Here is a 223,507-nt window from a genome sequence, read left to right on the forward strand (position 1 = left end):
AAAGTGCAACTTATGTTTTCCCAGCAAGAAACTTCAGCGAAAAATGCTGGTTTAGAGAACTGTTATACTTTCCCAATCTGTTCACGCACATGGGACTATCGCTATTAAAGCATTGAGTGAATTTACCAATGACACATAACACGTAGGCGAAAGTAACCAATGCAATCCAAGGATTTTCGTAAATCGTGCTCTGCTAGCTTGTTGCGCGAAAAATCGCTAAAACCGGGTTATTTGAACCCAAGACGAATTGTACGACACGTTGTCTATGACGTAAGACAGAGACGACGCCATTAATCGAAACTTCCAGGAAGGATGTTGACAATTTAACCAAGTAATACACAAGACAGCTTACGCGCGACTTGTCAACCTGGCATTTAACCGTTCTCCAACAGCCTAAAATCGCGGGAACGTAGACGAAACGTGCCCCCCTCTCTCATTATCACTTAACGAACTTAATATCATTGTGTAGTCGATCGCCACAGTGGTTTTCAGGTTTGCCTTCATTTTTGATATTTGGGTGTGGCGGCGCCAACAGACCGTCGTTTTCGCGTTTAAATGTGGTAAGCGTGCTAAACGACATCAAAGAAATAAGCACTAATTAAAATTGTTGGTAGTGTCTTATGCTGTTACTGTGTCATTATTGACGATAAACGATGAAAGAAGTTGAAATATTTGCTTCGAGATTGGTTTACTTGTAGAAACATTCAAAAAACTCACAAAAAACGTTTTCTCAATATGCGACAAGTTTCAAAAAATCTGTTCGCAGTTCTTGAACTCGAATGTAGGTGCTACGAATGTCACCATTATAAACCAAAAATATATTACCAACCAAATAAACGTGTAAAAGTTTTGTCAGCATAATTTTTGCTCTTATTGTCGCATAAAACCATACTTTACATTATCCGGGAAAATTGTTGTTTTTGCAACGGCAGCAAAACGTTTTTTACAAGTTTTGTAGCGTCAAAGTAGATGGGGCATGCACGTATGATGTTTTCCCAATCGACCACACGGTGATCAGCAACCTGGAACAATAAACGTTCCAAAGTAATTTGCTCAGACATTTTTTGTAGTGGTCTTGTCCCAACAGGAAACACATTCGACATAAATTTAGCTTGTGCCAGTATCCTGCATGAACAGGAATGCGAGTCTTTAAACGTGATTTTACCATCTTTTGAGTGATATGATCCTGACACGAGCCGCACCACACTACTTCTTCTTTTCGGCCTAATTGCTGGCAGACCGGGCGCTGACTTATAAAAGCCGTGGCCCGAACCCAAGCGGCACATCATTGAGCTCAACTTCCTCCGTACGTCGACCACCAAGGATCACTGGCTGATCAGTTGGCAGAGTTTAGCTTGGAACGACGCGGCTTTTATATTGTTTTGTCGGTCAGTAAAGGCTATGTTTTTACTACGTGTTGTTAGCAGTCGCAGTTTGAGTTTTGAATTGTTAACATTGTATACGGATAAGCCGCAAATTGCCTGACACGCGTGAAACCGCGATATTGGCCGAGGGGAATTTAAAAAATCGATATAAATGTCAAGAATAAATATGCTTGCTATTTTTGTTTGCTAAAGCGCTGAACTTTTGTATCGAATGCATAGTTTTAGATTTAGGTATTGGTTTCAGATCTCGACTCCTGATGCGCCGCATTTAAGTGTCATGTTGATACAAATATGATTGACCGATTAGTCGGTTTGTGGTTTCATAAAACGGATGTAAACGTATTCTATTACAAACAGATACTAAGATGCGATATTTAATGATGATATTTTTGTTGTGTAGGTAAATCGGGAGATCATCACACCTGAAATGAGATACTTTGTGGTGTTGATCGTAGCAGCGATGCTGTGCTGCGACACTCTTGCTGTAAAACCTCATTGCAATCAGCCAGATAAGGAAAGACAAAAATGCGGATGGCTTGGAATCAGTAAAGGAGAATGCATATCAGAGTAATTTAAAATCTTGCCTATGATAATTAGCTCAAGCTTTACAAAATACTAAACAATTTTTCGATTTTCAGAGGTTGCTGTTATGACCCAAAACCCCGAGGTTATGTTCCAAGATGTTATCATGGTAAGTCTTGGGCATTTGCTTCAAATGTAATAAATATGCATCAACAAACATTTACATTACAGGACGAACTGTCGATTCTTACCTAACTGGTAGCCAAATTAGAGGCCACAAACCCGTTTCTGGGTCGCATGTACCGACTACCGTCGCAACAGACACAAGTTATCACCCAAAAGATAGGAATCCTCACAAACTCAGCCTGCTTGCCTTGGTTCAAATGAAACGAGACAACGTCCCTCAGAGCATCATCAACAGCTTGTTGGCAGACAGTACGTAGAGTCGAATGCAATTACATGTAATTTCAATGCTTGCTATGGCGGTAACGTACACGTTGACACTCCCGTTGCATTTGCTGCTGTGGGAACTGTACTTTGATGGGTGCCTATTACTTGTCAACTTAGTTGCAAATCATGTTACTTTTCGACACAATTTATAATTTCAACAAAAATAATAATATCACCGTGTTTGGGAAATAAACCGTACGTATTATATTAATTAGTATTTTACAATAAATTGCACACATGTTATTGTTAAAATGACATTTACTGCAAATTTTCTCTTGTTCTCTGACTGAAGAGCTCCAATGTTGTAAGTAAAACTTTACTATTTTAGGACTGGTTCTAAAACATTTTTCGTTCGTAGCTATTCCTGGTGGAGAAATATTTTATGCTCTCCAAGATGGAAAACTTGACCATCACGAATTGCTTGATTTGATGAAAGGTAAAGACTAAACAAATCTGAAAATGAGTTTGATCAATAGCTTTATTGCTTATTTTATTAACAGGACATGCTTCCTTGGAGTGGAATGAATTGGTGAAGTTTTACCTGACAGGAAAAGACGCCAAGGATATTTTGTACAGCCGACTGGCTAAATCATACGGTGAGCTTTCAGTTTTATGATCGTTTGGGGATTAAAGATTCTAGGTCACTTACGTCCAACAAACGGGAAAAAATACCACGGTTCTTCAGAAAAATAACACAAGCTTAACCGTTCAAAACGTTATTTCATTTTGCAATGGCTTGCTAAAATAAACCACCAGAATTTTTTACAAAACTCTTTAAATTACGGCTTTACAAAGCTCTCTAATGTATTACATTGCATGAAGTCAATCAACTAATGTCCACAATTTTACAGGCATTGACTCAACGGTGGTGAAACTGCTGATGACCGACAACAACGACCCAGTAATAAAGCATTACGTAGCAGTTTTGTCATGTAAGTATATGCATAAAGTAGCTGTAGCTAAACAATGCAATATCTATATACGTGTTACTTTTTCAGCCCAAGGACAACTTAATCCGCTTTCCAAATTTGTTTTCCATTCTATCACGTCGGGTGAGGGTCTGACAAAACAGGGCATGACCGATTTCGTTGTGGAGCAAATTTTCCAACACGGTAAATAGCCTCGATATTGTTGAGATTATGCCTGTTTCACTACTGTTAAAATGTTTCAACACTTTTGTTGATGATCAACAGAGAATCGATTTACTGTTGAAGCTTACAAAGCATTGCTGGCTGGTAATAAGGCAAAAGCTATTCAATGGGCTTTCATTTCTTCTCGCCAAAAATACGCTCGTAAGTATATCCACTTCGGTTGTTTAGCCTGTTTAGGCATTTTTGTTTTAACGTTTGTTAAACTATGGTCCTTATTTCGCAGCTCTAAAGAAGTATTATCCAAAGAATGAAGCAATTTTCGCCTACTTTGTGGAAAATCAGATCAATCATCCCGGCAAGATTACGCCATCGATGATCTTGTCACTGGCTTTAAACAATTCTATAAAAGCCCTAAACCCTTCAAAGTCTTTTACCGAACTGTTTGGAATCAAAGCCTTTGGTAATTCTACAGCAAAATCCGTAGTTGTTTGTTTTCTGAAACCGTGCTTCAAATTCACATTTGTAAATACTGCTTTATGTTACACTGAATGATTAGTAATTAGCCCAGTTACTGTGTCGTTTTTTCTAGCAAATACAATTACAATTTATCTCACTTGTTCCCTCATATCATCGCAGATTACGTTTGTGCGGCTCATACCTCAGACTTGCGTTTGACGTGTGAAGCGGTCGCACACAACCCGTATCCGTCCTCATTGGATTGTATTCTCGCTGGATGTTGCTTACGGGAGTCGGACATCCCAGGCCGGAGACCAGTTTGTTACGAAAACGTCATTGGTCGTATCGGTAGGTCATTTATCGGCAAACCTGAATTTCTTTGGTATATTTATTGCAGTAAGCGCTTTGTTTTATGTTCGCCCAAATGCTTAAGTTAGTGGTTCTCAACTCGTTTCTGGCCATGGACCACCGGCCCAGTAAAAATAATATCATGGACCACTTCGTTTTTGAGCAAGATTAAAGTACGCATACAAAACAACCATTTGGACTTGAAACATAATTCTTTAAGACCGATTTTCAAGAAGTGAGATACATTTATTAACATCTAGCATTTTGATACTCTTTCAACATGTAATATGTAATCATCTCTAGTTTATTACTAAATTTAGTGGACGTCTTGTGGACCACCAAAAAAGGCTTCATGGACCACTAGTGGTCCATGGACCACCAGTTGAGAACCACTGCTGTAAGTGTTCACTTGAACTGTAGTTAGCAGCCAATCTTTATTGTTGACAGGTGTTGGAATCGCCGAAAAGTTCTGGGATGAAGACTTTCTCATAGCAAATTTGTTTGATGGAGATCTTCCCACCCTCGAACAATTCTTCCCAGACGGCATTCCATGTAAGACTAATTTCTGCAAGGCCAATGTGGTTCATATTCTAAAAAACTGTTATAATTTTATTGATGTATTCAATCCTGTTTGCGTTTTATTAAAATGCTTCACGTTTGCAGGGATTCCTAGCAACGAGCTTCCTTCCCAATACACAAGCTACCTTCGACGTGACCCTAATCAGCCCGATTGGTTTACGTCCCTTACGAAAGATGGCTTTAATCTTTATCCCAACCCGACACTGATGGTAAGCTTCGTTTAAATATGACAGCGGTGGAAACTTAATCGCATAAAATTTCTTTTCAACCAAAAACATTTTGTCCACAGCCAAATACACGACCAAGCAAATTCCGACCTGGTTTTGTCTGGAAACCACACGGTGCAACACCATTCCCATACCCAACGGAGCTTCCCGGTGGTTAGTTATACTTTACGTCTTTTATATTTGTTCGTTGACATTCTAGACATTGATATTTTAAAAACAAATTCAGCTTTCACTGCAAAGAAAAAAATATTTTTTTTCACAAAGGCAGCATTCTTTTTGTTGTAGGCGGACTTCATTTGCCAACTGACGAACCTGGTGTTATTGGTGGAGAACACGTAGATGAAGACGCAGATCCTCCAAGTAGGTTTCGAAATTTTATACTGTGCCTAAAGAACACACTGCCAAATAAGTAAACATTAATGTGTGTATTTTCAAGTTGTGCAAGCGCTTTCTTCGCAAGTTTTCTCTTCCTGTCGTGGAGTGAAACCTGAAGATCGGTTTGAGTGTATGCCAAACCACGAAGCACTCAGCGATGGCGGTGAAATACTCTGCACAAGTTTGGACTGTTGCTATGATCCTGATTATAAGGACATTTCCGGAGTGACTGTGTGCTTCAGAAAAGCGTCATATGGTAATTATGATTTTGTTCCTGAGATACTTTCTTTTCTACCTTTAAAATGTATTTAGAATTCTAACTTTATTAAAGTTTAGCGATGGCCTGGTTAAAATTTTGTGTGCAATATTTATTCTAACCCATTTACTCTACAGGACAATGCTATCTTGTGGACCCTGATGAAAGAATTGATTGCGGCACACCAGGTAATATGCAAACTTTGTTTTGTGAATGATTTTAGCATAAATTTTAAACCTGAATCCTTTCGAAAGGCATAAGCAAAGATAAATGTTTGGAAAACCCAAGATGTTGTTGGGACAGCACCATAGATCCAGACAAACATAGACACCCAGTTCCATGGTGTTACTTCAAAAAACGTGAGTATTTGTCTTAATAGTTTAACCGAAATGTGCTTGTGTGCAGTGTTTTTTTAAGGTGTTAAAAAGGTGTTTTTAAAACGGTCCCCCAAATTTCTACAGCGGTTTCCCAAAATTTGCCAGTAGCCTAATAAATAATTCGTTTAAGCAAATATGGCTATTTTTTGGTATTTAAATGAAACACTTGCGGTCTCTTAAAACTACTTAGCGGTCACCCAAACCAAACCTTAAAAAAACCCTGCTTGTGTGTATAATGCTTATATGCTGTTTTATACAGAGTCATATGTGACAGACCAGGAGAGGTGTACGAGGGTTGGTAATGATGACAGAGTCGGATGTTTCCCTTACGCTTTGGGAGGTAAGAACTTACCTTTAATTGCCAACGAACATCAAAATATCTTAAATACCCAATAGATGTTTCAGGTTACTTAGCGAACTTTACTTTAAAACATTCCAACAAATTGCAACCAACCATATTAGATATTTAGGAAAGAGCTTATTAGTAACTAATCATATGCCATTGCAGCTTGACTACATTGCGCATGTTTATCATACAAAAATGATTTATCTGTTGTTTTAGTTTATAATTGTGAAATTCATATTTTTATGTAGTTTAAACCTAATGATTGATTTTGTTTTTTTAGCTTATTACAACAACGCAGTCTCGAAAGAAGTATGTGAGAAAGAAGGATGTTGTTACGAGAAAGTTCACGTCTCATACTTCGACAGAACTTTATTTGGTAAAACTCAACCCCCGACATGTTACAAGAAAAAAGGTCAGAGTTGCAAAGCATATTTTTGTTTTTGAATGTTCCGATTTTTTGCAATGCACTTTTTTGTAGATATTGTCATCGCCCCAGTCGATCCGAAGCCCACAGATCCACCTGCACCTTCAGTTGACCGTAAGAGCTCCTTTTGAATTTGCATGTTGTTTATGTTAGCACGTACCAAACAAACTAATACAATTATTTTAATATTTTGTGCAAATATAGCAAAAAATGTTTTTTAAAAAAGGATTGTATCTAACACGTACTGTTTGTTATAAAACATTGCAACTTAATGTCATAAAATGAACGTTTTAATAAATATGTTTTTTGTCGTTCATCAGCTCCTCCCACTCCAGTGTGCAAAGACAGAACTGAACTTGATCCCTATGAGCGTGAAGATTGTGGAAACTACAACTATTTCTTGTGCGTCCACTGGCATGAATGCTGTTACTCTCCGGAGTTCGTTTTGCCTGGCGCACCCTGGTGTTATCAGCGAGGTAAGAGACAAACTCTTTTGCTTTTCGCTTGATATTCCTATTTATTTTGAATAAGATTTAGCCCAAAGGTATAGTGTTACAATCTACGGAGATTACTGTACAAGTACGAATCTAAAGTTTTGCTTGATTATAAACTATATGTAAGGCGATGACGGTGAAAACTGGTAAAAGGTAAGGTGACGTTGCATTTACGTATGGCACAACATTAAAAAAGTGTTAAAGATTACATGCAGAGCATTTCAACCGAAAAGAGTAACCTTCAAGGCCTAATGTTATTATTTTTGTCTTGTTTCAGCTTAAATGTGACTTTGACTTTGATTCAACACGCGCGCCTTTCACCAAACATCGGTTGAAGAGAACAGAACCAAAACTTCTTTGTTCATTTTGTAAAACTTACCACATGAGATGTGCCGAGTTGATTGGTAGAAACACAAAATTTCTGATTTCCTGCACACTTTTACATAATCTCCTCGATATTTTTATAATCGCCTTTTGTCTGTGAACTTATCAAATTATGCGCGCTCTTTTATACTTTAAATATTTTATCTTTATTTTTTGACACTTGCATATTTTACACTAACGCCGACCTTTTGTACGTTCATTTTTGAAGGTCAATTTAACATAAGACGCGATCGTGCAGTATTTTCTAGACGATTTATAGGGGTGCGTTGCGATCCGACTTATTGAACGGATGAATATTTTATTTTTCTTGGTGAACATTTAGTGGAAAATGGCATTTTCTTTTGATACATCTTTCGCAATAATCTAGAGCTGAAAAATCAATAAAGCACTGTTTTGTCAACTTTTGTCAGACATTTCTGTGTAGGAGCACAAAATAGCAGCAGTTTGTGCCGGGCCAATGTGGTTTGTGTTCTCAATTACACTTTAAACAAAAAGAATATAGAATCATTAGATTAGATAATGTGTTGAAACATGTGTACATTTTTTCATTCTCACTCTTATCAATGCCATCGATCCATTTTAGCAGCTGTTAATCATGCGTTCTTAGCAAACTAATACAGGTTCATTGCACTACTGTTCCTGGTATTGACAAAGACAGGAATTTCCACACAATTGTCAAAGGCCCTTTCGTCAGCCATCTCTAATAAATAATGCATGGGGCTTAGAATTTAGGGACAAGTCGCTGTATCCGAACAAGCCAAGAAGAATGTGAATTAGAAGTTTTATGTAGTGTACGACTGAGCAATACCAGTAAGGTTTTTTAACAGCGAGATAAAAACAACAACAAATTGATTACACCTGAGGCAGAACTGGTAATCATCTGCGACGAACGAACAATTGAATGAGTAGAGATAAGCGGCTTTGCGTTCCGTAATCCCGACCCTATTCATTTTGCATGAACAATTAGTGAAAAGATGGATGTGAATGCAATAATGCGCAACACAGGATTACCGTTTGAGAAAAGTGTTTACATTTTTGTTCTTCAGTCATGTTTTTTATGATTTAAATGTAGACAAACATCAAGGATACAAGTGATTCAAGAGCTACAAGACTCCACTTTTCAGTCAGATGCGTTTTATTTCAAAAGCTTTGCAATGTCAGTTACAACGTTTAGATAAAAACGGTTGGAAAAATGTCGTAAAGCTTATAGAATGTACAGTTGTAGTTCTTAAAGGGACAATAATTATTAACCAAGCCACAGAAGCCTGGATGTATTAAATCGATTGTTAGCAAACTCTAAAATTTATGTGACCGCCAACAGTTTTCTCACAGTTTGTAACCTATTTCATTTTTTCAGAAAAACACGATTTCAGAAAGCCAAGTCAGACCATGCAAAAAACCTAGCTTTACTTTTGTAACTTTCTTAACCTTAAAATATGTTTTCCGGTGGTCTACTCTCGCGTAACATAGCATCAAACAGAAACAGGATTAAAAAGAGGTTAGAAGCAAAGAGGAAAAGAGATAAGGCTCAAAATCCGGTGCTTGTGAATTGGTCGGACAAGCCAGGACATGAGGTAAACTTCATAGGGACACACAAATACGACAAATACCACAAAATCGTCTTTAACAAAATTTAGACATTTCACGTTTTCTCAACTAATTATTTAAACTTAAACCTCAAACCAATTAGGTGCCTGTCAAAACAAACTATAATCAGTAATGACTATTTATATTAGTAGCATTTAAGCCGTTAAGGTTTGATCAGCATTGGCGCTTTCTGCTTTACAGAACAAAGCTAATGAACAACCAAGTTACATGTTAGAAGTCCCTGGGCAAATCCGCTTGGTGTCGGTAGGGGGCGGGATGGTGGTGGCTGGAACTTTGATTACAGTGGCAAGTAAGTGAATTATTTTTACCTTAAAAATATAATGCAATGCTTATACAATAATGCATTTGCAACTAACATACTCTTTAAACTTCGTAGTAACTTAGTAGTAGACCTACATTTTATTACGTAAAAGTGATAGTGTAAAATGGAAATTTGAATTAAAAAATTAAAATGTGAATGATTCACCGTAACAGGTGTTCTGTGTACGTGGATTTTAAGATCTGTCTTTTACGGGCCGATTGGAATTGGCATCGGAATTTTTACGGATATCGTATCTATTACGTGGATTTTGGAAGAGCGTAATTCAAGCACAAAAATATTTCACATTCAAGATATTTACACATATTACGCTACATTAAAGAATCCAAAAGAAACGCAATACACTAAAGGCAAGAAAAGGCCATCTTTTATTTATTTTGTTTGATTACTTTACCAACTTAATCTTTAACCTTTCATGGTGTATCGCAATGCAAAAACTGCTTAGACGTTTTTTTTTACTTTAAACTTGCACAGATCCAACAACTGCTGAAATTTCACCGAAAAAGTCTTCAAACATTCAAACTGTTGGAAGCGATACAGGTACGATAAGCAATGTATCAAATCAATTATTGTTGATACAAGCACTTTAGGAACATAACGTGATAATACCGTTCTGTGATAATCATCACGTGGTGACATTTTCAAAAAAATAAAAAATTCCCCAGCGGCTAAATAAATTTAAGTGCATTCCTTACGTGAAAGTCACATTTTTCCTACTTTTGAAAAGTTTGTAGTTTTTTCTCAATCAAATAGGCCTATCTTTGCCACTATACCTTATCTTATAGTAAACCTAAAAAACTATACATACACTTAATGTGACTCAGCTGTGATCACAGTCTGAATATTGTTTTGTGAAGTGAAACCTCCACAAGCGAGGTCTGAATAAAACATTTTTTATTGTTTAGAATATGACAACGACCCCCGCAGTGAGGAAAACAAAACGCTGATCGAAAATTCCAATAACCTGTATACTGTGTCTGGACACGTTGAACTTTAAAATCCAATTGGCCCATATCGACTTTTCAATGAACCTCACGTTTGCTTTTGCTGTAATATTGATTTTGTCGGTGTTTCAGTGTTTCGCCAGTTCACTTGCCCGCGGTGTCTATACTAGCAGTGCGATAATCGAAGATCAGTACGGTAATGAGAATTGAATTGATGTAGTGGGGAAAAACTCAGTTTATGTTGGATAGATGTAGTATAATGAGTGCGTAAACGATTTGGAAGGTACATTTTGCTTGCACGAAAAGCATTGCATGAAATTTGAAACAACGTTGAGACAACTGTACCTATGATTTCGTTTTTTAAACTTTGGATATCTTCAGTTCATAATAAACTTTCAACACCAAAATAAACCTTTGGTAAAATCCATATTTTTTTCTTTTTCAACCAATTGGCTAATGCAGTGGTTCCCAACCTTTCGTGGACCATGGCCCCCTTAAAGTAACTTTTTGGCCTCGTGGCCCCCTTCAAGTTACCATGTTGGACCTGTGGCCCCCTTAAAATGTAGATAGCAATCTCATGTTGGAATGCGGTATTAATTTTGGACTTAAACAGGTCTAATAGGGTAAATGAGCGTGATAAACCTCACTATAAACAATTAGTATGTGATATAGTCGATTAAATTCGGGAAAAAAAGTTAAAGTGAAAATGACTTTTAGTGGCTGTTTCTTGTGAATCTATGCCCGTGGCCCCCCTGGGGGGCCATGGGCCCTGGTTGGGAACCACTAGGCTAATGCATGTTGCAAGTCACAAGTAGCCATGAGAAGTTATTTTTAGGTTTCAAATGTTTTTAAGTCGTGATTTGATCGAATTGAATCGTCAGTAAAGTCTGATGCTGGTTTTGATTGGTTTGTGGACGTGATTCAGTAGTGATAGTCGCATGCAGCTTCTTCCTATCGGCCCGGAAAGTCTTACGTAGGTTTTTTCTACGTCACCAAGTAAATACAAAGTGGGTTTCGATGAGTGCGCGTGATACGACGGGCTGAGGAAAATACCGCGAATAAGAACGTTTTTCGACGCCCTGGTCAAAAAACTTATGAAATACATTGATGGTATAGCTGAAGTAATTTGCCACTCAGGCTTCAACATGTTGCAGAAGTGGATAGAAAAGTCATAATAAACCGGTTGATCAAAAATGCCCAACAAAGGATGCCAAGAATTACACATTATATTCGGTGTATAGCTAGGCAGTTTTTAGCAGTCTTGACATGGAATTTAAAACATTAAACAAACTTTAGTTTAGTCCATGCTGTGTAGAATATGTATCGCATATGCTACTTGGCAGTATAGTTTGACCACAAATTGACCTTGCTAAGAAACGACAGGTTTTACAAACAGTACAGATTTGATTCAGGTTGCCATAATAAACGATTAGGCGCCTACTGTGCGAGTAATATGTGTACACAATATCAGAGATACGGTAACAAAGCCACAGTAATACGAGCCGCGCAAGCCACTCGGGACCCACAGGCGCTGGTAACAATTTGATTTGACGTCATTCACTGCCGATTAACTTGCTTTCGTAGTTCAGGTTGGTCAGTCGGTCGCTTGCCAAGTTGTCCGTCAATCAAAGTTGTGAGGTCATTTTACGTTCTCGCGTTACGTGCCTGGAATTTTGGCGGTAGAATTTTGAACTAGTGTCAGACAACGTTTTAAACAGCATACAATTAGTTTGTTAGTTGAGACTTCATTAACTGAATGCGCCAGGTAAACATACCAAACTTGCATGGCTCAAAAGTGGAAAATTTTAACTGCAGTCCGCAATAAATCTTACTTCATTTTTATCGTGCTAATTACGTGTCAATTTTTGAATAGCGGCAACAGTCAAATCCCATTTTCCTTTTACGCAGGTCGATATTGATTCAAAGCTGTGTGGCCATTAGCGAGATCACAGCTCGCAAACTGTTTTATACGGTAGTATAGCTACAAGGAAAAAGGAAGCAACGTAACTTATTATGCTGTGCACATCTTTAGTCATCTTATTTTCAGGCATCGTACATGTACTTTCATCAGGTATAAATAACATTTTTTAAATTTTAATTATATTTTATGTTTGCTTGATTGAAAATGATTTTGATAGTTGTGCTCACTTTATTCAAAAAAAAGTTGATCATGATGTATACATGATGTATATATCACATATATGTGATCATGTGATATCATAGCGTAAACCTAGTAAATTTATCGCGATGCAATTCTCCATCGTGCTAGAGATGAAATTGATTGTGCTGTCACGGATATTGCGTCCGTTTAAGATAAAGTTTTTGGCTTAAGACTGTAATTTCCATTTAGGGGTTATTGCCCATTGAAACATATCAAACACTTTGCCAGTTGTTTCAATGATCTTAAACAAACGTTTTTTTTTTATGTGTAGATGTGGATAGAAATGTCAGTGTGCCAGAAGGTCTGTTTTCCTACCCAAAGACAATTTCAAAGGTAACAAATATTGCATTTGGCACTTATAGCGCACGTATAAAAAAAACTAAATGAGGACTGATTTTGCACAGGTACCTATCACCTCCGAGCACACAACTCATTGTTTTGTGAGTAATTTAACAACATCGTTAACCAATCGTTCGGTGCTGACAATCAAGAAACGATATTTTGGAGTTGAAACGAGTAAAACACTACGTTTGGACAAAGTGGTACTCAAAAAACGCGACGCGGGCTTGCCTGCAGCGACAAGCCAGCCAACACGAGATGAATTAACGTCGCCTGCGCAAAATATTACAGAGGAAACAACATTCGCTTGGTCTCACACCGCAAACACATCCGCTTCGACGACTGGAAGTAGAATTGCGAGGTTAACCAGCAGCACAGAGGCCAGTACCCAGCCCACCAGCACAGCTGCTGAAATTACAGCCTCCTCGGCGTCTGCGCACGATTTCTCATCGACCAATAGTGCTACTGGAGCGTCAACACACGATGTCTCTACGACAAGAATACCTCATATTCCCCAGCGTTTCGCCGAGCTTTTGCAACTGCGCGATTTGGACCGGGAAACTTACAACAACTTCTTAGTCACCATAAAATGCATGAATAGCCAGAATACACAGGTAAATTTTTATGGATATGGCGAAGAATGAAGTTCCTTAATTATGATTTTTAGGTTTTGTTAATATTTCAGCACACATAAGCAGCTTCACTTTATTTCAAAAAAATGGGTAATATGCACAAGTTCGGTAAAGTTGAATTTGGTTCAACGTATAAATGTGTGCATTTTACCAAGTAATCAAATTTGTGAGCATTTTACCAGACTAAAATTTCATATTTCTGCTCTTTATTGCATCACTTAATGACAAATATTATGTGTAGAGCGAACCAAACATATTGGTTGCTGTGAATGTTGAGGATATAAACGACAACACACCGGTGTTCAACAAATCCTCGCTAAAAGCCACAATACAAGCAGATGTTGGATCACGTTAGTTATATGATACTTATGTATAGACAAGACAAAAATGTTTCTCGCACCCAGTGGTTATTTCTTTAGCGTTTGATTTGAATGCTGTAAATATTGGCTTTTATTGCTAATTGTTTTTATCCCATTCAACAAGCAACTGGTAAAATGTCGGTAATATATTAACGATGGTGTCAAAAATAATACGAACTGCCAAGATTACAAAATACTTGATAATACAACTTGTAGTACCTAACCGCATCGTGACTATTTTCGTAATTTTTTTGAAAAACTAGACATTAATTTTCCGCGGCACACCAAATATAATGTAACAGCACACTACTGTTTTGCGACACAGTGGTTAAAGCATTGAGTTCTACAATAAGCACATTCACTTTGTCACAAATTAAGCTTGTATACTGTTCTTTTGTTTAGAAACAATAATGCAAATCACAGCAACTGATAGGGATATTGGACTCAACGCAAAACTGAGTTTCCGAGGGATTCGAGGAACGCAAAGAAACTGGTGGCCTAACGGGTCCAGACAAGGTGGTTTTTTATTTAAACTGATAGTGTTGTAGTATTACTGCAATCTTACATACCGCTATATACGTTTTCAATCAAAAATGAAAGTGATTGCCGAATACTCGCGAGGCGAAAGTGTGCCAATACCAAATATTTACTTATTATGAAAGACTTTTTTCTTCTTATTTTAGATACTGGTAATATGATGAACAATTTGATATTGGTGGAACCTGCCGGCAGCGTTTATTTGTTTCAACCCGATCTCGTACCAGCAATGTCCTTTACATTTAGTGTCGTTGTAAAAGACAGAGCAGGGTGGTCCACCGGTAAGTAACAAATTGCACATGCATAATTTATTCGACTACCATTCTTTCTTGAAAGCCTCGCTGTGTTTAAGATTTTTTTGTACAGCAATCGACTTTTTCTTGCTTTTTTCTTTGCTTGCGCTTAATCCAAAATACTCTTTTTTACTTGTACGTTTATACTGTGATCATTATATGTTCTACCCTGCAGGCAATAGAGCGACAGCAACTGCGACTATTGAAGTTTGCTGCGCAGAACCAACTGCAGAGCCCCCGTCGGCCCGAGGTATTTTTATACACGATATGCAATATAGTGCCAAGCAAAATTTAGCGTTTTCCGACATTTTTATATTAAATAGAAGAAAAAGAAAAAATATGACCTTCATTATATGAAATTAAAATTATTTGATGATTTAGTCGTTCCCTAATGATTTTACAATGTTGCACACGCACGCAAGAAGCTACAAACATACAAATTATGTGAATGTTTTGCATACAGATTTTCGGAAATTGTCTGTCAAGTAACACGTTGGGCTAACTTCGATATAACAGTGTACAAATTTGTGGTTTTCAAAGGCGTTGATTAATCTGTGTGGTTTTTACAGAGTCGAAGTTAGAATGGTGGATGATAGCAGTTCCCGTGTTGGGAGTTATTGTGTTTTTTGTTATGGCAGTCGCTTTCAAAAAGCTGAGAAATAAACAGAAAAACCGACGATCAGTTTTGGTTATCGACGACGGTAAAATAACTTTGTTTGTCCACATTTCGCAGTACTTAATCAAGCATTTTGCTTTAGAATTCCTTTTGGCAACAGATGGAAGTTCTCCAACGTGATGTAATTTACTTTTTGCATTGCTTACTCGTCCACCAGATGAATACCACAGCACTGCTGTAGGGTCGATTTCTGGATTTAAAAGGTCTTTCAGGAGAAAAATGACAGGGCTATTCTTGCAACTGTTTGTATTACAACGACCAGATCAAAATAACATGTTTTGATTCCCTTCCAAAAGGAATATGAAGTGATAAAAATTGGCTAATCACCGGAATGTCATCATTGACTTGTCTAATTGTTTTGAATAAATAGCTGCAAACAAGTTCATGCGGAACACTTTTCTTTGTTAATGTTGTTTAATTTTGAGTTTTGCTGTAACTGTGATATTTTACTGTCAACTCTTTGCACTTGATTGTGGTTTCAACTTTTAAGCATATTTGTGCACGTGTGCTCTGAAGCGCCATCCACCGATAACATACTGAAATACAACAATCAAATGGTAGAGCTAACGAAAGACGCACATTTAGCTAAAATAGGTAGCGCAAAAAGTGTAATTATAAAAAGGGGGGTTTGGTTGAAAGTAAGTCTTCTACAAATTTACAGAACTATAGGGATATTTAAAGTAGAATATCGAATCCTTTTTTGCCGTTTATATCGGGTAATTGGAACCGATATAACAGTGTGCTCGCGCCGTTGGTAAAAATGTAAACACATGCGTTACGTTTTTTCGTCAACACCCGGTCATTGTACCGATTGTAAAAGACGGCAAGTGACTCGTCGCCGTCTAATCAGCGCTCTACAACGCCATAACGCCAAGTCACGAGTCGCCATAACGACGGTGGTGCATTGGAGGCATATCTAATTTGGGTCATTTTTAACCCCATACAAACATAAAAATGTAGTGAGTTAACGCTGCAAAGTTCATGTTTTGTATTGCAAAATCGCAGGTAGTTTATTGCGAATTGAAATAATTACCCACCCAATGGCCCAACTTTGTTTGCTAGGGTGCCTGTTTTTGCAGTTGTTTTAGGTTGATAAACCTTATATATTTGTACACTGGGAGTCTATGTCAGTCCTCTACCACCAAACCAAGTTACCATAGAATGCTTACAACATAGTTACTCTTACTGAAGGCAATAAAAATCACTAAATAGAATTGTTATAAATAATTTTTAACCTAATGCTAATTCATATGTAAGCTATTGCTGCCAGGCATAGTATCAAGTTTAAAGAGCTCTTCTGGCAAATGTAATTTTATTCCGACGTTTCGACGTCCTAATGCTAATTCTTCTGACTTTGTGGATTTTTAGGCATTTTGTTAAGGAAGTTGTGCAAAGTTTTTTCCCTTTGTTTTATGTGGGTTCTTTTTTTACATTTTAAATAAAAATAGGTTTTATAATGTATCAAACTGGTCTACTTTCGTTGCTGTCAAGATTAATGATTGCACAGCCAAAAATAATATGAGAATTGGATTCGATATTCTAGATTCGAAACAATTATTCTAGAATACCCAGTAATTCTACTTTGAACATCCCTAGAAATAAATGTTTTAAAGGAAGTGTTATTGATTTTTTCATGATAATGCCTTTACCCCAACCCAAAAATCCCTAACCGTCAGCATTTTTTTCAAAATATACCGCTTTAAACAGGGAGTCGAAGCGTTTGTCATGTGGTATCAGGTTCGGCTCGGGTTCGCTATGTTTTGTTTTAAGAGCTTCGGGTTCGGTTTAGGTTTTCAAAAACGTATATTTTTGGGTTTGAGTTTTGTTCCGGTTCAGGCAAATTATCCAGTCCGAACCGGTTTGTGTTTTTTAAACCGGTTCAAATCTTTATTTGTTTAATTTAAATTCGACCCATCATCTACCTGGCCTTACGAAACTCCAAAATGATATTGACTGTGCACTGTTATTTTTAACTCGTCCCATAAGTGTTAATTATCTCGCCTCTTGCTTATTCCTCAGTGCGCTGTTTTGAAAAAAGTCACAAAATATAATACAGACTGCATTTTTACTGGTTCAGTTCCAGTTCGGGTCCAACGCCAAACAAAATATGGGTTTCAACTCCGTTTCAGGTTTTTAGGAAATCGTATTTAGCTGCTCCGGTTCGGTTCGGGTTTGAAATGATAAACGTTTCATAAATTGAGCGTACTATCTTGATTCAATTTGTTACATCTTCAAAGGTTCCTTTGTATCGGGTACGCACTTCATTAAAAGCGTAAGGTCTTTATTTCCACATGGCTTGTATAATATTGCTTTCAGTTTTTCGCGCCAAATACTTTTCAACCACATTTACAAACGGCATTGCTTTATGAATAGAAATTTAACCATTAAACACAGCAACCATAAACAAACATGAGCAGTAAATGACCAGAAAAAGTACCGTTTAACCATAGATAACTTAATTATTCCAGCCATGTAACCACGTGCGACAGGTGTGCACTCAAGCGTGAAAATACCAACAGCAGTAAATAAATAGATGAAATAGAAATAAAAGGCATCTTCCGTTTGTGGAATGGAGTGTTTTTTATTTTAAACCAATAAATGAAGTTGTAAGTCACCTCGAAAAAGCGGTAGGCACAAAACAGTTGCCGCAAAGTCACCATGGCAAAGAAGCCAATTAGCCATAAGCCAACTAGCCATCTAACCAAACGTTTATTAAATTTGAAGACCTGTGTGTCAGTGAATAAAAGTCTTACAATGTCAGATGAATACAGTGATGATGAGGGTCCTGAAAGTGTCACATTTACACAAAGTAAAGATTCTGCATTCAGTGCTATTGATGAAATAAAGGCTTCATTAAAGTGGTGAGTTTGTTAGATAAAAAATTACAAAACGTTTCTTAATGTTCTTATCATTCCAGCGACAAAGAAACAAAGAAGAGACTAAATGTACAACGTGAAATAAGGAACATAGAACAAAAAGTAGGTTCATGCTGCTGTGTGTGCTGGTATAAAAGTGTTACACATACAGTGAAGAACCATCAGCCAAACTTTTGGTGTTGTAAACCACAATAAGCCAGAATTAAAAATATGAACTAAATCAGGTCCTCTTTAAGTTGTAAAAAACTCGTTGTGAATCTAACAAGCTTTGCAATAATAGCATGGTATTGCTGCGATACTCATAAACTTGGCTAGACCCAATCTGCACAACATGGCAGTTCCCGATAAGTTCTCGGCTGTGCAGGACTAACACGTCCAGCATGCATGTGTGCATGACCCTTAAGTCCATGTGCGAGACCAATTTCAGCAGGCGCAAAACAAGTAATAGAGGTCAAGGCATGACAATTAAATGCCTTTGGTGCAATGTCTGCAGGTAACCTAAAAAATTTACATGGACGATTTTTGCCATACTCTGCAGACTAGACCAGGGTTGGTCAAAACCTAAGATCATAACTGTTCAAGACCAAAAAGTTTAAGAAATACTTCTGGGCCCTGGAGTTAAAAGGTTTTTTGTATCAAAGGACTGATTTTGGTGTTCGTTTTTTAGCATTGTGGGATCTTTATATTGCATTGATGACATTGGGATGATTTAGGCGCTGGGTAACATGATATATTATGCAATGCTATTGACCGAAAGATGCCTAAACACACTACATAATTTCATTGTGGGTTGTTTTTCGGTTGCTTTTGCACTATAGATGTGGGGTAAATGCACATTTGTTACAACTCTTACAGTTATTTTGTAGCAATCTGACCAAGAGTTAAGGTTTCATGTAAATCTTGCATAACCTGTGTTGAGTATACTGATTCCGAATGATCCATTAGAAAGTTGAGTAAATTGAACATGCAATTAACTTGAATTGTTATGTTTGTGCTTTAGTCTTCTGTACATATTTTCAAGAAACAAAGAAACTCACAAAATTAATAGAGATAGGCAACTTAAATAATGTAAGCGCATGTACATTATTACAGAAAAGAAAAACACTGCCATTGGAGGTTTTACAAAAAGCAGAAAAGATTTTGGAACAAAAGAGAAAGAAAAAAGATATAATTGACTCGAATAATGACACAAAGGAATCAAGTGGTGACGAAGATGATTATAGGTAAAAATAATTCAAATTTTTGTCTTAAATTAATTGTTGATAATGGGAGCTATAACAAGCTTTGTTCTAAGTTCAGCAAATGGGGGGTGTTGGGGAACTTTGTGACATCTTCCAAAACTTTTTAAAATGTCATACAAGTTTCGATAAATTGGTAATGGCATCATCAAATGCTATTGTAGGTGAATCAACAATATTTTGAACAAAGTTTGAATTTATGTAATCTATGTAATGCAGGGGTTCCCAACCTTTTTTCGATCTCGTACCACTTCGATGCTTTGTACTGCCACGCGTACCACTTCTTGCAGAACAACTTATTTAATCGAATCATATTTTATTAAGAATAATAATATTGGCCTACTAAAATAACACTAAAACAAATTTAGTGATATTTTTGCTTTCGTTTACTGTCCACCAATTGGCTGAGCAATCATTTGCCGTAATCAACGCCCACTGTCCCACAGCGTTGTACGGCTTTTCAAAGCAACTGTGCTTCTTGTTGGCAATTGACATGACCTGTAGTTTGTAGATCGTAATGATACGAAACAACAGAAATAGTTACGTAACAATAAGAAGAGGCTTGGGGAAATTTTTTTGTAAACAAAACCAGATAAACAAAATAGAAAGTTGTGAATCCAAATTTTTGTAAAAAAAAAAACGAAAGCTACCCGCGTACCACTTAAAAAACCTTCGCGTACCACTAGTGGTACGTGTACCACCGGTTGGGAACCCCTGATGTAATGTATGTGATGTTATTAGAAACTGATTGACAGCAATTTTGAGTCAGAATGTGTCATATACAGTAGTGGATAGCTAAAGAAAATCCATATTTTCTTGCTAGTTGTTGTAAATTGTGACAAAATATCTTGTATTCAAATGCACTAGTTATGGACTAAATTGGTGCCTTTTGTTACCATTTTGTTTATTTCCCAACTCCCAACTTACGCTAATGCCAGTACTAAACTACAATTTATTTCCATTTTGCAGCAGTGAAGATGAACAAATCAAGTTTGTACCAATTATGAAAACAAAATTCTGTACAAAAACATCTGAGGATGCAATGAACTTCAAATCGAACCATTTGTTTCATGGAAGAATTCGCAGAATTAACAGTCAACAGCAAAAAAATCTTAATCATAAACTCTTTTCTAAGAACAGGAGACGATAGTAGTTGTGTTGAAAACTGTTTAGTGTTACTTTGCAAAAACTAGTCTTTATGACATCGGTCATTAAGAAAAGAGTGTTTGTTCTGTGTTTTGCTTATTGTTTACAACTTAATAGCAGACAGACAACATTAAATACAGACTTCAGGTAAATAGTCAATATTTTACCTTTTTGTCTCGTATTAGATGTAGTATTGCATATCTTGTGCCCATTGTTTGTAATGATGCATGTGCAGTTTTTTAAAGCCTAGGAGCTAAGGTTGTTGCTGATTGTCCTTAAAAATGTCAGAAGGTGTGCTGATAAGAATTGAAATACATGTTTTACTGGTTACATTTTCTCCACAAAAAGTGTAAAAACGGTGAAGGATGCGATTTGGTGACACACAATGCATTTCAACGTGTCATGTTCTATATCAGGCCATGATATAGCACTGGAAATAAAAATACTAAACTCATGCCATGTAACATAGCGGATCAGTGTGATCACTTGGTATCGCCAAAGCGCAGTTTTAAACTCCATCCGGGACAACTTGCTACTACCAGCCAAGCAAATATTATTTTTTCTCCCTAAACTTGGGTCTTTCACATTCCCGAGTGTGGGGTAACCCACAATTCATTTCATTCTGTTGCAAAACACAACACTGATGTATTGCACAATGCCAATGATAGAAATGCAAACAATTAAAAAAGCAAACAAACGTAAACATATACAGGTGGTATGCATGGATTTGTATGTGATACGCGTATAGTCCTGAATGACCCTTCATCACGACATGACATTCGAACTTGAGGGCAATTCGAGAAGCCTATTATAAATTTACAAAACAATTGCAATGCCCAGATTTTCCCCGTGAGTAATTGGCCTAAAATCTCTGTGCAAAAGAGTGAATGAGAATACACAAGATATGAGTTTGGAATTTTGATTAACCCTACTGTTTTGACTGAACAAAGTATACATGTTAAAAAAGTTAAAAAATAAAGATGCTTCGCCCGACATTGCACCAGGTAAATTCTAAATTTTGTCACACAACACAAAGCGCTTTATAAGTAGCTCACAAATGTTAAAACAAAACGCAAAATGAAAGCAACACAAACGCAGTACGTTTTAATGAATATACTGACCGTCAGGTGCACGTATGGGCAAAAAATCCTATGCAGTAAACGCCGAACGCACCACGATGAAACAAACTTTCGGACAGGATTGACACCGAATTCGGGATTTCGCTGCATTGAGAATGGCATAGAGAAATTCAGTGGCAAGGCAATGTGTTGATGATAGCAGGTTCGCGAATTGCTAAATAGGATGCATGAATGTGCCAGGCGAAAGCGGATTCCGGCCCATTAAGTACTTCACAACAAGCGGCTCAAATAAAACTCAAAACTGCATATGATTAAGTAATCTTTGCACTGTCAATTGGTGTTTTCGCTTGAGAGGAAGATTGGGATGGAGCAGCATCTGGTTCAAACACAGTAACATAAAATATTTATTCTTTCCGTACTGTAAAACTAAGCGATGATAAAAATCGCCTTGTAATCTTCCAGAGCCGGCCCTTTCTAGTTGATAACGACTCCAAATATGGCCCCATCCCCAAGTTAAAAATGGCTGACGTTAGATCTAAAGCTTTTTGCAAACAATCGAGATTTTACACGAAGCCCATTTAACCAGATTCTAGGGCCCTTTACCATAAAAGCAAATCCGTTTTATAATTTAGTCGTTAGAAACAGGATCTTATCAGAGCAATGGGTCGATATGTTAAGACGAATTATTCTCAATCAGCCAAAGCGGGCATTAAATTTGATGTCTTACGCGTGACCTCGGATGTGGCCTTTTTTCTGTGACCTCAGGTGTGACAGAAAAAACGCCACCGGCGACCTTAACTGCTGCAAAAATGGTTTTCTGCAAAATTTGAACATGTTGTATACTCCATTGTTACACGAGCTTCTGCGTTACAATTGGATTTCAGTGAGATTTTTTTACTCACAGAAGCGTTTTTAACCCGATTAAGACCAACATAACGAAAACCGCAAAAAAATGAATGTTTTTGGGCAAAAAAATTGTCGTGTACTTATTACAGCCACAGCGGTTTTAGCACATCACAGGCAGCCTTGTTATAACCTGTATACGCAGAAAACGCGACAATGCGCTGAGAGGGCATTCGATGAAAATCGGAACTACGTCACTGCAAACGTATTGACAGGCACTACTTTATATTAAAAGTGAACGTGATATTACTCCGATAAGAAAACAAACGTTATTTATGGTCTTGTGTCCCCATGGGGATGTATGGCTGCAAATAGTTGTTGATCTATACAACTTATTCGCTGTTGTCAACGAACATGCCATAAACGCCTGACCAGAACTGTTTTTAAATGAAGCGCGTGTAAATTTCCAACAAGAAAGTTGAAAACATCGAAACTGGTGCTCGTTGAATTTTGGCTGTTGTCAAGGGGAGTACAATCATTCAATACATTAAAATAAAACGTTTTTCATGGTTCTTTCAAAGACTACTTGGTTGTGAATAATCTATATACCTTGTGTTGTCGGACTATGCTATTGTTACTGGGCATTCTCTATGCATTAAATTACGTCAGTTTCCGGTAGTTTGTTGCCTTTCAGTAACAAAAGTCACAGAGACAAAATTCTTGCCGTACAAACCTCGTAGTTGTACATGGTTTAGCAAGCCTATCCATACTTACAATTATGGTTGGACCGTACTTTATCGTTGGTTTCAGCTTGAATCTCGTTTTCGTACTCGCGAATGCTGTCAAAGCTCATGTCTGACACAAAACGAAAAACATCGATAACAAGAATGCATGTAATAAATGGCGTAAAATCGACCACGGCCGAAGGATTAGAAGCGTTTCGAAACGACCATCAATAAGAACTGTGTACAATCTTCCTGACGTGACCGTATACAATCTCCTTGATGTGCGGTGAGTACATATACGTTGCGGCAGGAGAAACAGAAAAATCACCACAAGGCCTGGATTTACGCGCTCCTTTGAATACCAATTTGTGCCTAAACCCCTAGTTGCCTCTCAACCAAAACAAAATCCTTCGTTTAAACCAGTTAGACAAAAAAAACCGATGCTTCAATGCGTTTTTGTTCGATAATGTCACTACATTGGTCATTCTTTGATGTGCGATTATATAGTACAAATAACCACCGTATTTGTGTAGCAACTTAATGATTAGCCTGATGAAAATCACCTAGCAACCAATTGAGGGAGCGTGTGAATTAATATATACCTTTTCAGCATTCTAATTTAACAGTGACTGAAATAAACTGTGTTACTGCTACTTGCCACCATTTTTTGTTTACGCATACAACTTGTCCCACATGCGTCAACAGCTTTGTTTCTCAAAAGCGTTAAGCTGTATGGTAAACAAGTTGTATGAGGACGTATTTGCCTGTCTTATGTTGTTGGGTTATAGTGTTGAAGCCAATAACGGGAAGTAATTGTGTATGTCGTAACGGTAGCTAACTACTGAAAGAAATTTCCTCTAAAATAACAACAGTTGGCTGTTAATGCCCCCATAAATATAATCATGACAAAATTTAAAATACATCCATCGCTCAAAATGTTAGAATATAGTAGAATGGCGTAAATAGCAGTGAGAAAACGTCCATATCATGTTGTATTAACGTTAGACGTCTTCTACTTAAACTCCACACAACAGAAAGTTTCGAACCACTGGACTAACCGTAATCGCAAACAGAGAACTAAACATGTGTTATCTTGGTTCACTTACCGTACCAGACGTCAATCCACGCAAAGGCTTGCCGATGAGCCAGCAATAGGACATCCCTGAAATGATACAGGACAATATAAGTGTGTAGCTACGCAACATTACAAAATCGGTTTAATACAAAGGATTGCTTGCCTCCACTTATATTCGTTGGAAACTACAAAAGACAATAGCGATGCATAGTTTCGAAAAGGGCTATTGAACGTTCAGTGTTCTCTCTGGCGAATTACCATAGACTCAACCCAAATACCAGCTTGAGCTTAATTGTGTCTGTACTTTTTATACAATAGCTACCAATCTGTTCAATGAATTGATTGTTTAGTCGTGGAGCAAAAAATCAAACGTTTTTATAACTCAAGACTACTTTAAATTTAAACTCATATTTATGTCATACGAAAAAGTTTCCTTGCGCTGTTTTGTATAGCTAACATACAGCTACAGTCGCTAAAAAACTCGAACACTTTATTGAAAACCGTTTTCAAAAACGTTTAAAGTTCGACGACACGCTTCAAACCATACTTAAACGAAAAAATGTGGTTTATGGTTAACACTCTTAAAATATTTGTGTATGCCAGTGGTTTCCAACCGGGGAGGAATTTTATGAGTTCAGGGGAGGAATTTTGTAAAACTGTAAAAAAATTACGTTGAAAATGTTGCCGAATATTTCTGTGTATACATGAGGGATGTCTATTATAATTTGTTAAATTTGTTTTTCGTCTTATGGGGAGGAATGAATAGTTCGAAAATAGGCAAAGGGAGGGATGTAACAAAAAAGGTTGGGAACCACTGGTGTATGCTGTAACTAACTCATTTGTCATGAATTTCTGTGTTTGAAAAGGTTTTGTAGAGAACCGATTTACCTGACCTTACTGGTAACCTTGATTTATTTTTTATGTGACATAGCATTGCGTCATATCGTGTACGCAATTTTCGTCTGCGTATGCGTACCTCGAACCAAATGCGATTACTTCAACGGGAATCAAAAGTAAAAAAGCACATATACTACATGGTATCGATTGGCGGTTCATATACGTAATGGATCTACGTTGGGGAAACACAACGCCATGAAACAAAAGTCAATGATGCATTCACCTGACGACTCTGTGAACATAGGATTCGACTTTGCTTTGCATTCCCCACACTTCGAACTTCACTGCTACAAGCTTGTAGGAACACATGATTGGTGAGTGAGTTTCCTGTAACACAGTGAAGCGCCCTTGTTGACAGTGATGTGCGAGACATTGTAGCTCATGTCAAATTAGTGTTAGTTCTTACCTGCCAGTTTCTCTGCAAAGGGCCCCTGTTTGTTTTCTTCGAATGAAACTTGGTGCAGTCCTTGAAACATTAAAAATGCTACTTGAATGATTTTTAGAATTTTTTACAACTTGGCTTCATCATTGTTTTTTATGCTTTTTTATTTTATGTTTTTATTTGCTCACTGGAGTTTAACAAAAGCTCTCTCGACCAGTCACCAAATTTTATTACTCGTTTACAACACATTATGTTTACGAACCTACAATGCCATGTATTCAGACAATGGGCAAACAATGTATTATGGATGGGAAGAAAGGTCACAGACTTTACGTTGAAATTGCCTGAAACAACTGACTAATGTAGTTGTTCCCTTATATTCATTTGGGCAATTTCTTGGTCTTTGGGACTACTACTGTTTTTGCAAGCATAAACACTTGTCTCTTGCATATAAGCCAAATAGGTAGCAGTAGAGTAGTAGTAATGAGATGTAATATATATTTGTAAATACTAATGGTTGAAAAACAATAAAGGCAATCACTGAACAATTCACAATATTACTGTTTATGTTACTTCTTGACTGTTTTGTACAGGTCATGGGTTAGCGCGAAATGACTGCTAGGAAATATACACAAACATGATGCAAGGAACTACTTCAAACACATCAGCACTTTTGTAATCATAGCTTGATTTTTACATGTGACAAAGTTAACAAGCACCTAGACTGAACATTTTTTTATGGTTGCCAGCGAGTTCAAAACAAACTTTGCCAATCACCAATGCCTTTTGACTGGTGTAAAAATCTGTAGAAATCTGAAACGTTTTTTTTTTGCCGAAGCAATTAGTTTTTTTCAAGTGCATTGTTGAAGCTTATCCTGTCAGAACCAAACATGGTTATAACTTGGCATTCAACAGAGAAGAAAACAAAATTTAATCTAAAAAGCTACCCACCTCATCAGCTTTATAATGCTTGTCAGGAACTTTATCATAGGCTAAATCAAGATAAATAACTTCCCTCTGGGAAAAATCAGCATCGGACAGCTGATCTCGTACCTGAAAGTAAAATATTGATTTTTTCAATGCATGGATTTTCCATGTAACAGATATGAAAACGTGTGTCAAGAACTCAGCTACATTTGTGCTACTTTTTCAAATGGTACAAAGGTCAATGATCTTTATTCACTTCACCTACTTTGGCATGAGTAAAATCACCATTTGTTCCTTTGTTGTCTTCATATCTTGTTTCAACATGGATATGTAACCGAGGAAGCCATGGACACTAGATACCAAAACAGTTGTTTTCTGCTTGCTATTTTACTAATACCCAAAAGAGTAGCAATTCAACTTACTGTGTATTCTGATTGATTCCAAAACCGCAACATAAAACAAAACAAAAATATTATTTTAGAGGTTTTAGAACAAGGTAAACAGGCTATAGGGCTATACTGGCTTTGCACAATATAATCTAGTCCCTGCTGAATAGGTGGTTCATGTACTTAGATGAGGCTACTTTATTGGCACATGCATCCTTTGGGAATATAATGATAAATGATGGCCTCAAAGGAGTCATGGGAGAGCAATAAGAGCAAGTAATAAAAACTTTAAATGGGTATTATCTAGAATGCCAAACATCTTTTAATTAACTAACCTGTTATAGTATAGGGATAAAAGTTCCAAGCCCTTTCAGTGATGTAAATGCTTGGAAAAAAGGATTTGGCCCAACTGGGCAATCGACTGCAAAACAACAATGTTGTTGTGTTTACTTGAATTTGAAGAAATTTAGTACCTTGCATTATCAATTTTAATAATATCATACATATTTTTGCACTAATCAACAACCATGTCTATACTTCATTGCATTATATGGTACACTTTTGCATGTTACATACTTTTAATGAATTTGATGCACTAAACTTACAGGAATATATTTCCATTAGTTAAGTATAATACATACTTGTTTAAATGAATTCTTTTTTCTGTTAATTGTCCACTACCATGTTGCTCATCATAACATGGTTCATTTATTATAACTTCAACACCCTCTCCAACCTCACTTTGTTCATTGCTGTGTCGATTGATCATGTAAAGCTGACCACGTTGATACTGCCATAAAATATTTAATTGTGTTACAAGTGTGGGTAAAACTATTTGAAGAACAAAACTTATAGATTAATCAGAAATGACAGATACCAACCTCTTCAACTGTCATGGGCATACAAATCCTATATTCCTTCAGCAGCATTTTAGTCTTTTGACAAATGATTTTATCACATTATTTTAGCTCATACAAATTTAAAATGTTGGGAAAAGCTGTGACATACAATTGTACAATTTTTTTAGGTATTAAACAATAAACGAAGTTTAAAAATTATATTACAAAGCTGCAGACAAAATGCCATCTGGCAGTATAAATCGTGGTAAGTGCTATGTAAACAGATGCCCTCCTATATTTTGAACATTGTACTTTCTGTTAGAGGTGTTGATTGTCTAGTGTTCAATGTTCACAGATAACACACAGACACAATTACGAGATCCTATGTTCCATTTTAAACAACAGAACAAAACGATTCACTCACAATTTTAAGCGCACGTTCGCATGAATGACTACAATGAATACCTTAAATTGTACAGCTAACGAAACTCAATTAGAAAGGTTATTTTGAAAACAACGACTCCAAAACTCCATCTGCAGGAAAGAAAAGTGCATTTGTACAAAAGTTAACATTTGCAACCATCATTTTTTTATTTCTTCATTACGCCTGCAATTGCGCAGCAGCCAGCAGTGCAACCAACTAAAGACAATCGTTGATCGATTTGTAAATATAAATGTGTAAACATGGAAATCGTAGGCTTCCTAAAAGTTTACTAAATGTGTGTTTCAATGATTAACACAAACCCTTCATAAACTATGCAGTTTAAGTAAACTATGCAATAAAAAAGTCATTGAGCAAAGAATCATGACAAAGAAATATCTGATTTGTAAAAAACAACAACATTCGATTCTATGCATTTACGAATAAACTTTAGGGACTTTACCCACACAAAAAATCCCAGTTTGACTGCCCGTCCCGTGTGAATTTTTGATTTCGTTTTGTGATTTGTGTTTCACTGGCTGGCACAATTACGACATCCGTAGTGTTTTTCATCAAGTTGTTTGGTGGATTTAGGCTCGAAGCATCATGTTTCCATCAGCAACTACTTCTGCGGGTAAAAATTCCAGCAAAGGTTTGTAATGTATGCACTATTTTTGTGAAATACATTAAAGTTTTTTTCATGTTTATGTCTTTTTTTCTAAAAGACAACGCACATAGCTGGCTTGAAAATAAGAGCTTTGAAGAAAAGGCTGCATCTTTGATCAGAAGCAAACAACAAGAGCTTGGTGCTGTATTGGACAAATTGGAACCTGTTCTCATACAAGGTTTGTGAAAGCAGCCATTGGTAAATGTTATTCAAAACCCTAATCGTAGTCCAACAATTAGCAACACAAAGCACTAAACTGGCCCTAAGTTCTAAAAATATATAAAAAAATAAAATGAAAGGGTGCATAACCTGACCTTAAGTTACACTAGTAGTAGCTTTTTGTTCAAAATCTGGAATTGACCTGAATCGAACTTTCATATTTCTTACCAACTGCTATCACTGTAGCCAAGAATTTTATAGTGAGTAGTTCAAAGAAGGTTTAAAGTACCTTTGGTGAAAAAGTTTTGAGTTGCAATTTCTTGGTCTACAGTGTTTGTGAGCTAAAACCTTGCAACACTGCTAAAATTATACGGTTTGGTTCAATACAAAAAAACACCCTAAAAAATAAACGAATTGTTACATGTGTAAATCACAGTACGCCAGGGCCATTGAAGGCGCTATACCGAATCAGCCGGTCACCAAGCATTCACCACCATATGGCAAGGCGTAGGCTAGAAAAATCTAGCCTGCGGTGGGATTCGAACCCACGACAGGAGTCTTTCCGGGACTCGCGCTCTACCAACTGAGCTACACAGGCTCAGTGGAGAATCCGCCGAAAGTCGAATCACAAGCACCGTTGCCTGCCTCGTATGCTGCACATGTCAGCTTCGTAGTAGGGGATCGCCAGATTGACCAGTATCAGTTAAGATGAACATAAATTCATAACTGGGATCAGCCCTAAAGCGTCTATGCCAGGGGTGGGCAAACTTTTCAGCGCAAGGGCCGCATTCAAAAGTTCTTAATCTTATGGGGCCGCATTGTATTTCACCAACAGCCCCCCAATTGCTTGCTTGTTTTTTTTAATAACTGGTGTAAAGAATTAGGTTTATATCATGTATATACCATTCAAAGTTGCTTAAAATGCTCATATTAATAATTTCTGACTTGGTTCATAAGTTTAACTGAACGGAGCTAACTGTTTATGACATCATAATCGGTATTGTGACGATTGCGGTGCCTGTTTATTCGCATTGTTTGCAGACAATAAGCGGATAAAAAGCCCGGCGCATAAGGTTCTTAGGATGGTAATCTTTTTTTCAGTCTCACGAAATCTGTTTTTAGCAGTTTGAAAATCAAAATATTTGGCAAAATAGTTTTAGTTACGTCACGGCAGCCAGTACATGTATTTTAACATACATGGTCACGGCCGCACAAACTCATCTACGCGGCCGCATGTGGCCGTACGGCCGCAGGTTGTGTACCCCTGATTTAGCTCAAAATATTAACATAGTATATTTTCAGCTATGTGCAAATATGTTTGTTGTCACTTTGTTTGCACAAACATTGGCTGAAACGCTACAATTAAATAAAAAATAAAGCATTTGTTGTAAACATAGCATTTGTTGCATCATAGGCTGCACCACGTTTTTTTGTTAATAAATTCCTTGCGCCAACATTAAACAAAGCGAGCCGCTTTTAGTATCCATCTTAAGTGTCGTGGTCTGTGTTAATGATTCTAAACCCGTGTTTAATGTCCGTTTGCAATGTACTGCAACGAACTAAACTTGATCCAAAGTGACCAAAGTTTTGGCGTCAACAGTATTTGAAAACGTGAATGGCTTTTACTTTTATCGAACGAAGAAATTGTTTCAAGTGAATATTTGCATGATAACGTGGCAGAAACAGCAGACCAATTCACGTAAACACCCCCGGTATTTTTCAAAACTACACCTGTGGTTATAATACTATTCAGCGTTGCTCGGTAACTTTCTCTTTAAAATTTCCCAACATTTGGCGGGCCGCATGAACTCCTTTGCCGGGCCGCATGCGGCCCGCGGGCCGTAGTTTGCCCACCCCTGGTCTATGCAGACCAGCGATCACGGCACACTCATATATAAAAAAAAATATTTTTTTTTTTTTTTTATATGAGTGTGCCGTGATCGCTGGTCTGCATAGACGCTTCAGGGCTGATCCCAGTTATGAATTTATGTTCATTGTTACATGTGTATTTGAATTTTTTGTCAACAAAAATGTTTATTTGTTTTTCTCTTCTGAATGTACTGAATCAGTGATATAGCTCTTTGATATGAATTCATACAGACTTTCAATTCTGTTTTTAGAGAAGCATTTAATTAGTGATGAAAGCTCTTCTGGTGCTGATTCAAATGATGAGGATGAAAGTCTATCTGAAGCAACGGAAGTCCACAAAATTAATGATGAAAACTTGGTGATAGATACGAGTTGTGACAAAAACAACTTATATTTCAAGAAACCATACAAAGTGTTTATTCCTAAGTTAGTCTGTGGGTTTGAAAGTTTACTAATGTATTAAATACAAGAAATTGTCTTAGTTTGTATTAAATTGTTTTGTACTATTTCACTGCATGTGAAACCGTATGTCTGATTTGCTGGTGCAAACTAATTTTTTTAAAGATTTTATCGTGGATCTACTGTGTGTTGTGGCCTGTCACCATATTATACAATGACTTTCAAGGAAAACAAAAGAAAAAGAAAAAAAGTAGTTCCTGACAGATACTTTCATTCTAAATTTTTGCAGGATACTGATGAGGTAAAAATATGTTTAAATATCAATATCTTCAGGTAAAATCTTTTTACCAAAAATTTGACAGTAAAATGTAACATCAAAATTTCATCAGATTAAAATTTATGAATTTTATAGCATAGCGTACTTGTTATCACAGGCTTACTTAAATGTTTAGATACTTTTTTCACATTTTCCAAAAAGCTATTATGATGCGATATCGTGTAACACAGATAGTGGTGGAAATAAATATTGCATTAGATTTTGTCAAACTGCAGTTACCAATCGAAATCTGAAGATCACAGTGACAAAAATCCCAAAAAGAAAAAAAAAATTTTTGCACTATTTAACTTGCCTCAAAATTTTAGGAGCTGGTGGACATAAGCGATATGAAGAGTGAAATAGAAAGATTAAATATTTTGACCAGAGAAGAACCAAATAACATCTCGGTCTGGATGCAACTGGTTAACTTGCAAGATAGTATGAATTTTTGTGTTGCTACTTTGTGTTAATAGCTTACACATAAGAAGAAAACATTCCTCGTGCAAATAACAATAACTTTATTGCCCTAAATATCAAGCTGGCTAACATTGTACTAACAAAAAAAATGTCTATTAAGTTCTTATACTGGAGGTCTACTTAGTCTGTTCTTTAAACAGCACATACAGTGTATTAATTTCTGATTAAATGATCATAAAAATCAAAAAATATCTGTAACACATGAAGAACCTTTTGCCCTACCGTCAATATTTTAAAACATATGTAACTTTTCATGACTCATTTGAGATATTCTTATAAGGATCATGGCACTCTATACAACACAATCCTTATTGCAGGCAGTGGATTCAGCATGCATCAATGTAGAAAGTTTTTTGGGTATTTCACCCCTGAAAACATGGCAATTAATAAAAACAAAAACCTAAAACTCAATCGACTATGTTAAAGATTTTTAATATTTTCCAGAAATTGGTGGAAAGAATGTTCGTGTTACCACAGAGAAAAAAATTGCGGTGCTGGATAAAGCCATTAGCAGTAACCCACGCAATGTTGATCTGAAGCTTGAGAGACTTCAACAATTTGGTAAGTTATTGCACTGTTTTTTAAATGATTGATTTGTTAGTTATAATTTGGGTTTTCTGGAACATCAACTAAATTGTTATTATAACTGGGTTGGCACAATCATTGTGGCATATTTTGCATTATGATGCAGCTGTAGAACACTTTAATATTATCCACCAACTATGCCCTCCACTTGTTTGCACTTGCAGCTAATTCCGGCTTGTTATGGTGCAATTATGTTGTCTTTACCAAGCAAAATAAACTCAACTAAATCATTTGTAGAGAGTGTAAGTGAGGATTCTGAACGAGAATGGAAGGATCTTGTTTTTCAACACCCAGGCAACAGAAAGGCTTGGGAAGCTTATATTTTACATTCAAAGGTCTGTACTGCATGTTGCTTAATAACTAATTCAAAATGGAAGTGTAACAGCACATTTTGTGTTGTGGTATGTGTTGACCAAGGTCTTGGAGGGTGAATTTTTATATTTTGCATTATGAAAGACAATATAGCCATTGTCATAGTTGAGCACCATGGCATGTTATTCCAAGCATAAATATTTGACAACTGTATTTCACCTGGGAGGTTTAAACTACTATGTCTGTTCTCTACTGTGCATGTTTTCCAAGTTGTTTTCGCAAACAAATGTGATTTCTTTTGTGTCTAAATTATGTGGAAAAGTGGACTAGAATGTGGTGCATTTGTTGGTTGGCTCTAAACATGTCGGGCAATATTTTTTTGCAGAAACAAGCATCCCATAACATATCCAAAACATTGAAAGTTTTTGAACGTTGCATTCAAACTTGTTCTGCCATTCATGAGGGCTCATTTCAACCTAAAGAGCCCTGTCCTGATGTTGAGAATGACATGATGGAAATATTTGCCCAATTGGTGCATTTTCTTTCTGAATGTGGCCATATTGAAACATGTGTTACTCTACTTATTGTGATGGTAGAAGTCAATGTTAGAACCAAGAATTGTTCATCTGTATCAGATGTAAAGGGGTTTTATGAAAGTGGTGAGCCTCTTCTGGGTGAAGACAAGTCATCTGGATGGGAGCCCTGGTCACTTAAACACAAAAAAGGTGGTTGGGTAAAGGTTGAAGAGCCAGAGAAAATGGAAGTCAGTGATGATGATTTGGATGTGGATTTTGACAAAGGTTTAGAAGAAAATTGGCTGACTATGGAGGAAAAAAGGACACTAAGGTTCATTCGTCGAACAAATATTTACACTTTGTGACTTTCTAATGTTTAAATAGGTTGAGCTGAGACAATTTTTGGAGAGTGAATCTTAATTTTACTTCGAAAATCTTTAGACATACTAATGTGCCACAGCACAGTTTTTGAAAAACACTGCCCACTATGAAATCAATTAACTTACCATCATTAAAGTTGTACTAATTGTTTAAAGACAATGGTTTGTTTAAACTTGATATATGCCTTTCAAAATACTTGCTCCATACAAGATTACTTGCAATGAATGTTTTGCATTGACAGAGATCTTTTGCCATTACGAACAAATGAGGAATGTGAAGATCCAGCAAGAAAGGTATGTATGCATTGCAAGGTGTTATTTGTTTTGCCAATGCCTTACTGTGTAGGTGTCCTTTGACGATATACAAGGATTTATTTTCTTTGTCAAAGAAATATCATCAAGAATCAAAATTTTAAGACTACTTGTTTCATTTCTGGGGATTAAAATTGAGGTCAGTATGATGTATTTTATATGTATAAAAAAAACTCTTTTCTGTTTTACACCTGTTTTACAGAATGGTGACAGTTTCAAATGCATAAGCCAGCTGTGTCACATTTCACACTCAATTTCTTCTCAGTCTCTGCCAGGAGATATTTCCTATCTCAGATTATCATGTGACCCATTAACTTGCCCTTGTGGCTTATTACCAAGAGAGCCTCACCACACTTTCTTATGTAAGGCGTTTGACCAGCTTCGCATAAGCTGTCCAAAAGAAGTGACAACTCCAGTGAGTTGCTTGTACCTCGACTACCTCCATGCTCGCCTGATTGGGCTGAGCAAAAACAAAAACTATAAACAACAATTGAAACATTCACACAAGGAAGCAAAGAAAATAGCCAGGAATCTTTTACAAAGTGATCCCATGAACTTTGAACTGTGGATCAAGTTTGCCAACATTGAGGCAATCGCTGGAAAGCACGAAGACTGCAAAAAAGTTTACTTCAATGCTCTTTGTATGTGCAAGTCACAGAGAGACGCACTTGCATTGTGTGGAAGCTACACAAAACTATCCCACGAAAAACATTCTGATGCTTTACGCTTGGCACTAGGTGCACTGGGGGATAACCAGGCTTTTGCTGATTATTTGCAATCAAAAAAAGGTGTCACCAGTGCTGTGGTACTGAGGGCAACACGGAATCTAGAACGAATCTGTGAAGAGCTATCTTGTTTGTACAAGGAGGTATTGATCAATTATTATTTACCCCAGTCTGGATAAAATCGCATACACCTTTATTGATTTTGACCTAAGGTTGTGTTGTTGCACTCTGATGGAATGTTTCATGTTTTATTTCTGTTTGATTAAATTGTATTTACAATTTTAGGTGGATAATTCCCCTACACTTAAAGCAAGTCAGTTTGCTGATGCTGTGTGTTGCTATGGAATGTACCTAAAACTTACATCAAACTTGTTTGTTCCACAAGCATTGCAACCTTACATAGTTATTTTGCGCAAACAGCACAGCACAGGTACCAAACAGCCAGTCACTAGATTGCTACAAAAATCATTTTTTGGTAAACAAAGTTCCATCTTTTACTCCAGGAAGCAAGCAAGCTGCAATTGATTTGCTTCAAGTTCACAATTTAATTACAAGGCTGGTTGATCGGGATTATAAACACCAAAATCACTATAGAAATGCAGTTTTATCTGCATTGGATGATTTTCCTGAAAATCCATTGTTTGCCACACAATTGTGCAAGGTGCGGTAACTATAAAATAAAGTACAAATTTAACTATGGATTTAGAACCGATTTATGTATAATTCATTGTGCTCAACTTTGTGCAATTGCTATTGTAGGTGGAAATAGGAGCTTCTGTTGCAAGTGTTGCAAGACGATTGTTTGGCACTTTGGAAACGCCACTAAAAAGCATCTATGCAGTGTATTTTGAGATTTTAAGAAGCGGCCACTCATCGGGAACCAATCAACCAACCACCACTCCAAGAATACTAAATCTGCTGGAAAGAGCTGTTACAGTCCATCAATCTGATGTTTTCTTGTGGAGATTATATGCTGCATGCACAAACAATCCTGATGATATTCTGATCAGAGCTACATCTAATTGTTCATGGTCAAAAGCAATTGCCTGTGATCGGATTCGATCGTCCAAACAAAACATTGATGAGATAATAAAATTTACAAAAGATAAAGGGTTAAGAGTTCGCACACCTATTGAAGAAGTTAGGTTGTTACTGACAATGTAGTATGATGCTTTTTTTGATAAAGTTTTATTTCTGATTCTGAAAATAAAACTCTTGGACAAATCCATGATTTAAAAGAGTATTAGTGGCCATATTAAATTGCAAAAGCAAAGATGTGGTTTTACCATTTTGAATTGCTGTATCTGTTATGTTTAGATGTAACTTTTGTTGTTCAAACTTTTTCATGTCTGACACATCTGAAACAGCACGCTCTTGTTTTTCCATTTAAAAAAACTATAAAAAAGACAGTAAAGAAATATGTTATATATCCAAGTTGATTACAAAGGGGTAATATATGTGCAGGAAATTTAGTACAGTTTTTCACACAAAAGTGACATAGCAAAATTCATTTAAAGCTGAATGTCTGGCATTTATTTATGTTTTAGTACAATTAATCACTGTTTTGATCTCAAAATGGTATTCAAGCAGTGGTGGGATTCAAATTTTTTGTCAGCCGGTTCTATCACACAAGTCATGTTTTTCAGCCGGTTCTGATACAAAAAGTCATATATCCATTGACCAGTAATGCTAACCGGTTCGCTGATCTCATAAAATTTCGTGAGATGGTTCTATAAAACCGGTGCGAACCGACTGAATCCCACCACTGTATTCAAGGCCTTGCAAGACACAGTATGGAAACCACTTATGAAAGTAATCAAGCAGATAAGATTTAAAATGTAAGCTGCCCTCGACTATAAACTACCAGGAAGGAAAGATCAAACTGAGCCATAAACGTTTAAGGTAACTTCATTAAATCACAATCTCAACTACTATGTTTGTGTAACCAGCAAAAAAACTGCTTAAGTTTTGAAAAGTGAATTCACCACTGACAAAAAACTGTTTAGAGATCTAAAAACCAAAACAACCTCATTTTTAGTGCAAGAGTTTATTGCAAGTCAGTTTTACACAAAAGTAAAAAGAACTAAAGTACAAAAATAAAAAAATATTTTTTACTGTTCTGCATCATGCGCTTCCAGCTCTTATGATTTTAAAAAGAGCTGTCACTTGGCTATTCTTGATTGCTTCCCTACACTGGGACACAACTTGTGTTTGAAATTTTCCCACTGTAGAACAAATTATATGTGGTGTTTGGTTGTGGCATACTGCTTAAATTTAAATAGTGATATTTGATTATGTATCTAACTAGAATGGTGGCTTTCTGATATACTACCATTTTATATATTCTATACGATATTTACCAATTTACTATACACATCATTTGATCTACACATATGATTGTTTTTGTAAACAAAAACGAATGGGTCCCCACATGCGTTTTTGTGCGGATTTACGGTAAACAGATGTTGCGGTGATTTTTAAGGACAAATTTTTAGAATGCATTAACCCAACAATAAAAAAATTTTGTTCGTATTCTTTTTGCACTATTATTGTCATATAATTACAAAAACTTTAAAAAAAAATAATTTCAATTGATTCTCTTGCTTTGACCCAGATATTGTGGTCCAAGGTCAGGTTTCAAACACATTTTTTTTCTAGAAAGCTGTAACAGTTGTGTTACAGACACTTTAAATTAAAAAGCAATTTGCTACAAGTGTATACATAACAAATTGTTTTTCATTTAACTTTGTTTCGCAAAACGAGTACCATTGACCTGTAGTAACCTCTCAGGGTGCACACGCCAAACGACTGTTTGACCTTTTGACACCGTTTTCAATAGCACGCAGTCCTTGGTGTTCAACAACAGCGTTTAACCTAATTTATACATGCCTTGAGTGTTGATTCCTAAATCGATTGCAAAAAACGCTACGTTATGACGAAAGAAAGTTCTGAACTGTGTTAGTGATACCTACTAGTTGACCTTAAGTAACCCGTGGTCATGCAGCGGCCAACCTGACAACGAGCATTTTAAAAAACATTTATCTTGCAAAAATGTCAAGTTTATTTTTTCATCTTTATTTTATTAACAAAGTTTTGCTTGACATATACGAAACCGAAGCACGCTTATTAGGTTTAAATCACGTCATAGGTGTGAAACCTTTGTCAAAACTGAAAATGTGAGTGATAACTTAATAAAACGAAATAGCATTGCTGTGCAAAACAGCTGATTTCTAATCACCGAAACGACGTGTCGTGAAACGTCTGTCCGACATCAAGCTGAGCCCTCCTGCTATCGTAAACCAATGAGTTACTCTCTTGGGACTTCTGCCTACAGTGTCTTGCTTGACCAAACGAGCGTTAAACACATTTACGTTTCGGGGGCCTGTGGGTGAACCGCTGGGTCAATCGGGGTCAAACTTCTGGAGGATCAAGTTTAGATTAATAACTAACATGTGTCAAAATTTAAATAAATTAGAAGCACTCTTTCTTTACCAAACGAGCGATAAAAACCAGCGTTAAAAATTTACGTTTTGGGGGCCTGTGGGTGAATCGCTGGGTAATTTTGGGTCAAACTTCAGGTGGACCAAGTTTGGATTAATATCTAACATATGTCCAAATTTCAATAAATTTAAAGCACTCTTTCTTTACCAAACGAGCGTTACAAACCAGCGTTAAAAATTTTACGTTTCGGGGGCCTGTGGGTGAACCGCTGGGTAATTTGGGGTCAAACTTCAGGTGGACCAAGTTTGGATTAATATCTAACATATGTCCAAATTTGAATAAATTTGAAGCACTCTTTCTTGACCAAACAAGCGTTACAAACCAGCGTTAGACAGAAAAAAGAAAAAAAAAATACGGACAAAAACAATATGTGTCCCCTTCAGGAAAGGGGACCCATAATAACGATTACCTCATTTTGCAAAATGTTATCAAAAACTTACCTCTTAACTGGGAGGCTTTCTGTATGATTTGATTCACAACTTTTAGGGATTTGACAAGTTCCTGATGGTTTGTTGATCGAACATGATAACCACTAATCAATTCACGATTTAAATCTTGCAGTTCAACATAGCCTTTCCTCATGTTGGAACTAAAACAAATGTCAAATATCACAAAATATTCACAGTGTAAAACAAAAAAAAAACATGGTATTAAAGTTACATGTCATCCTGAAGTCTTGCATCTTCTGCTCTTACAACGAGACTTCTGATTAAATTTGAATGGTCCGTCATTTCTGCAGCTAATTTTTGATTGACAGCATGAAGATTGTCCACCTGTAAACAAATTTATAATACAAAAACTGACCAACCATCTTTTAACAAATTCAACCAACTGTGTTCATTATTTCTCCAAGTCGCTCTAAATGCATGGGAAAGTGTGCAGTAACTTGAAGATCTTCTAATCTCAAAAATGCTGCAAGTGACTGGATGACTTCACCCGCCAGATCAATGTTATCAGTTTTAATGGTTACCTTCAAAATAACACACATAATAAACACTTGATAAAAGCGGGTACAAAAAACGCTTCATACCTGGCCACTTTCTGTCATTTTAATAATAATTTCTCCGCCACGAAGGGCTAGGAATTTTGCATCAATAAATGCATCACAGGGTATTTCATTTGTCAGAAGAAAGTTTTCATTCATCCAAATACCAATCTAAAAAAATTATGTAAGATATTAAATCCAAGGAACTTATACCAGTTATTTTTTCACAATTACCCTTTTCATTCTTTCATTGACAGCAAAGGTAACATAGCTCTCAGGCTCCTTTGTAAGGCTCATGTCGTAAAGGTAGGAACTAAATACAGGTAACACATTTGTCACCTCGAAGACATGGAAGTTACAACTGTAAATATAAGGGTTTTTGTTATAAAACCACAGCAACTAACATAATTTGTAATGACAAACCTTCCTGGAAGACTGACAAATGCTTGGATATGCAACTCCACTAATGTATCTTTTACAGGATAGAGTGGAATTCTAATTTGATTGCTAAGAGCACTGGAGGCTGGGTGTCTGCATGAGAAAAAAAGTTTTTCAGTCAGTAAAGTTTAGCTTATATTGGTAATGACCTGCACTTACACTATATGGCTTTCTCCATCGAATAATCCCTCTGCAAAAATCACCACCATTCTAACAATAGTTTCTGTGCAAGAGTTTGATAGAGTTGAGTCAATGTGATAAAGGTACATCTATATTGCATTAACTCCTTACCATTTGTTGTTGAAACAATGAGTTCTATATGAGGCCTTCCTTTTGTGTTAATGGTCAGGTTTGTATTTAGCGATGTGTTTACCTTGAAATGGAAAAAAATAATCAGTTAGGGGAGTATTTTGATCAATGCATACTTAATTCTAGATCAGGGGCGGGCAACATACGGCCTGCGGGCCGGATCCTGCCCACGACGGGATTAGGAGCGGCCCGCAGACAGTTTCAGGTCTTACATGATAATGTGGCCCGCAGCCACAGTCTGCCGCAATCCCCCACTACTTGCTTACTGCGTCAAATTATAGTTGTAAATGTAACAGACAGTAACGCTCCCCAATAGCAAAAACCTTTCCCGCCGTTGTTACCATTGCACCATCTGTCCATTGTTACGACATAACTGCCAACCAAGTGTGTGGCCTGCTTTCACGGTTTCCTTTGTTTCCACACGTGTAGCCTAGTTACTGTTTAAGCAGTATCTAAGTCTGTGGTGTATGCATTAAATTTGCTGTGGTGAATAATTTTATGTTAGATCAGTTAGATCAGGGGTGTCCAACCCGTGGCCCGCAGGAAGGTTCTGAGTCGCCCGCGTGGTATTTTTTTGAAATGACTCATATTGGCAACTTAATGGTCTACGTAATTTATGGTGAACTTTCATTTATAAAAATTGGCATTTATTGTTTGCTTTATTTCTTTGTTTAATAGAATAGTAATACACAACTGTTGAAGTTACTTTTACTGCGTCACAATGCGCATTGTAACGCATCACAATTTCCACATTGTTACGTCACAATCTGACTCGTGCTTCAAGAGTCAGTCAGTAATGTTTCTTGGTTCATTGAGATTCCTCTGGTATCAGAAACTCGCGCAAAACGCGTTTAGCAGTAAAAACATTTTTCGCACTTTGCAGTGGTTTAGATTATGCCAAACAGGAAACAAAAAGCAAGTAACGCTAACAGAACATTTCAAGAAAGGTTGACATGTGACTTTAAATCCCCTGTAAGATCAATAATTTCTGACAGCCATATAGAAAAATCGCTTCGCATTGCTCCATCGTCCATCTCACCGAATATTGCCAAACTTGTCAGAGAAAAACAGTGCCAAACTTCACATTGAAATGTCGACGTGTTGTAAAAACACTGGGGACTTAACCATATCTTGGTATGTTTATTGTTCTTATAACTGTAAACGAGGATAATACACATTTCTAAGATTAGAATTTCGGTGTGAGTATTTTAATTAGAAATTATAAGACAGCTATTTCTAAGATTACAAATTAGCAGTAACACTCAACTGGTCCGCACAATCATTTGTAAACGGCATGTGGCCCTTTGGCCAAAAAGGTTGGACACCCCTGAGTTAGATTGTTTGGACTGTATTGTATTTGTGTTGTTCTTGAATGTATTTGGTTTAGGTGGTCAAAAATCCGTTTTAAATCACTGGATAAATACGCGATTAATGTATATCGATTTTCCCATTTCAGACCCGCCGACTGGAGAAGTTGCCCGCCCCTGTTCTAGATGATAGTAACTACATTTTACATTTCTTCCAATTCATTGAAATTTTCTATCCAAATATAGGGAATAGTTTTGGATTCACAACACAATATAATGGAAATTGTAATTTTACTAAATATGTTTGGCACATAAACCTTAATTTAAAGATTAGATTGAGATTTAAAGTCAGGTAAAATATATTTACAAATGTCTGCATCCATTCTAGATTAATAACTAGAAGGGTGGCTTTCTGATATACTTCCATTTTATATATTCTATACGATATTTACCAATTTACTATACACATCATTTGATCTACACATATGATTGTTTTTGTAAACAAAAACTAATGGGTCCCCACACGCGTGTTTGTGCGGATTTATGGTAAACAAATGTTGCGGTGACTTTTAGAATTTTAAGCACAAATTTTTAGAAAGCATTACCCCAACAATAAACATTTATTGTTCGTATTCTTTTTGCACTATTATTGTCATATAATTTCAAAACATTAAAAAAGAACGAAACAAATACTTTAACTAGAAAGGTGGCTTTCTGATATACTTCCATTTTATATATTCTATACGATATTTACCAATTTACTATACACATAATTTGATCTACACATATGATTGTTTTTGTAAACAAAAACTAATGGGTCCCCACACGCGTGTTTGTGCGGATTTACGGTAAACAAATGTTGCGGTGACTTTTAGATTTTTAAAAACAAATTTTTAGAAAGCATTAACCCAACAATAAAAAAATTGTTCGTATTCTTTTTGCACTATTATTGTCATATAATTACAAAAACATTAAAAAAGAACGAAACAAATACTTTAATTTAATCTCTTGCTTTGACCCAGATATTGTCGTACCATTGACCTGCAGTAACCTCTCAGGGTGCACACGCCAAACGACTGTTTGACCTATTGACACCGTTTTCAATAGACGCCGTCCTTACTGTTCAACAAAACCGTTTAACCTAATTTATACATGCCTTGAGTGTTGATTCCTAAATTTATAGCAAAAAAACACTACATTATGATGAAAGAAAGTTCTGAACTGTGTTAGTAATACCTACTAGTTGACCTTAAGTAACCCGTGGTCATGCAGCGGCCAACCTGACAACGAGCATTTAAAAAAACACATTTATCTTGCAAAAATGTCAAGTTTGATTTTTCAACTTTATTTTGATTAACAAGTTTTGCTTGACATATACGAAACCGAAGCACGCTTATTAGGTTTAAATCACGTCATAGGTGTGAAACCTTCGCCAAAACTGGAAATGTGAGTGTCAACTTAATAAAACGAAATAGCATTGCTGTGCAAAACAGCTGATTTCTAATCACCGAAACGACGTCTCGTAAAACGTCTGTCCGACGTCAAGCTGAGCCCTCCTGCTATCGTAAACCAGTGAGTTACTCTCTTGGGACTTCTGCCTACAGTGTCTTTCTTGACCAAACGAGCGTTAGACACATTTACGTTTCGGGGGCCTGTGGGTAAACCGCTGGGTAATTCGGGGTCAAACTTCTGGAGGATCAAGTTTGGATTAATAACTAACATATGTCCAAATTTGAATAAATTAGAAGCACTCTTTCTTTACCAAACCAGCGTTACAAACCAGCGTTAAAAATTTTACGTTTTCGGGGCCTGTGGGTGAACTGCTGGGTCATTCAGGGTCAAACTTCAGGAGGATCAAATTTTGGTTAATAACTAACATCTGACAAAATTTAAACAAATTTGAAGCACTCTTTCTTGACCAAACGCATATAACAAACCATGTTTTAAAAATTTTGCATTTTGGGGGCCTGTGGGTGAACCGCTGGGTCAATCGGGGTCAAACTTCAGGAGGATCAAATTCGGGCTAATAACTAACATCTGTACAAATTTAAATAAATTTGAAGCACTCTTTCTTAACTAAACGCGTCTAACAAGCCAGCGTTAGACAGAAAAAAGAAATAAGAAAAAAGAAAAAAAGAAAAAAAAATACGGACAAAAACAATATGTGTCCCCTTCAGGGAAGGGGACCCATAATAAAAAGTCTTACTGGAATTATTCCACCCTCAATTTTTTCGGAAGATGTTAGTTGGTTGGCTTTTAATGGTTCCTTCTCCCTTTCATAATTCTGTAACTCCAGCAGTAAATTTTGCTTGCTTAGGTTCAGATCCCTCATGTCTGTAGTTGCTTTGTTGGCATCGACAACACGGATTCGACTTCTATCACTCTGGTAGCCCCGAACTTCTCCATCCACCGAACAACAAATAAGCTGATCCTTTCCATCCAGTCTACTCAGCACATAACAATAGTAAATACATTTTGATTGGAATCTGCCAGTCTATAACACATGGTTTGTTTTAAGATATTTCAAAATATAAACTCTTTTGATGGAAAGATTCTAACTTTGTTTTCTAGAGACTTTGGAAACCGACAATTGAAAGTGAGCAACCGGGATATATTAAGGTTACAAAAGTAACTAAACTCACTGAGACCTTTTTTCCATACCTGTAGTCTGCATCCACCATTCCAGCAACTGCACTTGTCATATTGTCTTTGAAAATTATTTCACCAGTAGCATTGCTCCGTGCGTCAATCTGTTGAAAAAGAATCAACCTCTGATGTTTATAGCTGCCTACAGTTTTGTACAACAATATTTCATTTTCCAACTTACACATCTACATGACAATACACAACATACTTATGGATATCAAATTTACACACACACACACCTTGCCATTAGACCATCCTGTGATGAGTTCAGGAACTCCATCTCCATCTAAATCAAAGCTGTGCACTGTCATAACCTGGTTCTTCGACTGTGATAATGTTTATGTTTAAGCAAACTAATACAACAAAAAAACACCAAACATGCAGCAAGTAAAAGATTTACCTTAATCCTCCAATATCTGGCAGTTCTGTCATAAACCCCCACAGTACCATTGGCAAGGGCATAACCAAAGCGACTACCAGAAATCGAACATAAACCAGTTATAGCCTGGAGAAACAAGATTTTGGTCACCCAAAACGAAAAGTAATGTTGTAATAACTTGACTGTTACCTCAGTTTCAGTCATTTCTGCAATTATCTCATCCCCATGAAACACTCTTATATCATAATCTTCTGATCCAACTAAAAGCTAAAAATAAAATTGTGAATTTACGCAGCAAGGTCAAGTCAACTGTGTAAACTAATACAGCATACACAGGCACATTTATAAAATACAAATGATACACACCTCATTGCTGCCATCATTTGTGAAATCCGCAAATGTTAATGAAGAAACAACATCACCAGTTACCTAAACAAAAAATGATAGCGTATGAAAAATATAAATCAAACAAGATGAACATAAATTCATAACTGGGATCAGCCCTGAGCGTCGATGCAGACCAGCGATCATGGCACACTCATATGTAAATCACAGTATGCCAGGCCCATTAAAGGCGTCATACCGAATCAGCCGGTCACCAAGCATTTACCACCATATGGCAAGGCATAGGCTAGAAAAATCTCGCGCTCTACAAACTGAGCTACGCAGACTTCGGCGGATTCTCCACTGAGCCTGCGTAGCTCAGTTGGTAGAGCGCGAGTCCCGGAAAGACCCCTGGTGTGGGTTCGAATCCCACCGCAGGCTAGATTTTTCTAGCCTATGCCTTGCCATATGGTGGTGAATGCTTGGTGACCGGCTGATTTGGTCTGACGCCTTTAATGGGCCTGGCGTACTGTGATAAATCAAACAAATAACACTGTAGTTTGATTTGTTAACTTACAGTCCAAAATACATCTTCTCCTGTGTCATCAAATCCCTGCAGGGTACAATTGCCACCAGCAACAACAAGTGGTTTGTCAACGTTTGGCATTTTACCTATCACAAGACTGTTTACTCCATCTGGGACCTAAAAGTGTAACATTGACAAGTGTTGCTTGTAACATACACAATCAATGCTTTATGTGTGGATACCTCTTTGTAAAATAGATCTTTGTTATCATGAACATCATATGCCAATAGGTTGGTTTGAGTGCCAATACACAATGCGTCTCTGTTTTTGGTTGTGTCAAGAAGCCCAGCACAAACTGCACTTACAGACTGATTGATGCTAAGGAGGCTAATGTCTGAATCATGAATGGCAAGCCTTCCCCCAGCAATAGCTTGACTGTGTGGATTGTGAACAAATACCTGAGCACAGAATAAATGCCTAGCAAGAAGGTTTATGTATCATAAATTTTACTATGCAATGCAATATAGTAAAAAATGGTTGACCAGACACAGTAACATTTTGAACCTTTTTTAGAATTTGATAAAGTCTAACGAAGTAATTTTGCAGAAAACATTTAGAACATACTTTTGATGCGGTGGTTCCACATGTCAAACAAGGATGAAGTCCATCATATTTTCCAACTGTTACCATTCGGGGGTGGATCTTATGCTTAATTTTCAATGTAAAAATTGGAACTAACATTTTTAGGTTTTCAGTCAAACCAACTAAAGATGAACTAGCATAAGTACAGTTGTTCAGTGAGCACTTTTTGCAAAAAAGCTCGAAATCTTTAGTTGAATAACAAGTAAAGATTCTTAACAATTTCTTAATTTAATATTTTTGAAAGAATGTTTTTATCACCAAGGGACTATTTTCATATTTCACGCGTGACTGCACATACATCATATGGTATCCGACTCAAAACTATTTTTTACTATATTTTTTTAATTTTAGAGAATAACGTTTTCGACAAATATTTAAGATTTGAGTAGATCGAAAAATTAATATTTCTCACAATGTTGAGGATCTTTGAATATTTGTAAGGTTTTATTACATGTGAGTTGCATGCGTGACGTTCGTCAATTATACCACTCGAACAGCAAATGCCACAGCAAATGTCCAATCAAACAGATTTTTTTACGACTCTTTGGTCCAACATAAACTTTTCAAACCGGCTCCTCGTGGAAGGATAATTTGTTATTTTTGCGAAAGATAAAAATAATGAAGTGAACCAATGATTTATTTTAAATAAATAAAGTCCGGCACATTTCAATACGTGTTTTATAAAAATATGGAACCCCAATATGTGATAGCCGATTGGTAGTTTTTAATTTAACCTATTTCCATCTGTAACCGGAATTGTTTTGAAACTAGCCTACTTGTAACGGGAGAAAAAAACATTCTAATTAAAGTACAACTAACGTCTCACCGACGTTTTGTAAACGAACTACAAAATACAATTAAATCTGGGAAGCTCATTTCTCGATCATTCTGAGCTGGTGTTAAGTCCTGCTGTAACTATGATGTATTTAAAATCTACAAGTAGTTTTAACACCACTCAAAGATGCTTAGCCCCTTTGTTCTATGTGATGTAATGCCTTGCCGACGATATCTTGAGTTCACTTGTGCGGTCGCTCCGTGAATGTTGTATCCCGGCAAGTGTTTGCAGTGGACTTAAAACTGCGCAGTTTGTGTTGCCTTAAGCAAGCGCCCGGTTATTGTCGAAGACTGGTGCCCACAGGAATAAGGTCAAACATTGGGAGTTTTGTCGCTGTTCCCGGATTTTCAGGAATTCGAAAACATTCAGCAAGCTTAAAGGTGAGGGCTTGTTTGCCGTGTTTTATCATTTATGTGCAGCATGGTAGCGGCTAATTTAATTCCGCGTCGAAATTTATGAACGCTACAATGAAAGAGCGATGGAATTTCACACCATTGTGTGCGAAGATTGGCTTCACGTGGTCAGACATGTAAGGCCACTCCTTCTTTGTGTTTTCTGTACAGGTTATGACAATAGACTTACAAGAAAAGGGAAACTTTTCTGGTGTACATCGTGTAATTAATTGCGGTACTTTGTTGGGCTCATCGACGTACAATAAACATCGGAGCATGATTTAATTTGTTGTGACACGAGTTTTTATGTTTCAATTTTGTGATGAACGAATCATGAGAAAGTCGCCGCTTTGAGTAGACAGTGTAAATCAGTTTAGTAACTCCAAGGAAGAGGACAGCGCCTAACACAGAGTGTCAAACCTGTAAAATTATGCTTGCAACTGTTTCCAGCAGTTACAAAATGAATAGGTAACGTTGTTTTATGCAGTCATAGCAAACCCGAATAATTTTTATGTTATAACCAAAATACTCTATTTTTAGGTCAGCTCTTGTCACAAAACCTCTTGGGGATCTTGAGTCGCCTCAAGAAGAGGCTAAAGATAACGACATTCTTCGACGTGCGTTGGCCGAACTGCGATCGCGGAAACAGTTACCTGTTGACATGACATTGGCAAGTGATGTCACCAATCCACGCAACTGGTATCACAACACCGATTCCGTGAGGCAAATCATGCGCAAAGTCTGCGAATTGAACGAGTCGGCTTGCAAGCAGGAATCTACACCAACCAAACTTATTTCAATCAAGGGCAAAAAGAAGTCGTTGAGAGCAGTAATGGAAGCTGAGGTTTCCGGTAGGTGAAGTTGGTAATTTAATCTCCTAGGAGGCATGTTCTGTTATTTTAGCTATAAACTTGATTGTTAAGTTAAATGCTGTGGGAGATGATCAGAGGTAACTTCGACGCATGACGTAAAATGCTAACATGATAAGTTCGACAAATTTATGAACAGTAATTCTCTAAAAATGAACAGTACTGGAAAACGGAAACGAATCTCACCACAGACCTGGATCTCCAGACGTCATACATTACACACACTCTGAAAAGGTAAGGGTGCCAACACAAGATTGTAACGACACTGATACGCAATCAGAGATGAAAGTAGTCATCACGAAAACCAGCTATGGCGCCATTCAAGCCAGCAACGATCAACTAAGATCGACAAAACCTGGAGGTCAAGTTGAACCGAAAGTTCGAGGACGATCGACACAAAGACTACCAGGTAATTTGAGATGTTTATGAAAAAAATATGCCAGAACTTGTTTAACAAAACACGTCATTAAGTCATACAGAAAAGGTACATGGAAACTTCAATTGTATCTGCTGGATTATAGAAAAGGGTTCAAAATATGAATTTGCATTTTTATAGACTTGCCGAAGTTTGTGACCACCAAAGAGTCATGCTCGCCGTCAATCGCAGAAACGCCTGAACCAATCAAAGTAAAACTACCCATTCTCGGAAAGAGTATGGCTCAAAAGGTATTGTATTCAATCACTGCTCAGCAAATTCATGAAAAAATCATTCAAAGTCAAAATGTCACTTTTTGCATTGTGTGCCAAGAGGGTTGCACGCGAGCAAATATAAGTCAGTTTTGTGCTATGTTTGAATTAGGGTTGGGCAAACATGACCTGTTCTTTGACTTTCTCTAAGTTTTCAGCATCTGTGACGTAACTTACAATTTTAGTCCCTTATGGCCGCAAGTTTGATTGATGGTGCAATATTCCATCTTACTATTTCACATACGTCGCCGTTTTTTTTTTGAAAGGTACATGTTTATAAATTTATGCTACCGTAATTTTTTTTTCCAAAAACGCCAGAAACAGCTGTTTCCGCAGTCTCCTGGTCGCCTGGTAAACCTTGTAAAGTTGTAAAATGTGATTTTGAAAGATTGCCGAGATAACGGTTGGAGCTGATGGGACAAACAAACTGTTTTAGTGGGTTGACTGCACGGATTGCTCGCGCATTTGTAGAAACATGACTGTGGAAGTGTCACCCATTCTATTACATTTTACGGCCAAATTTGGTGCAGAAAAAACGACATAACCTTTTCTTTTTAGAACGAAGAAGATGTTTTCACCCGACCGCTAAAAGGTGATATCAAGAGGATTATTTTAGGTTTGTATGGGGAAAGTTTTGACCCCAACTCCTCTGGCCACTACACGTACAAAAAGATTGGCGTATCTAAAGACAATCGCGACGAATCACCCGTCCACCAGGTGGTGCCAACGTTCGACGAAAGAAAACAAAACGCCTCGTCCAAAACGCTGTCTATGTTTCAGCATAAACCTACTGCCGATATCACAACACGTACAGCTGCCACCAGAAGAAGGTGTGTATGCGTGTGTTGCATCTTAACCTTAGGAGTTTTGTTTTCGTTTTCCTACAAAAGAGGAAGAATTAAAGTAAAAGTTTGTCAAAGAGGAAAAAAATTCTTTTGAAAGAATAGTAATAATAGCATATTGCAGGAGTGCAAGTAGTTATCCTACTTTTACAGAGAACCATAACTAACACCGAACTACTAGTGCTTATTTTAATGCACAAAGAGTTTTATTATGTTATAGTTTTGCAACAAGAATACAAAAAAATAATAAGCAATCATTGGGTTTTATATTAAGACTGCATTGCAAATTTCCAAGAAATAATTTGGTGTGCTGGCAATCTTTATGTTGGCAGAAACAGACAGACAAAGTCTTTGAAGCAAATTCGAAGCAGCGATGAAAACGTGGAAGAAGCCAACGTGTTTCCGTTTCCAATCAGCAATTGGACGCCACGTGAAGAGGAAAAACATTTACTACACAAACAACTGAAACTCTATCACCAGCAAGTCGCCCAGGAAAACATCCACTTGCTGGAAAGAGATTTCCTATATCGGACCTTTCCAACGGTTTGTAAATCACCCAATGTTGAAAGCAAGCACTGAAACTTTGCAGTTTTATAAAGGTTACGTTCGTCCGTAGAAAACGTAACTTCTTTGTCTAAGGGTTTGTGCCGGATTCCTTGGTGTATAAAAGGGACGTGTTTGGAACTCTAAGCACTCTTATAACTTGCCTAAAAAAACAATTTAGATGAAACATTTTGTGTAAAATTATTTCGTCTAAATTTAGCCACTGATGTTTTTACGCCATTGATGCACAAGTTTTTAAGTTCACAGCAAGAAACAACAATTTGTATGAGCAAATGTTAAATCGTAGATATATTTTGTTTATACACAGCATCCCAACACAGCTGCGGCATTCTCCAAGCGCGATGGATCTCCTAGCAATACAAACAACCAGCCAATAGCGCACGAGGGCACTGCCATGATGACCCCAGATGCCGACTTAACGTTTGTTCCAATGATTGCTGACCTCGACCTAAAGCTGAAGAAAAAACGAGATCGGGCGAATGACAGAAGGCGGCGTTTGGACAAAATCAAAGAAATGAAAAGACTTCGAAATCCGCATTTGGAAACCGTCCACCCGAAACCGCGCAGTCTCGCTCAGTTGATTGACGAACAGGTGAGGTTTTAAACTGGAAAGTGAGAAACAGTTTTGCCGTGTTCCCAATGTAGTGTCACTCCAATAACAAAATCAGGCTAATGCCTAACCGATTAGTTAATTTTTCAAATTTTGATTGGTTGCGTGTTATATGTCTGTAGCGATTCACACACGGAATGGAAAGAAATGACGTTTTGCCACACAAGGTACCGATGGAGACCAAAGTATACAAAATATTTGGAGAACGCAAACCTAAAAGACACACCATAGGAATGAAGCAAAATCAATTGACTGATTCCAACGCGCTTTTGTCTCCATTGGACGTTTCGTCTGACTATAAAGTGAAAGAAGTGTGTTAGTTGTGTATTTATTTCTATTGCAGTTTTGAAATATTTTGGTGATTTTAACAAAGTTCATGTAAAATATCTGTTGTTAAATTGCAATTGTTATCGAAAACAGAATCACTTATCCAAGTGACGTCTTGTTTAAAATCAACATGCGATTGTTTTCGAGCCACCTACTTGCCCTCGGAGTCTCCAAAGCATGTAATTCTTTAGACCAGGGCCTTAGTACGACCCACCAAAATCTTAAACTCATCCCGCTTAAGTTTTGGAGTGTTCAGATTATTATTGGATGGATGACGTCACACCAACTGATGAAACACAACGAGGTCAAAATTTGCAAAAAATAAGCTGTGTTTGGTTGGCATAGCCGCGATTCGTTGCTTCAGTAACCTATTTTTTTATGTTTGTAGTATAACTAGAAACCTTCACGTGCATTTTTGTTTTTCACATAAGTAGTGTTTAAAGATTGTTTGAAGTTCAACTGCTAATTGGATTTTTGAAACAAAAAAATATCACTTTTTGACGTAACACATAACACGCTTTGATAATGTTGTGACATAAGAACAGATTTATGTAAAACGGCGACTTTTAGCATGCTGTGTGGAGTTGTGGAATGATCAGTAGTGAAAGTAGGCCTGAACGATCAAAAATCAATCAAAAATCACACTCAAATCTAACGCGTTCCATTACCGCAGCGGTTCCCAAACTTTTCCAAAAAGTTTGCCTGGTGGACCCTTTGCAATTATTTTGATATTTCGCGGCCCTATAAAAATCAAAGAATGCTGTAGGAAAAATGCAAAAACCATTGTTTCTTATAGTACACTAGTGCAGTCACGATTCTTTTTAATGTAACAACTTTCTAACTTAGTGGTTTTCAAACTTTTTCATTGTTTTTTCAAAACGGTCACTTTGCCATTATATCGAGGACTCGCGGACCTTAAGCCTGAAGGTGTATTTTAGCAATACGAAAGTTGATTTACAGAATTTTAGCTTACTAGGTATGCAAAATTACACATAACAACGATCCAAAGACGGTTTGTGACATCACAGACAAGACAGAAAACATTACGATAGTGCGCAAACAATTGCATTCTTGATAGTTTTCATGCAATAAAGGCTATTTATTGTATAGTAATGGAGGCAGAGGATCTCTAGTTGTACTTTGATTTAAACCTATTTAGTGACACAAATTGACGCCAAATAAGACTGTAGAGGCACGTCAACCTTTTTGCGGACCCCGCAAAATTGCTTCACGGACCCCTAAAGGTCCGCGGACCCCAGTTTGGGAACCGCTGCATTACCGGTTAACAAGCATACGACCACCTTTAGGCGACCAGTCGGATATTTCTTAGTTATTATTATACAAGTAAGCACTATTGGCAATAAAATTCAACGCACAAGTGTCTTCTGGATTTAAGACAGTGATTCCCATCTTTCGGATCGGACAAATGGAGGTCGATGTATACCCAAAGTATAGTACGGTAGTAAAGCTGCTCAGCTATTTTGGCTAAAGACAACGACGCGTGCAAATGATATATTCTTGTCGTATATTTTTACGGTTTTAAATGCTAAAATTAAATCCTTGAAAAGAAAAATCAATTAATAGAACTTTTTGAGTGGTGTACATGCCGCCTTACAAGTTAACCCACGTGAACAAATTTACCAGACAACTGCAGTTTAGTACATTTTAAAATATTTCATCCATTTGTTTATTTATTTTTAAATTATTTAAGTCTTAATTAATGAATAAATGATAAATTGTATCACTTGTTTTCTTTATAAAATATCGTTGTCATTTACCTATCTTTTATGAAGTTTTACTTGGTACAAAATTTCCTTTGCAGACAAGGTAATTGCAACGCCTGAGCAAATAAATTTACCGTGTAAGTTTCAAGGGAGTGAGTTAAGGATAAACCGTTTGTGACAATTTTCGTTTCTTTAAAAACAAGGAGTTTTCTGCAGGGGTACAAACAATTCAGAAATGTAATTTGCAAAACCTGCATTAAAATGCGTTATTGTTTAAACTTCACGATACGGTACTAACGTTTCCTTGTGTGTTGTATATTTTACTGTATTTAAACGTTATTTGGGTTTTAACTGTTAAAACGTTTGCAGAAAATGACCAAGTTATAAAACTTAACTCTTTTGCGAGAAGGATCAGTCTATTCACCAAGTGGCTCAACTGAAGGGTCGATTACCTTATCTGTTCACCATGGGAAATGCCCATGCAGCATCCTGGCCATGGACAAGTTCGCCGGATCCCGCCCAAAAGCTTGAAGCCGGTAGCCTAATTTTAAAATGATAATAAATACAAGATTTTTGTAAATCATCTGTAGGTTTTCTGCAAAAAAATAACTCTTTGAAAAAAACAGTACCTACTACGCAAAAGCAATTTTTAAAAAAATTACGCAATTTAAAAAAAAAACTTCTCTACTAACACAGCCAGTAAAACTAATGCATAAGAAACTCTTGAAAAAAACAAATGCATCAATAGAACAGTACAACAGAGTTTCGGTAAAAAAATAAAAAAGGCAGTTAATAAAACTGAAAACTGTTGTCCTTGCAGTAGTGCCTGTTCCGAGTGAAACAATTGCACCTCCACCAGTGGCAGTTGCACCAGTTACTCCAGCACAGCCAACATCTGCTGTTGACTCAACTTCCTCTCCTGTTGATGCAACTTCAAGCAAACCTACTTTGGGAACTTTTGAAGACTTACACAAGCCATGCAAAGGTAAAAAATGGAAATCCAAATACTTTTAGGTTTTGGCCCAAAGAAGTTTTTGTGTACTATGTGCCCTTCATAAAGGACACTTGTTTTGATTTGACTTTGCTTGTGTTTTTTTCCTGTTGTTTGTCCGCCTGGAAATTTTCATGCTTGTTATGCAACTTTGACAGCTGATAGATATTATCTTGTAGATGTGCCACCTGTTTTGTTGACTTGATAGTCATAGTGGTTACCCTGTTAGCCCGTGAAGAGTAAAATGTTTTCTATGTTGCTGGTCATTGCAAACAACTAGTCTTGGTGATGTAAAAGTCTTATACATGACTAAGCACATGCAAAGTTAGTTGGCTGCTCCCCACTAATTACCCCACCTCCTAAAACGATGAAATATTAAGGAAATGTCTGAATTGGTAAAACTACCACAATTTGTAAAATGTGGCACTGTTAGGTACCAGTTACTGTGTTTTATCTTGGGGCTCTACCTGTTACCCTACTGGTCCTTAAATAGATTAAATAAAAAATGTCTGATTTCAATGTGATTTTAATAGTTTGCACCTCATATTGCATGTATATATATGCAAAATATTTATCACTCTGTCAGCATATTGACCTCATGGCACCCAAGTTTATTGTGTAAAATGCATTGTCGGCAACTTTGCTTGTTTGGGGACCCATGAGTTTCTGCCTGCAGAAGCAGACAATCATTTTAAAAATGTTGACTAATATTTGACCTATTTCAAAATAATTTAGTTAATACAAAAAGATTTTAAAAGAGGCCATAGCCTGTAATTGACACCAATTTGGCTTGCATTGTTGAATTTTTATAAAAAAAACTCCTACTTTTTAGAACTTGCTTTGCAACCCTATGAAGGACTTCGATTCATGGTGAACAAAGGTCTGAGCTCCCACTTTCAGGTAACAAATTATTAAACCATGGTACAGAAAATTTTGTGTGTTATGGTGCTTAAGTTATTATTGTTTAGGTTCAACATACAGTGCACTTGAACAATGAAAAGTCAACTTATAAGTTTGGATCAACTTTTGTAGGATCCCAACAGCCATCTCCAACTGAGGTAACACATTATGTCATATTGATATGTGTACATGACTACATGCGGTGACCATATTTGGCGCATACAATCAAATCTAGTGTTAGGATAAGCCTGTAATGACATTAAGTTGAATGTAGTAGCAGTAACATCCCCCCACCTCCATCTCCCCTTGAATCTTTACACCACACTTTTTAGGTTTTTCCAAGTTGTGTATTTAAAAATTAGTTCATAAGATCAGTATTACCAGTTTTAGTCTGTAAATTTTCAGCTCTTCACCAAAACTGTTTTTGTACTATAGGCATATCCTGTTATGATCGGTGAAATGTCCAATGAAGGGAATCTTCAGGCACAGCTTATTCACCAATTTGGTAACAGACTACGATTAAAGTGCATTGGACAGGTAGACAACAGGCTTAAACTTTATTTTCACAAAAATTTAACCACATGCACAATTTTCTCAGATGGCTGGTCCCAAATTTCAATCCATTCAGCTTGGAACAGATTTATTTTTAAAAGATTCAACCATATCTGTTGTAACTGCAGATCCAGATCCTTTGAATGGCACAGGTAATCAAATCTATTTTATGGTCAATTCGCTGTATGGAAATAACACAAAACATATACTTAGTTTCATACTGCTTATAAATGTAGTAAGCATTTGACTTTAAGAGTCCTTTTCCAGGTATGCTTATCGTACACTACCTGCAAGCCATTACTCCCAGAATATCAATGGGATCTGAACTGCTTTACCAACGTGGTGGTGGTCGACAGCAAGCAATGTTAACACTCGCTGGCCGTTACCAGAGTAAGTTAAATTGTATTTCAATACATACATAATATGTCTTTAATGCACTGTGCTTTGGTATAGCTGAAGACTGGCAATTAGCTACAACGTTAGGCATGGCCGGACTCCATGCAAGCTTCTTTCGTAAAGCAAACGAAAACGTCCAAGTCGGCGTGGAGCTAGAAGCCTCATTGAAAACTATGGAAAGCGTTACCTCCCTCGCGTATCAATTTGATTTGCCAAAAATGAATCTTCTGTTTCGAGGTAATCGTGTGAAAATAGTATTGCGATTTTTGTGCGAAAAAATGTGTCCAAAAAGGTTTCGGTCAGTTTACTGATCCAGACACAACTATTTTGTTTCGCAGGCATGCTGACGTCGGACTGGACTATCGGTAGCTCCTTGGAGAAGAAACTAGCGCCGCTTCCTATTACTCTTAACATGACGGGAACGTACAACATTAAAAAGGACAAGGTCGCTGTGGGCTTAGGCGCAGTTTTAGGCTGACGAAAAACGAATTTACACCTTGAGCCGCGAACCAGCGGTTTACATTAGTCCAACCTCCAACTGGCGAGGTGCACAAATCGTTTTGACGAGTCTGTGCAGCTGAAGTACTTCTGAAAAGTTGCAAGTAGTAACAGTTTGGTTTATAACAACGATTGTCATAGAAATGTTGCTTATAGGTAATAATATTGCTGCGAATTTACACTTACGGCTATGCAATTCTAGCCGCTACGTGTGAACTGAACTGTTGCCATTTTTTAAAAATTTTGACCAAAAATAGAAATTCTTTGTGTTTCAAACAAAGTGTTAGTTACCAATCGACCGTTTTGGTTAGAAAGGGTGTCAGACTAGTTCGCTATCCATTAGTTACCGGTTATGCGGGATGGTGTCAGTTTGTACACAACAGGGTTGCCATATCTGGTAAAATATTGATAGAATGCAAACTATAACACTGATCTTGGGTACAAATTACTCCAGATTTGTCGGTGAAATGATACATTACAGCTATTTGGAAAAAACTAAGCCTGTAAAACGATAAAAAGCCAGAGATGTGGTATTTGGAAACTGTTGCAATAACTCTGCTTAAAACATTGGCAACATATTATTGTATTAATTTTGAAACCGGGGATGAAAATAGTACATAGCAGTACAGAAACATTACACTAGTGCAGGGGTGGCCAACCGGTCAAAGCCTAAGAGCCACATTCTTTACTGTGTTTCCACAAAGAGCCACATTATGCACACGGGCACACATGTTCGTTGCCTCGTCCCTTCCTCACACACAGAGACCTGTACTTAGCCAGATTTATTCTAAATGTCGCACACCAACATATTAACGACACAATTTGACTTGTACAGACCGCGTGCCAGTAATTTTCAACAATAAATGGTTTGCACTGTTATTCACACAAAACTCCCATTTCAACAACACCCACAAGCAAAAACATATGAATTAAAATATGCGCTTTTTTCTCATTCTATCAATAACGTGCGGTGAGATTTATGTCTGATGAATTACTAAGACCTTATTTCTCTCCCATTTTAAAGGCTAACTTAACAAAAATTGTTTACTCAAAAGATCTTCCCTGCTGAGAAACTTTGCGTATTTTCATCTAACGCGCATGCGCCCTAAACTTAGGCGCCGAGTTTTACAAAAATGCCAAGTGGCGAAACTAAATTCATTGCGACGTCACTAATGCATTCACCACCAACAATCGCTCAATTCAAACCGAAGAGAAACTGCCCATAAATATAACGTTCGTCATAACCTGAAAAACAACGGAATGAAGCATTATTTATTTTGGAACGCATTTGTTGTAAATATTGCTGTTGCTTTGTGTCTCATTTGCATTGTACGCAACAATGAGCAAGCATTCATTGTTCAACAATTGAATATATGCCATCATAATCAAGGCATTATTGCCACATAAGGTTGCGGTTTTAAGGCATGGTCTGTGGCCATACCGATAATAAGTTTGTTTAAAAGCAAAATTGTTAAAGCTTTACCTTACATTTAACGATTTTTGTACCATGTCGCTACATACTAACCAAAATATGCACAGTGCCCCCAAACTTCGACAACGACGTAAGAGCCGCATAAAACCAGGCGAAGAGCCGCATGCGGCTCGCGAGCCGCGGGTTGGCCACCCCTGCACTAGTGCCACAGAATCGGGAAACGGCTGCAAAATACAAAAATTTAATACAGAAAACGTCTAAAGGTCAAAAAGGATTCGACCTGTCAATATTATGTGCACAGGATCACATTAAAATTACCCAGGGTTGACTTTTTAGCCGTCATTTCACAGGACGCAAAAAAATGATCCAAATGTGGTTTGTCACCCGATCCGTCTGGAAGACCCCGATTAAAATCGACTGTGTTACGCAGAATAATGCGTTTCTTATCGGGCGGGATTAGAATCTTTAGAACCTGTGTTATAACACAGCCCGATTGCGGACGGTTTTATCGGTAATGGCAGTGAAGCATTAAATTTGTTTTTTAATGGCAAATATTATTTTTGCTGTGACAATAATCGCAGGTAAATTGGGTTTTACATCAAAATGGCAGTTAATTGTAAAACAGCAAGACAAAAACAAATGCATTCTAAGCTGTGAAATAAATATGTTAAACACTAAAATGAGCCAAGAATCAAGATTAAAGTACCTGATTGGCATCAAGGTTCTGGCAATGAAGCAATGCAAAGAGACCTTTCAGTGAGAAGAGTTTCCAGTTCTTACCTTTATATGAAGCAAAGTGAGGACCAGCACACTGTCATATGAGGGACTTGTAGATTGGATTTGAATTGAAATGATTCACAGTAAGTGCCAGTGGCTGCCTTGTTACTGCCTTTCCAAACTCAACACTTTCTGTATTTCTGGTTGATGTTATTTTGAATTTTTAGCACTCCCAATATTGAATATTAACTCTGTAGACTGCTAATTGGTAGCTAAACTCAAGCCTCTTTTGTTTAACCCATAATTGTCAAGTCAAATGAGCATACACTTCATCTTTATTTTTTTATTGCAGTTCACCATCTGGAAAAATGCTTAAAGCTTGAAAAAATCAACAGAAGCATTCCATATCAAAAAAATTGAAGAAACTCTTTCATTGCGGAAGAATTTTGTTGACAAAAACAGCTCTCACTTAAAGTGTCAGCAAAATCATTGATGTATACAACCTGTTACTTGCCTCACAGGAGAAAATTGTATGTCGAGATATGCACCACATACTTTAGTTTTACATGAATCAAATCGGAATATGTGTTATTTCTTTTCCACTGTTCTACCTTCCTGCAAGTTTATTTATTAGTTCTTATACCCAAATTCAGAATTTGTATTCAAACATTTGTAGGCGTTGATATTATTTTACCTCCATGGTGATTATGGTCTCATGTAAATTCTGAGAATGTTTTGCACTCTGATGTAGAATCGTACAGTAAAAGTGATTCATCAGACATAAATTGAGAACCTCTAGTTTTGACCAGTAGTCTGCATGATAGCATGTTGTAACAATTGTGTGGTTCTACCTCATTTTTCACATGATATCCGGTTTAATTTTCTTGATAATTCAGCAAATCATTACATTTTCAGCTGTACAATATTGTTTCACCTCTTTGTTTTATTTTAGTCTGTTTACTTAAAGATCCTTGTTTAGTCTGTACTAGGGATGGCCCGATAGTACTGTATCGGCGCCGATACCCGATGCTTCGAGCAGTATCGGTACTCGTCCGATACTTTAGCGGTATCGGTACCCATAATTTTTTTGAGACTTTATCATGTGTAAAATTGAAAATGAAAGGAGGCAAAAAACAACAACCATCGGCTGTGATAAAATATTTATGGGACTACAACTAAAAAACGCGTTCGTTTTGGATTTAATGAAATAAGATGACCTAAATCGCCACAGCGACTTAATGCCGCAACACGTTTTTTAGGCCCGCGTTGATTGCGAGCGAGCGTCAAAACGCACAAAGTTCATTGTAGACGTTTGTAAGCATAAGTTTCGAAACGGCAGGTGTTTAATTTGTATGGCCAAGTGTATTTAGACATTCCTAGTGTTATCAGTGACAAATTATTTTCTATGCCCTTAGGTGAACTTTTAAATCCCAATTAAACTACCTGCGATTTTGCAATACAAAAGTTGGCGTTAAGAAATGATCCAAACGTCATATGTTTTGGGATTCCTTCACTGTTTTGGGGATATTAACAGACAATCCCATTCTCTGTCTAAAGCCATGATCGTTAAATGTTTTTTGTTGTCAAAGTGGTAAAACATTAACGCCGGTAAGACGTTACAAACAATAGACGCCGGTAAGACGTTGCAAAGCGCGTAGCATCAACGTAATCACGTGATCAGATGCGTAACAACAAGTGCACCAATCGTTAGTTATGCCTCCAATGCACCACCGTCGTTAGGGCATCGTTAGCTCGCCAGCTGATTTGCCAAAGAGTCTTTACCAGACCTGGGCATTTTACGGCCTTAAATGATTTATTAGACTGAGTGTGTTGTTAAATTAACTGTGATGGGAAAACACATTACAAATACATCAGTTTGAAAATGTTTTTGCTTGTTTCGCAGTACTTTTGGGGTAAAATATCGGGTATCGGTATCGGTTCAAAATATTGGTATCGGGCCAACCCTAGTCTGTACTATGTACTTGCAAATGCAGGTTTTAACTGACCAATCAAACCAACTGCTGTGAATGTAATTATTTATTCTCTTCCCATTTATTTCTGCTTTCATATAACTATGGGACTCAACTTGAAAATGTTGAAGTGTGGAAATTGGGTTCATAAGGTGCTTTTTCCATCAATAAAGTGTTGTCCTCGCTGTGCATTTGGTGTTTCATCATTTTCATTAGTACAGGCTTTAACGTGTTTGAGACCACTAACGGCTTGAGGTATATGTAAACGGTTTTTACACGCCAACTCTGAACAACATTCAGTAAACGCTTGCAAAATATCGTTAAAATCTTATCATAACGTCGAAAATGAGAGGCGTACATCATAAGCAAATACATGGCATAACCGCTTTAAAAATGATTTTTGCGCTGTCGAATTATGTAGCCTATAAAAGCTCCAGATGACAAACGGTTTAAGGTAAACGCAAACGGTTTTTACAGATCAACTCTAAAATACATCTAGTAAAGCCATACAAAATATCGTTTGCATCTGATCATAACCTCGTAAATGAGAGGCGTGCATCATAAGCGAATGCAGGGCGTGACCGCTTTAATAATGATTTTTGCGCTGTCGAGTTATGTACCCTATAAAAGCTCCAGATGACAAACGGTTAAAGATAAACACAAACGGTTTTCACAGGTCAACTCTAAAATACATCCAGTAAAGGCATTACAAAATATCGTTTAAATCTGTTTGTAACCTCGTAAATGAGAGGCGTGCATCATAAGCGAATGCAGGGCGTGACCGCTTTAAATATGATTTTTGCGCAGTCAACCAATGGTATACAAGCTCCAGATGTTAAACGGTTTAAGATGGACACAACCGCTTTCACAAGTCAACTCTAAAATACATCCAGTAAAGGCATACAAAATATCGTTTAAATCTGATGATAACCTCGTAAATGAGAGGCGTACATCATAAGCGAATGCAGGGCATGACCGCTTCAAAAATGATTTTTGGGCAGTCGACCAATGTAGCCTATACAAGCTCCAAATTTTAAACGGTTTAAGATAAACACAAACGGTTTTCACAGGTCAACTCCAAAATACAGCTAGGAAACGCATACAAAACATCGTTTAAATGTGACAATAACTTAAACCGTTTAAAATCTGGAGCCTGCACATGCTATATGGGTAGACCGCGCAAAAATCATTTTACAGCGGTCATGCCCTGCGTTCGCTTATGATGCACGCCTCTCATTTACGAGGTTATGATCAGATTCTAACGATATTTTGTATGCCTTTACTAGATGTATTTTGGAGTTGACCTGTGAAAACTGTTTGTGTTTATCTTTAACCGTTTAAAATCTGGAGCTTTTATAGGCTACATAATTCGACAGCGCAAAAATCATTATTAAAGCGGTCACGCCCTGCATTCGCTTATGATGCACGCCTCTCATTTACGAGGTTATGATCAGATTTAAACGATATTTTGTATGCCTTTACTGGATGTATTTTAGAGTTGACCTGTGAAAACCGTTTGTGTTTATCTTTAACCGTTTAACATCTGGAGCTTGTATACCATTGGTTGACTGCGCAAAAATCATATTTAAAGCGGTCACGCCCTGCATTCGCTTATGATGCACGCCTCTCATTTACGAGGTTATGATCAGATTCTAACGATATTTTGTATGCCTTTACTAGATGTATTTTAGAGTTGACCTATGAAAACCGTTTGTGTTTATCTTCAACCGTTTAAAATCTGGAGCTTTTATAGGCTACATCAGTGGTTCTCAAACTGTGCGTCGCGACGCCCTGGTGCGTCGTTTCAATTTTCCAAGGGCGTCGCAGAATATTTCCGTTTCGTGACTGAACTCAGTTTATCTCATAAAAATGAGGTTTTAGTGCGGTTAACGTATATCTACGTCCAAATACTTTTTGCGTAGAGTGCGGATTGACGTAAATTTACCTCAAAAGTTTTTGATCAAAAACGCGGCTGTCCGTTAATGTACGTCGAGACCAAACAGTACAAGCAGCAAGTGCGTGATAGGCGCGTGTCTGGGGCGACGCTTGGCGGGCATTAAACTTGATCATGTGAACGGAGTCTTCATAACAATGTAACAAAGGCGACTTTTCTAAGTGATTATTGTGCAGGAGTTGCAGCAGTAAATTTTGTGCATCAGTTCATATTGTGCGTAAGTTGAAACATTACTTTCATTGTAATTCGTTATTGATGCTGTTGAGACCTTGCAGCATACAAGACAATGCAATTGTGCGCAATAATTGAAACAATTAAAAAAAGCCCGCACGTGATTGCCGGGTGCACTAAAAGTGTTAAGTGCAGTTTTATAACTTTGTCGAAAAACAGTTAGGCTAAAATTGTTCTCTAAGTGCTGTTTAATAGATTTAAATTAACTGTTTATTGATAGTTTCCTCATTACCTTTTATTTGCTGGTGCGTCGCAAGTCCAGAAAACTTTTCCAGAGGCGTCGCAACAACAAAAAGTTTGAGAACCACTGGGCTACATAATTCGACAGCGCAAAAATCATTATTAAAGCGGTCACGCCATGTATTTGCATACGATGTACGCCTGTCATTTTCGACGTTATGATCAGATTTTGACGATATTTTGCAAGCGTTTACTGAATGTTGTTTAGAGTTGGCGTGTAAAAACCGTTTACATATACCTCAAGCCGTTAGTGGTCTCAAACACGTTAAAGCCTGTACTAATGAAAATGATGAAACACCAAATGCACAGTGAGGGCAACACTTTATTGATGGAAAAAGCACCTTATGAACCCAATTTCCACACTTTAACATTTTCAAGTTGTGTCCCATAGTTATATGAAAGCAGAAATAAATGGGAAGAGAATAAATAATTACATTCACAGCAATTGGTTGATTGGTCAGTTAAAACCTGCATTTACAAGTACATAGTACATACTAATCAAGGATCTTTAAGTAAACAGACTAAAATAAAACAAAAAGGTGAAACAATATTGTACAGCTGAAAATGTAATGATTTGCTGAATTATCACGAAAATTAGACCGGATATTATGTGAAAAATGAGGTAGAACCACACAATTGTTACAACATGCTATCATGCAGACTACTGGTCAAAACTAGAGGTTCTCAATTTATGTCTGATGAATCACTTTTACTGTCCGATTCTACATCAGAGTGCAAAACATTCTCAGAATTTACATGAGACCATAATCACCATGGAGGTAAAATAATATCAACGCCTACAAATGTTTGAATACAAATTCTGAATTTGGGTATAAGAACTAATAAATAAACTTGCAGGAAGGTGGAACAGTGGAAAAGAAATAACACATATTCCGATTTGATTCATGTAAAACTAAAGTATGTGGTGCATATCTCGACATACAATTTTCTCCTGTGAGGCAAGTAACAGGTTGTATACATCGATGATTTTGCTGACACTTTAAGTGAGAGCTGTTTTTGTCAACAAAATTCTTCCGCAATGAAAGAGTTTCTTCAATTTTTTTGATATGGAATGCTTCTGTTGATTTTTTCAAGCTTTAAGCATTTTTCCAGATGGTGAACTGCAATAAAAAAATAAAGATAAAGTGTATGCTCATTTGACTTGACATATGGGTTAAACAAAGAGGCTTGAGTTTAGTCACCAATAAGCAGTCTAAAACAGAGTTAATATTCAATATTGGGGGTTTTAACTGTGCTAAAATTCAAAATAACATCAGACAGAAATACAGAAAGAGTTGAGTTTAGAAAGGCAGTAACAAGGCAGCCAATTACTGTGAATCATTTTAATTCAAATCCAATCTACAAGTCCCTCATATGACAGTGTGCTGGTCCTCACTTTGCTTCATATAAAGGTAAGAACTTGAAATTCTTCTCACTGAAAGGTCTCTTTGCATTGCTTTATTGCCAGAACCTTGATGCCAATCAGGTACTTTAATCTTGATTCTTGGCTCATTTTAGTGTTTAACATATTCATTTCACAGCTTAGAATGCATTTGTTTTTGTCTCGCTGTTTTACAATTAACTGCCATTTTGATATAAAACCCAATTTACCTGCGATTATTATCACAGCAAAAATAATATTTGCCAATAAAAAACAAATTTAATGCTCCACTGCCATTACCGATAAAACCGTCCGCAATCGGGCTGTGTTATAACACAGGTTCTAAAGATTCTAATCCCGCCCGATAAGAAACGCATTATTCTGCGTAACACAGCCGATTTTAATCGGGGACTTCCAGACGGATCGGGTGGGTTTGTTATTACAAACAAGGCTAAAAATACCAATGTCTTCGACAAACGTATTTCATTTTTTTTGCGAACAAATAAATCAGAGAGTCGAACTGGAACTGAAACGAACCCGCGAACTGGTTTGAGCGGTTTATTACATTAAACCCGAACCGCTAATACCGGTTTCCTAAAAACCCGAACCGGAGTTGAACCCGATAATTTGTTTGACGTTGGACCCGAACCGGCACCGATCAAACCAGTAAAAATGCAGCCTGAATTATATTTTGCGATTTTTTTCAAAACAGCACACTAAAGAAAGTGCGAGATAACAGTTATATGGCGTGTCAAAAATAACAATATATGGTCAAAATTCTTTTGGGCCAGGAAGATGATGGGTAGAATTAAAATTGAACAATTGGAAATTTGAACCGGAAGAGGACGGTAAGAGACGATGGAAAACGAATAGGAAACGGTTTCTGCAAAAAGCATGACATTAACACACTGCGCTTTAAATGCAGAAATATAGCACAAATATTACCAACTGTTGTGGTAACCGGAGAGAGTAAATAGCAAGGGTATTCAACTCGCATCAATTACTGGTACACACCTAAACATACAATAACATATATCACCACAATGCGTTATGACGTCACACACAGTCCTTACCAAGCTATGTTTGGCGACAGTACAGGAAGAAGACACGCTTCACGAGGAGAAAACAGGAATACTGCGTAAATAAAATGCAACTTAAGCACCTTGTCTAAACCCAACTACACGTACAGTACAACTATTACAAAGCGAATGACATTTTAGGTCATTGCAGTTAAGTTCGCATTAATCATAATAATTCACGCTTGGGGAGACATTAAACACATATGTACAAAGTGACTCACCAATAATCGTCAACACGACAATAAACAGCCTTTTCTAGTTCAACCGACGCAGCACCGTGCTCCACGGAAGTCAGCAACGAAAAGAACTAACCACGTTGCGTTATCACACAAAACTGACAGCCGATTATTACGTCACACAACGCAATAGATTACAACACAAGCTGCACTGAGGAAAAGCGGGAATCTATAGAAATCGGCAATTACTGGCAAATAAGATGTAACATACCCCCCCCCCCACAATGTACGAATCCAAGGAGTACATTTACAACACAACACACAAACATCGGCAGTAATTGCGAACACAGAGGAACACAATCACGCATCGCATCGTCGCGGCATAGCAAACACAATTTTGCAATTGGGCGTCTCAAGGCACCAGTGTGAGTCTTGACCACCACCTGGCGCACTACTCAAGGCACGGTCACGCAACCCAGAAGCCATTTGCTCCCGGGCTGATTATCATCCGCTACAAGCACAACGTCACCGACTGCGAAATTAGAATGTCCATTTGCCCACTTAGATCTGGGCATTAACGTCGGCAGGTACTCGTGCGACCATCGCCGCCAAAATTGGTCGGCCAAGTATTGTACTTGGCGCCAACGGTTACGATGGTAACAGTCCTTCCCCGTAAACAGTTCAGGGGGCATATTTGGCGCTGCACGTTGCAGCAGTAGGTGATTTGTTGTAAGGGGCTCCTCATCCTTCGAATCGAATGTCACAGGAACCAAGGGACGAGAATTCAGGATGGCCTCAACCTCCACCATCAGCGTCATCAGTTTCTCATCGGACAAGGTCTGCTCCGAAAGCAGAGCGTTGAGGCTTTTGCGCACAGAGCGTATCATTCGCTCCCAAACCCCACCCATGTGGCTGGCAGTGGGAGGATTGAAGCTCCATGCAATTTCACGTTGTTGCAGATATTTGTAGATCTGCCTTTGATTCCACCTGTTTGGCTCTTCGCGCAGGATGTGCTCAGCTCCAACGAAGTTTGTGCCGTTGTCGCTAAAGATCTGGTCTGGCCGTCCTCGACGACCGATAAAACGTCGGAGAGCTCCGATAAAGGAGTCTGTAGACCAGTGCTCTTCAACCGGGGTTCCGCGGAACTCTAGGGTTCCGTACAACCCTTACAGGGGTTCCGTGAACTTTAAGGGTTGCACAGGGGTTCGCTGCGGTTAGGTGTTGCAAGTCAAACATGAATGATTCATAATATCACTGCTGCGAACAGCAATGCTCGCCTGTTCAATATTGTTAACCTTGGTTACACCATTGATCAATTGTGACGTAATAAACACAGCCATGATCCACTCCAAATTGCGAGATAATATAGAAACGACTGATCCAAGTAACATGGCAATGTGTTTCAAAGAATCATTCAACTGATGTCAACTTTTATTATGTGCTTTGGGTGTGTTAAGAAAAAATGAAATCTTTTTCTTTGACCTAGCCTACTTCTTACACTCATTAAAGTTATTTTTATAGGGGGTTCTGCAAAGTTTGACAAAACACCTTGGGGGTTCCGTGCGACTAAGAAGGTTGAAGAGCACTGCTGTAGACAGTGAAGGCGCTATCTCAATGTGCGCGGCCCTGGTGGAAAAACATGTAAAGATGCACCCGTACCTCTTTACCTCACTTCGTCCTTGCTTCACAGGGAAAGGTCCAAAGTAGTCGACACGGACCACTGAAAACAGCTGCTTATTGGTCTGCAGTCTCGCAGCAGGAAGATCTGCCATCATCTGTTTGCCCAGGGAGCCATTTCTTCGTCGACAGGAAACACACACACGACGAACCGCTACCCCTCCTTTGGTGATCCAGTAGCGTTGCCTGAGAGACGACCACGTGTGTCCCATTCCCAGAAGGTAGAGCTACTAACACGATACGTTTCTCCTGATCCAAAAGTGCTTAATTTTCGACAGGTGGCGCAATAAGCACTTTTTTCATTTAAAACGGTATATCTCAAAAAATGCTAACGGTTAGGGCTATTAGGGTTGGGATAAGGTATTAGCACTTAAAATTCAATAAAACTAACCCAAAAAATTAGTTACTAATGTAAAAATTTTATGTAAATATTTCCCAGCCCAACCCGTTTATAGCCGCTAAATAAATAATTCAGCTCTTTACGCCACCTATCGAAAATTAAGCACTTTTGGATCAGGAGAAACGTATCGTGTTAGTAGCTCTACCATTCCAGAATGGCCAACCTCGTCATGCTGCTGCATAATCACCAGGTCGGTAAATCGATGGTCGTATGGAAGAATCATCGGATGCTTCACGTCAAACTCGACACATGCACGCTCGAGCCTTCCACCAACTCTCATAACTCCATCGACAAGAATTGGGTTGAGCTTTCCAAGAGCCCTCTTTTTCTTTGGTAAACGAATGGCTTCGCCTTTGGCCTTCAACATCGCAGCGATAACGTCCGCAAAACTTTTTGTACATACTTAACGATCGCAAGCTCGGCAGCCTTGAGTTCAACAACGGTCAGTTGCCCAGTAGGTGCTTGATACTTGGCAGGAAACCTCCTTGACATCAACATCGACTTGAATCTGAGCAACCAGCTTACAGCCCTTTTCAGCCGATTGAGTGATGAGTATCTGGCAATGAGTCGATCCGTAGCGGATTCGCTGGCGACCAGACAAACGGTTTGAGTTTCTTTCTTCAACAAAAGAAATTCGATTGGCAATGACGACAAGTCCGGACAGGTAGGCCATGTATCTTCTTGCTCCCAAAGAAACTGGGGTCCAGTAAGCCATCGGCTGGACCTAAGGAATTTATTCACACTGAGTCCACGAGACGCCTCATCCGCTGGCTTACCTTGGTGCTGACGTGTCTCCATTAACTAGGTCTGGAAACATCCTCGATTTTGGCCAAGCGATTTGCAACAAACACTGGAAACCGTTAGCATTCCGTGGCACATGTCGTTGCTTGTATAATTAAATTTGTTTATTGTAAGATTTAATCACTTATTAAATTTTTCGTTTTTTTACCAACCAGCCGGCCAAAAATTTATGCAAACCAACAACCTTATTTGCTTCCCATGAAAAAAAACTAAATCTAATCTTATAAACCCAATTGCTGCACAACCTATAGCACCACCACCACCAGCAAGGACACCACTCCAACTGGATTTTCAAAATCGTCATACCCTGCGAGAATTTTTTATGAATAATCCTCATTGCAGATTTATTACCCAGGAAAAGATGAAAGGTATGCTTTGCTTATTGTCATTGGGTTATAACTGCCACGTGCAAGTTTTGCTGTCGAATAGGTATTTGTCATGTTTGGCGATATTTACTCTCATAACTTAGAAGGTATAACGCAGTATTAGCCAGAAAATGCGACTTTTCATTGAAAATCCGGTAAATACATTTTAGGCTTAGGCTATACCATTTTCGTAATGGTTAATCCCGCACCGATGCCAAATATATTTGTTTCATGTTTGCTCAGCACGTATGAAAGAAGCATCCTATCAGTATGGTTTTCGATGCAAAATCGGTCTACCTCTCTATAGCAATCTGCCAAATCCATGAAAGAGTGTTAGCTACGATTGATCAAAGGCAATACACATGTGCCATATTTTCTTGGACCTGTCCAAAGCGTTTGACACAGTCGATCACAGGGTTTTGTTGTTGAAGTTGGAGCATCAGTTTGGAATACGGTAGCTACTTAAGTCATCCTAAACAATGCACACGCCAATCCAACATCACAACTGCTAAACGTAACATGCGACTGTCCTCAAAGTTCGTCATTGGCTCCTACACTCTTTTCGCTAAACGATTTACCAACGGCAGCTAATTTCACAACGAAACTTTTTGCAGATGACACGTGTTAAAGCAAGTCATCAGAGTCTCTGAGCTACATGTAAACGTAAACAAGTAACTCATTTATATTGACAACTGGATGCGGCACAACAAACTATCGCTTAACACAGATAAAACAACATCTCTACTGTTTTGTCCTTCCATACGCTTGAACACGCCGAAGTTTTCGATTTCCATAGGATCGCAGCAAATACAGCGATCGACGGAAACTAAATACCTTGCAGTTTATATCGACGATCAGTTAAAATGGGAGAAACACATAGCTCTTATTTACAAACATGAGGTAGCCAAACTATTACAAGCGTTTTATACTGGTACACTACCTTCCATATATACAACTACGTAAAGGTACCTTTCACGCATATTACGTCAGTACCTACACCATCACAACATCCGAAGGGCTGAAAACTTTCATCCACGCGTAAACACCGCGTTCGGCACAAGAACAATTTGCTATCGAGGTTACCACACGCCATCAAATCTCTGCATACCTGAACTCGTGCTAGTTTTCAATTTTTTTCTTTTGTGTTTTTTTGGGGGGCTGTTTTAGTTTTATCTTAGTGTGATTTTACTTTTTTATTATTATACTATTAAACGAGATTTTACTTAGACATATACAAAAGAACGAAAAACTGCCGTAGGATTCGGTCTTTTCAAACCAACCGACCAGGTCGAAGGCCAGCAGCACTTTTTAGAGCGAACAACATCATAGATCTCGTCATCGATCTTACACAAGCTGCATGAGGCGGAGATGCTCGACGGCAACATTCTCATCGTCGCAACGAACTGTCCTTTTCACACCCGGGTCTGTCAATGGGATCACAGGAAACGTTGCGAGGAACCGAGCTGGTGTTTCCGTTTAGGCGGGTTTCATTTGGCCAGCAGAACCCGCGGGTACAACCGTCTCATGCAACCGGACGTACCCCGCTAGGCTCGTGCGGTCGGTTGCGATCCTACGGCAGGACAATGGAACTGTGATGATCAAGTGACTATGCAAATAAAATTTGACTTGTTTTGATCCAAAAAAGCTTCTCTTGTTCCCAAATGTGAGCATTGTCTCATTGACACTTTTAAGACCGTTCAGTCATACAACTTTACTATGACTAAATTCAACTATGGCTCCTCCAAGGGTTTTTGTGGAAAACTATGCAAAACTTTATCCAAGCCTGCAATTCCACATGTAAATTTCTACAAAAGATTGGATAACTTTCAAACAAATTGTTTCGCAAACACTTAATAGCACTGTAACTCGTCTGCTCAAAATTGATTGTTTGCATTGACACTTCTGATATAACTCCTTTACTAAATAATGCAGACAGAGAACTGGTCTTAGTGAAAAGCCATCACACCACGTCAGGTGCCAGTTGTTGTGATGGGAAAAAATTTGCCGGGCGGGATTTTTTTCATTTTCTCTAACACGAGGGCTCAGAGCTCGGGTGATACCGACAGGGTGGAGACCCGGAGTCGTGGCACCAGTCTTTCATCATAGCCGCTGGGGTACTATTTACATTTATATCTGGTACAGTGGGTTGCTTGCAATGGCGTTAATGAGGTCGGCTAAATACTGCGACTTATCTCGCATACGCCGCCACATCCATTCGACTATGTAAGACGGAATGAAATGACGGTAAGCGCCGTTCATGCGTTTAAATTTGCGTTTGCAATCACACCACAAACTTTCAATGTCGTTAGTGCAGTGTACTCCGGCTGGAGTCACAAAACGATGGGAATGGTTGACGGTTTGGTGCTGGTATTGCTGTGGCAAACCTGTAATTGAATAGCACAGCAATTACATAGCAAAACGTGTCAATAAAACAAATTCCTAATAGGTGATTGTAAGCAGCCCACTCATCTGACCAGATTGTTGTCCCAGGGGCCACGTGTCGGACAATAACAGTTTCTAGCGTGGCACGATCCCGGCGTGGGACTAGTTCCAAAATACAGCTCCCTGTACAAGAGTTTATTAGCCAAATAATATGCAATAGTTTTAGGTCTTACTCGGTCTGAAGATCGACGCCTCCAAAAACCAGCTGTTCCCGTATTGGGCGCGCTTGAGCAATGGACCCGCGTTTACGGCGTGCTACCAGAGATTCATCAATCGCCACAACGTGCCCGGTTCCACCAATGACGTTGGGCCTGGACAGGAGATCCTGCGTGCAAATCTAACGAAGGTGTTTACAATAAAAGCTTGTATCTGAATAAAGCTTACTTCGCGAAGAAAATTGCACCAATCAACACAAAAGATTGATGCCTCTGCCATAATTAAAGATTGATGCCTCTGCCATAATTACGTCTTGACAGACATCTAATGTCCAAAAATACATTAGTGTCACAAGTTGACGCAGGTCGAGATGGATTTTCTCAAAAAATGACCCTTTCCGGATTGAAACTATTTTTCTGCATGCCTGTTAAAACGCAAACGAATAAATCCAAAAACAAAATAACTTTCAAAACTGTATATATCATGCCAAAAGCAATCACATTCAATTCCGAAAAACAATCAGACAACTGCAAGATAAACGCAATGCGACAAAATAACAACTTACACGTGCTGGACAGCGCCAAGCTAGGCCATCGACCTTGGCCGACGCCCAAACCTTTTCTTTCATAACTGAACCACATTTTGGGCAAGTTTGCTACCGAGAAAGCAAACCATAGGCTCGTAAAAAAACGATGCACATACCTAAATCCTGCAAAACTCCTAACTCCGCCAATTTCCTCACGTTTATTTGATTAGCCGCCATCATACAAAAACAGTATAATTCAGTTGAAGTTCATCAACAAAGTGAATAAAGAACTCCTAACGAGAGATAACCACGTTTCACTGGACATGAAACAATGCGACATTGGTGGTGTTCTATGTGACGTAACATAGCAAATTTGTGCGCAAGCGGAAACAAGCTTCCACAAGATGGTCCGTCAAGAAACAAATTAAAAGAGACAAAAGCTTCTAAAAGGGTAAGGAGAGGAATTAGTGGTCATGAAAGTATACCAGGTGCCGACATAGGCTTTTCCTTTCTTAACTCGGCCGCTTGAAGCGGGTCGAGATTCGTCGAGGAGCACCCCTTTGTCCAACAGGGCTTACGGCAAGAATTTGCACAATGTGCGCCAAAATGTGCAGGTCGAAATGTGCGCACATTTCGACCTGCACATTTTCGAGCACATTGTGCAAAAAACGCTCGCATGCCCGTCTCCCTTTGTCGGCCTCTCATCCGAAATGTACTTGAGCTTTCGGCTCGAAACTTGGCACAAATATTCACAAGGCATTTAACTTTCCACTCACTTTGACCCCACCGACCTACCCCCAGGCATTGTGACGTCACACTTATGATAAAAGCTGCCTTTATTCAAACGATCGCTAGGTGACGCACTTACATGGGGGTGCAAGCTGGAGAGGAAGGATAGGCCTTTCCAACAATGTCTCGGTCGCCCTGCTGCGATCCCAACTTTGGCTGCAGCAAGCACCAGAACTACTGACCATTTCGTGATCGTTGGAAACGATTTTAATTTTTTAATTTTCTGCTCATTGGATTTATGTGATTAAAAGGACCCAATATCGTCATAGTTCGGGCAAACATAGAAATCAGCATTCTGAATATGTTTTCTTCAATGTTTTAGACATTTTAGGGTGTTTTAAATTAACAGGATGTTTAAAACGATAGGTTATTGCAAGAACAACGCCGAGAAACAGTGAAAAAATGATTGCGATTGATTTTCGTAAATGATTTACCTTTTCTACAAACTAAAAATTGTTTGTCATTGTACCTAAGTGAGCAAACGCAGATTATAATCGGCGAGCGAGAGGTGTTTTGCATAAGCGAGTAAGTTTAGACGTTGAATACATGTACTTAACGTGATCCGATTGACGTAATTTTTTGCATGACGTCATCTAAAGCCTTGATGACGTCACACACCAGCTTTCTGCGATGGTTATTTCGTTAAGTGGGAAATTTTGGTCAGGCGATAGGGAAAATGTGTGACGTCATTATGTGCGTGAAGTATCTGTACTATGACGTAGTTGATCATATGCAAAGGTCATTGGTGTATGTACTGGTATGACGTGTGGTCATGAAAGTATACCAGACCCCAAATCTTACCAACTGTTGTGGTAACCGGAGAGAGTAAACAGCAAGGGTATTCAACTCGCATCGATTACTGATGATACACACCTAAACATACAACAACATATATCACCACAATGCGCCGTTATGACGTCACACACAGTCCTTACCAAGCTATGTTGGGCGACAGTACAGGAATAAGACACGCTTCACGTGAGGAGAAAACAGGAATACTGCGTAAATAAAATGCAACTTAAGCACCTTGTCTAAACCCAACTACACGAACAGTACAACTATTACAAAGCGAATGACTTTTTAGGTCAGTAGTTCTCAACGGGGGCGCCCCCCTGGGGGCGTTTGCTCTTATTAAGGGGGCGCTGGGAAAAGATAGATCAGGTAAAACGAAACAAAGCGTCGAAGTCATTTTTGACATATCTTTTCCGTCTGTGACCATTAAAAGTAGATTTGACTCAGTATTCGCTGTATTGTGTACTTTGTTTGCTGCGTGTTTTTGATGGTGATGTCGCAATGCATTTTATACAAATCACAATGCGTCATTTGTCGGGGCTTGTCGAGCACTTGGTACCGAGCGTCGCACATGGCAATTTATGATGCTCGGCGCTCGGCCGCATTGACTGAGCCGCTAGACCAGGGGTCACCAAACTACGACGTCATTTCATCGGGTCTGCGAGAGTGTTTGGTCCTAATATATATATATATTGGAAAAAATGAAATTTGAGTTAAACGTTAATTTACTGGAAAAGCATTTCTTCAACAACATGTAAGACTATACCTACTTTTACAGAACGCACAAAATGATCCAACAGTTGTTTGTTTTATCACAGACCAAACAAAAACTATCTATCAATGCCTTCATAACGGCTTTCTATCGTTAATTGTGAAAGAATAAATGAGTTTTGCCTGTAGAAGAGATTCTATAATTTTCAAAACAATTTTACTGTTAGACAGTAGCATGATCTGACTCGAGCGAAGATTGCACTTTTGTTGGTCCCGGAAAGACGCGCGTTATCCGGCCCGCAGTGAAAAAGGTTTGGTGACCGCTGCGTTGGACATTCACTACAAAACCGTACTACAAATTGATTAATTGCTTATTACACAACAATGTAAAAGGCAAGTCATAAACAGTTTTTGTGACATCACAATTGAACGTGTCATTTGTTTACTGCTGACTTACAGAAGTAGGGTCCCCAAGAATTAAAGTGACTGTTTTCAAAAACGTAAAATGGTGTTAACACCCTCAATTGCAGTTTGTTACATAAAAAACGTTGGTGTTTCACTTGGCTTTGGCTTTCCCTATGTGTTATGCAGAAAGGACCCATACATCTTAAATACGGCCCTGGGGGCTAAAAAGGGGGCAAGTAAAAACATGGAATTGGAAACGTTTTTGGACGTCGCAACTCGCAATACACCGAGCGTTAACGTGATGAGATGCTCGGTGCTCGACCAAACAAAACAATTGCAGTTTTGGCCCGTCACGTGTACCAAGCCAAAAGCAATGAACACTGTTAGTGGTATCATGTTGAATTAACCATTAGAAAATCTATGAATAAGTGCTAAAATAACTTGTTAAACATATCGCATTAATATTGTTCGTGAAATAAAATCGTATTTATTTTTGTCAGTTTTGAGGGGGGCGTTTATAAATAACGAACACGTAAAAGGGGCGGTACAAGAAAAAAGGTTGAGAAACACTGTTTAAGTCACTGCAGTTAAGTTCGCATTCATCATTATAATTCAGGCTTGGGAAGATATTAAACACATATGTACAAAGTGACTCACCAATAATCGTCAACACGACAATAAACAGCCTTTTCTAGTTCAACCGACGGAGCACCGTGCTCCACGGAAGTCAGCAACGAAAAGAACTAAACCACGTTGCGTTATCACACAAAACTGGCAGTCGATTATTACGTCACACAACGCAAAAGATTACAACACAAGCTGCACTGAGGAAAAGCGGGAATCTATAGAAATCGGCAATTACTGGCAAATAAGACACGATTTAAATATTTGACAGTACCACTATCTGACCCGAAATAAGCTGGTGCTGCAAAAGCGCTTCACCGACTATATTTTTGTAGCTGCTTTAAGGCTTTGTAATTTATTTGCCGTGTCTTTTTTAATGTTATTGGGCTCGCAGTAAAAAAACTTTGGTGAACCCTGACTTAATCAATGAAACAGTAAGACTTTGTCCTGTTCTCACGTAAACAAATTTGTGACATCCTTACAACACGTTTGTAACATATAAGCTGTGCTATCTATGATAGTAATACTAATTATGCTTAAATTAGTCGATTGCGAATCTTCAATTAGGCTTATTGGCTGTTACCAAAACAGGATAAAAACATGATATTTGGTAAAAACTAGTGATGCACCGAACCCGCTAAAAAAAGGTTCGGGCCGAAACCGAATATTCGGCCACGAGTCAGGCCGAACCAAAAATCCCTGTTTCTATGGATCTTTTTCAACTGAACCTTGTGTCGTATTTTATAGATACAACAATCAGTTAATTTATGACGTTTCGCATTGTTGAAAATGATAGTTTAGGACAGTGGTTCTCAAACTTTTTTTGTTGCGACGCCCCTGGAAAAGTTTTGTGGACTTGCGACGTACCAGCAAATAAAAGTTAATGAGGAAACTTAGTATTAAAGTTGTGTTTATTGATACAACAACAAAAAGTCACGAAACGGAACTATTCTGCGACGCCCTTGGAAAACTGAAACGACGCACAGTTTAAGAAATACTGGATAGGACTTTAGGCCATAATTCCAAGCAATCAAAAAGTTCGGCTTAGGCCGAATTTTCAAAAATGTTCGGGCCGAAACCGAAACATCGAAAAAAGATTATTCGGCCGAAATGTTTCGGCCAACCGGTGCATCACTAGTAAAAACGTTTCTTCGATCCATTGTGAAATCCTCCAGTCACATGCGCCACATCACATTTTATGCGCAATCAGAATATCCCTGGCCAACTGGCTCTAGGACAGGGGTACTCAATTAGTTTTGTCAAAGGTCCAAGTACAGAAGTTTTAAAATCCCGAGGTCCGGACACTGTTTTCAGAAATGCGAATGCAACATGTCTTAATTGGCTAATAAGGAGTATGGAACAGAATATTAAAACCGAGTGTTAATACAAGCGAAACAAAACAGCACTATAAACCCCGCTTTAACACTCGCAAAAGCATTACCAGTACATGCATGTATTTCAGCCGGTTTTGCAAGATTACTTCATGCAGGCAGTTTATGACATCACAGACAAGACTATTATATGTGTAATAAGTGTTGCGGTGTCCCAAGAAATCGTTTCGCCTGTTTGAAAACAGCTGCCACAGTTTGGAAACTTTTTACCAATTACAGAAATGTACACTACAGAAGAAAAACGTATCGAGGTCCACATCTAACGGCTAAAAGGTCCGGATGCGGACCGCGGTCCACCATTTGAGTGGCCCTGCTGCTTCTAAATCTTTTCGAGAATTGAATTATGATAAGTTTAGTTATTTGTAGTAGAACAAGTGGGACATGGATCCTAAACGTTTGAACGGTATAAATTTAGCGACAAAACGCTTTCACACCAGGTCAATTTTACCTGTTTATTTTAGTTTGAAACCAAATAGGTCCACCCAAGCTTTCTTGCACTTTGAACAGGGCGTAAAGAACGTATGATTGCAACACATCGAGTGTCACGTGTCGTCACGCTCTAGTAGTTTATCGCTTGTTGCCATATAACTTCTTTGTACGCTGCTCACTTTTAGCAGATTGTCCTTGAGGTGTACGTTTTTGGTAGCTTGGATGATATGTACTGCTAAATTGCCGGACATCTTTATTTTCTTTTGGTTAAATTTGTAACAATGGCAAAAGTCCCTCCTGCCGTGGCATGCTTGCGTTCCTGTGGTTGCAGTGTCAGCTCAAAGTATAGAAATGATTAGTAAGTAATTGTAATCTGTTGTTTGTGGTTTTGTAAATAAGATTATATTGTTAAAATCATTTAATTTCTTGTCATTTTTCAGTTACAAATATTCCATGCTGGTGCTGACGTTTTTCTGCTACATGTCGTACCACATAAGTCGCAAGCCATTAAGTATTGTGAAGGTATGTGCATTTGAATTGACTTGCCATGCTAATGAGTAGCTTATTTGCTAAAGAGCAGCATTAAAGCTATACAATCTAAAAATACATCATGTTTGCTTATAGGGTGGTGCATACGTTTAACATGCAGGAGCCATTTTTACAATCAAAACAAATAAATAAATTGGAATTTGTTGTTTCACCTCACAGTTAGAGACTTATCAAAGTTTGCACCAAAGTGTTTTTATAATGTGCTTGCATTTTTAAACACAACTTACACCTGATGTTTGCTGTATTTATTTTAAATGTCTTATAAGGGTGAACTGCATCGAAACTGCTCTGCAATCAAACCAAAGGAATTTAATACCTTGTGGCATCTCAACCATGTTTCAGTGTCAGACTTTGTCAAACAGACAAATGGATCCAATGGAACTTGGTGTGACTTTGCCCCATTCGGTAAAACAATCAGTTGCAAATGCACTTGACAATTTAATACGGGGGTTATTTTTCCAGATAAAAGTAACTACAAATCTCTGTATGGCGATTTGGACTATGCATTTTTAATTTCCTATGCTTTGGGAATGTTTTTCAGGTACGATTGTTTTCTTGTTTGTGCAATATGAATGAACTAAATGGAAATTGTTTGCAATTTATTAATTTGTTTCTAATATAAACCCATTTTCAGTGGAATGATTGCAGAGAGAGTTTCACTACGGTACTTTCTGAGTATCGGTATGATACTTTGCTGCATTTTTACAGCCATGTTTGGATTTGGTTATTTTTTTGAAATTCATTCTTTGACATTCTATGTCTTTGCTCAAGTGAGTAGTGTGTTTTTGTAATTTAGTCCATAAACTATGTTTTCTGTAAAATCAATATTAAGTAGAAAATCCCTAATCTGCATGGCAAATTCAGTAAAAGAAACTCAACTGCTTTAGTTAAAAGAGCAAAAACTTGTGATAAAGCGATAATTGTTTCTCATTCACTTCAGGTTAATTAACTATCATGATTTTTTACATAAGGTATTAAATGGACTTGCACAAACTACTGGTTGGCCTGGTGTTGTTGCCTGTATGGGAAACTGGTTTGGAAAAAATAAGTAAGTAAACACTTTATGCCCTTTGGATACAGATCTGGGGTTAAAACGCTGCACCATTTTCTGGTATATTTTTCAGCTGGCATGTTACATTGTTCAGTGTCGCTTTCACTTCCTGATGTTTTGTAGGAGAGGTTTGATAATGGGCATATGGAACTCTCACACATCGTTCGGAAATATCATTGGTTCAGTCATTGCTTCTGCGTTTGTTGGATGGGCATGGGGATATTCATTTGTTGTGCCTGGAATCATTATTGGGTTCCTTGGAGTGGTTACTTTTTTTACTCTGGTTGAACGTATGTTAGATTTTGTTTTGGAGATTTTTTATTTTGTTTTTTTATCACCCCCCAAACAACAAGGTGATTTATAATGCCAACTTGAAACCCATAACAAAGTTATTTTTACAACGACAATGTAGTGGTTGATATGTCATGAAATATGCATTGTACTACATTTAAACTGCCCAATTCTCATTGCCCCTAGTTACTAATTTATACCTCAGTACACATTTTATGACTGCAAACTTACCCAGAGGCAATGGCACCAACATTGAGAACCACTGGTTTAAATAACTATTGGTTGTAAGATTTTAACAGTAAAAATGCCTTGTTTAATGCTATTTGGGTTAATCAACTTGAGAAAAAAGTTTTATGTATATGTTCTGTATGCCACATAAAGTTTGGTTGATCTAATAACAAAGTATTTTATTTCTGAACTATGTGGGGTTGACTGAAACAACATTTGATGTCTGTACAGATCCAGAAGATGTGGGAATTGTATGCCACGAGCACTCTGAGGCACAATATCATCGTATTCCTGAGCACGAGGTTTGTATAGAGTGCACCCAATCCACTTCATTTCAGGTTTGAGTTGGTTTTGTTTAAATGCTAACTCACCAGCCTTTAATTCAAACATGCTGATATTTACATCAATGCAACTCACTGCTTTGGTAGGTGTACTAATCTTGTCTTTTAGTGTTAAAGCCATTCCAAAAAGTTCTGCATCCTTGCATGTTTGAATACGTTGCATTAATTGGTCTGCTGGTCAGGTAGAATTGCTGACATTGTGAAACAACATTTTCGGGTCTGCTGATTTCAAAAATAGGCCTTTTTTAAAGTGTTTTTTTTTCAACCAAACTTTGTTGGGTGAAAAACTGCCAACAGTGCAGAAGTGTATTCAATCTTACTTTATGCATGAATTATTCAAGCATGTCTTTACTCAATACAACTTAAAAAGCATGTGCATGCTTTCAAAACATTGCACATGAGAATTTTAAGTTTTCAACTGTTTAAAACTTCGGATCAACAGCTATTTTAACATATAGGGCGGTGAAATTGAAGGCTCCAAACCACCTGTTGTGTCCGCAAGCTTTGGTACACACAACCAGTATCACAGTATTCGTAATGAAGACAGTAACTTAAATGTCGCTGTGGACAACTGTTCAGTAGAAGATGCTGCAAAAGGAGAAGCCATAGGATTTATTGGTGCCCTCCGGATACCTGTAAGTTGACAGACCTTGCTTGTCAATAGGACTTGATAGAACAATCATCATTGTTCAACATTACACCAAACGTGTGTATTTGTTAATGATTTACAAGCTTTACTTTAAAAAAAGTCTGTTATTGGATTATTTTTTTGTTTATATTTTCCTTCGAAGATATTTTTCCTTCTGTTTAAAATTTTCCAGTTTTGAACTTGTAGTTAAAATTCCTTTTAACTACTTTTTTAATCAAAAAATTACAAAATAAATTTATTACCATCAAACTGTTTTGGATTTGTGCAAACAAATGTTCACATAACCAATGTTTGTTCACAGGGTGTCATCGAGTTTTCCCTTTGTTTGTTATTTGGCAAACTTGTCAGCTACACTTTTCTCTTTTGGTTACCATTCTACATTTTTAATACATGTAAGTAATAAAACATTAAAAGGAATTGGATTAATTAGTTTAATGGTAAATTTCATAATTACATGGTTTTTTTTTATAAGTTTTGCATTAGTACAAAGAAGCAAACTAATAGCTTAAAACATAAATTACTTTGTAAAAATTTGGTTGTTGTTTTGACATGCAGTTTTCAGTAATAATATTTGTTTGGGAAATATTCTTACAGTTTTTTGTTTGTTTTTTAAGCTTCTTTAAGCACCCAAAATGCTGGTCTCCTTAGCACCTTATTTGATGTGGGGGGCATTTTTGGTGGAATAGGAGCGGGGTTGTTATCTGACAAACTTGGAGGTCGTGCAATAACATGTGGATTGATGCTGATTATAGGAGCTGTAATGGTAAGCATTGAAAAAAAAAACATTAAGAGTTTGTGACTTTTAACCAAGACAATGTAATACCCTGGGCCTACTCATTTTTTATGTTCTTTTTTTACAATCTGCCCTGTTTTATTATTGACCAGGAAAGAATGTTTAACTCTTAATAGGTTGTTTGTGAAATTTGCCTTATTTTGCATGTGGTTTGATCCAACTGCAATGTTTATGAACAGAAACAAAAGAAATTAAAAAAATATTCCACTTTAACTACAGTACTTTGATTTTTCAATTACTTGTTTGAGGGTTCTTGGCATTAGTGTCCAGAAACAATAAATTTACAATTTTTGTAAAACATTATCACATGTTTTTGTATTTTTTAGATGTTTCTGTTCCATGTATATGGTTCTGTTAGTGCAACTGTGAACATCACTTTGTTAATTATAACTGGAGCATTTGTCAATGGACCATATGCTCTCATCACAACTGCAGTTTCAGCTGACCTGGGAACTCACCAAGGTATAATATATTTTACGTGAGTGCAAAAAACGTTTTGTTATGTTTTTCATGAATTTTTTATCCCTAGTTCTTCAAGGAAATGCAAAAGCACTTTCAACTGTCACAGCCATTATCGATGGAACTGGATCAATCGGTAAAGTTTAATCCACTGTTCTTCAAACTTTTTTGAACCATCCCCAAATAGCTTGTACAAAACTAACTTCTCACCGCTAGTACAAAACTTCTCACTGCTTGTGTTATACAATTTATATATGGCCAAATTTTATTTGTGGTTTGTAGGAGCTGCAATTGGACCTTTTCTCACTGGCCTTATTTTACCTACTGGTTGGAGAAATGTGTTTTACATGCTTATTGCTTCAAACTTGCTTGCTGTTGTGGTAAGCCTACTTTAAAAAGTTACCAAGTTAAAAACTTAAGGATTTAAAACATAGTTGGTAAAATTGTATAAAAAGGTTACCAGAAGAGTTTTTTGTTGTCTCACAACATTTTAATGGTTTTAATTTAAAACTTTCCTGTTTTTAGCTACTCCTACGTTTGATTACAAAAGAGTTTCTGGAATATTTCGGTAACAGTGCAATGAAGTCTCCATTAAGGTAATGTTTTGCCACTAAGAATCCTACATTTGTATTAAAGCAATTGTTGTGTGCAGTCTATGTTTATGCTACTTCTGTGTATATTTCCGATATGTTCCCATCAGGCATTAATTTTTAATGCCACCAGAGTGTCAAATGCAATTCAAAGAAATTTTATACTGAATACTGAGGAAGGTAGAAAACGGTTTCATTTAAGCAGTGGTTTGGAATATTTTGCATGAGAGTATATTTTTGGGTGGATCGTGGAGGTTAAAAGACAAAATGTATTCCTTTGGCAAAGGGTTTTATTCTTTTTTATTATGAAAAAACAACCTAAACATATTGAACAAAAATATTGAATACTTCATCGTGAGTTTTTTCGATGGTGTACAATAGCTGGTTGCATGTTTTGTTGTTTGATTTATTGGACAGTCATAAATTTGTGTAAAAATTATGACAAAAATACTTGCAATATTAGCAGGTTTATCTGTTTATGGTTTATAACCATATTAATCAAAAAAATGAAAACAGTTGAAATCATTCCCCCTTGCATTTTTGTGATAGTTTTGCCCATAATTAAATTATGTTTGGGCAAAATGTATGATGTATTTTGCCAAGAGAGAAGTCAACCAGTGGAGACAACAGAGGATTGTTTCCCAACTACAAGTAGCTCACTGAAACTACCCAGATAATAAAACATGAAATTCCATGCTCAAATGCACCAAGCCATGTAAGAGTGTACAAAGCAGAAATTTGTTGCACCAGCTGGTCCTTTCACTGTGCTTTCACTACTGAAACTGCAGTCAGAATGGATTGCTTTGTTTTTGAACTATAGAACTATCAAAACTGTCATACACATTTCTTAACTTAGAAAAAAAATTTATTTATAATATATATTTCTCAATTTATCAGATATCTATTTAATTTTTTAGTGATCCTCAAGGTGCCTCGCTACCAAAAAATGAAGTACAAGCAAATTTCAATATCAATGGCACGAAAGCAAGTCCCGAAACGTAAGATGGATGCCAAGGAATGCTGATCTTATTGCCAATATTCAAATAAATACAAACTGTGCCTGCTGCAAGTTTTTTTGTGTTTTTATGGTGCTTTAGCAACATATCATCCGGTTAACCCTGTGCCTACTGGTCACTGACTTATTTGCTTTGTTTTTGAAGTGCAATAGGTATTTATTATATTGCAAGTCAGTTACTTAGTGCAGAAGTATTATTGTTTGTCTGTAAATTTATTTGTTGTAGTAAATCTACTTAGCAAATGTTTTGAAATGCTCTTTTGCTCGTTTTACTTTTAAACTGCAAAGACTTATTTGGTGTGAAACTAAAGGCAATTTTTGGTACCTGGTTTAATATCGGTACAGACTCGTTTAAAGTACCATATGTATTTAATGTGTGTCGATTTTCAAATAAACAAGAATATAAATAGTATTGTTTTTCATTTGTATTTTAAAATATGTTTGAATATAATAACCTGGATAGTTAAGTAATTCCAAATTCAATTGTTGGTCGATATTGATATTTATGCCATGTTTGAAGGATACCTGTATTATTTTCACATGGTTTGCTCATGCAATACAAGATTGATAAATCATGATTTAAAAAAGTAGCTTGTGTGGAATTTGAGTATTGTTGTGTTTTGCTCTACTGCTCCACATCTACCAAATACTTACTCACCTTGCATGTGTGGGAACCCATGAGTTTCTGTAATGCGATTTTGAAAAAGTATGGTGTACTGGTTCGGTGATTTTGTTAATTTGTCTTAATTCATAGAAACTGCCAAACATTCGGTTGTAACAACACAAGTTTAGAAAAGCCAATAAAATGTTTTGATTGTACAAGTACATAATTTCAAGCAACATTTTCCTCCCACTCCCTGAATTACAACTGCAACCAAATGGCAGCAAAAATTTTGTAAATGGTCAAACTTGACAGGACACATTACTAAACTAAACAATTTCTTTTTTTCCAAGCATTTACCTGGTTTAGGCAACTAAACCTTTAGCACACAGCAAGCAACAGTCTTTGAAATAGGAAATAAAAACAAGTGTATTTGGGGCGATAAAAATAAGTTCGATGCTTCAAAGTAGCACTAATACTAAACACCACTTAGCATACAAAACCAACGATTCTAATGGGTCCAAGCATGTCACCAGTTAGGGTGCAATGTCAACTGTCAGGCAGTTGGTGGAAAGCGGCTGGCAGCTGGCTTGATATTGCCTTTTTGAATTGACAATTGACCACATGCTGACTGTTCACTCCTCCATCTTTGAGATGTAATCATCAAGCTGTTTGTCAAGTTCTTCAGCAGAAACTTCTTTTTTCTGTTGTCGCCCACCGCGACCACCACCTCCTCGTCCACGCCCTCTTCCTCTGCCACCCCTACCACCTCCTCCACTTCCACGGCCCCCAACTAAAAATCAAAACATTTGCAAATGATAAAGCTGTCATAAAAAAATCATAGTTGTGCAAAATGACTTACACTGGCCCCTTGTACTTTTTCGTTGGCCTATTCTTCCATTCATATCTTGTGATTGTGTAGGGTTACCACCATCCGCAAACTTAATTTGCATTACTCTGCCATCAAGTGGTACACCATTGTACTGCTGCAGTGCCTACAAAATATGTAAAACGTTACAATTATGCATTTAAAATGGAGAAATTTAGATAAAAACAAGTTTCCACACCTTTGCTGCATCACTTCTCCTTTCAAAGTGAACATCTGCAGTTCCAAGTGACCTTCCTGATCTGTCATAGTGGACGGCAGATTTTCTCAGTGCACCAAACTCAGAAAAAAGTTCAGTAATGTCACTGTCTGACACACCAAAGTCGAGGTTGGTCACCAACAGCTTACCACTTGTCCTGAAACATTTGGTTTTTGGGTCACAAACAATCTATGACATGTAACAAAACAATAAAACATTAAACATACCTTCCATCACCACCAAAGTTTCTCTGATTGCCCCCTTGTTTTGAGTTGTACATGTCATGATCCCATTTGTCATTGGGGACATTTGCTGATCTAGAATAAGGTGCAGACCTGCTTCTTCCACGGCCTCGTCCACGACCACCACCTAACAGAAGAGAGGTTTTCCAATGAAGGGTAAAAGGCTGGACAGGTGAACATGGGTTACTGCAAATTTGATCGCTTGTGACTTGCAGTAACACAGAAACAAATGAAGGTAAACTGTAACAGGCTGAACTGGAATTTACAATGCGGTGTTGCTGACAATTGCAGTTTCCTTTCAAAAAGGAATCCATCTGCAGCAACACATTTTAAGCATAACTCGGTTGGCTGAAATACCAACATTTGCAAAATAAGCAGGCGTGTTGGCACTTTTTCAAATTCACATCAGTGAATTGTGCACTCAACCGCTACAGGCTTATTTTTGATAAACACATTTCACAAATTGTCCACAAATGTCCTTGATGTTGAAAGCTTCACTTCAAGGCTCCAAACAACAGAGAAGAGATTCCATCTCCAGCTTCTACTGTACCTCTTTTGTTGTTGTTGCGGGTTTGACCAACCCCACCGCCAGTGGATTTTCTGTTCCCACCTCTTCCACCACCTCTTTTGCCTTTAGGGTTTGTCTTCTTGTTTATTTTAATGATGTCATCCAATGAAAGATCCATTTTGTCACCCATTTTACTACTACGTCTTTTTGCAAAATAAAATCTAGAATCGACTAAACAAGATACACATTATTACAAAAATTTTGTTATGTTGCAGTATAAACATATTAAACAACCATAGACTATACACAATATGGAACAGAAAACAGTTGATGTTTATAAAACCGCTAAATCTTAAACTTTCCGAGACACAGAATCGTAACTTTCTAAACTAGTAGTTCAGTCTCATTATTAATCTACATTTTAACCCTAATTTCATGACAAAAGATCGCCTTTGCGTAAAGATATTGTTCGCTTCTACAAGCCGATGCAAATGCAAATACGCCATTTTTTCCCCTGCCAACGTGCTCGAATGAAGAAAACCGGTCTCTGATTGGTTTAAAACTCAAACAGTTTTTCGTCACGGCGGCGTGGAACATCCGGGTTACCTCGTACGTCATACCTTTACACAAACAGCAAACTGGTGATTTATAACTTCTCTACCAATGACCATTTTACTCTGCAATTGAATGTCCACATGTTGTGGTTTAAATAAGCCTTTTTTAAACGTGTCAGTTGTCACCATTGTTGTGTAGCTTTTTACACCTTGCAGTTTGCTCCAATCTAATCACGCTTGAGATTTGAACGTCGCTATCAGTTCGCGCCCTTGTTTGAAATAAAGGAAACGCCAGTGTCTGTCGCCCAAGGTGTAAAGGCAGCTGGGCATATTAAGATTGTGACAAAATTCTGAGCACGTTATTACAAATAATATGTTGCATTTTAACGCTTATGTTATCTGAAACTTTTCAGGTCGCGACATCTTCTACAATGTCTTAAAATTTTTGAGACCCCCGCACTTTATGAATAATTTAAACATACATTAACTTACAAGTGCAACTTTTCGTTATTTAGCCTGTTGCGTCACCCACACCCTCTTCGCTTTTTAACATCTGAAATCTCAGATACTTTTATACCTTCAGAGCTATATTTCTTCATAATTGGGCTGTCATAATACATTTGTCCAGATTGAATATTATTATTTATTGCCCTGAAGTGTGTCCATACTCACATCTTTTTTGATACTTATTTCAGAAAACAGATCGTTGTCCATTGACCTAAGCTAGTTCCATCTTTATAACCGTTCTAAAATTCTCAAACGGATCAGGGTTTGGCAACCTGTCGTATCAGAAGATAGTCGCCACCGTTCAAAGTGACTTATCCTACATTGTATTTCCACTGTAGGCCAAAAATTTGTAGCAATCAAATTAAACGGAAGCCTCATTATTTCACCGAAAGGAGCACCTAAATTGGCCCCACACAGTCACAATCCGAATACACACTATGAGCGCTAAAGAGTAAGTAAGTACACGTTACCATGTTGTTGCACTAAGGGTAGCCTACTGTTTTACGCTTGTTATTGCACGTAGGCTAAAGGGGAAACAATGTCTATGTGGATTTATTTGCTTACTGTGTAAACATGGTGCATAAAAAACGTTTTGTGAAACATAATGCAAATAAAACATAGCTGACACTGGAACCACTTTTAGTTTTTAGCCTGTTCCCCAAAAGCAAAGAGCTAGTAATATTGAGGGGTTAAATTTGTTATCAGAGCTTTAGTCATAACAATTCAGCGATTGTTTATGAACGGTCGACCTCAAATCAGAAACCACACACATAATGCCAAGTAAGTGAAAAATAAAAAATACATTCTATTACTTTGGGGACAGTAACGTAACCGTAGCTTGCGCAGATATGTATTAAAACTTGGTTTCCACTTGATAACCATAACCAAGTTTTGCAGAAATTGTAATCAAAAACTCATCGACCGAGAGTTGTCCTATTGGTGGTAGTGGAAACATGTATACCATAGGATTTGATGGAGACGAAGGTAATTTATCTATACTTTCCGAAAAATGCGTTTTTTAAATAATTCTGTTTTTTACTAGTTGCAAAGTTGACTTCAGCTACAGTCGCTCGCCATCAGATTTCTGACGAGAGTAGGTATTTCGATAGATTTTTAAAAGACATAAACTTGTCGATGTGTGCATGTGGGTGGGTAAAGTGGCTTTTTAACCCAATATGAAAGATTCCGCTGCTTACAGACGATCACCGCACAATCGAAATGGACAACATGAATTTTAAATCTGGAACAGCTATTGGAGAAATTGGAACAGTAATTCATACGAAAAACTCACGTTCTCAAGGTTGGAGTTGTTTGGTTGTGTTAAACTGGTTAGGCGCTGTTATATACGCTGCATCATTTAAGCATACGTTTGAGAAAGATTACTGCTTTTCCAAATAACTGTTGATAGAACTATACTTAATCGTTGCGTTGCAATAATTTCAGCCAGCATTGATTTTTTAAACAATTGATATTTTTCCCCACAGACGGCAACAGTCAAAATCAGAACCTTGTCAATGATGCTACAAAACCCAAAGAAACTTTTCCAGTAGGTACACCTGAAAGTGACGACAAAGCTTACACTTTTGGTGCAAAGCACCCCAAAGACATCTCAAAAACCGTTTTATGAAATGTTTAACACAAAACAACAATTTCGACAGCAGTTTGTGGGCAAATAAGCTTAATTTTAAAACAGACGCATGACATATGGAGAGAGCATTGTTACTAAATTTTATTAATTCTGTAGACTGCTTCAACGTATGTCCTGATGTTTGGTTAAATTGCGTAACCAATTTTATTGGCAGCGGGTAAACTATACCAGACTTATATTTTGAAACATATGGTCTATACGAGCGTTGGTGTTTGTTTATGAAGTGTTTTGGTGTTTGTTTATAAAGTGTTTGCTTGGTGTTTGTTATTCTTTGTTGTGTATTTAATTGTGTCAAAGGTTCAGTTCGCTTCATAAGAACACAAGGGCTAGCTTTGTACAATCGTTTAAGCATGTTTGTATTAGATTTTTACAGTATTTAATTTGATTGGCAAATAAAATCAAACGAGTTGGAAATTTTTAAATATTTGTAAAGCTGACTGAAAATAATAATATTTCAGCCACTAGATGCGGCATTACCACACTCAAAGCGGTCGGTAGTGCTGCAACTGTTGTCCGTTGTCCAAAACGAAAATCATTCATAGAACGATAAAATGTGTTAGCTTCTTGAAAAATAAATGTTTTGGATACAAAAAATGACAACAGAAAAAAAGTTATACTTTGATGAAGGTATCTAATGTTATCTGACCTACATGAAGTTGGGATTTGGTTGCTTTAATTCAAAAACACTTTATTCCGTACTAAAATTGCACCAAAAAGTTATGACGTTTATTTTTTTGGAAAAAGCCCTCAAAGGGCAACCCAACTGTATCCACGCTGGTACGTTCTCGTCTTCGCACACTCGCAAAGCCGCACAGTAGAAAGTTCTATCCGGCTCACCATTGAAAGATTTCGGGCACTTTCTTTCGAGGCGAAAAGGCGAATAGACACAAAAGACGGTTATTAGGAGAGCGCCGCGGGAGGCGATCTTTGTTCTCGACTTGATGGAGAGAGGCTCCAGTCGCATTGTTAGTTTCACGGATGGAAGAACAACCGCTTATCACTGTCGAACAAAAGAGCAGCAGGCCGCCCGATCTACAACCGCGCGACGCATTCGCTATTTCGCCCCGTGCAATGGACACTTGTTGACGGTTTGTCGAAAAAAAGCGCGCCTACGGTCGTTGTTTATTCGATGCCAGCCAACAGGATTGTTTGTTCAGCGGCTCGTGTGACAGAGCTAGTATTCTGTAGATTTAGGACCAGAGTTATATAGCATCGGGATCAATTGACAAGTGGGGATTATTACTCAGTATTGGTACATTAAGATCTTTAAAACGTTAAGGAGGTTATGTCCCCTAGGTAATAGTTTTTGAGACTCTTAAACCCAAGGATTATCTTGTTAGACGACGTAACGACATACACTCAAGTGAACTGTTTGTCGTAAGCAAGAAAGTGTCATATCAATGTAAGTTGAGAAGTTGTACACGTAACGCGCAGCAGAGTCCCACTTGTTGGCTTGTGCTACAAAATGACGTTTTTTTACTGATGAAATGTAGTAGACTTTTTACGCACAGTATATATTTTCATGGCAAGCCCTTTAGTATCAGATGATTCATGTTTGTAAACCCTGAAAGTTACGCCAACTGCTTTGTCGAACAGTAGTCAGCGCTGCCGCTAGGACACAAGGCACTTAGCTGCCTGAAAGTCGGCGTATGTTTACTGAAGCTCTTACGGAGTCATTCAAGCGAGACTTGATTCCTGACTTTATTCAAAGTCGATAGTTTACCGACCTTTGTCGCAGTAAACTGTGAAGTTATGATTATGCACTAAATGTTTCATGTTGAAACTGTTTGTCTCAAAAAAGTAGATAACGGGTGTAAAGTCATGCAGTGAGTTTGTCTCATGTTACAATTTAAAGTACAGTTTTGTTTAAACTTTAAACGAAAAGAAAACATATAATTAGAAAAGTGTTATGTTTCCTAATCTTCAACACTATTAAGTGTTAGATGCCCTTGCTTGTAGTGGGCGTTGATGAAATAGAGCAGCCATGAAATCAGACTGAAATGCCCATTGTCTTCTAAAATCGACCCAGAAAGGAATTGGCCGTTCTATTCCATTGACCTAAAAAATAACGTAAAATTGTTAATGATTGCTGTTGTCTGAGCTGGTTCTTTTGACGTTGTCGTTTTAGAGTGATTCCTATGTGTAGTGGTTACTACAAACAAGTGGAGTAACAACATGTTATTATTCGATTAAAGTCAAGATAAAACCAGGTATTTTTTAGATTTAACCTGCTATTGAACCAAATTTTGCTTGACTTGTCCATCAGTTACCTATATGACATGCAGCTAAGCATGTAGCCTAGGCTACCTAGCCTTTTGGCCTTGGACAAACCGCATCGAGTTTAAACATTTAAACTGAGTTCTGAATATATCGCTCAATTATTGATGACAATCGTAGACAGAAGGAAGCAACTGCTGGCGAGACATGAGACAAACGGCACATTTTATAATATATGTAGGGTCGCCACTTTCTACTGTTTTATGAAGGCTCGTAGGCTATGTCAAGCAGAATTTTTCTTTATGTCAGCTTACAGTCTGTTAATGCACTCGGTCGTTTTTTTCTGGTAGTTGTTGCAAGTCAACGAGGATATTTTGAGTCACCGCCCAACGTTGCTCGGCAGCCGGCGAAGAGTGACGCTCTTAGATGCCATGCTTTAAGTTTGGGTTCCCTTTCGTACTTGTTTGAGGTTCACCAAAACCTTGCCCTGAAATTGAAGCCACGCTTGTTGAAATGTTTCTGTCCCGGCGTTAAAGAATTGTTATGTCTGTCAACAACACACGAAAAACCGGTCATCCAGAAAGTGAAAGGTTGTACTGACTGATGCTTCGTTCTATGGTGAAAAAAAAAACTTCGATTGCCGTTGTGTAGACTGATTTTAAATGCTGTAGGCTAAGCCAATGCTTTTTTTGAATCGATATTCTATAAGTGGCAAATAGATGACAGTGGAAACAAATTATTGGTTGGCGACTAAAGTGTATGTCATTTATTGTGATTTTGACGACTTCAGGCAATCAATACCCTTGAGCCTTGAACGTTAGTTAATGGGCAAGGGCACAGACGATTTTCTTGAATGGTTTCTTGAACAGTTATTACTCCAGCCTGGGGCTGTATGTTCAAGTCCAAAGTATGCCAAATATTTTTTAGATCCCACCATATGCTTTGACGCGTTTTCGTTTTCAGCAACGGTAACTGATCTTAGCTGGTTGTCCATGTGAAATCTCATTAGCACAACATCAGGAAATCAGGCATAATCGGTTTAGAGCGGAAATTAGTGCCAGGGCGGAAGTTAAACAACGGCAACACGGGAGAAAAGTGGAACCTATCCCGCGTGAGAAAAGAAAGAGAAAATTATTATGTTCCAGCGAACGTCTTGTAAAATTGTAACCATAACTATACGCGTAGCTTGTAGGCTACTTTGTTTTTTGATTGAAGGCATCTGGCCTTGTTTGGTTAATGATCAACTAATTTGTAATTTTAGCTACCAAAGTGGACATGTTGAAGCGTTGAAATATAAGCTGCGAATTTGCAGACATTCACATTTGCTTGCCTATTTGCGTTTGTAAGAGGAATATTCCTGTTTAATTTTAAGTGGTTAGATCGGAATAATTGGCTTTCATTTTGTAACTTGCCCCTTGCCTTTTTTGCGGCTAGCCGGTCCGCGGATTCACGTTGACTTTGTTGGTCTGTGGTAGAAGTGTTTCGAAAAAGTCGACAGTTGACTGTGGTCGCGTTCGGCATGAGCCAATTTCAGACATAAGAGTAAGTCTGTTTAAAAGAAAGAAACACAAAATAAAGTTGCAAGCTGAAACCTTTTATGACAGGGAGTTTGTCAAACAAAGGGGGAGTGTTTTGATGTGATGCATGTGCGTGAAAACCGCATTTGAACCGTGAACGTTGCGCTGGTCTCTTTCACAGGCGGAAACTGTTCTAGCAACAGGCGTCGTGCTGATGCCTAATGTTTCAACAAAATATGAGAATTTCAACAAAATTATGTGTTACTTTTTTTCTTGTTGACAGAAACACTGTTTAAGATATAGGTCTGCTGTTTGCCAGCAAGTTATATATTTTTATTTATTGGATATTATAATCAGTATTAGTGGAGTAAAAAGAATGGATACTGATCGCCTTGATAATGAATCTGAATATTCTGTCAACACAAACAGGTACATATTATAATTAGGGATGTTTAAGCAACAGTGATAGTTCAGCTAAAGTGATCTGTTTCTGTTGTAATTAAGTATTAATAAATGTGTAAATATATCACTATGTGTAAGGAAAATATTTGTTGTTAAATTTGCAAGACTACAATGACCTTTGTATTGTAAAAATCAAAACTGATGAACACAATTTTGTTGATGGTTTGGTATTCATGGTTTGCAACTTTTAAAATTTGTTTATGGTTTTGCTACTATTTATGATTCCTTACTTTCAGATCTGAAAGGTCACGACACAGAAGACATCGAAACAGAGACCACAGCAAACGACATCGTGGTCGAGGTAGTGGCATTGACCTTGATGACAGTGCAGGTTTGTATGAGAATGAAAGAGCAACAAAATAACCATGAAGCATTGCATGAGTGCTGAAAATGACTTGATCATAATTGCATGAAAACAGGACCCTGTGCAACAAATGCCCTGGAACTCATTTTTTTGTCAAGTATATGCCAAAACAGATACACCTTTCATGGCTATCAGATCATCTAAAGTCAAGCTTATAGCCTCTAGCTATATCAACATAAAGATAATCATCTTTAAATGCATTGTCAAGCTTTTAACAGTAGGAGAAGTTAAGGGTGTGACAAAAAAGAGAAAAAAAATACCAATTGTGTATGAACTTGGCTCCTGCATGGTGGTGGAATAGGATGATAAGTATGAAAGAAGATTATTTGAAATATTTTTATGAATGATAATAATTTGACAACTATTGAGGAAAAAACATCCAACGACACATACTTATGACTTAATTTACCATGTGGATGCTTACAAATAGCTTTTACAGCAGTTTAAAAACAATTAAAATCATCCACATGAATTATGTATGTTAGTATGGTTCATATTATTGTCCAAATACCAACAATTTGCTCTATTCTCATACAAACTTGCTTGTTTTAAAGTGCATGTTTATTGACGTATATAAGTGAGCTATATGTCAGTGGTTTCCATTCTGGGGCATAAGTTTATGGTCAATAAAAATATGTTAATCAACAAGCCCTAAATTTCTTGTTATGTATATATTATTTTTACAACTTATTAATACAAGTTTATTTTGTAAAATCCTTTATTGGCTCATGTCTGCATGTTTCAAAAATACTCTTACAAAACAATATATTTTGTTACAAACAAGGCAGAAAAATATTAGAAATTGACATGGAACTAAAGTTTGGGAACCACTGATGTATGTCACATGTGCAAACATGCCATATTGTGTTTTTTACATTTAACTTTACATGCGTGCATACAATATATTTTGAGAAGGCATGTTGCGGCAGCATCTTGTATGGTATGCAAATTGCAGAATAATTTGTGAACCAACCAATGGCAGTGGTGAGATTGTCATGGCAAAAAGTTATCTTTAATCCATAAAGTTATTGTGGCATTTTATCACAACAAGTTTTTTGATCAGCTGAGAAAACTGTAACGATCAGAACTCCTCCAATGGATGGAAGACATGTCAGCAGGGCAGATGAAGAAACAATTGTCAACATGCCAGAGGTAAAACTGATTAAACTGTGTGAAATTCCCTTCAATACCTTGCATCGTGGCATAACACTATTAAGACAGGTTAGGTGCTGCAGTAAACGCACACAGTAGCCAGTGGCCATGTCAATTGTGCGACTTATCCCTCTTCACATGGTTTACTTCTAATCCCGGTCACAGCTTACTTTGCCATGTTGCTGAATGGCCCTTGAAAACATCCAGTGGCCTCATAAGTGTTTTGTTAAAATACCAGAATGTGTCAAACCTTTGTAATTTTGTTTGCTGTATGTAAAACCCCACATGGAGATTTTATTTGTGCTATAAGGAAGTTGTTGCCTTTTAATTACATCCTGTTCTTTGTTATTGTCTTCTTATTATATTTTGTAGAATGAAAAATACATGATAATTTTGATTTCATATGAAAATTCTCCATTGTTTGATGCATTTCAGGATGACAATTGGGGTGAAACCAACACTTTTATATCAGGAACAACAGATGTCACACAGTTGAGCAATGAGTCACTAGCAAAACTTAAAAAGGTGTTTCGACTGGTTGATGTTACACTACAGTTTTTTTTAAATAAATCAATTAACAGAAACACATTTTTTAGCATTACTTTGTAACTAAATATATTCTTCAGGATCTACAATCATCTGTAGGATTTCATGACTGTGGTTTTGTGGCCACAATACTTTTTGCCTTTATATCATATGTAACACCTATCGCATTTGTGGTAATACCAAAAATCCTTGGTAAAAGCTTTCAAAATGATTCCTGTGGAACAGTGTGCAAGGTATATAATTGATTTTTCTGTTAAATCAGTAATAAATTATTTGTTACTATTAGCATTGACAGCATCTAATCCTTTGTACACTTTGCAGGGATCATTAATTGACATGGCATTCAATCTGTTTATCCTGTTAATCCTGTCTTGGGCAATTTTCTTCAGACAGCAGCGAACGAGCATGCCCAGAGTTTTTATGTTCAGGTAAATTTATCTTTCTTAAATGAAATCCGAAAAAGACACATGTTCAATAATCTTGTACACTCCAGTTGTCAATCCTGCTACTTCATGTATACATAAGTTTTGTGCGTGTCCAATGTTGTGTTTTTAGATAAACCCTGTTTTTTTATTTCTAGAGCATTGATCATGGTTCTTGTCATACTTGTGACATTGACATATTGGTTGTACTATGTGGTGTGGATTCTTGAAGAAAATGAACAGGACTACACGGTATTGTGACTTTTTAATTTACTGAACATGTCATATGTGCTGAACCAGTTGTAAATTATTTATTATTTGCTGGAAGTTTGAGACTGTCATTTGAATTTGCTACCAGCCAAAAACAGTTCTTTTGTAGACCTTTGCTATTTTGAAACTTTGTAAAAAAACAAGACCCCTCAACAACAAATGTATAAAGGTTTGGCAAGCCTTTGTGTCAATATTTACCTTTTCCTTTGTCAATTTCTAAATGCTGTGTACCAATGACCTGTCTGGGCCACACTTTGTGCCTTTATTACATTCACAGTGATGTGAGAAAGCTTGGGACTTATTGGCTTTTAAACAGGGATTTGGGTGTATTAGCTTAGCAATCAAAACCTCAAACGCACTTTATAATGGGGTGTTTTATGGCTCACTGGTTTTGCTGTTGCTGCAATGACCAAGAGCAATGTTTTTGCCAAAATTATTGAAACCTTAAAATTTATTGCACTGCTCATTCTTTTTTTTCAGTCAATCGTTGCATATGCTGGCAGACTTACCAACAGTCTACTCTGGTTGCACTATCTCTCATTAGCATTGCTGGAGTTGCGACACTTACAAAATACATTTGTTCTTGAAGTAATTCGCACTACTGATGGCGAAAGAAAGTTTTACAGCATTGGGGACCTCAGGTAGGAGGAAACATACATTTGTTCTTATTGGGTGCTGGGCTTTTGTTCACCATATTTTTACTGAACAAGTCCAAGTCGAGAATCATTTAGTTTAGTTTTGTAAATAATGTGTAAAAGACTGAGGTCTCAAAACCAAATTGGTTTCTTTACAATTGTTAATTTGGGGTCAATAACAAAATTTGGGGTTAACAACCAACTTTTTTAAACTATCTACATTTACCAGTTACTACCATGCCCTTCCTTCCAGTGGCCAATGTTGGAATTTTGAGCTTCTCAGTATTATTAAATGCTGTGCTTTAAAAGTTTGAATAATTTTTTTGACTTGGACTTGTGCAAATAAGTTTCAGATTGACTTAAAATGTGTCTAATGACACTGACCTGGGTGTAAACCAGTTAATAAACAACTTAAACTATTACTGTGACTCATGCATAGCGTAAAATTTACATCGAATTGCTGTATGATTTTTTTGTAATGGACTGAGTCATTCATGTGTTTGAGACAACTCACTGTGAACAAACTTTACACATTTAGTACAGTGGGTGATAAAATTTTTTCTGTAATGAGAAATTCAAAACATTCAAAGTATAACGTTAAAAAATGAAAACAAACCCTTGTTTAATGCTTGTAATGTCCACTATTGTGGTATAAAAAAATAGCATGGAAAATGTTTTTGGTAATGGCATTGATCTTTTAAGAAGTTGTACAACATACAAATGTGCTGATGTGGCTGAACTGTTGGCTCAACAAATATAACATCACTTGCGTGGTAAATCTTGTAAACATGCCCATTGTGTGATGTACATAAATCTTTTCCTTGTGTATACATAAAAACAAACATACTTTAAACCGTTTTTCTATTTGCCCTAGTATTCAACGTTGTTCCGTTTGGGTCCTCGAGAAATACTACTGTGACTTTCCGGTGTACAATCCCGCTTTGATGAGAATTCCGTCACGCAGTTCACGAATGAAGCAAATCACCAGCAATTCGTTTAAGGTGTACAACGTTGATGGTGAGTTGGCATTGTCGTTTCCCTTGGGGGACTAGTTCGCACCCTGGGTCGGCCGATTCTGTCGCCTCTTGTGGGTCTGTAACTTGATACATCAGATGATAGCCGCACCTTTGGGACTGTCGCCGACTTCCGTACTTGATGTGTGGAAAAGCCTCTTGACTCTAGGCTGTTGGTTTTGTTAGGTCAGCAAAAACGATGGATACAACTTAGACCTGTAACACTCTAATTATGGCAATGTGACAAAAAATGGTTTTGTAAATCTGCACTTAAAGTAAAACAGTGTTATGGCCAGTATTAATTACTCAAAGTGCCCATGGGTAAAACCTAAAAAATAATTTTGTTTGAAGTAAAGAAAACTGAAACAAAAAGTTAACAGAAAAAAATTAAGCATATGGACCTCGAAAACAGTCGCGCCCAAGTGTTTCATTGCTAGAAGGTACATTTCACGGCCCACAAACCAAACATGTGATGTGAACAAGTGTTTCACCTCAAACATTGCCACCAGCATCGTTCAACTTGGCACTTCACATTAGATGTAAGTGCAAATATTGATGCAACTACACGAGTTTTACAAGCCACTTCTTGTGGCATAACTGAAAATTCGTTGTCACTCGTTTTCAAATGACCCGGAAAAGTTATTCAAACGTGAACACTTGCACCTGTACTTCGGTGTTTGCTTAGCAAATACCCCAGCATTTTTGCAGTCTGGACGTACACAGTAAACGACCAATTTTGTTTATTTTTTTTGTTAAATTATTTGCTCTCTTAGTTCTATAAGTGTCTCAAAATTGTGTTGAGATCACACAATTTCGCTCAGAGAAGCTTTATTTTACGACTTTTATGTTACGATTATTGCGCTTTTACTATTGAACTAGCAGCTTGGTAATCAAAGAAGGGATTTTTGAACCGTCATTACTGTGGACTTTGCAGGTCAACCGGGCAACGACTCACACGGAATGACCCACCAGGCTATCATAGCGGCCGTAGCCAGACGACGAGATGCTGGACATAACGAACGGTATTACGAAGAAGCCGAATACGAACGGAGGATTAGGAAAAGAAAAGCCAGGTGTGGGAAACTACCTGTTTAGGAGATTTAGTAAATCGCCCGCCGCGTATAAGCTTATAATGGTTTGACGACTTCTTTGCGTAAGTAGTGGTGACTTTTCTCGAAACATTCAACGTCAAGTTTTGGAACGTACTCCTAGTATTACGTCACCACAATGGTAGCCATATTCAACTGGATTGTGCTTGTAATAAACGTACCTTACTTGAGTGGTTTAAACTCTCATGTAAATATTGTTATTGATTTTCCACAAAGAAAGATTTTGACACAGTAGAGACATTGTTTTCAGTGGTTTAATTTACTACAACAAAATATCCTGTTTAATGTACAATAGAAAATAGTTTGACAGATAACCCACGAACAATAAGTATTGTCATTGTATAGTTTTCAATATTAAGGCGTAGTGTGTGTATTTACAAGTCATGTGGATAATTAGTTTGTTGTGAGACGCGAAGTTGTGTGCCGTGCTCACGTCATCATCGCCATGGGACGCTAAATATGCATATCTGACTGTGAAAAAAATCAGCGCATAATAAACACGTTGGAGGCACCCGGCTGTGGCGCAAGGCTTGTGTTCCCTCCACAACCGCCGTGGTTGGCGCGAACTCAAACATTTAGCTATCACGTTGCGCGCTTGTCTCCACCGGGCTTGTCAGCAACTAAGCAAGTCGCTTGAGGGCCAAGTAATGTTCACCAGGCCGCGCGCGAAATATGAGCTTCAAATTGCCTGACATGCCCCGGCGTCTTGACCAAGTGGCTCGAGCCAGAGCAGAGGGCTACCCAACCCGTGACGGTAACCTGATCATGTGATTAACGTGTGCTTTCACCCTTTCAGGCTAGTGGCCGCTACCGAGGATGCTTTTACACACATCCGACGCGCGAGCGAACAGGAGATAACCAAAGCTAAAGGATCTGAATCTGTAATGGACCCCGAAGGAGCGTCGAAGGTATGGAGATTGTTTAGATACAGGCGTCTGGTTTTGGCTTCCTTGCACTAAATAGAAACATGGTTAGACATCCACGGAAGTTCGGTGCATTGTCGACAAACAAATCCCTGTTGTGATTGACATAAAACTGAGATGTTTTTGAAACGTAACCATGCGCAAAGAAACAAACAGTGACATTTTTGTTTTTGTTTTTTAATAAAAAAAATGCAAGTAACATTTTCATCAACAATTTTAAGTAAATGTTTGAAAACGCGTTGAAATGAACGTGTGCCTTGTGTACGACCAACCTTACAACAGTTTAAACATTTCAGTTCAAATATTAATTTCTTTTATAAAATTTATATCACAGGCGATATTTCCAGCACTTGCCCGGTCGTTGCAGAAATACCTCCGCACAACACGTCAACACCAGCATTACGATATTGACGGAATTCTCAAACATTTGGCTTTTTGTGTAAAGAATGATATGACACCCAAAGCCTTCCTTGAAAAGTGAGTTGTGAGCCTAAAGCCCAGAGCCAACGGTTTATGCGTGTCTAATACCCTCTAAATACCAGTTGCCCGATCAACCAGGGCTGAAACACGCAGTACAATTTGTTCTGTGGTAATCAGAAATTGAGAGGGTGATTACATAGGAATTACTAAAATCTTGAAGTGCACATACTTCATGTGTATTGCCTTGAGGTATGAGGCCCCGGAATACGAGTCAATGACTTTAGGACGGTCTTTAGCTGGTAATTGGCACACTTATAAATAAACTAGTTTAACGGAAAGCAAACTACACTTTTGTTTTCGGTACAAAGGAAATTATGTAAAATGAATTTCCCATGTTTGTCTCAATGACAATTTTCATAATCCTGTTTAAGAAGGCATATAGTCTGGGACCAAAATCATTAGGAATAGTAATAACGCGACTGTTTATCAGTCAGTAATTATTTCCGTTTGGTCGGTATATATCAGTGGTTCCCAAACTTTTTCATTATTTTGTCAAAACGGTCCCTTTGCCATTATTTCGGGGGCTCGCGGTCCTAAGCTGGAATGTGTATTTCAGAAAAACGAAAGCTGATTGCAGGATTTTCGCTAGTTATGCAAAATTGCGCATAATAATGATCTAAACCAGGGGTGTGCAACCTTTGTGACTGTGGGGCCAAATACAATTGACAAAATAAGATCGCGGGCCGCACCTGTGTATAACACAAGGTGATTTTACTTTGTTGTATACCAAATATACTTAACTACAAGTAAAATTTGCATTTGATTCTAGCCACAAAACGTCTGGTCGCAAAAAATGGTATCGGGCGCATTAATCCGCTCAAAAATGTATAATAGTTGGACTCGTTTGCCAGTACATTTGAAATCCAAGCTTCCCAGCGGGCTGCACAACCTTTAATCAAGGGCCGCATTTGGCCCGCGGGCCGAAGGTTGTACACCCCTGATCTAAACTCTAAAGACAGCTTGTGACATTACAGAGAAGACAAAAAAAAGCAGTACGATTGTGCGCGAACAATTGCATTTTTGATAGTTGTCATTCAATAAAGGCAATTGTTTAGCAATGGAGACAGTCGATTTCTCAATTCTCTTGATTTAAACTTATTCAGTGGCACAAACTGACGCTAAATAAGATTATAGAATTACTTTACCCGCTTCGCGGTCCCCCCAAAATTGCCTCGCGGACCCCTAAAGGACCGCGGACCCCAGTTTGGGAACCGCTGGTATATATGTTTGTTTGGTTTATGCACAGATAACATTGTAATGATGTTCCGGGTTCAAAACTGTTGCTGCTTTTTGCGCCCATGATATAACTGTTTTTCGTTGCATCAGATACTTGCACCCCGGTCCTTCTCTGACGTACGACCCACGTCAGGACTCCTCGCAGTGGGAGTTAGTCAGCGACGAACCACTTGTCAATATGCTCAAGGTACGTGACGTGAAGAATAGATGTTGTAAGAATTGGAGCGTGTACAACACAAAAATCCATAATGTTTGCTTTTAATATTACAAAACTCAGTTCGATATGAACTATATTGTTTTGTTTGCGAGAATTTGATTTTGAATTTTCAGGAATAGGGGGCTTTAATTAGAAGAAATATGTTTTGAACCAGAGTTGTAAACAGCCCTGAAATTGGAGCCCGAACGCACCCGAACCCGAAAGTACAAGCCGGAAACCCGGGCCGAACCCGAATCGCTTTTGAGAACTCCGTTTAGACCCGAAACTTTGATTGACTGGGCTAAAAAAGACAACAAACACTAGACAATGGTCTTAAACATTGCGTTTTGGGGCTGTTGGGCATAAATCCAGCAACTAATTACTTAGCTAGTTAAATTTATTCAAAATAATATTAATAATAATAAAAATAATAATAAATACTGACACGGAGTGCTAAGTTAGGCCCGAACCGAGCCCGCATTTTTAAAGAAACCTAGGCCCGAACCCGGATCCAGGCCGAAAAGCCCGGCCCGACTTACAATTTCTGATCTGAACACCTTTTTGTCAGTTTCAACAGGGACACATTTCTAATTACTAGATACACCTTTAACTATCCAGCTACATTCATAAATTTTAAACTAGTTATCCTCTTCTAAACATATCCGTTTTTTCTTGGTTAGGAGGGCAGCGTTTTCCGATTGAACCAGCAGAACTATTCACTTGTGGTAACCGCACGAAGGTTGCCCCGCGTTCGCCTGCAGGAAGTCTTTGTTGATTCATCGACCCACAGATTTGTGCTGCAGATGCAAAGTGAGACTTCGGTTTGATGCCGTGCCAAAACCGCTGCCAAAAAGACAATCGCGCGTCGTTGCCCGTAGCAACCGATTTTGCACCGCCAGGTGGTGCCACGCAGCAGGTGACGAGGTTTCGAGGTCGTTCCGTTGAAATTCGCTCTCTGCTCATGAGATTTATGTTCATTTAAGGTGGAAACAACAGCCTACAGTTTTTTGTGCATCAATGTAACTTTTGTAACAGTTTGAAAGTTTTTAGTGCAAGTTTGCTTTTATAAAGCTGCATGCTTTTTCCATTAACCATTAAAGGTTGATCATGTTGGATCTTCACCTATTGTAACAATGGCTGCAAATTTAAAGCTGCGAGTTTTCCCACTTTTTCTGCAGTTTAGAGGCAAAGTGTGCAATCGTGTAACGATCCACTGGCAACCCACATACCAAGTTTTTTTCGTTTTGTTTTGCGAATGTTGCAAAACTTAAGTAGCCCACAAACTAAAGAATGTTTTTTTATTGTGAAATGTATCTCCTATCAGTGTGTTTTAATCTTACAAATGAACTTATTCTTGAAAATTCCATTGAACTTTGATTTATTTGTTAAAAATTCCTGTTGGGTAAAAACTACGGTTTTATTTATGCACTGATACGGTTTTGCTGCACAGTTTTCTGCAATCGTGTTTTCGTGCATTTCAAGTTTGTGTTTTTCTAACTCTACGCGCAACGCCACTAGTTTTGTAGTGCGGCTCGACCATGTTTGTGGCCTTTTATTCTATGTGCCACGCGAAGCTGAAATCGTGAGGACCATGTGGCCTTTCGCTGCCAAAACAACGTAGTTTTTATCCGATCTTGGTCTTATGTTGTATGTGGCGCTGTACAGAAGCTTTTGTATCTAGATTAAATTTATGCCCACATTTACTGAAGCTGGGTTGTTACTCGAAAACCCACCTATATAAATTGTACAAATTCTAATGACGACTTGTATTTTTTATCTACACACGAACACACTGTCTCCTAATGTGCTTTCCACGTAATAAAAGGCGTCAAAACGGTTGATTGAGAGAAACAGATCGTTAGGTTTGTGATAGTTTTATCAAATTGATAATCACAGTTTCAAACACGATAAACGCTGGATGAGACGAAAAAGTTTCACTAAATTGTTCAATAATGAATTGATTTATTGCAAAGTCATAGCGGCACAATAACACAAATTATCGTGGCGAAACAGCTGCACAATGAAAGGCGTCGTTGGGCAGAGATGAACAAGTGCATGATTAAGGTCAAATGATACTGGGATTTTGTACTGCGACCGCAAGTCTTCAAACAAAATGATGTCACCTAAACCGCGTAAACAGGTCGGCAAGATGTTACTGCCCGTTTGGTTAGACCGCAACACCTGGATTGTAGGACAGGTCAACATACATACTGCGTAATACAATAAACGGTTCAACGCACCTGTGCGATAATGTGGTCTTGCTGCGGTGTGTCATACTATCTTATTAGCTACAAATTAAAAGACTTCGGCTTCGAATCTAAGGCAAATTTGCCTATTGGTGTTTTTTTCCATTCAATTCCATTGTTCTTGGTTTACTGTTAAATCGTACAAAAGGCGTGAAGTGAACATTAGCTGGGAACAAAACATTGACTAAATTCGTGAAATGCGTTCCGGGTGTTTTACGTTTTGAACTTTCGAATCTAAAAAAGAACGCACCTTGTTAACGTTTTACCAGTACGCATAATGTTATTGAAAAGGGCTGTGTAAATTATCCATTAAAAGTGTATTTTACTCCATTACTATTTACTTCCAGGAGTGGCACATTGTTTGTTTCTACCAAATCTGTCTGGCCGTTTATTTTTTATTTTTGGTCAAGGAGTGTTTCCCAATACGTTTTTAAAAAAAAATTACAAGCAATAGATACTGTCATTTACTAACCAGAAGATCTGGTAATTATGGGTCCCCTTCCCTGAAGGGGACACATATTGTTTTTATCTATAATATTTTTTTTCTTTCTAACGCGGATTTGTTCCCACGTTTTGGTCAAGAAAGAATGGTTCAAACTTTTTCAAATTTACACACATTATAGATATTGGTCTAAAGATGGTCCATGAGAATTTTGACCCCGTTTGATCCCTCGGTTCACCCACAGCCCCCCAAAACGTGAAATTTTTAAAACGGCTATACTTGCTAAAGTACTTCATTTAGGAGTTATATGCTTTGTTGTTTGGTGCAATATAAGGTATTTCAAAGAATTTTGTACCTTAAAAAAAGATTTACCTATTTTCACCCCTTAAATCCCAAAATATTCGTTTCTGTCTAACGCTGGTTTGTTAAATGCGTTTGGTCAAAATAGAGTGCTTTAAATGTATTCAAATTTGCACAGATGTTAGTTATTGTTCCGAATTTGATTCTCCTGAAGTTTGACCCCAAACGACCCAGCGGTTCACCCACAGGCCCCCAAAACGAAAAAAAATAAAAACGGCTGTACTGACCCAAGTACATATTCTGAGGGTTTCATGCTTTGTTGGTTGGTGCAATGTAAGCTATTCTAAAGAATTTTGTAACTTTTTATTGGATTCACCCATGTTTACCCCTTAAACCCCAAAATAATAAGTTTCAGGCCAGAAATACAAGCCCTAATGTGCTGAAATGTTAAACAATTGTTTGCAGTAGGTTATTCGTTTAGTATTTAAAAAATTTAATCGGCCAAATAGTTACTTTTACAGTCCATAACATCTGTACACTGTCAATCAGATAGAAGTCTCAAATCTCAAGGTAGTAATTCACTTGTTTACGATTAAATCGGGTGAATGCAGTGGGAGAGCTCAGCTTGACGTCCGGATGGACGTTTTACGAGACAATCGTGTTGGTGATTACAAATCAGTTGTTTTTGCGCAGCCATGCTATGTCGTTTTATTAAGTTATCAAGCTCATTTTCAGTTTTGGAAAATTGTGTTTAAAAACTGACCTTGAACGACAATATCAAGGTCAAAGCATGCGATTAAATTGAAAGTATTTTTCCTGTTCTTATTTACTGTTTTTTGTAATTATATGACAATAATGATGCAAAAACAATACGGACAAAACTTTTAAAGTAGGGTTAAGGCTAAAGTTGGTTAAGTTTTTCCTTAAGAATCTAAAAATAACCAGGATGTTTGTTTACCATAAATCCGCACAAACGCGCGTGTGGGGACCCATTCGTTTTTGCTTGCAAAAACAATCGTATGTGTAGATCAAATGATGTGTATAGTAAATTGGTAAATATCTAACAATGATTGTGCCCTATTTTTACTGTTACCAAATCGCATATGCATATGTGTGGGGACCCATAAGATTATGCTTGCAGAAACAATTGTTATAAAGTGCCAGGAAAAAGATAGGGACCCAATGCCAAATATATATCTATTATAAATATAGTAAATGGTATATGTGATACATCGTTAAATATGATGTAGTATATATAAACTGGCAATATATAAGTTAGGAAAACCACTATTCTAGTTTACTCTGAAACTTACTGTAGTTACAACGTAAGTTTCAAAGTAAATTACCAGATCTGCTGGTCTGTAAATGAAATGTATCTTTTGACCTCCTGATCACAGTAACAGGTGCACTTGCGTGCCAGCATGATGGCTGCTGTACTTTGCTAAACACTAAACCACGCTGCGCTGAACTTATGCATTAGTCATGATTGGCAGGTGCGATTACCGTGTTTGGCAGGTAATACAATCAGATCACTAAAACGCATAAAAATAGGGTTGTGAGTTGTGACGTTTTGCCGGTCATGTAAGGAAAGTTTGCTACGTTTCCAGATAAAAGCTTGTTACAGTTGAGTGTCTTTGTTGGATCCCCGATGATAAGTTAGTGTCGATACTGTTTTTATTCCTGGAAAAAGAAAGTGCTTGTTTTGTAATCCAATCTTATGTTGCAAATGTATTGTAACATTGCGACTAGCATTCCATACCTGATCGGTTCCGAATAGTTGAATTGTATTTTCGCAATATTTTGTTGTTAAACTTTTGCCATAACATATCAGGCAGTTTGGAATATAGAAAAGGATTGGCCGCGCTGTTGATTGGCAGGAGAACAATCGCAGCAACTGCGTAGATGTCATCCGATAATGTAACCCCTGCAAGCATTTATTTATTTATTGTCAAAGTCGTACTTTGTTCTACCTTCGTTTATGTGTCAATGGATACAATAGTTTTGACTTTTCTTATTATAACTTGTGGGTTGATATGTGTGCCGTCATTGTACTGACCTGCAACGCTAATAAATGACATCACACATATCGGAATCCAACAGCAAAAGTTGGTAATGATAATGCGACTGATTTTTGTTTGAAGTGATGGAAGATAATTGTGTCCACCGCGCCTTGACAATCTGGAACCATTTTTGCTGTATCTGAAGTGCAGACGTATAATGGATCATAAATTGCCTATGCACAGCCAGTGATATGGTATTTAAAGATTTAGAACGCTAGTTCTGACCAATTGTCTTTGTAGGCAACAACTAAAAAACGTGTGAAGTGTAACATGCAATTTGCGTCGTAATCCTAATTTAATTGGAGTGAATATTTTTATGCCGCCTTTATCGGCGTAAATTGTTGAAAAACATTTTTTACAATTTATCTGGCAGTGTTGGTATAGATTCAGATGGCAAAACAATAGTAAATAGTGTTACCTGTATATAGCGATGTACGTCAAAATCATGCATAAGAATGCACAAAAATTAACAGAGATAATAAACATAGAGTAACCCCATGCTCGGTCAACGCTGGGTACTGGGAAGAGTCGAGGCAGACAAACACCGTGGGCCGAATAATATCCGAAGTATAATTCAGGTTGGATGGTGGAGTTTAGCTTCGCAATTGACTCTGTTAGTGAACGCCAAGTTGTCGACCTGAAGATAAACGCAAATTATATGTTTTCCCGACCTTTTTAATAAAAAACGCTAAACTATATATTTATAAACTGCAGACAGAGCACTGTTTCGCCATCCAACGGCACTCCAGCTTGTTGGGAGTAACAGGGTAAAAACTAGTGATGTACCGAATCGGCTAAATTTCGATTCGGCCGAAACCGAATGTTCGGCGGTTTTGCCGAATAAATTCGGCCGAATCAACCGAATCATTTATGACGTCACGCGAAGTCGCACGCTTCGCGTTTAACGTGAAAAAAATTTTCATCTACCAGGCAACCAGTGCAAAATAGTTGTGTTTCGTCCTTATTTCAGTTCTGTGGGGTTTAAAACTGCCTTAAGCATGATTGGCAACCTACCAATGAATTACTAATTTTTTTACTACCGTGGGAAAAACGATAATGTGTTGAAAAAGATAAACATTGACGCAATTTTCGTTATGTTTGGGCTTTTGAAAGATTGCGTGGACCATAATAAGCAGAAAAGACACGTTTAACGATTTAAATTTGTGTTCGTAAAAGATTTTTTTTTGCAATTCGATCATTTTTGCAAAGATTCGGTTTCGGCCGAATAATTTGTTGCGATTCGGCCGAAACCGAATCTTTGCAAAAATGATCGATTCGGCCGAATAAATTCGGCAAACCGAATATTCGGTACATCTCTAGTAAAAACCCATGCCTCGTCTGTGGGATGCCACAACTGGGCATACACCACAGATTACATAAAATTAAGTTTTTCACACATCAAAGTACATGTGCAAGTCAGTTCCAACGTCAGGGTATCATTTGTGGTCACATAATGCGCACGATATAACCGTAATGAACCAGAATAGAATAGAAAATGCATTTGCGAACCGTAGAGACGACGTGAGATGAAACCTATCGTTGTTTGGACTGTCGAAAGTTTGAAGCCTTTCAACAAATGTTTCGAATTTATTCCTCGTTGGATTTGTTAGATATGGGTTGTTGGAATACCTACAAAATAATCTAAAATTACAACCTATTTAAAAGCACGAATGTTAGCAAGTTAGTTTCTTACCATACGGCAGCCAAAAAATAATCCTGCGTGGACGGAAGAAGAGGAAGAACGGCTATTGTTATTGCCAGTATCCACGAAAATGCAATGGCAATACCAAATCGCTTGCTTCCGTTTATGGAGCTAAAGGGTCTGCGAAAATCATCCTGTTTGTAAAACCATAAAACTTGAGTGTGAACCACAGAGTTTAAAGTTTGGACGAACCTCGCCAGGACAAGTAGTCTGTAGGTTGTCATGATGGTTAGGATGAAGACAGAAGACTCAACGCTAATGACTGCAAGACATCCAAGCGCTGCACAGAAGCCACTGCTTCTCCACTGAATGTCATGATGACAGTACGTTCCCTCGTAGATACTGTTTACGGCCCCCAAACAGATTAAATATACCTGGAAAATGCATTTTTTTTATAATGGATAAACAAAAAGGCAACAAAGCACCTAACAAAACCGTTACCACAAATTTCGACAAAAATATATATTCCATTAGTATTATGGGTGTTTTGGCCAGGTTTTCCGGTTGCAATGGGACATAAACGCTAATCTAAGGTGCATAAAACAAAAACAGCAAATGGCTAGTCTCCATGTGCAGAGAAAATATCACCTCATATAAACAAAATTTAGACATTTTAGACTTTAGTGTATGAGCACATTAAGCGTCCATTTGTTCTGCAATGTTATAACCATATCAGTATCACTCTTACCCCTAAAAGTAGATCCGAAAGGTTTAAGTTCAGTACTAGAGTTCGATTCACAAAAGCAACTGCAGATTTACAACTTCGCACTCTCCACAGTCGAACTCCGTTATGAATAAATACAGCCGTGTTGCCGAAAAGAGCAAATATTCCTGTTGTAAATTACAGAAATATGACGTGTAAAATGTATAGTGTATTATATATACCAGCAAACCTGTTATCCACACAATAGCTTGCAGTATTGGAGAACTAACTAAGAGCTCATCTGACGAAAATGGACTTTTAGAACAATTTTGACATTCGTCCTCTCCGCCTTTGCAATCTTGCACACCATCGCAGACCTATTCCCGTTTGTAACATTGCATTAATAGTTAAACCGATGCTATCCAGTATCCAAGATTTGTCTTCACTGTACCTTATGCCTGGGAGTGTACTTCGGTTGTTCGGATAAGCAGTAGAAGTGAGTTGTAAGGTCGCAACCCATCTCATCACTGACATCGTGGCAGTCAGAAATTTGATTGCATCGGGCAGTTAAGGGTATGTGAATTGGCAATCCTGACTTTCCATGGTCAGCACAATAGAATCTACAATTAAAAAAGTCTAAAACAATGCCCCTCATCCATGACAAGGTTTGTAATTAATTATACCAACCTTTCAGGACAATCAATTTCGTCTTCTGACAAATGTGGTTGGTTGTTTCTACACGTTGGGTAACCGTCACAAACATCTTTTCCGAGCAACGAAGTTCCAGAAGTGGGACACCTGAAAAGACATGTTTTTCTCGAAACGCCAACAATTTGCCTACAGGTCGTAATTGCAAATGACTGCAGTGCCAGCAGACATGCCGTCATAAACGAAGTGCGCTGATTGAAACAGCGCGAGAAACTTGTGGCACTAGTGTTGAAATTTAGGATGTGATTAATTGGAACTGTTGTGTGCTTGATGTATGTTGTATCACTTGGTTTTGTGGTTTTATTATCGCTTGGTTACTTTTGCACTGCTTTTGACTGTAAGTCTCCACAGTCATTTAAGAAGTAACATGCTTTGTTGCTATATGTTAATTACAGGCTACCAGCACGCACTGAAATCCGTATTTTGGATTTTTGAATCTGCAAAATGATGGAGGGGTGATATTTCTGCATAAGTCCGGATTACATTCGTCGTCCATATCAAGACAATCAGGCATTCCATCACACGCTTCAGCATAAGCTGGTCCCTTGAATATGTAAGCTGCAAAAGGAGCAGAGTAGTTTTGTGAGCTCAAAAAAGATATTTTAAACCAAAATTGTTTTGCCATTACCTCCAGGTCTGTTCTTATCTGGTATGTTTGTTTTGCACCGATAAAGTAAGTTGGGCCCAGTTTCGTCAGATCCGTCATTGCAATCGGTATAATCTAAAGGACCAACGTTGGAGATTAGTGGCAAGGTGCTTTATGTTGAAGGGAAAATGTATGACCTACTATCAAAGCGCACGTGTTTGGGCAAATACTGCAAACCATCTGAGCAATTGAACATCTGTTCGTAGTTAAAAGCGCAATTCTGTTCATCTTCATGGTCAGGGCAGTCAAACGTTTGGTCGCAAACTTGTGTCCGGTTCACGCAAATAGCTGATTGATTTTGCTGCAAGGAACACATCACTTGGCCAACTTTGCACGCGCCACAGTCTTGATTTGCTAAATATAAAAAAATGCAACAGTGAGTGATGGTGAAATGATATTTTAGACGCTTAAATTATTTCCAAGTATTTACCTTGGCAGATTTGCTCGCATATTGCTGGTCTGTTGTTTGTGCAGAGACATTCGTCGGAGAGGTCTTTGCAATGAAAAGTAGCGTCACAGAGTTGCTTTGTGGGAATTACCAAAGTGTTGTCCAAGCATCGGAAGCATTTGTCGCTCAACACAACTGACGGAAGGGCAAAATAAGTACGTTAACAAGAATGGTCTTTAAATATGATTCATTATTACTCTGTGTGTAGTTTAGGGATGAGTTGTAAAAACTTAATGACAAGTTAAAGGCATGGGTAACTTTAGCAATTAACAATTGCTAAAGACGATTTAGTTTATTAACAATTTTGTTCAATTAAAAAGAACATCGCTATGTAGACGTATAAGTGTAATGTCATAACAGACAACAAGAACCAGTCTGTGTAACAGGATGATGACCGACGGATCCGCCTTCACTCATTAAATTTACAAAATACACTTTTTGAGTGTTCGAAATTAATATTTCTGTTTCATAAATAAACGATTACACTGACGCTAAGCGCCTGTCACTCTTTTGGGGTATATTGGTATTTCGCCTTGTAGACTATACCAAACCGGTAATTTCAAACATACGAGATCTCAAAAACATTAAAAAAAACGCTTGAAATTCAAACCTGAATTTGAACCAGAATCACAAAAGCATTCGTCGGTACCATCATCACAGTCAGAAATCCCATCGCACCGGTGTATTGTCGGCAGCATGCAGTGACTTGTTAACCTCGTCTTTGTGACCGCGCATTGAAATCCCTGAACGTCCGGCCTTGGGCAAAATTTACGTCTCAAAATCGAAATACGTTCAAACTAGGGCTGTTATCAAACAAATAATTATTTGATTATTTGAAATTTTTAATTATTTGAAAATTTATCAAATAATTTTTTACTCATTTCAAATAATCAAATAATTTTTTCCTATGCAGTACACCTCGATATATGTACAAAATCAATTTATTTGAACACATTGGGGACTTTTTATGAAATTGCGGGTACACAGAAGCACTTAAACATATGTTTTCAGCCTTATATTAATGTTCATTACCCAATCCCCCAAAAATGTTGGACAAAAAAGCATGATAATTTTTTGTTCATTCCGGTATTAGTTACACCCAGGAATAATTGAAGTTTTTCAAGCAAGTGATTAAAATGGTATAGATCACTATTCAATTCAGCCAGTATCCCAAAAAAAGATGTTGTAATAGCGTAAAATACACACGGAATATGTTCAGATGGTTTTGCCAAATTACGGAGGATAATTGAAGTTTGTCCCTATCTGTACTAATTTATTATTTTAAACAGAAAAAAAGATGTAGCCTAGATTTAATGACTAAGAGCTTACAAAATTCGTTTAGTAGTTTTAACTATCCTTATTTAATAATGACTCTGGGACTTACATATCCGGTATTGTAAATTATTTGAATTATTTGATTATTTGATTTGAAAGGAAAACAATTATTTGATTATTTGAAAAATTAAAAACCTTTATTTGATAACAGCCCTAGTTCAAACCAATGATATTCTTACTAAATTTAAATCATTTATTTAATTGCCCTACATTTAAGTTGTGTTTAATCCGGAATGCCGACTGTCATGTAAAAATGCACTTTGATGTATAATTGCAAAACATTGCATAGATTTATAGGCAAAAACAAAAAAAGACCATGTATAGACAAACATTCGTTCAGAAGATGGTAAAAAAGTGCTGAGCTTGGTAAACCATGGCGTTTTTTAAATTTTGGAGAACAAATTAGGTACAGCAGACCGTACCCGTATTTCCATTCATCTGAACCATCCATGCAGTCGACAAAATTATCACAAAACTGCACCCGAAATCGAAACATGTTCATGGGAAATGCTGTGACACAGTTAAAAGTGTGCGGACAATTTTGTTCATCACTTCCTAAAACAAAACAAAAAGTGACATGCTCGGTGTATTCGAAGTTCAATTCCTAGAGATACATGTAGCGCGGTAAAGCAATTGATACATTTCTGCATTTAGAGCTATAGATTAGTCCAATTAGAGCCACTAAAAATGCTGCTGTACACGTCGGTCGATGCTAGTTTCATAAATATTTAATTCGAACAACGATTAGCAACACACATTTTGAAAGCGTTAGCTTTAAACATGTTATTTACAGGTATGCAGAACCTTACTTATGGAGAAACAAATCAAACAAAACATATAACTTTCCGAAAATATTAGTTAAGGGTGATGAAGTACCGAGATTAGTATTGCTTACTTCACCTTTTTACCGACTCTTTGATTGGTGGTTAACACAAAAATGTATTTATGTTCAGTGGTAGCCTACAATTTTATGAGCGTAAGTCACAACCTCCTATTTGACGAACTACACCAAACAGGTCTTACTAATCCTTTTGCTCTATTACACATATTCCCATGCAACACATGATAACCAACGTGCCTTACGCCCAGGTAGAAAAGCCGTACAAGCCGATTTAATCCTATAACTCGCATTATGGAATCGTATTTCTCCAGACAAAATTTCACGGAATGGAAGGTTCTTACCGAAATAGCAATCCAGTTCATTGTCGCACATGTATTCTGATGGTAAGAAACAAAATGTTTTGACTCCTCTTGCCAATCTGGCACATTTTGTTCCCGGGAGGTGTTCATGCAACGTTGGGTCATATCTTATTTCATCACTTCCATCTCTACAATCATTGTATATTGATAGATAAAAAAATACGATAAATTTTTTGAGTTTAGGGCATTTTAAAACCTATTTTTTCATCAGAAATATAACCTCAAGTAAAAATAAAAAAATAAATGCTTTCGATTTTTTGTTTACATGTATGTTTGCAAAGATTGCATGTAAGAAAACAATTTACTTTGAATCTAATACTGAAATGAAAAGGAGATTCCTCAGATGTTGCGCCATGTTGTAAGCGTGAAAACAAGGTAGTTAAGCATGATATCGGCTGTAACAGTTTACGTATGGTTTGTATATTACACGTTAGGAATTCATGCTTTACTTTCTTTTTGATAGTTTCTGTACACAAGAAAGCTCACCTACAATCGTCATAACCGTCACAAAAGTTATGACGATCAATAAATCCGCTCTTGTCCGGACAAGCAAACGATAGGAAGAACGAATCGTTGGTTGCTTGTAAACGCGGGTTATCTGTTGCAGTTGTTCCTTCAACGTTGTGATTTGTTGATGTGATGAAACTTGAGACACCACCTGCAGGCATGAAAAGTACATGCCGTCGTAACCGTAATAAGACCAAGCGTGTTTTGCATTGATTTAAAAATAATCTTTTGTTTGACGTACTAAGTCAGGAGAAACAACAGTCATGCTAATCATTTCCATACCGTTGTGGATATAAGCGGACAATGTGTTTTACTTTGGTTGTTCATGTAATTTTACCTTCGATACTGATGTTACAGCATGGCCACTTTGTTCATTTTTTATGTAATTATTTCGTAGGCAACTATCAGTTTAGTATTGCAAGACCCTACTGGAAAGTTATGAAACATTAGTCTTGTCGTAACAGACCTTGGAATACCCAAAACTGCAAGTTAACTGACTTCCAACCAAACTTTAATGTAAAAATGTTGCGTGCTGAAACAGTCATTATAAGTGGTGTTGTTTCCACAAAGACTTAAATTTCAATGAATTTTGAACTAAAGTTTCAAAAAAAATAATTTAACCAGAGAAATGTGACTAAAAAACTGTGTTTGAATTTAGCTCTTAAAACGTTTCCGATTGACGCACGTGCACTTGATAAGAACCACAAAACCATAAGGTCAATTACGCAGCCTAAAAGGAAAGCTATATTTAAACTCTCCACTGCTCATACAATTGCTAAGAACGTGTGTTTTGTTGACTCGCACATTACAGACGCATAAATGTAACTGTAACAAAAAATGCAGCAAAATATTTCAACGCACCTGAATCCAATGTGCCAACAGCCAGAATATTCACTAGCAATGACCACCAACAAACAAGGCAAGCATAAACTTTGTTTTCCATAAATGCCACCAGGTTGTACTGAGGCTTCTGACTTTGCTAATGTTACATTAAGCAGACCTCTTATTAAGACTGTGTTTTGAAGTCAACAATCGGTAGCGCGTGAATGACTGACTGTGGAGACTGACAAAACTACCTGTTTGCATTGAAACGCCTCTAGGCCAAATGGTTTTAACAGAGCTGGCGTCTACTGCGTTTGTCGGAACTCTGTCGTTATCAAACAAAATTAGTGTATGATTGGGAGGATGATCGTACGTACGCACTGTTGTTGATCGGTTTCCTTTTTGTGAAATTGACTTTTTTGCTGCGAAACTTCAATGCAAGTTGTCAATTTGAAACGAATAGTTTTAAATACCAAACTCAGCAGTTACAGGTTTTTTTGAACTTCCGAAAGAGTTACATGCAAAAATGCCTTAAGTGTACAAAAAAAACGTTCCTGGATTAAAAAAACGTTCCTTGATTATGTACGTACAACAGAAACGAAAATAATAAATACATGCTGGAACTACGGTCGGTCAACATGGGAAAGGAAAAAAACAACATTACCACCAAACCACATAAAGCTGGAGTAAACTTCCTCCGAACGGAACGTTGAAAAGGGAAGTTGTCGTCATCTGTTTATGCCTGACAACTATATAATGATTTTCATTGGAGTAAACGTGATTGAACTATAGACCGCACCTGGGCGTGTGCAAACTGTTTGCGACGAAAATAGATGTATACTTTTGCGACATGCCATAATGACAAACTAATTAAGGCGATGACTCACGATTAAGGGTGCTGAAAACAACTTTTAAAAGTTCAATTTTAACATTATCATAACAGGTATCGTTTTCAGAAAAAGTTTATTGTAAAGTACCGGACGTTTTAGGGTATCTTACAAGATGCCCTCGTCCAGATAATGTATGCTTTTTCAAAAAAATGTGAAGTGTTTTACCGTGATAATGAATTTCAAGTGCCAACACGCGCCTTACTCGAACTCGAACACGTGCTGAACAAAGACACTTGTCAGAGTTACAAATTCTAAATCGACACTTTTTAATACTTTTTTGTGTGAATAATGTTACATCTTATTTGACAGTCATTGCTGATTTTTTATTAATTTCCGGTTTTCCTTACAACAACCTGTGTTGCAATCTGATGCGTTGTGTTATGTAACAATTCACTTCCTTATAGTTTTCAGTGATAATTGCAACGTGATTCAGTCCCGTTCGTTCCAGACCTCCGTGGAATGAGGTACTACGTCAAGTGCATTGAAAGGGATTGTTCTGTCGTGTAGAATGTCGAGTGTAGAGTAGACTGGGTAGATGTAGAAGACGATTGTTATTGGTGAATTGCTTTGTGCACATGTAAAACGACTGCATATGTAAACGACTAAACGACTCCTAAAGTGAACTACTTCAAAGGTGAACTTTTATCGTGTATTTAACTTCAATGACCTAATATGTCATTACTTTTTGTAATAGTTGCCCTGTGGCCAAACTTTTTTACCAGAGGGCCAAATTTGCAACTGTCTTGCCACTGGAGGGCCGGATTAAATGAGATTTACGTAAAATTTGTCGTAACTGGTTGCCATCTTTATTAAAATATATATTATTGTAGCATAATAACAATAAATAATGGTTGGCAGACTGTTCTAAAAATAACGCTGCAAGGGCATTTATTCTAAAAATAACAACGCTTGCCACAAGCTACTGCTAGTAGCAGCCAGCGCTGTTGCATTGCTTGTTCACAATGGTAAATATGGTGCTTGGAAAAAAACCAGGCAAGGTGTTTGGCGGGCCGGATGAAACAGGACTGGGGGCCGAATGCGGCCCGCGGGCCGTAGTTTGGCCACCACTGGCCTAGATGCTTCAGTTCTATTTTAACCACGCAGTGTTATTGTGCGATACCTCACCCCGTAAGGAAGTAGAATACCGAATTCTTAAAAATTTCTCCAGCGGTTTCCCAAAAAGCAAATATGGCTATTTTTTGGTATTTAAATGAAACACTTGCGGTCTCTTAAAACTACTTAGCGGTCACCCAAACCAAACCTTAAAAAAACCCTGCCTCTGTCTATTTTAGGAAAAAAATCTTTATGTCTCTGTCTATTTAAGGGCATTTATCCAATTTGTTTTAAAGCACTGCAAGTTTTTGTATTGTTGTCCTGATTGAATATTGCGTAAAAATGATATACGAACTGGATTCGAAACAATTATTCTAGAATACCCAGTTATTCTACTTTGTACATCCCGTCCTCGATGCCTACGTACGGTTGCAATACATAACTTTGCTGAGGATTGTGTGTGACGTAATAATAGCGCATTGTGGTCTTTAACTTCATCTTATGCTTTGGATTGCCTGTATCGTATGTTTTCTTCCGGTTCCCAAAACATTAGGTGACATTTGTGTTGCATTTCTACATTGAAGTCCAGTAGATCACTCAGCTGTATGTAAATACCGTCTTCTTTTATGTATTTGGTACTCCTCTCAATTAGGATTTACAACATCTATCTGTGTGGACAGTTTGTTGGAGGCCTTCTCTCGTGTGACGTTTCGCGCTTGGAACCAGAGCGCGTCCATTGGACATTACATGTTAGTTAAATGTTTGTAGACAAATTTGGTTTGGTAAACATTGTAGTAAAGTTTTTTTTACTTACAACGACATAAAATCGCAAGAAAATTACATAATATTATCTGTATATGCCGAGCTGGGATTACCAACATACAAATGATTACTCAAACCATGTTATTTTGTGTCATATCCCAGACAAAGATGCAAAAACGAAGTTGTGACTTACTTATTGCTGTCTGATCAAGCTTAAACCCCAAAACCCCATTATGGCAAAAACAACGAAAAGTAAATTAAGCTGAAGTAACCAGGATTTGTCATTTGTCTAATTTCTTTGAGCGAAAAACTTGTTCTGAAAAAAAAAAATTTAATACATTTGAATACGTTGTTAGCTATATTTTATAAATCATATACACATTTTTACAAGCATTAGGTCACATGATTAGCAAAGATTTCTAAAAACTGAAGATATCAACCTGCTGCATACAAGGAAACAACGAAATACATGTTACTAAGCTACGGTTGCAGGGCCAATTTTTCATCATTCGGTACAGAACATATTAGGTTCCAACTTTCAAGGGTTTGCAACCACGCATCAGGTCCAATATTTAGCACTTTTTAATTGCAAAAAAATCAACAAAATATGTTTACAAATCTACATTTATATGCTTAGCCCGACCATCATCCTGCAGACATCTGATATTACATACACAACGAAATATGGGTTCAATCATATCGAAACAAATGATGTGCAGCAGCGATTGTCAAGGTTCGCTGTGTCCTATATTACAAAAGGTAAAGAACTCGTCGCGTCAACAAGACAGGATATCATAAAAACGTCAAAGACTTCTTTGATTTTGGACGTCAATCAGTTCAGGTTGGGTTCAAGTGATGTTGTTCCCAGGATCAAGTTTTTAATTACAGTTTTGTGTCTGTCGTTGCTGCATCAGAACCTCTGCCAGCTAAAAAAATCATAATTTGGATTTAGACATATTGCAACTTTGTAAAACATTTTTTCTTTCCGCCTATAAAGGACTCGTTAAACCAATGGAACAATAAGTGACCTTAAGCGCCGCTAAAAAACTAATGATAATAATTAATTAATGAAACATGTCGATGCAAAAAAACTTCCCATTGTCCAAAAAAGGGTTGCATTTGTTTACATAACACACATCTTTTAATGGATACTAAGGCTAAAGGACATTTTGAAGGATACACATATAAAAGGATGCACGTAAAAACCAGTGACAAGATTAATACGCCCCGGAAATCACTGTCATTGGCGTGGCGATTGATTGATCACAAGCGTGTAATGTGTATATTGCCTAGTTGCTAATGACCTAATATAAACAGTTACCGCCCAACCGTTTGGGTCACGGCTTCCTACAAGGAAACTTTGTTTTGCCTTTAATAAACAAGACCGGTATGTGAACGCCTACTGAAAATTGTGACACGGCAAATGTAAGAATATTGCTTTTAGGCAAAGAAATACGTAAGAACTATGGGTAGTCGTTCGTAACGTCTCAACGAGTTTACGAAAACAAATTGAGTTGATGTTTTTAATGTCACATGTTATTAAAATGACCCCATTTTAAAAATGCGATGGAAGTTACAGTAATTTATTTGACCTGTCATACGACCAGTATTGTTCTTGTCTCCTTCTCGTGTGGTCGACCAAATCCCGCTAACTGTGTCGCGAATCGGTTTAGCTTTCCTCCATAATATGTCGGGCAGATCCGAATACAGGAATGGATTCGCTGCACTGTTGATCGGCAGGAGTACAATTGCAGCTGCTGCATACGCTTCGTTGGACATAGGGACACCTGAGAAAAAACACATAAAAAACGATCCGATTTAAACAGTGTTAGCTGACAACACAGCAGGTTGCATTATTTATTAGATACAACAGGTGACAATGGCAACATCACCCCGCTCATCTGGAACTGCATGAAAAACCCTAATTGTTGTCATGTGGCCAATCTGTCTTGTAAGAGTAGTTGTGCATATTTCCGATGACGCAACTCACCAGTAACGCTAATAAAAGCCATAATACAGATAGGAATCCAACAGCAAAAGTTTGTGGCCACAATTCGAGAAATCTTCCTCTGAAGAAAGGTTGACTTGCTGTCATTACGACCGGCCCTCCGAGCCTGTTGGGTTGTTTTCCTGTCAAGTTTAAACAAACACCTTACCACGCAAAGATCAAATTACCACGCGTAACAATGGTATACCTGTAGATTGTAATATAGGCTGCCACCATGAAGACAAATAAGCAAAAGTTAATGATGATTATCATGAGGGAATATCCCCATGCTCGATCAAGTGAGGGATTAGGAAAGAGACGAGGAAGACAGACACCGTGTGCCGAGTAATAACCAAAATAGAGTTCCGGTATCAGAGTAGGGACAAGCTTTGCAATGGTTTCCGTGATGCTTGTCCATGTAAGTGCGCTGCAAATTACAAGACTGGGTAAACAAATGCTTGTAGATGCACAGAAAAATACTTGAAGCAGTAAATGTCCAAAATACCAAAGCCCATTTTCCAAAAATGTCGACCTAAACTTCAATTATTGCTTCCACACTGCAAACCCATTACGATATAAAAATATGATAAAAATATGCACAAATTAAGTAAAATATATCATTGCCTACGCATCATGGATGTTAATTTTAACACCAGTAGGTTCAGCAGGCCATGGAAGTTTTAGGAAAAATTAAGCCACTGTTATAACATCACAAGCGGGGTTTGTTCGCAAATAGCTGTGTTCAGGTGCACTTCCTTTTTCATTCACGGTGAAAACTTTTTGCAGGCAAAGCGTATCCACCTACTCAGTCACATATATTCTTGCATGTTGTTTTGAAAAAAGGTTCTGCTGCCAACTCCTACCTTGTTTGCCCAGCTGTAAAATTCTGGCTGGTTTGATCCTGGAAAGTCCGAAGAGTTGTAACAAACGCTTCGACACGAGATCGGGACGGTGTTTCCAGATACGGGTTGTTCCGGTACCTGTCAAGATGATTGCTTGTCACTTGTTCTTTTGAATTTTCGTCTTGTTATCATTTGTTACAGTTGAAACTATGTTATCAAATTACTAATGCTTTCAACCAGACAAACTATACATTTTACGGGTTTGATTACGCCTATACTAACCAAAGTCCGGAAACAAAATAGTCACGGCTGTTAAAAGAAAGAGGAACAAACGCTAGGATCATAGCAGCCAGCCATGCGAACATCAAAATCAGACTGACCAACCACTTATTTTTTCCGGCAGAAAACGGTCTGGAAAAATAAAAATTTAATCCAAAAAAGTGTCAGTAAAAATGTAATTAATTTAATTTAAACAGAAATATTTTTGTTCACGGTCTTTAGTAGTTATTACAAATGATTTTAGGTGTCACCTGTAAACAGCAAATAGTCGGAAGCTGGACATGATAACGAGAGTGAACACTGAAACTTCGACGCTTATAACCGCCAAGCACCCAAGAACAGAACATGCACTGTTTCCCCTCCATTGCACGTCACGTTTGCAATAAATGTTGGCAAAAACGCTGTTAACGACGCCCAACCCAACCAGATAAAACTGTGGAATTAAACAAAATTGTACCTATTTCGCGCCTAAAAGTAGTATTCAAAAAAAAAAAACAGGAAATCCTTCCATTTTGCTTCGGACTGTTTAAACTCAAAGTCATTATTGTTCTTGTTGTGGCCAGATGTAAATGGTAAAACTAGGATATGATTAAAACGTTGGCTGCTTTTACAATGAAACAAATAAAAACTACAAAACCATAAAAAAATTGTGATTGATTGCTTCAATATATATATTTACTGCGTACTAAAATCTATTTTTGTTGTTAGCTTCAGTTTCAGCTTAGGTGAAACAGCTATTAATGATCGTAATTATTCATGACTTCTGTTTAGCCAGGCCTTAGAAGCCATATTTCTATTCAGAGATAATTAGCAACTTTTACTTACCCCAAGTATGAGGTCAGCAACTGCAAGATTAAGCACAAGAATTCTGTTGATGAATCCAACTGATGTCCGACCAGCCGATGGTTTGCGCATTTCACGCGTGTTATGAAAGATCACAGCTGAATTTCCGAATATGGCGCAAAGACCTAGACAAACGCGAAAGCATGACATGCGAAAATTTGTTTCAATAATTTACTTCCCACCTATGATCCAAACAATAACTTGCAAAAAATATGAGCTTATAAGAAAGCTGTCAGACGAGAAAGGGCTTGTTGAACAGTTTTGACATTCGTCTTCTCCACCTTGGCACTCTTGAATGCCGTTGCACACCTACCATTGCATAGAAACATAGTTTAACTTTTGATACGCAGGGAGTCGAACCGCTTGTCATATGGGTTCAGGTTCGGTTCAGGTTCACTTCGTTTTGTTTTTAAGGGTTCGGGTTCGGATTCAGCTTTTTAAAAATGTTTTTTTTCGGGTTCGGGTTTTTTTCCGGTTTGGGCAAATTATCCGGTCCAAACCGGTTTGCGTTTTTTAAACCGGTTTAAATTTTTATTCGTTTCAATTTAATTCTACCCATCGTCTACCTGGACTTATTAAACTTCCGCTGTTTTGAAGAAAAAAATCACAAAATATAAAACAGACCGCATTTTTACTGGTTCGGTTCCGGTTCGGATCCAACGCCAAACAAAATATGGGGTTCAACTCCGGTTCGGGTTTTTAGAAAACCGTAATTAGCGGTTCGGGTTCGGTTCGGGTTTAATGAAATTAACCGCTCAAACCTGTTCGCGGGTTCGGGTTCAGTTCCGGTTCGACTCCCTGCTATTACGTAACAATGACAGTGGATTCATTTTCTTTGTCGTGTTACTCAAACCGAAAAACTATTATTGGACTTTATTTCGTTTCGTTTTGTTTGGTATTTTAGAAAAAAATATACGTTTAAAGATATGGTATCAATTGCTGCCGATATTTGTAGACAGTTGGTTGGTTTTACGAAATAAACTATAAGTTAGTAAACGGTGTCCAGCATATCAACTCTTAACAAGGTAGATTTGGTTCCTAAAACAATACCTGGAGCCTCGATACGTATTTTGGAGAACCTGACGCACAGTAGAAGTGTGTAGCCAAGTTGCAACCCATCTCATCACTAACGTCGTTGCAGTCAGTTATACGATTGCATCTCAAATGCATAGGTATGTGGATCGGTAGACCCGACTTTCCATAATCAGCACAATATAATCTGATAGCCACAAATACAACACTGGTTTGAAGAGTTCGTCACAAGGGCTGAAGCACTAATTTTGATATACGGCCCATTCTTAAGCTTCGAACAACTTTAGTTGATGTACCTGTTGGAGCAGTTGTATTCGTCTGCGGAAAGATTTGGAGCCGTGCTGTTGCATGTGGGAAAACCATCGCATATTTCCTTTCCAAGCAGTCCAGAACCGGAATTTGGGCAACTTAAATCAGAACAAGTATGTTTATTTGAATAAAATAGCGTTGAATTGAATGGAGGTTTGCAACTTACATAAACCCTTTGTTGTACTGAACGTAGCTACATGCGGAAATGTTTGCGTTTGGGCAAATTGTTTTGTTGCATTCGTCTTCGAAATCGTTACACTCAATAATATTGTCGCATTTTGTTGCATAACCCGGTCTGCTGAACAGGAAAGCTACACAGTATCGAAAGGTTGTAAAACAGAAAGGTGTGTCCGATTCAACAAGTCGTTAGTGACAGTTACCTCCTACTCGAGTTGTGCTGTAACCTGGGCGCCGACATTTAAACAAAGCACTGCAGTTCACTTCATCTGATCCATCGTTGCAATCCGTGTAATCTAATCAATTACCGAATAACCGCATGTTTGTTGACGTAGAAAGGGGCGGTATATTTCCCTGAGCTATAACTTGTGTTGTGTTACTTAAGTCAAGTGATTTACTGCTAACTCAAAGAAAAAATATGACCAAACCAATGCCAATGGGAAAATTTATGACATCTCTATTTTTTGCATCATTATTAATATTTGTGAGGATGGTATGAGTTCAATTTAGAATTTAACGTACAGAACAAGCAACTTGTACTTACTGTCACAATGCATATACTTGTCAACAAACTGCAGACCATCGGCACATTGAAATATTTGGGTGTAGTCAATTACGCAGTTCAACTCATCCTCCTTATGCGGACAGTCTACTTTTTGGTCGCAAACTTTACTTCGATTTATGCATTTAATAGGTTCATTTCCTTTTTGTTTACACTGTACTTGTCCAACGGTGCAATTCCCGCAGTTTGCTCCATCTGAAAGTGTAACATTTGTGTTTTCATAAACATAGCGGTATTTCTCCTGTAAGCCTGTCTTCGCGGTTGTAAATCGATTACTTGCTTACATTCACAAACTTGTTTACAAATTTCCGGACGATTATGAGGACAAAGGCATTCATCCGTCAAATCGGCACAATGGAAAATCGAGTCACAAACTTGTTTGTGATTTACGATCGTCGACGAGTCCAGGCAGCGGAAACACTTGCTGTTCAGAAAACCTACATGTGCAAAACAATGTTTTTCGAGTACGCAATATCTTTCATGAAAAATGGATAGATTTTATTCCAAGCTTATATTTTTACCTGTAGATAAGTATCCGTTGCCGGTACTGTTACAAAAGCACTCGTCAGTTCCTTCGTCACAGTCACTTGTTCCGTCACAAACGTGAACTTGGGGAAGTACGCACTGATTGGTGACATGGGTTTTGGAAACAGTACATTGTAACCCAGGTTTTCCTGGCCTGTGGTCATAAATCACAACCAGTTGGTGTCACGCAGGTGAATTGTAAAAGAAAATTAATAGAAAGAAATTATAGGCGTAATGACACCAAAACAAGCCGTTTTTAGTCAATTAGATTTCTAAAGCGGTATAATGTATCAGCAAGAAGATACAAGCCAATATCTGAGTGTATAACATTGCAAACGTTTCGATAATTTTCATTGTCATCGTCAGGTAATAGAAAATGTCGATGTGTTGTAATGTTTTACGCTCAGATATTGGCTTGTATCATCTTTCTGAGAATATTTAGAACCGTGAATTGCGTACTAACTATATTTCATGCTTTTAGAAGTTTGCTTTAGAGAGTCAAACCAATAGTCACATGACTGAAACCAAGTCCTCAAATGGGAGAGAATCTTAACAACTTACAAGTATTTCATTTCGTCTGAGCCTGAAGGACAATTCGGGATCAGATCACAAAACTGAACTCGCAGTCGGCATGTGGGAGGGTTGTAAGGGAGGGGGTCGCAGTGCAAAGAGTGTGTGCAACCACACTCGTCATTCCCTGGAATGAAAATGTATGTATATATGCATGTATTTTAGGGGGTTAAACGTTTGCTTATTTTGATTTTTACATGCAAAAGTTGTGAAGAAAGTCTTCGTAATTTTAAATTTGTCATATGGTTGGGCAGGTTTTTTTTAAGGTTTGGTTTGGGTGACAGCTAAGTAGTTTTAAGAGACCGCAAGTGTTTCATTTAAATACCAAAAAATAGCCATATTTGCTTAAACGAATTATATGAAATAATTTTGGGAAACCGCTGGAGAAATTTGAAAAACCCCTTAAAAAAACACTGTGGTTGGGTATACGATATATCCTACAATCAGGATTTAAGGCGGTTAAAACGCTATAATTATAGAGTTTTAACATGCAAATAACCTTCCCCATTAATTGGCTTCACGTGTTTTAGTAACGTACCGTCTGAAAGCCCTATGTTTTGTTGGAACCGTGATATTATGTATCGTGTTGAGCTCAAATTAAAATTATCAGATATGGCACAGATACATACCGAAGTGGCAATCTATTTCATCATTGCATACATGTGCTGGTGGGATGTAACATGATACTCTTTGCTGGGTGACTGTTAATCGAGCACACGATCTTCCTGGTAAACCGGCATGTAATGAGGCGTTATACCGAATCTCGTCACTTCCATCACTAGAAAACAGTCAATGGCTGGGTTAAGAACCACAACACATGCAAGGGTTGGTAGTTGTTAAGCACATGCGACATCCTTCGTACAAGGTATTTTTACGTGTAGGTTGAACCACCTTTTGAATAGAGATTCTTGAGTTTTACCTCGACTATTTTTGTGTATTTTTGTAGTATTTAAACTTTTTGGTTTATATCTGGTTTATACTAGCCTTCAGTAAACTTGTTTTACGAAAAGAAAGACACCATGTTTATACTTGCAATCAGTTCTTCCGTCGCAAAACTGCAAAATGCTGATGCATTTGGTTTTGTCGTTGCAGTGAAAGTTGATATTGGTCTTGCAGGGTACGGTTGCTAAATACGTCAAAATACAATAAAATGAAAACAAATTAAGTGAAGTTAAATAAACGTTTAACTTGCCTGGCACAGATGAATTACTGCTGGTGATATTGGCGCCGTGGGCAAGAGATAAGAGACATGCCAACACAAAATTAGCAAAAACATAAGGTTTACACTGCATTTTAAAGCTATAGCGACTAAAATCTGGAATTATTTATGATGCGCATAAAGATCTGTTCTTCTAACTGTCCTTGTATAAATCGACCAAAACAGGCTGGACCCTCCTGGCTTTTCGAAATCATTTTTGACCATAAAAGATCATTTTATACACAATGTCAAATACTCTCCAAAAACATTGCCCCAGCAACAGCCACGATACAATCTCGCATTTTCCTGCACATAGGCCTTAAGTCGTACTTAAACTCACTTTCCACCTCAATGCAATTGCCAGTGGAAGCGTGAACCTGTGCTATACGAAAATCCACCCCTTAGTATTTTTACAGTCGCTGTTGCTTTTCAATGACAGTCATAACCTTAGTTCTTTTCAAAGTTCTGACAACTGGCGTAAACAGCTTCAAATCTTGTCTTAATAGAACACGATTTAGTTACATGAAAATCATTAAACACTTTCGACAAACGTCTGGCAACTAAACCTATCGACTGCCAGGCATCTCTTGTCAACAACCCTGACTTAGTTTTTAGTCGCTACCACCAGCCAGAGGAAAAAGTAATTTATTTGCTGTCTTTGCTATCCGCTCTGCGACGAACCGTCAGTTATCACTAAAGAATACTTTCACAATGGGTTGAGCGTCACTTACAGTTACCGTGGACAGACAGTCCACCTGGGCTATAATAAGGTATGCCCCGCTTAGTTTCGTCCAAGTTTTTAAATTAACCCTGATATTTTGTTGCCTGAAGCGTTAAGCGCTGGTGCGTAAGTGTGACGACGACTGTAAGGTCCATCGACATTTGAGGATATTCATCCAACAGACCACAACTCATGTCTGTTCCAGTTCAATACAAGGTCGAAACTGCTTGCACGAAAACCACCTTAAATCACGTAGCTCATGGATAGAATTACGAATGTCCAAACGATAAGCAAGTCCAGGCTGGAATGTTTAAAACTGCTGTGTCCTTGCCGACCGGTTAAACGCATTTGCTTATATGTTTGGGTGTCGAGTTTAGTTTGCAGAACAGTATCATAATTAAACTCTTATTTGCGCTGGTAAGACATTGCGATTGCACTGTCCTTGCTGTTACGTTACGTTATACCCCATGTTTGAGAAGACTTGATTTAACTTGGCCAATTTGGCTGATTGGTGCATGCAAATTTAAGTTGTGCCAGTTTGTAAGGACATACAAAACTAATTCGTTGTTGCCACAGAAAAGCCTTGTTGTGACGTCGCGACCTAAAATGTGTGTTGATTAAAGACGCAAAACAGTAATAAAAGCATAATACAAACCACACGTATGACGCCAGGGCGCCACTTTACGGTACTTTTTTACAGTTGTATTTTTTCACATGATATGAAAGTATTATGTTACCACACAACTGAAGTCGCACATGCCTCAATTATTTTATTTTTCTCCAGTGCACTTTATTTTACTGCACAGTTGTTGAAACATTTGACCGGAACAGAAAAGAGACAAGTAAACAAGTAAATGAACAAGTGAACAATTGAATGAGATTTGTTCTTTTTTACACATCCAATGTCGTATCCTTCAACTACGTAAACCATCTGCCATTGTTTCTTGTTTTAGAGTAGACAAATGGTTCTTAGTTTGTTTGCAAATATTTTTTTCTCCAAATTTAATCGACTATTACCACACTCATTGTCCATATGGAGGTTTATCGCGAGTACGGCTTGTTGTTTACCTCGTTAAAAGCCGAAACTTGCAAATTCTAACACACTTTATCGATTAGGAATTATCCTGATTCGCCATTGCCTATTTTTGTTTGTTTCCTGATTGTAAAAGATCGTTCAAGTTGTTGGTGCATGCCCGTGTTAAAATGTGCAGGGTCCATTCTACGTCTTTGGCGCAACACTTCTTTGGTACAATTTAGTTCAATTTGCCATCTACATTTTTTGGTGGTGGTCACAGGTCTTACAGGTTTTTTAAAGGGGGCAACAAGGCTCGAAAGTTACTTTTATGGGGGTCATGGTGCATGAGGGTTGTGAACCACTGTTCTAGATACATGTTGTAAGTTTACAATATACGTATAAATACTAAACAAACCGAAGGTGGCGAAAGGAAGACATTTACTGTATTCTGAAACCACAACCTTACAAAAACGTGTTTCGTATTTTTAAAAATTTATAGCACTTTCTCTTGAGTAAATGACATACAAATCACACCAAAGTAAATGCGGAGAAATTAAAATAGACGCCAACACTACTTTCTGTTTGGAGTAGTTTAAATAGTACAATAGCGATAAAATATAACAGAAACATGTTGCAAAAAATTATAAACTGCTACTGTTAGATGGTAGAGCTAACACGGTGCCTCCTGGGTGATCCAAAAGTGCCTAATTTTTAAAACGGTATATCTCAAAAAATGCTAACGGTTAGGGCTATTAGGATCGGGGTAAGGTATTAGCATTTAAAATTCAATAAAACTAACCCCAAAAATTAGTTACTAATGTAAAATTTTTAAACATTTGCATCCTAAACCAACCCTCTTTAGCCGCTAAATAAATAATTCAGCTCTTAAATAATTTAAAAATTAAGCACTTTTGGATCACCCAGGAGGCACCGTGTTAGTAGCTCTACCCTGTTAGATAGGGTTGGCCAGACATTACTGTATATAGGAGCCGATACCCGATACTTTGTGCAGTTATCGGTACTCGTCCGATGCTTCGGCGATATAGGACTAAAAACCTATACCTTAATAAACTAGTACAACGTGGTTTTGCCTGTCGTTTCAGCCACAATATTTCGCGAAGAGTCACTTTGAAACCGACATTTGACTCAGTCTCCAGTGCATCACAATGCATCACACAAACGATTTGCCGAATTAGCAAATTTAACTACGCTTCGTTAATTGGTAATTTATTGTGATGAAGTAAAAAATACGTTTACAGCGTTTAACACAAAATATGACATTTAGGTTTATTTAGAGTTGCCCAAGGAATTGACTAACAAAACTGGATTGATAATTTTTGATTGCAATTTTTGTTGTTGTGCTGAATGCTGTTACAACATGGAAAAGCCCTGAGTGGAAATTGAACATTTTTTTTAGTAAATAATGCACTTTTATACACAGTATCGGGTATCGGATCGAAACGCAGTACTTAATTGTGTGTAAAATTTCGGGTAGTGCTATCCAACCCTACTGTTGGAAACAAATTGTGATGAAGGCTTCATTATACATATGGTGGTGAAACGCTATTTTAACCACCTTGGCAAGGATAATGTTTCTCTCCATCGTTCTACCTTAGTTGGTTCCTGTTTCATCCCACTCTTGTAGTGCTGGTAACAGCCACTGCAAAGTATTTTAAGTTGAAAAACAGCTCTTAGAGGACATACAAACTAATCCTATTTTAAGGCTATAAAAGGTCCACTTTCTTCCAGTTAATTGAGAATAATATATCGTGGAACTTTCCAAGCCGTTTTAGGTAATAAACTGATTTGTAGAAATCAATGTATAAATAAGGATTTAAACACCCAAATGATACGCAGTTTGCATACAGCAATATTTCGTTCTCATTAAAATTAAGATGAATTTGTGCAAAATTAAATGTCAATTAAAAGAAGTTTTATTATCCCTTAATTCTAAACTGCTATGGCACAGCTTTATGCATCACGCAGAATGTTTGCCGACCCCAAATAGATTTACAAGGAAGGAATATTGCAATGATACAATTTATCCGCAATATCGGCAATGCTGTATGCAAAATGTCGATTGTATTATAGTTACTTGATATAGATCCCGATCGTTCAGAGTTGGCATTGCCCGCATTAGAAGTTGTCCAAGACGAAACCGTCTTTCGAACAGGCAACAACTTTTTCCAAATAGTTTCTGGCATATCGGAGTACAAGAATGGGTTGGTTGCACTGTTAATCGGAAGAAGTACAATGGCCGTATATGCATAAGCTTCCTTGGTTATTGTGACTCCTGCAGGCATATTTTTTAATTTGTAAAGAAGCTAATCGATAGTAAACGAAATGATCGTTTTACCAACCTGCAACGCTTAAAAATGCCATGACGCAAATAGGAATCCAGCAGCAAAAGTTGGTGACCACAATTCGCGTGATCTTTCTCTGCAGAGCAGGCGATCCATCTCCGCGACCAACTTTCTGGGCTCTTTTTTGTGTTTTCCTTGTCAAGTATAGTAGTGTTTTAAAAAACATACACTGTCATTATACTTAAACTTGTACCTGTAGATTGTGATGTAAGCTCCAACCATGTAGATAAAGGAGCAGAAGTTAATAATGATTATCAATAGGGAATATCCCCATGCTCGGTCGAGAGAGCGATTAGGAAAGAGACGAGGAAGACAGACACCGTGTGCCGAGTAATAACCAAAATAAATGCGGGGAAGAACTCCAGGATAAAGTTTCTCCACTTCTGCTGTAATAATCGCCCACGTGAAGACGCTATGGATCAAATACGGTCGATTCGCAAATTAAATTTGGCAGGTTCAAAGCAAAACATCACAACTACCTTTGTAGTCCGGTGGTGAAGTTTTTCGTGGTTTGGTCCTGGAAAGTACGTAGTGCCGTTACGAAGTTTTCCACAAACGTTCGGTTCGGAGTTGCCAAAAATATATTGTCTTTGTATCTATAATGTGCAATGATTAAGCCCAACCGTAAAACTACGAAGTACTTCGAACACCTACGATAAACCAGAAACAAAATAGTCCCGTTGTGAGAATAAGAGAGGCACAAAAGCAAGGATGAAAGCAAATATCCACGCCACACAAGTGATGATGCCCAAAACCCATGGTCTCTTCCCAGCATGAAATGGCCTACAGTGGAAACAATAATGATGCCTTTTCAAATGTTATTCTGTTACAAATGTTTTTTGAAATGTCAGTGGTAAGTTGAAAGCAGTAGTTTTTAAGTGATTTTTGTACATAATAGGGTCGCCGGTTGCCAAATTCACGCACCTTACCTGAAAACAACAAACAATCTAAAGCTGGCCATGATCATGAGAGTAAAAACAGAAGCTTCGATGCTAATGACAGCTAGACAGCCGAGTATCGAACATCCGGCGCTTCCTCTCCACTGCACATCCTTCCGACAGTAAACGTTCGCGAACACTGTATTAACAATCCCCAAACCCACCAAGTACACCTAAAACACAAACGTTTTGCAATTGCAATTCAGATTAAAACGACACTGCAGATTTTGAACAGGGCTTGAAACTAAGATTTTAAGTAGGCTATACAACATTTTCTAATTGTACAAAATTATACAGGTGTGGTTTTACCTCGATAAATTAAATGAAATAAACTATCCCGTCTCTGTAGACATAGCGGTTTGTTTGTTTTTATCAATGGAAGAAAATATCTGAGTTGTGGTTACGGTTATTGTTGTGTTGGTCGAACAAAAAAAAATGTTTTGAAAAAAAACACAAAAATGCATACATTTTCGTGTGAAGAAAAACACTTTTCCATGTGGATATTGACAGGCATTAGTAAATCAAATGTTTTACCCCCAGAAGAAAATCGGCAACAGCGAGATTCAGCACCAGAATCCTGTTGATAAATTCAACAGCTGACCGCATGGGGGCTGAACTACACATCTCCTTCGTGTTGTGTATGATAACACTCAGATTGCCAATAGTAGCACATATTCCTAAATCAAACATGGTTAAGTGCAAAGCAAATAGATTTGACTTTCATTCATTTTGTGTGAACTGAAATAATCATTTTGTAAAACGGTGCTCAAATAAGTGGTAACTTAAGATGTATAGTAGGCCAATAGTTGTAGCATATTTTTTCTGAATGAATTGTTTATCCCTAAATAAAAACAAACATTCGCTAGCATGGGCCATGTGTAAAAGCTTAATTTAAACTTAACAGACTGCAGTTTGACGAAGTGAGTTAAACTTTTAAAACTATAGCCAATTTCTTAGGCAATTTTTGTACATTTCCACTGCGTCTTATAGACAACTGGTGTATAAAATTTGAGTTTGTACATTTAAAACAAAACGTTGTTACCTATAATCCACAGAAGAACTTGAAGTACGTATGAGCTAATTAAAAATTTGTCGGAGGAAAAAGGACTGGTTGAGCAACTCTGACATTCGTCTTCGCCGTTTTTGCACTCCAAAATACCGTTACAAACCTAAGAAAACAAAGGGTAAACCAAATGCATCGTGTTTGTACAGTGACTGCAATGGACATACCTCATTTATTATTGAGCATAAAGCCACAATTAAAAAGAACTTTTACCTTTGTTCTTGGTACGTATTTCGGTAAACCGGAGGGGCAGTAAAAGTGAGTGGTGGAGCTACAGCCCATCTCATCGCTTACATCATTGCAGTCAGTAATTTTGTCACATCGAGACGCCAATGGTATGTGAATTGGTAACCCAGATTTTCCATGATCAGCGCAATAAAATCTATCAAAAGTCAAAAAATTGTTCCAGAGCAACTTAGCCAAATAACTTCAATAACACGATGCGAAAAAACGGGAATTCAAAAATGCCAGTGTTTCATTTCTATACTCTTGTACTCTACTTGCGATATAATTACTTGTTTTATACCTGTTAGTACAGTTGTACTCGTCAGCGGAAAGGTGCGGAGTCGTACTGTTGCATGTCGGAAATCCATCGCACACCTCCTTCCCTTGCAGTCCAGATCCGGAGTTGGGGCAACTAAAAGAAAACACAAATATGTAAAGCTGGGTTTTCACTGTACATCGGCAGCATATGATAATGTCCTTCATGATCGTAACAACCAACACCTCTAACATCCTATAACCTCCTGAAGTTTCGCTGAAAATGTGCAGGAACTCGTTAAAAAGAGCGGGTAGTAACTTCGACTGGCCTTTCTCGTTAATTATGTTGCACACAACACGGTTCGGTGTTTAAAACAAAACCTTACACAAATCCATTGGGGTACTGAACGTAATTGCAGGAGGACACATTTGAGTTCGGGCAAACCGTTTTATTACATTCGTCATCAAGGTCATTGCATTCGATAACGTTGTCACATTTTGTAGCATAACCCGGTCTGGCAAAAAGATATGCTGAAAAGGAAATAAAGTTAACATATACACGAAAAATGTTTAACTTTCGTTTGAATTTATACCTCCAACTCGTGTTGTGCTGTAGCCTGGCCGTAGACATTTGTACATGGAAGAGCAGTTCACTTCATCAGACCCATCAGCACAATCTTTGTAATCTGACAAAAAAACAGGTCTTGGAGATGTAAATCTCAACAACAACTGGCATGCAAGTTTATTTGTATGCAACAAATCAGTGTTAATACTGCTTGGTGACATTTTTTGCTTTAAAACCGTTTGTTTTTGCAATGTAATTTGAATTCTCTACGGGATGATTAGTTTCATTATTAAGCCGTATACACAGGACAAAAACTCAAATACTCATACGAAACAAAACAAACGTTTTTGAACAAATCTTTGCATTTACTCGAGATATGACAAATTACATGCCTTATTTTTATATTTTCTTTTATAATGTCACCAAACCATGACGCAAAACCATGTTTTGTTAAATCCTTTTTTTCATCACTTACTGTCACAGCGCATGTACTTAGCGACAAACTGTATGCCATCAGCACATAGAAACGTTTGCTGACGGTTTACTTGACAATTTGACTCGTCCTCCTTATTTGGGCAATCGTACTTCTGATTGCAAACTTGAGTGCGGTTAATGCATTTCAAGGTTTGATTCCCTGTATGTGAACACATTACTTGCCCAGTTGTGCAATTTCCACAGTTTTGACCGTCTGAATAAAAACATTTTCTTGGTGCTTAGAAGTTGAATATGGTAAAAAATACCAATCGGTAAGTTATGGTTCTAAAATCTAATTGACTGTATTTGTAGTACGATATCTAAAAATAGACTACTTTATTTTGTCAGCTGTCAAAACTTACATTTGCAAACTTGGTTGCATATTGAAGGACGGTCATTTAAACATAGACATTCGTCAGATAAATCCTGACAATGAAAAATCTTGTCGCAAACCCGTTTCTGGCTAATAATCGTTGACGAATCAAAGCATCGAAAGCATTTAGCGTTTAGAAATCCTGCAACAATACAGGTGCAGTTGTTTATAGGTTAGTGTTTTCAATCTTTTGAAAAAACTTGTGGCAAACTAATGGACGACAAAGGTTCACTCCGCAAACCATTAAACCGCGGGTGAAAATGCTAATTGGTGCTATTAGGTTGAGGTTACTATCGGCAAAACGGTTAATTCAGCAGAAATGTTTCGTCAAACCGAAATTTTGGTGCCTGACTATGGTTGTTAATTGCCGACTGGTTTGCTATGCGCACTTTATATTCTTGGTTTGTGTAAAGAGGGTAAAGTTGCAACGTTTATGTTTGAGGCCTTCAATTACCGGTTGATATGTATCCGTTGCCAGTTGAATTGCAAAAACACTCGTCCGTCCCTTCGTTGCAGTCGCTTACTCCGTCACAAACATGAACTTGAGGAAGCATACAATGATTGGTGACGTGTGTTTTGGTAACAGCACACTGCAGACCGGGTTTTCCGGAGCTAGCAAAGTCAAAATAACAGAACTTTTGAACAACATTCTACTTGTTATGTTGCATGAGTAATTGTTTTTTAATTTTTACGTTAGAAGGTAAAAACGTTTCCTTGAACTACGGTTTTAAACAGAAAAGTGGCCCGTGTTAATTTTAAATACGCATAACAAGTATCTTTTTGCACATAATCAGAAGATAATAAAACAAGTTCTGTCACAGAAAATAAATATCTTACCCATATTTGTATTCGTCTGACCCAGTCCCAGGACAGTCAGGTACAAAATTGCAGAATTGAACTCGCAGACGACAAATCTTGGAACTACCTTGCGCAGGGTCGCAGTGGAACGTGTTTATACAACCACACTCATCATTTCCTAAGTAAGAGGTCTTATTTTAGTCGAAACTTTTGGCCACTAGATTTAGTAGACCTGATCATAGCTTGATTAAGAAAAACTGCAGCAAACCCAATGGGCTTCACAAAACCTTTTTTTAGGTTAGCAGCTTCCACAATCAATGAACAACTGATATACTGTAGTTTATCGATCATTTCACTTGAAGGTCCAAAAACTTACATGCGACACATGTTAATTTTGCGACATTATAGTTTTTAATTTTTATAGTGGGCTCAAACTTTAAACAGCCCAAATTTTCTTGTTAACTTATGCAACATTTTATGATTGCATAAAAGTTAAAGGTTATTTGTGCAACGATGGGCACTTACCGAAATAGCAATCAATTTCATTATTGCAAACATGTGGCTTGGTTATGTAACAGACTTTCTGTGCATAGGTGACAGTTAACCTCGAACACGACCTTCCCGGCAAGTTGGCATGGATTGTGGCATTGTACACCACTTCGTCGCTTTTATCACTGATATAACGAATCAAACATATTCATTAGTACATCATTTGATTCACCATCGAAAGTACCATGCTTACTTACGTGCAATCGTCAATGCCGTTGCAAAATTGCAAAATGGTCGGACAACTGCTATTGTCTACGCATTGGAAGTTCACATTGGGTTTGCAATATGTAGCTGTAAGTAATAAGCGGAATAAAAACAACTTATAACTTTTGGTTTCAAGGTATAAATACAAAAGCACATACCTGAAGTGTTGGTTGTATTGTTTACGCCTTGCGAAAATCCAAACAAAAGTACAATTAGGTCAAATGTGACTGAATTCATTTTCAACAAACTAGCACTATGCAAAAATAGCTTTAAGCACACAATATAAGTAAGTTATGGCAATATTATTTGCAAATACAAAAAACACATTTAGCCACTTTCTTAACAAATTTTACTTCTGACACCTACACGCTGTGTTTAGCGTCTCAATGTCCCTACCTAAACCAGGGGTTACCGAACGCTCTGGTTCATGTGACATTCAAAAAAATGGCTTGTAACTTGTCACATGCTGCAAAGTTTCAACAAATATATTATTACTTATATTTAAAAGCGCTTTTTACCACTATAAATCCAAATAACGTATAATGTCATAGTCAGAACATGTTCCAAAATCTTTGTGGGCCACTAAATATGCCTACGAAGGCCACTGCAAGTGGAACCATGGGCCTAAACCGATGCCACATAACTCACTTCCCTGTCAGACCGTATTGTCAACATCCTGGTTTGTTGAGGAAGACACTGATAACTATTAGGTTTTCACAAAACATCATTAAGTTCTGTCGTGCAATATTTTAGAAACATTATTTACAGTAGATCCGTGCAGTATTAATAGTTGTGGTTAGTAAGTCCTTCTGTTGACAAACAAATTTGTCCAAATCCCGGGAAATATGAAGCTTACATGTTTTTTTAATAAAAAGTTTTTTAGTAACGGATAGGCCCAGTTGTGTGGCCGATCATCATAGTTCCCTACTGTAGGCAAATGCAATGTCGAGCAACTAAAACAAGAACTCACACCAGACAATAAGGTTGCGAAATACCGCTAGGTTGCGCAAAGAGCATTGAATATATTTGGAATTTGTGCAAAGTGCTGACGTTTTGGGTGAGGTTTAATAGTAATAATATCAACAGCAAAATCAACCTAAAAACTTAGTTCCTGACGGTTAATTAATTTCTAACCTAGTCTCACTGCCATATAAATCACTGCGCTCTTACGCCAACTATCACTATCGGAGCAAACTGTTCTGTTGTGAGTTATTTTGTTAGCAGATCTATCCAAATGCAAAGCCTGCGGTGCGTGTGCGTACAGCATTGGCGTCATGTAATTTCAGTGCATGGATTTTTAAACATATATAATTTGACCACAAATTAGCAATGACCTCACGAAACGAAGATGAGCGAATCCAGGTTAATGACACTTAGTTCTCAGTTACCCCCAACTTACCGACACTCTTTTCTTAGTGTCACTTTCGAAACGCAGCCAGGCGACAACAAAGACCAACTATATATAAGCTATTGCTGCCAAAAATAATATAAAAGTTTACAGCTCGACAGTATTATTTACCCTGATGAAGGTGACCTGTGTAGGACGTCGAAACGTCGGAATGTCGGAATAAAAATACAATTTTCCAAAAGCTTTCTCGACGAGAATTTCTCGAAAATCTGAAAAAAAATCAAGTCTCGATTCTCGAGAAATAAATAACAAATCTTTGCCATACGCTCGAGTGTGCGCGAGAAATTACGTCACTTATTATGAACAAAAAGTAAATGCGACACCCTTTATTACGTGTATTTTTCGTTTCATCTCGCCCCTAGAGTGCACTGGGCGCATTACTTTCTTCTTTTGCTCCCGAAACAGGGATTTTTAACCTGCGTTGCCACTAAACTTTCACATTTCCCAGGCAGTAGTCACGCTTGGTTGGTGTATTATGTCTATAACACGACCCACAGTCGTTTCGTTTTTTTTGTCGGTTTGGCAGCTACTTGCGATTGCTACTCGAGATTTTTGTTTTTGTTTTCGTACAATCGAAATTATTGTTTTAGTTAGAAAATCTGCTTCACAAAAATTTTTAAGACTCTCGAGATTCTCGAGAAATGAATTTTTGATTTCTTGTTTCTCATGAAACGAAAAAGTCGAGAAATAGAGGTCTAGCTGGAAAATGCCAAATTATGATTTGAAATTAACCAAACAAACAACTTTCGAAATATGCGAGCTTGTTTTATACCCAAAAAGTTGATCAGAACCAAACGACGCCTCTCGAAGATGCTACATTCCCACAAAAATATAACGTATTATTCTGAATTTCTTTAATATTTTATTTGGCGCATTCAAGACTGTGGTCGAACTATAGGCTTGGTATATACTCACTTAATAATGCAAAGTGAGCTATATGTGATGTTAGTTTTTATCTACAAGGTTTAAAATTCCGTTCCAACCGAATCGCAAGAAATTTATCGCACAAAACTGAATCGCCTTTGAAATTGCAAATTCGCTGTGTCTAGCCTTCAGTGTTCTTAACTTGTTATTGCAGATATTCAGCGAACGTCCTACCGACACAAACAACTGTGTTGCCATAACGAGACATATATCAATGTCGACAGACTTTGTCAACTAGGCAGAAGTGATACGTCAGGTTTCCAGCTGTAGCAAACCACATGTATTCCCAGTTGTATAATCGCTATTTCTCGTATCGACGCCAACACAATATCGCGGAACTCAGTCCCAACCATGCCGTGTTGTAATCCAATTAAGTTTTATTGCAAATATTGGCTAAAAATCGCCCGCATGTTACAAATACAGTGAAAAAACTTTTAAGCAGTGGCGGAAATAAAAACTACACATTGGGAAACATTTCAATCATTTTGCAACATTTAAAGTTCACCACCAGCCGATCCGACGCCGAGAAAGGACTTGACCTTGCTTGCAATGTTCGCCATCAAAGTAAATATTCCCCCTCCCGCCTTTTGCTGGCTGTTTCCATACGCAATTAAAGGTTGAATTTTCCCATCAAGTCCGTCTATTCGCTTCAGATCTTGTTCGTCAATGTTTAGTTTATAACTGTTGAATTTATAAAATATTGTTCAAATTAAACGGTAGTCTTAAGTGTTATTCAACTTCAAATACATTATTTTGCCTCGGTATCCCTACAATACAAGTAAACGCTTTTGTTACAATCAGTTTTAACTCGTTTCGGGTGTTCCAAAAATGTTCATTTCCGGTCAGCAGTAAGCGTAAAATAAGAAAATTATTTAGGCATTTTAATACTCCTGTTCATGTTTTGAAAGCTAGGAACAAGTCACACCATTTCCGTTGGTTTCAATTATTGACGATGACACAAGTAAACATCAAAATGTTTTTTTAATCCAATTTTAGCATATACATTGCCGAATAGTCTATTTAAGCTATGCGGAAAACCAGCCCAAGCTTGTGTTATACCTGTTGAAGTTCGCATACAGTCGAGTAGAGTTTGTGGTACTGGGTATGACAGCTATATTCCGGGCCATCGCCCACTTTAACACAACCTGGGCAGGTGTGGCTAGATGTTTTGAAGCAATTTCCTTGATTGTTTTGTCATTTAGAATAGGATTTTTGCGCATTCCGTCGTCCAGCCAACCAGCACCTTGATGCACAAAAATACTGTACTTACGATATCAAATTTAATTTAAATGAAATTTGAAGGACTGTTACCCAATACGCTGTAGGCTTGAAACTGAATCCCCGTTCTTGTTGTAATAATTCGAGTCTGAGAGTCTTGGAAATACGGGTCCAGCCAGTTTTGCATGAGCGAAATTCGTTGTCCTCCTTCCACCCAAAGCTTTTCCACTTCTTCCGTGAAAAAATTGCTAATTCCCAAATCTTTTACAATCCCTTCCTCTACCAGCTGAAGCATGTTTTTCCAGCCTTCCAGATAAGTTCCTGAAAAAAAGCGATAGCATTGTTCGGTAAAGGTGAATAGTGTAGGCCTACTACAATCAATCTATTTGAGCAACGATTGCAAATTAAAATATTCACGCGCTACTGTCGTCCTTGACAAAACCATTTCTGTTTTAAACTACGCAAACTGTATTTAAAATATTTAAGTGCGCTACCTACCGGAAATTAGAAAACCTGCATGTATTATATAGCTCTACCTTTTAACAAGGCGTTTTGGAGCTGTTGGTCATTAGGTTGACCGTTAATTTCAGCAACTAGCGACTTAAATTTATTTGATAAAATACTGAAACGGAGTGTGAATTTAGGACTGAATAAAGTCCGTTATTTTTTAAGAAACCTAAACCCGATCCCGGTCCAAAAAGCCCGACCCGACTTTCAACTGTGAGACAGCCTTTGTAAAAAAATATAGAAGTCTTTTTATTTGTTTTGTATCTTGCATAAAAAATAAATTCAAAAAATGCACCTGTTGCTCTGCAGGAAGGATCTTCTCCGCAGTCTGGGTAATGAATCATTAGAAGATCTATGTATTCCGTACGTAGTTTCTTCAGCGAGTCTTGAACTGCCGCACGTAATTTTGACATGGCGAAATCACTTTCAAAAAACAACAAAGTGATTTAGTTTACCATGTTTGTTGATTTAGATTTAGAATGTGTAAAAATATTTATACTTTGGCATGACTTTTGTGATGATAAATATTTCGTCCCTTGAAACTCCGCTGTTTTCAATTGCTCTTCCAATAGCTGCTTCCGATGTTTCACCTCTTCCAGCTTCGTAAATTTTGGCTGTATCAATTAACCTGATCAAAAAACATTGCAAGAAAAGCTTGAAGTTTGTTACCACATGCCAAACAATAATTTTCTTTCACACAAAAACAAATTTATTATAGTTTAATTTAAACTTAGATAATGCTGGTAAATGTAAAATGCTTATGCACTAAAAACACACCTGTAACCGATTTCTAATGCCTCTTTTGTAATTTTATAAACAGATTTTCCAAGACGGTACGTTCCCAGACCAAGCATCGGCACTGCAAAAGGTAAAATTGAGCAACGATATTTCAACTTTTATCCAGCCTAAGAGGAGTAATGTACTTACTTTCTCTTCCCGACTTTAATGTCACTGTCGGGGCCCGATCTGGGCTTATTATTATTTTGTCAATATCTTCGTTGTCGTCGTCATTTATCTCTTCTTGTTTTTCGTTTTCCTCTATTTGTTGATCAAGTTCTGTCAGCAATTCCTCTTGTGATTTTTCGCGTTGATCAGCACTCGGGACATCGTCTTGGGCTTCATCTGCACGAGGTGCCTCAGTTTCGAAATCCTCATCTGAAAGATTGTTGCAACAAATTAAGTTTTGGTCGTTAGAGATCGGAAGGGGCCCATTGTTGGTCTGTAATTAACTTTTGCATAAAATTTATCAAAATCAATCGCAGTCAGCCATGTGTTAAAAATTGTAAAAAAATAAGACAACAAATCCACAAACGTTAAATATTTCTTTATTTTAGTGTTGATATAATTGGCTTACATGAACACCAGCGTACGCGAATTTCTTGAATCGTTACCAACGCTTTTCTATAATACTATGCTATTTTTGCGTAAAGTGCAATACATAAACCGAAAGCAATTTGCTTCATACGCCCTGCATAGATGCAATCTTTCCCTGAGCGAGAGAAGTCCTATCCAACCGTATAGCTTACCCCAATTAATTAAGGACATTCGGTGTTCTCGTTAAGAACAGTTAATATTCATTTTTCATACTTCATTGTATGGCGTGTTAGTGGTGCCGTTGACATTACACACAATTTGTTTCATTTAACAATGGTTGTTTGTTTATATTTTATGTCGTTGATACACCACTAGCACATACGTTTATTGACGTCTTAATTTGCAGTAAATTTTTGAAAACAAAACCTATTTTTAAAACGTTATGTTGGACGCACACGAATACACACATGTTGAGAATCAGTAACAAAGGTGCTATGGTGCCTATACCGTTAACGTTTCCAATGCTATAAAAGACACACAGGTTACCTTCAAAACTGTCCAAATTCGGTCTCGATTCTTCATTATCAATTTCATCTTCTCCTCTCACAGCCACAAATGCAATTAGCACAATACACACAAAGCGAAACATTTCTAACCTTAAATTCTACTCTGGGCCACAAGAGCAAAACGTTGATTATTGAGCTACTTTTGGCTACTGTATTTTAAGTAGCCCTTTAAACTGGGTGCATAGAACGTCGAAACGTCGGTATAAAAATACAAATGCCAAACGGGCTCCATAAAATTTATTAAACTGACCACGTCTAATTGCACGACTTACTTTTAGGTCTATATTGCAGCCCTGATGCATACTAGATAGATTTTAAAAACAGCTGCTATCGTGATTGTGTGGTACGGGATGGGAAGTTTCCGTTGCATTAAGTGTGCGCCGCGGCTAAAAGGAGTTGGGCAAACTCGAGCGTATGGCAAAGTAAGCACATGAATTACTGTGGAGTTTACCGAAATGTCAGTAGCGGAAAGTACGCAGTTTCGCCCGAAAAAGAAAAAAATAATACACTTTCTGACTAATAGCCTACAGCTAACACAATAATAGAAACAGGCGGTGGCTTAACAAATGTCACAACAGTTAAATAAAATTTAACAATCGTTAAAGCCATTTGAAATTGTCACACGATGTTTCCAAATGTTGTTTAGACTCGACGTTCAGTTGTACCAATATAATTCATGTATTTGCACCAACAGGCTGCATGGGTGTAATAAATATTCTAAAACTTGCTTGCCAATATGCATCAAAAAAACGCATGAACTTGAGATATCCCAACAATCTTTTCCTAAACCAGGTAATCAATGTTGAGACGCTGGCCCACAAACGTCTTTTTAAAAGTTGGGTTCGCCAAAAGTGTGCTCACTCTCTCGTCGTTTTATAACGTAATGTTTCAGCGCATTGCAACTTTCCAACGTGGGCAAAGCTATATATTCGGCTTCTGGATTGTTTTGAAGAAATTGCATTCACGAACAAGCGGTCTTTGTAGCTCAAAGGCAAATCTAATTGAACTTAATTTGGCCATATTAAAGCACCAAATATTGGGAAACCTTAATTGATTCGAGCGATTGTAACAATCGGTTTAATGAATATAGACTATAGAGCAGGGGTCTCAAACTCAATTTGCTTTAAGGGCCAAAAACAAACTTTTAAGTAAGTCGAGGTCGAAACATTTGTTACAGTATAACATGACAACAAAAGTATTGCATGATTTAAAAGTAAAATATTCAGTTATGCCATTAACTACACTAAAAAACACAATGAGAAACAGATATACAGTGTAACAAAGTAAAGAACCAACTGTGCTTTATTGCTTTGTGTGAAAACAATGAAATACAATGACGCAACAATGTAAATAATATGACGCAACAATCGCAATTGCTGATTCTAAAGAGAAGCTATTTCGATTTTTCCTATTAAAACGTTGCATCTACCACCAACAGAAAGTGATTGTATCTTTTTTTTGAACTTACTGATCTGACAGGGTTTTCCGCCTGAGTAAAACACATAACTTCTAAAAGTTACTTCGCGGGCCGCACAAAAACTCTTGGAGGGCCGCATGCGGCCCGCGGGCCGCGTGTTTGAGACACCTGCTATAGAGCCTAAAGATTTCATTGGGTTTTCGCCGCAAAATACCCTAGTGTACAACTGTTGCTTGAGATAAAAATAATTAAACAACTTATGAGGACGTTATTTCGGCAAACAAAAAAGATAATTACGAACTTGTGATTTCTATTACATTTTCATTCCGCTATGTCATGCTGCAAAGTTTTAAAAAATCCTATGCTTTACGGTTAAAATTGATTGAAAGGAGTACAGATTTTGTTTGTACACCTATTATGCACTGCAAAGTTACATATTTTAAAATAAATACGTTTTTTTATCTTCTATAGAAGCCCAAAATATTACATTAAAATTAAAAATACGTTTTGTTGTAGTGCATCCGTTCCAGCGAAGAACGGCAGTGTTAGTTAAATTTGTATTGTATGAGTTTTTGTGACAAAGTTTTAATTTCGTGCCGGCAAAAAGATTTTGTTTCTTGATAAAAGGCGACTTGTCGTTTAGCTGTAATAACAAAGTGAAAACTATGGCACCGGCAACAGAAAATAAAACTGAACCTGAAAAGGGGGAAGCAAAACAGGAGCAAAAAACTGTCAAAGAAGAAGAAGAACCAGAGCTGGTAAATGTGCATTTAGTTTTTTAGCGAGCTACAGTGTTAATTGGCATAAAATGTTTATAACTTTGAGTTCTATATGCAAAAAATAGACAAAATATTACTAATATGTTTAAGTTTATCAGCTTCAATAACATAGTTTAATATTCCAGTATAGTTGTTTAGATTTGCTTTACTCCCCAAGTTTAAATAGTGAAAATCTGAATTACTTACAAGTGCAAGCAACATAACAAAAGGCTTTATTTTAGTATTGTACTTCATCACCTCTCTCGCTCTCTGTAAGCAGATTTTCCCTTCCAACATTTGTTGATACAGACAAATCTGGTTAATTGCATAACCATTACACAAAGTTTTCTATGCAACTAAACAGATTATAAATTAATCTGTATTCTGTATAAACAGTATCTGTTGTTAAGAGAGGTGCCTTTTAACACTGTCCCTCTTATAAAGTTAATCTGGTGCTCATCTACGGTGAAAGATCTGTTTTTCTCTCTCCCTGTACCCTGTAACAGATAAAATCAATCACACAAACCAGATCAACATTTACTGCACAGTGTACATTATCACTTTTCTTCAATCAAATGTAACAAAATAGGAAACTTTTTCTCATATTTGTTTAGAGCGAAGAAGACAAGCTATTGTTGGACGAACTAACTCTGTGCATTGAACGACTTAAGGTTTGTTGCCTCAAAATTCTGCAGTACTTATTAACTGAGATGTAAAGAAGAACTCATTAAAATTGATACCATCATTTCTGTAAAAAAGTTATTGAAATTAACACCAGGCTGAAAATTTTTAGGAAAATGATGCATCCCTATATCATCAAGCACTGGAGCTTTTAAGAACTAAAATCCGTTCTTCAACTGCATCAATAACATCAGTTCCAAAACCATTGAAATTTTTACGTCCACATTATGGTACCCTAAAAGAAATTTATGAGAAAATGCCAGTGGGTGAAAATAAGGCAAGTGCATATTACGAGACTTGATCTTCAGCACATAGTTTGTTAACAATTGTTCTCATGTTTTAGTGTTTTTGTGCTGACATTGTTTCTGTTTTGGGAATGACTATTTCTGAAGACAGAGAGTGTTTGAAGTACAGACTACTTGGCTCTCAAGAAGAGATTGGATCTTGGGGTCATGAATACGTCAGGTTCAATATTTTTTCACTTGTTTATCAATGAAATTAAAGAATCCAATGATGCTAACAAAGTAAACATTAAATCAGCACTGCTTTATCTTTATTAATGTATGCAGACATATATCTGGGGAGATTGCAATTGAATGGCAAGACATTGACCCAGAAGAGGATGGTGGAAAAGAAAAGCTGGATAAACTGCTAGCAATTGTTGGGGTAAACAAGTGTGATAGTTAGTGACATAACTTTTGAAAGGTGTAACATTTGTGTCCATATTTGTATATTTTTATAAATAGGATGTTGTTCCATATGATATGAAGCACAATGCTGAGACAGAGGCATGTGATTTGCTAATGGAGATAGAAAAACTTGATCTTTTGATAAACTTTGTAGACAAAGCCACATACCCAAGAGTTTGTTTATACTTAATCAGGTATATATGTGTGACCTCGTTTCAAAACTAGTTCAAAAGTTTTAATTGAAAATGTTTTTAGTTGTGTGCCGTATACAGCAGAACCAGAAAACACAAACCTACTTCAAACAGCTGTTCAGATTTTTAGGAAATTCGATTGTTTACCTGAAGCACTAAGACTTGCAATGCAACTTAATGACATGGAACTAATTGAGGATATTTTTCTGTCCTGCAAAGATCTGTAAGTGTTTAAAGTTTTTTGTGTATCAAAGATCAAAAAAGGAAACATTTAATCTAAAATCTGTGGATTTACACAACTTTGTGTCTTGTAATGTAGGTCTCGTCAAAAGCAACTGGCATATGCTCTAGGCCGGCAGCAAGTGTTTCTTGAACTAAACGATGAAATGCCTGAAGCAGATGAATTAACAGAAATATTATCCAACACCCATTTGACCACAAACTTTCTAGCTCTGGCAAGGTAGGCTACAAACAAAATTGTTTTTTTAAATGTGTATCCAGTATCTTAGTGCAACATGCCTAAACATGATCTAAAACTTGCAGAGAATTGGACATCATGGAGCCAAAAGTCCCTGAAGACATTTACAAAACCCACCTTGAAAACAGCAGTAAGTTTTACATTTTAGAATTGGGATAGGCAATTAATTTGACTAAACAGGTACTTGATATGCTTTTATCAATGACTTTAAATACATCTAATTTGTTGAATTATTACTGATTTTGTTCAGCATTACCAGTGGGGCTCCAGACTAATGCCAAACCAAGTCAGTGCAACCAATTATAATGAGCTTCCTTCAGCTTTGCTTTACTTTCTGGTCTGTACTATCAACTGCCCTTGGTTGAGTTAGCTTTGGCACTGACTTTTCCCATAAAAAAAAACATTTAAAGAAAGGGCCAAAATGATTCAGCAGGCCACAAGTAGTTATGGAGGGCAACATATTGCTGATGGGCTGCTAAATCCCCTTTCGTGCTGCATAGTATAAGGCAAGTTTTGTTTTCCTTTTGCAGGACCTGGCATGAATGCTGGGAGCACAAATGTGGATTCTGCTCGAATGAACCTGGCATCATCATATGTAAATGGATTTGTGAATGCTGCATTTGGACAAGATAAACTTCTCACTGAGGAAGGAAACAAATGGATTTACAAAAACAAAGAACATGGTAAGCAAGTTGCGTAAATATTTGGTGATCAAGAATACATGTAATTTGTTAATGTACTAGGGTTGCTCAATGTAGGCTGGGCCATATACAAGGTTTAATTTTTTGTAGTTCACTGATTTGTTGGTGTCAGGTGTTTGTAACTACGAAATTTAAGAAATGCCCAGTCGCAACTGATTTTACAGCAAAACTAAATGATGAAAGTGTGACATTAGTGTTTGTCTTTTGACAATCTTAAGATGAAAGTTGCATTTTGTGCTTGCTGAATACTAAAATTTTTGTGGGTTTTATCAGTTGCTGAACATCACAAGTGTTGTATAACTTTAGTTGTTACATCATTGTGGAATTTTTTGCCTACCTAGATCCACGATAACACCAACTTACTAACAGTGTTAAGTGATGGAATTTTTACTGTTTAAAAGTTAGAAATAGAAGTTTTTACTTTTCGACCTTTATTCGACTCCTACAATGTAGACATGCAATTGTAACAAAAGCTTACAAACAGCCTGTTTTGCATTAAGGAATGCTTGCTGCAACTGCTTCCCTGGGATTGGTTCTTTTGTGGGATGTTGATGGTGGTCTCAATCAAATTAACAAATACCTTTATTCGTCTGAAGATTACATTAAGTCAGGTTTGTTAAATGTGGTAATTTTTAAATAAAATTTGAATATTAAAACCACCACTGCTACTACAACAAAGCACGGTAAAGCAGTAAAACAAAAGGTTTATTATCCAAAAAATTCAAGTGGACTTACGGTAAAAATGTTGATGGTTTGGAAATAAAGCAATAAAACTACTAACCAAAACAAGATAACTTATGAGATGTATTTGTGGCAATGACCATTCTTTTTATTCAAGGTGCCCTTCTTGCATGTGGAATTGTCAATGCTGGTGTTCGAAATGAGTGTGACCCAGCTTTAGCACTGTTGTCAGACTATGTTTTACACAACAGTAATGTGATGAGAGTTGGTTCAATTCTTGGGTAATTGCTTACTTTGTTCAGACTTTAACGTTGTTGCACTGTAGGTAATGCTATGTAAACCTAACAGCTAGAGAAGACAAAACTAAATTTGAATCGATTTTTGTGGATAAACAGCAGACTTTGTGTGAAGAATATTCAATGATTCCCACAATCAATTTACTAGGATTTATGAAGAATATTCATGTTACAGAATTAAGAAATATATACTATGTATTACACTTTTTTCTTTTCAGCCTCGGACTTGCATATGCTGGTTCAAACCAGGCGGATGTCATTGCGCTGTTAACACCAGTTCTTGGTGATTCTAAATCCAACATGGAGGTAAGACAACCTGGAGGTTATACTTACAGTGGGACTCATAAAGCCGCAATTTTTAAATATGATCAATTTTAATTTGGCATTAAATGAAGGTTTATACTTTATAGCAGGGGTCACCAAACTACGGCCCGCGGGCCGGATCTGGCCCACGAGGTCATTTCATCCGGCCCGCGACCACATCTTTGGTTTGCCAAATTGTATAAATAACTTTGTAACATTAAAAGTTAATCTCCTCCTTCCAAAAGTTTTCCTGTGGCGATATTCAGAATTGATATTACCGAGTTTCATAGGATTATAACGCCCAAGATTCATCCAAAGCCAGTTTGTTACTTCACAGACAAGACTACAAGTGGTAATTGTGCGCAAACAATTGCCTTCTTGTGGCGTAATATACAAGCATTGCTTGTAAGATGAGACTAATTATACAGTTTAACAGTCGCATGACCAGGTTTTGAAAGGGATTGTAGAAAGACCATATCTTGGCGCACCTAAAAAATCGCCTCACGGGCTAAGTTTGGAAAGACGACGCAAGGGCATGTAAACTATGCGGCCCGCGCAAATCATTATTAGCACTCATCCGGCCCGCAGTGAAAAAAGTTTGGTGACCCCTGCTTTATAGAATAGTATTTTTGCAGGTTATTGGTGTTACTGCCTTGGTACTGGGTTTGATTGCTGTTGGAACTTGCAATGGTGATGTCACATCGTCCCTCCTCCAAACTCTGATTGAAAGATCTGAAGCTGAATTAAAAGAAACTCATGCTCGATATATTGCTCTGGCTCTTGCCTTGGTCTACCTTGGTAAGTTAACTTCTATACACAGGGACTAAATAATATGCTCTACCTATTTTTTGTTTAACTGTGAAGACTTTGGTAACACACATACTTTATGAGATAAACAGATGGTTATACAGCTGTGGTATATATTTAATGTTCAATAATAACCTATATATATGCCGCTTGTATAATTACAGGTAAACAAGAAGCTGTGGATACAATTTTGATGGCACTGCAAGTAGTTCCTGAACCACTTAAAGGTTTTGCATCAGTGTTAGTTGAAGTTTGTGCTTATGCAGGTTAGTAACTTGTGTTTTTTTGGCAGAATTAGTTCTTGTAGACATTTTCACATTCACAATTGTACGGACCATTTTTTTCCAATTTAGGTACTGGCAACGTATTGAAAGTCCAGCAGATGCTTCACATTTGCACCGAAACTACTGAGAAGGAAGAAAGTGGAGGCAGCGACAAAACCTCTGACAAAAAGAAAGAGTCATCAAGTGAAGGTGGATCGAAAAGCAAAAAAGATGAGAAATCATCGAAGGTTAGTGAATTTCACTGAAATGTTTTTTAGATTTTCTGTATTGTTTACAAATAGTGTTGATGAGAACATGGAAAATAAAAACATTTTTTGACAGAGTGATGACAAAAAATCGAAATCTTCTGACTGGGGAATGAGCAAACATGCTGCTGCGGTGCTTGGTATTGGTTTAATATCTATGGGAGAAGAAATTGGTGCGGAAATGGCGTTTAGAACATTTGGCAATTTAGTAAGTAGACCAGTTTATATCTGACATAAGTGTTTTAAAAAGTTTTTTATTGTGGCTTGAGGTCCGTTGTCAAATACTATTTCATTTTAAGAACTTATTTTATTTTTGCAGTATCGCTATGGAGACATCGCAGTTCGTCGTACAGTTCCCCTTGCACTGGCCCTTACATCAGTTTCCAATCCACAACTTCATATTCTTGACACACTGTCCAAATTTAGCCACGATTCTGATGCTGAAGTTGTTCACAATTCAATTTTTGGCATGGGCCTAGTGGGCAGTGGTATGTGAATAAATTTGTTTGTAGGGATGTTATCCAGATGTTTGAATGTTTCACTAAAATTATAATATATGACATAAATTTGCTTTTTCTGTCATACAAAACTGTATTTCCAAATTGCAACATTTTTTCAGGTACCAACAATGCCAGATTGGCACAAATGCTCCGAAACCTCGCTGTTTACTATGCCAAGGACCCAAATAACTTGTTCCTGGTTCGACTCACACAGGGTTTAGTTCATTTAGGAAAGGTATCCACCTTAACAGAATTTTTGTGTGACAAAATAAACCTGATCTTGTGGTTGCATGTTATTGACCATTTGTGGTGAAACATTGCCACCAGTCTGAACTCTTGCATTAAATTAAATTTTCAGGGCACACTGACTTTACAACCATATCACAGTGATCGGCAATTGTTGAGTCCAGTGGCTTTAGCTTCTCTTCTCTCCGTCATTGTGGCGCTGCTTGATGTAAAAAACAGTAAGTTCAATTATGACAGCTAAGATATTGTATTTTGGGTGAGCCATTATCCCAGCATCTAAACTTTTGTGCTCTGCTCATCAATAAAATGATAGTCCGTGCTTTTCTGAGAACTTTGACTATTTTTGCCAGTTGTTCTACAAAAAGCTTTTTTTTACAAATTTGATTGTTTCCAAGCTATATTCATTGGTACATAATAATCAAATGTACTCACTTAAAATGTAACCAAATTAACAAACAACCTTCAAAACATAGATCATGCATTTGGAAGTTAATGAAGAATGCAATTTTTACAGCTATTTTGGGAAAAACTCATTATCTTCTTTACACAATGGTTCCTGCAATTCAGCCAAGAATGCTTGTTACATTTGATGAGGATTTAAATCCTCTTCCAGTAAGTGTGAGAGTAGGGCAAGCTGTGGATGTGGTCGGACAAGCTGGAAAACCAAAAACTATCACAGGTATTTAAATGCTGTCTATTCCAGCTCTTCAGGCTAGCTTTTAACTTTACTATTTTCCTTTGTAGGGTTTCAAACACATACAACTCCAGTTCTGCTGGCATATGGTGAACGAGCAGAGCTTGCTACTGAAGAGTACCTTTCCATGACCCCTGTTATAGAAGGGTTTGTCATACTACGAAAAAACCCAAACTATGAGTAAATTTATTGTCAAGAAAAGTTCACATTGCTGAAAATCATTATCTCCTATTTTTTCTGTTTTTGTCACAAAACTGTTCTAGTTGGCTGCAAATAAAACAGCAGTGTAACTGATATCGGTTTCTTGTATTTTGATGGTCTTTTGTGTAGTCTTTGTCGACAGTAAAACTTACAGAGTTGAGTGGGTAATAAAGAGGATGTTTCTGGCAGCAAGCTAGCTAACTAAGATATCAATTATTCGAAGGAGATACACAAGTGAAATTAACAAAATGAATTAATATAAATATGTGCGTATAAAATTACTTCATTGACCAAAACTACAACAGGATAATAATAAACAGAAAACGTTAACACAGCATTTTCATTTATCTACACTCACGAACAGAAGCGCATATGTAGGATATTACTTTATTTACCCTTTGATTTGAACTATACTTGTATATGACAAATACAAAACTTTTTTGTCAACTTAAAGTGCATATAGTTTTGGACAAAGTATGGATCAGTGACAAGTATACATTGATTCTGTGAGACCACTACAAAGCATGAAACGATGGGTTATATTGTTTGACATTTTCTTCTGTGTTCAGTACAAGCACAGGACTCTATAGATCAACCATCTGGTAAGAAATCCTCCGTAAACGTGAACCCAGATTTAGGGAAGTTCCAAAATAACTTCAACATAACTCACAGGAAAATATCCAGTCTGCAAGTAAATGAAAATTGGGTAAAAATATCCAAAAATAAAATAAAAATTGTGATAAACAGGAGTTGAGTTTTGGAGGTACACCACATTTCTTTTTACATATACTGGTGTATATTAATTAGTACACATGTTAATTACAAATACTTGTTAAGTGGCACAGCTTATCATTTATTGGCTTGACAAATATTTAGTGTTTGTTAAAATAGATGTGTTTTTTTGGTGTGCCAGATTTAAGATCATGTTGTTTTTTACAAATTTGTTTTCCTTACCTCCCCATTTGTATTCATTCCCTCATACCAGTTTTCATCAATTCGTGACACCAAGGTGATAACTTCGTCTTCTTTAAATCCCAACTCTCCTTCATTTTCTGGTTCAAAGTCATACAGTGCACGACAACAGGGCTGAGATGCTTTGGCTTTTGCTGCAACAATATTTTCCCAGTATTCAGACACCAATGTGGGCTATTTATACAGATAAAGACAGCTGTCAGTCATTTATCACGTTTTTCAGTTCCTGTTTTTCTGGTAAACCAAATGCTAAGAACCAAAAGGACAATTGGAAGCAATGCCCTTCCTGGTCACTGCTTGTTTCAGCTGTAAAAATATACCCTATATCAGGGGTGTCAAACTCGTGGGGTTCGTGGGCAACATTGCAGTTTGGGAATTATGCCGAGGGCCGCATGTGATTTTTAATCTAGTTGTATACACTTAAACAACCTTTTCGCTACGACGACCGCATTGCAGATCCTTATTTCACCAATGGCCGCCAATTATCTGCTGGTTTTTGTTTAAAAATTACAAGAAAAAGGTTTATATCATACATATACCATCTATTGACGCCCCAAAAGCCCAGATTAATTTTCAACTTAATGTACAGATTAAGCTCCACAATGTGAAGACCAGCAGTTTTAACTCTATTATTACGTCATAATCTATATTGTGACGCTTTTCGTACCTGTTTTTTTTTGGCATTGTTTGCACACAATACGCCTACAAAAAGTCTGTTGCATATGGCTACTAGGCTGGTAATACTCTTTTCAGTAACACAAAATCCGTTTAGGGCAGTTTGAAAATCAAAAGTTTTAGCAAAGGAGTTTCAATTACATCACGCCAGCCAGTACATTTATTTTAATGTGGCCGTATGGCCGCGGGTTGTTCACCCCTGACTGAAACTTTAAGTAACGTTTTAATTACTATCGTTTCTATTCATAACACATGAATTTGTATGTATAAATTAAAATTCGGTAAACGTCAGTTTAAATAATAGCTTTTAACTTGAAAAGTAAGAAAAATTTAGTGTAATTAGATAAAAATCTGACAAAATACTACAATTGTTGTTGACTGTTCGTGGGCCGCATTGGAGGGCTTCGCGGGCCGCATGCGTTTGACAGGTCTGCCCTATATCATCCAAACAATGTGCCTTTGTACCACCGGTAAAATAAAAAGGTATGAATATAATAGAAAACAAACGTTTTGTTGGTGATGTGACATTGTGCTGGGGGCTTGGTGTTGGTAATGGAGCTGAGGTTGGAGGGCGGTCAGCTGCGGCAAGACTTGGTGTACGAAGTTGCTTCTTGGTTCGCTCCTACATTTGACAACAGTTTAAAATACTTAATTTTTTACACTATGGTTGACATAAACTTACAACCCAGCATGGGCAGCACTTTTTAAATATATTTCTGAAGTGTTGTGTTTCCATTCTTACTAAGTATAATTTCACTAGTTGCTGCAATGTTGCAAAAAACTTGTGCATTGTTTTGTGTACATTATGTAAAATGCAAAGGTGTTGTAAGATAAAGGTGTATAACACACATCTGACAGGTTATGAGTCATAGTATGTGGGCTACATAACACATAGTTTTAAGAAGTGGTGTGAATCTATGACCCTGAACCAACAACAAACAGTTGCAAATTGTACATACCCGCTCTGGTTTGGCATGAATTTCATTAATTTGCTTCTGTAAATCCTCATGTATACTTTCTAGGATATCAGCAGATTGCCGGTGATAGTCCAGTTGAGATTCAACTAAGGCAGCCAGTTGACTGACCTGTTCGATCTATTTAAACATCAAACACTTTTAAAAAGGGGACACAAAATTACAACTGGCCACAAATAAAGTAGCAACAATGTGCTGCAATTTACACACATAGTTTGCAGAGCACATAAAATATTTTTACACAAATCTGTGCCTTGTCTAAGTAATGCAGTTATGTTTAATGTTATTTCATAGAGTACTATCTAATGAATTTTAATATAACATTAACTTTTTAAAAGTTATTCCACAAACCTTCCGTATTGTTTACTCATAGAATTGTTCAAAAAACTAACCTAAACTAACAAACAGACCACAGTCCATAACAATATAGGTGACTATATTAGTGCATACAAGCATTAGTATAAAAATATGCTACAAAACTTTAGTTAGGACATTCAAACCATGCACAAACGAAAAATCTAGATACCATTAGGCATGCAACCAAATGTATAATTTATGAGTTAATGTCTTCGATCAAGAGTCCTATAATTAATCAGACTGGTGCATGTTTCATTATAAAACAGACATGTGTGTTCCAGTAAGCAGTAATCACTACTTGACATGGCGGGGTGCTAGCATGTGGCAAACAACCAGATAACTACCATGCATATGGGAATTGCCACAACCCGGGTGCTGTAACTGCTAATTGCATTGGGATGTCCAAGGCAGAAACAACCTTATATTATTGATTTTGTGTTGTGTGTCAAGGTAAAATTTTTGCATTGACTCACATCTCCACTCAATAGATTGAACATGCTGCTATCGGCCAGTTCAAGGGACTCTTCCAACTTTTGCTCTGCAAGTGTCACCTCCTCGGGTGGAACTTTTGTTCCTGTTATTGCCAAGCATTGGTTAGCATTTGGAATTGTGCACTTAATTCCATGAATTGTATAACAGGTATTTCACATGGACAGCATATATTTCAAAAAGTATTTTTAGGAGTGTGGTGAAGGGTCTAACAACAAACTACAGTATTCCCTTTAGCAAAAGAAATGATATTGACACTGTAACATTGTCAAAGTATGTATCAAGCCAAAATACAGTACCTGCACAAAAACATTTTTTTATTCAATGGAACACAAATATGTTTTTTGAACTACATTGTTCATAAAATGTTTAATAGTGTATGTATATTATTGCACTTCATATCTAAATAAAACTTCAAATTTCATAGGACTTATTTTACTACCACAAGGCACAAATTATTCATTTATACAACAACATTTAGGCCCGATAAACTAGTGAGGTTCAGAAACCTGTGAAAGGCAGCCAAACTTCCTCCAACAACACAACCAATCACCACTTAATCAAACAGTTTCGAACCACAATGTTTAGAGCCAAAGATAACAGCTAATGGCAACAAATTGTCAATGTTTTTAAATGCCTTGACTAAACGTGGATCATAAAAAATCCCACATTGGCTAAAAACAAAAGCACTTCGCCAACAATTGCATATTTTGACTAGTTACATTATATAAATGTTACATTGTAAGTAAATCATGATTGTCTGTATGAACTGTTTGCAAAATAAACAAGTATTGTTTGGGTCATTTAAAAAACCTTGGGGACATGGGCACAAATGGTGTTTATCTTATCACCTAAATCAATAGAGGGAAAAATATTTAATATGCTGAACCAGTTTTATCTAATCAATAACATTTAACAACAGGTCGGTATAACACAACCATCATCTTTGAATGTTCATTTGCAATAAGGAAGTTACTCATAGGCAGGAACAGATACAAAGTTTACATAGCAACAAGCTTTGCTAGTCTACTAAAAGAAAAATGCTGCAGAATGATCTAATGAATGAAAAAGCTGATTACTAAGTTTTTAACTCATTGTCCCACCATGCAAATCAATTCAGCAAACAATATAGACCACTGAGTAAAGTTTGGTAAGATTCAAATAAGCACCAAATAGAATAGACAGTATCACTCTGTTGATTAATAAGGTAAAAAGAAAAACAAAACAAAGATCATTTTCTAAGGAAAAGGCAATCTTGGTGAGTATGAACTACCACAATTTTGAAAATGAAACCGCATTCACTCACATCCGAACCAACTACGTTGGACATTGACAGATCCGCAAGTTCAAGTGCCTCTTGTAACTTGTCCTCAGCTAACTGCAGTTCCTCGGGTGATATTTTATTGCCTAACACCAATAACTTATTAGGTGCCAAAAAGAATATCATTGAGACTTGGCATTGCTCTCAGTAACAACATGCACCCAAATGTAACTGAGCGATCCAAAGCCTGTAAAGCTTTTACAGTCACACAATCACAAAAATCAAACGGGAAAAACTTGAAGCACTGTAGTCAGTAGCAGCAGAATCATCAGGGCATAAAATGCACAAAAACCATTTAAAATACAAAGTTTTATTTAATCAGTTACCTCAGTTTTATTACACAAGAAGTTGAACTACCAAATTTTTTAAACCCTAATTTATTTGAATTTGTTCCATTCCAGCCTAGAGATCAGGACACAAATTACTCCGGGGAAATTAAATGCTGCTTGGATTCAGAATTGGGTCGGGCCAAACAGGGAAACAGCTAATTCTAAAGCTCCTTAACTGGTAAATCGTTTGAAGAGGTGACAACATTGTTACAAGAGTTGTTACTGAAACCACACAATGGTTTCACTGGTGGATGAATAAATTAAAATATAAGTACAAAAGAGCAAAAACAAACAGTTTTTATACAACAAACACCAGGAAAATATGGTATGCAGCTGTAACTGTTTCTGACGACTTTGTGGAAGTAAACTTTGTACATATATACTGCTAATGAATGTCATTTCAAGTGACAAACCTCTTTTGCGTTTGTAATCATAATCTAATCGTCTTCCAGATAGCTTTTTCCGATGGTGCTGTAATAAATATAAAAAATATGTGACCAAACATGCAAACTTTAGTCAACACAAATACTTTGGTATATATTCCAGCCATACCATAACTTCTTTAATATCCTTGTCACACAGCTGTTGTAATGGATCCAAAAACTGCTGTTTAACCCCGAAATCAAGTGAATCCTTGATTTCTCCCAGCTGAGTCATTCCATCCCCAACTCTTTCCAACGCAACACCTGGAAAATGTAAACTAATAGATACAGCAGTTCAATTACTTTGTCAAACTCAATTTTTACAACTATTATATATTTTCTATTCATAAATCAGACCAGGGCTATTTCACTGGTCTAGAGTAGTTAAAGCATTTGAATTTAGTTTGATTGTTAGACCAGTATCTATTGTGAAAGAACACAAGCAGTACATTGCATTTGTACTTGGATGGTCACTTGAAAACGCATTCTAAAGATTAGTCCAACATACCAAAATTTGATTCAGTGCCTAATTCTTTTCCATATTTGGCCATTGCCAGTCCAAGAGAGTCCTCGGCCTGTGGATATTTGGCATCTTTTTGTTTTCCCTACAGACAGAGATGTAGTGTTTTTAAAATTTCATGAAATTTTAAGAGAAACTTCAGCAAGAAACTCCAAGTATTGATGACAACAGTAAAATGACAATGCCAACAGTACATGTTAAACTCTATAAGGCTTAACATTGGTTTTGCAACCATACAATTTTTTTAACATTAAGATATTAGATACCATTTGAATTTTTTCAGTTGAGAATACATGGCATTATGTATTTTGTGACAATGATGTTTTTACACATGACCACAAAAGTAGGGTGTGTCCGGTGGCTACCTGCATTTTTTGGTATGTGCTGATCATGTTTAATTTTGTTCTTGCAGCAGGATTAGGTTGAAGATATTCCTTTGTTAAATTGATTACTTCACTGATAGCTTTGCTTGTGACATCAACTTTCTGCACAAAAAGGAATACATTTTATTAAGTTTAACCTTTTTAGGAAAAGACAAGCCCACAAGGAGAAAAAGCAGAAAAGTGTTTCCTGTGAAAGGAAGTAATTCTGTAGTCACACACAGTGGCGTATCCAAGGGGGGGGTTTTGGGGGTCCGGACCCCCCCCCCTTTTCAAAAAGTTGTGCGTAAATTAAATAGGCCAAAATCGTTCGGTTTACCACTGCGTGATAACAGGGAGTCGTTATCTCAAAGACGCGAGCCTTCAATCTCTTGTATTCGCTTGTTATCTAATCGCCAATTGTGATGTAACAAGGGTTTAATAAGGAGGTTTATGCGCTAACAATCGGAAGGTTACGTTCCGGCTAGGACGCTGGTAGCAGTTTCTTGCTAAGTGGTAACTGCACTAAGTGCAACATATCAAACTGTTTTTGCATTTGAACAATGTAAAACTGTTAAAAACGTGTAATGTTGTGTTGCTTTGATCCGCCAAACACGTAATAGTTTGTCAAAAACATTAGATCGATGTAAATCGAGTTATGTTATTAGGGTAATTTGTTACTTGCCAGGCACAATTTATGCCTTCTGCAGTTACCACCTTTAGTGCATTCGTGACTTTGCGCAACTTAACAGTAGGATTACCGTTTCAGCAAGAGATTTAGTTTTTTAGAAATTGGACCCTGTTTTTTTAAGCAACGATTTTGATAACTTGACAGTCACGCTTATTTTGCAGCTGCAGTTTGGCTGAGTAAGCTAGATAGCAGCGGCGAAATCAGAAAACTACAAAGCTTTCGCTAAAATTACCTGTTCTTCCTGTCAATTAGATGGGTAGAGAAACCGCCAATTTTGGAAAAAGTGCTTTGCCGCATAATGCGTCGTTTTGAACGACGTGTGACGTCATTAGGGATTTCCCCCCAAAAAATTGTTGGACCCCCCCCTTTAAAAATTTCTGGATACGCCCCTGGTCACACATTTCTTGGCACAATGACTAGAAACTACTATCCTACCTAAAAGTGTAGTTAACTCACACCACTATTCTACACATGATGTTGAATGACTATTCACTTTGACCCTGTTTATAAAGTCCTACAGTTATGTTTCATCACACATCCAAGATTTTAAACTGTGAAACATGTATTTCTGCAAGGCCTAAAAATGAGTACTTCTGCATTAAAACAATCCAAACTGTGTGGCATGGATGTCAAATTAAACTAGTAAAATAACAACATAGATATTTGACATATTATAGGACATGCCTATAAAAAAGGTTTATTAATAAAAACAATCTAGAAGATTGTCAAAAAGGAGTTTTGATAAAATATATAATTTACCCTTTCCATTTCCACAAACTCTTCCTCCATAGTAGTTTTGTCATTTTCACTTCCAATCTTTTCAGACACAAACTGGAAAAAAACATGACAAATTTTATATGCAGAGTTAAACAAAATAAAACCAATCATAGTGCACAACAACATACCTGACTAGCTTTGTGAATCTGCTTCTTAAATCCACCAAGAGACATGTTTCTCTTGTTTAAAAACTATGTAATAGTTATGTAAATAGTTAAATTACTGTTCCAGCTTCCCTATTATTATTTTTTGAAAAAGAAAATTCAAGACGAAATGTGATAATCAATGTAATATTCTGTGTGCTATGTGTATGATGTGTGTTTTATACATTAAGAAAATGGCAAAAGACATAAATTCCAGCTATACAAAATACTGTATTCTGTATACAATCAATCTTTTTCCCTTCACGAAAAACATGTACATTCAACCAACAGGCTGAAGTCACAAATTCAGACTGTTTACATGTAAAACGTTTTGTGTTTTGAAATGTGTGCTGTTTTACTGTACACATCAAACTAATCTATTTGGTATAAGCACCCAATAGGTTTATTAAAACAACCAAATGAAATCCAATATTCACCAAGTTTAGTTCAGTGTAATACTGCACACAGTGTTTGGAAAGTAAAACTTGTCACTGACAAACCCACGCTCACGCACATCTCACTCACTTTAAACTTTAAAAAAGCAGTACTCTGCTCTCTGCCTATTGATGACTCGCACTATTTTGGACGCATCAGTGAAAACACCAATAGTCCGACACTATTTCAGTTACCAGCTTAGGTTTTACAATCTTACAAAGGTTCAATCAAAACCACGAAGCCCGCTCTTCAAATCACCTCGAATGTATCATCGGTGTTAGCAGTCAGCAGACCTTTGCATTACAAACGTGATTCATTAAAAAAGCAACGCACACTACGCAAACCAGCAAATCACGTGATACTGACTTGAGGTCTGCTGATCGTCATGCCTTCGTCATCATCTCGTGTCGTTCAGGTGACACACCAAAACCAATCTATTGATGTAGTGGCTGTGGGTACACTTTACATTTTTATTTTTGCAAAAAAGACGTCAAATTTATGTTTAATCTATACTACACCTCTGGCAATGTACCGTTTCATATGTGTAAAAAGTCGTAGTAATAAATACCCCTGGGAAAGGTAAATCTCATGGCTTAGCGCAGACTTTAAAAAAAGCATTTACCGACTAATTTTGAGTACGCGGACTCGGAGATGACCCAAACAGTTTTGGATACCTAATAATGGTTAAGTCATTCGAGCCGTTTCGAGTAGGCTACAAGACAATTTAGGTCTCCCACAGCCTTGTGGTTTGAGTCAAACTGTGAAAAATAAGAACCTAGTATTCTGGTCCAAGTTAGTCGAAACAGCTGTGTTTGTCCATTTATGACAGAATGGTTAAGTAGGCTACTGCCCCACGTGAAAAATCTGCTTGGTATTCAATCCAAAGTAGGCTAGCATAGTCTAGATCTAGATCTAGAGCCTTTTACCAATGCTTTTACCTCAAGTAACGCGCGTGCTCAAAACTTCTATTTGTGGTGTAACAAGTTTACGTCGTGAAAAACGTTTTTTTGTCCTCGAAAAAAAAACATAGTTCGCCAAACACAACTTTTAGCAATATTTAGTCATACAACAACTTTACAATAGTTTGCAAATAGACTGGCCTACATTTCGTAGCCCATTTATTTTTAAAATCATATTTGAAAACATAGTGTGAAAGAGAACAACGCATTAAAACAAAGTTTGTCTCTCGAGTTTGATTGGGGTCCCAAAACTTTTCTGTGAATCCCAAGTCAAATCCATTGAAACCCCCAAGAGGTAACACGTTTTGAGACAGGTTAACTTTGGATCTAGGTACAAGTTTTAAAACAGCGAATTTAGTGTCCCCGAAACTGTTAAACTTACTTCAGAATCTGACTGTTATCTGCAAGAGGCCTTAACAATATTCCTATTGTAAAAGCTATATTCATTGTTTTAAGCAGCTATTAACAAGATTTTCCCTACAATGTGCCATGAAGGCAATATACTTAAAAAGTATGTTACGTAGCTTACCACGCAATAGAAAAGTAAGGGAAATCGGATTACGTAATTCGTTATCCGATTTATCTTATTTTTCTATCACGTGGTCGTTTCAAAAGAAACGTCATCGTACTGAAAAACAATTTCAGTATGTGTGAAAACACGCTGAGCTGAAGTTTTATTGATCGAGCAACTTTCACACGCATAGATTCATCCAAATGTTACATTAATTGCATTGCTATTTAACGTGTGAACGAGCGTATGTGTTTCCCTCGAGGTTTCCCGTATCCGCGACCTCTGCGTGGAAAGGGCGAGTTCTGCCACTGCTTTCCTCCGCCTCGACTCGAACCAAACGGCGATGGCGGTGCTCTTGGATATTTCGCGAACTTTGTGCCACGGCCTCGGTATTGGCTTCCTCCAGCTTGCGTGAAGTTGCGGTTGGAAACACCCCAGGACGGGTTTTCGGTTTTGTTAGTTTTAAAGCCTTCTCTTGGTGAATAGCTGAGTCGACTTGAGAGACGAGTTGTTCCTGTTCCCCTGTATCGCTCCTGGGAACGGCCGCGCACTGGTGGTCGAAATTTGCCCTGGTTCAGGTTGCTATTGGAAAAGCTTCCCCTCGGCGCCCGTGGGATTCCTCGCGCACCACGACCTCCGCGACTCTTTTGCGTGAACTCTCGCTTAAAAGGCTGCGACATCTGCCGGCGGTTGGACGGTGGCGTGGAAACCGATGGAGGTTGTGGCGACTTGAATATTCCGCCGTCGTCCTTCTGCTGCTTTAATTGCTCTTCGTCAGCAGCCATGAAATCGTCAACGTGCATCGATGGAGGACGACTAGTGTTTTGTTTCCGGTGCCGGAAAAGATCAAACGGCCGGTTATGAACGTTCCCACGTCCCCTGCCAGGTCGTGGCTGCGACAGTAATCCGTGCGACCGTTTCATGTAGGTCAAGGTTTTGCCATGATTTGAACTGTACGTTTCAACTTTAGGTTGGCGTCGAGACCTGGACGAATCCGAATCCAGAGCTTCACAAAGAAAATCACTGGACTTGGCAAGTTTGCTCAGTTGTTCCGCTAGATCGTAGCCAGGGCAGAATTCAACTGCTGTCGACACTAAATCACACCTTACGAATTCACTTGTCTTCGGTTCTTCGCTAGCGGGACAAAACTCAGGACAAGTAATGGCAAGACGACTCTCTAAAATAGTGTCATCAGTTCCAAGCACAAACACAGGACGTCCGGCGAATTGGTCAGCTAGAGGAGGAGGTGCTGGTAAATCGGGCTCCTGTACGATTGTAATTTCACCCGCACCATTTTCAACGACAACCAAACTTTGTCGCAACACAGCTAGTTTGTCCAAAGCCCCGTCACAGCTTTCGTCATCAAACGAACACAGTTGGTTAACTTTACTTTCAAATACTCGAAGTGGGTGTTGAGGGTTGTCATTCCATTGCAGAAGGGTGGAGAGTTGGGTTATTGTCAAACACGGTCTGCAGCAGTCAGCTTCGGGCATATCGATGCTCTCCGGTTCAATCATGTCCGAAAGCAGCGCAATTAGGTTAATAGCGACATCAACAGATTGCGAGTTCTTCGGGTCGAATTTCTCGTTGATGTTTTCGATGCATTTCAACAGATGGGTGTCGCTCTTTGACAATCCGTTTCGTATGAATGCAAGCGCTTGTCTGGGGAAAACACGACAATAATAATAAGAAAATTAAAATCAGTTTGTTTAACCATTAAACAAATGGAAAAAAATAATAGTTACAACGTTAAGGACTTTCCATTTAAAAAAATGACTTAGTTTTATCATGCAAAAATGTTTGTGCTTATTTTTTACCTCTGATCAACAACTCGCAGAATGACCAACAACGCTCGGGCCACAACAAGATCTGATTGGCTGATCAGCTGCTGAATTGCCAAACTTGTTATCTGCCGCAAGTGAAGCGTCGAAGGAACGTAGGTGGATAACGATTTTAGGTCATCATCGAAGGAAGGCAATAGTGCGATATCTGAGTCAACGAGGACAGTCGCCAAAAGAAGCGTGGCCGCTACAGCATCGTCCGGACATAGGTCACTACTTGCATACTGCCATAGGTCGAGAATTCCGTCGCCTTCGTTGTACAGTGCTGATATGGTGGCCGATTTTGCAGCAGGAAGCGTCGCAATTTCAGCAAAAACCGCGATTGTGGTGATCTGTTCTGGTGAAAGCATCAGTTCCTTCTCTCCTGCTATTTGCTCATCGTTTGCTTCTGAGCCGTCCTCTAGAGTCACTGTGGTGTTTACCAGCAAAGGAGCGATCTCTTCGATGTACTTGCGCACGACTTCGTGAGCCAGCGCAGGCGATAAGTCCATGACTTGCTGTGTTAAGGCGACGGTAACATCAAGAAGGGGTCGACACTTGGACGCTGACAAGGGCAGGAGAAGCGACATGAGACGGTCAATATGAGGCATAATGCAAGTAGACCACATGCTTGACAGTTTAAGAACAGACGACGCAGAATCGCCATCTGGTTTTTCTGGACTTACTATTGGCAAAGGCAGCGGCAACAGTTGTGATAAAAGAGTTAAAGTTGGGACAAAGTTGTCACATTGGCTCTCGGCGTGCTTGAGAAGTTCACATAAAATCCCGTCGGACTGATCGAAGCAGGATTTGTGCTCGAAGAACTGAGACACTGCAGATACAAATATTTGTGTTATGTCATCCAACAGTATGGTGTCTACTGGCCTTGCGAGGATATACAAATCCGAGTACAAAGGCACCACAGCTTTGATAAACCGATCCCCGTTAACGCATTTGCCATCAATGCCAGCAGTGAAGAGTTGATCGTGCATGAGTGCCACAAGTTTTACACTACTTCGTGCCACTGAAATAAGAGTGTTGAAAAGAGTGACGGGGAGACCAATAGACATGGCACGAAGGCCATGGCAAACGTGAACCAAGCAGGTGTGGAGTTTTTCAATTACTGTAAGTAGGATGTTGAGTCCATCAGCAGAAAACATGTCCTTCATTCGAAGTCTCAAGTTAGCAGAGCCTTGTTGGGTTTTATCTGTTTAAGTACAAAAGACAGATTTAGAATATCATTTAAACAAAACTTGACATGTACAAAAAAAGGTAAAACAAAGTAACTTTATCAGATTCCACACATTTTTAATTTAAAACAAGTGCACCGTACTGAACGTTACATCAATTGGTAACAAAAAGGCACATTGTGTTGACAGCATAAAAGGGAATGCCCACCTGTATTGCATGCATGACACAGCATGCGGAGTCCCATGCAAACTTTTGGTCCAATGTCAGGAAAGGTTTTCCATTCCATTTGCTCAGATTCAGTCTTCAAATACACCAGAAGTTTTCCAAGATCATATTGTTCACTCTCTACTGTCGATTTCAGTGGGTGTAACCAGTTTGCTAATGCATCTGATTTCGGAATGGAGTGAGTCCTGGCAAGGCACGTTTTTTTGAAGATGCTTTTATGTTTTAAGACATATGCAACTGATTCTGATTTGATCAGTGTATTTAGAACAATTGAGGCTGCATAATGATTTACTGCACTTCTGTGATAGATAATTTCAGGTTTCTTCTCATCATTTTTGTCTGAACCTGTTAAGAAAAAAAAATCAATCAGTTAACATAAAATCAAAAGCTGAGAACTAAAAACGTTTCTTACAACAGAGGTACAGACAGAGAAACTTACACCTCATAGTAACATTTTTTTTATTAACTTACTTTCTACAATTTTGGAGTCACTTTCAGATTTCTGATCTTCAGAGTCTTTTGTGGAAGTCCTTTCCACAGATTCAGGTTTACAATCAGCAACATCTGAAACCTTTGCAGGATACAACAAGCAAGGTACCATTGATGTCACAAAATCATCCATTGCAAGGATCCTAGCCAAACACTGCTTTCCCAAAGGCAGATAAGTAACAGAATATAGGACTCTCAAGGCATGGACAAGTTCTTCATCCTCTTCATCCGTAATATCTTGCTCCAGTAAGCTACTGATGTGATCAAGAGATTGTATGCACTGGATGTGAATAGCCAGCTTCAGTGCAAAGTTTCCAGGTGTACCAGGTATCTCAACATCTAGATTTTGTGAAGATTTTAGCAGATGGTGAACTACATGAATCAGGGAGTCAGAATTGGAACAAACATGTAAAAGCTGCTTTGCATTTGACATCAGTTGCTCCAAAAAGCCACAACATGAATCAAACAAAGATTTGAATCCAGACACAAATGGTAATGTCATTAGCGCTTGTATGGACGGCAGAAGACCAGTAAATTCACTCATCCTACAAGAAAATGTATAGCTATTTAAAGTTATGTTATTTTAAAGTGATCATATTAATTCACATGGTAACATGGCGCATTTATAAACAAACAATTTGACAAAAAACTTCGGTGTTTACTATTCAGCACTGGTACTGCTTCTATAAATTATAAATATGGATAAGGTAAAAATATAATAATATAAAACAAGCTAACCTAAATAATGTCACATCACACAGGTTTGGATCCTGTTTCAAGGGCTGTGATGACTTTACTGGAAAAGCTTTAATGTGTAGTTGACCAATAGAAGCTGAAGGATTGCGAAAAGCAACCGAAATTTCATCCAAACTTTTAGCAAGTTTGCTTATTACCTCATTTGTTACATTAACATCTTCCAAACTGAACACACTTTCAAGAGGAGTGGTGTTTTCCTGAAACAAAACTTGCTTTCAGACTAGTTTTTTAAAGATTGTCACAATGTAAGTGTCTATTCTCAGGTTTTGCCTGATCCAAGAACTTTTTTTTAAACAAAACTGCTGATGGTTACATGTGCCTAAAAAGTACACACATTTTTTGTTTAGGTCAGAAAATAAAATCTTTAAAATAAAATCTATTTTGACCTTAAAACAATTCATCTAAACTGTTTTTGATCATTTCAACAATTGCATTGTCATGTACACAGCCACTTCATCATCAATACTTTATGTAACTCAAAATTACCATTTTGTGTCACACTTTGAAATCTTTAGCAGCACACACTGCGAGAAACACTGGTATTGCTTATTGCACAATGATTTATATTGTTTGTTACTACAGGTTAGCTTCAAAATTACACCAAGCATACCTACCACAAGAACACTTTCAAAAGAGTTCTTCAGTCCTGAATCAGCATTATCTTCAGAACCAGAAGCTTCACCAAAAACTCTTCGGTGTCCACTTTGTTGAATAATACGAAGATTGTCATGATCTCCAAGACCCTGATTACATTATCAGCACAATTACACTTTGTTAAAAAAACAACAACACAAAACTGTGTTTTACACATCTTGCAACCTAATAACTAATTTGTTATATACCGTAGATTGCTTGCTAGGAGTTTCATCCTCTGGTATTGATGAATCCTCAACAACTTCATATCCTGCAACAGAAGGAACAACCCCCATGTCAGCTTCATCATGAGCGGAAAAAATCTCATCAGCTTCATCATTTTCCTCTTCAGAAACATATGCATATTCGGCAGGTATTTTTGAACTGACTATGGCATGAGTTGCAGTTTTTATGTAGACCATGCATTCGTAGATATGTGCCTTCTGAACCAGCTGAGCGAGTGCAGCTGCCACTCTTGCTGCTTGAGATACCAATGCCATTTCCACCGCTCTGGCATAGTCGGTTTTAAAATCAATATTATTGTCCCCATGACCATACATAAAGTAATGCATCATCAATGGCCAATTAGTTACTGCATCAAGCACATGGATAGCACTTATTTTCACAGAAGATGCAATATGTGAAGTCTCAAGTAAAGAGAAAACCGCATCGAGTAAACCATGCTGTACAAGTTGTTCAGCAGTTTCGACACTGGTATGTAAAAGCTCGAGAGCCAAACTGAGTCCCGACTTCAATGCTCTCACATTTACACCGAGAATTTTTGCCAAAGGGCTATTCAATCTCAGACAATATATTGAGTAGGAAACTAAAATTGCAACATAATCTATATCGACAGTGTTGCTCAGGTCCAAACATGACAGAGAACCTTTCAATTTTGGCAGCATCTTCTCTATACATGAAACCCATTCAGCTTCTTTTCCAGGTACAATTTCTATGCCACAGGTTTGCCCCATATTTTGGTCTTCCTCCAGACTTAAGCACATACTTTTTGCCAAATCGATAAGCTGCTGTAGTTCTGAAATTCCCTTTTGCATCTCCTTAACAGCTTGATCACTTGCAGTGTCTTCTCCTGACTCAATTTGGTCCAATACCTTGTGACGTAAAATTTCACTTTCCGTCACCTCTGGTGGTCTAGGAGTAAAAATAAAAAACAGACAATCAAATGCCAATAATTTACAGCCAGTACAGTACAGGAAAAGTCTTACTTGTAATATGTCAGTGGATATGCCATCATATCAAATGGGTTAAAGTTCATCATACTGCTTGGTAGCAACATGTCTTCCGCCAGAATCGCTTCCATATTAGCAGCTGCATCCTCATCCATAATATCATCATCACTAATTTCTTCATATTCTGCATCATCCATCCATTCCTCATCAGTCCTCTATGAGTTAATGGGTCAATTTTTAACATTTAACATTTTGTTTTACAATTTCATTTTTTTACATATTTAACAGTCTAAACTATAAATCAAATTTATGTTTGTTAATCGCATAACCAATTTGTCAAGCTTTTTACGCAATTAACCAGATTATTCGATTAACCGGAGGACTTTTCTCACAAATAGCTGTGGTTGGAATTTGCATTTTCTATGCAATTAAACATATTACGTGATTATCCAGATTTGCCTCTAGTTGTAGAAATGTAGTATAAATGTTACAGTTAAAATGTCAGTATACCTGTTCAGTGTCATATTGATGCAACAAACTTCTGTCTTGCTCCATAGTTTCATCATTAGCAACTTCCGCATTCCTACCATCATGTTCTTGTCTGGAGGTCCTTCTTTGTTCATGATGCCAATCACCGACATCATTCTGTGAACTTCTGCGTAAAGATCGATCCAACCTTTCGTATTGGTACTTATTTCCTCTCTGGGAATCTCGAACCTCATTACTTCCAGGAGTAGGTAGAAGTGCTGGAGGGCGTTTGTTGTAAAAGTCACCTCTATTTTTTTGATACTGCAAGTCAATTGGCTGTCGGTCAGTATAAGGCCTAATTTCAGGAGGTCGATTGGAAAAATTGCCTTTAAATGCAGCGCCTTCCCCAGATTTATTGTGTTCAAATTCATGAGGCTGAGGATCTGTTTGGGGGTTAATTGGTGGTGTAACTGAACTACTGTGCACCTTTGTAAACTTCTGCAAGTTGTCATCAACTTTGTCTGGAAGTCGGGGGACATCAGTATGCCTGGGTGGTTCTTTTGGTGTTGGTAATAGTGCTCTGTTTCTGCTGCCATACTCTCTTCTCTCCCGTATTGCTTTTACAGCAACACTATCAGAGGCCTCAGCCCCGAAAACTGCAATAGTCACTCGCTGGTACCATCCACTGCACAAAAGTTTGTCTGTCACAAACGGTAAAGGTGGAAGTACACTCGTTTGAGATGACTCTTTATACTCCAAAGTACACAGGTTCTCAAATGCGCTGCAGGAATCATTGTTGGAATCACTGGCAAAGAAATCTATTCGAAACTGTGCCGGGCTTGTACTTCCAATTTGACTAAAAGAAATACATTGCATAATTATTTATAAGCGTCAAAAAAATAGTGGCATTTCAGTTTATAAAAAAATGACAACTTACCCCTCATTAGCAAGTTGGTCATGCAAACAGTATCCTCTTGATAAAATTCTAATTTCCTCAAGGACTACTGGGACAGGGAAGTTAATGGCTGCCCAACTGCTGAATACACTTCCATCAGCTGGCTCTTGCGAAAACGTATCACAAAATAACAGCTTCATTGTTTAAAAGCCTACAAACATCACACGTCCTTATTTTTCTGAAAGAAAGAAACAAATAAAAAAATATTATTAGGAAGTTCACCCTACATTGACTAAATTGAAAGAAAAAACAAAACAATAACCTGATTTTACACATTAAAACATTTCCCTGGGGCTTCTTTTACAGATCGTTTAGGTTAAGTTCACTGAATGGAACATCATAAGAGTGTAAATAAATAAAAAACAAAACCATTTTGACTGCACAAATCATTTTATTATTGCTTTATAGAGCAGACATTGACAATACTTGATTTTATACTATTGAGTTCATTGCTTTCATGTATGTGTCTAAAAAATAGATTAGGCCACCACTGATCTCGCTCAGTGTCTTTCCAAATAGTTTTGACCACATAACCACATCCATCACAGCCCCACAATTCTTCCAAACACACAACAGCTTCTTGCAATCTTTTCCAAGGCCGGATATCTGTGTGCCATATTTGATAATCAAGCAGTGTGAATAAAACTTCTAAAGCATGGTACAAATCAGATGTTGGGTTAAACTCCATGTAGGAAGAGATTGATGGGTTGCTCTGCAGCCACATTTCAAAATACAAATCATGCAGTTTTAAGCATAAAGCATCTGAAGGTGCAACACTGAACAAACTGTTTAATGCCAAAAATTGCACATCTTTTCGTGGAACATCCACATCACAGTGTTTAGCTAAGAATTGATAAAGATATTTATGGGCATTGGGATTGTCCATGTGGGAGGATGAGTATGAACATAACATTTCTCTTGCTTCTTCATATTTTTCATAATAACATAGTATTTCAACATGCTTTGAAACAAATATATCCCAAGTACCAGGTTTATCCGTGATCTTTTCAAAATGTTGTAATGCAGATTTCGCTAAATTTGCCTTTTCACATTGAGGATCCTCTAATGAAGGTTGGTGTTCAACAATGTATTGTGAAACTGCAACCTTCCACAAGATATATTCAACCATTCCCAAATACCCCTCCATTGTATCACTCCAAAATGCTATCTTTTTTGCTCGGTTTTGTTTTACATTAATACCAATTATGCTGCGCTCAATAGTATCATACTGTTGAAAACCTTTCCGAGCAGTTTCAAAATTTTGTTGACATAACAATATGAAATTATGTTCCAGAAGGACATGTACTTGGTCAATTTGATCACAAAAGGAACCTAATATACGGTTATAGGCTGATAGGTGATCTTTGGGGTCAGAAACACAATGAGGATGTTGCAAAATCGTTTCAACTCCAACCCTCCACAAAATCTAAAAATGAATAGTTTTAAGCTAAAAGGAATTAAATCAGCAAAAAACATTTTGTACCTGTTCTAATCTCTTCTCAGTTGTAAATTTATGTTCTTTCCAGTTGACACGCATTAAGCCAAGCAACAATACTACCACATCACCCCATCTAAAGTAAAAATGAATAAAACTAAACCTAAAATTTTTTAAATTAAAAAGACATAATATACTTTAATGACAATAAGGCCACAGCAGTTATTCACAGTATTATCAAGCTGGTCATTGTTATCAACCAGATATTAACTCTGTTAGCAAAGTAACAATTACATTAAACCCCTGAACTGTTGCTATTACTTACTTCTGTTGCAGTAACTTGGTGTGCAAAAGTTGTATTCCTGTTCTTCGTGTAACTGCCAAAGGATTGTTATGATAAAATGTTCGCTCTTCATTCTGGCAACATTGGGATGTCCCATACTTTAAGTTTAAAACAGGTTCTCTGTGATCTGCATCAACCACTGAGTTTAACTGTACAACAACAGTGTTTAGAAAGTCACACAGCATCTCCTTTGACTTACTACAAGACATATCATTATTCATAAAGTATCTTTTTCCTAACGGACCTAACCTATATACATATTAAATGGTGAAGTCGAACAGTTGAAAACACAAAGGCAAACAATTGCTGCTCATTGCTAAACCCTAGATCAGGGTTCAGCAACCTTTTAGGTAGGGTTCCTCTATTTCTCGACTTTTTCGTTTCTCGAGAAACGAGAAATTAAAAATCCATTTCTCGAGAATCTCGAGAGTCTCGAAATTTTTATTTAGGCCGAGTTTCTAACAAAAACAAACTTCGATTGTCTGTTTTTTCGCTTGTAGTAGCGATCGCAAGTAGTGATTCGCTAGCAAACCAGCAAAAAACGAAGCGACTGTTATAGATCTTATGCAACCAGGCGTGACTACTGTCTGGGAAAGGTGAAAGTTTAGCAGCAACGCACACTAAAATCGCTGTTACGGAAGCAAAATAAGAAAGTTATGTGCCCAGTCCGCTCTAGGGCCAAGTTTAAACTAAAAATACACGTAATAAGTGGTGTTGCATTTACTTTTTGTTTAAGATACGTGAAGTAATATTTCTCGAGAAATTTTTATTTATTTCTTGAGATTCAAGACTCGATTTTTTCGAGATTTCTCGAAAAGGATCTCTACTTTTAGGCGACAGATGCCAATTAACTTGTTATTTCCTTGTGGTAATGGCTTCGTGTGCCAACGTTTTTTCTCAATAATAGTGGTTTGTGCCAGCAGATAACAATAATAAAAAGAAAACAGATTGTTTTGTACATGTAAGGCTGAATTTTACAACAATGGTATGATAAAAACTGTGAACAAGCAGTGTAACAGGTTAAAATGTTACTCCAATATAAACAGGGAAATCAGTTGGCGTGCCATGAAAAACCATTGGCACGCGTGCCAGGGGTTACCGAACCGACCCCTGCTCTAGATGTATTCAATGCTGGCAGTTTATGCTTTAGTAGCATATTGACTGACAAGGTAAAACAGCTACTAAAAGTATTAAAGTATATCAGATCATAAACAGAAAAAGTAATTCTTTCATTTTTGCTAATACACTTGGCTTAGGTTGAAGTGAAGTTGAACACAAATCACAGTCACACAAGCACAACAAAACAAGTTATCAATGCTTTAGTTCAGAAAAATGCAACACAATTTACTTTCACCTGCAATGCTGCAAACAACGAACTTTTCCACCATAATGCTCTGCCAAAGATAGATAACTAAATTGAGTTACGCATGGTTGCCATTCGGTCACGGTTGGCATATTTCCAAAATGTTTCCGAATTCGAACAACAGGGCTTTTTAAGCGAATCACAAAGGCGGGTTTTCCCGGGTCATGTGACTTTTTCACCAATCAGCGTAGTCGACTCATTGAACCAATCAGAAGACAGCTTGCGTAGTTGAGTTACTATGTTTGAAAGTTAAGGTTTTGCGTGGTTTTATAATTGTATTACTAAAATAAAACCATTTTAAACGGCATTTTTGATAATTAATCACAAGGTTTTTTGTAAACAATTATCTGATATTGTTAAGTGGATTCCATGCAGCAAATTGTGGAACTTGAAGGAAAATTAATAACAAAAGGAAATAAAGAAATGGTTTTTAGTCTTTTTGTGTAGTTTCTAATACTAGCTGGAATGTATGCAAAACATTTTTCAACCCTAAAATATTTTTGGGAAACCTTTAAATGCTTTTGTTAATGCTTTTATCAAATTCAACACTTTGTGTCCTGTGTCTATGGATGTTAAGATCAAACTTTACACCAAGTCAACTAAACATCAGTTAAGTTGGTTTCTACTCACCCATGTATGGCAGTTAACCACAATCACTTGCTTAAAGCTGCCGGAAACCTTGGTTAGCTAAAGATCAGTGAATCTAAAAAAAATATTTTCTTTATATATTTTTGGCAATGATAGTTAGTGTCTCAAGCATTACAAAGTTCAAACCCATGAGACCAAGTTGCTTGTTACAGATGGAATAAGTGCAGCAGTCACTAACAACTGCCATAATCCAAAACCCTGCTCTGTGTAATATCTCTGGGACCAGTGGCGTAAATGTAACTTTGTGGCATAAAGTGGTATAAATTTGTTTTGTGGTCTACAGAAGTATGCCGATAAATCTGAGGCTAAGATCTGCCTTGAGCAATTTAAAGGATTTTATGTTCATGCCATTGTAAGTCCGATCATGGAAAGAATCCACAAAATGATGTTACAATCTTCTGAGATGGTGTTTGTGGCTTCTACAACCAATCTGGACCAGACTAATGCCTCACTTACAGTCCTGTTATGTGGTAGTCCAATTGGGGATGTATCAGGCATCAGCACCTCAGAAGCATATGTATGTAGACGTTGCATTGGGTCAGGAGCAGGCACCATCTGTGGAATTCTTTAGTGATTTGACCACCACACATCTACACAAGGTCATGGTGACTGTTCAAATGCCATGGAAATCAATCCACCCACTTCATTGTCTGGTAGCATTGCTGGACCATCACATAAACCAGTGACTGAATGTCCGGACTACACTGCAGAGAACTTTTCTTAAATTTAGTAGTGTTCTGAGCTTATAAAGACCAAGCACTCTAGTGACTTTCATTAAAACAAAACTTATGAAGCATGAAGCATCAGAAAGGTTTAAGAACTCTATCTCTTCTGCTCATTTCGTTGCACAAATAAGATCAGCACTTCATTCATCTGAAAGAAACTCAATTGGCAACTGCAATGCTGGGAGCAAAATGCATTGTTTTTTTAGGACTGACATTAAAATGATATATTTTCTTGGTATGGTTGGTACAAAAATTCATTTCCTTTCGTGTTTTACTTTTTTTCTGCAGCTTTTCTATGTATTTTTGTATAAATTGTTAAATGGTCTGGGATAAATTTTTTACAGCTGATAGATATCATGTTGCTTACTATTTACCTAATTTGGTTTGTAGATTGGGGCAATTGGTTTTTGATTAATTTATTGGATTGTAGGTTGAGCTATTTGCTATTCCAGAACCTGCATGGATGCATAATCATATTTGTTGTTTAACAATTAGAATTTACTTTTCCATGCTCCAAAGTGATTACCTATAGCTTATGGTGCCTTAAGCCACTAGAGCTCAGACCTGTATGTGTGGAATCAAGGAAGGGCAGTTGCGCTGCCAAAACAAATAAAACCTTGAGAAGGGATGGACAACAGGAAAAAGTAGGGCAGATCAGAGACATCAAGCACTCCAAGTTAAATAGCATTTTCTTGACAATTAGCTATAACTAAAGTTATTGTACTGGTAAACATATCGACTATCATGGAGAATGTTATACCAATAGATTATTAATGGATCTACTTTATAGAACTGTGTTGACTGATTATTTTTAACTGTGGTTACTGCATGCATAATAAACAAACTTTTGGAGGACTGTTGAAATGAGTGATATAGTGTTTCAATTTAGGTACAACTGTTTTGTTCCAAATAAAGAGTTGCAAATAAATAAACTAATGTAAACTATGAAGGAAAATAAATAGCCTGTGTAGCAAGGTCAAAGACAAACTAATTTAACTTGCTGACAAATATGACTGGTAATATAGAGTGAAAAGGTGTTTTGTTTCATACAAGTGATTATAAATGAATAAAAAAAACTGGTGTAAACAAGAAAAATAAATAACTGAGAAAAAGCTGCTCACATCAGGTGAGATAAGGAAAAAAAAAATTTGACACTGCTGCATATCTGTTTTTAGGTGGTAGCTATTCTGTACAACATTTTTTGGGACTATTATCATTTCAATGTCACAAGAAAAACAATAAATTGGCTAGCACAAGTAAATCTTCTCATAATTTACTTTATACTGTAGTAGTTTTTTTTAATCCTGCATTTGCTCTCAAGCACACTACTTCAATTTGCTATTTAAGATCGCTTGTGTTTTATTGTAAACTTACGACAAAATTCCAGCATGCACAATAAAAATAACATATACATTGGTGGCACAGAACAACATTCAAAACTGAAAATATTGGGAGTTGTTTGGAACAACTATGCAAATGGCGTGCCCAGTGTACACTTATGTTAGAACTGCACTGTGTACAACTATAAACCATTCATCTCTGTAGGTTAGGAACAGTTTGTTGATCCCAAGGTATGGCATGCATAATGTGTTTAATTGCGTTGATCATAGGTGCCTGCACTAGAGACAATGAGGCATAACACACTGTTTTTATGCCATGCAAACTTGCCTGCATGCAGTGCTCATCATATACAAAGTAAAATTTTAACATTGATTGATTGAAGGGGTTGCGTTGCTACCCTAAACAAACACATAGCATTAATAATAGAAAATATTTTGCACAAAAGCTATTTCAGACTTAATAAAAAGTATGAGTGTATAATCTAACATTAATGAAGCATATATTGCACAAAAGTGATTTTACACTCAATAAAAATGATGTGTGTATAATTTACTATATATAACCTAATAAACATTACCTTCAGTTCAAACATACAAAATGCATCAGTCTTCACTGCGTTCTGACTTGTAAAAACGTTTTTTTTAATCAAAACTGACATAAAACTTGCAACGTCGACAATATTGAAGTCAAAGTAACCGCTTAGCAACCTAGACGTGACGTAACGGCAACCCGCAGATTTCCGCTGCTGTGATTGGCTGAAAAAGCCCTGTGGTTCGAATTCGGAAACATTTTGGAAATATGCTCACGGTTGAGGCAAAGTATTTGGTCATGTAATTTTTTGGAGGGTTTAGTTTTTTAATATTTTGGAAGGTTTTTTAATTATTAAGGTTTCAAACCGTCAAAAAACAAATTAATATTAAATCATTGCAAGAATTTTGTTACGTAGACCCAAAATAAACATGCTTTGACGAAATTTTAAACACACACACTTTCTTCAAGTTGTTGTTTGTCTTTGTTTACATTTTTTTGTTTTGTTCGAATTCATTTTGCTGACAGTTTTTTATATCTTGCTAAGCAAGCTAGAATGTGTCGAAAAGGTTTAATTCGCAAGATAACTTTTGATTACTTAGCTTGTTGTCTTTGCGCTGCGTCAAATATTCCATCGTGGCCAGACGGCTGACAAAGGTAGGCTACATCGACAAAAGACACTCGTGGTTCATGCAACGTGTGAGGCGAATCTGACGTGGTTTCGGCACGCGTTGTATAACACAACAAAACACTAATCGATCTAAGTACTATAAAAACGAAAGGTTTCTGAACAAAATTGTGTAGAACAGAAAACGACAGGGAAATAATCAACAATAAACGAAAGCGATACAAAATGGGATTTTTCTTGTCCAAACTTGTTAACGTTTGGGAAGGATTTAACGAATGTCCAGCTCGGGTTGTAATGCTTGGACTGGACTCGGCTGGTAAGTTTTAAAAAAAATGTTACAACTTCTAAAATGTTAGTGAAACTTAACCGTTTATTTCAAAAGGTAAAACGACGACGCTTTACAAGCTGAAACTGGGCGATCTAATCACCACAATTCCGACCATTGGCTTTAATGTCGAAACTGTCAGCCCCTGCAAAGGTTTGACGCTCACTATTTGGGACGTTGGTGGCCAGCAAAAAATCCGACAACTTTGGCATCATTATTATCAAAACACTGACGGTAAGCACCGTTTGATTTGTGACAGTCAGTTTTTGTGACATTTACCTGGAGCTAAGCCCTATGGCCATTAGTTGTAGAACCGTGATATGTATAAGTTTTTGCAAGCTGTAGCCTACGTTCATTGAAACTTCATTTTTTGAAGGTCTGATTTTTATCGTGGACAGCGCCGACGAAGCAAGGTTTCCCGACGCCCGTGATGAGCTTCACAAAATTCTTGAGTTTGATTGCATGTCGCACATCCCAGTGCTTGTGTTTGCAAACAAACAGGATTTGCCTTACGCCAAGCCATTATCGAAGATTGCAGAGGTCCTTGACCTGTCCTCGTTGAATTCAACACACAAATGGCATATTCAGGCATGTTGTGCAGCAACTGGAGACGGTCTCGTGGAAGGATTTACATCGTTTTCTGGGATGATCAAGGAATACAAAAAGTCAAATCGTTTCTAGCTGTAGTTTTTCACTTATTTACTTACTTACATAATAACTGCACTTTTTCTAGTTTTCGTTCGTAAACTGTGTATTTTCTTTCATATGCTTGTTTAATGCAAATTGTATTTAAATTTTATTTAATTTTTTTTAAGCGTTTTTTTATTTAATGAAACAGAAAACGTGTACAAAATGTAGTGTGCAAGTTTGGATTTGCGATGCTTTTTAAACGCCCTAGTTCAAAGAATAAACGCCCCCTCATTATATTTTTAGCAACCTATAAAGACATTAACGTATATTGCTTACGTGTTGATGTAGGTGTTGTGATACATTTGGCTTGCTTCCAAACAACAACGTACGGTGAGATATGGGGTCATGGGGTCAATCGCAACTAAGTTTTTCAACAACTGAAAGAAATTTCGGGGTCAACCAGCCTATGTTACAATGCTAGGCTTAGATGCCGCAGGTACATTGTTGTTGCCAAGAAATGTCCTAAATAACATTTGAACATAAGTAAAATTTAGATAATTAAAAAAGTTTAATATTTACCTTTAATTATTTTATTGTCGATGCTTAGATATTCAGAACCGTACAAAAGTATTAAAGTTTGCCAAAAATTGCATATCTCATTATGTTCAACCAACATAAACTTACACCGAGTTTTATTTTTTTGTTTCATTTATCTTTTTTTATTGTACTGTTTTTTTTTTCTTGTTTTTAATTTTTTTTGTTTTTGTCATTTAGGCTATATCTAAGTTAAAGTCGATTATTTTTATTCAAATTTATTGCCTCGATAACTTATAGTCCAACGTTTTCTAATAGCACGAATATGTACTTTGTGTGTATATGCTCTTTCTTCCGGCTCCTGATGCTATCCAGCAGGGTTTCTTTCGGTGGTGTCTTTTCCTGTCGAACCCCACCATCTATCCCTAACACGGGTGGTTTATAGGCCCCCTCGACTGGTTCCACCAACGTCCCACCCCAGTCGTTTCTACTCACAATGCGCCAGCCTCACTTCCTTGTGACCCCCAGTCACTTAACGCCTTGTAATGTCGGTGTAGCTGCAGCGCGTTAAGCTCTCATCCACCAATTGTGCCCTCCACTTTTATGCGCTCCATGACGTTCCAACGTTGCGCAGCTATTTTCGGCTTGGTGATTTTTTTAGTGAAGGGTTTAATTCGCAAGATAACTTTTGATTAATTAGCTTGTTGTCTATGCGCTGCGTCAAATATTCCATCGTGGCCATACGGCTGACAATGGTACATCAAAAAAAGATGCTTGTGGTTCATGCAACGTGTGCGTGGAATCTGACGTGGTTCCGGTACGCAGTGTATAACACAAAAACCACTAATCAATCTAAGTAGGCTACTATATAAACGAAAGGTTTCTTAACAAAATTATGTAGAACACCAAACGACCAGAAAATATTAACAAAAACTATAGCGATAAAAATGGGATGTTTCTTGTCCAAACTTGTTAACGTTTGGGAAGGATTTAACAAGCCGGCTGAGATTGTAATGCTTGGACTGGATGCGGCTGGTAAGTTAAAAATATTACTACTTCCTAAATGTTAGTGAAACTCAACCGTTCATTTTTAAAGGTAAAACGACGATGCTTTACAAGCTGACACTGAGCGATCAGACCACCATAATCCCGACCCATGGTTTTAACGTCGAAACTGTGAGCCCCTGCAAAGGCTTGACGCTCACTATTTGGGACGTTTCTGGCAAGCACGCAATCCGGCAACTTTGGCAACACTATTATCCAACCACTGAAGGTCAGCACCGTTTGATTTGTGACAGGTAGTTTTTGTGACAATTACCAGGAGCTAAGCCCTGTAGGGCCATATATGGCCATTAGTAGCATGCTAAAATCATGAATTGCACAAGTTTTGCAAGCTGTACGTTTATTGGAACTTCTTTTTGGAAGGTCTGATTTTTGTTGTGGACAGCGCCGACGAAGAAAGGTTCCCCGAAGCTCGTGATGAGCTTCACAAAATTCTTGAGTTTGATTGCATGTCGCATATCCCAGTGCTTGTGTTTGCAAACAAACAAGATTTGCCGCACGCCCAGTCATTAACGAAGATAGCAGACGTCCTCGACATGTCCTCCTTGAATTCAACACACAAATGGCAAATTCAGGCATGTTGCGCAGCAACTGGAGACGGTCTCGTTAAGGGACTTACATCGTTTTCTGGGATGATCAAGGAATACAAAAAGTCAAATCGTTTCTAACTGTAGTTTTTTACTTATTTGCTAACTTACATGATAATAACTGCACTTTTTCTAACTTCGTTCGTAAACTGTGTGTCTTTTCTTTCATATATGCTTGTGTACTGCAATCAATATTGTATTTAAATTTTATGTTGTTTTAAGTGTTTTTTTTTTCATTAAATAAAACAGAAAACGTGTACAGAATAAATGTGGTGTGCAAGTATGAATTTGCGATGTATTTCAATTACCGCATTTCAAAGAATAAACGCCCCCTCATTATGTTTGTGGCAACCTAAAGACATTTACGTATATTGCTTACGCGTTGATGTAGGTGTTGTGATACATTTAGTTTGCTTCCAAACAACAATGCAAGAGTTGATGGTGACTGAGGTATGGGGTCAATCGCAACAAAGTTTTCCAACAACTGGAAGGAATTTCGGGGTCAACCAGCGTATGTTACAATGCTAGGCTTAGATGCCGCAGGTAAATGGCTGTTGCCACGAAGTGTCTTTGCCTAAATCCGAGGTATTTCAGATTCAAGAATGAACTAAAACTGTGTTGATTCAAGTTTTTTTGTGAAATGCTCCTTGCGAGTTGGCCATGTTTTGATAAAAAAAGAAATAACCTTTGAACATAAATTTGCGTAAAAAGTTTGGTTCGGTAAGCAAAATAATTCAATCTTGACCTTTACTGATTTATCAATGCTCGGTTATTTAGTACCGTCTAAACTTAAGTATGCGTAAATATCGACCCAGGCAATGACCCAAAGAGTTTAGTCACAATATCTGCAAATTGAAAGCGGTGACGCAAAAGAAAGCGATTGTACAATTTATTCAAAAGTGCAACTATAGTTAAGGTGTGGTTGTATGTAAAGCTTTTGGTGAACGTGTTGCAATTTATGTGAAGGTAAGACAACGATCCTGTACAAACTAAAATATGGTGAAACAAAAAGAACAATCCCTACAGTCGGTGTAAGCGCACAAACGGTAAAGCCTTGCAAAGGTTTGACAATGACGGTTTGGGATGTGGGAGGACAGACTGTGCTGAGACCTTTGTGGCAACACTACATGAAGGAAACTGACGGTATGTAACCGCAACTTTAAGCTACTGTCAATTTTTGTACATGCATTAATAGAGTAGATATGTAGTTCAAATTTTTACATATCCTGACAAAAGGAGCAGTTACCGGAGTTCAAAATACGTAATGTTTGATGTTGGTAAGTTTACAGTAATGAGAAACAATTTTGAATGTGTTGACAAATCATGTTCATAAATAAGCTTTTTAAGAAAAAAACTAATGCCATTCGTGGTATGTTATCCGCACATTAACTAACTGCCATTTTATATACTTAATCAATCAATCAATTCGATAATATTTGTATTGCATGAAAATTTGACAAACAACTTGACGTAAAATATTTTTAAGGACTGATATATGTGGTGGATAGCAGCGACGAACAGCGCTTTGAAGACGCGCGCGATGAATTGTTTAAAATACTGGGATTAGCAGAAGGTGAACCAGAATTCCCGATTCTCATTTTAGCAAACAAGAAAGACCTTCCACACGCCCGCTCAGCCGAAATGATACAAGATGCCTTAACCCTAAGCAAGCTTAATGGCAAACAAAATTGGCACGTACAAAGTTGTTGCGCGACCTCAGGAGAAGGATTAATGGAAGGTCTACAGATGTTTGCAGAAAAGATAAGAGACTTTCGCAGAATGAACAGCAACAACGAATAAACTGGTGTTATGTGCAAACGCGTTTTTTGTCACTGTCACTTGAGGCAATTGTCGTTTAACGAAGTGCTTGAACTTTCTGCAACTAAGTGCGAAATAGGAAGATTTATTTAGAAGAGTAATTCTCACAAATCTATTGTTTCATCTTAAGAATTTGTCAATAAAAATGTCAGTGACGCGTCAGCTTGTTTGAGGATGTGTGGGATTAAAGGAAAACAATCTGTTTTCAAAAATTGCAGGTATGGTGCTTAACAAAAAGCTTATTAAACTTCAGAGCAATACAAAATATAACAGGAAAACTCGTTGACTAAAACACGCAAAACAAGATTTGCAAAGAAACCTTAAAACATTAAGAGCCTGAAAACCTTAACTACACCAAAGTGTTACAAGGGACAGATAAAACTGTGTTTGTTTATAAAATCAGAGGAGAAAATTTACTTATAGCGCACATATGCATATAAATTACCACACCCATAGCCCATTATGGACTTTGTACCGTACTTTGTTCTGCATTCCAAAGTTTGCTTGCGAGCCTTACAATTATCAGTCACAGCTCACTGTCCCGCTGATAGCTGTGGTTGTTGTATAATGTCAAAGTTAACATTGTGGTCATAGGCGTCGGCACGCAGGTTCAACTAAGTGTGTCCTGTCAAAAGTCTTGTGAATGAAAAGTATCAATTTCGCTTGGAAAACTTTTTGTTGGCACCCATGATTGCGGTTGACTCTGGCATGACCATAGCCTTCTGGTAGCTGTACAATACCAAAATGCGCCGAAATTGGGCCAAATTTGCCATGTTGCCATCTACAACAAACCGCTAAAACATTGGGTAGAACGTGCGATGTGAGTTTTGCATGTCCTGTACCTGCGCGACTCTACAATAATGTTACAAAACATTAAAAACACATTTTTAGTTCGTAGGAAGATATATAGCCTACTGCAGTCGTGCTTCACATTGCCAATTTGGAACACTTCAGTGCAATACCGCCGAAATGTGGTCAAATCGATAAGGTCGCCGCAAATATGCAAATAGTTTACACTACCTCTTAGAATGCAAAGAAATTATGTCCAGATACTTAGTGATCGTATTAACGCGTACAAGGAGAATACTATATTGGCCAGAATAGAATCGGCTTAATCTGGGTTCGACCGAATCAATGAAATCATTTATGACGTCACGAAAAGTCGTATACTCGACGCAAGTGACATGGATTTCACCAGGCAAACAGTGGTGCTACACAACAGGGTAGTTGTGTTTCATTAACGTTTTAGTTCTGTGGAGTTGAAGGTGGCCATGGTTGCCAGCCTGCCAATAAATTACTTAATTTTTTTTCTGGAGTGGGATAAGATGTTTGAAAACCATAATAGTTGACGCGATTTTATTTATGGTTTAGTTCGAAAAATTGTTACCTTATTAAGAGAAAAATGTCGGTTTTACGCTTTAAATTTGTGCACAAAATTCGGTTTCGGTCAAATGGCAACAAATTATATTCAAAACACAGTCGATTCGGCCGAATAAAGTTGGCAAACCGAATATTCGGTACATCTCTAATTTAGACCAGATGACTATTTTATTTTGTCTGGTAATTTGGTGACAATGATTCAGCTCTTGCGTTGTGAGTTCGTGTCGACCACTTAAGCAAGCACTTGTGACGTCTCAGGTCGAAATATACTTCGGTTATTCAAAAAACTCTGTTTTAAAAATATCAGCTGCGCGTATCCGAGTATCCGATAATTAATGGCACACGGAAAGTAAATGGTATTGTTAGGCTATGTCGAATCACCTAATGCGTTACAGCATATTTCATGTTAAACGTGATGAAAACTGACAGAAGAAATATTAGATGAAAAAATTAGATGTAAATATCAAAACAAAACCTGTCGTTCGACAACTCGCGGCCATGATAAACAACATCAGAATAGATTAAAATCAAAAAAATTCCGAACCGTCTTGTTCTTGCACTTTGGACGATAAGTATGTTTTTGGCCCAGAGGTCAAATTTGTTGTGGTAAATACCGACAAAGAACGTTTCGTGGCAGTTCGCGAAAAACTCGTCTGCAGTTTGATAAAGTGCGTTCCAATTTTATTGTTGGCCGACAATCTGGTTCTGTTGAACTCTCGTAAAGTTGTAAAGTTAACCGGCTGACGGAAGCAATGGCCTTATCAAAGTTTGGTGCCAACTACCGATGGTTTGTTTAGCATTGTTCCGCCAAAACGGACGTTGGCAGACAATGTTTTTAGGGTTCAAATGTTTACATTGGTCAAACAAAACTATAAAATGGGTTAATTGGTCTTATGCCATGTGAGCAACTGCTGCTTATGCTTATGACTTTAGGAAAACTTTGTATAAGTATACGCAACATATGTTCCAAACTGAAGATACACCAGTAAAACATTGTCGTGTTTTTGAAAACTGTTTCCGCCCATACTCTCAAAAAGCAAAAAAACTTGTTGTCTGCAAAGAGCATTTTGGAAGATTTCGGCAAAATTTGTTATAATGTTATATCAAACCAGAGAGATGTAATATAAGTTTTGTGACAAAACACTATTTATCTCCAAATCCCTCCTTTTAGCCTTCCTTTTTATGGTTCATACTTTGTTTACACAAAAGCGAAGTTTTTTTCGCAGTTTTTGAAAATGTATTATATTTTCTCGTTTGCAACGAAACAAAAAACTAAGAAATAATTAAACAACAATCGTCTAAAATTCTATTTTACCGACAATGCGAACACTTACAGTTCTAGATGGATAGTACAAACAATGTCGAAAAATAAAAATACAGCTATAGAAAACTTACAACAGAGAGATGAAACTTAGAGAAAGCAGTCAGCGCGATAAGCCGGTAAATCTTTGGAGGTAAATAACAATTAAGTCGACAGTAATCTGCCAGTCGATGAAACACATGTGTATGATGGTAGTCTACACTAGCATAGAAGTGCACTTGACTTGAAGTTTCGTGAAACAGACGTTCTCAAACAGTTGTCTCACTGTGGCAGCAAACGATTAACGCAGACTGACAAAGAGCTGACTACCACTTTAACAGCTGAAGTACTAGCAAAATAGTTCAAGTACATTGGATAGGTTGACAGCAGTGTGCGGGTGGTAGTCGAGAATAAGACTGGACGACATCACGGATCAAACTGTTGATTGTCTTTCGCATTCGATTAAGCTACTCCGGCATGAATTAGGCCTGCGGCGTATGGCAAGCAGTTCGGCGGCAAAAAACATAAATATGGCGAAACTGTGCATAACATGCATCAGTGCGTTGTGGTTGAAATGGTTTGGCAGAGGACAACCATTGGCAGCCGGATTGTCGTTATCGGAGCATCCCATTTTCGTCATACCGAGCCACGTAAAACCTGTATGCAAAGTTAGCCGATGATTTCATTTTAAGAGGATAAAGCAAAGATTACCACACTCGAATAAAGCATAGTTTTAAAGTGTCGGTTAATGAGCTTGTCATTTTATATATTGCCTAATCACACGTTGCTAAAGTTCTTGGAACGCTATTGGTGTGACATTAGGTAAAACTCGAAACAGTAAAAAAACAACTATTCATAACAAGTATTGTTTGTGGTTATTATCGTAAGAAAACAATGGCCGAATATTATTTTTGTTGTAGTGCATTGGGCAGCACCTCAATGTTGTGAACACAAATTTTACTTATTAGACATATTTTGTCACGATTCACCAATATCAGTGTGGCGTTCATAGGCAGGTGCGGAACAAATTACGAAATTATCGCATTCCATAGACGAGCTTGTTAAACAAGGGACAAAAAGATACCGCCGAGTGACACACCCAATCATAATCACCGCACGGTTTTATAACTGCACCTAATTTTCACATATTTTCAAAAATTAAGCGAAAAAATTATGATTCCCATGACTTGTAATTTACTTTCGAAACAATTTGGCATTCTATATACACCAAACCTGTTTTGTGCCCAAGGTTGCAAACATGGCGGCAAAATGTCGGACCGATATAAAGGGCGATTACAAGCTCAATATGGTGACCTTCTAGAATCTAGAATGTAGTTTGTTATGACACGGGCGATTTGGGACCACACCCTAGTTGATTTAATATGACACTTTATTCAAGACAGCACTGAAATTTTGGGCTGGCATTTACGGAGATATTTTTGGATAAAGTGATTTTTTAACACCAACCGCCCAGTCCACGGTGATTTTGAAGGTACGTTTTGTGGCGCGTTGATTAATTTCTGCCATTTGTCAAAGTCAAAGTCGGGTTTTGATGTGGTGAAGTATGACGTTTGCTAACTAAGAGCACGAAAATCAATTGAACCTAACACGTAAGACAAACCCGCAGTTTTGAAAATCTAGTTTACAAACTGATTCTTGCGTTTTAGCAGTTATTTAGGATAGTGGAAACCGCTTTACGTTATCCATTTTCCGTAAACAATAAACAAGGCGTATATTATACCATAGTGTAGAGTTTACTACTTACCTCCCGCCACAAACACCAAAGGCGCGATCCCTCGCAATAAGAGATCCCAACGGACCCTCAAATTCTTTTCATCGTGCGTAGATTTAGCGCCATCGTCGGTACAAGTGGACACCGACCGGGAAATTGGTCGTCTTTCTTCTGTGGGAAGACAATAAACTGTGATAAGTGTGAGTCAACTGTAGACCGCCAGGCATCGCTTTCGAAGCCAGATCAAGGCGACTAGATATTACCAGACAGATGGTCGTGCTTATTAAATTATAATCATTGGATCAGAGCGCGTGTGAATTTTTTTAACGCGACGATGACCGCAGTATAATCTCAGGATTATCGCAATGCTAATAAGATCAGAACGTAGAGTTTTTCGAAATCGCATGAAACTAATAATTAATGCAAAAATCACAGCTTGTGTCAAGGCTAAAACAAATATTTACATGACTAGGGTCGACTTGGTTACTTTGTGGCTTGAGGTCAATGCCCAGGGCCAGGGTGAGTTTTAACAACCACTGAATCGGACTTTGCTGTTTAAGATAAGATTACGCATCAAATCAAGCTATCATGGCATCTTCTCTACATAAACACATCTCCTAAAGTTAACTGTAGACTTTTCGTATGCCACCGAAAAACACATCAATGTTGTGTTGGCGATTCCGGAAGCTCCAGAAGTTTGTGGTTGGACGAAATTTGTGGAATGATTAATTCGCGGCAGACATGCGGAAACATCAGCCTTGCAAAGAGTCCTTGGAAAAGTCCAATGATTATACACGGACTGCTGTTTGCACCAATGTCAATGTATATATAGATTAACAGCGACGTTTAACTTGCGTTTCGTATTATTGACATTGAATTCAAGGGCTAACTTTCCTGTTGTAGGCAACGTGTTTTACAAAGCCATGTACTCACTTGTCTGCGGCTTAACGAGAGATTCCGCGCAACCTTGTTGATTCGGGCTGTTTTCCATCAAACTGTTACTTTTCATGTCCCGTTGCGTCCGGACAGCAAAAACGAACATGGCAACAACACAATTGATAAAGGCGCCTGTGCGAACAACAAATAAAAATCATGTAGAAGCGGTAATAGTAATTAACGAATTATGTTAAACGTCTGCCAAACAGAAACTCATACAGTGGCACTCCAGCGTTTTTAAGTTAATATTTCATTGACTGGATATGCACAAGCTGGCAGTCAGTAACTTATCGGTATGAGATATGGGTGCTTGTCAGAAAGTAACTTGAGTGGTTGGTGTTTATGACGTTTGGTCGCAAGTGCAAGTAGCTTATTGAGGAAAAAGACAATCAAAGTTTCGACAAACTGCAATAGTAAGCAAGCACACAAAAACTGTGTCATACCTATTGTCACACCATGTACAAATATCAGTTTAGCGCTAACTTGTCAAAGTCAAGTATGGGGTGCACCCTTTGCTCAATGACAAAGCTTTTGCCCAGGTCACGAAACCTATAATACAGTTTATTACGTCAGTTCCTACATTTTGCACACTGAATGAAATCGGCACAATATGTTGGCAGTTCAAGCAAGAAAAAAAATCAGCAAAAGTTATGCAAGCACGAATAGTTAAGGACTTAACTTACTCATAAATATTGACATAAAAACGGGCAACGCTCTCCAAGGGTCTGTTTCATCGAAAATCATCCATACACTGTGCGTAAATACGCCAATACACAGCAGTCCAACCACAGCGTAGTAAATCAGGGAGAGTTTCGAACTCATTCGGAAGACATTCTCTTGTTCCAGCTGCGAACAAAACGGGAGGTCACCATGTAGTCATCCTTGTAGTGAAGCAATATCCTTCATCTTAGTTTTAAGTGCACCAGTGCGATAATGGCGCCGAGCTAATATTGCACTAAAATTAGAAGGACAAAGCAAAGATGGGTCAAGTGGCGTGTCACAGGGCCAAAAACCAATACGACTAAAACTGATATGGTTGTGAAAGTGTAGACACTCTCCTTGGACAATGGACACCGATACCCTTTGCTTACCTCTGGCAACCTGATATAAGTTACACCCAAGTTAAGGAAGCCTAAAATAGAAATAGGCTGGGTTTGGCTTTTCGAGACAATCATAGCGGAGCGCATTTTACCACAACCCTTGTTGTCAAGGCGGTCAGTTTTCCCACAATTAGTAGACGGGTCCATTAGGCGTATATCTTTCATAACCAACAGCGTGACGTCCTAAAAGGATTTGTTTCCATTGTCCACACAGCTTGACTTAAAAGTACACGTACCAGAAACTTGGGAATCACAAGTAGTGACAACGAAAATCCACTTGAAAATGCAAGACCCATCCTCCAAACTATTAACCAGGTCATGTCATCATGCCACGTTTCGTAAGGATGGACCTGAAAATTGATGAATAAACCTGTTAAAATCGTTATGACGTAACAGTTAAAGCAAGCTTGTTGCCAAAGGCTGACCAGTCATTTAAATAAAGCAAAAATATAACTTACTGTTTGCAAAAACTGATGTGCTAGTCCAGCGAATAGAGTCAATATCGAATAAGCAAACAAAAGTAAGCATGTGAAGTACGTAGTTTTGGTTACATTGTATGTTAAGGCTCTAATGCTGACAGACTGGCATTTTGCTATCAGCTCGCAATGAATAAGATATGCCAAGCACGTCAAACAAACGCCACATTGTACATAATCGGTGATATATGTTCCACTTTCGTCATCGATCATGCGATGGTACAACAGTTTTCGTTGGAGATACATTACACATATTAGATTAACTCCTGCAAATAACCACATAATAATACAATATTTTAAATGGAAACTAGGTAAGTCCACTAACTCGTCACATATTGAACTAAACAGAAGCCAAGTTTAACTTTTACAGCACATACACATCGAACATACATCCGTGCAGTCTTTAAGTTTTACTGACGAACAGCCACTTTGCCTATAATCACTGCTTAACCTCTCCCTGTTCAAGAAATGCACAGGCTTGATGCGCTGCGAGCAACTGGTGGCATCGAAGCTTGGTCCTTAAACACCATCGGCGAGTGGGCGGCTCAATAAAAAAGTGGCGCGAGAGAAAAAAGCAAATTGTGTGTTCAGCGGCAAACACATAAACATGACAAACGTCGGCATTCACACGCTTTGTTCGGGCACAATTGGCAATTTGGCGCAGTATTTTGCTTCCACATTAACAATTTGTATGTGCTCATTGACGTTCGCCGGGGCATTCGCGGTTTGGACAGGGGAAAGAGCGTGTAAAAATATTTTAATTAGGTCTGAAGTCAAACTGGTGTTGTCTGAATGACTTGCTTTCGAAATAGCAGTTTTATATGCTCCGTTATTTTGTAGAATAAACCAGTCATCTACACTAACATGGAATGATAGCTTAGCAAGTGACAAGAGCGGATATAACGCAGCTAATCTGATTAGTATCACGTTTTTGTAGCAAATGAATAACGGAAATCCGCGACTGAATGAAAAACGACGTCAAAAGTTACTGCATTTGCCTGTATGCTTACGCGAAACGCGGTGCGGTTGCTCCCAATACAAAACTGTCATTGTAAATGTCCGTTAAACACAACAGGAAGTAAAGCGGTTGAAAAATAACCATATTCGGCCGTGACGTACCCAAGCAATGATCATTTGTAAATTGAACAGAGAGCGGGTCATGGCTACCAAGCCGGTTACAAACAAAGGTCATTTACTAACGACAGTAGATACTGTGTAGGCACGTCCGTTGTCCTGTACTCCAAATACACAGAGCCAAAACCACTTGTTGCTGAGCAAGTTTACCCCCGTAGGTGGTAGAACTGAAAGAACAGTATCCAACAACAGGAATTGACCGCGTGAAATTTTCCCATCACGTTTCCAATAAAAGGACCTTCCTCCGGTACGTCATTTCACACACTTCCCTTCCTGGTACGTCATAACACAAAGCAAAAATCGTGTATAACGACTGTAGCAACGTAAATAGGCTGTTTGAGGAAGCCCCTATTGGTCAAAGGGTCGGTGCGAGCCAAACCTTACTATCAATTACCTCATACAAATGCTAACCTGCGCTGCATATCCGTGGTTCGCAAAGTCAACAACTACTAGCTACAATTTCGCATTATTTTTGGCGCCAACAACAAACCAACGGGTTTGCCAACGGCCGCATCTCCACCTTCTGACACGTCAAGAGCTTCCTGGACCCTTCTAACAAACACAACTCGTGTGGTTTGGAATCAATTTTTATTTGTTAGCGGTTTCAAGCCTGCGTCTTCTGTTTTCGTGCGGCCACCTGACAAGCGATGCGGTCCAAGTCGCGCTGTCCATCCTTGGAGATTCTCCTTCCACTGCAAACAAGGATAAAAATATGAACAAAATGCAAGCAATTACGGAAGTACTCTTACAGACATGTCATAACCCACGGATGTTGCTAAGAAAGTTGCTTAGATATATTATGTCCTAATTAGGTGACAATCTAGTCTAGTGGCTATCCAATCTGTTGGTATGCCCGTTTGAAAATACTGTCGCCTTCCCCAGGGGGTATTTTAAAGAATAAAACTAATCGCTAAATCAGTGTCATCGGCAATAATAATGGCAACAGAAAGAATTGCTGTATGTAAAAGAAAGCGCTGTACTCTAATACTATGACGCTAGTTCCGTTTACGCTATGTTCACATCAATGTAACAAGAGATGAGTTTTTCAAGGTAAATGGAGCACCAAATGCGATTGCTTCGCAGTAACGCGACATGTTTGTTTTCAGTCCTCGGGCGGTTGAATTTGGGTTTCACGAAGCCTGCGTTTGTCACAGGCAATCAGCGCGAATATTTAAAACTATAGACTCCGTAAGTGCGTGTAAGGTTGTAATTAAATTCAGAAATAGCCAAATAAATTTTGTATTAAGTCGAAATTACAAAATACAAATATGGCGTTAGAACTTGTGCCCGTTTTATATTCAAATTGTAAAGGGTAAAAACAACGTTTTAAAAAAACATGTTGTGTCAAACAGGCCAAGAAAAAAAAGAAACCTATGGGTCCGTGTAGTTTTTTGAGTAGTCATAGGAATTCCGTGTGTGGCAATTTACTCAACTTCGCGGGTGCAAACAGGGCACACGTTCAAATTGCAGTAAAACGACACTGCGCATGATTATACGATCCAATAGATTTTATGGTTCACTACCAAACCCACAACACGTTTACTCCAACCGGTAGAAAAATTGGATAGAAAAATTGCTAACCTTTAGTTATATCTAACGTCTTGATAAACATTTGGTGATCAAGTAGAACTTTATGAAAATGTATTAAGACAGGGTTTAACAATTTTTTATACGCCTATAAATATGTGCCCGTGCTCAAAATTAAGTTTTGCGTGTTAAGTTGGATATGAAAAATTGTTTCTCGTAATATGGCTTTTTTACCTAAAATATAAATCACTTTCTCGTTCACTAAATCAGACGTCGCCTTACAGTGTGAAAGTGGTCAGACAGCATTATTTGCAACGACAATTTGGTTATTCGGTTACACCAGTCAACGATTGCCACCCCCAAAGAAACCTAGGCGATGTGCAATCCTATTATTGACAAGACTTGTGATACAATTGACAGTTAAAATAGCGGCCAGGAAATCCAGGATGGTGGCAGGCCTAATGATCTTTGCACGTGCGCTTTTACACACTTGAATGCGTCTTCAATAGCACAAGGCAGTAATTTGTCAGCAAATTGAACACGCCCGTAAATCAAAAATGCTTCAAATATTAATACACATAAGTGACATAACACTCATCCTGTATTTCTGCATTTTTTACCGCTCAATTTTGATAGCTATTAAAAGGGTGTTTTTGCCATCTGACTAAATATGGCCTTGATACTTTAGTTAAAATTTGTTACTGTATATGGATGTTTTTCATGGCTTATGACATTCAAATAATACACAACTGTGTCATTGATAAACTTATTGGAAATATTAGTAGAGAAATGTCATTCAAAAACAATGTAGTTATTTTTTTATGCAACAATTTTTTCTATTTAGTGAAAAAGGTAGTTATATATGAAAACAGGTATGTTTTCTGAATACAACACAAAATTTTACAGTTTTGTATATTTGCAGTATTCTAAACAACACTTTGCTGCCCACTAGCGGACATATAAAAAATTGTATGCACTAAGCCAGTGCTTGTCAACCTTTTTTGAAGCGGTAGACCCTTTTAACGTTCACTCAAAATTTGTACACCCCAGTGAAATTTTTTTTCAACCCTGTAACACACTGATTCTGTGGTCCTAACAGAAATAATGATGAGCAAAATACCAACAAGCCATAATCCACTTTCTACTTCAAAAAGAACTACCATTAACAACGATTATGGAGTGAAACTAGAAGGGTGGCTTTCTGATATATATACTTCCATTTTATACATTCTATACGATATTTACCAATTTACTATACACATCATTTGATCTACACATATGATTGTTTTTGTAAACAAAAACTAATGGGTCCCCACACGCGTGTTTGTGCGGATTTACGGTAAACAAATGTTGCGGTGACTTTTAGATTTTTAAGGACAAATTTTTAGAAAGCATTAACCCATCAATAAAATTTTTTTGTTCGTATTCTTTTTGCACTATTATTGTCATATAATTACAAAAACATTAAAAAAGAACGAAACAAATACTTTAATTTAATCTCTTGCTTTGACCCAGATATTGTCGTCCAAGGTCAGGTTTTAAACACATTTTTTCTGGAAAGCTGTTGTGTTACAGACGCTTTAAATTAAAAAGCAATTTGCTACAAGTGTACACATAACAAATTGTTTTTCATTTAACTTTGTTTCGCAAAACCATTGACCTGTAGTAACCTCTCAGGGTGCACACGCCAAACGACTGTTTGACCTATTGACACCGTTTTCAATAGCACGCCGTCCTTACTGTTCAACAACACCGTTTAACCTAATTTATACATGCCTTGAAAGTTGATTCCCAAATTTATTGCAAAAAAAAAACGCTACGTTATGACGAGAGAAAGTTCTGAACTGTGTTAGTAATACCTACTAGTTGACCTTAAGTAACCCATGGTCATGCGGCAGCCGACCTGACAACGAGCATTTAAAAAAAACATTTATCTTGCAAAAATGTCAAGTTTATTTTTTCAACTTTAGTTTGATTAACAAGTTTTGCTTGACATATACGAAACCGAAGCACGCTTATTAGGTTTAAATCACGTCATAGGTGTGAAACCTTTGCCAAAACTGAAAATGTGAGTGACAACTTAATAAAACGAAATAGCATTGCTGTGCAAAACAGCTGATTTCTGTTCACCAAAACGACGTCTCGTAAAACGTCTGTCCGACGTCAAGCTGAGCCCTCCTGCTATCGTAAACCAGTGAGTTACTCTCTTGGGACTTCTGCCTACAGTGTCTTTCTTGACCAAACGGGCGTTAGACACATTTTTGTTTCGGGGGCCTGTGGGTGAACCGCTGGGTAATTCCGGGTCAAACTTCTGGAGAATCAAGTTTGGATTAATAACTAACATATGTCCAAATTTGAATAAATTTGAAGCACTCTTTCTTTACCAAACGAGCGTTATAAACCAGCGTTAAAAATTTTACGTTTCGGGGGCCTGTGGGTGAACCCCTGGGTCATTCAGGGTCAAACTTCAGGAGGATCAAATTTTGGTTAATAACTAACATCTGACAAAATTTAAACAAATTTGAAGCACTCTTTCTTGACCAAACGCATATAACAAACCATGTTTTAAAAATTTTGCATTTTGGGGGCCTGTGGGTGAACCGCTGGGTAATTCGGGGTCAAACTTCAGGAGGATCAAATTTAGATTAATAACTAACATCTGTCCAAATTTGAATAAATTTGAAGCACTCTTTCTTGACCAAATGCGTTTAACAAACCAGCGTTAGACAGAAAAAAAATACGGACAAAAACAATATTCTGTGAAGGGGACCCATAATAATAAACTATGACGTCACAAAAAGAGTTTTGTAGCTTAAAATCTACGTACACTTGAGATGCATGTTGTTCCATATATTGTACACTGATTCTGAAGCACTTGTATCTCAATATGTGTGTGTTGCATGCCTCTAACCTTGCAAGAGCCAAGCTGAATGACTGTTTACTTTTTGATAATGTTTGTGGTGGAATACAACGCCTACCTAATGTTTAACACCATAATTCAATACATAAGCGAAGTAACACTTAACATGCTGATTTGGTGTCAAAACTATGAAGCAGTCTTGCGTATAAATGAAATTGAAAATGATCCAACCAACATATTATTATTACCTGTTTTTAAAGCATGTGGGTTGAATTGCTGGTAGTGATGGGTGGTACAAGGTTTTGAAGCGAGTACCGATACCGAGTCTGAGTACCACATGTAAATACCTTCGATACCGAATACTTAAGTACAGTGTTGTACTTAGTTGTATATCACTGGCTAATTTATGTGCAATGGCCAGGGTACAAGCGTGCACACACAAATGCAGAAAAATGTAATATCCATGCGATAGCGAAAAAATATACATAACCCAGCAGAACTTTTTCCCGATTTTGTGCTGTCGGAAGCAAAAATTAGCATAAAGTTGCCTGTATTCTTATGGTGACAACGGTATTCGCACATTGGTATCGAAATCTGAGACAAAATATTTCGATACCAAGTATGAGTATCGATACCACTGAAATCGTTCGATACTGAGTACCGGGTACCCAGCCCATCACTAATTGCTGGGTAATAAAGTGCCAAACTTTGAACTAAGGATCAACTTTCAACCTATCTATCACATGCGTTATTTGAAAAAGTTGGGAGCACCCCTTTTTTGACCAAACAGTTGGGTTTAAACCAGGGTTAAAAAAACATAAGTCCCCTTCAAAAAAGCAATGCCCAGAATTATATCAAAGAGGAAAAACTAACCCCATTTCATCCTTGGTGACGAGCTTGATGGCTTCAAGAGACTGCAAGGTTTTTCTTGCAATGGATGATGATCCTGGACAGAAGTGGGCAGGTTTGGTGCCTCGTCGCTTACGACCTGTTTAAAATATAGGTTGTTAAAATTATAAAAACTTTTTTATGGAATAAGATATGTTAAAATAGTATAGAAAAGGTAGCTAATTACACAATACTAATTTATGTGTATTAAAAGGTATATTTTTTGACATATATATCATATGTTCATTAGGTTCTATACAGTCACAAGAAGCAAAAGTAATTTATATTGACCAGCCAACATTACCTTTTATGTTTAAGTGCATAACAAATAGGGTCAAATCAAAACATGTCCTCTCTAAAAAGGGAAGTCACACAAAACTCACCTCCGTAAATTTTTCGGAAGGACTTTACTCCAACACCGCCTCGCATATACAAATGCCTGATCACTGATGCGCATCTAGTGTAGTACCAGTCTTGGTCATATGGAGCCAGTTCCTTGTATATTCCAGTTTTGGCAAGATCCACCCATTCTGGAACCTTCAACTTTCCAGACCTGTAATACAAAAAAAGTATAAAGTGTATAAAGGTATACTTCATGTGTAAAAGGTACAATGACATGACCAGAGTACTTAGTCTCTGTCTTGTTGACAACTTAGTTGTTGTAACACATTCAGATGCCTATGATTAGGGCTTTTTGGAGCAAGGTTAGGGCTTGAACCCCCTTATCTTAAGCCTGCCCATCTAGTTTAGTATCTGGTTATTTTGTTTTTCTGCCAGTGCCCCACTCGAGATATACGAGACAAAATATCATCGACCAGACAATTGCTAAATCCAACTATTAACAGAGTGTTATTATTGTCAAAAAAATCATTTTCACAAGAGTTTTGTTATTTGATAGAATTACATTTTTTTAAATAAAAACAAACCTAATTTTGTTATCATAGAACACCAGGCCAAGTAAAGGCATCATACAGCATATTGTACATAGTTTGTTTTACACACCGAAAGAGCAACGTCGGCACATAAGGTTCATAAATCCAAGTTTAAAACTAATCATAAACAACAACTGCACACAAATGATAAACCAATTAGTATGTGACATCAGTCTGAGTAGGTTATAACAATCTATAGCCTATTTACTTCAGTACTACTTAGCGCATGTGTATTCAAAAAATGATTACAATAAACAGGTTTATATGCAGAACCTTTAGTCTGTTGTAGAACAAATTTACCTAGTTCTTTTGAAACAATACATCAACTAAAAGAACTAATATACACCATAGATCCTATATAACATCATTAAAACTTAAGGAAATATTTAACACAATTGTCATACAGGATTAATATTATCTAAAGTAAAAGTAAACAAAAATGTTACATACTTTTTTAAGTGGGCAGCGAGTGCCACCACAAAATCTTGCTGGTTGACGTCCTTTACTGTCACACGGACCATCTGTAATTTGAAAAAAACATCGTTGTTAGTGTTGCAACAAACTCACAAATATTTTAAGTACAAACCGTTCGTTATTGCGACTATAAACTAAGAACAAAATCAATTTAAAAATATTACACACCTTGCAGCGTGTTCAGGCAGAGAAAGGAAATTTTTTTAATCCGACCCACAGTGGTACAAATTAAATTGGTCCACAGAAATCGTAAAACATCCGCTGTTTCTTGCGTGATACTTGCCAAAAAGTTTACATGAACTTTTACATTAAAACCAAAACAGTTCATATAAACTGAAACTATAATTTGTACATAAGCGACGTCAAGTACACTTAAACCCAATCAGATCAGACACAAAACCTCAAAACCGTCTGGGCTCTGATGTTTATTTTTAGATGCGCGGGATGTTTGCAAACCTTTTCTGGGAATTTTTGTCGGTTGCATATTTAACTTCTTTGTTAAAAATTAGTCAATCTGGAAGAGTTGCTTTAATGTTTTTCACGCGTCTAATGTTTAAATAACGATTACCGTATTTGCTCGATTGTAAGCCGCGGCTTAGCCTATATTGTTTTGTTTTTTTACCTGCCGTTTGTGCAGGTTATAATCGGGGGCGGCTTACATTTTAATTTTATGCCGATATTATTACTACACTCCAACTTTTTAATTAATTTGGAGTTCAAAACCTGTATGCATGTGTGGGGGGCGACTGTTTTTGTGTCCGCCGCGACTGTAGACTGAAGGCCGCTGTGTTCCCACTTCCCAGTCTATAATGCAGTGGTTTCCAAACTATGGTACGCGTACCACTAGTACTAGTGGTACGCGAAGGTCTCCAAGAGGGTACGCGAGCAACTTATTCAGTTCACACCAAACGATCGCAAATGATCTTCTAGTGATTATCGTAATTATTTTAATTTACACAAGTTACGTAGAGCGTGAAATTTCATACTATATTCCCTACTAAATTCTAATTCCTTGGTGTATTGATTGACGCATCGAACTAATTTTTGTTTAATATTTACGAGCCTTTGGTTACTAAAGGGTAAAGTTACTAAGGTAAAGTTAGTTAGTAAAGTTTAGTAACATTTTTATTCATTAAACATTTTGCCCCTCATTTTTTATTTGTGAATTCTGGAGTTTTCTGACAATTATTGTAGGTGGTACGAGAACGCTGCATGAACCCAAAAAATCATACGCGAGTAGATAAAGTTTGGGAACCACTGCTATAGTGTGTTCCCGGTCCTAACTCCAGCAGAGCGTATAGAGTTCACTCCAGTGCGTAGAGTGTTCAGAGTTTTTTTTAAATTATGAAGAACTTTGCATTCTGTGGAAAGTTTGTTGGGCTTTGAGTTCTTGTGATTGCACTCATTAGTGACGTCATATTTTACGATCGCCACCTTGCATTTTTGTAAAACTTTTGTAAAATGTGTAGGCTACAGATTATACGTCGATATACGTTCTGTTGGGCACAGTTATCAACGTAACTAACAGATATGGGCAAATAATTGTGCAATGTAACGACAGAAAGATGTATTAACTTATGAAACAATAGTATCTAAAATTCCAGCGTGCGGCTTACAATCGAGGGCGACTTACATTATTTTTTTAACAACACAACAATCGAGGGCGGCTTACAATCCAGTAAATACGGTACAATCTGCCGTGCTGAGTTTGTAGAGCCGAATACGTGTTTAGAAATCCAAATTCAATTTCGTAACCAACACGTCATGAGAATTAAGTCTCGACTTGGCCGTTAAAACCAGATATTTCTAAACACTTTTTTTTAGCAAAACTGCTTTTTCCCCAGCGGTTTGCACCTGATGAACATCGAAATAACTAAATGATTCTACGTTAATTTGGGTCTTGAGAATTGTAAGCTTGGTTGTTTAAAAATAGTTTTACCCCCTTTAAACTCTACAGTTAGCATCAGTGGCGTAGCCAGGAAGGGGCCAAAGGGGCCATGGCCCCTCCCAAATTTTCAAAGTTGTACATTGATAAACTTAAATTTAGTGTAGTTTCGTCCTTCATTATTGTGGTTTTGTCTCTCAACTATCAAAGGAATATATAAACTACCAAAAACGACTTTTGTCACCGAGTTGTAGGCCGAAATCCATGCGTTTTTATTTATGCAGACATGGAATAAATCAATAAAGCGTTTCGTTGTCCCGTCAAACCACAGTTTGGCAAGTCACGTTTTTGGTAAAAGCACGCCGAGCGTTAGCAAAAAGTTGTATTAGACATCAAATTATTTGGCCCCTCCCAAACTTTTTGGCTGCCTACGCCACTGGTTAGCATGCATTACTAACAAAAGAACTAAAACCACTATTTGACAACAAACGAACGCAAAGCTAAACACGATGCTAAAGAAAACATATATCTTTGGTATAAATTAACCCCCGGTTCAAAAAATTTGGACCAAACAAAGAGTATTAAAAACTGTCTCTTTAGATTTATAACCTCTTTCCGTTTTGTTTGTTGGACGTTTCAATATTCATACTGTGGATAAGCACTGTTATTTTTCCTAAGACATAATATAAAATAAAAATGTTTCCGAGCAATATATCTAACTTTATTTCGAATAAATATTTAAGGAAAAAAGCAATAATATGGAAAAACACAACAATTCCTTGTGGCCTATAACAGGTAGAAATTCATGCAAAGTATACTGGTCACCACCAGGGCACATCTGAAGGCAGTTTCACTTGTGTACATTTTGTGAGAAAACCAAACTATGCGGAACTTTTTTGTTGAAGAAGTGGCACACTTGGACACCAGATAAGAAAGACTACAGGAGCATCTTTACAGGAGTTTCCATGTATTTCTTGAAATGTTGAAGCCACTGGGCACCAACAGCTCCATCAACAACACGGTGATCACAACTCAGCGTCACAGATACCAATGTGGCTTCTCTGTATCTAAACAAGCCAAACACCCAATTATTATTGAATTAGTTACAAACTATACAACATGTTACATATGGCAACGGTATTTGCCCAGTTTATACATAGTCATACTATAGAAAACATAATAATACAGGCCATTCCTGACTCTGCAGTTTACTCAAACTTTACTGAAAAGTATAACTAAGAATGGAAAGCATTTTCCAAGTTACGAAATCCGTCAATGAATTAAATTGAATATATATATTTCGCCTAATGGCATCATCAGTTCCTATAAAAACCACAAGATAATACATCAATAAAAGGAAAAGAAAAGTAAAAACACAACAAAATACTCTCAGTTACTGAAAAGTTTGTGCAATATTATGCAAGCAATTACCCATTTTCTGTGGCCTCGTCTGGCACCAATTCCCGTCTTGCAGCACCAACAGCCAAAATACATGCCTGGGGTGGATTAATGATAGCACTGAAGTGTTTCACACCAAACATTCCAAGGTTGCTGATTGTAAAGGTTCCTCCCTGTAATTTAAAACCTATTTGTCAGGCAAGAAACTGATTAACTCTGAAAGTACCTGTTAGGTACAAACCATGAATTCATGAGGTTGGAGTTTTCCCTCTCTGGCTTTGGCAGCTAACTGAACAACATCTTGAGAAATTGATTCTAAACCCTTGCTATGTGCATCGAAAATTATGGGTGTAATGAGACCAGTTTCTGTGCTCACAGCAACACTCATATCCACAGTGGTGTTTCTAAGCACAAAAGTATGATAAGAAAATTGATTCTTGCAAACTATTTTCTTGATAAACATGGTTTTACATTTTGCCCTAATAATTTTACCCAGAAGGTAAATAATGTTATTGTCTATCACAATGGGTTGCTTTACCCATTCAAAACCTTTGCTCCCATGTAATGTGTTCTTATACTTACAATAGCAAAATAGGTTTACTTATACTTGCAAATAACTTGTGCTTACTGTCTTATAAAAGTGTCTCTCCATGATGAGTTAGCTTCTGGTACCTTGAGACAAGACAAAGCTGATGCCTTAATGATGAAGTCATTGACTGAAATCTTTGTTCCTGTGTTGATGTTTTCAGTTTAGTAATGTTTGTTAAGTACCACAAAGTAACTTTCAGTTTATAATAAATGTACAAACCTTCTTCTTTCAGTTCATTGTTAAATGATTTCCTTAATTCTAGCACCTTATCCATCTCCACATCAACAGTCAGGTAGTAATGTGGAATAGTCTGCTTTGATTCTAGAAGGCGCTTTGCTGTGATCTTCAAAGAAACGTGCAATTTAAACAAGTTAACATGTTGTATTAAATGCTGTAAATAATATTTCATAGCACATTGAGCTATTACCTTTCTAATGTTTGTTAATGGAATATCAATGAATTTTCCATCTACGGACACAGGTTCTGATGCCACAGTTGGTGAAGGTACTTCTAGAACAGGTGTTGGCATAGCTGCTGCCTTTGACAAGTCTTTTGCACGAATTCTGCCCTGTGGACCAGAACCTTGACCTGGTATTTTTCAATATATACCAATACTGGTTAGATTTCACTGAATTACAACTTTAACATTATACCTGCTATACCGTACCTGCAAGTTGAGTAAGTGAAATTCCTTGTTCTAGCGCCAATTTCTTGGCCAGAGGACTTGCAAACACCCTTCCACCAGTTGGCATACCAGGAGAAGATTCAAATGTGGCTGAGGGTGTGGGAGGTGGAACTCCAGGGGCTTCAACTTTTGATTCCGAAACAGATGTTGGTGCTTTAGCAGGAGCTTCACCTGCATTTACAACATTGCAGAAAAGACTTTAGTGTTTAGATAAATATATATAGAGCAGGACAGTTGTTATCATCCCAATTGATACTGCTCATTTCAATATACGACCAATATAACTTAAGAATAGCCCAACATTTATCAAGGGTTATCAGTACTTTTGGTTCACATACATAAGTCTAATAGACTGAAATTTTGAATGTCGAAACTGGCGATCTACCGCACACAAACTTAATTTGCAGATAATTGAATTAAAAGATATAAAAACTGTACGTGTTTGGCCTGTTGAAATAACAAAATACACACAAAAAACTGTACCCGAGTCTACATAATCTTTAAATGCTGCAACATCCTCTTCATTTGAAACAATAATGCATAGTGGTGTGCCTAGAGGTAAGTCTTTCACTCCCTCTTGCATAAGAATTTTCGCTAAATATCCTGAAAAACACCAATTTATTAAAACAGTTTTTTACCCCTCTTTACTTCGGTTATTATTTTTAGTGCAACCCAAGTACCCTCATCTTGGTAATCCAATGTCACAGATGCTTTATCTGTCTCTACTGTGGCTACAGCATCACCTTCCTCAATGTGATCACCAACTTGCTTTTCCCATCTGTTAAATCCATTGTTGTTAGTGTTCATGAAGAAATACAATTTTGTATTACAAAGTTCACAACTTACGAAACTATAGTTCCGGTAGTCATTGTTGGAGACAGAGCAGGTAAAAGAACTCGGTCATGAGGTGGATAATTCTGTGCAGTGGCACTGGTTGAAGGTGCTTCACTTTTACTTGAAACCTGTTCGGTTTGGGATGGTGCCGGTGCATCAGATTTTAGTTGATCTGTCGACATAGACTGTTGGTTTATATTGTAATAATTTAAAACAAAAAGAATAAAGATAACAATATATCACTTGCCTAGTGAAACTTCTTTAAATGCTGCTATATCATCTTCATTTTCAACAGCAATTGCCACAAGAGTACCCAAAGGAATGTCCTTGGTTCCCTCAGGAACCACAATTTTTGCCATATATCCATCATCAATAGCTTCAAATCCCATTACTGCCTTGTCAGTTTCAATGTCGGCAAGAAGGTCACCTGCACTAAATGAATCACCTTCTTTTACTTCCCATCTAACAATAGTCCCTTGCTCCATTGTTGGGGAAAGAGCTGGCAACAGCATTTTTGTATGTGCAGGCAAAGAGTAGAATCTGATACTTTGGTGGAAAAGTGGAGTTGTTACCCTCCAAGGTTTGTATGACATTGAAAATGCACACTGATTTTTCACAGAAGGAGAGGATACCCATCGTGACAAATGAACGGGTCTTTTGAAACTTAACATTCTCACTGAAAAATGCTTGCTGCCACATGACAGCCCAAAGGATCGCATCCTCTGAACTGATTTGCAGCTCAGCATGGTTGCTGCAGGTTTAGTTTACTCAAAGCCTAAAATATATGTTAAACATACATAACACAACAGTAATACTGTGTTTTTTCCATTAAATTAACTGCCATGAAGACATATATGCTTACAATTCGGGATTTGTTTATAACTTCGTGGATATAGGAGTAACACAAGTGCATTTTGTTAGTTACTAAGTTATGACCCCATGAAATATAGGTGCTCAGTCCACACTGGCAACATCTATCAAAAAAGGGCACAGCAAATGCGAAGGATTGAGGATAATGTTGCTTTAAAATATTTCATAATATTATTTCACCTCGGCCCTCACTCACTCCTCCATTGAGCATTGGCATAGTTTTATTATTAACTGGACTTATTTCAAAACAAAATGTGCCTTGCAAAAACGGACAATACTAATTTACGGAAAACGGAAATGACGGAAACGAAAGAAACGACATACTAATTTACGGAAATAGGAAAAGACGGAAATAATTCAAATCTAATTTACGGAAATAGGAAATCTTTTCAAAATCACGGAAATCGACAGAGAACATTCTCTATGCATTTCTTATGACGGAAATCGACAGAGATCATTCTCTATGTATTTCCTATGACGGAAATCGACATAGATCATTCTCTATGTATTTCTTATGACGGAAATCGACACTCAACATTCTCTATGTATTTCTTATGACGGAAATCGACATAGATCATTTCTTATGACGGAAATCGACATAGATCATTCTCTATGCATTTCTTATGACGGAAATCGACAGAGATCATTCTTTATGTATTTCTTATGACGGAAATCGACAAGGATCATTCTCTATACATTTCTTATGACGGAAATCGACACTCAACATTCTCTATGCATTTCTTATAACGGAAATCGACATACATCATTCTATATGCGTTTCTTATGACGGAAATCGACATAGATCATTCTCTATGCATTTCTTATGACGGAAATCGACACTCAACATTCTCTATGTATTTCTTATGACGGAAATCGACAGAGATTATTTCTTATGACGGAAATCGACACTCAACATTCTCTATGTATTTCTTATGACGGAAATCGACATAGATCATTTCTTATGACGGAAATCGACATAGATCATTCTCTATGCATTTCTTATGACGGAAATCGACATAGATCATTCTCTATGCATTTCTTATGACGGAAATCGACAGAGATCATTCTTTATGTGTTTCTTATGACGGAAATCGACAGGGATCATTCTCTATACATTTCTTATGACGGAAATCGACACTCAACATTCTCTATGTGTTTCTTATGACGGAAATCGACATAGATCATTCTCTATGCATTTCTTATGACGGAAATCGACAGGGATCATTCTCTATGTATTTCTTATGACGGAAATCGACACTCAACATTCTCAATGTATTTCTTATGACGGAAATCGACATAGATCATTCTCTATACATTTCTTATGACGGAAATCGACACTCAACATTCTCGATGTATTTCTTATGACGGAAATCGACATAGATCATACTCTATGCATTTCTTATGACGGAAATCGACAGAGATCATTCTCTATGCATTTCTTATGACGGAAATCGACAGAGATCATTCTATATGCGTTTCCTATGACGGAAATCGACATAGATCATTCTCTATGCATTTCTTATGACGGAAATCGACAAAGATCATTCTCTATGTGTTTCTCATGACGAAAATCGACACTCAACATTCTTTATACATTTCTTATGACGGAAATCGACAGAGATCATTCTCTATGTATTTCTGATGATGCCTGTTGACCGTCCTCGGGACCGCAAACAGTGCCGAAATATACAATACAACGAATCGCAAAAACGACGAGTTTTTTGGTGCTGCAGAACTCTGCGTGCAAACCGACAATTTTGTTAAAAACTTTACATTCTACCCAAATCTAACCGTTCATTTGGCATCTGATGAAATCATTTCAACTACGTAAAAAATTGTTCAGTCTTTCAACCAACCATTGTGATCTAAAACAATCGATTTCATATGATACGACGTTCTGTCTTGGAAATTTTCATGTTTCGATCCTCGTGGGCAGAAATGTTCATTTTGAAGGTGACACAATATTTCCGATTGCTTCCCTCATTCACGATCGGAAATTCATGAAGCACCACAAACAATCGGTTTAAACAAAATCCGAAATATTCCATTCATAACAGATCGTGAAAAGGGCTTGTCAAAATGTTAAAAAAAGCTCTCCAAAACTGACCAACATATTTTGTACAAATCACATACTGAAAGACGTGGAACGTTGGATCAGAAAACAAAACAGCAAAAGCGACGATGTAAAGGTTTTTGAAAGATGACGTGGAACGTTTGATTAATGCAAATAGTGAAGAAGATTATCGTGCTTTGTATGCCACGTTTTCTAGCAACTGGACCGAGGTGTTTAAAAAATACTACGACAAAAAGCTCAACAACGATCTCTTGCATCATGCCTGTAAGTTCATTACAGACAGGTTTTCTGCCTTCCAGGAAGGGGCAGTTACAAATAACATCAGTGAATCGATGAATAATGTCATAAAATCTATCACCGAACACAAAGAACTGCCTATAGATGCTATGATGCTTGTCTTTAAGCAAATGCAGGACTTTTACATGTACGAATTCACAAGAGGAAAGGCAGGTTTCGGAGAGTATCAGTTAAAAAACGGTTTCTCCATCTGTCACAGCCGCGTGATTCGCTGGGTTTGCCATCCATAACAACGATGTATCAAGGGTTGATTGGATTTTCGCCGGGAACGTCTTCATTCTCAGTTATAAACGCATTTAACGGAAATGTGAACAGCGTGAAGGTATTTTCATTACCTTCTGCCCCAGCACTGGGCGATGCTTTCACATAACGGCAGCCCACATGTCTTTTTAAATTCCTGAAGGGCAAATGAACGACACGGTAACTTATTCTTTATCAATGATGATGCGGAAATACAGAGGAAATGAAAAAAAATCCGGAAGAAAACGACCACGACTCAAGGATTACGATTACTCAGTTAATCCCGCACCCGACGCGGTAAATCCAATTGACCGTTCTAAGGTTATTTCTACATCAACGCCAAAAAAGAAAAGAAATATCATTGAAGAGTATGACAACACATTTAATATATCAAGAGTATCTTCTATTCTTTCGGACCTTGACACCAGCGACGATTGTCTACAACAAACGGAACATGCCCCTCTACCAACGCCATACCTGTGGGAACAGGCAATTGTTGAAATCAAACTTCCGCAAGACAATTCCTCTAAGCATACATGGGAATGCTTAGATCAAAATAAATGCATTTGATCTGGTGATTGTGATGCAATATATGACTAATGCAAGCACATAAGATTTTTTTAAATTCCACACGATTTTACTTTCTCACCAAATCACCATTCAAACTAAATAAGATTGCAGTGTACCTTTAAGGTCCCGACAAAATCGCTTCACAAAAATCTTTCGATGAAAGAAATTTTATTTTGTTAATGTTGGACACAAAACATCATTATGAGAATAACAGAGAGGGAAATTCGAACTTGATTTACTTGAGTGGGAAACCACACCAAAAAGGTTAACAACCACTGGCTTAGATGAACAAAATTGGTTGGATGACTTAACTATTGAGAGAGCTGTGAAGGCGATACATTCTGAAACAGAAGGTTATCTATTTGGTGACAGTTTTTTGATCAATTCCTCGATTAAAAACGAGCATCAAATTATTGCAACATTCGCGTGCAATAACGATGCATTAAATTGCGACAGATTAATGTTTGCTGCAAATACTGGGATTCATTTGTATCTGATTGTGGTAGACTTCGAACAACGGGCAATATTTTTATTAGATTCTTTGCCAACCTCATTGTCCCAAGTTAAAAATCATCTGGCGGCCACATTCAACATCTTCAAAGTATGCTTTGCAGTAGCGGATCAAACAACCGAAATTGATGATTGGCGTTCCTTGCGATGCACCGATGTCCCAATGCAATCAAATTCATTCGATTGTGGCATGCATGTGATCATAAACTGCTACTGCATTATAACTAAACTGCCAATACCTGTCCAAATTACTTCAGAAAATACCAGAAAATGGATAAAACAACTTATACTGAAAAACCCACCCACAACCACCGAACGACAACCCAGAGTCAGGTTGGATGAAGCAAAAAAAATGAAAACAATTTTTGGAGCAGTCAAGATGATTTTTCTTCAACAATTGCCATCCAAGATTGTTCTTTCAATGAAGTAATTGGCGATATCTCTACGTCAAACCGATGGTCTGTTTGTGAGGCTGAAGATTGTGACGGCAACAAAACCGAAGAGCAACAAATTTTGTGCGTGACTTACCGAAGGTGGTTCCGTAAATCTTCTTTGCCTGGAAAAGTTGCATTTTCGGGAACATACTATTCATGCACAAAAAAAGTTGAGTGTCGAGTTCCGTCATAAGAAATGCATAGAGAATGATCTCTGTCGATTTCCGTCATAAGAAATGCATAGAGAATGTTCTCTGTCGATTTCCGTCATAGGAAATGCATAGAGAAAGATCTCTGTCGATTTCCGTCATAAGAAATGCATAGAGAATGTTGAGTGTCGATTTTCGTCATAAGAAATACACAGAGAATGATCTCTGTCGATTTCCGTCATAAGAAATGCATAGACAATGTTGAGTGTCGATTTCCGTCATAGGAAATGCATAGAGAATGATCTCTGTCGATTTCCGTCATAAGAAATGCATAGAGAATGTTCTCTGTCGGTTTCCGTCATAGGAAATGCATAGAGAAAGATCTCTGTCGATTTCCGTCATAAGAAATGCATAGAGAATGATCTATGTCGATTTCCGTCATAAGAAATACATAGAGAATGTTCTCTGTGGATTTCCGTCATAAGAAATGCATAGAGAATGTTCTCTGTGGATTTCCGTCATAGGAAATGCATAGAGAATGATCTCTGTCGATTTCCGTCATAAGAAATGCATAGAGAATGTTGAGTGTCGATTTCCGTCATAAGAAATGCATAGAGAATGATCTCTGTCGATTTCCGTCATAAGAAATGCATAGAGAATGTTCTCTGTGGATTTCCGTCATAAGAAATGCATAGAGAAAGTTCTCTGTGGATTTCCGTCATAGGAAATGCATAGAGAATGATCTCTGTCAATTTCCGTCATAAGAAATACACAGAGAATGATCTCTGTCGATTTCCGTCATAAGAAATGCATAGAGAATGTTGAGTGTCGATTTCCGTCATAAGAATTACATAGAGAATGTTGAGTGTCGATTTCCGTCATAGGAAATGCATAGAGAATGATCTATGTCGATTTCCGTCATAAGAAATACATAGAGAATGATCTCTGTCGATTTCCGTCATAAGAAATGCATAGAGAATGTTCTCTGTCGATTTCTGTCATAAGAAATGCATAGAGAATGATCTCTGTCGATTTCCGTCATAAGAAATGCATAGAGAATATTGAGTGTCGATTTCCGTCATAAGAAATGCATAGAGAATGATCTCTGTCGATTTCCGTCATAAGAAATGCATAGAGAATGATCCCCGTCAATTTCCGTCATAAGAAATGCATAGAGAATAATCTATGTCGATTTCCGTCATAAGAAATGCATAGAGAATGTTGAGTGTCGATTTCCGTCATAGGAAATGCATAGAGAATGATCTCTGTCGATTTCCGTCATAAGAAATGCATAGAGAATGATCTCTGTCGATTTCCGTCATAAGAAATGCATAGAGAATGATCCCCGTCAATTTCCGTCATAAGAAATGCATAGAGAATAATCTATGTCGATTTCCGTCATAGGAAATGCATAGAGAATGTTCTCTGTCGATTTCCGTCATAAGAAATGCATAGAGAATGATCTCTGTCGATTTCCGTCATAGGAAATGCATAGAGAATGTTCTCTGTCGATTTCCGTCATAGGAAATGCATAGAGAATGTTCTCTGTCGATTTCCGTCATAGGAAATGCATAGAGAATGATCTCTGTCGATTTCCGTCATAGGAAATGCATAGAGAATGTTCTCTGTCGATTTCCGTCATAGGAAATGCATAGAGAATGATCTCTGTCGATTTCCGTCATAGGAAATGCATAGAGAATGTTCTCTGTCGATTTCCGTAATAGGAAATGCATAGAGAATGTTCTCTGTCGATTTCCGTCATAGGAAATGCATAGAGAATGTTGAGTGTCGATTTCCGTCATAAGAAATAATCTCTGTCGATTTCCGTCATAAGAAATACATAGAGAATGTTGAGTGTCGATTTCCGTCATAAGAAATGCATAGAGAATGATCTATGTCGATTTCCGTCATAAGAAACGCATAGAGAATGTTGAGTGTCGATTTCCGTCATAAGAAATGCATAGAGAATGTTCTCTGTCGATTTCCGTCATAGGAAATGCATAGAGAATGATCTCTGTCGATTTCCGTCATAAGAAATACATAGAGAATGATCTCTGTCGATTTCCGTCATAGGAAATGCATAGAGAATGTTCTCTGTCGATTTCCGTCATAGGAAATGCATAGAGAATGTTGAGTGTCGATTTCCGTCATAAGAAATACACAGAGAATGATCTCTGATCTCTGTCGATTTCCGTCATAAGAAATGCATAGAGAATGTTGAGTGTCGATTTCCGTCATAAGAATTACATAGAGAATGTTGAGTGTCGATTTCCGTCATAAGAAATACATAGAGAATGTTGAGTGTCGATTTCCGTCATAAGAATTACATAGAGAATGTTGAGTGTCGATTTCCGTCATAAGAAATGGATAGAGAATGTACTCTGTCGATTTCCGTCATAAGAAATGCATAGAGAATGTTGAGTGTCGATTTCCGTCATAAGAAATGCATAGAGAATGATCTATGTCGATTTCTGTCATAAGAAATGCATAGAGAATGTTGAGTGTCGATTTCCGTCATAAGAAATGCATAGAGAATGTTCTCTGTCGATTTCCGTCATAGGAAATGCATAGAGAATGATCTCTGTCGATTTCCGTCATAAGAAATACATAGAGAATGATCTCTGTCGATTTCCGTCATAGGAAATGCATAGAGAATGTTCTCTGTCGATTTCCGTCATAAGAAATGCATAGAGAATGTTCTCTGTCGATTTCCGTCATAGGAAATGCATAGAGAATGTTGAGTGTCGATTTCCGTCATAAGAAATACACAGAGAATGATCTCTGATCTCTGTCGATTTCCGTCATAAGAAATGCATAGAGAATGTTGAGTGTCGATTTCCGTCATAAGAATTACATAGAGAATGTTGAGTGTCGATTTCCGTCATAAGAAATACATAGAGAATGATCTCTGTCGATTTCCGTCATAAGAAATGCATAGAGAATGTTGAGTGTCGATTTCCGTCATAAGAAATGCATAGAGAATGTTGAGTGTCGATTTCCGTCATAAGAAATGGATAGAGAATGTACTCTGTCGATTTCCGTCATAAGAAATGCATAGAGAATGTTGAGTGTCGATTTCCGTCATAAGAAATACATAGAGAATGATCTATGTCGATTTCCGTCATCAGAAATGCATAGAGAATGATCTCTGTCGATTTCCGTCATAAGAAATGCATAGAGAATGTTCTCTGTCGATTTCCGTCATTTTGAAAAGATTTTCTATTTCCGTAAATTAGATTTGAATTATTTCCGTCATTTCCGTCTTTTCCTATTTCCGTAAATTAGTATGTCGTTTTTTTCGTTTCCGTCATTTCCGTTTTCCGTAAATTAGTATTGTCCTGCAAAAACCAGTCATTTAGTTCCACAATCCACATTCAAGTTCATGCTCGTTGACTTTTGACATTACAAACAAACACAAACTTGCGGCAGAAAGTTTGCAAAATTCCGATAGATGACGTTAAGAGCACATTTATTTCAGGGTTACGTTACGGTATTAAAAACTATTTTAAGGTGAGGATTTTAGTTTTATTGCAAGATTTTAAGTTAGTTTTATTGTATTTTTTACAATAAACCTTTCCCAACGTTAATAGCCTAACCGTCAGTATTTTCACATAACTTTGCTTAAAATGTCCGTTTATGCTCGTCGGTATTTCGCGGGATTTAAGTTACCACGTTATTAGCTCCACCTTGACTTCAGAGGTAGAACTAATGACTAACATCATAACTCACAACAGACTAAGTTTGCTAAATACCAATCAATGATATAAAGAAGTATTTAATAACAACGAGCCCGGAGTAGGGCTATGAACTAAATGTAGGGTTTGGAACTAAGTTTATAAGTTGGTTTTATTGCTATTTCATTACAAAAACATCAGCATTTTTACACAATTTTGTTCTTAAATTCTTGCTCTTTGAGCCATCGGTATTTAGCTTTTCTGTTGTGAGTTCTCACATAAAATTTCTAATTTAAGCAGCTATCAAAAAATAACGCTACTCACCACAGAATGTCACAACATGCTGAAGATAAATAGGCCTACTACCGTAACGAGTGGATGAACAGCGTCATAAGAAATGTTATTACATATAGTCTCTGTGTGTAATGGTTCCGAGTGGGTCACTTTCGAAACCAATTCAAGCAGTTTTTGCAGAAAATTTTCTGTTGACGATGTTTTTTAACGCTTTGGCGTCACCGACTCGTTGTAATGCCTAACTACAGCCTATAAACAGCTACACATGGCACATTTTTCCTTCGTCAACTTGTGAGAAGTGTTAATGTTAGATTATTTTTAAGCAATAGCCCATGTCATCAGTTGTCACTCAGCCAAGATTAAATAGTCTCAAAATAAACCCTTATTAACCCAAAAGATTCGAGAGTTAGTCTAAGCCGCATGGGTACGCCCTAGCGCAGTTGCTACCACCTTTTTTGCATTCGTATCCTTAACACAGTGGTTCTTAACTTTTTTATCACGGCCGAACCCCTATGACATTCTTCAGCGTTTGGTCGAGCCCCAACAAGTTACATCCTAGGTTTTTAACTCATTTTGTGCTTTTGACCATACGTTTTTGCTGCTAACAAAGATTCGTAACAATGCGCACAGTATTCTTTGTTACGTCAATTATAACCTAGTTACAACCTTCCAATGTTTTGCCATCTAGCAAATAAAAATTGCTATTATATCCGCTAAAGTTTGATTAATTTAAAACATTTGCCGAGTATTTGTACTTCAAAAGACCTTCGTCGAACCACTGAACCAGCGTTGCCGAACCCCTGGGGTTCGATCGAACGCAGGTTAAGAACCACTGCCTTAACACTTGTGAATTTCTTCGTAGCCTATACCTTGTCTCAAAGAGAGACAGAAGTAAACAAAGTTGTAGTCGTTAAGAAGTATAATGTTAGCCATTTTACCCATTTTGTGACATAGTTAAAAAAATGAGTATTAAAATTATTCAAAAAACATTCTTAACCATATAACTGAAATGTTACTTTTTCATTTGTGGGTCTATAAAAACCATCATTTTGACACCAATCTCCTACTGCGGCACTTCATACCCCCGGTTAAAACCAAAGCAAGGTTACTATGGCTAGGGGGTTTAAATAATGGTGTTTAGGCCTTTTGCGACAAACGTAAGTAGTCTGGGCTACGGTTTTAGATTTAGATAACTTCTTAAATAACTTACCCAAAACATCACTTGATATGTAGAACAGCTATCTTTTTTTACCGCATTCTTTTCTTTTTCATGATATTATTTTTTGGGAACCCCACGCATACTGACTTTTTTTGCAAAAAATACTACTTTGTTTGTATCGCAAATGCAATATATGTTTTTTCACCCAAAAGTTAAAATCACGCAAGCATAAAAGGAAAGCTGTACATCGGCAGAAACAAAGTTAAAGCAAGCACTATTAGTGAACTTACAGCAATAAGATGGAAAGGCACCATTGACAAATTAGTATACACAAGTTTTTCGCAAATAAACATAAAATGCAACATTTACAGACAAAAAGCAACAATAAAGTTTGCGTTATATTTCCGATTAAAATTGTAACTTAGTATTTGCAAGTAGTTTTCGCCTGCTCAAGGTGGAAGCAGATGCAACTTTTAAACGATGCAACGTTTCTCTGTGGAAATGTACAATGACCAACGTCACTTGCTACACCTTAGGAATCCAATATGGCCAGATACTTTCTTTCCATTATCAAAGGAAGGAGAAGGTGCCTGCATAAAAAAACAGGCCGTAAAGATACGTCTGCTTGAAAATGTTTTACAAGCATCACACACACAAATATTGGAATCAGTTTTCTTCCAAGAGGAAAAAAATGGCTTGTAAAGTAAATGGAGTTGGGGCCGCAAATACACACCGAATATTGGCTTTTAATACAAGCTTAAATACTAGCAAGAGTAAAAACGCTCCATGAGTGAGTGCGACCACAGAAACAAAATCGATCATCAGACTTTTTGTTGTTAGTTATATTTTATAGGCTGATGAGTATGTATAACCTCATCAAACACCGAGCCTATACGCTACCTGACAGGTAAAAGCAAGAGGATGACGACTGGAAAAATCATCTTGAGATAAAATTGGTCCGCGAATCCAAAACCGCAGACCACGAGCAGTAGCGCAAGTTGACAGGCGGTAAAAAGGTGGACAGTTCTGTGGGGAACTTTTCGAATATAGTGGTTTGGTGGGTAGGAGCTCTGCAAATTGACAGGTGGGATTAATTGATTGTGAAATATTATTTTTTCATGAAGTGTCGGAAAACTTACCCCTTCGGTGAAAACGAGCATCATTCGGTCAAACATTTGATTTCCAATAAACGATGAGAATCCCAAATAAAGGAACAATCCCTGAAAACAATAATGTTCAATAAAATGCAAATTTACAAAGGTGACTAACACGCTGATTGCATGGCGGTGCGACGTGTGGCTGAACGGCAAATTGACATCAATAGCTTTAAACATTTTGTTACCATGGGGTTAACTGAAATCCAAATAAAAACTACAATAGTGGTTTTCCTATATATTGCCAGTTTATATGTACTACATCATATTTAACGATGTATCACATATACCAGGGGTCGGCAACCTTTTTTGCACTGCGGACCGGTTTTTAAACTAAAATTTTATCGCGGACCGGTCTTCAAAAAACTACAAATATATAGCTAGAAAAAGGCTTAGATTAGTTTATCATGCCCAGGATATATGGGCAAAATGTTTGAAAGCATTTAACCTGAAAAATTATACGGCCCGGTAACAAACTCCTCGCGGACCGGTACCGGGCCGCGGACCGGCGGTTGCCGACCACTGACATATACCATTTATTATATTTATAATGGATATATATTTGGCACCTACATTTCATTGGGTGCCTATCTTTTTCCTGGCACTTTATAACATAATTGTTTCTGCAAGCATTATTCTAATGCAGTGGTTCCCAAACTTTTTCATTATTTTGTCAAAACGGTCCCTTTGCCATTATTTCGAGAGCTCGCGGTCCTTAATCTGGAATGTGTATTTTAGAAAAACGAAAGGTGATTGCAGTTTTTTCGCTAATCATGCAAAATTGCGCATAATAATCTAAACTCTAAAGACAGCTTGTGACATCACAGACAAGACAAAAAACAGTACGATTGTGCGCGAACAATTGCATTTTTGATAGTTGTCATTCAATAAAGGCTATTGTTTAGCAATGGAGAGAGTCGATTTCTCAATTCTCTTGATTTAAACTTAAACTTAAGTAAGATTATAGAATTACTTTACCCGCTTCGCGGTCCCCCCAAAATTGCCTCACAGACCCCTAAAAGACCGCGGACCCCAGTTTGGGAACCGCTGTTCTAATGGGACACATGTGCATATGCGATTTGGTAACCGTAAAAATAGGGCACAATCATTGTTAAACTGGAATAGTGGTTTTCCTATATATTCCATTTTACAGAAACTGTGCCATATTTACGCACCATTTTACAGCACAATATAACTAACATCGTAACATCTTAATTCCAACCAGTGAGAAAATGGTCAAGTGACGACTGCGTTCATGCGTGAAGCCTAGGCATTTTTTTTCCATGCGCCACTATCGTCAATCACTCCCATTGCGTCAGCTGTGCACTAAGCGAGCACAAATTTGACAAAAGACAGCATGTAAAAACATATTTGGGGCTGTAAGAGTAATTACTGAGCTGATTGCACTGAAATTTTTAACAGCCTACAAGGATCATCCAATCCACAGCTGTTTAAAATTTCAGCAGGTTAAGTCTTGTATTTCTGACCTTATTAACATGTGAACAAACAAACAAATATTTGGGGGTAAAGGGGTGAAAATGGATATATACAACTTCAAGTTACAAAATACTTTAAAATACGCTGCAATGTACCAATCGAAAATGAAACTCCAGAATCATCTGCTTTAGCAGGTATAGCCGTTTTAAAAATTTCACGTTTTGGGGGCTGTGGGTGAACCGAGGGATCAAACGGGGTCAAAATTCACATGGACCATCTTTATACCAATATCTATAATGTGTGTAAATTTGAAAAAGTTTAAACCATTCTTTCTTGAACAAAACGTGGGAACAAATCTGCGTTAGACGAAAAAAAAATATAGACAAAAACAATATGTGTCCCCTTTAGGGAAGGGGACCCATGATGAGCACTATTAAAATATTTAATCATACCTGCAGAACAGCAATGGGAATAAACTGCAAGTATTGTACGAAAAGCAGTGACAAGCCGATGAGTATATGTGAGATGATGCCGGTCAATCGAGTTTCACGGACTTTCACGATTCTGAGAATGCAAGCAAGTGATTTTATTGCACTGTGCAAGGCTGCAGAATGCACCGACAGTGCTATGCCTTATATGGCATAATCTGGCATATCGGAGACCATGACTTTTGGTCTGTTACTTTAATTAAACGCAGACATGGTGCTCACAGTTTACCAATAATTTAAGTGGGTTTTTGCCTCTGATGCAAATGACAAGTACACAGTTCGCTCGCTTACACAAGTTTTAAGTGAACGGAAGATTATAAACCACTGCGAACTTTAAATAGCTAGCAATTACATTATTGAGATAATAGCGAATGACATTTTTTTGAGAATCCCAAATGTCAGCGACACACAACAATTCTATGTAAAACTGCAATTCGTTACAACAAAAAGGAAAGTTTTTGTCAAAACTGTGGAATAAATTTAAAATGCATGTGCAAAAAAACAATTGCTTACTCGTCATGAACGTTTCCAAGGTTGGAGACGTGTTGTTCAACATCAGCAAGCGCCTTTACGTGTAGTGGCGAGTGTGGAAGTGCAGCATGTACCCATGGCAAGTTAAACACAGATAGAGGAACGTTGATCAAACCCACAATCATCAAATCCCAGTGATACGCAGGACCTTTCTTCAACCTAACGTCAACAATAGAAAACAACCTTCTTTCAATATGAGGGATTTGAATTGTTTAGTGTGCTGCCCACAGCGGAAGAGATGGTCGATTAGGATCTGTTTGTGTTAAATTAGGTGTATGGACGATGATCTCCCGCATCTGCAAGCGACAAGAACCACAGCAGAGAACGCCCAAACCATAAAGTTAATCCCGACTTACGGCTCACAATATATTGTGTAACCACATAACGTGCGTTGGCTTTCTGGAAATTCAATTTTTGAAACGAAGATAAATACAGCAACAAAACGTTTATGCTTTGAAAAGATCTTGCGCAAACGATTAGATAAGATCAGACAGGTGCGTCTGTATAGTTAACTGTTATGCTAAGACAGAAAAATGCAACCAACAATAAACACAATACGCACTTGTTTTGCGGGGCGTTTACCACAGCCGCTGATACATTCTGGTCAACAAAGAAGAGACAACTGAGGCAAAGTCCAAGACCTGCAGCGCCAAGGTGTGCCAGAGCCGGAAGCTGGCCCACCGCAGGAACGTTAAATAGAGACCGACCCGGAACATGTTTAAACGGCTCCACTGCGAAAAATATAAATGTTAAAAGTAGTGGATTTCATTGTCATCGAACAACTTTGAGTACGTCATCAAAAAGTGTTTGTGTGAAAACGGCACAATGTACCATAGCAGTTTGCGTAAAATTTCAGTCAAACTGTTTTAACTGCTAAAAACAGTATCGAAAATAGCAAAAACAGCCTTACATTTTACGGCCTGGAAACCAAGAGATCCAATAAGAGTGAAAACAATCACAGCAATCGGAAGAGCGTAATCTGCCAATATCTCCCTCTTGGTCGAAGACAAAAACTGCCTGAAACAGCAAAAATGCGTTTTGGATTAAAGTAGTGGTTCTTAAACTTTTTTTGTTGCGACGCATCTGGAAAAGTTTTCTGGACTTGCGACGCACCAGCAAATAAAAGGTAATAAGTGAACTTATTATTAAAGTTGTGTTTATTGATACAACAACAAAAAGCCACGAAAAGGAAATACATATTCTGCGACGCCCCTTGAAAGTTGAAACGACGCACCAGGAAGTCGCGACGCACTGTTTGAGAACTACTGGATTAAAGTAACAGCGGTTTGACAAAAAATACAATTGAAAAAAAATCTTACGATTGGTCGAACTTGAGTAGAGATAAACCAAGCCAAAGTGTGCCAAGCATCAAAAAGAGAAAAAGAATGGAATTCTCAGGACGATAGCAAAGATATTCTTTAGCGCAGTTTTCAGGGTCCGTAATGTTGTACGCGCTCGAGTTTGCAGTGTCGGTTAAAGCATCAGCTGTCATTTGAAAACATAAAGCACAAGATTATAAAAAATACCATGTCAGGTGAAGTTTAACAAATGATCGACTTACCCAACGTTCGAAAATTGTAGTTTTTACTGAAATCTGAAACAAACAGGTATTCAATTCTAACTTGAGTAGAAACCGCTTATATTTTGCCAAAGGTAGGATATGTCAGTTATTTGTAAGTATTTGTAAAATGTAGCAATTTTGCCTTCAAAATTAGTTTTTTTGTATAATTTCACACTCCTTTATGGCATCTGATATGTAAATGAATACATTTGATTTCATATGCAACCAAAGTGATTCCTATGCTTGGACTTACTAGCAATAGTAGCTTTGATGGCATCAGCAGTAAAAGCGAGGGCAATAAAAAAGCCGAAGATTTCCTCGATAGATCTGAAATGAGTTTCGTGAAAAACGGTTACAAAAACGTTTGTTCACCATGCAAAATATCGTGCACAAAACTTACCTTGTCGAGTACTTCATTAGCTTGCTAAGGTTAAAAAGGGCCTGAAGAACAAGAAAGATGCTGTTCCAAACGCCTGTCATCGTGTACATGGCGGCAAAGTCCAATTCAAAGCTTTCGCTGACCAACTTGATAACTGCAAAATGTTTTGCGTTTAAAAAACAGTTTTCCAAGTCAGTAGTAAGGCAAAAATTTAACAAGAAATAAAGAAGATTTTTTTTATTTTGTAACCAAACCAAATAGCGGTATCTTTGGGGGGTTTTATCGAAGACAGATTTTTCACGTTAAGGAAAATATGAAAACTGCAAATTTTTCTTACCTTTAACATACAGAGCTAAAGGAGCCGTTGTCAACAGAATTTGCATTGGCTGGCCGCTTAGAAAAGCGAACATTATCCCGCCAAACGTCTGAGACACAATGCATGACGTAACGTCTGAATGGATTACAAACGAAATTAACTGATAGCCTGAAAATAAAATTATAATATTGCCAGGTGCTTACCAATAGTGCCATTTGTGTTTTTCTCGTACAGGCTGCCGAAAGCAATGTCTGGCAGGAGACAGGCAAAATAAAGAAACAATACAGTCGAGATCAGTTTATGGATTGTGTTTTTGCCAATGACACCTGAAACAAGACCTTTGCGGGTGAGGTTTGTGAAAGTTAACCGTTGGCCTGAGGCTTCTTTGAAAACCTGGACGAGGACATCTTGCCCCGCCATGACCTAACAATATTAAGTTAAAGCAATCTTTATCACTAGCACAAACGATTGACTAGTCCAGTGGTCTTCTACCTGTGGGTCGCGACCCCAAGTGGGGTCGCCTAAACTTTTTCTGGGGTCGCTATCAATTCAATCTATCGGCTTTTAAGTTCATTACCAAAAAAATGACACGTTTTTGTCCCAGTGCGCAACCTTTGCTCATGTTTTGCAGTATAACTTGGTACCTCGTGTCACAATCTAATCATTGTGATGCAACAATCTATTTCAAAAAAAAAACGTTGTCCAACCCATTGTTACGCGATAAAGACTCATGAATGGCATATTGTGTCCAAAATAATACAGCGGGTATAGGGGAAAATACATAAATTAACTGATTTCTGCAAACTGGTAAGGCCAAATTAAATAAAACTTTTGGGTTCTAACATTTGAGCCTAATGCACACTGAATGCTAATATTTGAAGTCTACTTAAAAATTAAGCGGGCATATTGAAAATAGTTTTAGTTTCGGCATTACCCCCTATCGGAAAAAAATGGGGTCGCGTGTAGATGCTGTTTCAATTTTCTTTTAAATTGGGGTCGCTTTTAAAAAAGGTTGAAGACCACCGGACTAGTCCACACTTCACCAGTTTTAATTTTTTACCATCGACGAAATCTGACGGGTAATGCGGCAGACGCCTCTTGAAATCGTCATAGATTCCATGTCCAATTTGTAACACGGAATAATCCTGAAAACACATAGAACATATAAATCAGCAGTCCATTTGCTAAGTTTAATTCTTATAGCTTTAAAAGTTTTTATATAAACGCAACAGTACTTACCGTAAATTCTTCGTCGATTGACTCCGGATATTCAGACAGCGATTCCCGCACTTGTCTTTTGTAACGGAAGCTCTGTTTGGCGAGGACACCTTTGAATTCGTCCTCAGTGGATGCATTTATCAGGTCGTGGCGAAATGACGAGTTGCACATCATGGATGAGAAGGTGCGACCAATTTCAACAGCATTTTTTGTGAATTTCTGCACAGTTTATAGTAACTAGAGTTCAAGCATACCGATAAACAAAAGTTTAGCGGATCTTATTGACAGCAATTGAGGCAAAACTAATGTGCTGGTAGTCGTGATGCAAGCTTGCAACATGGATAAAAAGGGTTCAGAAAAATGTTATTTCATTTGCCACAACTGCTCTTATGGATTCCAAGAGGAAACAAGTACGAAATTAAGAGCAGTTGGCACCTCTTGCACGCGTTTCACATGACAAGTGTATTCATGGCAACATGCCAAGTGATTTACGGGTTTTACACTATACTGTTCCATTTAATAAAAAATACATTACATGCTTTTTCTTCGTTAAAATATAACGAAGTCGACACGTATTAATCTGTCTGCCTACTAATCTGTATTACTTATCGAATCACCTGGAACCATTTCAAAAGTCATTGCCATTTTGACATGACGTTAATTGATAAGTGGCGTTTAAAAGGTTACCCACTCTCGAGCTAGGAAAGTACCATGTAAAATGACATATAACAGACAAAAGTCAATTAGTTCTTTGCGCAGAAACTTTGGCTTACCTCTTTTTTAGGAGCGATTACTGCTAAGACAAATGTCACTTCTTCACATTTGTTGCCCAAGTTTAGAGGATTGCGCAAACGAGCTATACCAACATGGCTCTTCTTCAGCATCGGCAACGTGCATCTGTAACGATCAACAGGTACGATTAGCTTCGGTCTTTTTATGAGTGCTATATTGGGTAAATTTCACTTTACGGAAAATACAAGGGGGAAAAATTACAAAAACTCGATATCAATGAGCTAAAGGCTTAGTGGCAGAAAGGGCTATACTGCTAATTCTGTTGGACAATGTGCAAAATCATTATTTTACCCTTAAAATCCGATCGGCAAATATTTTGCTGTATTAAATGCTGATGAGATTGGGTAATTAATAATGGTTGCATTTTAGACACATAACCTTTTGGGTGACACGGAAACCTGAACAGAACCCCAAAAAACAATGGTTTTACAAACATAATATAATACAAGTAGATAACATAAAAGAAAACCCGGAAGAGTTTACGAGCCCCCTGTGAGTGTTGCACTAAACCCAAACCCCAGTTGAAGAGAGCTGATATAAACAATACTTGCTTACAGCGCAGTTATCCAGCTTTCTTCATAATCGGCGCCATCAGGTTTGTATTGTACACCCTGGATGGTTTCCCGCAGTTGATCGACCGACGCCACTAAAAATTAAAAAAAAATATGTTGACCGTGTTTCTTTTCTCATTTGGCAGAAAACAATCCCAACGTACAAGAATCCTGGTGTTGCTCTTGAAAGGTGAAAAATGCTTTTCCAGCCTGAGCGGTTATTTTTTCATCCACATCTAAATCTTTTTGCAGCCTGGTTAGGAGCGCATCAATAATTGCATCCAAACCTGGCAATGAAAATTGGTAAAACTTTGCGTAGCAAACTTAAAAAATGGAATGTACTAAAACAAAATTTAAAATCTGGACACGTGTCTAGGCAACTTATACAATTTTTTTTTTGTGTACTATGTATGAAAGATATTTCCAGAACTGTTTTGCACTTACTTGTGTGCGGAACATCGAGCAACACCACTGGCTGAACAAGAAACTTTTCCAGGTCTCTCCAGGCACGAATTTCATCTCGAAAGTCCTTGAGTGGAAGTGTCTGCAATGAATCAATGTCACACATGACAAACCCAACAAATCTAATAGCAAACAAGCGAAGAAATACGCTAATGGTCATGACCATGCATACCTTCCTGATCTTCAAAATCAGTTCCCGATGGAAAAATTCATCCTCCACGTCTGCAGATAAAATAAACATTTATAACCCAAACCTAGAATCTTTAACCTAAACAAACCGCCAAGATTGCACCATCCGATACGACCCTTTTGAGGTTAAATTATGTTTGTGGAATTATCGCTTACATCCGATAAAACCTGGTAAATTTATTCTGGGAATCTTTCCCTGTTAATTCTATTGCCGTTGTCGCAACGATTTCCACCTTTCATTTTATAAATCACAAGTTCGGGAAATATTTATTTCCAGACTAAAATCAGTGTTGACAGTGTTGTAAAATAAAATTAATTCCGCTGAAAGGCATCCTCAGTGTCTATAGAGAGCAATAAAAGGGATATTTTTATTGATTTTAGCCTGGAAATAAATATTTCCCGAACTTGTGATTTACATCCGATAAATCGATAATCTATCACATCTCTGACGTCAAAAAAACAATAACAATACATAGCAATGCCATGTAAATGTTTGGCCTATGTGACCCTAAGCGGACATTCAAAGAATATCTGCCATGTTGATCGGTGTGCGATGACGAAAACATACATCAGCAATAATTGGCGAGCACGGTGTGATAAATATCACGACGATGGAGGCGGAGATTAGGTTGCTAAAAAGGCAAAGCTAACTTTGACACAGGATAGGAGAACAGCTACTACTACAAGGCGACAAAAATATCAGCGCCGGGTGAGGCAAGGTAACTTACAAAGGTAGCCGCGTGACTTTCAAAACAGATTAAAGTCAAAACTATCAATATCCAGTTCCACCAAAAGTAAAAAAAGTCACAATGCCAAAGACTTATGGTTGCTACAGCGCCTATTTAGATTCATACTGCCTTTAAAGTTTTTCGTGAAGCTAGTCTAAATTAGTTTATTCTAATAATTTAAACTATATTAAGGCAGTGGTTTCCAACCTTTTTAAACTTCTGAAATAAACTTCTCCTCTAAAATTAAAATTCCTACCTTGAGAAGAGTTACTCCTCGGTCGGGAACCACTGGGAAAGCTTTGCACAAAATGGCGCAGATCTTGCATGCAACCGATCACAGACAAATGGCCAATCAACTAACCTTCCATTTCATTGTGCGACATTCGTCTCAAACGAAGAACATTGCTCTGTCGTCGATAAGTTTGAGTTACTGTGCGAACGTGTGGAAACCGCGGTGACCCGATGTCGACTTGTTCGGTTAATTCCTCAGCCTTGGCGACGTCTTCGTAATCAACACTTTGACTAAGTGACAGCTCGCGAAGCCTGAATAAGTTTGACGGCGAATGCATTACATCGGCTGGTCATACCTGACAGGCACTTTGACATTGTACAGTGCTTATGCTTGCAGCACAAATTTAGCAAGCCATTTAAGCAGCCTCCTTACTATTACGAAACATACGGTTATAGTTATATGCCTCATTGTGAGGATATCCATAGAGCACATTATATGCACACGCATTGCTTCCGGAATAATCCAGGTTGCGCAATTGTCCGCGGTGGACGGTAATTTACGTGAATGAAGAAATTAACAAGAATGCCTCCGAATTTAATTCTTCGCAAAAGTGTACCCTTATCGATTGTTTGACAGCTGATATTAATCACAAAAAATAATAAACCCATCACCCCTGCCTTATAAAAACGTTTGTAACACACATACTCGGCTTACCTTTGTACAAATGTTATTCCTCTACAAATGTATTTCCTTAGGCTTACTTAGAAGCTCCAGACAATTTTGAAAACAGTACTAGCTGAAACTTGTTTAAACTATATAAATGCGATTTAGTGCAACGATGCTCGGATAGCGTGTTATGACGCATTTCCGTCTGCAAAATGCACAACCAGTCACTTGACTTGTGTGTAAAACGAATTAGGGCGTCAAATCACCTAAAAATCTATTACCGCGCGGTAGTTGTGATAGTGCTGTCAAGTTTTACCTTATTGTTGTGACAATTACTTCACTTAATCATGACTTGACGCATGACAAAAAAAACTAATTTTCAACCGAACGGAACAGTACGAACATAACAGGATCGCTATAATTCGGTTTCGTTGTCGCGTTTGTTCACAAAAGACAATAGCGGTCAAAACAAAATGCACTGTTTAATTAAGCCATGAATGTTACACGGTGCATGAGAGGGGCTTAGTGAACGTCGATAAATAATAATCATGAAAGGCCATATAACGACTTACTGCTTTGCTTCGATACGACGAAGACGGGCTTGCTCCTTCATTTCAGAATTAATTCCATTTTCATTGACCGTTACCACAACGTCAGCTGGGTTCGTATCACCAATCGAAACATCATTTTCAAACACCTGATTTTGGTACTGATGTTGACCAAGTGACCCGTTGCCTGAAGCACGACACGAAATTTTTTTGGGGGTTCTTTTTGTAACTTACTGCAAACCGTTTGTTTTTGTAACCTACTTGTTTCATTTGACATGATTTCGTCGAGGGATGAAACCTACGTAAGATCGGTTGGAGAAAACTTTTTTTTCTTGCGCTTGTAAAGTGATCGTTGTAGTCTGCTAAGATCGTGGTGTGACGGCATACGTGTCAGAAACTGAATAAGGCAAACGCTTAGTTAAAGATACCTCAATCAAGCACACATGTAACTGAGGTCATTGGCCATACTGTATTTGTTTTGTCTTTGTAGATGGGATTTCAAAATTAAAGACTAACCTGCACAGAAGTTTCAGGACCAAACCAAATACATGACAAACACTTTAACTCACATTCGGCTTGAAATGACCATCCTACACTTGCAGGTAAAGTCAAATTTCAGCAATACAATTAAAAACGTTTACAAAACTCCAAAATACAGGGCATACAAAGCTTAGGTATACCCCACTAGTCATAAAATGTATTAGTCGTTTGCAGTATAATAACTGGCATGCTATGGACTATAACGCGTTTTTTTGGTAATTTTGTTTGACAAACTTTACACGTGATATTTTAAATATATTTTTAAATATCATAAATAGTGACCAGTTCTCAACAATAACAAAGTAGCAACTTACATTGCAGATGAAAAAATGCGTCCTGGGCAGAAGTCCAAACAGCAAAACTTTCTGTGTACTGCTACAACACGGTCAATGCCCTCTTTATGTCTAGTTTATAAGCGTTAACAGCATGCTTATATACCTGTAAAAACATTTGGTGATACTGAATGGGAAAAAAGGTTTTGAATGTAAAACAAGAATCGTTTGTGACGCAAAAATGCCGGTCCGTGACGATGTAATCAGTGAGCTGAAGTTATTTTAAAAAAATGCAGCAATCGCTTCAGGGAAGTAAAAAGCCAACCGGGTTTACCGTTGCCGACAGGAGCAATTCACAAAATGCACTTTTCGTGGAAAAGCCACTGCCTTTAGCAACTAGCAACAGGTAAAGATACAACTGAAAAAACACAGCTCACGGAGGTGGCCGTGCCTTGTGCAAAACGTCGCAAACAGATAATCTGCTTATCGGGTAACCACTGCTCGTAATAATAATCCTAAAAAATATTCCAGTCAGGCGTTCCACACCAACAAAAACTTGCACGATTTATCATTTAGCTCTTGCTGATGCAACGCCCTTACAGGCGTCATTAAGCGTATTAGATACATGTCGACAGCACTGTAATAACCCTATGCGGTTAAAGAACCTGGTTAACCTCTTGTAATGTTAAACAACTCTTTTCATTCTGAATATCTCAACCGTATGCTGGTGCACGTGTCCAGCATGAAACTACAACAGAAGCTACGAACAAATAAAATTGTCATTTTAAGAGCGAACGGTCGATTCTATTACGATTGCATTCACCCGAAGACTGTGGAATTGCTTTCAGTTTTTAATTCATTTTCAGCTTGTACCCATACAAATATGTCTTTGATAAATCATACCTCACATGCCTAGTAAGCAAGTCAATAAAGATTTGATACCATGACGAAAGCTTCATTATTTCTCAAAAACAAACAAACGGTCTACCCACGAATCACCTGAAGTTTTATAAACCTGCGCACATAATGTGACAGAAACTCATTCCACAACAATTGCTAAGCGAGTAAAAATTTCGCTTCAAGGACACGAAATAGTTTTCATATCATTCATCACGTCATACTCGCTTGGTACTACAATCAATCAACACCGAACTTCTCTCAGTTACCAACAGGATGTCGACAAACAGATTAATAGCTTTTTGGTGTGTTATTCGGTTCAATGTATTGAGTGTACCTTAAAATTCACCCATAGAAAATATACAACAAAAACCATAGATATTGCGGTATCTATTATATCATACACACACCTGACACATACTAGGTAACAAAGCAAAAAAAATCCTGTTTTGTCGGATTTTGTGCTCCAGTGCACTTCTTTGTGCCTTTTTCAAGAAACACGCCCCCTAAAACCCTGAAAACAAACTTAATGGCTTCTACTTACGTTAGATGCGGATAAGGTAATTGACCGATTCGGCCCTGTTGGTCTTTTGTCAAGTGCTTGACCGTTAGCATAAACTTGCTTATAATAAAAGGTTATACCAACACCTTAAAACAACACTGACCATTTCGACACAATGCCGATAAATTGTAATTTTTAGTATTATCGCAAACACAAAAGCAATGTTTTAACTTTTGTGATACTTTTTAATTTGCAGTCACCTAAAATCCATTTATCTAACTCAGCATTATCTTTTACAAGCCCGTGATCTTTTACAATATACCGCCGAGATGACGCTCTGAAGAAAGAGATGCGAAACTCAATCACCTAGTGTTAACAAAACCCCATTTGTTTTCCAACAACTTTCGCTGGCAACACCCGCTTAGTTAAAATAAAAACCAAACTGAACGAGCAAACAACCCGTCCCACGCGTGCTTTCCAAACCCACATGCAACATGGCACATGCAATACGGGCGCAACTGCAAAACTTCCGCAATCGTTCCCAAATCCGCAGATTTT

At 37.6% G+C, this 223,507-nt stretch overlaps 27 protein-coding genes, 5 long non-coding RNA genes and 2 other non-coding genes across 46 annotated transcripts; 15 read left to right on the forward strand and 19 right to left on the reverse strand.

The window, feature by feature from the left end:
• Window positions 1-1,268: 1,268 nt before the first annotated feature.
• On the forward strand, window positions 1,269-7,672 carry LOC145214991 (uncharacterized). Its single transcript, XM_080083644.1, has 23 exons — window positions 1,269-1,388; window positions 1,786-1,952; window positions 2,024-2,076; window positions 2,139-2,342; window positions 2,716-2,793; window positions 2,858-2,953; window positions 3,209-3,289; window positions 3,356-3,469; window positions 3,551-3,649; window positions 3,732-3,908; window positions 4,085-4,252; window positions 4,700-4,804; window positions 4,916-5,040; window positions 5,121-5,211; window positions 5,344-5,418; window positions 5,495-5,689; window positions 5,827-5,877; window positions 5,944-6,048; window positions 6,326-6,406; window positions 6,693-6,824; window positions 6,891-6,950; window positions 7,157-7,312; window positions 7,608-7,672. The coding sequence occupies exons 2-23, from the start codon at window positions 1,813-1,815 to the stop codon at window positions 7,610-7,612; spliced, it is 2,391 nt and encodes a 796-aa protein (XP_079939770.1). The 5' UTR covers window positions 1,269-1,388; window positions 1,786-1,812; the 3' UTR covers window positions 7,613-7,672.
• A 2,978-nt stretch (window positions 7,673-10,650) lies between these two features.
• On the forward strand, window positions 10,651-16,142 carry LOC145214566 (uncharacterized). Its single transcript, XM_080083120.1, has 10 exons — window positions 10,651-11,037; window positions 11,373-12,656; window positions 13,018-13,079; window positions 13,151-13,699; window positions 13,959-14,067; window positions 14,479-14,592; window positions 14,760-14,894; window positions 15,082-15,156; window positions 15,476-15,607; window positions 15,665-16,142. The coding sequence occupies exons 2-10, from the start codon at window positions 12,599-12,601 to the stop codon at window positions 15,700-15,702; spliced, it is 1,272 nt and encodes a 423-aa protein (XP_079939246.1). The 5' UTR covers window positions 10,651-11,037; window positions 11,373-12,598; the 3' UTR covers window positions 15,703-16,142.
• Window positions 16,143-18,113: 1,971 nt separating this feature from the next.
• LOC145212189 (uncharacterized) lies at window positions 18,114-21,172 on the forward strand. The gene is made up of 4 exons (XM_080080228.1): window positions 18,114-18,443; window positions 18,500-18,560; window positions 19,551-19,681; window positions 20,666-21,172. Exons 1-4 carry the CDS (start codon window positions 18,241-18,243, stop codon window positions 20,844-20,846), a joined length of 576 nt encoding a protein of 191 aa, XP_079936354.1. The 5' UTR covers window positions 18,114-18,240; the 3' UTR covers window positions 20,847-21,172.
• A 285-nt stretch (window positions 21,173-21,457) lies between these two features.
• LOC145212190 (cytoplasmic phosphatidylinositol transfer protein 1-like) lies at window positions 21,458-28,173 on the reverse strand. Its single transcript, XM_080080230.1, has 11 exons — window positions 28,038-28,173; window positions 27,798-27,946; window positions 27,492-27,577; window positions 27,193-27,200; window positions 27,036-27,122; window positions 26,795-26,896; window positions 25,868-25,927; window positions 25,685-25,788; window positions 24,596-24,651; window positions 23,539-23,619; window positions 21,458-22,297 (listed from the first exon to the last, which is right to left on the reverse strand). Exons 1-11 carry the CDS (start codon window positions 28,083-28,085, stop codon window positions 22,233-22,235), a joined length of 846 nt encoding a protein of 281 aa, XP_079936356.1. The 5' UTR covers window positions 28,086-28,173; the 3' UTR covers window positions 21,458-22,232.
• A 520-nt stretch (window positions 28,174-28,693) lies between these two features.
• On the forward strand, window positions 28,694-36,370 carry LOC145212187 (nuclear exosome regulator NRDE2-like). Its single transcript, XM_080080226.1, has 14 exons — window positions 28,694-29,068; window positions 29,142-29,261; window positions 31,363-31,537; window positions 31,676-31,811; window positions 32,153-32,264; window positions 32,748-32,864; window positions 33,126-33,223; window positions 33,586-34,046; window positions 34,338-34,389; window positions 34,442-34,546; window positions 34,610-35,275; window positions 35,418-35,562; window positions 35,636-35,793; window positions 35,892-36,370. The coding sequence occupies exons 1-14, from the start codon at window positions 29,023-29,025 to the stop codon at window positions 36,294-36,296; spliced, it is 2,796 nt and encodes a 931-aa protein (XP_079936352.1). The 5' UTR covers window positions 28,694-29,022; the 3' UTR covers window positions 36,297-36,370.
• Window positions 29,767-29,840, reverse strand: Trnas-gga (transfer RNA serine (anticodon GGA)). Its single transcript has one exon. It is a non-coding gene; the product is annotated as a tRNA-Ser (tRNA).
• An 802-nt stretch (window positions 36,371-37,172) lies between the features above and the next one.
• On the reverse strand, window positions 37,173-46,425 carry LOC145212188 (BBSome complex member BBS2-like). The gene is made up of 18 exons (XM_080080227.1): window positions 46,172-46,425; window positions 45,790-46,005; window positions 45,599-45,724; window positions 45,064-45,126; window positions 44,887-44,964; window positions 44,719-44,823; window positions 44,558-44,644; window positions 44,334-44,422; window positions 43,879-44,116; window positions 40,348-40,429; window positions 40,216-40,279; window positions 40,042-40,149; window positions 39,853-39,979; window positions 39,664-39,789; window positions 39,466-39,603; window positions 39,294-39,406; window positions 39,074-39,222; window positions 37,173-37,357 (listed from the first exon to the last, which is right to left on the reverse strand). Exons 1-18 carry the CDS (start codon window positions 46,286-46,288, stop codon window positions 37,257-37,259), a joined length of 2,127 nt encoding a protein of 708 aa, XP_079936353.1. The 5' UTR covers window positions 46,289-46,425; the 3' UTR covers window positions 37,173-37,256.
• Window positions 45,389-45,462, forward strand: Trnas-gga (transfer RNA serine (anticodon GGA)). Its single transcript has one exon. It is a non-coding gene; the product is annotated as a tRNA-Ser (tRNA).
• Window positions 46,426-47,410: 985 nt separating the features above from the next.
• On the forward strand, window positions 47,411-52,160 carry LOC145214890 (uncharacterized). 3 transcript variants are annotated; one of them, XM_080083501.1, is made up of 8 exons: window positions 47,411-47,553; window positions 47,957-48,267; window positions 48,446-48,694; window positions 48,842-48,951; window positions 49,531-49,802; window positions 50,147-50,357; window positions 50,686-50,970; window positions 51,111-52,160. In XM_080083501.1, the coding sequence occupies exons 1-8, from the start codon at window positions 47,480-47,482 to the stop codon at window positions 51,306-51,308; spliced, it is 1,710 nt and encodes a 569-aa protein (XP_079939627.1). In that variant the 5' UTR covers window positions 47,411-47,479; the 3' UTR covers window positions 51,309-52,160. The 3 variants fall into 3 exon arrangements, with proteins under 3 accessions (XP_079939627.1, XP_079939628.1, XP_079939629.1); XM_080083502.1 differs by having other exon boundaries at window positions 50,153-50,357; XM_080083503.1 differs by lacking the exon at window positions 47,411-47,553 and adding an exon at window positions 47,564-47,884.
• A 1,214-nt stretch (window positions 52,161-53,374) lies between these two features.
• LOC145214299 (mitochondrial import receptor subunit TOM40 homolog) lies at window positions 53,375-56,656 on the forward strand. Its single transcript, XM_080082801.1, has 9 exons — window positions 53,375-53,575; window positions 53,860-54,024; window positions 54,863-54,930; window positions 54,999-55,088; window positions 55,366-55,467; window positions 55,529-55,634; window positions 55,750-55,872; window positions 55,936-56,115; window positions 56,217-56,656. The coding sequence occupies exons 1-9, from the start codon at window positions 53,506-53,508 to the stop codon at window positions 56,354-56,356; spliced, it is 1,044 nt and encodes a 347-aa protein (XP_079938927.1). The 5' UTR covers window positions 53,375-53,505; the 3' UTR covers window positions 56,357-56,656.
• Window positions 56,657-57,143: 487 nt separating this feature from the next.
• LOC145214301 (uncharacterized) lies at window positions 57,144-58,023 on the reverse strand. Its single transcript, XR_013857017.1, has 2 exons — window positions 57,902-58,023; window positions 57,144-57,621 (listed from the first exon to the last, which is right to left on the reverse strand). It is a non-coding gene; the product is annotated as an uncharacterized LOC145214301 (long non-coding RNA).
• A 445-nt stretch (window positions 58,024-58,468) lies between these two features.
• On the forward strand, window positions 58,469-60,686 carry LOC145214300 (uncharacterized). Its single transcript, XR_013857016.1, has 2 exons — window positions 58,469-58,668; window positions 58,878-60,686. It is a non-coding gene; the product is annotated as an uncharacterized LOC145214300 (long non-coding RNA).
• A 2,538-nt stretch (window positions 60,687-63,224) lies between these two features.
• On the reverse strand, window positions 63,225-64,733 carry LOC145214267 (uncharacterized). The gene is made up of 2 exons (XR_013857012.1): window positions 64,253-64,733; window positions 63,225-64,041 (listed from the first exon to the last, which is right to left on the reverse strand). It is a non-coding gene; the product is annotated as an uncharacterized LOC145214267 (long non-coding RNA).
• Window positions 64,734-64,968: 235 nt separating this feature from the next.
• On the reverse strand, window positions 64,969-75,466 carry LOC145214266 (uncharacterized). 2 transcript variants are annotated; one of them, XR_013857011.1, is made up of 3 exons: window positions 75,278-75,466; window positions 73,648-73,710; window positions 64,969-65,315 (listed from the first exon to the last, which is right to left on the reverse strand). It is a non-coding gene; the product is annotated as an uncharacterized LOC145214266 (long non-coding RNA). The 2 variants fall into 2 exon arrangements; XR_013857010.1 differs by lacking the exon at window positions 75,278-75,466 and having other exon boundaries at window positions 73,648-73,764.
• A 1,758-nt stretch (window positions 75,467-77,224) lies between these two features.
• LOC145212650 (glucose-6-phosphate exchanger SLC37A2-like) lies at window positions 77,225-83,440 on the forward strand. 3 transcript variants are annotated; one of them, XR_013856765.1, is made up of 17 exons: window positions 77,225-77,422; window positions 77,505-77,586; window positions 77,880-78,018; window positions 78,076-78,154; window positions 78,248-78,383; window positions 78,585-78,661; window positions 78,788-78,954; window positions 79,415-79,521; window positions 79,983-80,159; window positions 80,475-80,565; window positions 80,788-80,936; window positions 81,293-81,428; window positions 81,496-81,561; window positions 81,708-81,805; window positions 81,951-82,021; window positions 82,619-82,730; window positions 82,933-83,084. XR_013856765.1 is itself a non-coding variant. In XM_080080854.1 (16 exons), the coding sequence occupies exons 1-16, from the start codon at window positions 77,346-77,348 to the stop codon at window positions 83,015-83,017; spliced, it is 1,737 nt and encodes a 578-aa protein (XP_079936980.1). In that variant the 5' UTR covers window positions 77,225-77,345; the 3' UTR covers window positions 83,018-83,440. The 3 variants fall into 3 exon arrangements, 2 of the variants coding, with proteins under 2 accessions (XP_079936980.1, XP_079936981.1); XM_080080854.1 differs by lacking the exon at window positions 82,619-82,730 and having other exon boundaries at window positions 82,933-83,440; XM_080080855.1 differs by lacking the exon at window positions 82,619-82,730 and having other exon boundaries at window positions 77,226-77,422; window positions 79,415-79,485; window positions 82,933-83,440.
• A 602-nt stretch (window positions 83,441-84,042) lies between these two features.
• LOC145212652 (THO complex subunit 4-like) lies at window positions 84,043-85,726 on the reverse strand. Of its 2 annotated transcripts, XM_080080857.1 has the most exons (5): window positions 85,509-85,726; window positions 84,944-85,085; window positions 84,699-84,873; window positions 84,494-84,626; window positions 84,043-84,424 (listed from the first exon to the last, which is right to left on the reverse strand). In XM_080080857.1, exons 1-5 carry the CDS (start codon window positions 85,654-85,656, stop codon window positions 84,267-84,269), a joined length of 756 nt encoding a protein of 251 aa, XP_079936983.1. In that variant the 5' UTR covers window positions 85,657-85,726; the 3' UTR covers window positions 84,043-84,266. The 2 variants fall into 2 exon arrangements, with proteins under 2 accessions (XP_079936983.1, XP_079936982.1); XM_080080856.1 differs by lacking the exon at window positions 85,509-85,726 and having other exon boundaries at window positions 84,944-85,502.
• Window positions 85,727-86,494: 768 nt separating this feature from the next.
• LOC145212657 (uncharacterized) lies at window positions 86,495-88,597 on the forward strand. Its single transcript, XM_080080863.1, has 5 exons — window positions 86,495-87,307; window positions 87,425-87,511; window positions 87,570-87,620; window positions 87,726-87,827; window positions 88,012-88,597. The coding sequence occupies exons 1-5, from the start codon at window positions 87,301-87,303 to the stop codon at window positions 88,152-88,154; spliced, it is 390 nt and encodes a 129-aa protein (XP_079936989.1). The 5' UTR covers window positions 86,495-87,300; the 3' UTR covers window positions 88,155-88,597.
• A 3,572-nt stretch (window positions 88,598-92,169) lies between these two features.
• Window positions 92,170-102,558, forward strand: LOC145212656 (vang-like protein 2). 2 transcript variants are annotated; one of them, XM_080080861.1, is made up of 14 exons: window positions 92,170-92,338; window positions 92,608-92,702; window positions 93,799-93,887; window positions 94,323-94,412; window positions 94,514-94,666; window positions 94,755-94,861; window positions 95,014-95,107; window positions 95,606-95,766; window positions 96,635-96,777; window positions 97,708-97,846; window positions 98,679-98,790; window positions 99,140-99,282; window positions 100,612-100,708; window positions 101,398-102,558. In XM_080080861.1, the coding sequence occupies exons 1-14, from the start codon at window positions 92,286-92,288 to the stop codon at window positions 101,542-101,544; spliced, it is 1,623 nt and encodes a 540-aa protein (XP_079936987.1). In that variant the 5' UTR covers window positions 92,170-92,285; the 3' UTR covers window positions 101,545-102,558. The 2 variants fall into 2 exon arrangements, with proteins under 2 accessions (XP_079936987.1, XP_079936988.1); XM_080080862.1 differs by having other exon boundaries at window positions 92,171-92,338; window positions 92,608-92,672.
• On the reverse strand, window positions 102,106-114,054 carry LOC145212655 (uncharacterized). Its single transcript, XM_080080860.1, has 20 exons — window positions 113,816-114,054; window positions 112,934-113,105; window positions 112,430-112,575; window positions 111,670-111,802; window positions 110,523-110,668; window positions 109,895-110,047; window positions 109,606-109,818; window positions 109,447-109,539; window positions 109,229-109,376; window positions 108,798-108,908; window positions 108,562-108,730; window positions 108,361-108,487; window positions 108,156-108,298; window positions 107,660-107,841; window positions 107,459-107,587; window positions 107,275-107,394; window positions 106,184-106,402; window positions 105,762-105,904; window positions 105,465-105,629; window positions 102,106-105,385 (listed from the first exon to the last, which is right to left on the reverse strand). The coding sequence occupies exons 1-20, from the start codon at window positions 113,895-113,897 to the stop codon at window positions 105,324-105,326; spliced, it is 2,856 nt and encodes a 951-aa protein (XP_079936986.1). The 5' UTR covers window positions 113,898-114,054; the 3' UTR covers window positions 102,106-105,323.
• A 2,723-nt stretch (window positions 114,055-116,777) lies between these two features.
• Window positions 116,778-124,899, reverse strand: LOC145213118 (uncharacterized). Its single transcript, XM_080081355.1, has 20 exons — window positions 124,800-124,899; window positions 124,637-124,733; window positions 124,237-124,385; window positions 123,599-123,734; window positions 123,034-123,191; window positions 122,797-122,949; window positions 122,495-122,707; window positions 122,154-122,246; window positions 121,940-122,084; window positions 121,761-121,871; window positions 121,483-121,651; window positions 120,615-120,741; window positions 120,415-120,557; window positions 119,841-120,022; window positions 119,593-119,721; window positions 119,332-119,448; window positions 118,677-118,895; window positions 118,472-118,611; window positions 118,074-118,268; window positions 116,778-117,407 (listed from the first exon to the last, which is right to left on the reverse strand). Exons 1-20 carry the CDS (start codon window positions 124,897-124,899, stop codon window positions 117,364-117,366), a joined length of 2,820 nt encoding a protein of 939 aa, XP_079937481.1. The 3' UTR covers window positions 116,778-117,363.
• A 3,270-nt stretch (window positions 124,900-128,169) lies between these two features.
• Window positions 128,170-134,585, reverse strand: LOC145213119 (uncharacterized). Its single transcript, XM_080081356.1, has 20 exons — window positions 134,507-134,585; window positions 134,342-134,435; window positions 134,121-134,269; window positions 133,635-133,773; window positions 133,252-133,409; window positions 132,787-132,939; window positions 132,426-132,638; window positions 131,979-132,071; window positions 131,772-131,916; window positions 131,432-131,542; window positions 131,119-131,287; window positions 130,885-131,011; window positions 130,377-130,519; window positions 129,834-130,015; window positions 129,559-129,687; window positions 129,384-129,500; window positions 129,098-129,316; window positions 128,902-129,038; window positions 128,637-128,834; window positions 128,170-128,201 (listed from the first exon to the last, which is right to left on the reverse strand). The coding sequence occupies exons 1-20, from the start codon at window positions 134,583-134,585 to the stop codon at window positions 128,170-128,172; spliced, it is 2,787 nt and encodes a 928-aa protein (XP_079937482.1).
• A 2,452-nt stretch (window positions 134,586-137,037) lies between these two features.
• On the reverse strand, window positions 137,038-140,500 carry LOC145215193 (methylglyoxal reductase DkgB-like). The gene is made up of 8 exons (XM_080083856.1): window positions 140,266-140,500; window positions 139,333-139,560; window positions 139,183-139,264; window positions 138,905-139,033; window positions 138,701-138,828; window positions 137,992-138,219; window positions 137,740-137,923; window positions 137,038-137,361 (listed from the first exon to the last, which is right to left on the reverse strand). The coding sequence occupies exons 1-8, from the start codon at window positions 140,366-140,368 to the stop codon at window positions 137,175-137,177; spliced, it is 1,269 nt and encodes a 422-aa protein (XP_079939982.1). The 5' UTR covers window positions 140,369-140,500; the 3' UTR covers window positions 137,038-137,174.
• Window positions 140,501-142,221: 1,721 nt separating this feature from the next.
• Window positions 142,222-149,550, forward strand: LOC145215527 (26S proteasome non-ATPase regulatory subunit 2-like). Its single transcript, XM_080084226.1, has 22 exons — window positions 142,222-142,460; window positions 143,075-143,131; window positions 143,254-143,418; window positions 143,485-143,606; window positions 143,711-143,807; window positions 143,888-144,024; window positions 144,086-144,244; window positions 144,341-144,481; window positions 144,565-144,629; window positions 145,030-145,182; window positions 145,701-145,811; window positions 146,039-146,162; window positions 146,396-146,483; window positions 147,116-147,278; window positions 147,452-147,553; window positions 147,641-147,798; window positions 147,893-148,024; window positions 148,136-148,304; window positions 148,436-148,551; window positions 148,675-148,780; window positions 149,077-149,241; window positions 149,307-149,550. Exons 1-22 carry the CDS (start codon window positions 142,368-142,370, stop codon window positions 149,438-149,440), a joined length of 2,757 nt encoding a protein of 918 aa, XP_079940352.1. The 5' UTR covers window positions 142,222-142,367; the 3' UTR covers window positions 149,441-149,550.
• Window positions 149,548-157,601, reverse strand: LOC145215529 (endophilin-A1-like). Of its 2 annotated transcripts, none has more exons than XM_080084229.1 (11): window positions 157,472-157,601; window positions 157,326-157,397; window positions 155,882-156,001; window positions 155,505-155,601; window positions 155,127-155,260; window positions 154,988-155,045; window positions 154,231-154,331; window positions 152,064-152,198; window positions 151,612-151,726; window positions 150,412-150,563; window positions 149,548-150,142 (listed from the first exon to the last, which is right to left on the reverse strand). In XM_080084229.1, the coding sequence occupies exons 1-11, from the start codon at window positions 157,514-157,516 to the stop codon at window positions 150,092-150,094; spliced, it is 1,080 nt and encodes a 359-aa protein (XP_079940355.1). In that variant the 5' UTR covers window positions 157,517-157,601; the 3' UTR covers window positions 149,548-150,091. The 2 variants fall into 2 exon arrangements, with proteins under 2 accessions (XP_079940355.1, XP_079940354.1); XM_080084228.1 differs by lacking the exon at window positions 154,231-154,331 and adding an exon at window positions 152,909-153,009 and having other exon boundaries at window positions 157,472-157,600.
• Window positions 157,602-159,537: 1,936 nt separating this feature from the next.
• Window positions 159,538-167,309, reverse strand: LOC145215526 (protein virilizer homolog). Its single transcript, XM_080084225.1, has 10 exons — window positions 167,101-167,309; window positions 166,206-167,019; window positions 165,732-165,910; window positions 164,715-165,657; window positions 164,487-164,615; window positions 163,855-164,069; window positions 163,099-163,661; window positions 162,610-162,972; window positions 161,209-162,418; window positions 159,538-161,053 (listed from the first exon to the last, which is right to left on the reverse strand). Exons 1-10 carry the CDS (start codon window positions 167,256-167,258, stop codon window positions 159,619-159,621), a joined length of 6,009 nt encoding a protein of 2,002 aa, XP_079940351.1. The 5' UTR covers window positions 167,259-167,309; the 3' UTR covers window positions 159,538-159,618.
• A 67-nt stretch (window positions 167,310-167,376) lies between these two features.
• On the reverse strand, window positions 167,377-170,344 carry LOC145215528 (TATA box-binding protein-associated factor RNA polymerase I subunit A-like). Its single transcript, XM_080084227.1, has 3 exons — window positions 168,879-170,344; window positions 168,602-168,689; window positions 167,377-168,544 (listed from the first exon to the last, which is right to left on the reverse strand). The coding sequence occupies exons 1-3, from the start codon at window positions 169,115-169,117 to the stop codon at window positions 167,513-167,515; spliced, it is 1,359 nt and encodes a 452-aa protein (XP_079940353.1). The 5' UTR covers window positions 169,118-170,344; the 3' UTR covers window positions 167,377-167,512.
• A 2,629-nt stretch (window positions 170,345-172,973) lies between these two features.
• LOC145214580 (uncharacterized) lies at window positions 172,974-173,775 on the reverse strand. Its single transcript, XR_013857074.1, has 2 exons — window positions 173,551-173,775; window positions 172,974-173,371 (listed from the first exon to the last, which is right to left on the reverse strand). It is a non-coding gene; the product is annotated as an uncharacterized LOC145214580 (long non-coding RNA).
• A 293-nt stretch (window positions 173,776-174,068) lies between these two features.
• Window positions 174,069-175,226, forward strand: LOC145213657 (uncharacterized). Its single transcript, XM_080082021.1, has 3 exons — window positions 174,069-174,445; window positions 174,512-174,688; window positions 174,831-175,226. The coding sequence occupies exons 1-3, from the start codon at window positions 174,355-174,357 to the stop codon at window positions 175,133-175,135; spliced, it is 573 nt and encodes a 190-aa protein (XP_079938147.1). The 5' UTR covers window positions 174,069-174,354; the 3' UTR covers window positions 175,136-175,226.
• Window positions 175,227-176,565: 1,339 nt separating this feature from the next.
• Window positions 176,566-177,446, forward strand: LOC145213911 (uncharacterized). Its single transcript, XM_080082318.1, has 3 exons — window positions 176,566-176,653; window positions 176,715-176,891; window positions 177,044-177,446. Exons 1-3 carry the CDS (start codon window positions 176,566-176,568, stop codon window positions 177,346-177,348), a joined length of 570 nt encoding a protein of 189 aa, XP_079938444.1. The 3' UTR covers window positions 177,349-177,446.
• A 798-nt stretch (window positions 177,447-178,244) lies between these two features.
• Window positions 178,245-179,234, forward strand: LOC145214843 (ADP-ribosylation factor 1-like). The gene is made up of 2 exons (XM_080083449.1): window positions 178,245-178,410; window positions 178,754-179,234. Exons 1-2 carry the CDS (start codon window positions 178,338-178,340, stop codon window positions 179,065-179,067), a joined length of 387 nt encoding a protein of 128 aa, XP_079939575.1. The 5' UTR covers window positions 178,245-178,337; the 3' UTR covers window positions 179,068-179,234.
• A 2,514-nt stretch (window positions 179,235-181,748) lies between these two features.
• On the reverse strand, window positions 181,749-187,636 carry LOC145213707 (uncharacterized). Of its 2 annotated transcripts, XM_080082075.1 has the most exons (7): window positions 185,992-187,636; window positions 185,770-185,883; window positions 185,525-185,716; window positions 185,117-185,279; window positions 184,431-184,565; window positions 183,531-183,668; window positions 181,749-182,422 (listed from the first exon to the last, which is right to left on the reverse strand). In XM_080082075.1, the coding sequence occupies exons 1-7, from the start codon at window positions 186,289-186,291 to the stop codon at window positions 182,199-182,201; spliced, it is 1,266 nt and encodes a 421-aa protein (XP_079938201.1). In that variant the 5' UTR covers window positions 186,292-187,636; the 3' UTR covers window positions 181,749-182,198. The 2 variants fall into 2 exon arrangements, with proteins under 2 accessions (XP_079938201.1, XP_079938202.1); XM_080082076.1 differs by lacking the exon at window positions 185,525-185,716.
• Window positions 187,637-187,714: 78 nt separating this feature from the next.
• On the reverse strand, window positions 187,715-194,076 carry LOC145213708 (small ribosomal subunit protein eS19-like). Of its 4 annotated transcripts, none has more exons than XM_080082080.1 (5): window positions 193,993-194,075; window positions 193,801-193,871; window positions 192,802-192,971; window positions 192,404-192,518; window positions 187,715-187,835 (listed from the first exon to the last, which is right to left on the reverse strand). In XM_080082080.1, the coding sequence occupies exons 2-5, from the start codon at window positions 193,869-193,871 to the stop codon at window positions 187,748-187,750; spliced, it is 444 nt and encodes a 147-aa protein (XP_079938206.1). In that variant the 5' UTR covers window positions 193,993-194,075; the 3' UTR covers window positions 187,715-187,747. The 4 variants fall into 4 exon arrangements, with proteins under 4 accessions (XP_079938206.1, XP_079938207.1, XP_079938204.1 ...); XM_080082081.1 differs by having other exon boundaries at window positions 193,937-194,003; XM_080082078.1 differs by lacking the exon at window positions 187,715-187,835 and adding an exon at window positions 190,243-190,981 and having other exon boundaries at window positions 193,993-194,076.
• A 2,332-nt stretch (window positions 194,077-196,408) lies between these two features.
• Window positions 196,409-200,313, reverse strand: LOC145214151 (dihydrolipoyllysine-residue acetyltransferase component of pyruvate dehydrogenase complex, mitochondrial-like). The gene is made up of 11 exons (XM_080082621.1): window positions 199,463-200,313; window positions 199,228-199,387; window positions 199,062-199,159; window positions 198,865-198,984; window positions 198,364-198,552; window positions 198,124-198,284; window positions 197,916-198,039; window positions 197,736-197,838; window positions 197,349-197,511; window positions 197,141-197,280; window positions 196,409-196,776 (listed from the first exon to the last, which is right to left on the reverse strand). The coding sequence occupies exons 1-11, from the start codon at window positions 199,959-199,961 to the stop codon at window positions 196,647-196,649; spliced, it is 1,887 nt and encodes a 628-aa protein (XP_079938747.1). The 5' UTR covers window positions 199,962-200,313; the 3' UTR covers window positions 196,409-196,646.
• A 9,341-nt stretch (window positions 200,314-209,654) lies between these two features.
• LOC145213678 (solute carrier family 4 member 11-like) lies at window positions 209,655-221,740 on the reverse strand. The gene is made up of 24 exons (XM_080082042.1): window positions 221,593-221,740; window positions 221,000-221,135; window positions 220,763-220,925; window positions 219,654-219,835; window positions 218,548-218,597; window positions 218,358-218,457; window positions 218,078-218,200; window positions 217,918-218,008; window positions 217,344-217,467; window positions 216,592-216,789; window positions 216,413-216,497; window positions 215,556-215,678; window positions 215,374-215,487; window positions 215,058-215,190; window positions 214,911-214,984; window positions 214,658-214,690; window positions 214,416-214,581; window positions 214,007-214,113; window positions 213,659-213,827; window positions 213,079-213,255; window positions 212,530-212,641; window positions 210,626-210,706; window positions 210,387-210,556; window positions 209,655-210,076 (listed from the first exon to the last, which is right to left on the reverse strand). Exons 2-24 carry the CDS (start codon window positions 221,013-221,015, stop codon window positions 210,019-210,021), a joined length of 2,649 nt encoding a protein of 882 aa, XP_079938168.1. The 5' UTR covers window positions 221,016-221,135; window positions 221,593-221,740; the 3' UTR covers window positions 209,655-210,018.
• Window positions 221,741-223,507: the final 1,767 nt, after the last annotated feature.

This window comes from Phallusia mammillata, chromosome 2 (genome assembly GCF_965637545.1).
Source record: "Phallusia mammillata chromosome 2, kaPhaMamm4.hap1.1, whole genome shotgun sequence".
NCBI classification, from domain to species: domain Eukaryota; kingdom Metazoa; phylum Chordata; class Ascidiacea; order Phlebobranchia; family Ascidiidae; genus Phallusia; species Phallusia mammillata.

Excerpts from the sequence above, each read along its gene's own strand:
- LOC145214991 (XM_080083644.1), top strand. The coding sequence starts at position 1,813 with ATGAGATACTTTGTGGTGTTGATCGTAGCAGCGATGCTGTGCTGCGAC. Across the intron at positions 3,650-3,731 it reads TTCTCGCCAAAAATACGCTC|CTCTAAAGAAGTATTATCCA; the intron begins GTAAGTATATCC and ends CTTATTTCGCAG. Across the intron at positions 3,909-4,084 it reads GTTTGGAATCAAAGCCTTTG|ATTACGTTTGTGCGGCTCAT; the intron begins GTAATTCTACAG and ends ATATCATCGCAG.
- LOC145214566 (XM_080083120.1), top strand. The coding sequence starts at position 12,599 with ATGCTGTGCACATCTTTAGTCATCTTATTTTCAGGCATCGTACATGTA. Across the intron at positions 14,068-14,478 it reads ACAAGCAGATGTTGGATCAC|AAACAATAATGCAAATCACA; the intron begins GTTAGTTATATG and ends TCTTTTGTTTAG. Across the intron at positions 14,895-15,081 it reads CAGAGCAGGGTGGTCCACCG|GCAATAGAGCGACAGCAACT; the intron begins GTAAGTAACAAA and ends TCTACCCTGCAG.
- LOC145212189 (XM_080080228.1), top strand. The coding sequence starts at position 18,241 with ATGGCAAAGAAGCCAATTAGCCATAAGCCAACTAGCCATCTAACCAAA. Across the intron at positions 18,444-18,499 it reads ATAAAGGCTTCATTAAAGTG|CGACAAAGAAACAAAGAAGA; the intron begins GTGAGTTTGTTA and ends TTATCATTCCAG. Across the intron at positions 19,682-20,665 it reads GGTGACGAAGATGATTATAG|CAGTGAAGATGAACAAATCA; the intron begins GTAAAAATAATT and ends TCCATTTTGCAG.
- LOC145212190 (XM_080080230.1), bottom strand. The coding sequence starts at position 28,085 with ATGCTGCTGAAGGAATATAGGATTTGTATGCCCATGACAGTTGAAGAG. Across the intron at positions 25,928-26,794 it reads AGCATTATAAAGCTGATGAG|GACTGCACCAAGTTTCATTC; the intron begins GTGGGTAGCTTT and ends TAATGTTTCAAG. Across the intron at positions 25,789-25,867 it reads CTTTGCAGAGAAACTGGCAG|GAAACTCACTCACCAATCAT; the intron begins GTAAGAACTAAC and ends ACTGTGTTACAG.
- LOC145212187 (XM_080080226.1), top strand. The coding sequence starts at position 29,023 with ATGTTTCCATCAGCAACTACTTCTGCGGGTAAAAATTCCAGCAAAG. Across the intron at positions 34,390-34,441 it reads GTGAAGATCCAGCAAGAAAG|GTGTCCTTTGACGATATACA; the intron begins GTATGTATGCAT and ends CTTACTGTGTAG. Across the intron at positions 35,276-35,417 it reads TATCTTGTTTGTACAAGGAG|GTGGATAATTCCCCTACACT; the intron begins GTATTGATCAAT and ends TTACAATTTTAG.
- LOC145212188 (XM_080080227.1), bottom strand. The coding sequence starts at position 46,288 with ATGTTAGTTCCAATTTTTACATTGAAAATTAAGCATAAGATCCACCCC. Across the intron at positions 44,423-44,557 it reads CAGGATGGTCTAATGGCAAG|ATTGACGCACGGAGCAATGC; the intron begins GTGTGTGTGTGT and ends CTTTTTCAACAG. Across the intron at positions 39,223-39,293 it reads GCAAGACTTCAGGATGACAT|TTCCAACATGAGGAAAGGCT; the intron begins GTAACTTTAATA and ends CATTTGTTTTAG.
- LOC145214890 (XM_080083501.1), top strand. The coding sequence starts at position 47,480 with ATGAACGCTACAATGAAAGAGCGATGGAATTTCACACCATTGTGTGCG. Across the intron at positions 48,268-48,445 it reads AATGGAAGCTGAGGTTTCCG|TACTGGAAAACGGAAACGAA; the intron begins GTAGGTGAAGTT and ends AAAAATGAACAG. Across the intron at positions 50,358-50,685 it reads TATATCGGACCTTTCCAACG|CATCCCAACACAGCTGCGGC; the intron begins GTTTGTAAATCA and ends GTTTATACACAG.
- LOC145214299 (XM_080082801.1), top strand. The coding sequence starts at position 53,506 with ATGGGAAATGCCCATGCAGCATCCTGGCCATGGACAAGTTCGCCGGAT. Across the intron at positions 54,025-54,862 it reads CTTACACAAGCCATGCAAAG|AACTTGCTTTGCAACCCTAT; the intron begins GTAAAAAATGGA and ends CCTACTTTTTAG. Across the intron at positions 55,089-55,365 it reads AACAGCCATCTCCAACTGAG|GCATATCCTGTTATGATCGG; the intron begins GTAACACATTAT and ends TTTGTACTATAG.
- LOC145212650 (XM_080080854.1), top strand. The coding sequence starts at position 77,346 with ATGGCAAAAGTCCCTCCTGCCGTGGCATGCTTGCGTTCCTGTGGTTGC. Across the intron at positions 78,662-78,787 it reads AACTGGTTTGGAAAAAATAA|GAGAGGTTTGATAATGGGCA; the intron begins GTAAGTAAACAC and ends GATGTTTTGTAG. Across the intron at positions 80,160-80,474 it reads TTGGTGCCCTCCGGATACCT|GGTGTCATCGAGTTTTCCCT; the intron begins GTAAGTTGACAG and ends GTTTGTTCACAG.
- LOC145212652 (XM_080080856.1), bottom strand. The coding sequence starts at position 85,272 with ATGGATTCCTTTTTGAAAGGAAACTGCAATTGTCAGCAACACCGCATT. Across the intron at positions 84,874-84,943 it reads AACTTTGGTGGTGATGGAAG|GACAAGTGGTAAGCTGTTGG; the intron begins GTATGTTTAATG and ends CAAATGTTTCAG. Across the intron at positions 84,627-84,698 it reads GGAGAAGTGATGCAGCAAAG|GCACTGCAGCAGTACAATGG; the intron begins GTGTGGAAACTT and ends CATATTTTGTAG.
- LOC145212657 (XM_080080863.1), top strand. Across the intron at positions 87,512-87,569 it reads AGGATTTGATGGAGACGAAG|TTGCAAAGTTGACTTCAGCT; the intron begins GTAATTTATCTA and ends GTTTTTTACTAG. Across the intron at positions 87,621-87,725 it reads CCATCAGATTTCTGACGAGA|ACGATCACCGCACAATCGAA; the intron begins GTAGGTATTTCG and ends CGCTGCTTACAG.
- LOC145212656 (XM_080080861.1), top strand. The coding sequence starts at position 92,286 with ATGGATACTGATCGCCTTGATAATGAATCTGAATATTCTGTCAACACA. Across the intron at positions 94,413-94,513 it reads CACTAGCAAAACTTAAAAAG|GATCTACAATCATCTGTAGG; the intron begins GTGTTTCGACTG and ends TATATTCTTCAG. Across the intron at positions 94,862-95,013 it reads CCCAGAGTTTTTATGTTCAG|AGCATTGATCATGGTTCTTG; the intron begins GTAAATTTATCT and ends TTTTATTTCTAG.
- LOC145212655 (XM_080080860.1), bottom strand. The coding sequence starts at position 113,897 with ATGGAAAACAAAGTTTATGCTTGCCTTGTTTGTTGGTGGTCATTGCTA. Across the intron at positions 109,819-109,894 it reads ATGCGAGCAAATCTGCCAAG|CAAATCAAGACTGTGGCGCG; the intron begins GTAAATACTTGG and ends TTTTATATTTAG. Across the intron at positions 107,395-107,458 it reads TATTTTTTGGCTGCCGTATG|GTATTCCAACAACCCATATC; the intron begins GTAAGAAACTAA and ends ATTATTTTGTAG.
- LOC145213118 (XM_080081355.1), bottom strand. The coding sequence starts at position 124,899 with ATGCAGTGTAAACCTTATGTTTTTGCTAATTTTGTGTTGGCATGTCTC. Across the intron at positions 120,023-120,414 it reads TTGCTGACCTCATACTTGGG|TTTTATCTGGTTGGGTTGGG; the intron begins GTAAGTAAAAGT and ends TTAATTCCACAG. Across the intron at positions 118,269-118,471 it reads GGCTTTTATTAGCGTTACTG|GTGTCCCTATGTCCAACGAA; the intron begins GTGAGTTGCGTC and ends GTTTTTTCTCAG.
- LOC145213119 (XM_080081356.1), bottom strand. The coding sequence starts at position 134,585 with ATGAATTCAGTCACATTTGACCTAATTGTACTTTTGTTTGGATTTTCG. Across the intron at positions 132,639-132,786 it reads ATGCAACCAAGTTTGCAAAT|ACGGTCAAAACTGTGGAAAT; the intron begins GTAAGTTTTGAC and ends GTTTTTATTCAG. Across the intron at positions 129,688-129,833 it reads AGATTGTTTGTTGTTTTCAG|GCCATTTCATGCTGGGAAGA; the intron begins GTAAGGTGCGTG and ends TTTCCACTGTAG.
- LOC145215193 (XM_080083856.1), bottom strand. The coding sequence starts at position 140,368 with ATGTTTCGCTTTGTGTGTATTGTGCTAATTGCATTTGTGGCTGTGAGA. Across the intron at positions 138,829-138,904 it reads ATCACAAAAGTCATGCCAAA|TGATTTCGCCATGTCAAAAT; the intron begins GTATAAATATTT and ends GTTTTTTGAAAG. Across the intron at positions 137,924-137,991 it reads TCAAGCCTACAGCGTATTGG|GTGCTGGTTGGCTGGACGAC; the intron begins GTAACAGTCCTT and ends TTGTGCATCAAG.
- LOC145215527 (XM_080084226.1), top strand. The coding sequence starts at position 142,368 with ATGGCACCGGCAACAGAAAATAAAACTGAACCTGAAAAGGGGGAAGCA. Across the intron at positions 144,482-144,564 it reads AACTTTCTAGCTCTGGCAAG|AGAATTGGACATCATGGAGC; the intron begins GTAGGCTACAAA and ends TAAAACTTGCAG. Across the intron at positions 147,279-147,451 it reads TCTTGCCTTGGTCTACCTTG|GTAAACAAGAAGCTGTGGAT; the intron begins GTAAGTTAACTT and ends GTATAATTACAG.
- LOC145215529 (XM_080084229.1), bottom strand. The coding sequence starts at position 157,516 with ATGTCTCTTGGTGGATTTAAGAAGCAGATTCACAAAGCTAGTCAG. Across the intron at positions 155,261-155,504 it reads AGGCACTGAATCAAATTTTG|GTGTTGCGTTGGAAAGAGTT; the intron begins GTATGTTGGACT and ends TACATTTTCCAG. Across the intron at positions 155,046-155,126 it reads AGGATATTAAAGAAGTTATG|CACCATCGGAAAAAGCTATC; the intron begins GTATGGCTGGAA and ends TATTTATTACAG.
- LOC145215526 (XM_080084225.1), bottom strand. The coding sequence starts at position 167,258 with ATGAAGCTGTTATTTTGTGATACGTTTTCGCAAGAGCCAGCTGATGGA. Across the intron at positions 162,419-162,609 it reads GTGTCATGCATGCAATACAG|ATAAAACCCAACAAGGCTCT; the intron begins GTGGGCATTCCC and ends GTACTTAAACAG. Across the intron at positions 161,054-161,208 it reads CTGCGAGTTGTTGATCAGAG|ACAAGCGCTTGCATTCATAC; the intron begins GTAAAAAATAAG and ends TGTTTTCCCCAG.
- LOC145215528 (XM_080084227.1), bottom strand. The coding sequence starts at position 169,117 with ATGAATAATGATATGTCTTGTAGTAAGTCAAAGGAGATGCTGTGTGAC. Across the intron at positions 168,690-168,878 it reads ACCAAGTTACTGCAACAGAA|ATGGGGTGATGTGGTAGTAT; the intron begins GTAAGTAATAGC and ends TTTTTACTTTAG. Across the intron at positions 168,545-168,601 it reads CTGAGAAGAGATTAGAACAG|ATTTTGTGGAGGGTTGGAGT; the intron begins GTACAAAATGTT and ends ATTCATTTTTAG.
- LOC145213657 (XM_080082021.1), top strand. The coding sequence starts at position 174,355 with ATGGGATTTTTCTTGTCCAAACTTGTTAACGTTTGGGAAGGATTTAAC. Across the intron at positions 174,446-174,511 it reads GCTTGGACTGGACTCGGCTG|GTAAAACGACGACGCTTTAC; the intron begins GTAAGTTTTAAA and ends TTATTTCAAAAG. Across the intron at positions 174,689-174,830 it reads TTATTATCAAAACACTGACG|GTCTGATTTTTATCGTGGAC; the intron begins GTAAGCACCGTT and ends CATTTTTTGAAG.
- LOC145213911 (XM_080082318.1), top strand. The coding sequence starts at position 176,566 with ATGGGATGTTTCTTGTCCAAACTTGTTAACGTTTGGGAAGGATTTAAC. Across the intron at positions 176,654-176,714 it reads GCTTGGACTGGATGCGGCTG|GTAAAACGACGATGCTTTAC; the intron begins GTAAGTTAAAAA and ends TCATTTTTAAAG. Across the intron at positions 176,892-177,043 it reads CTATTATCCAACCACTGAAG|GTCTGATTTTTGTTGTGGAC; the intron begins GTCAGCACCGTT and ends TCTTTTTGGAAG.
- LOC145214843 (XM_080083449.1), top strand. The coding sequence starts at position 178,338 with ATGACGGTTTGGGATGTGGGAGGACAGACTGTGCTGAGACCTTTGTGG. Across the intron at positions 178,411-178,753 it reads CTACATGAAGGAAACTGACG|GACTGATATATGTGGTGGAT; the intron begins GTATGTAACCGC and ends AATATTTTTAAG.
- LOC145213707 (XM_080082075.1), bottom strand. The coding sequence starts at position 186,291 with ATGTGGTTATTTGCAGGAGTTAATCTAATATGTGTAATGTATCTCCAA. Across the intron at positions 185,280-185,524 it reads CTTATATCAGGTTGCCAGAG|CTGGAACAAGAGAATGTCTT; the intron begins GTAAGCAAAGGG and ends TTTTGTTCGCAG. Across the intron at positions 184,566-185,116 it reads TTTTATGTCAATATTTATGA|GCGCCTTTATCAATTGTGTT; the intron begins GTAAGTTAAGTC and ends TTGTTCGCACAG.
- LOC145213708 (XM_080082078.1), bottom strand. The coding sequence starts at position 193,871 with ATGGTCCGTGTGACAGTAAAGGACGTCAACCAGCAAGATTTTGTGGTG. Across the intron at positions 192,972-193,800 it reads CTCGCTGCCCACTTAAAAAA|GTCTGGAAAGTTGAAGGTTC; the intron begins GTATGTAACATT and ends TTTGTATTACAG. Across the intron at positions 190,982-192,403 it reads GTCACCAAGGATGAAATGGG|AAGTTTGACCCGGAATTACC; the intron begins GTTAGTTTTTCC and ends TTGATTCTCCAG.
- LOC145214151 (XM_080082621.1), bottom strand. The coding sequence starts at position 199,961 with ATGCTGAGCTGCAAATCAGTTCAGAGGATGCGATCCTTTGGGCTGTCA. Across the intron at positions 198,985-199,061 it reads ATTGGATTACCAAGATGAGG|GATATTTAGCGAAAATTCTT; the intron begins GTACTTGGGTTG and ends GGTGTTTTTCAG. Across the intron at positions 198,553-198,864 it reads TAAAGATTATGTAGACTCGG|GTGAAGCTCCTGCTAAAGCA; the intron begins GTACAGTTTTTT and ends TTGTAAATGCAG.
- LOC145213678 (XM_080082042.1), bottom strand. Across the intron at positions 216,498-216,591 it reads CAATCGACGAAGAATTTACG|GATTATTCCGTGTTACAAAT; the intron begins GTAAGTACTGTT and ends ATGTGTTTTCAG. Across the intron at positions 210,707-212,529 it reads TTCCCATTGCTGTTCTGCAG|GGATTGTTCCTTTATTTGGG; the intron begins GTATGATTAAAT and ends TATTGTTTTCAG.